The sequence below is a fragment of the Rhinoraja longicauda genome, chromosome 2 (assembly GCF_053455715.1).
Source record: "Rhinoraja longicauda isolate Sanriku21f chromosome 2, sRhiLon1.1, whole genome shotgun sequence".
Classification (NCBI taxonomy): domain Eukaryota; kingdom Metazoa; phylum Chordata; class Chondrichthyes; order Rajiformes; family Arhynchobatidae; genus Rhinoraja; species Rhinoraja longicauda.
Window position 1 is genome coordinate 38,633,874 of NC_135954.1, and position 283,441 is coordinate 38,917,314.

A 283,441-nucleotide genomic window follows, 5' to 3' on the forward strand; every position below is an offset into this window, starting at 1 on the left:
GCACTGTAAGGAGTTTGTACGTTCTCCCCGTGACCTGCGTGGGTTTTCTCCGAGATCTTCGGTTTCCTCCCACACTCCAAAGACGTACAGGTATGTAGGTTAATTGGCTGGGTAAATGTAAAAATTGTCCCTAGTGGGTGTAGGATAGTGTTAATGTACGGGGATCGCTGGGCGGCACGGACTTGGAGGGCCGAAAAGGCCTGTTTCCGGCTGTATATATATGATATGATATGATATGATATGATATGACCTTAGCAGAGTCTAAGATGGCTGCCAGAGGGATTTCAATTTCAATCCTGGCAGAGTTTGCTCTTCTTTTCGTGGTCTAGAGATGTGAAATGAATCCCAGCATACTCCAGCCAGTTATGGATACAGCATTTGCAAACATGATGTTAACAGTTGTCCTGTTGTCCATATACTGTTTACAGTGTAGCCACGATGGAAACAAGAGTTCAGTACCACCTCATGTGGCATGGTACCACACAGTGGCATGGTAGCACAACGGAAGAGTTGCTGCGTTACAGCGCCAGAGACCCGGGTTCGATCCTGACTAAGGGTGTTGTCTGTAGGTACTTTGTCCGTTATCCCCGTGACTTGCATGTGTTTTCTCCGGGATCTGGTTTCCTCCCACATTCCAAAGACAAACAGGTTTGTTGGTTAATTGGCTTCGGTAAAATAGTAAATTGTCCCTAGTGTGTGTAGGAGAGTGTTAGTGTATGGGGATCGCTGGTCGGCACGGACGCAGGCCTGTTTCCGTGCTGGATCTCTAAACTAAACTAAACTAAACTAAACATTACCACTTTATTCAAGCTTATTCTAAAACAGGTGATATGACTGCCCATAATGATTGTAGATCTAGCTAGGAAGAGGGATGCTACAAATCTATGGTCTCACTCTTTTCCATTTCAATTGTTGCATGGCAACAAAAGGAATAGGTTTACTGAACCACGTAGAAATGGAAACTAAAACAGCCAAATAAACCTTGTGGGAAAGAGTAGGGACTGAAGGAGATTTTTTTTCCCTGTCCTCTCAATTTAAATATACAAATTACCCACCATTACCCAAACTATTTTATTCAATGTCATGATTTTACTTGAAAGTTGTGACACAGGTAGTCAGGGTGATGAAGAAGGCACTTGGCACACTTGCCTTCATTGGTCAGGGTGTTGAATGCAGGACACCAGAAATTGAAGATGCTGATTTACAAAAAAGACACAATGTGCTACAGTAACTCAACGGGTCAGGTAGCATCTCTGGAAAATGTGGATAGGCGACATTTTGGGTCTATAGAAGAGTTCCGATCCAAAACGTCACCTATCGATGTCTTCCAGTGATGCTGCCTGGCCCACTAAGTTATTCCAGCACTTTGTGTTTATTGTTGAATACAGATGTTGATGGGTCATTTTACAAATGTGCAAGGTGCTGATAAGGTTATATTTGGAGTACTGTGTACTGTTCTGGTAACCTTGCTATTGGAAGGAAGAGATGGAAAAGGTGCAAAAGAAAAAGATTTATGTGAATGTTACCAAGACAGGAGGGCTTGAGTTATGAACAGAGGCTAGAGAAGCTAGGATTCTTTTCCATGGAACATGGGAGGCTGAGGGGTGACCTTATGAAAGTCTATAAAATTATGAGCGAAAGAGATTAGGTGAATGGCCACAGTCTTTTCACCTGAATAGGAGAGTATAAAACTAGAAGGCATAGGTTTAAGGTGAGAGGGGAAAGATTTAAGATGACGGACACCTTTTACACAAAGGGTACACATGCAAATACGGAATAAGCTACCTGAGGAAGTGGTAAGGGCAAGTACCATTACAACTTTAAAAAACACCTGGACAGGTGCATGGACAGGTGCATGGTGTGCAGGAATATGGGCCTGGTACTGGCAGGTGGGACCAGCTTGCTTAAGTAACTTGGACCACACGGATGAATTAGGCCATGGTGATTAGATCTATGGTTCTTTGGTTTTTGAACTTTTTTTACACAGCTCAAATTAATCTATTCATTTGGCGTGGAATTTTATTCAAAATTTGTTAAGTAACTATTTTTATCCCTTAGTTTCAACAATTTTTTTTACAACTGTAAGAAATTCTTATGATCTGCCCTATTGAGAATTAAAAAGTCACCCTAAAGATTGCTAACAAATTGTATTGAAATTACTTTTTTAACAAAATGGCAAAATAACCATGTTTAAATTAATAGTTTAATTATTGCTTTTTCCTAACACTGCTTTCTCTGGTTTTGTTAGCGAGTTGGCCTTGGGAATTTTTTTTTGATTCACGATTGTGGGAAAAAGAAAAAAAAATGTATATATCTGCTGTGCATCAAGATATTGGATTCTTTCTGCCTGTCGAGATAAATAAGGACCAGATGCAGAAACAAGAATTGATTCAGATTGTTTTGAGGAACGTAGGATAATTTGTGGCCTCTGGGCTGTTGGAAATTGAGACAGCTCCATTAAAAAACTCATTAGAAAGGACTCACCTACCCCTTCACAGCATTTGCTCAGAGTTTTTTGAAATGGGCAGGCCAAACAGCTTCCCGAAGCACACTCATGGATAATTTAGGCATTTTAGTTAGAAATATGCAATTTCAATAGGATCTGTTGTTCAGCTTGAGGTATCCAGAAATAGTCTTCAGTCTCCACAAAATTAAAGTGTGATTTCAGCACATAATTCCATCCTTCCTCAGCTGCCCAATGTTACTGAAGGAACTTCTTAAAGCCACATTGATAAAAATTACAGATGTAAATGACGATGAAAATCTTTCAAAATATATCCAGAAGGACATGCAAGTTTAACCCAGGGCTAAACCATTCAGTTTGAATGTTAGTTTTGACCATATTCACAACCCTGATATCCTCCTGGTCTCCAGTCTGATCTTCTATCCTCCTGGTCCCTTATTCTCTCCATTACAAAGATGTTTAAGGCTAGCTCCATGCGATTGCCTACCCCTTCTTTAAGTTAATCCACATTAATCCACGCCTTTTTTCACCTTTAGAAAGGTATTTTTTCACCTAAACAATAAACAGTTTCTAGCTGAATAGTTCTCCATAGCTTTCCACTCAGCCAAACTCTGCTGCTTACATCAATTACATCTGCACTGCTGACCCATGTTGACTTGCACTACCTGAACAATACAAATTTAAATTTCTATTTCTCTTGTTCGAATACCTTTTCTATCTTTCCCTCTGTGACCAAGGCTGGTCCAAAACTGCCTCAAAGTAAGCATGCAGGTACAGCAGACAGTGAAGAAAACTAATGGCATGTTGGCCTTCATAACGAAAGGATTTGAGTATAGGAGCAAAGAGGTCCTCTGCAGTTGTACAGGCCCCTGGTGAGACCACACCTGAAGTATTGTGTGCAGTTTTTGTCTCCTAATTTGAGGAAGGACATTCTTGCTAATGGGGGAGTGCAGTGTAGGTTCACGAGGTTAATTTCTGGGATGGCGGGATTGTCATATGATGAAAGAATGGAACGACTGAGCTTGTATTCACTGGAATTTAGAAGGATGAGAGGGGATCTTATAGAAACATATAAAATTATTAAGGAATTGGACACGCTAGATGCAGGAAACATGTTCCCGATGTTGCGGGAGTCCAGAACCAGGGGCCTCAGTTTAAGAATAAGGGGTAGGCCATTTAGAACTGAGATGAGGAAGAACTTTTTCACCCAGAGAGTTGTGAATTTGTGGAATTCTCTGCCTCAGAAAGCATGCCGATTCACTGGATGTATTCAAAAGAGTTAGATAGACCTCTTAGGGCTAGCAGAATCAAGGGATATGGGGAGAAGACAGGCACGGGGTACTGATTGTGGATGATCACCCATGATCACATTGAATGGCTCGAAGGGCCAAATGGCCTACTCCTGCACCTATTTTCTATATTTCTATGATTTCTATAACTCTAAATGCACCAAATTGGATAGCATCAAAAAATCATGTTGCATGATTAATCTGAGCCAGTGGTGAATACAGTATTCCTGCTCTTACTCTTTATCAATGCCCAGGCAGTACTAACTGCATTGTTAATTGCTTCTATAAGCTCCACTAAATCCATTGGTGGTATTGGCAATTTAATGGCAGTGTCCTCTTCTCGGCCAGCATCCCCAGCATTAAGGCTCTGATCACACTCAACTAACTCCAGCAGTGGGCCTACATTTTCTGTACACCTGACACCCAAAACAAGCCCTCTACTTATGCCAACTAACCTTCCAGTGGACAGAGAAACTGTTTTAAGGATGTTATTCAAGCCACATTGAAAGGATGTACTGTTCGCACCAATTGATGGGAATTCATCGTCCATCTGTTATACTGGGGAGGTCACTGACCAAGTATCTCTAATAGTAGCACATAGAGAGCAAGCACAAGAATCAGAAAGCGTGTACAACATTACATGTAATTTACCCACTCATCCCATTGAGTTCCACCTGTTCCAACAGCAGTTAAATATTTGAGCCTTGCATGGGACTCAGTAATTATCTCAGAGTGCACAGAACTGGATCAAATGCATCTTCTTAGGATTGAATCAAAATTACAGATTCCAATTCGCTGATCCCAGGAAGGGAGACAATGTTGTTTGCACGGTTGGCAGCAGATGCCAAAGCAGACATTCTATTCAGACAATAGACAATAGACAATAGACAATAGGTGCAGGAGTAGGCCATTCAGCCCTTCGAGCCAGCACTGCCATTCAATGCGATCATGGCTGATCACTCTCAATCAGTACCCCGTTCCTGCCTTCTCCCCATACCCCCTCACTCCGCTATCCTTAAGAGCTCTATCCAGCTCTCTCTTGAAAACATCCAACGAACTGGCCTCCACTGCCTTCTGAGGCAGAGAATTCCACACCTTCACCACTCTCTGACTGAAAAAGTTCTTCCTCATCTCCGTTCTAAATGACCTACCCCTTATTCTTAAACTGTGGCCCCTTGTTCTGGACTCCCCCAACATTGGGAACATGTTTCCTGCCTCTAATGTGTCCAATCCCCTAATTATCTTATATGTTTCAATAAGATCCCCCCTCATCCTTCTTAATTCCAGTGTATACAAGCCTAATTGCTCCAGCCTTTCAACATACGACAGTCCCGCCTTTCCGGGAATCAACCTAGTGAACCTACGCTGCACGCCCTCAATAGCAAGAGTTCTATCAGAGGTAGAAATTACCAGGTGGACAGGGGAATATTTTCAAAGTTGTGCTCATAGCTTCCTTGAAAAACACAACATTGCCACTGCCTTGGGACTTCCCGGGCATGTTCACTCAAAGTGGAGAAGGAGCGTTCCAGATGTATTGAGAACCATGAGTCCATGCATCTTCAGTACACAGTAGCCCAGTGTAATCGAGAGTAAGTGCACACTGCCCATTAGATACAGTCAGCATTACCTGTGGAAGAAATTGTGTTTCTCACATTGGCCTCGTCAATCACCGTGGAACCCACAAAACTGGAATGGAAGCAAATCACCCTTCATCCTACAGACTGCTTAGGAGGATATTGTTTAGTTTAATCAATTTTGGACACAATATTTCTCAGTCTACATGGTTAAAATTGATTAGTGTGTCTGAAAGCTCCAAGAAATTACATTAAAAAAGACTTACAGGCTAAACGTAAAGACAATATTCAGAGACTTTTTGTGTAGGAAAAAAAACTGCAGATGCCATTTTAAATCAAAGGTAGACACAATATGCTGGAGTAACTCAGCGGGTCAGGCAGCATCTCGGGAGAGAAGGATGCTGCCTGACCCACTGAGTTACTCCAGCATTTTGTGTCTACCTTCAGAGACTTTTTGTTCAACTATTATAAATCTACAAGATGTCGTTGCTTTTGCCCACTTATTGTTTAATAAATCTATTTGATAGTTTATAGAGTAGGACCTAAACTAGTGCAATGGTTATTCCACCAGCTTCCAAAGTAAGGAATCTTACACAAGTACACTTTCACACAAACACTTGAATCACCTTGGCATAGAAGGCGCCAGTTAATGGTGCTGGATAATGGAATTAATACGGATGAGTGCCCACTGGTTATTATGGAGATAGAGGGCCAAATGGCCGGTTTCTATGCTCTAAGACTCTATGACTCTATGAAAAGGATATAACAAAGAGCCAACAAACCTTTCTCATGATTTTCTTTTGATTAAAGTTGAACAAACCACAAAATGCCCAGATATTGAAGAAGAAGAAAAGCCAGCTTCCAGACAGTAAAACCCCTTGATAGTCATCTAAGATGCAAGAATATTTTTAGATTAAAATTTTAAAATTGGGGCATGGTTTCACTCTGATTGCTTTTTACGATGTGCTCTTCCACATATTTTGATGCACTTCTTCCAAGTGGAATGACTGGTGAATCTCAACCGGATGTCCTTGTAAAGAGTCTCATAATTCTTTAGTTACATTTGGAACTCTATAAATGTCAGTCCCAGAACAATAACAACAGTGAAATGGACGCATAATGTATCACGACATTTGGACTGATACGGAGTTTAATGCAGCTCAGAGGAAGTTTTTGCATTTTGGGAAGTCAAATCAAGGTAGTACCTTCACAATTAATGTAAGGGTTCTGGAGAGTGTTGTAGAGCAGAGGGATCACGGGGGTACATGTACATAGTTCCTTAAAAGTGGTGTCATAGGTAAATATAATGGTCAGGAAGGTTTTTGGTACATTGGCTTTTACAGTGCATTCAAAAAGTATTCAGACCCCTTCAGTTTTTCCACATTTTCAGCCTTATTTTAAAATGGATGAAAAAAAAAATGTTAATCATCAATCTACACACAATACCCCATGATAAAAAAATGAAAACGTGTTTAGAAATTTTTGCAAAGTAATTAAAAAGAAATAACTGAAATATCACATTTACATAGGTATTCAGACCCTTTACTCAGTACTTTGTTGAGGCACCTTTGGCAGCGATTACAGCCTCAAGTCTTCTTGGGTATGACGCTACAAGCTTGGCACACCTGTATTTGGGTAATTTCTCCCAATCTTCTCTGCAGATCCTCTCAAGCATTGTCAGGTTGGAAGGGGAGTGTCGATGCACAGCTATTTTCAGGTCCCTCCAAAGATGTTCGATCGGGTTCAAGTCCGGGCTCTGGCTGGGCCACTCAAGGACATTCACAGAGTTGTCACGAAGCCACTCCTGCGTTGTCTTGGCTGTGTGCTTAGGGTCATTGTCCTGTTGGAAGGTGAATCTCTGCCCCAGTCTGAGTTACAGAACGCTCTGGAGCAGGTTTTCATCAAGGATCTCTCTGTACTTTGCTCAGTTCATCTTTCCTTCGATCCTGACTAGTCTCCCAGTTCCTGCCGCTGAAAAACATCCCCACAGCATGATGCTGCCACCACCATGCTTCACTGTAGGTATAGTATTGGCCAGGTGATGAGCAGTGCCTGGTTTCCTCCAGACGTGACACTTGGCATTCAGGCCAAAGAGTTTAATCTTGGTTTCATCAGACCAGAGAATCTTGTTTCTCATGGTCTGAGAGTCCTTTAGGTGCCTTTTGGCAAACTCCAAGCGGGCTGTCATGTGCCTTTTACTGAGGAGTGGCTTCCATCTGGCCACTCTACCATAAAGGCCTGGTTGGTGGAGTGCTGCAGATATAGTTGTCCTACTGGAAGGTTCTTCCATCATCACAGAGGGACTCTCGAGCTCTGTCAGAGTGACCATCGGGTTCTTGGTCACCTCCCTGACCAAGGCCTTTCTCCCCCGATTGCTCAGTTTGGCCAGGCGGCCAGCTCTATGAAGAGTCCTGGTGGTTCTAATGTTCTTCCATTTAATAATGACGGAGGCCACTGTGCTCTTTGGGAGCCGCAATGCTGCAGAAATTGTTTTATACCCTTCCTCAGATCTGTGTCTCGACACAATCCTGTCTCAGAGGTCTACGGACAATTCCTTCATCTTCATGGCTTGGCTTTTGCTCTGACATGCACTGTCAACTGTGGGATCTTATATAGACAGGTGTGTGCCTTTCCAAATCATGTCCAATCCATTTAATTTACCACTGATAGATTCCATTCAAGTTGTAGAAACATCTCAAGGATAATCAATGGAAACAGGATGAACCTAAGTGCAAATTTGAGTGTCATAGCAAAGGGTCTGGATACTTATGTAAATGTGATATTTCAGTTATTTCTTTTTAATTACTTTGTGAAAATTTCTAAACACCTGTTTTCACTTCTTCATTCTGGGATATTGTGTGTAGATTGATGATTTTTAAAAAAAGAATTTAATCCATTTTAAAATAAGACTGTAGCGTAACAAAATGTGGAAAAAGTGAAGAGTTCTGAATACTTTCTGAATGCACTGTATCACTTAGAGTATTGAGTATAGAGGTTGGGACATTGTGTTGCAGTTATACAAGAGGTTGGTAAGGCTGCACTTGGAGTATTGTGTTCAGTGTTCGTCACCCTGCTATTGGAAGGATGTTATTAAGCTAGAAAGAGTGCAGAGAAGGTTTACGAGAAAGTGGCCAGGAAGTGAGTGTTGCTTTACAGGGAGGGAGAAGTTGAGTCAGCCAGGATTTTATTCCTTGGAGTGCAGGAAACCGAGGAACGATCTTATGGAGATGTATAAAATCATGAAGGGAATAAATAGGGTGAGCATTTTACCCTGGATTGGGGAATTTTTAAAAAGAGTGCATATTTTAAAATGAGAAGGCCAAGATTTAATACAAACCTGAAAGGCAACCTTTCCACTCAGGAGGTGGTGGGTATATAGAACTCACTGCCAGAGGAGGTCATTGTGGCAGATACTAGAATAGCATTTAAAAGACACTGGAAAAGTACACGTATAGGAAATGTTTAGAATGATATGGGCCATACGCAGGCAAATGGGTCCAGTTTAGATGGGGCATATTGTTCAGTGTGGATGAGTTTCCGATGGGCCTGTTTCCATGCCGCTTGACACTATGACAAGACGATGATAATGTATAGCTCCTCCATATACTAATGTGAACACCTTTCCCCAAGTTGAAACACATTTATATTCAGAACCTAGCAATGCATATGGAAATTTAAATTGAATAGGCAGAAAAGGATTGCATCACATATCTTGTCCATCATAACTAGGCACATTTTCTCTCTGCAATCTCTTAAATGAAGAGAATGGGCCAATAAGGGGAAAAATACATTGAATATTTCTTCCATGAATCCCTCAGTTAATCAAAATTATTTCAAGAGATTGCATGGATCAGGTGATTTTTACAGAGACACTTATCTATATAACGTAATTACTGCTCTAGTCGAAAACTGGTCCAGTTTGCCTTAAACTTTTAAGGAACCATTATCCACCGCATCAGTTGGCAATGTATTGGCAATGAGGCACGCAGCTCTTTGGAAAAGACAGAGCAGCCCAACATCCATTCTTTGTCCTCTTGCGTTGTTTAAACTCATCCTTTAAATTTTCATATTCTATATCAGAAAGCATACCATCAAACTCTCTAATTATTCAGATCATCTCTGTTGCTATAAATGGTCTAAATTAAATTAGAGCAAGACCCTTAAATCTAACAAATTAATAAAGGAACTCCAGCATTCCAGTGGCACTTCCCTATAACACTGACAAGAAAGGAGGAATAAGATTGGACAGAGTATTGCAGAAAATATCTGTGGTGATATGTACAGGTGTAAAATAGATCTATCACTACAACATGATTTTTTTAAATTGAGATACAGCTTTCCTGCAATGATTGTATTCTTCTGTGATCCATCCTCAATCCCCTACGTATTTTTTTCATGTGACTTTGCTCACCATGTCATTGTGAAATGAAACACCATAATTTGATGAAACACCACTATTTGACTAAATTGACTATTGACATAAGCCAACAGGAACATTGAAGAAAAAAATTGATAATGTAATTTTAAAAAGGTTTGAAAATGGTCCCAGAGATGATTGGGTTAATCAAGTCAATGTATATATTTAAGGTGGAGATTGTGTCAGGGGTGAAGAGGGTTATGAGGAGAAGGCAGGAGAATAGGGTTGAGAGGGAGAGATAGATCAACCATGGTGGAGTAGACTTGATGGGCCGAATGGCCTAATTCTGTTTTTACAACCTATGAACACGAACTTATGAAAATTGATGAGATCCCAGAAAGAGATAAGGTTGTAAGTATTATGCCATGTATCATCCATATAGTTATGCTGGAGATGTATAAAAAGTGTTTTCCTTTCCTTGGGATTTCCATTTCCATATCCTTTTTTTAAAGACCTGTTTGGACCAAACAAGGATTGTTAAGTGGTTATTTGAAAAGGGCAAATTGTTCTCAAACTCTTTTAGGAATTTAGGCAAAGGTTCACTTTTGTGGAAATAAGCTGATGGAAGTGCTGGTGAGACAACAAACATGTATGATTTCTTGGTCCACCCTCACATTCATATGAAGTGGCATATATGTTCATTTCCTTTTGTTAACAATTCAATAAAGTTCCACTCTGGCGAATTCAAGGATTTTCTCAGGACTTGGTTTAACGAGCACTGAGGTGCATTGAGTTTGGACCTAAAAAAAGGTAGTTGTCTTTTTCACCATTGAACTTTGTTTTATTTCCCGAGGGTTGTTTTATATTGGGCAACTATATTCCTTCTTTTCCATCATTACCATATTTTTTAATGAACAAACGTGTTCTCCAACATACATAAATCAAATAAAAATGAAAGACAGAGTTCTGGAAATGAAAATATTTTCTGATAAAGTGACATCCTATGATGATAACCTACACTGTGAATATTCTTTCATCAGCTCTGAAACATTAACTCTGCTTTCTTCTCTAAATATACTGCCTAACCTGTAGAGTATTTGCAGCATTTCTGTTTTTAGTTCATTTCCTGCATGGAAAGTATTTGGCTTTTGCTCCATGAATATATTTTGAACTAAAATCCACAAATAGGTAACATCTTATTGCTTAGGGCATTGTGCCACAATTGATTTCACCAGTGTGAAAGAAAGCGATAGCTCTCTGAGCTTCTTATAACCTGTGTGTCTTTTGCACTCACACATGATCACTATTGTGATGCACATTGTGAATAATAGACTTCAGTAAAATACTAAGGTATTTCAATTAAAGATCTGCTTCTCAAATGATTTATGTTATATTCCTTACTGTAATATTTCTCTTGTCAGGAAAACTAAAGTCACTTTGATTAGCCTTTACTTGATGATTACCATTTATCAAGCTGACTCTAGTAATCCATATTTCATCATGCTAAGGACTGGTAAACGTGGTCCACTTTCCTCTATCTTGCCCAGGTCATCAGAATTTTAAGCATGACTGCTAGTAATGAAGACCAGCTTGAAAATGGATACATTTAAGAAAAACATAAATGAGCACATAAAGGAAAAACATGGAAAAACAAATACACTAGTTTCTCACTCAGCAGTCAAACTGTGTCCCAGGGCAAAAATGGGTTAAGTGAATCAACTCTAAAAGTAGCCAGTGTGCCATTATAAATGGAGATGTATTACTGACAGCATTATTTTTCTGCCCATGACAATAAATAAAGGCTTCCATGAGGTTAAACATGGGGCATTAAAGTATTATTTATTCAACAGTGAATATACTGAGACTTCATACAGAATCTAATATAGTTGAGCTCATGAACACATCAGTGCAGCAATAGAAATAGGAAACGACGTTGAAGAGGTTGCAGATAGGACAGGTGCATGGGAATCTGGTTGTGGGGCACAAATATGATATTATCACAACTCTGCAGTTCCTCATTTGTTAGGCTGCTTCCATTACTCCATCACACAATCAGCAATACACATTACTGTTTAGGTATTAGCTAAATGATGCCATTGATGGTTCCTCAAATCACACAATGTTGCCACATGCCTTCTTGTATAACTACTGCCTTGCCCCAATTATGCAAATGCTGGTGAGTTCTGCCCAGAATGCTTTGTTATTAATGGGTTTCATGATGTTGCACAACTTACAGAATTCCATTATCCACTGCTTTCCTTAACCATCCATTGCTGTTTAAAGGTGCATCAGAGGTTGTGCACATTGAAACCAGACGAGAGGCAGCGTGTTTGTACATTTGGAGACTGCGGTGGCCAATGGAATTAGTCAAGTCGAATTTATTGTCATACTGTAGGCACAACTAGAGTGAGGTACAGAAAAAACGGAAAGAAATTGCTTGCAACAGCATTACATGCACATAGAAGAAATGTTACCTATTCCTTTTCTCCAAAGATGCTGCCTGATCCGCTGAGTTACTCCAGCTTTTTGTGTCTGTCTTCAGTTTAAACCAGCATCAGCAGTTCTTTCCTACACTGTTGGTGTTGGACTTCAGGTTTCTGTAACAAAGGTAGCAATGAGAAGAGGGCCTGATCTCCTTCTTAGGCAACGCTTTGATGGTGGGAAAGGCTATGCCTGTGATAGTCCAAGTTGAGCCCACCACTCTCAGCAGCCTCTTGCTTTCCTGTGCATTGGGACTGTTGCAACAGACACTGATGCGACCAGTCAGGATATTTTTACAAGATGGCATTGGAGAGAAGCAACATTTTTCAGGCAGCATACAGGTGAACAATTGTATATTTACATTTTAATCTTTTAAAAATGTAATCCGCATTATCAAACACCAACTGCTTTAAACTCAAGGTTACTTTCCTTGCAGCGATGCTTCACTGGGCGAATAATGAACTGAACTGCTGCTGGAAGCTGGCCATTGTTACCTGACCAATATTTATGGATTGCTGCTAGTTTAATGCATGCATGCATTCACACTTTTAGAGTTTTACACTTTTAGTTATACAATAAATGTGTTTTTTTATATTGCTTTAATTCACATTAATAAAATTGTTGGTCATATTTTGGTTTCTTTTTCAACAGCTCAGTGTGTGACATTACCTTGTAATTTAAGACAAATAGTTAAGTCCATTTTTTGGCAGTTCCCCTGAGTGTGGCATTCTACATTAATTCTGGTCTGGAGTATATCACCTTGTGACTGTGGCTAAAGAACATTTGGATAAGATTTGTGGATGAGCTAAAGACAAAATTGCTCATAAATCATTTGTAAATACAACAAAAATGTTACTCCATTCTATTTGGTTGAAAGATAATGACAAATGATGTTCTCATTGTCCAACCATCAAATTACGTACTGCATTCTCAATGACTAAGCACCAATAATGAAGTGTACCCTAATTGGCAAAAATGATCAAGCAGGCAGAACCAATTTGGCAAGCAATGTTATGGCAGTAAGTTATAACAATTTTACTTTTGCTTTTGTAATTTTAATATTTTTTCCCTAAGCCAAGAGTGTCATAATAAATTATACTCTGAGAGGGCAATGGGTTTCTTTGTGTCCGACAACAGGGACACTCCTCTACAGCATTGCAGTCAGAATTATTTTTGTTGAAGATGATCATGATTACGTAATCTCTGCGGTCCCCTGCCATTTCCTACTCTTCCCGGATATGGGAGAATAGGTGGTGAAGTTGTCACTGGAGTTCCCAAATGTCATGCTTTAGAACTGGAAGCAGGAATGCCATCTGCTCCAGAGGGCTTGCTGTTTATTAATCAGCATGTGGCCTGTTTGAATTATTGTTGGCAGGGATGGTGGTGAGGCTGAGCTGGTTGATTTGCTGGAGAATCGTGTGCAGGGTCATGGCTGAGAAGTTCTTCAAAATGTTGCTCCCACCTGGTGCTGACTGCATCTCTGCCCTCGATATGTTCATTCTCAGCTCTCAGTGGGGTGGTGGCTTGAATGTAGACGTTCTTGACCCTGCAAAAGAATTTACACATATTGTGGCTATCAGCAGTTGCTCGATCTCCTGTATATTTTCCACTCACCATCTGTGCCCTGGACCCAGGTTCAGCCCTCTGACCCAGGTTCAGCCCTCATAGTCAGGCCACCAATAAATTGTACTTCGCTATTTTTGTTTACTCAATATAACTCAGATAATGAAAAGGAGAATTTCTGATATAGATTTGCTGAGTTCTACATTAGTCAGAAAAAATATAATAGTATGGAAAATGAATGACAAAAGATAATTGATTAATAAACTACAATCTTCTTAATAACAAGAATTACCTCTTATCATTGTAGGATTGAGACACAAGAAATTGCAGATGCTGAAATCGTGAGCAAAAATCAAAGTGCTGGTGGAGTTGAGGGGATCAGGCAGCATCTGTGGAAGGAATGGACCGAGGGAATTTCAGGTCCTGTCCCTTCTGTTTTATATTCTTATAACAGTTCAACCTAGACCATGTAGGAGGAAAGATATTGTCAAGCTTGAAAGGGTTCAGAGAAGATTTACGAGGACATTGCCAGGACTAGAGAGTGTGAGCTATAGGGAGAGGTTGAGTAGGCTGGGTCTCTATTCCTTGGTGTGCAGGAGGATGAGGGGTGATCTTATAGAGGTGTACAAAATCATAAGAGGAATAGATCGGGTAGATGCACAGAGTCTCTTGCCCAGAGTAGGGGAATTGAGGACCAGAGGACATAGGTTCAAGGTGAAGGGGAAAATATTTAATAGGAATCCGAGAAGTAACTTTTTCACACAAAGGGTGGTGGGGTGTGGAACAAGCTGCCAGATGAGGTAGTTGAGGCTGGGCCTATCCCAACATTTAAGAAACAGTTAGACAGGTACGTGGATAGGACAGGTTTGGAGGGATAGGGACCAAGCGCAGGCAAGTGGGACATGTTGGCTGGTATGGGCAAGTTGAGCCGAAGGGCCTGTTTCCGCACTGTATCACTCTACGACTCCACGACCCTAGACTTCGTTTCTTTGCTTGGTTCAGTAGGTCAGCCGTATGGGATTATTATTACATGATGTACCTAGTTGAACGATGAGGTACATTTGGCTGAGTATGAATATGTCTGTAAGATGTGTTTGCTTGGTAGGCTTTGTCCTGAGCTCAACTCATCCTGAACTTGACTACTGGAGTGCTATCCTTGCCCATTATTTTATGCCTTTTTCTGAAGCTCCAGTTGATATATTTTTTTTAAACTGCTGCATATTTCCGGATCTGCACATGTTTTGATAAAAGGTTCATAAAACTGTTTTAGTAAAGCACCATTGATTTGAGGTGTCACCCCCTTCCACGGGTACTATTTGGCCCGCAGCGTATTTCCATCAATTTCTGCAGTTATTTCAGATTTCCGTTGTCCCAATATTTTTTTCTCCAGCACGAAATCCCAAGAGCCCGACATCTTTGCGTTCTTTGATCTTTCCTTTGTCAACGCATCAAATTCAGTCTTTGTCGCAATCTGCACGAATGCCCCTCCCCCTCGCTATCTCAGCAATGCCCACACCTCCTTTTTCCCCCCGGAGAAGTCCATTTATCCTACGTGCATCTCACCAACGTATCCCCATTGTTGCTGCAGAAACTTCAGTTTTTAACACCTTTAAAACCTTTAAAACTTTTTCTTTAAGACCTCCGACAAAATGAAAACGCTGGCCAGTGAGATTACTTTTGATTACTGTCGTTTAATTGCTACTATTTCTGTCCATTTATTTTCAATGGTTTATGCAAACAGCACTTTGGGACATTTTTAATTATTGATGTCGATTTACAATGAAAGTTGTTGCCCTGTTAACCTTCGGCTGACTGACCCAATACTGCTCCACGCTCTCCTCGAAATATAAGACTTTAATCACATGGTTCCACAATGTATCCTTGCGAACCGTGATACATATTCAACCTTCAAAACATCTGGTTCCTAATTAATCCTCTGACGAGCCAGCGAGTGTTAAAAAATGTGCATATCTTTCAACCTGGCTCCCTCCAGATCCACTATTTGGGTACTGGTGAGACCCGAAGACCAAGTTCCATCAGGCGTGTTCAGCAACTCTACCTTGACAAACGGGAAAGGCAGATCAATGCCCCGTGGTTCGACAGAGAGAGAAGGGATTCACAGATCGCGGCTCATCAATCACTCGCCCAACTTGCATAGTAGGGAGGACACCTAAGAGTGATAGGGAGGGTGGTAGGTAACAAGATGCGGAGAGACATTTTGTGCTTAAGTGTCATCGTTTTAGTACGGGACAGGGAACCATTCCAGTTTACGCCTGTGGCGTGACCCAAATCTCAACACAGCTAGAATCTCTCCTACCCGCGACATCCATCCTTACTCCTTTGTTTCGCTCATTTCAAATGAAATCGCTGAATGTGTGGAAAGTGTTTTCGTGCTCTTTACTACAGCAGACTGAACAGTTATTTCCCATTGATTACCCGACGGGGCGTGAACCAGAGCACGCTGAATATGTATGTCTATTTAAATTTGGAGAGCGGTCCCACATTCGGTTACTTCTGAACAGTTATTTCCCCGGAATAATAATCAGTCATTTTAAAATGCCTCGTTATTGTAAAAAAAAAAATCTCCTAAATACGTAATGCCACCTTGTAATATGTTGTTTTAAATTTCAATGAGTAGATTGGCAAGCACGTTATAGTGAAATTCTCAACCCAACCTGCCAGCTACATATTCTTCTATTTTCACCTTTTCCGTCACCGCCTCCCACCGCGGAGCTAACTGAACAGGAGAATTGTTATGTGTTTGAAAAGCAAATTTCTACCCCTTGATCCGCACGATAAATGCGTGTGTGCGTGTGTGTGTGTGTGCGAGAAAGGTTTGGTGATGGAAGGGTAAAATAAATGCGCACAGTGCATTGCAAGTCAAGTTTTTATCTGGGGGATTTTATATCAATATTTTGAAAAGCAAGCTGACTCCGTAATTCAATATATTGCTCAATACGCACAAAGTGATTTGCGTCTCAGTTACTAATTACTAATCGTGTTGTTTTCAGACCGGCGTCGGATTCGCTGAATCTAACCCCTAACTGAAATGTGATGATTTTATGGAGTTAAGAGTGGCTCCGTCTTCTCGCTGCTGTTTATCCGTATCCCCATCCATTGACATGGATTCCAGCAATACCTAGTTGCTAATCCGAAATAGAATACGGCCTTTCGGCACTTCGAGCAGATGTGGGCTTCCAGTGGAGAAACCCCACCAGTCTATCCCCTCTGCAACATTCTCTCATCTTGTCTTGTCCGAAGAAGGGTCTCGACCCGAAACGTCACCCATTCCTTCTCTCCAGAGATGCTGCCTGACCCGCTGAGTTACTCCAGCATCTTGTCATTATTCTACTCCAGTGGTAATTTACAGAAACCATTTACAGGAAACCAGGGCATCGGCTGCAGGGAGAATATATATATAAACTCTAGCAGCAGAGGTGAGGATTGAACCCCGGGATGCTGGTGCTGCTGTATCATCCGTGCAGAATTTAAATCCCAAAGCTGCCAAATGCGATTTGAACTTGTGTCCTCAGTCTCTGGGTTACAAGTCCGATAACTTCATCACTTGTGCCACCACCACCACCACGCATGCATCCATCTATTGTCCCGTTGTTCAGCTCTGAACACTTTGAACAATAATGTATCATTTACGAGAAGAAATGTAACAAATGGTGCCGATGTCAAATCTATGTCTGCCCCGGCCACACATGGAAGGAGGGTGGTTCGGAGTGATTCCTTGACACTGGGCTCTGAAGTTAAGGCGAGCAGATGGGGATGGGTTGCTTGGTGTTTCGGTGGCTGTCAGCATGTCCATTGGTGCGCCCTCCCCCCGGCGATCATGTGATCCTCCCCCCACCCCCCCCCCCCCCCCTTCAGCTCCGACGTCTCCTTTGTTGTTTCCGTGGCTCAGTCCCCCTGTAATCGCCCCGTGTGGCTGCGAGGTGGAGAAAGGCAACAGCGAGATACAACCGAGGAAGCAAGAGGCAGTGAGAGGGGACACTGATAAGGGGAGCGGGCAGAGAGAAAGAGAGAGGGGGAGAGAAAAGGAGGACTGAACCATTCATTAACATCGTCCACCTCAAACCAGGGAGAGGGGGCTGAGGAGCCGCTTGGACGAGTTCGGATCTGGAAGGAGCGCGCACAGAGAGAGAGAGAGGGAGAGGGAGAGGGTGAAGCGGCTGGGCTGGGCAAGGCAAGGCAGGGCAAGGCAGAGACGCTGCGAGCACGACCGCTCCTTCCCTTTGCCTGAGGATCCGCCTGCCCCCCGTCCCCCGACTACGACCACGACCACGACCACGACCACTCGGCTTGTCCGTCTTCAGCCAGCGGCTCCTCTCCTCTCCGCTCCGGCCATGGTGGTGTCAGAGTTGCTCGCCCCATCGCAGCAGCGCACGTTAGCCGGACCGTCGGCGTGCTGTTGCCTGTGGCTGTTCGCCGTGCTGGCTCTCGGCAACCTGCCGGTGGGGCTGCCCGCCAACCCGCTCTCCAGCGCCGAGTGTCACAGCGCCAGAGGCAGGGGAGCCAATTGCTCAGGTGGGTGAGACACACACACACACACACACACACACACACACACACACACACAAAAGAGTGGGGGCAACATTTTGCTTTCACTCCCGTCCGGCGTCTGAGAACAAAGACGGTGGGAATGAGTTAAATGACCAACGCGTGTGGAAGCTGGACTTGCCACTGCGACTGTTTTTCTTCTTGTTGTTGTTGTTGTGAAGGGGACAGTTAGTTTGTAGGTTCCTGGGGGGGGGGGGAAAGAGGTGACAGATCGAAGATAGCACGGGTGCTTTGATGTTGCCGACGTGCATTAATATGCCCTTTGAATGGATCTTGCAGAAGGGAGTAAGTAGCAGGTGCATTAACATCGCCTGGAGAATGCCACCCACCCCACCCCCATCATCCCCGACCGTCCCTCGGCCGGCGATGAAATTGAAAGATGGAGCATCCCCCGGGACTTCACGTGACATTCACTATTAAATATTTAACAAAAGGTTTCATTTATTTTTGTTCATAAAGAGCAAAAAAAAATAAGAGGCTGAACAAGAAATCCTGGGTTGGTCCCGCTTAGACACGGACATAACAGGCTTTTTGCGTGCACCTGATAGTGGAAATCGTGCATCGTGGTGAAATCATCAGTCATTGACTTTGTGCCATTTGAATTTTATAGATCAGTGATTGCACACAGTTATGGAAAGGGGCTTTCTGCTTTTCATTGTTCAATTTGAGCATCTTTTTTTTTTGTCTGTGGAGTGTGAACTAGTTTTGTGTCGGAGCATTATTGGTTAATTTAACATGACCCTTTAAATCCCCAGCCCACCACAACCCCGTTGATCTGTAGCGAACCAGCTTTACGACGAGAGGCACAATGCAACTGATAGCTAGATGGATTCGCATACAGTCCGTTTCAACTGTGTGCCGTTTAGAATCAATGAAATAGAAACGCAAAGATGAAATATTTGGTTGGAGCCTTGAATGATTTGAGTGTGTTTGAGAATTAACGTATGTTGCTCTTTCTGACGCTTTTGATATGCTTATTTAGAATAGTAAATATTCGCGAAGAAATGAGCCCTACTCTGCAAAATAGACTAAAGGGGAAATCCATAATGAATTGTGTACCATTTCGTGACAAAATTGGGACAAAATTGGTGTCTTAAAAAAATAAATAATATCCCATAGTAAAAGCAAACATCGAAAATATTGGTGTGAGTGAGTGAACAATGTTTTGAAATGTTTTGAAACCAAACTTTTATCTTATGATAATGTTGTTTTTTTTCCGAGGCACAATGATAGCTGAAAAACAAAAACAGACTAAAAATCGTTCAACTCTAGTTTACTGACTTTTCCCGAATCTTATTCCCAAGTCGGTTGCCGAGTCTTTGCTCCATCCTCAAACTATTTATATGTCCCATCATTGCCGCATGGTCATCTCAGTGGTCGCTTCACTCGAGGTATTTAACTTTGTCAAGTTTACCTCGTATATTCCAGGATACAAAGAGTCGCGCTACCCTGGAAAAGTAATAAATGAAACAGAATAGAGATATTTTGCTGTCAGTGCTTTAACAATTGTCCTCTGTTTTTCTTTGTTCTTTACGAATCCTTAATTGCAGACAATCCATAACTTTCTTCCTTCAGTCAATTTTTTTTCTTTCCAAAAAGTAACAATGGATCGGCAAATTGATCAGCAAATCAACCGTCAGTAAATTGATTAAGGTGTTATTGCAATTTATAGCAATTTCTCTGGGTGGATTTCATTACCAATGAGTATTTAGGGATACTATGTGTATCAGAATGATCCAGCATTGCATTAATTCTGCATGAATTTGATACATTCTCATAAAGAAACCCAGGTTATTACTATCATTGATTGACACAGTGAATCCAGGGAGCCCAGTTCTGAGCTCAGGGGAAATTAGCTGGAATGTTGTTCAGCAATAGGTTCTAGTTTCAATGAAGGAGAATAAGCCAGGAGGTTGGCAGTTCGGTCAGAATGAGTGAGGAGAGATTTGGTGAACAGTTATTATAACTGTGTTGGTGACACAAAGGCTGAGATGGGAAGACAAAGACTAGAGGCAGAGCCAAAAGATTGTCCACTCAGGAAACTGCATGATTTCCCACCATTTCCACCTTCTCAAGCTTTCTACGTCTTGGACATGCATTTTACCAAGTTAGCAAACAAACACTTGGTGGGAGCAAATTGAAAACCAAGTTCTTGAACATAATTTAAGGAAGGGATTAGTCCATTTGAATTCAGGAAAAGTAAAAAGACCATTTGTGTTAGAGTAACAAAGGGCAGTGGGTGTATGGAATGAGCTGCCAGAGGAGGTAACTGGGGCAGGTGCAATCGCAATGTTTAAGAATCATTTAGATAAGTACATGGATAGGATAGGTTTAGAGGGATATGGGCCAAATGCAAGCAGGTGTGACTAGTGCAGATGGCGCATGTTGGTCAGCGTGGGTGAGTTGGGCCAAAGGGCCTATTCCGCACTCTATGACTGTGAATCTGTGAATCTGTGAGTAACAAACAGAACTATAGCATGACTCTTATTCTTAATTTCAGATCTAACTTTCCAAAAATCACAGTGTTGATCTTTCTGCGCTGGCACCCCAGTATAAAATGTAATAAATTAATCTCTACATTGAGACTCTGGCTGCTCTGTCAGCTGGTGTAAACGATCCTACAGCAGGGTATTTTTCCCCATGGCCGCACCCAGTATTTATCCTTCATTCAGAAACAAACATAATCACAGTGTTTTGATGAGAGCTTGTGAACAAATTTGCTACTTTGTTTCCTATCCTCTGACAATCAAAGACACTGTACGGCTGCAAGTTTTTCTTTGCCTTGATTCTTCTATCTCTGTTTTAGTTGGTCTTGAATGACAGTTTCTCAGCTGCCTGGGGTAGATCTATTTGTACTGGAACAACATGCACCCAATACATTTTTGAGAAACTCATCTCCTCTCATTGGCATATCTTGAACAGCCATCAATTGGCCTGAACGAAACTGATGCAAACCATCCACAACAAGGAACAGATCTTGAAAGAAACAGTTAATGCTTTCGGTCTTTAACCTCCTGAGAACAAATGAAATGTCACCAGCTTGAAATTCCAGATCCGTTTTCTCTTTTTGTTGCTGTCTAACTTACTGAGCATCTTTAGATTCTGATTTTCATCATTTAAGTATTTTGCTTTTGTAGTTATCGTTCTTTTGGTATCATATTGAAAGAATAGACTACAATATTGCTTGCCCATTGTTCTCAAGGTAATAACTAACTTCATCAAATTTATAACTTATACAGTGCATTGCATTTCTACCAGTGTTAGCTATTCAACTAAATCAGTCTAATCCTATTTGCCTGTCATTTCTATATATGCTTTCATAAGGACTTATAGAAAAAAACATTCGATAGACTTCTGAAAGTCATGAGGAAACTAAGGCTTTGAAGAACCGGAAAAATAAGATATAGCTTTCAGATCTGAATTGCAAAATATTGCCTAGGTCCACTGGGAAAATTATGCACAAATTATTGATGTGAGATCCATGTAAAGTAGTCTTCAGACCAAAACCATTTCTTAAAATTAAAAAATCTGACTTGGAAAAAAAGTAGTTATATAATTTTTGCTCAAGATAGATTACCATCATATCAACAATAATTGTTATCTCCTTAAAGCAACTGTGCAGTGGTATTAAATTTGAACGATAAAAATAATGCTTTTATTTAGAACTATGCATGCATTATAGAATTATGTAGCATTTGTTTAGTGCAGATAAACAGCGTGGTGTCATAAAAGCCTTTGAAGGAAATGGATCTCAGTGGATAATTCTTCCCCAAAAAGAAAGTAAAAGGCAGAGGGAAAAGCAGAAGATGATTGGGAGAGACGACAAAAAAATAAGGGGCAAGATGTTGAAGAAAGGGGAGGGATGAAAAATAGAGAATTGATAATAAATAACGGGGACCTTTAAGAAGTGTTCGAACACTCTATTCCTTAAAATCGAAAGCAATATTAACCAAAATTTGTTTTATCGCACGACAACAATAATAAACTATCCAGTAATGCCGTAACATCCTAATCCTCCAATATATTAATTTAGATTTAGCCCCACCCCTGTCCACCTCTCAGGGTTATCAGATGTCCTGGTGTGGCCTTTACATGGCGCAGCATACCTAGCAACAACAGCTAGTTTACATAAGGTGCCTTTTACAAAACAAACCATCTTAAGGAACTCTCTAGGATCATTAGGAAAGAACATTTTACACTGAGCCATAGTAATGGTTCAAATTAAGCAGGGGGTAATGGTAGGAAATGGAAAAAGTAAACGATTTGGTTTTTGGGGCAGATAACCTGTGGTTGTAATTTGGGACTCAGACATAAGGGCATTCTCATTGCTAATGGAGACTGGCAACCAGAAGACTAAAATTGGACTGTGGATGCAATGTAATTGCAACCAATCTCTATGGGTACTTGGATCCTACTGGTCATCTGGGATCAGGATACAGAGCTGTGCTTTTTAGGCGAGACATGTTCTTGCATCTCAGCAACATGTCTCCTCCCACTTAATCAATTTTATTACAAATGTTCAATTTTTCACTCCCCTTATGGTAGTGTGAAAGGTGAAAAGACATAGTAATCCAAATCTTTGGCGCACTTTTACAAAACCAGATTGTTCATGTGGGGGGAAGAGCAAGCAAGGAAGGAGATTGTAGAGCATATGCCTACATTTAAAAAAATCCTTGCTGGCTATAGGAGATACTTCAAATGATTGGAAGATTGATGACATTGTTTAAAAAAGGGGGAAGGAATCAACTTGTAATTGCACCCCAGTTCGTTTAATTTAGTTAGAGGGAAAATTATTGGGGTGCATTCTCATGGATAGGAGAGTTCATTTAGAAATGCACATATTGATCAAGGGCAGTTGTTAAGGATTTGTTAGGGGAAGATTGAGGTTGATTATCATATTTTGAACAGGTAACAAGAAGAATTGATGAAGGTAGTTCACATGAATTTTGTAAAAGTTCCACATGTGGTTAAAAAACTAAAAGCCTGTGGGATCCAAAGGAGAGTGGCAAACTGGATCCAAAATTGTCCAAATGGTTGATGAATATTTCTGTGAATGGAAAGTGGTAACTAATTTGAATCTCATAAGCCTTAATATTCAGTCCATTGCTTTTTTAAATATATATAAATGATTTAGACCTGGATGTAGGATCATGATGGAGAATTTTGAAGATGATACAAACATTGACTTTCTATTTGACAATGAGAAGAAGAGATTTTGGCCATTTGGGTACAAATTTGGAAAATAGAAGTTCATTTAGAGAAATGTAAATTATTGCATTTCGGGAGGTGTTACAAGATGGGGAGATATGTATATTCTCCGGGAGACAATAGGTATCTGGAATGCACTATCCAAAGGTGTGATAATGACTGAGACTTGCATCACATTTTAAAAAGTGATTGGAGATATTTTGAAGATATGTGACTTGCAGGAATATGCACCCAGCACTGCATTATGGGATTAAGATAGAGAGCTCATTTATGACCAGCAAAAGCACATTTTCATAGATCAAAATTCCTTTTGATCTATGAAAATATACCTCAGTTTTAGTAAATGTTACAGCATGATTTTATAACTTAGTTGTTTAATGCAAAAAGCACATCACAGAAAATTCACTATTATTCACTATCTCCAATCACTTGGATGAAGGGATTAAAAGTACCATTAGCAAATTTGCCGATGATACAAAGCTAGGTGGCAGTGTGAACTGTGAGGAAGATGCTATGAGGTTGCAGGGTGACTTGGACAGGTTGTGTGAGTGGGCGGATGCATGGCAGATGCAGTTTAATGTTGATAAGTGTGAGGTTATCCACGTTGGTGGTAAGAATATGAAGGCAGATTATTATTTGAATGGTGTCAAGTTAGGAAAAAGGGACGTACAACGTGATCTGGGTGTCTTAGTGCATCAGTCACTGAAAGGAAGCATGCAGGTACAGCAGGCAGTGAAGAAAGCCAATTCATAACGAGAGGAGTTCATAATGAGAGGAGTTGAGTATAGGAGCAAAGAGGTCCTTCTGCAGTTGTACAGGGCCCTAGTGAGACCGCACCTGGAGTACTGTGTGCAGTTTTGGTCTCCAAATTTGAGGAAGGATATTCTTGCTATTGAGGGCGTGCAGCGTAGGTTTACTAGGTTAATTCCCGGAATGGCGGGACTATCATATGTTGAAAGACTCGAGCGACTAGGTTTGTATACACTGGAATTTAGAAGGCTGAGAGGGGATCTTATCGAAACATATAAGATTATTAAGGGGTTGGACATGTTAGAGGCAGGAAACATGTTCCCAATGTTGGGGGAGTCCAGAACCAGAGGCCACAGTTTAAGAATAAGGGGTAGGCCATTTAGAACATAGATGAGGAAAAACTTTTTTAGTCAGAGAGCTGTGAATCTGTGGAATTCTCTGCCTCAGAGGGCAGTGGAGGCCAATTCTCTGAATACATTCAAGAGAGAGCTAGATAGAGCTCTTAAGGATAGCAGAGTCAGGGGGTATGGGGAGAAGGCAGGAATGGGGTACTGATTGAGAATGATCAGCCATGATCACATTGAATGGCGGTGCTGGCTCGAAGGGCCGAATGGCCTACTCCTGCACCTATTGTCTATTGTCTATTATCATATTATGCACCCAAATTATACCGTAATAAAATCAATAATACAGGAAACATAATATTAATATAATAATTAAATTATTATTAATATAATAATTAAAACATCCATGCTGCATTAAGTCCTCAGCTCCAGAATTCTTCTTTTGGCTGACCATCACTTTGTTGTGTTAAACCTAGAGTTTCATCATGCAGAGAAAAGAAAATGATTTACAATTCGGCCTTCACCCAAATACAGGGAGTTATGGAGGGGAAAATGTTACCATAACCATCGTGATGGGTTTAAGTGGCTGAAGCAAGATGGTGCTCAAGCCAGAAACGGATCTGCAATCATTTATGATACTCGCTCCACTCTTTTAAACCTCTACTCCAACAGCAGCATTTCTTACTCTAACTATGCTGTAAACTATAGGCAGCTTGATTGTAATCATGTATAGTCATTCTGCTGACTGGATAGCACAAAACAAAAAAGCTTTTCACTGTACTTCGGTACATGTCACAACAAACAAAACTAAACTAAGGCTGTGTGTTTATATCTGGTTCATTTTGCCTTTCATTAACCTCAATTACAATTCTCTCCAGAAATACTTCAGTCATCAAACATTTGAGCTATAGGTTTACTTCCAGTTCTCGTTTCAGATAAAGAAAAGCTAACAGCATTCAACAATCAGGAGAAACAAATAGATGTGAAAACAGGAAATGCTGGAAACTCTCAGCAGATCAGGCAGCATTTATTGAATGTAAAACAGTTCACTTTTAGGGTATGAAATCATTCATCAGAACAGAAAGAAATAGAAATAGAGAAATGGAGAATAAAGTTTTTGAATAATGTAGGAAGTACCAGACAAGCAAAACAAAAGGTTGAATACCTTAAGAGAAAGAGAGAGTAGAAAGCGATCAGAGAAATTCCTAGAGGGGAGGGCAATTGATGGAAACCTTTTAAGAGGCAACAAGAAGACAATAGACAAGAATAATGTGAGAATTAAGCAATAGGAGAAAGTATGAGTCAAGGACAACCTAAAGGATAAGAAACAGTTCCAAATATTTGTGAGAGAGGATACCAAAAAAAAATTGAAGCAATGTCAACCATAGGAGAATGTAGGTAGAGGGAGATGCAGAAAGAGAAAATCACACCATGAAAAATAATCTCTTGTTCTAATTTTGATCCTGTTTAATACCTGGGACAGATTGCCTGGATTAGTGTCATGTACATTGTATTATTAGTAAACAGGGGGCACAGTTTGAAATTGCAAAGCCTGATGTTAGCATGTCTACAGCTATCTTAAATGAATTTCTTAAACCTTGTTATCACCACAGTGAATTGCAATAGTTTTGAACATCTGCTGTTTCATTGCTGGGCAATTTGTATTACTTTAGGGAATCAACATGGAAACAGGCCCTTCAGCCGACTGAGTCCACGCTGACCATTGATCACCCGTTTACACCAGCTCTATGTTATCCCACTTTCTCATCTACTCCTTCACCCTCGAGACAATTTACAGAGGTCAACTAACCAACACACGCACATGTCTGTGAGAGGAAATGGGAGCACCCAGAGGAAACCCACACAGTCACAGGGAGAAAATGCAAACTCCACACATACAGCACCCAGGGTTAGGATTGAACCCGGGTCTGTTGTGCTGTGAGGCAGCAGCTCTACAGCTATGTTTCTGTGCTGTCCCCGATAATTATCCACTTTCTACAACCTAATTTCCTATTTTGCATTATAGGTGTCAGAAATTGCATTGTATACATTTCTGTCGTTTCTATGGGCAATAGAATATACGAGATTGGAATTACTTTTGGAAATTGCGCCTCTGAGTTTCACAACAATTATCTAGGTTAGCTAGCTGATATAATACCCCTCCAGCAGGAAGCAAATATCCATCCCTATTTGCATCTGTTGGATGTTGTGGACAATATTGATGGGCTTTCACAACCCACAGCTGGCCAATCCAGTATCAGTGGCCCACAGCTGGCCAATTCAGTATCAATGGCCCAAAGCCGGCCAATCCCGTATCAATGGCCCCCAGCCGGCCAATCCCGTATCAATGGCCCCCAGCTGGCCAATCCAATATCAATGGCCCGCAGCTGGCCAATCCTGTATCAATGGCCCGCAGCTGGCCAATCCAGTATCAATGGCCCGCAGCTGAAAATCAAGTCTGTTTCTTCCCAGGGATGCAATTTATTTATGCCCTCCTTTGAGGTGCCCTAAACTCATACTGGTCCTGCAGTAAAACAAATAATACAATAGGATCCACGCTCATTATATGAAGGAACATCTGCTGCAAAGTAGGATAAATAAGGGTGGCACAGTGGCACAGCAGTAGAGCTGCTGCCTTACAGTGTCAGAGACCCAGGTTTGATCCTGACTATGGGGTCCTGCTGTCTGTACAGTTTGTGCATTCCCCAATTGACCTGCATGGGATTTCTCTGGGATATCCAGTTTCTAACCACACTCAAAAGACCTACAGGTTTGTAGGTTAATTGGCTTGGTATAATTGTAAATTGTCCCGTGTGTGTGTGGGATAGTGTTAATGTGTAGGGATCGCTGGTTGGTGTGGACTCGGTGGGCCGAATGGCCTGTTTCCGCACTGTATCTCTAAACTAAACTACCATTACCTAGCCACAGGAATCACTTTTTACTTACAAATCTTAAAAATATAATTTCCACATTTCATGATTTATTCAAACCTCTCGATGCACTTATAGGATCAATTACTTTGTGTAAACATTTTGTCAGTTTTTAGATTTCTTTGTGTCATATACAAGGTGAACATCGGGCAGTGTTTCATTCCATTAGCAGGAGGTCACCAGACCATGCTACACATTGAATGAAATTCATTAACCTCCCTTCTGTGACGCATCATTCACCTCTCATTTCAGTAGAGCACGTGTAACAAATGCATGCAAGATCAAACCCCATGTTGGTTAAAAGATTTTCATGCACAGCTCATTCACTTCAGTGTAATTTATTTTAGATAAATGCATTTGATCAAATATTCTTTCAAATACATCTTTTCAACCATAATATTTGTGTGTGATAGCTACTGACAGAAAGTAAATTATTCTGAATCTAATCCTCTTTATATCAATTTTCTAGTTACTGCTCTCCATTACATTGTTAGTTTTTTTGTTTGCTGAGGAACGTGCATAAAACTGGAAATTATGAAATTACTTTGAATAATGTTCTGCTTGATTTTCATTTACAGTTCTGAATACAAACATACAGGACTTATTGGATTCAAGTGAGAGTTAGAAATAGCTCTTAGGGCTAACGGAATCAAGGGATATGGGGAGAAAGCAGGAATGGGGTACTGATCTTGGATGATCAGCCACGATCATATTGAATAGTGGTGCTGGCTCTAAGGGCCAAATGGCCTACTCCTGCACCTATTTTCTATGTTTCTATGACTTGGAAAAAGTCCAGTGAGATTTATACTAGCCCTTTTTTGGATATAGTATCAAATTGAAATAGCTCTTTAGATTTTTTAAGTTGCCAAAACATTATTTTGGCAATAGGCAGCTAATGTCATGCTGTTTGAAGATTAACTGATCCTGGTAATCATTTCAGAGCAATGCATAATTCAATCTTGTTTCTAGATTTCTGTGCAACAAATATTTGATTGAAACCTAGTTTTGATGAACGAACGAGTTATAAAATTATGTTAACTGTACATCTGAGCAAGAGATTTATGTGCAAACCTCTGAAGTTCCCTGCCAAAGACAAAAAAATACAATTTCTGTATTATCTGCGTATGATGGAAAATGTGACAATCTTAAGAGACGGCATTTTGGAATTTTACTTTTATCCTTGATGGCAAATTCAAATGGAATATTTCCCATATAAATATAACACATTCATGAGCCAGTGTTATAAAACCAGTGGAAAGTTTAATGAAAAAATATCTTTGTTGTTGTCATAATGGTTACAGACTCCAGTAAATCTGCACAAAGTGTATTCAGTAAATGGAGATGAAACTTTCCAAGGATTATTCATTACTTTTTGCTTGTATATTATCATGGTGCAATGTAGAGATGCTAATAATTTCTGCATGTTTTTTTCTGGTTTGAATTAAAGATCATGTTAGATATTGTTTTCGTTGAAATTGCTGTCTTTGAAATGGAATATTTTGAAAATACCAGATTCAAGTTGTGCCCTAAATACATAGATCTTGTCCGTGGCAACATATACAGTATATATTTTGATGAATTGCATCTTTTCATGTACAGTTAGTGGAATATACATCAAATGTCAAAGCAGTGGTAACTAAAGTAAATAATCAAGCATATGTGGAAAGTTGCCTCAAAGCGAACAGCTAATACATAGTTATTACAACATCTGTGGTGCTGTAATGATGTTGAGGGATTTACTGGTGCTGCTGGAAGAACCTAATCCCCACTTATCTCCAATCATAAAATTGTGTTGTGAATGGCAAGTGGTTCTTTTTCATTTTCTCTAATGATGGAATAGAATGTTTTCGAAAAATGTTAGATCATATTAGTCAACTTTGAATTGTTCATATATAAATCTTGTTATTTGATATAATTATTGTCAGACTTTGTCTCCAGAACTGTTGCGCTACAATGCTGAGAACTATATTCTGCACTCTGAATAGAACACAAATCATATAATAGTACAGCACAAGAACAGGTCTTTTGGCACCTGATGTCTGTGCCGAACTTGATGCCATGACCCACTCTTATCTGCCTGTACACAATGTATCTATCTCCATTCCCTGAATGTCCACCTGCCTATTCTAAAGTCTTTTGAATGTCACTATCATATCTGCTTCGACCACCACCTCCGGAAGCATGTTCCAGACACATACCATCCTCCATGCAAAACAAAATTTACCCTCTCACCTTAAATCTATGCCCTCTAGTAAATGATTTTTCCATCTTGGGTAAAAGGTTCTGCTTTTCTATCTGAGGGGGGGACCTCATTGAAACATACAAAATAGTGAAAGGCTTGGGTGGAGTGGAGGTGGAGAGGATGTTTCCACTAGTTTGAGAGTCTAGGACTAGAGGTCATAGCCTCAGAATTAGAGGACGTTCTTTTAGGAAGGAGATGAGGAGACATTTCTTTAGTTAGAAGGTGGTGAATCTCGTGGAATTCTTTGCCACAGAAGGCTGTGGAGGCCTTCAGTGGATATTTTTAAGGCAGAGATAGATAGATTCTTGATTAGTACATGTGCCAGGGGTTATGGGGAGAAGGCACGAGACTGGGGTTAGGAGGGAGAGATAGATCAGCCATGATTGAATGGCGTAGACTTGATGGGCCAAATGGCCTAATTCTGGTCCCGATTATATATGATCTTATGATCTTATGAAAGAGGTGAGGAAAAGGGATGGGGTAAGAACTAGCAAGAGGAGAGTGGATGCAGATGAGGAAGGGTTGAATGGTTATGAGTCCTGCCTAGGAGAGAAGAGTGGTTATAGTAACCAAATTTGGAGCAGACAAAGAGATGCTAATGGTGGAATTTGATTTAAAAAAAAGGAAGGAGGAGGAATGATGAGTAGATGGGCACGACATGGTGCTGGGAGAGTGGTGGACGAAAAATGATGTTCCCAGAACAGGGAGGGATGGGTTATGAGCAAGTGGAGGAGGGGGAAGGAAATAGGTAATGGGGACAGAAGGACTGAGAAGAAAGATGTGCGTGTTGGGATCTGGGTAGCTAAGGGGGAGGGGGTGATTTTCAGCTTAAATTGGAGAATTCAATTTTCCTGACAATGGGTTGTAGGCCACCCAAGCAGAAAACGAGGTACTGTTCGTTCAGTTTGAATGTGACCTCACTCTGTCTTCATAAACTTTCAACGGGTTTCTGTTAATCCCTTCAGGGGATGCCATCATATGACCTTATGACCTTGAGCAAAACACTGGAGCTCTGGCGGAACTCAGTGCATCGGGCTGTCTGACCCGCTGAGTTCCTCCAGCACTTTGTGACTTGCATTTATTTTGTGTGCACAAAGATTTGTACATTTGCATGTTTTATTCTGGCTGTAACAAAATGTTGTTTGCTGTTCACCAGCTTTAATGGTCTGTATATTTTAATTCTCAAAATCTTTTTGCCGCTTTTAATTCCTAAACTTACACATAAAATGTGCTGCGATTTATTTTACTTGAATCCACAACAGATGATTTCTCACTTACCCATGCTGAAATCCATTTGTCATTAAATATAATATAATTTTTTTATGAGTGGCAGGTGGTGTGCTTTCTCAGCCACAATGAAATGTTACAAAGACATGAATCAGGAGTAGGTTTAAGCCACTCAAGTCTACTTCACCATTTAATTAGATCATGGCTCATCAGAAGATGTGCAGAAACTCCAGTGAAATAGCATAAGCAGTCTCTTGGCAAATGATGTGGGGATCCCCTGTAGACATTTGATGCCTTTGGTTTTATGGATAATTTTGTTCACTTTTGAAGCTGCTTACTCAGGCTTACTCCAAGGCTGTGACTCTTATTATTCTTTCAGGCATGAGATGAATTTAAAATTTTACAGGTATTTCATTTGATGACTGCAAATTTTAAGCATAGGATCTCTAATCTGCAACCTTTACTTGTCCTACTGTTGGTAACACTCATGTACCCCATCAACTCAGAGGTGTTCAGCAAGAATTTCTGGAAAAGTTCACCCAGATCAAGCAAACGTGAAAGCAAGATTATAAGATAGCGCCCAACCCAGGCAAATCTTTGTTTGCGAGCGCAGAAGTGGATCTGCAAACACGCAGTACAATCGCTCCATTCTTTTAAATCTCTACTTCAACAGTCATGTTATTCAAGAGTCAAGAGTCAAGAGTGTTTTATTGTCATATGTCCCAGATAAAACAATGAAATTCTTACTTGCAGCAGCACAACAGAATATTATTTATTCCTTTTATCATGTACCTGTACACTGTGGATGGCCCGATTGTAATCATGGCTTGTCTTTCCGCTGACTGGTTAGCACGCAACAAAAGCTTTTCATTGTACCTCAGTCCACGTGACAATAAACTAAGTTCAAAAGTCAAAACTCAAAGAAAGAGCAACTGGCCTATCTATTCTGTTGCATACAATCTTGCTGTCTAGTGGATCACAATGACTGCACTCCCCACCTACCTGGAGATATAGACAATAGACAATAGACAATAGGTGCAGGAGGAGGCCAGTCGGCCCTTTGAGCCAGCACCACCATTCAATGTGATCATGGCTGATCATTCTCAATCAGTACCCCGTTCCTGCCTTCTCCCCATACCCCCTGACTCCGCTATCCTTAAGAGCTCTATCTACTCTATATACTCTATCTACTCTATATACTCTTCTAGAAGTGGCATAAAAAACAATTAGTGGGAAAACGAAATCACCAACATACATTGCATATATTGGTAATTGGTTCAACAACTCCAATCTTCTCTGCAAAAAGGACTTTCAATCTTTTCTGCCTTATCCAGTTGAATTATTTTTTGTGGGCACGCATAATTTAATTCATTTATTAGTTAATGAGCCTCAATCAAGTCATTCTTAGACCATGCTTTTTTAAAGTAGACCCAGTGGTTTAGATCATTGAAACATCAAGGCTTTTGAAAAACTGATCTTTTAGTCCAGGAGTTCCCAAACTTTTTCATCCCATTTACCCCTTTGCAACTTTTCGAAAGTAAATTTACCCCCACCCTGTTTTGTTCAGTAATTTGAGTTTACACCTCTACCATAATAAAGCAACCGACAAAGGGGAAATTTTAAAATACTGTTTTTAACATTATTATTTTAAGTTCAAATAACAATAATAATAGCACATAACAATGTTATTTCACTTATTTATGAGCAACTAATGATGAACAGATACCGGTATACCAGAACCAAACACGGTCAGTCAAAATGTACAAATCCAGAATCAACAAATTTACCCCCTGGGTAGGCAAAATTTACCCTCTGGGATAAATTTGGGGTAAATTTACCCCAGGTTGGGAACCTTTGTTTTAGTCTTTCCATGCAGTGTTTCCAGGAACCCACTATCCCCACATCAAGAGAATTAGAACTGAATACAGTTTTCCAATTCCTGTTTAAAACAGAATAAGACAGTATGTTTTGTGTTGTGGTGACTGAGGAGAGGAATTGCAATATTTTTCAAAATCGCAGTGGTGTGTGACTTGGAGGGGGACCTTCAGGTTGTGTTTGGGAAGCTAATTGCGTGGATCTGAAACTAAAGCGGAGAATGCTGTAAATACTCAGCACATCAAACAGAAAAATAAAAGTAGTCTCTCCATGTCCTCCAGAGATGGTGCCTGACCTTGCAGAATTACTCCAGCATCTTGTGTCTTTTTTTGTGAAACAGTACCTGTGGTTCCTTGTGCCTACATTGAACTAAAAACAGAATAAATCTTTCAAATGCGTGAAATTTTATCAGAACTATTTCTACGATATATTCTGGTGTCGCCATGTGCCTGGGCCTTTTGCTTTCTTAGTGGTAGAGGTCCTGGGTTTGGAATGTGCTCTCAGTGTAGAGTAGACTATTTTATAGATCGGTTACACTAAGTCATGCTGCATTGGTGTTGGGGGAAATGGGATACCAATCAAAAGTGATTTTTCCTGGATGATATTGACCTTATTGAATTTTGCTGGAATTTTGCTGGAATTCTCCATATGGTGACTATTCCTTTACAATCCCTGAGGATGTAATTGAGGTCACAGGAGATCAGACACACTTTTGGTTAAAGTGTTTTTGTGTATAGTCTAGACATTGGGTACGTACGTGGTTGGAATTCAACAATGGTACTTCCATTTAGGTTTTGGTTTATTATTGACACGTGTACCTTGGGACAATGAAAAGCTTTGTTTTGCATGCTATCTATTCTTGTTGGATAGTACTATGGGTAAATACAATCAAGCCAAACTCAAGTACAATAAGTATAGTGAAGGGAAAGATACAGAGTGTAGAATACAGTTCTCAGCATGGTAGTGCAACAGTTCCTGAGACAAAGTCTAATGTCTGCAATGGGGTAAAGGAGAATCGGACTCCGCCCTAGCTGATGGAAGGAATGTTAAGAAGCTTGATAACAGAGGGGAAGTATCTTTTTCTGAGTCGGATGATGCGCACTTTCTAGCTGTATCTTCTGTATGCCAGGAGTGGGGTTAATGTGATTAGAATCTCTCTTGTTTGAGATGGTTTTGCCTGGGTACTTTTGTGACGTATTTCATTTTCTGAAGAGTTGATAATGGAAGTAAACATTGGGAGATCATCAGTGAACAACCACACTTCAGACATTGTGATGGAGAAAAGGTCACTGAAATAGCTGAAAGTGGTTGACCCTAAGACACAGTGCCGAAGAACTCCCACTCCATTGCTCGGGGGATGGGATGATTGACCTCCATAACCAACTGGAGGGGACAATAGTATGGACCAGAATTTCAACACCAAATAGTCGGAGACAGGGCAAGAGACGGCAAGTGGTCAGAGTCAGTGCCCTTTAAGGCAATGGAATATCAGTTTTCTTACAACATGCACTGCCAATGATTTGCAGTCTCCTCAAACGGCCTATTCCAGTTCCTATTTATTGCATCTTAGGCTTGCACAGTCCATATTGAAGGAGAGGTTAAACAGCTAGACTCTGATGCAGGAAAAAAATTACAAACTTTCTGAAAGCAATGTATTTTCCCGCAAGCAAGGAAGAGTGGGCAATTTTTCTATGCAAGATGACAATTATTTTTGTGTCCAGATCTTTCAACTCAAATAATTAAAATTTGACCTTGTTAAAATTGTTTCATGTCTCTTACATAAAGGTAATTCAGTATTCCAAATTCCATATTATTCACGTGATCTTTTCTGCCTCAACCCAGCTATTCACGATATCCACTGTAATACATTTTAAAGCATTGATTCCCCAAGGTTAGTAGCAAGATATGATTCTAGGATAGATCAAAATGACTTACTCCTAAAGGAGGACAATGGAAGGAATGCACCAAGAATTGAAGTGAGTGAAGTGATTAATGTGCAACCAACCGTCTTGGTTTTCCAGTGAAGAATTATATCAAAGATCATGTAGTCTGTGTAAAATCAATTATTTATGCTGAGTTAATACAATGCAAGACTTATGTGAATTTATGGTTTTCCATTTATGCCTTTTAAATAATTAAAGTTGCCTAGATGTAGTTGCAAGTTTATATACCATTGTTTATATTAGTTAAAAATTCCAATGACATAATCCGATTTTTATGACTAATTTTACCAAATCACCTTCCATCCATGGCATTAATAAAATAATCCACAATTGTGCATACTTTTCACCCTCCAGTCCTTTTAACGTTTCTTATTTCTTGAGTGAACATATCAGGTGAATTCATTCATAAAATAACCTTTACGTATTAACTGAGATGGTTGAAAAGAATTGTTGCCATTCACAAAGGGTGGTGTAATTGTAACTGTAATTGATTTTTTTAGCCAAGTATGAAAAAAAACAAGTATGTAAATCATACGAGGAATTTGATTTGCCATACAGTCATACCAAAAAAGCAACAAAACACGCAACCACCTAAAAAATTAACATAAACTTCCATCACAGCGGCTCCTCCACATTCCTCACGGTGATGGAAAGCAATAAAGTCTTATCTTCTTTCCTCCTTTTTCTCCCACGGTCGGGGGAGTCGAACCATCTGCAGTCGGGGCAATTGATGCTCCCGCAGCTGGCAATCGAAGCTCCCATGTCGGGGGGATGTGAAGCTCCTGTGATCGGGGCAGTCGAAGCTCCTGCGGCTTGGAGCTCCCGAAGCCGGTCTCTAACCAGGGATCGCGAGCTCCACGATGTTAAGTTCGCAAGCTCCCGCGGTTGGAGCTCCCGAAGTCGATCGCCAGCAAGGGGCCACGATGTTAGGCTGCAGTGCACACGGAGATACGATAAGGAAAAAGTTGCATCACCGTCGAGGAAAGAGATAAAAAAGGTTCCCCCACTCCTCCCTCCACCTGTCATATTATACAAAACTAAGGATACACTAAAACAACATTTAACTACAGACTAAAAAACAACAAGGAAAGAAAGGGACAAGACAGACTGTTGGCGAGGCAGCCATTGTATGGTGCCACCTGGTGGGTGTATGGAACGACCTGCCAGGGGATGTAGTTGAGGCAGGGAAAGTGTGCAGAAGAGTTTCAACAGGATGTTACCTCGGCTTGCACACTTGTTATCAGGAAAATATTATTATATTGTAGAGAATGTTGGTGTGTCTACACCTGGAGCAATAAGTACAGTTTTGGTTCCTTTATTTAAGAGAGGATGCACTATCATTCGAAGCAGTCCAGATGAGATTCACCAGATTAAGATTTCGACCAAGTTTGGATGAGAGGGTTGTCCTGTTATAAACAGCTAACAAATGACTCTTGGGTTCATAGGAATTTAAAAGAATGAGTAGTGATTTTATTGAAATGCTTAATACCCAAAGAGGTCTTGACAGGGTAGATGTTGAGATGTTTGTCTAGTGAGAGTGTCCCGAACTAGCAAACATAGTTACAAAATAAGGAAACTGAAGTGGATAGGAATTTCTTCTCGAGAACGTGGTGAAACTCCAGAATCAAGATGGAAGTGAAAGTAGAATATGAAGGTATTTAAAGTGAAAGTAGATATATTTTTTGAAAAATTGGGAGATTGTAGGCCATGTGGACTTGTCGCAGAAAACGAGATAAGGCCCGGTCAGTTTTGCCTAGTTCCTTAGGACTCGGATAGAGCATATACCAAAGATGACATTTCTGCGCATTTTATACAATGTAATAATATAAAGATAATTGAGGGCTAAGAAAGGTGTTGGTGTGGTAACTTGGGTATCATCCAGGTGTACGTAGACATTGACTGTATTTTCACAAGAATGTAAGAAATATGAGCAGGTATAGGATGTGGGGCACCTTGAGTCAGTACTTCTCTTTTATGCAGCGTTATTATGAATGGAATACTTTGCCTGAAAAGTTGATAATAGTGGAATAAATAGTAACTTGTATAATTTGATATGATATGCAAGGAGTGGCACTAATTCGATAGTCCTTTCAAAGAGTAAGCACAGGCTCACAGGCTTCCTTAGAATGTTTTTGCTGTTTAAATGTTGTTTAAGAGAACACCAGGTATATTCTCCTGTTGATTTTTGGAAATGTGTGAAGTTGACTTTCAGTTCCACTTGAGAGAGAAAAACATCAGTGGCCCAGAAAGTGACCTTCTTCTTCAGTGCAGCGGTAATGTGTCTGTCCAGATAATGCACTCAGGATTCTCAAGTGAAACATGTGATTTTTGAACAGAATGCTGAGAACTTTTACAGAATCATTGCTGTCGCTAATTGACTCGTTGACATTACCTTCACCCAAACAGTGCTAATTTGAGAAATCTTTTCCTTTATGTGAATAGTAAGATCTGGTGTGCAATGGCAAAACTAATAGTTCAAGCTGCACTTAAATCCTAGAAGAGAGAGCGCCAAAGGACTTTTAGTGGCACTTTTTAGGAGATATAACTCTTTCCACAAATTCCTGTGGCAGCTGTCTTTTGCCCTATTTAATAGCTGCCCTATTTGCCCTATTTAATCCATTCAGCCCGTTTGTCCCAAATCTTAATTATTTGCTTCAGAAACATAAATGTTTTATGTTCCCTTTGTTAATTTAAATCTGAACCCTTTGGTTATCAATTCCCCAGCCATTTTATAGATTTTTATTTATTTACATTAAACCAAGTTAATAAAGACTTTATAAATATTCACCTGGGCTTTTCTGCTCACAGGAAATAATAGTTAGCCTCTCTATGGAATTCATGTAACTATAATTCTTCATTCCTGGAATGAATTTAGTAAATCTATCATGTATTCTCTGCAAAACCTTCACATTCTTCCTGAAGCATGGTGTCCTGAACTGCTGGAATCATAGAACATTGTATATTGTATAACATAGAATATTGTACAGGGCATTCTGCCCACAATGTCTTCACCGAACACAATGCCAAACCAAACTAATCTCATCAGTCTGTACATGATCCATATCCCTCTGCACATCCATGTGCCCATCTAAAAGCCTCTTAAATGCCACTGTTGTATCTGCCTCCACCACCAGCCCTGGCAGCGAATTCCAGGCACCCACCACACTGTCGAAAAATAAATTGCCCTGCATATATCGAGACTTTGCCTCTTTCTCCTTAAAGCTATGCCTTCTAGCCTTTCACATTTCCACCCCGAAGAAAAGATTTTGACTGTCTTCCCTATCTTTGCCTCGAATTTATAAGTAGAGGCTGATGGATACAGAATCCGAGAAGTTATGCTACCAAAGCAGCATTTTTCTTACATTTAGCAAAACTTCTTGGCTATTGTAACCTTCTGCGTCTACTTACAGTATACCTCTGAACTTTTATCTGTGTTACTAATTGGCTTTGTTGACCTTTCCACTCCAAAAACCTGTACCTTTAGAAACATATAAACATAGAAAATAGGTGCAAGAGGAGGCCATTCGGCCCTTCAGGCCAGCACCGCCATTCATTGTGATCATGGCTGATCATCCACAATCAGTCACCTGTGCCCAACTTTTCCCCATATCCCTTGATGCCACTAGCCCCCAGAGCTCTATCTAACTCTCTCTTTAATTCATCCAGTGATTTGGCCTCCACTGCCCTTTGTGGCAGAGAATTCCACAAATTCAGTATACCTCTGAATTAGCTCAGGTCTCTTTTCTATAATAATTTTGCTATTTTTAATTTGCTATTGCTGCTCTTGTTTTTCCAGCATGTTTACTCTACACTTTTCTGTAATGACTTGTATCTGCTGTCCAATCTAGCGGCACATCAATGCCTTAGTGAAGTCTTATTACTATCCATCCCACTATTTGATCCAGTGGATATAAAAATTGTCCTTTGTCCCATTGCGCCCTCATACTTATATATGCTTTTGACAGATGGGTCTTAAAGAACTGATGCCCAAATTAAGCCTTCCAGTTGGAAGGCATGCTTGTTGTTTATTCTTCAAATTTTTATGATCTGTCTTCATGACCAGCAGTTAATGAGTCATAACCAAGTAACAAACCCTGTTATAATGACATATTCACTACGGTCTACAAAGAGCCGAGGTGGCATATCACGTTGATAATATTGGTTGTACATTGTGGCAATTAGATTTTCATTTTGCCATATTATCTGTCAGCAACTTAATGGACTTAATACAGATTTAGTTTTTTTAATTGTTTCATTGTTTTCAAGAGAGAGTTAGATTTTGCTCTTCGGGGCTAAAGGAATCAAGGGATATGGGGAAAAAGCAGGAAAGGGGTCCTGATTTTGGATGATCAGCCATGATCATATTGAATGGCGGTGCAGCCTCAAAATGCTGAATGGCCTACTCCTGCAACCATTTTTCTATGTTTCTATGTTTCTATTGTGTATTTCTAGGTAAACTTGTTTGAACCCACATGATGACAAGCAAAATTTCCCACTTTATCACAAAGCCTTGCAAGATTGAATAAAGGTGTAGTGTAGTTTTCAGTATATTAAGAATATTTTTAAGGCAATGTATTTCAGGTGATTCCATTTCAAATCACTAAGGTATATTTTTGTACTAAAACCTAGTGAAAATTGTTGGTGCTTTGCATTGTGCTTTACATTGTGCTATCTGAAATTTGCAAATTAAAAAAAGGATAATATTGGAAATATTAAGCAGGTCAGGTAGCCTCAGTAGGAAGATGTGGGCAAGTTGGGCCGAAGGACCTGTTTCCACACTGTATCACTCTAAGAGTCTATGACTCTATCTCAATATATGGCTGAAGTCTTGTGGAGAGCTCTTACCCATCTCCTTGAGTGCAAAAGCCAGCCAACTACATAAAACTGTTGGGAGGAGTAAATGTAAGCGCATGGTTGAATGGGAGGGCTTGTGAGAGGAAGTCAGTAATCTCAATCTAGTTTAGCGTGGCCGAAAAGAAAACTCCTGCTCCTGTTGCACAATTTTTGTTTTTAATACAAGAAACATTATCAGCAAAATACAAATTGTGAGATGAACTCAGACAACATCGGTGAGGGGATCTGGACAGAGGACATTCCCAGTCGGGACCTTTCTACAGTCTGATAGAGTAGAAGAGAGATAGCTGGTAGAAGGAGGTGTCAGAGGCTACGGGGAGAAGGCAGGAGAATGGGGTTAGAAGGGAGAGTTAGATCAGCCATGATTGTATGATCTTATGAAAGAGGTGTGGAAAAGGGGTGGGGTAAGAACTAACAAGGGAAGAGTGGATATGGATGAGGAGGGGTTGAATGGTTGATTAGTCCTATCTGGGAGAGAAGGATGGTGATAGTAACAAAATTTGGAGCAGCCAAAGGGGTGCTAATGGTGAAATTTGATCAAAAAGGAAGGGGGAGGAATGGTGGGTAGATGGGAGCTACATGGTGCTGGGAGAGTGGTGGAAGAAAAATGATGTTCCCAGAATAGGGAGAATGGGTGTTGAGCAAGTGGAGGAGTGGGAAGGAACTCAGTGATGGGACAGAAGGACTGAGAAGAAAGATGTGTGTGTTGGGAGCTGAGTAGATAAGAGGGAGGGGGCGATTTTCAGCTTAAATTGGAGAATTCAATTTTCATGACAATGGGTTGTAGGCCACCCAAGCAGAAAATGAGGTACTGTTCGTTCAGTTTGAATGTGACCTCACTCTGTCTTCACAAACGTTCAATGGGTTTCTGTTAATCCTTTCAAGGGATGCCAGTTGTATCTCTCAGTGGCTGAAGACACACAACTGCTGTGCATTGTGTGCACTTCAAAATTTGTGGCTGTTGCATAAGAATGCATAATGTTTTACCCAGATAATTCACATGGTGAAACTGCAGCCATAAACATTTACATATTGGTCTAGCCATGTACAGGTTGAAATCACATTTAATATTATAAATACTGTGTTGTGGAACGTTCAGTGCAGAGTACCATGATCAGTATAGTTTATTGTCACGTGTACCGAGGTACAGTGAAAAGTTTTTGTGTGTAAATCAGTCTGCGGAAAGACAACACACGATTGCAATCGAGCCATTCACAGTGTACAGATACATAATATGGGAATAACGTTTAGTGCAAGATAAAGCCAGTAAAGTCTGATCAAAGATAGTCCGAGGAGATAGTACACATTTTTAAATGCAGGAAGGAACTGTAGATGCAGGTTTACACCAAAGATAGACATGAAATGCTGTAGTAACGTAGCGGGACAGGCAACATCTCTGGAGAGAAGGAATGGGTGACGTTTCGGATCGAGACCCTTCGTCCTTTTTATGGAAGTTTTCAGTGTCATCGGAGCATTTCTTTGCATTGTTGTAAGTTGGAATAATTAGTTTGAAATAAATTATTATGAAGAGTTGCCCGATAAATGACTGATGTTGTTAGCAAAGGGTTTCCAATTTCTACTTGGCTTCCAGCATCAATTGCTTATCCTATGATGTAAATTGGCAAATTGCTCGGGCAAGTTATATCACAAATGTGTTTTATTTGGACATGTTTTGATTAGATTTTGATTAAAAACAAGAGAATCTTTAAAGCTTTATTACACTTAATTGATTTTATCTAACCTAGCTACACACAATGGAGCATTAAATTCAGTTCACTCTGGCTTCATATGTTGAAATTTGGAAGTAAAACAATGACTTGTCCATTTCTTGTCATGTCAAATCTCATTGTTTCAACTGCTTAACTTACCATTTCCAAGAATGTGTACTTGAGTGAAAACATACCTGGAAATTTGCTTCAAAATGAAAGATGGTCTTTTATCCAACTTGGTGAAGAAGCATTTAATATGTAAAATGATCTATGGTCTATGGTTCTATGATCCGCAAGAGTAATGTCACCGAGGAATAGCTGGTAAATTCTATAAATGAGGGTGAAAGGAATCAGAAAATATTGACCCAAACCATATGGAGTTTGTTGAGAGGGGGAATATTTTGAAAGGGTTTTACTTGAGGACAGTTTCAATTTAAGTCTGATGACAATTATTTTGGATTCATATCTGCATCAGTGCTTATTCATGAAAAATATAATCATTTTTGGATATAAAATAAGAAAATAAGACATAAATCAGTTTTTTGTTATGATCATGCCTTTTTGACATCTGATTGGTCAGGACTGAAACTAAAACTGTCCAAATCAGTGTTGTGATTGAGGAAATCTTTTAAAATGTTCCTTTCAGCGGGCATTGATGGCCTCTCCCTTCAGGTTTTCAGGTTTTCTGCTGGACCTCTTCCTTCATGTTTTGGGTGGGCTGTTTCTTTTGTCTTGAAGGATGTAGAAGGTTCCAATTAGGAACATCATACAGTTGCAGTTAATTAGCTCCCTGGTCATTTACATCAAGTCCTGGTTCGCCTTGGTAGCAAAATCAAGAGTCACTTTACAGGTGCAAATTATTGCAGACTTCTGGGCACCCCAAACACTGAACAGTTCACATGATATGGTTATGAAATGGAATCTGAGATAACTAAATGGAGACACAAGGAACTGTAGATGCTGGAGTCTTGAGCAAAACATAAAGTGCTCAAGATGCATGGAGGAAATGGAAAGGCGAAGTTTCGGGTTGGGACCCTTCTAGTCGGAACTGTACTAGGAAGAAGTCAGGAAAGACTAAATGGATCCTACTGAATGTTAGAACAAATAAATCCAAAGGAATCCAGCTTCATATTTCACTCCTCCTTTCTTTATCTGACACCCTTTTGTCTCCTTTTCACCTCAAGCCTTTATCACTACCTCCACTCATCTGCCAATCAGCCCTTCAGCCCACATATGTATCCACCTATTACTTGTCAGGTTTCCCCTTACCCCCGGCTCTCCTTTCCAGCTTTTTCAACCCTACTCCATCTATCTGAAGAAAGGTGCCAACCCAAAACATCAGTCCTTTTCCTCCACAGATGCTGTCTGACATGCATTTTTTTTGCTGAAGATTTGCACTTTCTTGTGTCTCCAAGGGACTTTTGTATTATTTTAGAGATATAATAGAGATGAACAAATCTGCTTGGCTTATTACAATATGAAATAATATAGGAGAATAATCTTTAAAATAAAGGAAATGGAATATAATTTCTTTAAAATACATTTGTATTTATTATTTGCTCATTTATAATACAATGTTGGAATTAGGAAAGATTATGTTTCCTAAAATAAAAATAATTAATTGTCAAAGGAAATTTTATTTGATGAAGCTAGATTATTGAACAAAAACAATGTTAATGCTGCCTCAGTCAGCACATCTAATGGCAACAGTTTTAATAATGCAAATACCTGAAGGATTTAAAAATAAATCACATAATGGAAATGCTATTTGGTCTGTGTTCAGGCCTGAAATGAGAATCATGTCTGGAGCATGCACAAATGGTGCTTGATGTTAGATTTATTTTTAATTTTAATTCTGAGATTAATAATTTTTAATGACCTTGGGTGTTAAAGGATGTGGGGACTTTCTAAGCACCTGCAGTTTAAGAAGTAAAGCCACAGCATTTTATTGAATGGGGGAACAGAGTTAAGTGATGCTTATTCTAATTGTTCAGTGCGAACACTTCTATTGTTCAGTGCGAACACTGCTATTTAAACTAGCATTGATTTGTCATATCACCGTTGTATGAGTTAATATTGGGCAAGATTTGCCCTGTTAAAATAATGTGTCATCCATGCATTCACTTCCTTTCGCAGATGAAGAGTTCTAATTTGTTCAACGTTTCTTCATGACTTAGTTCTCTCATGTTCATGGCTTTGTATTTATTTTGTTGATTGCTCCTCACATTCCTTTCATCATAAGGACTTCAACAATGCCATTTATGGAAAATGCATGCAATCTTTGTTTTTTACTACATGCAATATATTACACATTTCTGAACCCTTGACGCTTCCTTATCTTATTTAAATGCCTTTGAAAAATTCTCCCCACCTTACTCTAATGACTAGATTCCTGCGGAGCTCCTGCATTTAGGTTTCCCCAGAAAATGGAACAGACAATAGACAATAGACAATAGACAATAGGTGCAGGAGTAGGCCATTCAGCCCTTCGAGCCAGCACCGCCATTCAATGCGATCATGGCTGATCACTCTCAATCAGTACCCCGTTCCTGCCTTCTCCCCATACCCCCTCACTCCGCTATCCTTAAGAGCTCTATCCAGCTCTCTCTTGAAAGCATCCAACGAACTGGCCTCCACTGCCTTCTGAGGCAGAGAATTCCACACCTTCACCACTCTCTGACTGAAAAAGTTCTTCCTCATCTCCTTATTCTTAAACTGTGGCCCCTTGTTCTGGACTCCCCCAACATTGGGAACATGTTTCCTGCCTCTAATGTGTCCAATCCCCTCATTATCTTATATGTTTCAATAAGATCCCCCCTCATCCTTCTAAATTCCAGTGTATACAAGCCCAATCGCTCCAGCCTTTCAACATACGACAGTCCCGCCATTCCGGAAATTAACCTAGTGAACCTACGCTGCACGCCCTCCATAGCAAGAATATCCTTCCTCAAATTTGGAGACCAAAACTGCACACAGTACTCCAGGTGCGGTCTCACCAGGGCCCGGTATAACTGTAGAAGGACCTCTTTGCTCCTATACTCAACTCCTCTTGTTATGAAGGCCAACATTCCATTGGCTTTCTTCACTGCCTACTGTACCTGCATGCTTCCTTTCATTGACTGATGCACTAGGACACCCAGATCTCGTTGAACTCCCCCTCCTCCTAACTTGACACCATTCAGATAATAATCTGCCTTTCTATTCTTACTTCCAAAGTGAATAACCTCACACTTATCTACATTAAACTGCATCTGCCATGTATCCGCCCACTCACACAACCTGTCCAAGTCACCCTGCAGCCCTATTGCATCTTCCTCACAATTCACACCACCCCTAGCTTAGTATCATCTGCAAATTTGCTAATGGTACTTTTAATCCCTTCGTCTAAGTCATTAATGTATAACAGAACAGGGTAGAGATCAGTTGGAGGTTATTTGATTCTCATTTTCCAGTTTCCAAATGCAACTTTACATTGCATTGAGATGGCCCGAGAAACACTGATTTATTATAGCGTTCAGGTCCTTCCTTTGAACATTTAGTCACGTGTGCTATACCTGGTATATCATGGCATCCCTGTGTGGTACCTCAGCTGCACGGAGGCAGAAAGGAAAGCTCTTCAGCGGGTAGTCCATAGAGCTCAGAGGACCATCGGAAAACAGCTACCAGCCTTGGAGGGCATCTACAACACACAATGCCTCAGAAAAGCCACCAGCATCCACAAAGACTCTTCACACCCCTGCAACAGTTTGTTCGAACTCCTTCCATCGGGCAGACGATACAAGGCCTTCTACGCCCGCACCTCCAGACTCAGGAACAGCTTCATCCCCAGGGCCATAGCTGCTATGAACCGGTCCTGCTGAGCCGGATGGTCACAACGCATAATGATCCGGCACAGATCTACTTGCACTTTATTCTGTCTTAAAACTGTTACAATTTGTTTCGTTGGGTTGTTGTTGTTTAAATTAATACTGACTAGCTAATTAAATTATTGCATCGTATGGGAGGCGCATTCCCAATCTCGTTGTACCCCTGTACAATGACAATAAAGATATATTGTATTGTATTGTATTGTATGTATTAAAAAAACACGTATACTTGAGCTGTGCTTTGCTATGGCAGGCACCTATTCTGAGCCTTTTCCTTCCTTGCTCATCACCATGGGGGGAATGTGGCGAGAATTCCTGCCTTTGGTTTGTTCTCCCACAGCTCAGTATGGGAAGCTCCCTGCGAGGTCTGGGTCAGGGTGAGCGGTGTGGTTGCTCAGTGCTGATGTGCAGGGCTTAGGGCTACACCCCTGTTGGCACGGTAAGTATTGGCTGTCGTTGGAGACTGGCAGAACCTGCTCCAACTGTTAGTATAAGAAAATAACTGCAGATGTTGGTACAAATCGATTTATTCACAAAATGCTGGAGTAACTCAGCAGGTCAGGCAGCATCTCGGGAGAGAAGGAATGGGTGACGTTTCGGGCCGAGACCCTGCTCCAACTGTTGCTAGACAGCCTGGCTACTTTGCTACAGGGTCACGGAGATGCATGGCACTGAAGCAGGCTCTTGTACCCACAATGTCCATGCCGACTGATTTCTCCATCAGTACTAACCCAATTTGCTTTAATTAGGCCTGTATCTCTCTATGTTTTGCCTATTTAAATGTCTGTCTAAATGCCTCTTAAATATAGCAATTGCATCTGATTCCACCATCGTCTCAGGCAATACATTCCGGATATCAATTCTGTGTTAAAAAAAAACTCCCCTCAGACCCTCTTTATAAATCCTTTCTCTCATCCTGCTGAGTGAAACATTGCTGCACTCTCTCCAATGGAATCGCTTTCTTCCTACAGTGCGGCAACCAGAAATGAACACTACTCCAAGTGCAACCTAATCAGTGTTTTGTAAACTTGCAACATAATGTCTCAACTCATATATTTATGCTCCGCCCTATAACAGCAAGCATGCCTTTTGCCACCATCACCACCCTATCAACCTGTGTTATCACTTTCAGGGAACTGTGGACTTGGACCCCTAGGTCTCTCTGTTCATCAAAATTACTGACTGCCCACTCATTTAACTCCTTATGTCCTACCCGTATTTGACTTCCCAAAACACACCAGCGCTCACTTGTTGGGATTAAAAATGCATTTGCCAACAGCCCATACAACTTACAACCTGTAGCGACCATAGAGAGTGGTCCTAGGTGTCGAACCCTCAGATTGGCCAGCAAGGTCACGTGTGGGCGCGACCATAAGGATTGGTCCAGGGAGTGAGACCGCTGATTGGACAGCGTCGTCACGTGCGGTTTTGGCGCCCAAAAGAGTCAGTTGGAAGACTTCTTCGAAGTAAACAGTTAGTTTTAATGGTTGTCTGTAATCTCGTTAAGTAAACTTTGTGATCGAATATTGCTGTCGCAATAAACTTCTTCAACAAAGAACGAGCCTCCAGACTTGCCATAAACCGATCTATATCCTTCTATAGCCTTGGTCAATCTTCCTCGCTATTCACACGATTCTCAAGATCTCCTTTTGGATGTGAAGGAATTTATTGCCTGCCCCTATTTGGCTGTGCAACTCTCCTAAGCCAAAAGCAATTTCCATAGTAACAATCTAAATAGTAGTTACTGGTCATTGACTTTTTACTATGAAAGGCAAGAGTTTGCTTGAGATTCCCAGCACAGCAATGCCATCAGTAATAATATATAATGCGATCATACGTTTTTTTTTAACGCTGATTCCTTCAACATTGTAGTCCCTGGGAATGAATCCCAACCTCTTACCAAGACATCAATGTATTTAAGTCTGTGTGAAAAGAGCTCTTGCTGAAAATAAAGAATAAAGACAGTCTGGCACTATTTCTGTCGATGTTCATCAGATTGCCACCTGTTTCTGACGCAACCAGCCAAATGTGGGTGTTAAATATTAGTTGCTTGGAAGTTACTTGAAAGCCAACTTTGATGGTATTTGCATGCTCACTATTGAAGATGGTGTGTGATTGTTAATTTGTTGGCTAGGAGAACATTGAGCTGTGAACCATGATCGGATTCCAATAAGATATTCAAACACATTTAACATAAGTTGCCTTCCATCTGGTAAAACTTTGGACTCCATCAGTCACAGCCTGATTGAGACTCTGAATGACAGAACTACGCAAACTATCTACTCCCCTGAATGCATTTCTGCATAAATGTGACATGAATCTGCAAACACCAATTGAACACATCTTTGCACATTGTAATGTTCTTGTTTGCTGATCTGCATGTAACTCACTCCAAATGAAAGCTGCTGGAGGTGTGATTTAGGATTATCCTAAATATTTGGGATTGTCCAGGAATCTCCAAGATTCATGAATTAATTCATAGGACATGGTTACAAGCATTCCAATAAAAAGAGAACAGCATTCAATGGCGTAGTCAATGTTGTTTAATTGTCATATGTACCAACAATGGAACAATGAAATTCTTACTTTCAGTCGCATAACAGGCATGGAAACACAATATCCATAGATATAATATAATAAACAAAAAATCAATAAATTAATAATCTCAACTAGTGCAAAAAAGCCCCAAATTCCTAAAGCAACCAAAGACAGCCAACAGTCCATCATTTAATTAGTGTTATGTAATGATGAAGAGCCTGATGGCTGTTAGAGGCTATTCGTGAACTCAGACTCCTATACCTTTTCCCCAATGATAGCAATGAATTGAGAGCATTGCTAGGGTGGTGCTGGTCTTTGAATTTGCTGGCTGCCTTTTACGAGGCAGCGCCTTCAATAAATCCCTTTGATGGAGGGAAGGTCCCACCATCCCATGGACCCATATTGGGTTGGGCGGTATCCACCTCTTTTTCTAATCTCCGGGGCGTTCGCCTTGCAGTACCAGGCCATGATGCAACCATTCAATATGTTCTTGACCATACATCTGCAGAAGTTCAAGAGAGTATTTGTTCACATGTCAAACCTTCTCAATACAGTAAGGAATTAGAGGCATGGATGGGCTTTCTCTATGATTGCATCAATATGTTGGGCCCAGGATCGTCTGCAAGCTCTCGTAGTTTTATTCATCTGCGGGTAATAAAACAACCGTTCTGATAGCACAGGTTGCAAATTATTTATTTAGTGTGTTTTATGTACTAATGGCAATGCTAAAACAATGACTACAATGGTGCCAAGAAATTGAAGTTGTTGACTCTCTCCACCACCAACCCATTGATGAAGACAGGTTCGTAGATCCTTAATTTTCCCCTTCTAAAGTCAACAATCAACTCCTTGGTCTTACTGACATTATGATATGATATGATATGAATAAGTTTATTGGCCAAGTATGCATATACAAGGAATGTGCCTTGGTGCTCCGCTCACAAATGACAACACAAACATAGTTAGCAATGAAGAATAAAGCATAACCACATCAAAACAATAAGGATACAACATTACGGTCTAAACATGTGGGTGAAAGTAAACCAGAGCAAAAAAGAGACTACAGACTTTGGTTATTGAGTAGAACTATCACTCGTGGCTGCTTTGGCAGTCCGGAGTCGCCTTCCAGAGGGAAGTGCTTCGAAGAGTTTGTGGCCAGGGTGAGAGGGGTCAGAGATGATCTAGCCTGCTCATTTCCTGGCCCTTGCGGTGTAAAGTTCGTCAATGGGGGGAAGGTTGCAGCCAACAACCTTCTCAGCTGTGCGAACGATCCGTTGCAGCCTCTGGATGTCGTGCTTGGTGGCTGAGCCAAACCAGACCATGATGGAGAAGGTGAGGACAGACTCAATGATAGCAGTATAGAATTGGACCATCATTGCCTGTGGCAGATTGTGTTTCTTCAGTTGCCGCAGGAAGTACATCCTCTGTTGGGCCTTTTTGACTGTGGAGTCGATGGTGGCCCCCCATTTAAGGTCCCTGGAGATGATGGTTCCAAGGAACTTAAATGACTCCACAGATGTGACTATGGTTTTGTTGATGGTGAGTGGGGGGAGGGGAGGGGGATCTCTTCGAAAGTCAACAATTGATTCCGTTGTCTACGTAGACGAAAGTCTACGCTGAGAGCAATATTATTATTCTGGCACGATTTAATCAAACTAATGATCTCTCTCCTCTCTGACTTATCATTACCCATAATGCGTCCAACAACAGTGGTGTCATAGGCAAATTTAAAGATGGCATTAGTACTGTGTCTGTCTACACAGAGAGTGTAGCCAGGGTTGAGAGTGAATAGAGCAGGGGAGTGAGCACACAGCCCTGAGATTCTCCTGTGCTAATAATTATTAAGGATGAAGTTTGGTGGCTGATTCTTACTGATTGTGATCTGTTGAGGAGGATGTTGAGGATCCAGTTGCATAGGAATGATCAGAGACCCAATCCTTCTCTCCAGAGATGCTGCCTGTCCCGCTGAGTTACTCCAGAATTTTGTGTCTACCTTCCTTGAGTTTGACAACTAGTTCGGAGGAGATGATGGTGTGGAATGCCGCACTGTAGTCAATGAACACAGCCTCATGTGCATGCTCTTATTGTCCAGTGCAGAATTGAAAGCCAGTGAGTTTGTGACCCCCATAGATCTACAGTGCACAACACACTAACCTAACATGCAATGGAAAAAACTCTGTAGTCTGGGCTGAGGGATAATATATTAACCAACAAAGAACCAGAAAATTAGGTTTTCATTGTGGATCATAACACAAACAGAACAAACGGATCAATATGACATATTTAATCAACAATACAATAAACTATATCTCATACTTTCCTTCGCCATATCGTACATCAGTTTATACCAAATTTTTCTGCATCCTATAAATGAATTAAAACCCCTCTGCTACATTTATGGACTCATTCATTATACATAAAAATTTGCTTGTGAAATGCCAGACAGATGTATTGAAAAGTATGAACGCACTGGATTCCTTAGCACCATAGTATTTCCATTAGTGCATAATGGACACTAAATAAATAGTTTGCAACCTGTGCTTTCAGAGTTGCTGTTTTATTACCCACACATGAATAAAAATACGAGAACTTACATTTAACAGTTTAATAAAGTGCTGTCCAACCAACGAATTATGAATTTAAAATCAAGTACTGCGCAGAGATTGCATAATTGCTCTCCATTCTGGAGTTTGGAAGACTGAGAGGTGAATCTTATTAACTTGTGAAGGCATTGAAAGATTGGATTTAATTGTGTATAGAACATTACAGTATACAAAACAGGCATTGAGTGTCAGTATATTAAATGTTTAACTTACCTTTCCTAGCATGGAATGACTTCTTGGCTGTTTTTTATTTCTTTTAGGAGAGTATTGGCGGAATTTTGTATCCACACTCTCGTGGCCTGTCAGCATTGTGGAAGAACCCAATATTATGTTCTCCTGCATGTTTACCGTGTCAGTGCAAGAGATCCCTCTGTTGCATAAACCTAACCAAGTCATTTGTGCAACTGTCCAAATTCACCAATTAAACCAAAAGAGATTTCATCCTTTAACAAGAAATTCTTAAATAATTATATATTCTTTGTGTATTCCCTAATGAAAAGCTGAAAAAGTTCAGCAATTAGCAATCAAGATTGATAAAATCATGATGATTTTAATTTTGCACTGTAAGTTACCAGTGGCGCAGCGGTAAAGTTTCTGCGTTACAGCGCTTGTAGTGCCAGAGACCCTGGTTCGATCCCATACAGAGTTTGTATGTTCTTCCGATGACCTGCGTGGGTTTTCCTCGAGATCTTCGGTCTCCTCCCACACTCCAAAGACTTACAGTTTGTCAGTTAATTGGCTTGGTGAATGTAAAAATTGCCCCTAGTGTGTGTAGGATAGTGTTAATGTGCGGGGATCGCTGGTCAGCACGGATCCAGTGGGCCAAAAGGCCTGTTTCCATGCTGTATCTCTAAACTAAACTAATCTAAACTAAATCAGTTGGAAGAAGGGTCTCGACCCGAAACGTCACCCATTCCTTCTCTCCAGAGATGCTGACTGTCCCGCTGAGTTACTCCAACATTTGTGCCTACCTTGAACTGAACTAAAGTTCACAGTCAGTAGCTCTTGCAAGCTGTATCGTAAATGATACCAAGAATATCCAACTGAGGCACAAGAGACTGCAGATGCTGAAATCCTGAGAAAAAAAAAAATCTGTTGGAGGAACTCAGCTGGACAGGTAGCATCTGTGGTGGGAAATGGACAGATGACATCTAGGGTTAGAAGCCTCCTTCAAGACTTTTCCAAAACCATGGATTTTTTAAAATCCTTTGTTATTCTGTTTTGTTAATGCTGTTTCTTATAGAGGGAGAAAATACTGGGTTTAGTAGTTCAATTGCAATGTGCTCTTTATTTGTACCACATATATTTCTGGAGTGAAATGTGAACATTGATCAAATCTAGCCATCAGATGCACATCAGATAATGTCCTATCTCATCCCTACACTCATCCCTAGAATGCTTGGTTTAGAGAGATACCTACGTCAGACTCCTATTGAAGAAGGGTCTCGACCCAAAACGTCACCCATTCCTTCTGTCCAGAGATGCTGCCTGTTCCTCTGAGTTACTCCAGCATTTTGTGTCTGTCCTATTCATAGACTAAAGCTCTGCCCTTAATACCATTATACTATCCAAGCTTATCACCAAACTTGTGGGACTTGGTGTCAACACTCCTCTCTGCAACTGGATCCTCAACTTCCTGACCAACAGACCCCAGTCAGTGAGGATAGTTGGCAAATCATCCTCTATGATAATGCTCTGCAAGGATGTGTTCTCAGCCCCCATCTTTACTCCTTGTACAACCACGACTGCACAGCCAAGGACTAATGTAACTTTCAAATTCGCAGACGACACCACCATTGTGGGACGGATATCAAATAATGATAAGACAGAGTACAGGAAGGAGATTGAAAACCTCATGTCCTGGTGCAGAAACACTAACCTTTCTCTCATCAGTCTGAAGAATGGTCTCAACCCGAAACATCACCCATTCCTTCTCTCCAGAGATGCTGCCTGTTCTGCTGAGTTACTCCAGCATTTTGTGTCAATCTTTCTCCCAATGTCAGCAAGACAAAGGAGATAGTGATTGACTTCAAGAAGCGAAGCAATACACATACCCCAGTTTGTGTTGATGGTAGAGATGGTTGAAAACTTCAAATTCCCAGGAGTCAATATCACCAACAACTTCTCCTGGACCACCCATTTTGAAACAATGACCAAGAAAGCACACCAATGCCTCTACTTCCCTAGAAGGCTTAGGATGTTCGGCATGTCTCCTACAACTCTCACCAACCTCTACAGATGCACTGTGGAAAGCATTTTATCAGGATACATCACAGCTTGGTTTGGGAACAGCTCCATCCAAAACCGCAAGAAATTGCAGCGAATTGTGGATACAGCCCAGACCGTCACACAAACCAACCTCCCTTCTATTGACTCCATTTATACCTCATGCTGCCTTGGCAAGGCTAGCAGTATAATCAAAGATGAGTTGCACCCTGGCCAATCCCTCTTCTTCCCTCTCCCATCAGGCAAAAGATATATGTGTGAAAATGCACACCTCCAAATTCACGGACAGTTTCTTCTCATCTGTTATCAGGCAATTGAATCATCCTACCACAACCAGAGAGCAGTGCTGAACTACTATCTACTTCTTTGGTGAGCCTCGGACAATCCTTGATCGGACGTTGCTGGCTTTGCCTTGCACTAAACGTTATACTCTTATCATGTGGAATGTTGGCCTTTATAACGAGAGGATTTGAGTATATGAGTAAAGAGATCCTTCTGCAGTTGTATAGGGCCTGGTGAGAACACATCTGTAGTATTGTGTGCAGTTTTGGTCTCCTAATTTGAGGAAGGACGTTATTGCTATTGAAGCCGTGCGGGACTGTCGGGACTGTCATATGAGGAAAGATTGGAAAGACTGAGCTTGTATTCACTGGAGTTTAGAAGGATGAGAAGGGATCTTATAGAGACGTATAAAATTATGAAAGGACTGGACAAGCTAGATGCAGGAAAAATGTTCCGAGTGTTGGGGGAGTCCAGAACCAGGGGCCACAGTCTAAGAATAAAGGGGAGGCCATTTAAAACTGAGGTGAGAAAAAACTTTTTCACCCAGAGAGTTGTGAATTTGTAGAATTCTCTGCCACAGAAGGCAGTGGAGGCCAATTAATTGGATGAATTTAAAACAGAATTAGATAGAGCTCTAGGGGGTAGTGGAATCAAGGGATATGGGGAGAAGGCAGGCACGGGTTACTGATTGTGGATGATCAGCGATGATCACAATGAATGGCGGTGCTGGCTCGAAGGGCCAAATGGCCTCCTCCTGCTATTTTCTATGTGTTTCCATGTATCTATACACTGTTCATGGCTCTATTTTTAGCATTCCCAAGGAAAATCATTTGCCATGTCCTGGGAGCACATGTTGTTCAGCATTTCTGAGTATCTTGGTTTTACTGGCATTAATTTGGGCTGGGAATCAAAAGTAAAGTCTATGAACTTACCTTTTAGCCTTTGAGACCTTCAACCCATCCCTTGTTCCAACTTCTCCCCTCGACCAAGTTCCTGAACAACTCCTACCACCATTCTCACATTCGAAGGGCCGAATGGCCTACTCCTGCACCTATTGTCTATTGTCCTGATTACTCTGGGTCACATTATCCAGATTCAATAATAATGAAGGAATAATGACATTTGTGTACCCTGAGAGAACAATTGCTTAAAATGTTCTTCTGCATGGTAAAGCCATTTATTCAATCAACATGTCTGGCCTGCCACTGTATAACATAGAGTGGAGCTGGCTCACATAGTCCATCAGCATTGAGGTTGGCATTTAACGTGAAGGATGTGGTGCCAATCAAGTAGACCATTTCAACTTGAATGGTTCCAAGCTTCATTTATGTTGTTGAATTTATACTCATCATTACATGTGCAGAGCATTCCATCTTCTGACCTATGCCTTGATATTTAGTTACCAGGTTGTGAGGCAGCACAGAATATTCAGTCTATGATCTGCATAGGAAGGAACTGTAGATGCCGGTTTAAATCGGAGATAGACACAAAAAGCTGGAATAACTCAGCAGGTCAGACTGCATCTCAAGAGAAAAGGAATAGGTGACGTTTCGGTTCGAGACCCTAAAGACTGAGAGTCGGGAAAGTTTCCCTTTCCCCTGACTCTCAGTCTGAAGAAAGGTCTTGACCCGTTACATCATCTATTCCTTTTCTTCAGAGATGCTACCTGACTCGCTGAGTTACTCCAGCTTTTTGTGTCTATCTTCCGTCTATGATCTGCACTTGTAGCCAGCGTAATTCTTTTGTCTAGTTACATTTTTAATCAATAGAAACTCTCTGGACAATTCAAGAACCACAGTGTCATTGAATATCAATGGGAGCTGCTTGGAGTGTCTCTTGTTGGAAAAGGCCATTTTCTGTTATATTTATGATGTAAATACAGTTTGCCACATATCCATTCGAGCTTGAATATCGCTGTAAGGAAACACAAACTGTTTCATTATCTGAGGATAGACACAAAAAGCTGGAGTAACTCAGCGGGACAGGTAGCATCCCTGGAGAGAAGGAATGGGTGATGTTTCGGGTCGAGACCCTTCAGAAGGGTCCCAACCCGAAATGTCACCCATTCCTTCTCTCCAGAGAAGCTGCCTGTCCCGCTGAGTTACACCAGTTTGTTGTGTCTATCTTTGGTTTAAGCCAGCATCTGCATTTCCTTCCTACTCATGATCTGAAGAGTTGTGAATGGAACTGAACATGGCTAGCTTGTCAGTTTCTTCTGGCCAAGTGTCTGTAACATTGAGGAAATCCGTTGATAGGATTTGGAGGATACTTAAACAATACTGCAAGCAGAATTTGTGACTGTTCCAAAGTAACATGCACGCATCAATTAATTCAGCTAGGATGTTTCATTAATTCTGATAAAAATAATGACACTATGAATACCAAACAATCTGAAATGAAATAAAAGCCCCGCAGAGTAATTCAATCAGGTTCTAAAAGAGGAGAAACCATATTTTTGATATATCCCTTTGTAACATCTGGCTGACAATTAATTAATTAGAAAAGGAGCCTGCGGAGAATGTCCTAGACTGGCTAAAAAAGCTTTTCTTCTCAGGCTGACATGAATGGAATAGAACCTTCCCAGAAGAACAGAGGTAGAGGCAAAGAGCTTGCAGCAAACACCTGCTTTTACTGACGGCAGCAGATGAGTTTAGAGCCCATTAGTAGTATTGCAAAACAAGGAGAGCTATATCACATTTTACTGTACAGGCGGAATGAAGGCAACTGAATGTAATTGGGACTTACTGGGGCTAAAAATTAGAAATTGCTACTGAATTCTGAATAATGTTCTCTGAGAGCAGTGTAGAAAGCCAACAATCAAAAGTTAGGATGAAGATAGGAGAGGACGGAAGTGACTTGAGATTAAGGAATTTAGGGCCATGTCACTATAGGTTAGAATCTTGCAATGAAATAAATTGGAGATGTGTAAGAAAAGGACTCTCCCAATTCCTACTGAATAGCAAAGGAAAGAGGAACTTGTAAATTGCTGTCTTTCCTACACACACTGTCTTTTCATAATACTCCTTCACATCTGAAGCAGACAAGTCCCTCCTCTGCTGAGGTAACAGAGTTTATGAAACTAACTAGAACAATAATCTAGAAAGCTGAATTTATCAAATCTGTCACTGAATAGTTTGTTTTTGTGATACCTTATCTGTTATCTGAGAAAATGGGACTCAGCTACTTAATTTTTGATAGTTTCTTTTCCTTAAAGATGTAGTACATCTCTTCTAATGCAGGGGACATATTGGAAATTATTTACCACTGTTTGTTTTGTAAAAATATATATTTTTGTGCGCAACAATTGCCATTCATTTCAAGGTTTCGTGGGTTAAGTACTAGTGCAGAGAATTGATTTGAGCATTGGGAGGCTGACTGGCGTGCTGAAAAATAAAATTTGGATCCATACACTTCTTTTGACTCCTCGGTTCATCTTGAATGGAAACCATTGCTTATATCAAGTCACCTGTTTCTGGTAGTATGGTGGTTCTGATACTGCATTTGGAATTTGGAGTCCACATTAATGATCCAGCAACAAAAGCTTTCCACTGTACCTCGGTACACGTGACAATAAACTAAAGCAACGAACTAACTAACTAGAGATGAGTTCATATATCCACATAGCTGTTGGGGAATTTACCATTCTATATTGGATATCAATTTGTAACAGCATTAAGTTTTGATGACAGTAGCCATAAGATCGTAACTAGTGGGCTGTTGCAAGCAAAAACCATTGTGCCACACACATAAATATTCTTCAGAGAAGGCACTTTTGCAGTTTTATGTGGTCTGAAGAATGGATCTGAATTATTGCTCTTCAAGGAATTGGCATGGGCAGGATCTGATCTGAATGGCAACCTCCTGTGCTTGAACACGTTTACAACTCATTGGTGTATGTGTGACTCCAGAACACAACATAGCACTGTGGTTAACAGTAAGCAGTCTTCCAAGATGGGTTAGCTGGCTGCTCAGTTTAAGGACAGTTGACCACACGTAAAAACTTGTGAGTGATGTCTGTTGGATGAATTAAACATTAAGAGACCATAAAATCAAAGAACAGGCGATACCAGAAATCTGAAATAAAAACATAAAATTCAGGAAACAATCAGTAGAACAGGTATTGTCTGTGTAAAGGGAAGCAGAGTTAACAGTTCAGGTAAAGGATTGCTTTTGAGATGAAGGCTGAATTTTTAGTTCATTACTACCTTATCAAAAATAATTGTGCACTGTAATGCCTCTACGAGGTATATGCCACACTACCAATTATACGGCAGTCTTGGACAAGGTTCTCTATCCTTTCCCCCATTTTTCAACAGTATTCTGTAATATTGCTTTATCTGCCTCAGGTAGATATAAAGAAGTCCCTAGAAATACTTTAAAGGGAATAATAGGTGTAGTCCGACTGTCTGGATCAATAACAGCAAATTACATTACCCCAAATCACTGCAGATGCTGAGAACTTGAGCAAAAAACAAACTGCTGGAGGAATCAGTGGATCAGGCAACATCTGGAGACGTGGGGATGTTATCAAAAAGCAGAATAACAGTGGAAATAATAGTTGGGTACCGTGAGAGAGGGACTCTCTGAACTCCCATCAAAGACAGGAGGAGAAATTCATCATAGTCTGCATGCCTTAAAGAGAATTTGTGTGCAGTAGTGAAATAGAGACACGAGTATCAGATGTAGGGTCTTGACTCAAAATGTTGACCATACTTTGTGTCCACAAATATTGCTTCACCGCTGAGTTCCCCCCAATAGTTTGTTGTTTGCTCAAGATTGTTTAGATTTTTTGGACACAATCCCCATCCTCAATAATTGATATATTTGTACTTTGAAAATTATTGAGGAAGGAATAAATGCATCTTTTATCTTTCTAATTGTCTTTATATTGCATTTACATTACTGCAGTCTGACTCTGCATTGCCATTCTGGAAAATTTATGAAATTGATTCATTTCCCCCAATTATTTCCAGTCTTCACTAAGACAGAGATATTTTCCCACTCCAGAATACATTTAGTTCAGCATTGATGCCAGTATGCAAACAAAACACAGGCAATTGGAGTGAAGAATACAATTCATTCAAGGCTAATTGCTTCCATTTTTCTAACTGTCTCATCTAGGATTGTGCGTAAAGTGAGCTTTATAAATCGGGTCAACAATTTGCCTTTAGTCATAACATGTTGGCTTTGATTGACGCAGAACAAGCTTCTTCTGAAGTATGCTTCAACTCTGTCACTGACCTCAGTCCTCTAAGTGTATGAAATCTCATGTCAATAGGATCGGCTGTCACACATTTATTTGTCTGCAACCTTTAGGCATTTGCAGCACTAATGCTGTTCAAATCAGAAGCAGTGAAGAACTGCTCTGAAATGCAACAACGCGAGAACATACTGTAAGATTGGTACTTTAAGACAGAACATTTAGAACGGAGATGAGGAAGAACTTTTTCAGTCAGAGGGTGGTGAAGGTGTGGAATTCTCTGCCTCAGAAGGCAGTGGAGGCCAGTTCGTTGGATGCTTTCAAGAGAGAGCTGGATAGAGCTCTTAAGGATAGCGGAGTGAGGGGGTATGGGGAGAAGGCAGGAACGGGGTACTGATTGAGAATGATCAGCCATGATCGCATTGAATGGCGGTGCTGGCTCGAAGGGCTGAATGGCCTACTCCTGCACCTATTGTCTATTGTCTATTGTCTATAGAACAAATTGGTTTGCATTTTCCCAGAGAGTGAGAGAATGTGCAGAAATGTTGTTATAAACCAGTTAATATCACCACAATTCCTCTGGTCATAGTCGTAGTGTCTTACAACATGGAACCAGGTCCTTCGGCCCATGCCAGCCAACATGTCCCATCTACACCAGTCTCACCTGCCTGCATTTGGCCCATATCCCTCTAAATCTGTCCTATCCCTGTACCTGTCTAAATGATTCTTAAACAAATGTTTCTGGTAGTTAGCTTATTTCTGCAGAATCTCTTATTGTCTCTATCAACATAATTGTTATTCCGTTTTAATAATGCTTATGAATTAAACAAAAATGTAATAACTTACACTAAATTCTATAACAGATATTGAGCATAGAACATAGACCAGCACAAGATCAGAGCTTTCAGCCCAGAATGTCTGTGCTGAATATGATGCCAAGACCAACTGTTATCTGCCTGCACATAATCTATATCCCTTGATTCCTTGCACATCCACATGCTGTCAAAAAGTAGCATAAATGCCACTATTGTATCTACCTCAACCACCTCCCTGGCAGTGCGTTCCAGGCACTCACCACCTCTGTGTAAAAAAAAACTTGCCCCACACATCTCCTTTCAACTTTGCTCCTCTCACGTTAAAAGCTGTAGTATTTGATTTTTCCATCCTGGGAAAAAGATTCTAACTGTCTACCCTATCTATGCCGCTCATAATTCTATATACTTCTATCAAGTCTCCCCACAACCTCTGGCATTCCAGAGAAAACAACCCAAGTCTGTTCAACATCTCCCTGTAGCTAATATCCCCATATTCCAGGCAACATTCTGATGCATGAACTTCACTTGAACAATTTGATCTATTATTTGACACTTTCACACTCCATCTCCAGCTATCTTTGTCCTCTGAAAAGTCAATGGTTTGTCATGAGCATATGAAACAGTAACATTTCATTTTAAAAAACTGGTTCTGACCTCGTAGTATAGTAGTCAATGAAGATATGAGTAAGAAGGAACTGCAGATGCTGGTTTAAACCGAAGATAGACACAAAAAGCTGGAGTAACTCAGCGGGACAGGCAGCATCTCTGGAGCAAAGGAATGGGTGACGATTCGGGTCGAGACCCTTCTTCAGGCTGGTTAGGGATAAAGGAAACGAGAGATATAGACGGTGATGTGGAGATAAGGAACAGTGAATGAAAGATTTGCAAAAAAGTAACGATGATAAAGGAAAGGCCATTGTTAGCTGTTTGAAAGATCTGCTACTCATTGTCAGTTTAGTTAGATATTTCTCCCTATTTCAATAGAATTAAAGTTGAGCATAACCTGTAATTATTGATTCCTAAAAGAGAATTATTAAAGGAGAAATCAATCCTTTTGCAATGGCAGCAGTCTATTTCAAAGAAGTTGTGTGAAAATGATAATGAACCGTGATCATTTTTAGATTTTCACTTAATATTGATATTAGCAGCTGACTTGGGATTTTGTCCACACAATCTACATTTAGAGTTTTTAGCATTTAACTGGTCCATCTTGCCTTCTCTCCATACCCCCTGTTCCCTTTAGCCACAAGGGCCACATCTAACTCCCTCTTAAATATAGCCAATGAACTGGCCTCAACTATCTTCTGTGGCAGAGAATTCCACAGATTCACCACTCTGTGTGAAAAAAAACATTCTCATCTTGGTCCTAAAAGACTTCCCCCTTATCCTTAAACTGTGATCCCTTGTTCTGGACTTCCCCAACATCGGGAGCAATCTTCCTGCATCTAGCCTGTCCAACCCCTTAAGAATTTTGTAAGTTTCTATAAGATCCCCCCTCAATCTTCTAAATTCCAGCGAGTACAAGCCGAGTCTATCCAGCCTTTCTTCCTACCATCCCAGGAATCAATCTGGTGAACCTTCTCTGTATCCCTCTATGGCAAGAATGTCTTTCCTCAGATTAGGAGACCAAAACTGTACGCAATACTCCAGGTGTGGTCTCACCAATGCCCTTTGTGCTTTTGTTGTGCTTTTGATCATTCTTGAATTCGTATTTTGCAGATTTGCATAGCCACACCCAAAATATATTGTAAGTAGATTGCTATAGTTCCAGGATTACGTCATCATTCACTGCGAATTCTCCTCAAGGTATGTCTACTTTGAAGAAGTTCTCCTCCTCTTCGACGAGAGTTTAGCAGCATGCTCTCTCACTGCTCCCCCTCTGTGATTCCTCCTGCCCTCCGACTCTATGACCACGTTTTAACCCAGACTCGCTACCACAGCCACGTTTGTTTTCTCGGGACTTGTCTGCACCTCCATCTTTTACCTTGTGGATTCCAGCTCCGGTTCCAGACCTCCTAGTTCGGACCCAACCCGGACTATAGGTTGCGACACCTGTTTTCACTTCTTCATTCTGGGGTATTGTGTGTAGATTTATGATTTTAAAAAAATAATTTAATCAATTTTTAAATGAGGCTGTAACGTAATAAAATGTGGAAAACATGAAGAGGTCTGAATACTTTCTGAATGCACTGTAAATTTACTTGGACCATCTCTGACATCTCTCTACTGTTTCTGGATCTCGCCATCTCCATCACAGGAGACAGACTAGTGACCGATATCTACTAGTGACCGATATCTACTACAAACCTACTGACTCTCATAGCTATCTTGACTACACTTCTTCCCATCCTGTTTCTTGTAAAAACTATATCGCCTACCTCCAATTCCTCCATCTATGCCGCATCTGCGCCCAGGATGAGGTGTTCCCTACAAGGGCATCAGAGGTGTCCTCATTCTTTAAGAAATGGAGGTTCGCCTCTTCCATTATAGAAGAGGCTCTCACTATGGTATCCTCAATATCCCGCAGCTCCGTTCTTGCTCCCCCTCCACCTATTCGTGACAAGGACAGAGTCCCCCTTGTCCTCACCTTCCACCCCAGCAGCCGTCACATACAACATATTATCCTCCAACATTTCCGCCACCTCCAACGGGATCCCACCACTGGCCACATCTTCCCACTCCACCCCCTTTCTGCTTTCCGCAGAGACCGTTCCCTCTGAAACTCCCTGGTCCACTCGTCCCTTCCCACCCAAACCGCCCCCTCCCCGGGTACTTTCCCCTGCAACCGCAGGAGATGCAACACCTGTCCCTTTACCTCCCCCCTCGACTCCATCCAAGGACCCAAACAGTCTTTCCAGGTGAGGCAGAGGTTGCACCTCCTCCAACCTCATCTGCTATTCCAGATGTCAACTTGTCTACATCAGCGAGACCACGCGCAGGCTCGGCGATCGTTTCGCTGAACACCTTTGCTCAGTACGTCTTAACCAACCTAATTTCACGGTGGCTCAGCACTTCAACTCTCCCGCCCATTCCCAATCTGACCTTTCTGTCCTGGGCTTCCTCCATTGCCAGAGTGAGGCGCAGTGAAAATTGGAGGAACAGCACCTCATATTTAGCTTGGGTAGTTTATACCCCAGCGTTATCAACATTGACTTCTCTAACTTCAGATAGTCCCTGCTTTCCCTTTCTATTCTCTCCCCCTTCCCAGTTCTCCCACCAGTCTTCCTGTCTCCGACTACATCCTATCTTTGTACCGCCCCCTCCCCTGACATCAGTCTGAATGAAGAAGGGTCTCGACCCGAAACATCACCCATTCCTTCTCTCCAGAGATGTTGCCTGACCCGCTGAGTTACTCCAGCATTTTGTGTCTATCATCATTCTCTCTTATCATTTATATCAATTTCTCAACCAGCAGTAACACCTTCCATGTACAAAGAGGTTTTTTTTATGTGTAGAAAAGCATGCCAAACAAAAAATGTTGCTGAGCTCCATAAGACTTTATTAGGGTAGATGACCAAATGCTTGGGGAAAGGGGCAGGTTTTAATGTACGTCTTAAAGGAAGAAAGAGCTCAGGAGAAATTATTATTAGTTGAAAATATACTTGTGAATGGCAAAGCAATTAAGTTTGGAGATTATCAAGAGGTCCAACAGTAATGCTGAGATCTTGAAGTTTGAAGGATATGATAGACCTAGGAATGGGTAACACCATGATGTCTTGAAGATGATGATGATGTTAAAATTAGAGTATTGCTTTACAAGGGGGCAGTCTAGGTCAGCAAACACATTGATATTGTGAATAAGATGTTTAAGTAACAGTGTTTTAGATGACTTCAAAGCATGTGGAGACAAACCATGTGTTCATTGGATTTATTCACAAAGTGCTGGAGTAACTCAGCAGGTCGGGCTGCATCTCGGGAGAGAAGGAATGGGTGACGTTTCGGGTCGTGACCCTTCTTCATTATTAAATACCTTCGATTTGTACCAGCATCTGCAGTTATTTTCTTATACTATATGTTCTTTGGATTTGTCAGGTCTGGATACAATAAAGGTAAGAGATGAGAGATTTAGCTTCAGTTGAGCAGAGGTCATGATAGACTTGAACAACATTAAGGAAGTGGAATATGGAGATTTTGAGTTAGCATGGAGATATAGTCTGAAGCACAATTTTATGCCACCATGATTATGAACTGCGTTCCAACACTTATCTTCCATTTCTCGCTAAGTGGGACGATTTTTACCTATCAAGTTATAGCTAGAACATTTCTATCAATTTTTTTAATCTTGCACATGGATATCTCTGTTGCTCTCCTATCTAGGAACTCTTCCTTTGACTCACGTACACACTGCCTTAGTCCTATTATGTAAATAATAGAGTCAACTTCCACATATGCTGTAGCCCTGACAGACATTTGACCAATTCATCAGAATTGTCAGAGAGTCATGGATAATGTTGTTTTGGATGATTCACAATTTCTTATAGGTCATCTTTGGGAACATGAAAGCCTCATTGCCTCTGCTGGATACTCCATTCCCATTGCAGAAAATTCCATCCATAGCTCCTCTCCTCCTCTGCTCATGGGCTCCACATCTATTCAACCATCAGCTTTGATTTCCATTTCATGACATCTACACTGGAATGACTACCTGCTTCTGCCTCAAAAATGATATCTATCTCTACCTCAGTCCAAAGATAGACACAAAAATCTGGAGTAACTCAGCGGGACAGGCAGCATCTCTGGAGAGAAGGAATGGGTGACATTTCGGGTCGAGACTCTTCTTCAGACTGGTTAGGGATAAGGGAAATGAGAGATATAGACGGTGATGTGGAGAGATAAAGAAAAATGAATGGAAGATATGCAAAAAATTAACAATGATAAAGTCCATCTGCCACTGAAACTCTCACCTATGGCTTTGTCAGTTCCAGAGTCCATTGTTTATATGCACTCTATCTGTGCCGCACCTGTATTTTGTATTCCATTCTATTCCCATTTCATTCAGCTATCCTATCATTTATGATATCCTTCCTTTGTCCTGCCCCCCTGACATCAGTCTGAAGAAGGGTCTCGACCCGAAACGTCACCCATTCCTTCTCTCCTGAGATGCTGCCTGACCTGCTGAGTTACTCCAGCACTTTGTGAATAAAAACCTTCGATTTGTACCAGCATCTGCAGTTATCAACTTATACTATCATTTATGATGATTCCTAATAGATCATGCCTCTAAAATGATCCTTGTCTTCAGATTTTTTTAATAGTCTCATCTCCCTTTAACTCCATTTCTACCTCAATTTCCACACCTAGCCCCACAAACCTCTGCCTTTACCCCCTCAATCTTGTGTCACAAATGATTCTGTTTATTTGGCTCTGACCTAAGCTATTTAGGTCTGCTACTGCAACCCTCACCCCTGCACTGTTAGCAGCCATATCTTCACCACCTGAATCCTTTGCTCTCGAATATTTCCCCAAAAGTTCTGACCTTCAATATTTATAATCATCCCTCTTAAAGAAGAATGCTTTGAAGCTTTGGATCACCTTGATAAATATTTATTTATTTGGCTTAGGATCAAGCCTTTTGATTATATCTCACTTTGCTTGTGTGGTAATATTTCCAATGAAAGTGTAAAAATCTTATGTGTTTTCATGGATTTTTTTGCAATGAGATCCGGGTTCGATCCTGATCACGGGTGTTTGTACGGAGTTTGTACATTCTTCTCGTGACCTGCGTGGGTTTTCTCTGAGATGTCAGGTTTCCTCCCACACTCCAAAGACATGCAGGTTTGTAAGTTAATTGGCTTGGTATAATTGTAAATTGTACCTAGTCTGCATCGGATAGCGTTTGTGTGCGGGGATCGCTTGTCGCTGAAGGGCCTATTTCCGTGCAGTATCTCTAAAATTAAAACGAAACTAAATGTTTCATTTTGATGCCCTCCCATTCCAGATATTAACCAAGCTACACATATTCTGCAATTTGGAAATAATTAATATTTATATTTTGTTGTATCAGTGTCATTGCTTGGCCAACTTATATTCTTTTCAAACTTCCCAAAGACAATTCACTTGAGACTGTAAAATATTGTGCTAAAAAAATATTAATAGGAATGTCACTGAAGCACAAGATTCACATTTTTTTTTTATAGCAGGGAAAATAAGACTAAATGTAGCAGTAGATTATTGTACAAGTAGAGTCATGGAATCACACCGCACAGAAACAGGCCCTTAGACCCATCTTGTCTATGCCGCCCAAGATGGCTCTTCTAAGCTCATCCCATTTGCCTGCATTTGGCCCATGTCCCTCTAAAACTTTCCTATCCATAGAGAATTCATTGAAACTGTTCCATGTAATTTCAACGCTTGTAAGCAAAACTGATAGCTGTAGTAGGGAAAATTCACAATGAATACATTAGATTTAGATCTTATTTTTATGATTATTAACTTGGAATTACCCTTTAACATTAGTACCTCTCTGGCCTATTCTTATATTAGATTCAGTAATAAATATCTTTACACCATAAAACTTACATCCTAAAATTCTTAGGCAAAACGCAAAGTGCTGGAGGAACAAAGTGCTGAGGTCATGGGGAGGTCACGGGGAGGTCACGGGGAGGTCACGTTCTCCCCGTGACCTGCGTGGGTTTTCTCCGAGATCTTTGGTTTCCTCCCACACTCCAAAGACATACAGGTATGTAGGTTAATTGGCTGGGCAAGTGTAAAAATTGTCCCTAGTGGGTGTAGGATAGTGTTAGTGTGCGTGGATCGCTGGGCAGCGCGGACCCGGTGGGCCGAAGGGCCTGTTTCTGCGCTGTATCTCTAAAATCTAAAAAAATCTAAAAACTCAGTGAGTCAGGCAGCATCAATGAAGTGATTGGACAATGACATTTTGGATCAGGACCCTTCTTCAGAATCTATATACTAAAACTCTTGTTTGGTTTTTTGTTTGTTCCTGAACTACAGCCAAAACGGTACACGATAGCGCGACAATTGTAGGCCCACTTTACTCACCATCATCCTTTAGTGCTAATGGAAGAAGTATCATTGAAATCGTTGTTATATTTTTAAAGTTATGCACATATTAAAGTTTAAATCTATCTCCTAGGGAGGGAGGGAGAGGGGTGGAAGGAGGGGGGAGGGAGGGAGGATAAGGGGATTGAGGGGGATGGAGTGGGGGGAGGGGAAGGTGGGAGGGGAAGGGGGGGAGGGAGGGGGGAGGGGGAGGAGAGTGTGGAGTGGGGAGGGAGGGAGGGTGGGGAGGGGGGGAGGGGAGAGGGGAGGAGAAGGTGCTGCACCAATGCAGGAGAGATTTGGGGCCCAAATTTGGTCTAGTACTTTATATATTTGTCACTGAAGTGGTAAAACATGTTTCCAGTGCAATTATTGGAAACCCCAGGGCTGCTTACACTCTGCACCTGTAAATAATGGTTCTGGTCTGCTAAAGTTGTAGTATCAGGCAAAAGACTCATGTTTTACATGAGAATGGCACGTGTTTGTGTATCGACTAAAGGTATGAAGGTGGATTGATTGGTAAATGTTTATGGAAATCAGTCCCAATGCAAAAGATTCCAATGCGTAGAATCATGTGCACTATAAATTGCTTTGGAGAAAAACATAATTGTCCTAAAAATCTGTTGGTCCATGTCCTTCATGGAAAAGAATATGTAATCCTAATCCACTCTGATTGTGTGATTTAAAACTCAGTAACATCGTTTGGATGTGGAGGATGGAGAGTGGGTAAAAATGCCATGGCAGATGTGGGAAAAGGCAAAATCATCCACTGTGGTAGAAAAAAGAGACAGGGAAGAGTATTCTTAATGAGAGATCAGAAGGTGTTGGTGCTCAGAGGGACATGGGCACATTAACATATAATGTATCACAGAACACATCTGAAGAACAAGCCCTTTGGCCTCTGATGTCCTTGCTGGCCGCAGAACCAATTTAAGTGGCATATCTGTCTACACATGGTCAATATCTCTCCATTCCCTAGCTGTTCATGTGTCTGTCTAAATGTCTCAAAGAATGTTAGCATAGAACTAGGGCAAGGCTGACCTATATTGCAAAAATAATGTGAGCATAAGACAGGAGAACACTTTGCCAATTATATATGACCTGTGATGCCTGCTTTATTATATAATAAAACATATACTTGTAATAAGGCATGTAGCATAGATTCACCAGATTCATTCTTGGGATGGAGGGATTATTGGAAGAGGAGAGATTACGAGACTGGGCCTGCACTTCCCAGGGTTTCAAAGAAAGAGAATTGACCTTATTGAAAGAAAAAGTTTGGTTGAATTATTAAGGCAGATTAGAAGTTAATGTTTCAATGGGCAAGGTAACTAGAACCAATGGATAAGTTCTGAAAATAAGGGGTGGCCATTGAGGACGGAGGTGAGAAATTTCTTCACCAAGAGACTAGTGAATCTTTAGAATTCACCATCCAAGAGAACTGAAGAATTAGTTGCTGAGTATATTCAATGTGGAAATTGTAATCATACCAGCAGTTTTTTGAGGAATTTGATCAATAATTGGGGAAAGAACATTTCAAGGTCCCAACAACAAACAATATTACAATTGTTATAGAAAAATGCAGGAAAAATAATTAATAAAGCAACAAATCTCACACTCTTCTGCTTGTTGAGTCTTCACTGATATATAATACAATTTCTTTTATTGTCATTGTACAAGTACAACGAGATTGAGAATGTCACTTCCATATTGATGCTATCAAATATATAAATAAATCGCGGCGAAAATGAAAACAACAAAAGGGGGGGGGGGGGAAGAGAAAAAGGGGGAACAAGGTAAAGTGCAAAAAAAGATTCATGCAGGGGTCAGTTGTGCCAGATGACCCTGGGGGCAGAGACAGATCATGGCGGGCTCTCAGCAGGACCGATTAAGAGCAGCTATAGCCCCAGGGATAAAGCTGTTTCTTAGTCTGGAGGTGCGGGCGTAGAAGGCTTTGTAACGTTTGCCAGATGGAAGTAGTTCAAACAGACGGTGGCATGGGTGTGTGGAGCCTTTGTTGATGCTGGTGGCTTTCCTGAGGCAGCGTGCCTTGTAGATGTCCTCCAGGGCTGGCAGCTGTGTCCCAATGATCCTCTGCGTTCTGCATACGGCCCGCTGAAGAGCTCTCCTGTCCGCTGCCATGCAGCTGAGATACCACACATAGATGCCGTATGTCAATATGCTCTCTGTGGTGCAGCGGTAGAAGGTCATCAATAGCTGTTGTGGCAGATCAACCTTTTTTAGCGCTCTCAGGAAAATCGGCCGTTGCTGTGCGTTTTTGACCAGCGGTGTTATTGGACCATGTGAGGTCCTCTGAAATGTGTGTGCCTAGAAACCTGAAGCTGGACACTCTCACCACTTTGTCCCCTTTGATGAGGACTGGAGCGTATTCCGCATTCTGTCTCTTTCTAAAGATGATAATTAGCTCCTTGGTTTTTGATGTGTTTAGGGACAGGTTGTTCTCTGAGCACCAACTCGCCAGGTTCTGCACCTCCGCTCTATAGGCTGATTCATCGCCGTTGGAGATCAGCCCGATCACCGTTGTGTCATCCGCAAATTTGACGATGGTGTTGGTGGCGAATGCAGGAACACAGTCATGTGTGAAGAGGGAGTAGAGGATGGGGCTCAGTACACAACCCTGTGGTGTGCCGGTACTAAAGGTGGTGGTGGAGGACAGGTGGAGGCCCATTTTCACTGCCTGAGGGCGTTTCGTCAGGAAATTCAGGATCCAGTTGCATATAGGCGAGCTGAGGCCTAGCTGGTGGAGTTTGGAGGTGAGCTTGGTGGGGATGACTGTGTTGAAGGCAGAGCTATAGTCTATAAATAGCAACCTCATGTATGTGCCCTGTCTCTCCAGGTGAGTCAGGGCGGTATGAAGAGCCAGAGATGTGGCGTCCTCTGTGGATCTATTTGCTCTGTATGCGAACTGATGTGGGTCTAGTGATGCAGGGATGGTGGCTTTGATGTGGGAGGACCAACCTTTCAAAGCACTTCATAATTATCGGTGTGAGGGCAACCGGACGGTAGTCGTTCAGATTGCTGATGTTTCCTTTTTTGGGCACCGGCACTATGGTGGCTGATTTCAGGCACTTCGGGACCGTTGCCAGAGATAGAGACAGGTTGAAGATATTTGTGACTACCTCAGCAAGCTGGTCAGCACAGTCCTTAAGTACCAGTCCTGGGACTCCGTCCCATATGAGTGGCACCTGGAAGCAATAAATGCCACTGCCTTCGATCAATGGGGATTCCTGCTTGTGATGGCTGGTCTGGAGAACTCGAGGGTCCTGGCACCATTCTGGATCTAGGTCCAAGGAGAAGTCCAGTGACTTCACTCACAGCACAGTTCTTCAGACCAGCCAATATACTCAATAAACCCACACTACCTCCTTAATCTTAAAACAACAGTAAACTATTTTAAAACTAGGTATCCTCATAGTCATCGAGTCATAGAGTCATACAGCATGAACCAGGCCCTTCAGCCCAACTTGCCCAAGAGGCCCCATCTACACTAAAAATCCAACCCATCTACATTTCGTCAAAATGCGTCTAAACCTTTCCTATCCATGTGGAATTTTTTGAGGATGTAACAAGTAGAATGGGTAAGGGAGAGCCAGTGGATTTGGTGGATCTGGACTTTCAAAAAGCCTTTGACAAGGTCCCACAAAAGATATTATTGTGAAAAATTGGAGCACATGATTATTGGGGGTAGGGTATTGACATGGTTAGAGAACTGGTTGGCAGACAGGAATGAAAGAGTGGAATTTACGGGTCCTTATCAGAATGGCAGGCAGTGACTAGTGGGGTGCCGCAAAGCTCGGTGCTGGGATCCCAGTTATTTACAATATCTATTAACGATTTAGACGAGAGAATTAAATGTGACATCTCCAAGTTTGCGCATGACACAAAGCTGGGTGGCAGTGTGAGCTGCGATGAGGATGCTATGAGGCTGACGGGTGACTGGGATAGGTTGGGTGAGTGGGCAGATGTAAGGCAGATGCATGGCAGATGCAGTATAATGTGGATAAATGTGAGGTTATCCACTTTGGTGGCAAGAACAGGAAGGCAGACTATTATCTGAATGGTGTCAGATTAGGAAAAGGAGAGGTGCAACAAGACCTGGGCGTGCTTGTACATCAGTCACTGAAAGTAAGCATGCAGGTGCAGCAGGCAGTGAAGAAAGCTAATGGCATGTTGGCTTTCATTGCAAGAGGATTTGAGTTTAGGAGCAAGGAGGTCCTGCAATTGTATAGGACCCTGGTGAGACCACACCTGGAGTATTGTGTGGCATTTTGGTCTCTTAATTTGAGGAAGGACATTATTGCTATTGAGGGAGTGCAGCGTAAATTCATCAGGTTAATTCCCAGGATGCCGAGAAAAACATATGATGAAAGAATGGGTCGATTGGGCTTGTATTCACTGGAATTTAGAAGGATGAGAGCGGATCTTATAGAAACATATAAAATTATTAAGGAATTGGACAAGCTAGATGCAGAAAACATGTTCCCGATGTTGGGGGAATCCAGAACCAGGGATCACAGTTTAAGAATAAGGGGTAGGCCATTTAAGATTGAGATGAGGAAAAACCTCTTCACCCAGAGAGTTGTGAATCTGTGGAATTCTCTGCCACAGAAGGGATATGGGGAAAAAGCAAGAACGGGGTACTGATTTTAGATGATCAGCCATGATCATATTGATCATGGATTATTAATTATATCATGATTGTGCTAATCACGGATGTCTCTGGGAACAAATGTTCATCTTGTTTTACTATGATATATCCTGGAGGCCTCGTGATTTACTAGTTCTTCCAAATGAGCTCAATTATTTTCCAAAGCACCTAATTGTTTTTCTAAGTGAGACTCCTATGCTTAACAAAGGGACTGTCAACAGACAACTTCATTTCAACTGAAAAGCCTGTTTTAACCCATACATTACATTCCAACCCTTAGAGTTGTTGGTCTACAGTACTCATCTAACTACGTGTCACTGTCCTGGCAGCATAATGCAGATGATTCTGGCCTGGATAGAGTGAATACGGAGAGGATGTTTCTACTAGTGGGAGACCAGAGGGCATAGCCTCAGAATAAAAAAACCTACCTTTAGAAAGGATATTAGGAGGAATTTATTTAGCTAGAGGGTGGTGAATCTGTGGAATTCATTGCCACAATTGGCTGTGGAGGTCGTCTTTGGGTATTTTTTAAAGCCGAGATTAATATGATTGGGATTAGTAGGGGTGTTCTGGTTCTGGCTCTGGTTGATTACTGCGCAAACACCTCATAAGTGGTTATCTCGCACAGGTGTCGAAGGTTACAGGGAGAAGGCAGGAGAATGGGGTTGAGAGGGAGAGATAGATCAACCATGATCGAATGGCGGTGGCGACTTGATGGGCCGAATGGCCAAATTCTGCTCCTATGAGTTGTGAATTAAAAAATGTACCTAATCTAATCTACAAATCTTGTCAATAAAATAATATCCATAGTTTCTTAAGTTGCCATCTAAAAATGTAAAGAAAAATATGTTGTAATATAAGTGTAGTACAAAGAAATCAACAATAACATATGATATGATGCAAATCCATGGTGACCATCAATATTAATTTCCCAATTTCAGATTTGATGCCACCAACTTGGGCTTCCTCATTTTCTCTTTGTTTAACCTTTTTATGATCTGGTGGACAATTTGTTTGGATTCTTTGGATTCTTTGATGATTGTTTTCCAATAAGTAGATTAAGGTGAAATATCAGGATGGTTAGAGGGCACAAAATGGTGCGATCATTCTGTACACTTGCCAGAGCAGAACAGCCAGGAACATTGCCAATTATGACCATCTACCGTCTATGGTTTATATGTAAAACGAAATAATATCTGCTCTTATTTTCAGTGAAATATCTTATTCATGTCGAGTGTGCTTTCCTGAATCTAAACAACCGGTATTGACCGTCCATGTATTTAAAAGCTAAAATGAATTACCTTGCCCATCCACACAAATTTCAGCCATTGGGGAGGGTAGTGTACCCATATCTTCCCATCCATACACATTGTGGAAGACAGAGCAGGTGGAAATAGGCTCAATGGTGTTAGGGTTGGTCATCTTCTGTAACAGTGATCTGCCCAACAATTGTTTCAGATGTACAGTACATGAGCAAAACAGATATTCATCCTTGAAGATTATGAGTTTAGATTTAGAGATACAGCGCAAAAACAGGCCCTTCGGCCCATCGAGTCCGTGCTGCCCAGCGATCCCCGCACATTAACATTATCCTACACACACTAGGGACAATTTTTTTAAAACATTTACCCAGTCAATTAACCTACAAACCTGTACGTCTTTGGAGTGTGGGAGGAAACTGAAGATCTCGGAGAAAACCCACGCAGGTCACGGGGAGAACGTACAAACTCCGTACAGACGGCGCCCGTAGTCAGGATCGAACCTGAGTCTCCGGCGCTGCATTCGCTGTAAGGCAGCAACTCTACCGCTGCGCCACCGTGCCGCACGGTATGAGGAGCATGATCTATTGTTCGAAAGTGAGGGAAAGACCTCTCTGTTTAGCCTATTCTGCAGTACCTTGAATTCTCAAATGTCATGAGGTCTCTTGTCCATGCACACAGGGGCCGCTGTTCAATTTTAATGGTTTCCACAGTCATTGGTTGTATGAATAGATTCTTGGTGTTATTGTGTAGCGTCATTGATGTGTGCATCTACATGGTGCACAGCGACAGAGTAATGTTTCAGGAGGACGGTCAGCTGTGTAATTGCTCGTCCAAAAATCGCTAATTGCAGGAAAATCTCATTGCATAAACCATATTGTTGGCAGCGGTTATCCACAAGTTAAATTGTTTTTAAGCAGACAAAAGTGAAGTGCTTATTAAAGGGAATTCACTTTTCTTGATAATATGTATCATGTATTTTGAAAACCTCATTGCAAATACAGCCTGCCGAATTTATCTACCACATAACCATAGTTCTTCCTCAATCAATTGATATTAAGCTTTTATTAAACATCCACTACTACTTTTTATTAAAAAACAGCACCTGCAATGTCCATCCTTTTCCTCTTCCCGGGAAGACAAAAAGTTGATTCCTGCTCTCCGTAAAAGATGGAAAGATAGGATACAGAATTCCACCCACATGGAAATAAGAATACATTCTGAGAAATAGACAATAGACAATAGACAATAGGTGCAGGAGTAGGCCATTCAGCCCTTCGAGCCAGCACCGCCATTCAATGCGATCATGGCTGATCACTCTCAATCAGTACCCCGTTCCTGCCTTCTCCCCATACCCCCTCACTCCGCTATCCTTAAGAGCTCTATCCAGCTCTCTCTTGAAAGCATCCAATGAACTGGCCTCCACTGCCTTCTGAGGCAGAGAATTCCACACCTTCACCACTCTCTGACTGAAAAAGTTCTTCCTCATCTCCGTTCTAAATGGCCTACCCCTTATTCTTAAACTGTGGCCCCTTGTTCTGGACTCCCCCAACATTGGGAACATGTTTCCTGCCTCTAATGTGTCCAATCCCCTAATTATCTTATATGTTTCAATAAGATCCCCCCTCATCCTTCTAAATTCCAGTGTATACAAGCCTAATTGCTCCAGCCTTTCAACATACGACAGTCCCGCCATTCCGGGAATTAACCTAGTGAACCTACGCTGCACGCCCTCAATAGCAAGAATATCCTTCCTCAAATTTGGAGACCAAAACTGCACACAGTACTCCAGGTGCGGTCTCACCAGGGCCCGGTACAACTGTAGAAGGACCTCTTTGCTCCTATACTCAACTCCTCTTGTTATGAAGGCCAACATTCCATTGCAAATAAACAGACAAATGTGAAGCAAGATGCACAAATGACAGGAATATAAAAGGAACTCCATGTAAGAGAGCGCAGGGGGGAAAGGAACTGCTTACAAACACAGAAATCCAGGACTGATGAAAAACAAAATGGCAGGGCCATGCAGGGAGAACAAAAGGGGGAGACAAATAGATTGGAAGAAAAACAAAAAGGCATTGTGAGTTGGATCAAAATATATGATGCTGTAGTAATGCCACAATAAATAAATGAATATAGTCAGTTGAGGTGACAAAATAATGTTTGAGGAAGATAGTTAATTGATTGTCCAAAATAACTAAATGCAGTAAAAACATAATGCACTTTGTACAATCTATATCGTTGGCAGGAGTAATCCACGAGCATTATTGTTCTAAGCAGACAAAAGGGAGGTGTTGGTTGATGAAGTGTTTGTTATAAAGGGCAGAGGCCTCATGTAATAGGAATACCCTGCAGGTACAACCTCCAGAACCTGTTTTTCACACACCATAATGCCGGAGCTTCTGTGCTGCATTTACTCACCCAGATTAATAAACAAGCCTTCAATTTGATGACTGTTGTCAGTGAAACAAGAGTTGACAGCAGCCCAAACTTGTTTGGCTGTATCAAGGTATTTCAAATAACACATGGTATTGATCATAACTTGCTGATATTATTAAACCATAAGCCATTAATCATTGCAGTTGCTGTGAATATGATTTAAAATCTATGAAAATTCCATCTGGTGCTGCAAAACTGATGGAAAACCTTATTTACGTTTCTTTAGTCAGTGGTACTCACAGCTACTGCGCATTGGCCAGCAGACAATAAATAAGGTTATCAAAGATTACAACGGGATTTAGATCAGCTGGTAAAGGAAAGTAAATGGAAAGTAGATGGCAGATGGAATATAGCTCTGGCAAGTGTGAAGTGTTGCAATTAAACCAAGGCTAGATTTTTACAATAAACTAGACCAAGTGGACCCGTTGGGCCCATTCCTCGTAGAGGGGGGACAGGGAAGGTGCCACTCATCTCAGCCCCGTGGCACCAGCGCTGTAGCCAGAGCGAGCCGTGGACCCAAAGCCTCACCTGTATTGGTCTAGGACCCTCACCCCCTCCACTCAATTCCCCTTATCCCCCCTCCTCCCCCTCACTTACCCACTCCATCCCCCCTTCCCACCCCAATCCCCTCCCCCCACTCCCCCTCCCCACCCCCACTCCCCCCTCCCCCACTCCACCTCCCTCCCACTCCCCTTCCCTCCCCCACTCCCCCATCCCCCTCCCCTCTTTCCCCCACCCCCACTCCACCCCTCCACTCCCCTCCTCAACTCCCCCCACCCCCACTGCACCCCACCCCCCTTCCATCCCTCACCCGGGGATCAGTCAGACCCCGCACATCACCCTCCCCTGCAAGAGATTCATATATATTGAAAGATGTACAATATTACAATTAATATTTTTACATGATTATATTTTAAGTATATAATTGTTATATTATATTATTATTATTACCCTGTGTGTGTATGTGTGTGTATGTGTGTGTGTGTGTGTGTGTGTGTGTGTGTGTGTGTGTGTGTGTGTGTGTGTGTGCGCGGTGGGGTTGTAGTCCGGTGATTGTCCGGTGCGCTGGGGCGAGGGGGGGATCTGGGACCACACCTCCCAGCGGGCAGTGTGGTGGTGGGAGGCGGGCATAAGATGGCGGAACGGGAGGAGGAGGAGGAGAAGACGGAGAGCGGCCGCCACTTTTGTTGTACCAAAATAATCGCACACAGTACCAATCTCATCTACTGTATCCACTGTTCCAGGTGTGGGATTCTATATATCGGCGAGATCAAGTGCAGGCTCAGTGATCGTTTCGCTGAAACACCTCCGCTCAATCCGCCTAAACCTACATGACCACCCGGTTGCTAAACACTTTAACTCCCCCTCCCATTCCAACAATGACCTTTCTGTCCTGGCCTCCTCTGTTGCCAGAGTGAGGCCCAGTGCAAATTGGAGGAACAGCACCTCATATTTCGCTTGGACAGCTTACACCCCAGCGGTATGAATATTGACTTCTCTAACTTCCAGTAGCCCTTGCTTTCCCTCTCTCCATCCCTCCCCCATCCTAGTTATCTGACCAGTCTGACTGTCCCTGATAATATTTTATCTCTGTATGCTTTCTTGTTACCTTCTCCTAGCTAACAATGATCTAATCTACATTTTCCTTGACCACCATCCCCTTTGAGCTTTCGTTCTCACACCTTATCTCTGTATCTCCCCCTCCCCTGACTCTCAGTTAAGAAGAAGGGTCTTGACCCGAAACATCACCCATTCCTTCTCTCCAATGATGCTGAATTACTCCTGCATTTTGTGTCTAATATATTTTATTATTTTAGTATATACTAGACCAAGTGGACCCGTTGGGCCCAAACCCCTCCTGCATTGGTGCAGCACCCTCCCTTAACCCCCTCCCTGCTCCCCCCCACCCTTCCTTCTCCCCTCACCCCCTCCCTCTATCCCCCTATCCTGCCTTCTCCCTCCCTCACCCCCCCTTGCCTCCCTCCCTAGGAGATAGATTTAAACTTTAAAATGTGAATAACTTAAAAAATATAACACCGATTTCTATGAAACCTCTTCCATTAGCACCAAAGGGACAACGGTGAGTAAGGTGGGCCTAATATTGTTGCGCTATCATGTACCGTTTTGGCTGTAGTTCAGGAACAAACAAACAAACAAATGCGAGTTTTAGTATATAGATGTATAGTACACCTGTTTGGATAGCATGCAAAACAAAGCTTTTCACTGTACCTCGGCATATGTGATAACAATAACCTAAACCTATATGACCGCTTTATGTCAGAGGCATTCATTTGACATAATCTTGTTGGAGGTCCACTTTTTATAAAATGAAAATTTAATTGAGAATGCACGTCTGTGGATAAACGCGGAAATGGAAAAGTAAAGAAATGGCACACTATTAATAATGAGGAATAACAATAAGCCAAAATGTTTGCTTAACTGCTACAGTTTTATAGTTTTAAATTACATTGCTTGTTTACAATTCATTTTGCTTAATTTATATTGCTTATCCAGTGATTGATATGATCATTAGCGTATGCAAAGGTAAATTGTTCACAATGTGCCAGAATAGTTTTGATTCATGCCTAATAGGATGGCACATTAGAATTCAAAATTTTAAATATTTATTGAATAAATGCCCCACAATGGATATGAAAATAAATGAATCACACCAAAACGAGCTCTAATGAGCTCTTTCTGGTTCCTCTTCACTTGACAATAAACTTCACTAAAACTAAAAAATAAACTAATATCTTTTCAGCTTTGTTCCCATATCTGGCCTGATGAAATTGCTAAATGCCAAACCTTGGTAAGGGTCTCAGGGTATATCATGATATACCTGCTGCTCACCTGACCTGTCAAATTCATTGAAACTGACTGCTTGTAGAAAGGATTGACAAAAACGATTTGTAGAAAGGGGCAGCACAATGCACACCTGGTAGAGCTGCTGCCTCATGCTGCCAGGAACCCGGGTATGATCCTGACCTCAAGTGCTGTCTGTGTGGACTTTGCATGTTCTCCCAGTGACTGCATAGGTTTCTTCTGGGTGTTCCTATTTCCTCCCACAATCCCTTAGGCCCACCATGTTCACACTGACCAGCAATCACCCATTCACACGAATTCTATGTAATCCACATTCACATCCCTACACACCAGGGCAATTTACAGAGGGCAATCAACCTACAAACCTAGATGTGTAAATTGCCCTACTGTGTAAGAAATGGATACGAAAGTGGGATAAGATAGAACCAGTGTGAACACGTGATTAATGATCAGTGTGGACTTGGTGGTGTTTCCATGCTGTATCGCTATACGAAACCAAACTAAACTAAACGAACAATTTTGGAACCTTTATTAAAAATCAATCATGGATTTTATACAAGCAAAGATCCTCAAATGTAGGTGCAAACATTTCTTTATGTGCAGCTGGAAGGGGTGCTCTGCCAGGCTGCTATAAAATAAATGAATGCTGCAGCTATCTCCCATCCTGATCATCATGAAACCCACCCCCCAGGAGATGCAACTTGCTATTGGCAGCTGGGTTCTTGGCTAAAGTCTGGGAATTGCCTAGGGATACCTAGAGATTTGGTGTTAAGAATAGGAAGGCAGATTATTATCTGAATGGTGTCAAGTTAGGAAGGGGGGACGTACAATGAGATCTGGGTGTCCGAGTGCATCAGTCACTGAAAGGAAACATGCAGGTACAGCAGGCAGTGAAGAAAGCCAATGGAATGTTGGCCTTCATAACGAGGAGTTGAGCATAGGAGCAAAGAGGTCCTGTAGTTGTGCAGGGCCCTAGTGAGACCGCACCTGGAGTACTGGGTGCAGTTTTGGTCTCCAAATTTGAGGAAGGATATTCTTGCTATTGAGGGCGTGCAGTGTAGGTTTACTAGGTTAATTCCCGGAATGACGGGACTGTCATATGTTGAAAGACTGGAGCGACTAGGCTTGTATACACTGGAATTTAGAAGGATGAGAGGGGATCTTATCGAAACATATAAGATTATTAAGGGGTTGGACACGTTAGAGGCAGGAAACATGTTCCCAATGTTGGGGGAGTCCAGAACAAGGGGCCACAGTTTAAGAATAAGGGGTAGGCCATTTAGAACGGAGATGAGGAAAAACTTTTTCAGTCAGAGAGTTTTAAATCTGTGGAATTCTGTGCCTCAGAAGGCAGTGGAGGCCAGTTCTCTGAAAGCATTCAAGAGAGAGCTAGATAGAGCTCTTAAGGATAGCGGAGTCAGGGGGTATGGGGAGAAGGCAGGGGTGGGGTACTGATTGAGAATGATCAGCCATGATCACATTGAATGGTGGTGCTGGCTCGAAGGGCTGAATGGCCTACTCCTGCACCTATTGTCTATTGTCTATTGTCTATTGATTAGGCTGACTGATCACTGGTTGTTTGTCATTAAAATTTAAACTTCACAACGGTCTAGCAATCATATTGATTGACTAGCATTTTTCCAACAGCTGTCTGATTATGGAGCTTCATTGGAAAAAAATCAATTGTATAAGAGTTCATCCAAGAGATTAGTTATTGCTATTGTTAATAGCTTTCACTTCTACTAAATCAGCATTAACAACAAACATGTGTAAATGTGATCAGCTCCATTATGAAATGACTGAGGTATTTATTGATGTCGAAGCTACCAAAATACTATACCACAATGAGAACAGTAGACTAAATTGCTTGCTTCAGTTTGTTGCTTATTTCCACATCAACTCCATTTATGCTGCCTGTTTAATATAGAGAAACATCACAGGGCCATAGTGAAACAAAAAATTGATTTGGAGTCATACAAATGACAGAAGAGGAGACGATCTAAAACTTTCTCATCGGAGAAAGCTTCAGCAGCATCTCAAAGGAGCAGGGTAGGCAGGGAGGAGAGGGTGATAGAGGGAATTCCAAACTGAGATTTATTTGCAGCTGAAGACGTGTGCAAGTGGTGCAGCAATAAAAGAGAGTAAACCATAAATGGATGAGCATAGATGTATTTGAAGGTTAAAGGGTTGCAGGATATTAGAGAAAATGAAGGGATGTGATAACACCGGATTTGGAAACATTTAAAACTTGAGGCAATGCTGAACAGTGAGGCAGTCTTGGTTAGCAAGCACAGGTGACCAAAAAAAGTGGACAGAGGTTTTTTGGGAGAAGCATATGGGTAGTGGCATATGCCAATTTGACCCATATCACAAATGGGACTAGCTTAGATGGGTTGGCAGGTATATATCGGGCCGTAGGATCCGTCTCTGTGCTGTATGACTCTATGATATTATGAGATAAAGTTATTGTACAGAGGAATAGTTTTGAATGTACAGCCATTTCTCAACTTACAAAGGAGATCTGTTCCAGGAAAATCATTAATGACGTGACATTCAATAAACGGAAAAAACTGAACAAAATGGATTATAGGAATTTTGGTACAGTGTATTCCTATGCATGCAATTCACCGTGGCAAGAAATAGCTTTGTAATCAAAGCACACCACAAATCAAACAAACAGGTGATGCTGAAAATCTGATTAAAACTGAAAATATTGGGTATAATCAGTTTAGTCCAGTTTATTATTGTCAGGTGTACTGAGGTACAGTGAAAATGTTTTTTGTTGTGTGCTATCTAGTCAGTGAAAAGAGTATACATTAATTACAATCAAGCCATCCAAAGTGTGAGATACAGGATAAAGGGGATTTAGATTTTTAGATTTAGAGATACAGCGCGGAAACAGGCCCTTCGGCCCACCAAGTCCGCGCCGCCCAGCGATCCCCACACATTAACACTATCCTACACCCACGAGGGACAATTTTTATATTTACCCAGTCAATTAACCTACAAACCTGTACGTCTTTGGAGTGTGGGAGGAAACCGAAGATCTCGGAGAAAACCCACGCAGGTCACGGGGAGAACGTACAAACTCCGTACAGACGGCGCCCACAGTCAGGATCGAACCTGAGTATCCGGCGCTGCATTCGCTGTAAGGCAGCAACTGTACCGCTGCGCCACCGTGCCACACTAACGTATAGTGCAAGATAAAGGCCAATAAAGTGCAATTAAAAAGCCCAAGGGTCTTTAATGAGATAGATGTTAGGTCAGGATTGCTCTCTAGATGGTGATAGGATAGTTCAGTTGCCTGATAACAGCTGGGACGAAACTGTCCCTGAATCTGGATGTTTGCGTTTTCATAATATTGCACCTCTTGCTTGATGTGAGAGGGAGTGGGTGGGGTAAGACTTGTCCTTGATTATGCTGGTGGCCTTGCCGAGGTAGCATGAAGTGTAGATGGAGTCAATTGAAGGAAGATTGGTTTGCGTGATGGATTGGGTTCTGTCCACAATTCTCTGCAATTTCTTGCGGTCTTGGATGGAGCTGTTCCCAAACCATGCTGTGATGCATCCCGATAAAATACTTTCTCTGGCGCATCTATAGATGCTGTTGAATGTTGTTGGGGACATGCCAAACATGCCTAAGCCTTCTAAGGAAGTAAAGGTGTTGGTGTTCTTTCTTGGCCATTGCTTGTATGTGGCTGGTTCATGATAAATTGCCGCCAATATTATTCCTAAGAAGCTATCAACCATCACTACTTTGACACCATCAATGTATACCAGAGCGTGTGCCGCTTCACTTCCTGAAGTCGATAACAATCGCCTTTGTCATGGTGACATTGAGGAAGAGGTCTAACTTCAAATAGCCCTTGCTTTCCCTCTCTACCCCACCCCTTGCCCAGTTCTCCCACCAATCTTACTGTCTAAGAAGAAGTATAAGAAGTAAAGTAGATGAGCTTGAGGCAAAGTATAAGAAGTAAAGTAGATGAGCTTGAGGCTCAGTTAGAGATTGGTAGATATGACATTGTGGGGATTACAGAGACGTGGCTGCAGGAGGATCGGGCCTGGGAACTTAATATTCAGGGTTATACATCCTAGAGAAAGGACAGGCAGGTGGGCAGAGGAGGTGGGGTAGCTCGGTTGGTGAGGGACGAAATTCAGTCCCTTGCAAGGGGTGACATAGGGACTGACGTGGTAGAGTCATTGTGGATTGAGTTGAGGAATTGTAAAGGTAAGAAGACACTAATTGGAGTTATCTACAGACCCCCAAATAGTAGCCCGGATGTAGGGTGTAGGTTGCAGCAGGAGTTAAAGCTGGCATGTAACAAAGTTAATGCCACTGTGGTGATGGGGGATTTCAATATGCAGGTAGACTGGGAAAATCATGTTGGTTCTGGGCCCCAAGAAAGAGAGTTTGTAGAGTGCCTCCGAGATAGATTCTTAGAGCAGCTTGTGCTGGAGCCTACCGGAGAAAGGGCAATTCTGGATTTAGTGTTGTCCAATGAACCAGATTTGATAAGAGAACTCGAGGTAAAGGAACCGCTTGGAGGTAGTGATCATAATATGATTAGTTTTAATTTGCAGTTTGAGAGGGAGAAGGTTAAATCAGAAGTGTCAGTGTTGCAGTTGAACAAAAGGGACTATGAAGGCATGAGAGAGGAGCTGGCCAAGGTAGACTGGAAAGGGATCCTAGCAGGAATGGAGGTGGAACAGCAATGGCAGGAATTTCTGGGCATAATCCGGAAGATGCAGGACCATTTCATTCCAAAGCGGAAGAAAGATTCTAAGGGGAGTAAGAGGCAACCGTGGCTGACAAAGGAAATTAGGGATGGAATAAAACTAAAAGAAAAGATGTATAACACAGCAAAGAGTAGCAGGAAGCCAGAGGATTGGGAAACTTTCATAGGACAACAGAAGGTAATAAAACGGGCAATACGAGCTGAAAAGATGAGGTACAAAGCGAATCTGGCCAAGAATATAAAGGACAGTAAAAGCGTCTTTAGATATGTTAAGAGAAAAAGATTAGCAAAGACAAATGTGGGTCCCTTGAAGGCAGACACGGGTGAAATTATTGCAGGTAACAAGGAAATGGCAGAAGAGTTGAACAGGTACTTTGGATCTGTCTTCACTAAGGAAGACACAAACAATCTCCCAGATAGAGGACAGAGGATCTAGGGGGGTAGAGGAACTGAAAGAAATTTGCATTAGGCGAGAAATAGTATTGGGTAGTCTGATGGGACTGAAGGTTGATAAATCCCCAGGGCCTGATGGTCTGCATCCCAGGGTACTCAGGGAGGTGGCTCTAGAAATAGTGGACGCATTGATGATCATTTTCCAATGTTCAATAGATTCACGATCAGTTCCTATGGATTGGAGGATAGCTAATGTTATCCCACTTTTCAAGAAAGGAGCGAGAGAGAAAACAAGGAATTACAGACCAGTTAGCCTGGCATCGGTGGTGGGGAAGATGCTGGAGTCAATTATTAAAGAGGTAATAACGGTGCATTTGGATAGCAGTAAAAGGATAAGTCCAAGTCAGCATGGATTTATGAAAGGGAAATTATGCTTGACTAATCTTCTGGAATATTTTGAATGGATGAAGGGGAGCCAGTGGATGTAGTGTATCTAGACTTTCAGAAAGCCTTTAATAAGGTCCCACACGGGAGATTGGTGAGCACATGGTATTGGGGGTAGGGTGTTGACATGGATAAAGATTTGGTTGGCAGTCAGGAACCAAAGAGTAAACGGGTCCTTTGCAGAATGGCAGGCAGTGGTGAGTGGAGTTTCACAAAGCTCGATGTTGGGGCCGCAACTATTTACCATATATATTAATGATTTGGATGAAGGAATTAGAAGTAACACTAGCAAGTTTGCAGATGACACAAAGCTGGGTTGCAGTGTGAACTGCGAAGAGGATGTTAGGAGGTTGCAGGGTGACCTGGATAGGTTGAGTGAGTGGGAAGATGCATAGCAGATGCAGTATAATGTAGATAAATGTGAGATTATCCACTTTGGCAGCAAAAACAAGGAGGCAGATTATTATCTCAATGGTGTTAGGTTAGGTAAGAGGGAAGTGCAGCGAGACCTGGGTGTCCTTGTGCACCAGTCACTGAAAGTTGGCGTGCAGGTACAGCAGGCAGTGAAGAAAGCTAATGGCATGTTGGCCTTCATAACGATAGGATTTCAGTGCAGGAGTAAAGAGGTTCTGCTGTTGTATAAGGCCCTGGTAAGACCACATCTGGAGTATTGTGTACAGTTTTGGTCTAATTTGAGGAAGGACATCCTTGTAATTGAGGCAGTGCAGCGTAGGTTCACGAGATTGATCCCTGGGATGGCGGGACTGTCATATGAAGAAAGATTGAAAAGACTCGGCTTGGATTCACTGGAGTTTAGAAGGATGAGAGGGGATCTGATAGAAACATATAAAATTATAAAAGGACTGGACAAGCTAGATGCAGGAAAATGTTCCCAATGTTGGGCGTCCAAAACCAGGGGCCACAGTCTAAGAATAAATGGGAGGCCATTTAAAACTGAGGTGAGAAGGAACTTTTTCACCCAGAAAATTGTGAATTTGTGGAATTCTTTGCCACAGAGGGCAGTGGAGGCCAAATCACTAGATGGATTTAAGAGAGAGTTAGATAGAGCTCTGGGGGCTAGTGGAATCAAGGGATTTGGGGAGAATTTGGGCACAGGTTACTGATTGTGGATGATCAGCCATGATCACAATGAATGGCGGTGCTGGGTCGAAGGGCCGAATGGCCTCCTCCTGCACCTATTTTCTTTGTTTCTATGTTTCTATGTGTCTGACTATATCTTTGTCCCGCCCACTCCCCTGACATCAGTCTGAAGAAGGGTCTCGGACCAAAACGTCACCCATTCCTTCTCTCCAGAGATGTGGCACTGAGTTACTCCAGCATTTTGTGTCTACCTTTAAGGAAGAGATTGTTGTCTTGGCACAAGGTTATGAGGTTCTCAATCTCCTTCCTGCATTCTGTCTCTTCATTATAATAATAATAATAATAATAATACATTTATTTTATATAGCGCTTTTCAAGATACTCAAAGACGCTTTACAGAGCAAACAAGACATAAAAACAAACAAACAAAAGATTTGTCCTGACGGAGAAGCGGCGAACAAACAGCGCCGGCGTCCTCTCACGTCAGGGTCCGACAGTAAACAATAAAGAACACAAGACACACAATTGCAATTTAACATAAACAACCATCACAGTGATTGCTCCGGGCACACCCTCACTGTGATGGAAGGCAAAGTCTTATCTCCTCCTCATTCTTCTCCCGCGGTCAGGCAGTCAAACTGCTGCCTCAAGGCGATCGAGGCTCCCGACTTTTGAAGCCCCGGCTGGGTGATGGAAAGTCCCAGGCCGAGCCGAGCAGGCCGATGAAGGTCCTAAGCCCCCACCGGGCGATGGAAAGTGCCGCGGCCGAGCCACGCAGGCGGTGAAGGTCCTGCAAGCGGGTCGATCGAACCTCGCGATTCGGGGCGATCGAAGCTGCTACGGCTGGAGTTCCCAAAAGCCGGTCGCCAACCAGGGACCTGCGAGCTCCCGATGTTGCGGTCTGCAGGGCCCACGGCCGAAGCCTCCGAGATGGTAAGTCCAGGCCCTGCGACCGGAGTCTTCAAGGTCGATCCCAGCTGGAGGCCACCAACTCCACGATGTTAGGCCGTAGCGCGAACGGAGATACGACACGATAAAGGTCGCATCTCCGTTGAGGAGGAGATTAGAAAAAAAGGTTTCCCCCACCACCCCCCACATATACAGAGCTAAAAATAAATCAGAACATACATTTAGACGATAACAATAGACAAAGACAAAAAAGACAGAGAGACTGCCGGTGAGCCATGTTACATTCGTCCCACTATGGTGGTGTTGTCTGCAAAGATGAGTTGGATTGGTATTTGGCTGCACAGTCATGAGTGTATATTCAAAGTTTAGGAAAGATATGCAAAAAAGAAAGAGATGTTGTGTAGCATTGTTATAAATGACTAGACCAAGTGGACCCGTTGAGCTTGTAGAGGGGTGACAGGGAAGGGGAGAGGGTGCCACTCATCTCGACCCTGTGGCACCAGCGCTGCAGCCAGAGCGAGCCGTGGACCCAAAGCCTGACCTGTATTGGTCTAGCACCCTCACCCCCCCACTCAATCCCCCTTATCCCCCCCTCCTCCCACCCACTCATCCACTCTACCCCACCCCCACTTCCCCCACCCATTCTTTAAAATCTCTCTAATTTAAAAAATATAACACCAATTTGAATGACAGTTGTTTTAAACGGTCCCCAGAAAAATGCTGAGTAAGGTGGGCCTAAAATTATCACACTATCGTGTACCGTTTGGGCTATGTAGAGGGCATGGTACACACATAAACACAAACAAACCGAGAGTTTTAGTAATATACTAGACCAAGTGGACCCGTTGGGTCCAAACCTCTCCTGCATTGGTGCAGCATCCCCTCCTCCCCTTCACCCCTCCCCCTCATCCCTTCCCCCATCCCTTTCACCCCTTCCCCATCCCTCCCCCAACACCCTCCCCCCTCCCCCAACCTCCCCTCCCCATCCCCTTCACCCCTCCCTCCTCTCTACCTCCCCTCTCCCTACCTCCTCCCCTCCCCTCCACCCCACTCCTCCAGCTCCACCCCTGCCCTCTCGGCCCAACCATGGAGCCGTTGCCGGGCGGGGAGTGCCTTGGCTGTGTAGAGGGCATGGTACACATATAAACACAAACAAACCAAGAGTTTTAGTAGTATATAGATAGATAGATGGCACCAATTAAGTAGTTAGAAAGGAGCATGTCATAATATAGAATCAATTTGGGTGAAGATAAAAAACAGCAGGAGGCAGAAAGCATTGGGAGGGTTGTTTATGGGCCTTAGAATAGCTGGAGTGACGTGGGTCATGGCATGGTGAGGCCTTTACAGATGCTTATAAGAGGGAGGAAATTTAATCTGCATATAAATTGGCAAGTGAAATTAGTACTAACAATTTACATGAAGAATTCTTGCAATGTGTACAGGATGCATTTTTGGATCAGGAATTGGCCAGGAAACAGTCTGTATTAGATCCAGAGTTGTAAAGAGAAAGGATTAATTAATAATCTTCTTGGAAGTGGGACCAGAGGAAAATGTGACCATAATGTGAAAGAATTTTACATTAAGTTATTTTCAATCTAATAATAATAATAATAATCATTTATTTTATATAGCGCCTTATCAGGTGCTCAAAGCGTTTTACATAAACAATCAAACATAAAAACAAACAGACAAACTATCCTAACGGAGAAGCGGCGAATAAACAACGCCAGCATCCTCTCACGTCAGGGTCCGGCAGTAGACAACAAAAAGCACAGGACACACAGATACAATTTTTACACAATTTTTACACAAACAGCCATCACAGTGATTGCTCTAGGCACACCCTCACTGTGATGGAAGGCAAAGTCTTATCTCCTCCTCATTCTTCTCCCGTGGTGCCACGAGGTGATCGATGCTCCCAACTTTTTGAAGCCCCCACCGGGCGATGGAAAGTCCCAGGGCCGAGCCAAGCAGGCCGATGAAAGTCCTGAGCCCCCACCGGGCGATGGAAAGTGCTGCGGCCGAGCCGAGCAGGCCGATGAAAGTCCTGAGCCCCCACTGGGCGATGGAAAGTGCCGCGGCCAGGCCACGCAGGGTGATGAAGGGCCTGCGGGCGGGTCAATCATACCTCGCACTTCGGGGCGGTTGAAGCTGCTACGGCTGGAGCTCCCAAAAGCCGGTCGCCAGCCAGGGACCTGCGAGCTCCCGATGTTGCGGTCTGCAGGGCCCACGGCCGAAGCCTCCGAGATGGTAAGTCCAGGCCCTGCGACCGGAGTCTCAAGGTCGATCCCAGATGGAGGCCGCCGACTCCACGATGTTAGGCCGTAGCGCGAACGGAGATACGACACGGTAAAGGTCGCATCTCCGTTGAGGAGGAGATTTGAAAAAAAGGTTTCCCCCAACCCCCCCCACCACCCCCCCACATAAACAGAGTTAAAAATAAAACAAAACGTACATTAAACGATGACAGACAAAAAAACAAAAAAAAGACAGAGAGACTGCCGGTGAGCCGCAGCTGCAGAACTAGACATAGGAAACAGTGGTGCAGAGAATAGAGCTACGGCTGCACTTTACTAGTGACCTCGGCTCAATCATGGCCTCTGGTGCTGTCTGTGTGCATTTGCACATTCTCTCTGTGACAACATGAATTGCCTTTTGGTGTTCTGGGTTCCTACTGAGTGGTAGACTCAATGGGGGGTGGAGTTGGGGAGAATAAAATGGGTGAGGGTCAGATCACTGTAAAAATGGGTACGATGATCAGTACAGACTTTGTGGGCTAAAGGTCCTGTTTCCCTGCCACATCTCCCCATGACTTTGAATGAGGTTCAGATTGGTTGGGTAGATTGGGAAAGGACAGTGAATTGTATGGTGTTGGTTAGGCAATGGTTTGGCATTGCACAAGACCCACAAATAAAGTACACAAGAGTAAACTACCCAGAAACATGATAAAACACCTATAAGACTTTTCATTGGGATGTGAAAAGGAAAGAAAAAACTAGCAAGGGCCAAGGCACTCTCCTGCAAACAGAAACAGGAGAATTTATAATGGAGAATATGTCAATGGCAAAGGAATTCAACTATTTTCTTGGATCTATGTATCTATCTTCATGGAAAAGACAGAAAATCCTTCCCAGAAATACGGTAGAATTAAAGATTCAATTCAGATGAGGAAGTAAAAGGAATTATTTTTAGTAAGGAAATATACAAGACAGGTTAATAAGTTTGAGAACTGATCAGTCCCAAGGACTATATTGTCTACGAACCAATGTTTTGAAAAAAGTGACTGTAGTGATAATGGATGCACTGGTTATTATCTACCAAAATTCTATAGCTCAAGTAATGGATCCAGCAGTTTGAAGGGTAGCAAATGTGACCCCACTATTTAAGAAAGTGAGTAGAGAGAGAACCACGGACTTGTTAATCTGACATTGGTGAATGGGGAATTGCTGTGATATATAATTAAGAATGAAGTAGCAAATTATGATATGATTGAGTCAACATGGCTTTATGAAAAATGGAAATCATGTTTGACTAATCTATTGTACTTCATTGAGAATGTATCCACAGAGAGGTGACAGGGTGCCAGCGGGTGTTGTTTGAATTTTCAAAAGGCGTTTAATTAGGTCCTACACAGGAGATTAGGACAAGAAGATGAGTACAAGTTGGGAGTTAAATACCAGCATGGATTGAGAGTTAGTTAGCACGTAGAAAACAGAATAGGGATAAATGGGACCTTTCGTAGCTTGGCAAGCTGTGAATAGTAGAAGTGCCTCCGAAAGTGGTGCTTTGGCCCCAGCTAGTTACAGTCTAGAGCCACAATTTAGCTGAGTAGATCAAAGTCATATTTCCGAGTTGCTGATAATACAAAAGTGATAATGTGAGTAATGATGTGGATGCAAAAAGGCTTTAAGTGGATATAGACAAGCTGAATACAATGTGGAATGATGAGTATTTTGTAAATGGCAAGAGATTGGGGTCTGGCTGTGCTTGTATATGTGTCTATAAAGCTGACATGCAGGTTGAGCAGCCAGTTAGGGTGGCAAATGATATGATGGCTGTTACCAGATTAGCTGAGCAATCAAATGTACTTTTAACTGATACCTACTGTGATAATTGTAAACGATGTAATTTTATGTACGCACCAAATTATTTTCCTCTTCGTCTCTAACAAATTTCACTATAGTCAACAAAGGATAAAATAAGACACGAAAAGTTGGAATAACTTAGCGGGACAGGCAGCATCTCTGGAGAGAAGGAATGGGTAACGTTTCGGCTTGAGACCCTTCCTCAGAGAGTCTGAAGAAGGATCTCAACTTGAAACGTCACCCATTCCTTCTCTCCAGAGATGCTGCCTGTCCCGCTGAGTTACTCCAGCTTTTTGTGTCTATCTTCGGTTTAACCCAGCATCCACCGTTCCTTCTTACACAAAGGATAAAATAAGATCTATTCGTCATGTTTCAAATAGTAGTTTTGTGAAGTCGATAATTCATGTTCCTCCTTACTTTCTTGGTGAGGTTTTGTTACCAACCCAAGATTTCCTACTTTGTAAAGTTGTTGATATAGGACTTCATACTTATGCACTGGACTGCTTTATGAAATAGATGTAGCCAGCTCACTTGCAGCATAGTTCATATTCACTTCACCCTAAACGCCTTTCTAAACTATGTCCTGGTTTTTAGCTGATAAATTCTGTCAAAACAGCAGTGCATCAGATATCAATGTTTATAAATTACAGAAGGGTGGAACTTATCAAATCTCAATAGAGAAACAATAACCACATTCACGTCAAGTTGAAGGTATAATCAAGGACATGGGCCCCAGCTAAGCCTGTCAGCTGTTTTATTGGTTACGTGATCAGTCCTTGTTCCAAACATACACTGGCATCATCCACAACTCCTTCTCCATCAATTCCCAGCGCAATTAAGAAATTGGCTGCAAAAATTCATTGGCTGTGTTAGCATTGTGCCTTTCATTTGCATTAAGCTGTTTTAGCATTGTGGATGCCAATCTGAGATTTACCAGGATAGCTCCTACCCATGAGACCAACACTTATCTTCGTCCCTCCTTTAGAACTATTATCTGACCCTACGTTGATTTCTAGATCCATTCCTAGATGAGAGCCCATTGATAGACTTCCATGTGCTCAAGCTCAGGAGGTTATAATGAGATAGCTGAATTTCCAAACCTTAGTGAATCTCAGTAGCAGAAGATTCCGGCCCTATGGATACCTAAATGGCTTAATTATTTTCATTTTTGTGTAGCAGACAGAAGTTTCACTCCTTACAAGCAAATGAAGCAACTGCTAAAATAGCTTTTTCCAATGTAACCTGTTTCTTTGGAACTATTGGCAACTTCCTTCCATAAGTTACAATGGAATCTCTATCACAGCTGCCATTTATAGTTTTCTTGCATTTACTCTTTCGTGGTTAGACGTACTTGCCAGTTGCCAGTTCCACAAATTATTCATAAGATAATGAGCAGAATTAGACCATTCGGCCCAGCATCTACTCCACCATTCAATCATGGCTGATCTATGTCTCCCTCCTAACCCCATTCTCCTGCCTTCTCCCCATAACCTCTACACCCTTACTAATCGAGTTGACAAAATGCAAAGGCTTGTGGATTAAAATGACCCTGGAGAACTATGTACACATTACCACCTGACCTCAGGAGAGATAGATTGACCTTAGAAGATCTGCACTGAAGATTCATTGATTCCTCTTAGAGGGGAACTTGTCCAATAAGGAGAAACAGACTTGAAAAAGTTTCCTTAGAAGAATGAGAAGTAATGTCATTAAACTGTACTGGTCCATACCTTTACTGCCACCGTCTTTACGCAAATCTGAAAGCAGCTGCGGGATGTTCATACATGCATGTTGAACACATAAGTCAGGAAACTGCTGGCAGTGAATTCAACGCAGTTTTGCAGATGTGCTCCAGTGATGAACTCCACGTAGAATTCAAAGGGGGGGACAATATCCTAAATTAACCATCTGCAACTTATTTGCCGATTTGCAAGATGTTACATTGTTTGAGGAGCTTCAAGGAGTTTTCCTATCTAGATTTAAATAAGTAGCAACTCTAAGTGGTAATGTTTAGATAATTTAAACAGGCATTTCTATGGCTAATGAAGCTAGATGGACATTAAAGTCATTCGAATATTTTTTTTTAAATATGCCTTTAATGGTTTGTTAATTTAGATTTTCTATGTTTGAAAGTGTTTCAGGAGTTGACATTTTTAAATGCTTTTGTATATTGCTGAACATTTTTGAACGCCTGAGAAACATTTAGTGTTTAAAAGACTAAAATATGGTAAGGTTAAGCACTCTATTTGGTAGCTCCAGCTGCATTTTGGACTTTGACATAGCCCACTCATTTGTGGATGGAACCAGTACTAGCCTCCGTGCCTAATGCTGCGTTTACATCTACAGGAGAGAGTGATGCACAAGCTCCTGCTGTGGAAAACCACCTAAGATTTTGTATAAAGCTCATGTTGGGTAGTTGACTCTAAAGGTCACGGTGCACCAGCAGCAAGTACTGGCAACTCACACTGATCGCAAAAGCCAGCCCATTAAATTCTTAAGAGGTTTGAGAAATTAGATGTTGGAAAATTATTTTCCGTACTCGAGAGGTTAGACTTAACTCAAATCTCAACTCAAAATAAGACTCAGGGATTTCAGACTATGATGAGGGGAAATTTAATTGCTCAGTATCTCCGACATTCCATACTTCAAAGGTTGTAGGTGCTCAGTCATTGAGAATATTTAGGACAGAGCAGCACAGTGGTGCAGCTAGAAGTGCTGCTGCCTCACAACACCAGAGACCAGAGTTCAATCCTGACTTTGGGTGCTGTTTGTTTGGAGGTTGCACATTCTCCCAGTGGCCGTGTGGGTTTGCTTCGGGTGCTTTCTTTCCTCCCAATCCCAAAGACATGCAGATTGATATGTTAATTGGTCACTGTCAATTGCCCCTGGTGTTTAGTTGCCTGTTAAGATCTGGGCGAATTGATGAGAATGTGACAGGAATCAAAATGGGATTAATGTAGGATTAGTGTAAATGGATCGTTAATGATTGGCACAGACTCAGCAACGCAAGGGCCTTTTTTTCTGTGTAGTATGTCACTGACAGAGATTGATAGGCTTTTTAATACTAATGGAATCAAGAAATGATAATTTTGCAGAAAAGTAGATTAGAGGTGAAATATAAAACACGATTGCATTGATAACCGCAACAGGTTTTTTAATTGATCTCTAATCTGATCGAAAAGAACTAGCAGACAGTATGATGTGGCAAACAATTACAAGCAGCACAATGGCGCAGCGGTAGAGGTGCTCTCTGTACGGCATTTGTACGTTTTCCCCGTGAACTGCATGGGTTTTCTCTGAGATTTACTCCCGGTTTCCTCCCACACTCCAAAGACACACAGGTTTGTAGGTTAATTGGCTTGGTAATTGTAAAAATTGTCTCTAGTGTGTGTAGGATAGTGTTAATGTGTGGGGATCGCTGGTCGGCGCAGACCCATGGGCAGAAGGGCCTGTTTCCATGCTGTATCTCTAAACTAAACAACTTCAGTGCTATTGGGCTGATGGGTTGGTGGGAAGTAGCAATTTGTCTTTCCACTAATGAGCATTGTGGATGATTCCCTGCAGGGAAGTGCAAAGGTTGCTTGAAGTCACTGCTGTAATGATCTCTGTGGTGTACTGATCTTGGCTTATTATGGGCATTCAAGCATCCACACTTGAATGAGAACAATGAATGCTTTACCAATGCCTTTGGAACCATGCCCTCAACTATAGCCTTTTCAGGAATAAAATCAAGAAAAGTGACACATTTAATTTTGGAAGATAATGCTCATTTTACTTCTTTGGATACTTAGATTGTGATATATTTCTTACAGAGGCTGAAGTAAACCATCACCGGCCACAGGAAGTAAACACAAACAGGTCTATCGTATTGAGCTACCAAGTACCAGTCATTGCTGTTGCACATTTTTTGTCTCTTTGTCCTCATACTAATTCAAGGCATGAACCCATATTTTGCATAAAATTATTAATCTTTGCGGAAGAATATATATTTTTTGACTGTCAAATGATTCAATTCTTTGCACATTTCAAAGTGCAATTATGTGAAAACAAACTTGGCAGTGGTAGAGATGGCACAGCTGCTGCACTCTGATTAGAACCGAGCTCAAGGCATGCGTTTTCATCAATCAGGACTGACACATGAAAAAACCCTGTTATGTCAATAGCACCACCGAGTAAAGTATTCAGATTTATTTGCATGGATTGTATTTTATTTTGAAAGAACAAGCCCACAGTTTTGCACAAAGGTCGATAAACCCAATTTTGCGAATGCAATTTCCAGACGCTACCAGATGCAATTTCCACATAGTAGTAGCTTGAAAAATAAAAGATAAGTGGGAAAGGGGTCAAATAAGCCTTGCGATTCTCTGGCAGAGTGCACATTTTCATGCAGTAAATAGATGCTGAACTTCTGATTGTAGCATAAGAAGGCATTGACTTGATGGAGTGTGCAAATCACAACTGCAACTTCCATTTATGTATCGTATCTTTAACACAGCACAGTCATCCTAAAGTCCTTTCCAAAAGTATCATGAAGGAAAACCTTGGTCAAAGACGTAGGTTTAAAGAAAGGATGAGATAGAGGAGAGCAGTGTTTTGGGGTAGAAATACCCCTGCTCTGCATGTACTAATCTACAAACTATGCAATGCCTCAGTTTAAAAATTCAACATTCTTTGTTATGTATTTACTTGGACCCACTCCTCAATCATGCCACCTCCAAAAATACCTCAGCATTAGAATACACATATCTGCACTCTTCCAATTCTAGCCTTGTGAACTTTAGGGCTTTAAGAAATGTAGATTTCCAGTGATGGAATCATTAAATTCACATGGCTGAGGTTTTTATGGAGGTGGTACAATTGTGGAATGAATTCAAATAAAGATATATCAAATATGTTATGATTTTTTTAAATCAATGCATTGGATAGATTTTGGTGGTCAGTACAAGCAGAGTGAGTGAGACTTGGCACAAATTGGGACATGCAAGGATAGATTTGAGTGACTTAGTTTATGGGGACTTGATAAAGTTATTGTGCTAGGCTTACTTCTGAAAAGTCAGTGTGATTTTGGTGAACGGCGTGGAACAGTGGAGATGAATCTTTTCAGCACGCACGAGAACTTTAAGCGAACTGCCAAGAACACTTTGTCAATCTCACTAAAGCTTACAAAACTGTTGGCTGTATGGGGCCTTTGGAAGTTCATGGCAAAGTGCAGTTGCTCTGAAAAATTCATCAAAATTATCCGACAACTTTGTGATAGTATAATGTCCTGATTTATGGAAGATGAAGAATTTTCAGACCAATTCCCGGTCATCAGTAATGTAAAAACTATGTGCTTGATTCCATCCTGTTTAGTATCATGTTCTGCATTGCTGTCTGATGCCTACACTGATAAAGAACATGGAATCAACCTGGTCAAAACCTTATGGGACTTCCTCTTTACTGATGACTGCATCCAATTCAAGCTCAGCAGCAGGCATGCGGGAAAGCTTGGGCAAATTTGCCACTGTCTGTGGCAACTTTGGCCTCACAGATGGCAAAATCCAGCTCGGCATTTGTTTTACTGAGAATAAAAGTGAAATGAAAAGGAATCAATGCAAGGACCAACTGAAGGTGTATCATGCTGTTGGCATACCCACCTTATTCAATGCTTACGAGACATGAACAGTGCACAGCAAACATGCCAGGCAGCTTAAAGACTCCACATGACTTTTTTGAGCAGAATACTTCACATCAGGTAGCAAGACTAGGAATCACAGATCAGTTGGGCAGAACATGTCAGAAGAATGTCTGATGGCAGAATATCAAAGCAGCAGCTTTGTGGAGAACTGACTGAGGCAAACATGGTGGATAAAAAAACAGATTCAAAGACTCTCTTAGAACATCCTTGAAGATTTTCTACATTGACACGCACCGCTGAGAACAATGAACATTGTATCATCCTGTTTGGCGTACCCATATAAAAAGCGGTGCTCGGTCATATAAGGAAGCAAGAATAGAGGAAGAAAAGAGCAAAAGAGAATCTAGAAAATCAAGAACCACTGATGCTACATATCCTTGCATGTCTGTCACCAATGTGGCAGGAGCTTTCAAGCCCAGATCTAATCAGCCACCTCTGTACATATTGCAACAATAAACCGGGTGTCGTGACCTTACTTGACAAAAAGTAATGAACAACAACTACCAGGAAGGTATCACAAAATGCTGGAGTAACTCAGCAGGTCAGGCAGCATCTTGGAGAGAAGGAATGGGTGACGTTTCGGGTCAAGACCCTTCTTCAGACCGAGCCTTCAGACTGTGATACCTTCGATTTGTACCAGCATCTGCAGTTATTTTCCTAAACAACTACCAGGAAGTCTTGGTGTATGGAGGTTAAAGGGAAATTTTGATTTTATCTGTTGCATTCTTTATGCCCCTGATGGCTCAATCCTGATGTCGGGTGCTGTCTGTGTGGAGTTTTCCTCCGGTGCTCCAGTTTCCCAAAGATGTGCGGGTTTGTAGGTTAACCGGTCTCTGTGAATTGCCCCTAATGTGTTGGGAGTGGACGAGAAAGTCGGATAATGTAGAACTAACGTGACTGGATGATCGTGGTCGGCGTGGACTCGGAGGGTCAAAGGGCCTGTTTCCATTCTGCATTTCTAAAACTCTAAATACTATGTATACCTGAGGTATCAGTGGGAAAGTTTAAAGGAGATGTGTGAGACATGTTCATTATCCAGCGATAGTCTGAAGCACACTGCCGGGAGGCAGGTTGTGGGGGGTGGGTGCGAGGATTGGTGGAAGCAGACATGATTGAACATTTAACAGGCACTTTGACAGATGCATGAATAGGCAGGGAATAGAGGGAAACAGGTCATGTGCAGGCAGATGAGATTAGTTAGACTGGCATTGTGGTCTCTGCAACATAACTCAATTCCTCTGCATCAGCTGATGTGTTACTGAGAACCTCTTCCTTGTTGTTGTTACCTCTCAACTTGACTATTCCAAAACATTTATGGCTCCCTCCCTGCATTGTACTATTGATAACCTGAGGTCATGCAAAACTCTGTTTACCTCTTGCTTCCTGATCATGGATGTCTCTTGGTTAAGCTGCCATGCCCTGGAATTTCCCCTTTAAACCTCTTCCTCTCTCTTTCCTCCATTATGGTGCTCCCAACATCCTCTTAGTTTGACCAAAAATGAGATGTTTAATCTTTAGATAATTTTTGAGTGGATTGAGCTGATCATCGTCAAAGGTTATATGAATGAATGATGATCTCATAGAAAACTACAAGATTCTGAAGGAGATGACAAGGTGCATGCTGTTATGAATTGTCTTTTGGCTAGACTTATTAGACACTGTACTCACCGATCTAGCGTGGCCGACAGAGATCAAAAGAGCGCACCGCGGCAACAACAATGGGAGCACGGCTCTGAGAAAAAGTCGGAGAAAACATTGAGGAAAGCGGGGGGGGGGGGGAGATTGGGAATAGGCTGAGAGCCCAAGCCTTCCATCCACCTCTGCCCAGCATCCCTCTGGCGAACATCCAGACCCTGGAGAACAAGCTGGATGACCTCAGGGCGAGGATCGGATTCCAGCGGGACATAAAAGACTGCAACATCTTCTGTCTGACCGAGACATGGCTGACCCCGCTGGTGCCAGATCAGGTGATCTGCCCAACCGAGTCCTTCACTGTTTTCCGTGCGGACAGAACGGAAGAATCCGGGAAATCCAAGAGTGGTGGAGTTTGCTTCATGACCAACAATAACTGGTGCAACCCTAGGAATATTAAGACGCTTTCTCGTTCCTGCTCGCCGGACCTGGAGCATCTGACTATCTCATGCCGTCCATTTTACCTTCCCTGGGAGTTCAGCTCGGTGATCATCACAGCCGTCTATATTCCACCACATGCAGACAGCGACATGGCACTGTCGGCCCTACACGATGTGTTGTGTCGACACCAAAACAAGAACCCTGATGCGGCTGTGGTGGTGGCTGGAGATTTTAATCTCAAAAAGGTCATGCCCAACTTCTACCAACACATCACGTGTGTCACCAGAAGGGAAAGAACTTTGGACCACTGCTACACGCTGTTCAGGAAAGGCTATAAGGCCATTTCTCTCCCTCCTTTTGGAAAATCTGACCACGCTGCCATTTTCCTGCTGCCAGAGTATAAACAACGGATAGTATGGGAAACGGCAGTGACGAGGGACGTAAAGCGGTGGTCTGACCATTCGGAGGCCATGCTGCAAGATGCACTGAGCGAAGTCAACTGGAACATGTTCCAAGCAAGTTCCAGAGACGTCAGTGAGTTCGCGGAAGCGGTTACGGACTTCATTGCAACAATAGCCGATAACATCATCCCCACGGTAAGGGTCAGTATCTTTCCTAATCAAAAACCCTGGGCGGACAGGTCTATTCACGTTGCCTTGAATGCTCGCACCGCTGCTTACAACTCCGGCCTGGCATCCGGCAATATGGACAACTACAAGGTAGAGTCCTACCGACTGCGAAGGGTGGTGAAGGACGCAAAAAGGAGGTGCAGGGACAGGATAGAGTCACAGATGGAGCAGCAGGACACCAGAAGCCTTTGGCAGGGACTACGGACTATAACTAACTACCGGTGCAGCCACCCCTCAACCGGAAGTGCCGGCACCTCCCTAGCTGATGACTTGTACTCCTTCTACGCACGATTCGAGACGGGCAACATTACCCCTAGCTCGCCGTCTAAAAACAACACCGCCAGCGCGCTGGCTAGCGAGGCTGGAGGGGGATCCACCGCCGGGGATGTGCACACATTCTTGGTGTCCGAGCATGACGTGAGAAGGGCCCTGACGCGTGTGAACACGAGGAAAGCTGGAGGCCCAGATGGTATATCTGGGCGAGTACTAAAGTCTTGTGCTACTCAGCTTGTTCCAGTGTTCACCACAATATTCAACCTCTCCTTGGCCAAGTCCATGGTCGCTGCATGCTTCAAAAGATCCATCATCGGACCAGTGCCAAAGAATACCTCTCCAGCGTGTTTAAATGACTATCGACCGGTGGCCCTCACCTCGGTGGTCATGAAATGCTTCGAGAGGCTGATCAAGAAGCACATCTGCGCCCTCCTCCCTCGCAATATGGACCCACTACAGATGCGGTCTCCCAGGTTCTGCACACCGCTCTCTCTCATCTTGACAGCCAGAAGGGGGGCTATGTGAGGATGCTGTTCATTGATTTTAGTTCAGCTTTCAATACCATAGTCCCCAGCAGACTGGCTGAGAAGCTGCTGGAACTGGGGCTTAACACTCCCCTGTGTGCCTGGGTCCTGGACTTTCTCACCGCCAGGCCCCAAGTGGTCAAGATGGGGAGACATACATCTAACCCCCTCACCCTGAACATAGGATCCCCCCAGGGTTGCGTCCTTAGCCCCCTACTGTACTCCCTAACACACATGACTGTGGGGCCAGGTTCAGCTCCAACTCCATCATCAAGTTTGCTGATGACACTGTGGTGGTGGGCTAGATCTCCGATAACGATGAGAAGGCCTACCGGGAGGAGGTGGCTGATCTGGCACTCAGGTGTCAGGACAGCAGCCTCCTCTTGAATGTCACAAAAACTAAGGAGCTGATAGTGGACTTTAGAAGGGCTCAACATCCGAGGATGTACACGCCACTGGAGATAAATGGGATTACTGTGGGTAGGGTGAGCAGCTTTAAATACCTGGGAGTCCACATCACAGAGGATCTGACATGGACAACACACATTGCCGCACTGGTGAGTAAGGCAAGGCAGCGCCTTTACCACCTCAGACAGCTGAGGAAATTCAGAGTTTCTCTGAGGATCCTTCAGTGCTTCTACTCTGGGGCTGTAGAAAGCATCTTGTCCGGCAACATCTCAATATGGTTTGGGAACAGCTCTGCCCAGGACAGGAAGGCTCTGTGGAGAGTAGTGCGTTCGGCTGAATGCACTATGGGAACTACACTCGCCCCCCTGCAGGATCTATACATCAGGAGGTGCAGATCCAGATCCAGCAACATTATGGGGGACCCCCTACCACCCCAGCAACGGACTGTTCCAGCTGCTACGGTCAGGCAAACGTCTCCGCTGTCACGCTGTGAAAATAGAGAGGATGGGAAGGAGTTTCTTCCCACAGGCCTTCAGGACTGTTAACTCTTATATCACCAGGGACTAATTTACTGTATTCATTTATTTTTTGTGTTGTGTCTGTTTTTAATTTTTTTAAATTCTGTTTTGTAGTTTTAGCACAATCCGCAGGCATTGCCACTTTCATTTCACTGCACATCTTGTATGTGTATGTGACAAATAAAGTAGACTTGACTTGACTTGACTTGAGAATGCAATGTCCGGATAAAGGTTTCACCATTTAAGGCTGGAATGGGAAGATGATTGTGTTCTCAGATGATAATGAATCTTTGGATTCTCTATCCTCGAGGGATTTGAATCCTCACACTTATTTAAGGCGAGAATATTTAAGGCGAGAATTGATGGGTTTATGACAGAAGGGAACAAGGTATATATAGAGCAGTAAAGTGCATATGATCTCTCTGAATGATAAATCCATGAATGAGAAGCTATGTGGCCTACTTCTGCTCTCACTTGTCATGTTTTTATGATCAAACAAATCTCTGCAGAAATTCACTGCAGTTGGGCTGTACTGCTTCCTGCAGATTATTGCTGCTGATTAAACGTCATGGATAGGAAAATGGTCTCTTTGTTCAACTCCTCTTGGCAGAGTATCTGAAAGCAGTAATTATAAAATCTTGCCACTTTATCTAAAAGCATATGAACAATATCTGTCGCATAAAATTAGGATCATAGCTGACTGCTTAAAACATGTCATTTGCAACATATTATATTTGTTTGTAATATATATAATTTTTGACCACATTGCCTGATTAGGGTTTCTGCTGCCTTTAAAGCAGAGAGAGCATAACTCGGTTTTCAATGTTTGTGTTTTTATGAGAAAGCAGGATGAATATACTTAACTCAGATGAACTTGGATCTCCAATGTATTTATGCCTAACTTGCCGTACACATTTAGAGAAATTGTGTGGAGAAGGCACTTTCTAAAACAAAGCATGACTATTTTTCCTTTATAATCAAACAATGGTGCTGCTAGTTCTAGCTATTCACAACTGCAACATTTACATAGAAATGTCATAATCAGGAGGACAGCAATAATGTATTTCCAGCCTGATTATTTTTTAAAACCCTTTCAAAATTGCATTTACGTATTTTGTATTCATTACATTTTCACAGCAATGGAACATTAATTTTAAGATGTAGCTGTTAGTGTTGCTGAAAATATCTGTAAATGCTCAGCATAGGGTCTTTACAGGAACAATTTCCATCATTGAAACAATTGCTGCTTCGTTGTGTTTAATTTATTCACATCTATCCAAACACTCTTGGTTTCCTTTTCTTCTACTTGATGATTCCTTGATGTCGCTGTGATGCAACAATTCACATTGACACACCTAGAATGTGACTTGAATTAAACTGAGTTAAAAGACCTTCTCAGCTCACTGTGAACAATAATAATAAAAGAACAAGGAGCTAACAATATGATTCCTGACAGTGATGTGGAATAGGAAAATGGAAAGTTTGTTCCAATATACGGCTTTGATCTATTGAAAGATTCTACAGAGGCCTCAGTTCATGGCATGGGAACTATTGCACCGTATGGTATGATGTTAATCCAAATGAGTCAGTTTGTATCCCAGTTTAGATCCCTAACTGTGTGGAGAAAGTAGTCCCACGCACAATGGTCAGGATATGGCAGAAGTAGATTACCCCAGTGATCCAGAGCTTGAGAAATAAGAATTATCAAAGGTGTCTACTTTTAATACATATCCAGCAGATTTAATTAAAGTAGTAGACTCAGCTGTGATCCTACTCATGGCAAATGACCTGCGGTAGAGTGTCTAGACTTGCATATTAAGAGCACCAACAAAATGAATTGTTGAGTTGCTCCGGGTATGGATATGAAGGACTGGATTGAGCAGACAGATTGCTTATCAAAACTTTGGATACAACAGTTTATCATCTCAGGAGCCAGGGGATTTTACATTAATTTATATTACTATTCCAGTCAAAGTCTTATCTAAGCCATAATCTTCATCAATACAATCTTCCCTTAATGGGGACAACATTTGTAAAACTAGTCATTTATGATATTCTGTGGATACATAGATGCCTATAATTAAAATGTAGTGAACTGATTTTTGCATATCTTGTTGCTACTGGAGTACCCCATTTACCAACAATATAATTCACTACTTATGGATTTCTAGTAATTCATTTTTAAATTGTCTGCAAGTTATACTGGATGGAAAAATAGGTTTTATCTTCAAATATAATGGATTTATATTTGGTGGAAACTTCTAAAGGAAGTTTTTTTTTCAAAATCTAAAAATCAATTGGCAGAATGTTTTAATTTTCCAGCTTTGTTGTATTAGGCAGTGAGCTGTTAATTTTTACCATGAATGCAGAATTGCTTTTGTTTTCACCATTATAAGAGTGTCCATGGATCAAGTGCAGTTTACAGTTCACGGTGGATTGCCGAAATTACGCAGGGGAAAAAGCTACGGAGGTTTCAGTTAATGCTGAACCAGAGTTGGGAAGGAAGAAGAAATTCTACACATAACTAACCTGGAAAGCAGATACTGGAAAGTAATCTCACCCATTACAATTGGCTGATTCAATTATGCTATATTTTGGAGAATCAGCCAGTGGTTGATAATGGCATATTTAATGGCATGGCATATTTAAAAAGATGATTTAAATTCATGCAGGTAAAGAATTTCACTCTTCCCAATACCACAATTACCAATACTCTTGCTTTCTACATTGTTGTCTCTCCCCAAGGAGAAATGGACTGCCTTTGGGCTTTGGACACTTTTCTTGACACTAATGAAACTAATGCAGGGTCTTTCACTGATGCAGCAGATTGGTGGATAGTCAGACGTTTATGCAGGGCTTCCTTTTGTTCTCATTGCAAGGACGTGAATAACATCATAATCATAATCATACTTTTTTAGCCAGATATGTTTTCAACATACGAGGAATTTGATTTGCCATACAGTCATACCAATAAAAAGCAACAAGACACACAAAATACATTTTAACATAAACATCCACCACAGTGACTTCTCCACATTCCTCACTGCGATGGAAGGCGAAAAAAAAGTTAAATCTGCTTCCCTTCTTTGTTCTCCCACGGTCAGGGGCCTCGAGCCTTCTGTTGGCGGGACGATCTTGGCTCCCATAGCTGGCGGTCGGGCCCTCCGCATTGGGATGATCAAGCTCCCGCATCGGGGGGATCTCAGCTCCCCTGCCCCGGGCGATTGGACCCTGGGTCGGGGCTGGTCGAACCTTCTGCGACTTTGGAGCTTCCTGACATCAGTCTCTACCTGTGATTGCGAGCTCCTTGATGTTGAAATCCGCATGCCGCAGTTGGAGCATCGATCCCAGGCAAGGGATCGCAGGCTCCAATGGTAAGTCCACGGCCCCGCGGTGGGGCTCAAAGTCAGTCTTGAGCAAGGCCGCCAGCTCCATGATGTTAGGCCGCAGAGCGACCGGAGATACAATCCAGAAAACAATTGCATCTCCAGCAAGATAAGAGATTGAGAAAAAGTTTCCCCCGACCCCCTCCCCCACCCCCCACATAAAACAAACCAGAGAACATTAACACAAACATTTAAAACACACTAAAAATAACAAAAAAGACGAAAAGATAGACAGACAGTTGGCGAGGCTGCCATCGCTGACGGCGCCACCCGGTGGAAATGGGCTGCTCAAGTTGACCAAGTGTAGTTAAAACCTCAATGCTGGTGTTGTTGACTTGGGTGACTGATGTCGATCTGCTTATCCTTCCAGAGAATTGTGAAGCTGTTTGCAGACTGCGTCTGTGGTGCCTGCTGCAAGGCGTTCAGGTGTCAGAAGCATAAAGCACAGCATGGTTCATGTGTAGAGAAGAACATGGATCATTGCTGGTTGATATATCAAGTATTTTTATGCCAGATCTCAGACCATGATCCTAATAGACCCTTTTCCTCATTTGACTAAAGCACGCGTGAATTTCAATATGAGCATCTGTCTTTGCTGAGATGTGCTCCTGTGATATGGAAAGTGGTCTGCGTTTTCCCTGATCTCCCAGTGAAGATTTACTGTCAAAGGGCAGTGTTGTGAAGCAGGGACTGGGTTGGTCGAAGACCTTTGCCTTGTGAATATTGAATATAAATCCTATCCTCCCATATACTTCAGTAAATGAATCAGTGATGTTGTGGAATTTGCCCAGCAAGTGTGCAGAAACACAACTACTTGCTGCAGCTTGATTATTGAGATTTGGATCATCTTGGTTCTGAATATGGATCTCATTATCCATTAGCATATCATTAGCAAATTTGCAGATGATACTAAGCTGGTGGGTAGTGTGAATTGTGAGGAAGATGCAATAAGGCTGCAGGGTGACTTGGACAGGTTGTGTGAATGGGTGGATACATGGCAGATGCAGTTTAATGTAGATAAGTGTGAGGTTATTCACTTTGGAAGTAAGAATAGAAAGGCAGATTATTATCTGAATGGTGTCAAGTTAGGAAGAGGGGATGTTTAACGAGATCTGGGTGTCCTAGTGCATCAGTCACTGAAAGGAAGCATGCAGGTACAGCAGGCAGTGAAGAAAGCCAATGGAATGTTGGCCTTCATAACGAGAGGAGTTGAGTATAGGAGCAAAGAGGTCCTTCTACAGTTGTACCGGGCCCTGGTGAGACCGCACCTGGAGTACTGTGTGCAGTTTTGGTCTCCAAATTTGAGGAAGGATATTCTTGCTATTGAGGGCGTGCAGCGTAATTTCACTAGGTTAATTCCCGGAATGGCGGGACTGTCGTATGTTGAAAGGCTGGAGCAATTAGGCTTGTACACACTGGAATTTAGAAGGATGAGGGGGGATCTTATTGAAACATATAAGATAATTAGGGGATTGGACACATTAGAGGCAGGAAACATGTTCCCAATGTTGGGGGAGTCCAGAACAAGGGGCCACAGTTTAAGAATAAGGGGTAGGCCATTTAGAACGGAGATGAGGAAGAACCTTTTCAGTCAGAGAGTGGTGAAGGTGTGGAATTCTCTGCCTCAGAAGGCAGTGGAGGCCAGTTCGTTGGATGCTTTCAAGAGAGAGCTGGATAGAGCTCTTAAGGATAGCGGAGTGAGGGGATATGGGGAGAAGGCAGGAACGGGGTACTGATTGAGAGTGATCAGCCATGATCGCATTGAATGGCGGTGCTGGCTCGAAGGGCTGAATGGCCTACTCCTGCACCTATTGTCTATTGTCTAAAGAAGCACTGCTTCAAGTAGGCAGCTGAAATCACCAAAGACCCACATGACCCTGGCCATGCTCACATTTCACTGCTACCACTGCGATTCGATCATGACTGATCTATTTTCCATCTCAACCCATTCTCCTACCTTCTCCCCATAACCTTTGATGCCCTTCCTCATCAAGAACCTATTAATCTCCTCTTACAAAAATATCCAGTGCCTTGGCATCCGCAGCCGTCTGTGGCAATGAATTCCACAGCTTCACCATCATCGAAAGAAATTCCTCCATCTTTATTCTAAAAGCACCTCCTTTACTGGTTAAAGACTCTCTCTTTACTGGAAACTTCCTTTCCATTTTATCTAGGTCATTCAGTACCCGTTACGTTTTAAGCATGAGGATGAAGCAGGTACAGGAACGTGAGAACCATTCCCTCCAGGTTTAGGACCAGGTGTTTCCCATCTTGCTGGGGATTTCGGGACCAGGATCACAGTCTAAGGATTCTTCCCATCAACCATCAGACTCTAGCACCACATTGCACAACCCTAATCACAGCCCTACCTCAACAACAATAAGGTTGCACAAAGTACTTCAGCTTGCACTATTATAGTATAAGAAAATAACTGCAGATGCTGGTACAAATCGATTTATTCACAAAATGCTGGAGTAACTCAGCAGGTCAGGCAGCATCTCGGGAGAGAAGGAATGGGTGATGTTTCGGGTCGAGACCCTTCTTCAGACTCTTTTTCAGAGAAGTGGCAGATGGTCTGTTGGAGACGGTAGTCCGGGTTGGGTCCAAATTAGGAGGTCTGGAAACGGAGCTGGAAACCACGAGGCAGAAGATGGAGGCGCAGGCAAGTCCCAAGGAAGCAGAGTTGGCTGTGGTAGCGAGTCTGGGTCAAGATGTGGTCGTAGAGTAGGAGGGCAGGAGAAATCACAGAGGGGGAGCAGCGAGAGAGCATGTTGCTAAACTCTCGTCGAAGAGAGGAGGAAAACTTCTTCAAAGTGGACATACCTCGAAGAGAAATCGCAGTGGAGCAACGTAGTATAAGAAAATAACTGCAGATGCTGGTACAAATCGATCTATTCACAAAATGCTGGAGTAACTCAGCAGGTCAGGCAGCATCTCGGGAGAGAAGGAATGGGTGACGTTATGGGTCGAGACCCTTCTTCAGACTTCTGCACTATTATAGTCTGGTTATCTATTAAAACTGATAATTTATTGTGTTTTTGCTTATTTTATATTTATTTGTTCCGTTGTTGCATTAATGTGCTTGGAAAAAGGTACCTCAAGTAAGAATTTCATTGCTCTGTTCCTGGTGCATATGACCAAAAACACAATCTTGTCTCTTGGCTGAAAATCAAAGTGCTGGAGGAACTCAAGGGATCAGGTAGCATTTGTGGAGGGAATGGTGGATGACATTTCAGGTCAGGACCTAAAATGGTATCTGTTCATTTCCTCCACAGATGCTGCCCGACCTGCAGAGATTCCCCAGCACTTAGTTTTTTGCTTAAGTTTCCAGCATCCGTAGTTCCCTGTCTCTTTGAGTCTTGTTTCTTGGTCACTGCAGGTTGAACAATTTCCCATTAAGTCTAAGAGTTAGCTCCGCTCCCCTGGGATGATTGAAAATTGAAAAATGATTGAAAATGGCAAGGTCATTGTGACAACCTTGTTTGATACCAATTTTTACGACATAATAATTTAAACCCAAATAGAATTGATACTTTGAGTAGTCCAAATAGAAGTAAAACAAAAGCTTCAGAATTTGATTGTTCGTAGCCAGAAACAGAAAATGCTAGACTTACAGATCAGATGAAAAAGGACAATTATACTATTAAAGAATTCAATGTGAAATATTAATGGCGTCTTTTTTCATACCCTGATTCGCCCACAATATGGCTCCAGTAGTTTTAGTTTTATCTGGATTTAATATTTTACTTCAAACTTTCAAGATAACATCCAGGATCTTTAACTAAACACACAAAAGCTGTGATATATCATAATATCTAAAGTATCGTTTTGAAATAGTACGGCTCTTGTTAAAGTCTCAGTGCATAGCTCTTGTTGAAGTCACAACTTATTATAACAAAACGTAGCTGTCTTTTATGTAATCAAGTACTTAATTTATGAAAATGAGTGAATTTCAGCCTGAATTATGCATTTTTTCTGCCATGCATTGAGATTTAATTCTTTTTTCTTCCAGAATTGAATGAACGAGAAAATGATTTAAAATTGTGTGATGAAACTACGTGTAGATATGGTGGCATCTGTAAGGAAGTCAGTGGTGACATGAGGTGCTCGTGCCAGTTCCATGTAAGTGTATCCCTGTTTCAACTTATAAAGGAGTTTTATCAATGTGGATGAAATTAACAAAGAAAAATTCAAATAATGGAAATATGAAATAAAAACAGAAAGTGTCGGAAGCAAGTTAGACAGCATCTATAGAAAGGAAAACACAGGTAACATTTCATTGAGTGTTTCTAGCATTTTCTGTTTACATTTCATCAATGCGGCATTGTTATGGGGATTATTTATCAAACAATCAACATAACTAATACAGCTTATCTGGTTATTAGAGTGATAGAGTCATACAGTACGGATACAAGCCCTTTGGCCCAACTTGTCCATGACCACCAAGTTACCCCATCTAGTCCCATTTGCCTGTTTGGCACATATCCCTCTGAACCTTTCTTGTCCATGTACATGTCCAATTGACTTTTAAATGGTGTTGGTGTACCTGCCTCAACTACTCTGGCAGCTTGTTCCACCCAACCCTCCCAACCCACCCAACCCTCTGTGTGAAAAGGTTGCCTTCCCAGGTTCTTTCCACCGGGTGGCGCCACCAGCACTGGCTGCCTCACCAACAGTCTGTCTGTCCTTTCCACTGTTTTTGTTATTTTATATATGTATTAAAAGTTTGTTTTAGTGTTTCTTGGTTTGTTTTAAGTGGCGGGTGGTGGGGGGGGGGGGGGGGGGAATTGGGGGAAACTTTTTTTCAATCTCTTACCTCAACGGAGATGCGATTTTTCTCCGTATCGTATCTCCGTCCCTTCTACGGCCTAACATCGAGGAGTTGGCGGCCTTTCCTGGAGACCGGCCTGGCGCTTCGTGCCGCGAGCACGGCGCGGACTTTAACATTGGAGCTTGTGATCCTTTGCCGAGGATCGACTGTGGAAAGTTCCAACTGTGGGGCCTGTGGACTTTAACATCGAGAAGCCCGCAGTCTCAGGTAAGAAGAGGCCGACTCGGGTGTTCCATGGTGTGGAGAGTGTTTCAACCATCCCGATGCGGGGAGTTTCGACCATCCCGACGTGAGAGGCCTCGGACAGTCGACAGCGGCGACTGCAGAAGGTTCAACAGCCCCAACCAAGGGTGAACAACGAGGAAGATGATTGAACTTTATTGCCTTCCATCACAGTGAGGAATGTGGAATCCGCTGTGGTGAATGTTTATGTTAAATTTTATTTTATGTGGCTGTGTGTCCAGTTGGTTTTTACTTAGTGTGGCTGTATGGTAACTCAAATTTCACTGTACCTTAATTGGTACATGTGACAATAAATTGATCTTGAAATCTAGAAATCTTGAAATCTTCTTATCCTTCCATTCTCAGCTTAAACCCATGCATTCTGGTTTGCCCACCAGTTCTTGATTTCCCCACCCAGGGAAAAATACTTTGGCTGAAGAGATTTATGAGGACATTGTCAAGGCTGGAGCATTTTGGCATTGAGAAATTGAATTGAATTTAAAAATTCAGCATGAAAACAAGCCCTTCAGCCCATCGAGTTCACACTGACAATCGATCAGTTCCCCCTCTTCACACACGAATGTGTTCCTGCATTCGACACCAACACCATTGTCAAGTTTGCAGACGACACAACGGTGATCGGGCTGATCACCAACGGTGATGAAACACACTACAGAGCGGAGGTTCTCAGATAACAACTGGTGCTCAGATAACAACCTGTCCCTAAACACCTCTAAGACAAAGGAGCTGATCATCAACTTCAGAAAGTCACATAATGGGGAATACACTCCGATCTTTATCAACGGGGACAGTGTGGAGAGAGTGTCCAGCTTCAGGTTTCTGGGCACACATATTTCGGAGGACCTCACATGGTGCACTAACGCCGCTGCGCTGGTCAAGAAGGCACAGCAACGATTGTTCTTCCTGAGAACACTGAAAAAGACTGGTCTGCCCCAACAGCTGCTGACGACCTTCTACCGCTGCACCACAGAGAGCATCCTAACGTATGGCATCTCTGTGAGGTATCTCAGATGCACGGAGGCGGCGAGGAGAGCTCTTCAGCGGGTAGTCTACAGAGCTCAGAAGATTATTGGGACACAGCTACCAGCCTTGGAGGGCATCTACAATACACGATGCCTCAGGAAAGCCACCAGCATTCATAAAGACTCCTCACACTCCTGCAATAGTCTGTTCGAACTTCTACCATCCGGCAGACGTTACAAGGCCTTCTACGCCTGCACCTCCAGACTTAGGAACAGCTTCATCCCCAGAGCTATAGCTGCTCTGAACCCGGCCCCCCATGAATTATCTCCTTTGGATGGTCACGTCGCACATCGACCCGGCACAGACCTATTTGCACCTTATACTGTTTTAACTGTTTCTAATTTTGTATCTCTGGGTTGTCTAATTTTCTGTTGATTAGCTAATTAATTTATTGCATCGAATGGAAGTCGCATTCCCAATCTCGTTGTACCCCTGTACAATGACAATAAAGATATATTGTATTGTATTGTATTGTATTGTATCACTCATTTACACTAGTTCTATGTTATCCTACCTTCTCATAAAACCCTACTTGGGACAATTTACAGAGGCCAATCAACCCATAAATCTGCATGTCTGTGGAATGTGGAAGGAAACAAGAGCTCCTGGAGGAAAAGCACATGATCACAGAGTGAACAGCAAACTCCGCATAGACCGCACCTGACAATGCTAGGATTGCAGGCTGGTCTCTGGTGTTGTAAGACAGCAATTCTACTTGCTGTGCTAGACCCAGGTTCAAATCTGACTAGATAAGATGTGTTTTTTCTTTAGAACAATGGAAACTCAGAGAAAATGTAATTGAAATGTGTACGATTATCAGGGTCTCGGAGAGAGTAAGTAGGATGGGCCTTAATAGAGGGTTCAAAATACAGAGAGCATAGATCAGAATGGAATATCTGTAGACCAAAAGTTCATGTGATAGGAGCAGAATTAGGCCACTTGGCCTATCAAGTCTACTCCGCCATTTAATCATCGCTGATCTATCTTCCCCTCCTAACCCCATTCTCCTGCCTTCTGTGGCAAAGAATTCCACAGATTCTCCACACTCTGGCTAAAGAAATTCCTCCTTACCTTCTTCTTAAAGGAACATCCCTTGATTCTGAAGCTACGACCTCTGGCCCTAGACTCTCACACTAGAGGAAACATCCTCTCCACATCCATTCTATCCAAGCCTTTCACTATTCGGTAAGTTTCAATGAGATCTCCCCTCATCCTTCTTAACTCCAGTGAGTAGAGGCCCAGTGCCATCAAACGCTAATCATATGTTAACTGACTCATTCCTAGGATCATTGTCGTGAACCTCCTCTCAACCTTCTCCAGTGCCAGCTCATCCTTCCTCAGATATGGGACCCAAAATTGCTCACAGTGTGGAAGAGGGCCACAAATGGTTCTGATTCCATGTAAGAGTAATCCAGTTTGTCCCACACTCTCACTTTCTCCGTGCAGCCATGTGAATGCTTTCCTTTCAGCTAAAAATCCATCTTACTTCTGAATGCTACAATTAAATCTTCCTCCACTGCTACCCTTGGCCATGCATTCCACATCCCAACCATTCATTGTGTTAAGAAACATGCCTATTCTCAAAAGAACTGTAATCATTTTTCTATGTGACCAAGTTATTTACCCCCTAAAAGAAACATAATGTGCTGGAGTAGGTTAGGCAGCTACTCTGGAGATCATGGATAGGTGACGCTTCAGATCGTGACCTTCTTCAGACCTTACTTTGAGAAAGTTCTCCTCCAAAATCTAGTTCTGGTTCTAGTTCTAGTTCTATCATTTTATTTCGTACATGTTAAAAGACATCAATTAAAAAACAAAATAAACAAAAAAACAGAAGAAATACAAAAAATTTCATCCATTACTTAGCGTCTTTACATGTGCGAAAAGGAGTAGGAAGAAGTGTGAACTTATTTAATCCTACCCCCATTCCCTAATCAATATTTATCAAGTATTATCTATAATAACTAATACCTAAAATACATATATAACTACATATATACTCACTCACCCCTACAATCATATGAATATACCTATTTACACAATAATGTCTATATTAACTACATCAGTCTAAAGAAGGGTCTCGACCCGAAACGTCACCCATTCCTTCTCTCCCGAGATGCTGCCTGATCTGCTGAGTTACTCCAGCATTTTGTGAATAAATCGATTTGTACCAGCATCTGCAGTTATTTTCTTTAACTACATCTGATATATATACATACATTAGGCCAATCATATATATACATATACCCGACCATTTACATACAAAATATAAATACAAATTTCGACAAGCCTTCGACAAGGTCCCACATAGGAGATTAGTGGGCAAAATTAGGGCACATGGTATTGGGGGTAGGGTACTGACATGGATAGAAAATTGGTTGACAGACAGAAAGCAAAGAGTGGGGATAAATGGGTCCCTTTCGGAATGGCAGGCAGTGACCAGTGGGGTACCGCAAGGTTTGGTGCTGGGACCCCAGCAATTTACGATATACATTAATGACTTAGACGAAGGGATTAAAAGTACCATTAGCAAATTTGCAGATGATACTAAGTTGGGGGGTAGTGTGAATTGTGAGGAAGATGCAATAAGGCTGCAGGGTGACTTGGACAGGTTGTGTGAGTGGGCGGATACATGGCAGATGCAGTTTAATGTAGATAAGTGTGAGGTTATTCACTTTGGAAGTAAGAATAGAAAGGCAGATTATTATCTGAATGGTGTCAAGTTAGGAGGAGGGGGAGTTCAACGAGATCTGGGTGTCCTAGTGCATCAGTCAATGAAAGGAAGCATGCAGGTACAGCAGGCAGTGAAGAAAGCCAATGGAATGTTGGCCTTCGTAACAAGAGGAGTTGAGTATAGGAGCAAAGAGGTCCTGCTACAGTTGTACCGGGCCCTGGTGAGACCGCACCTGGAGTACTGTGTGCAGTTTTGGTCTCCAAATTTGAGGAAGGATATTCTTGCTATGGAGGGCGTGCAGCGTAGGTTCACTAGGTTAATTCCCGGAATGGCGGGACTGTCGTATGTTGAAAGGCTGGAGCGATTGGGCTTGTATACACTGGAATTTAGAAGGATGAGGGGGGATCTTATTGAAACATATAAGATAATTAAGGGATTGGACACATTAGAGGCAGATAACATGTTCCCAATGTTGGGGGAGTCCAGAACAAGGGGCCACAGTTTAAGAATAAGGGGTAGGCCATTTAGAACGGAGATGAGGAAGAACTTTTTCAGTCAGAGGGTGGTGAAGGTGTGGAATTCTCTGCCTCAGAAGGCAGTGGAGGCCAGTTCGTTGGATGCTTTCAAGAGAGAGCTGGATAGAGCTCTTAAGGATAGCGGAGTGAGGGGGTATGGGGAGAAGGCAGGAACGGGGTACTGATTGAGAGTGATCAGCCATGATCGCATTGAATGGTGGTGCTGGCTCGAAGGGCTGAATGGCCTACTCCTGCACCTATTGTCTATTGTCTATTGTCTAAATATAGTCACCCACCCGTATAATAAGTCAGATATTAATACAAAAATACATACACCCTTATATGTTCATATAGATATACTTATAATATAACTTCATATAAATCTCCTCCAGGTATGCCTACTTTGAAGAAGTTCCCCCTTTGTATCCCCATTTTTTTAACCCCTCCATCAATGGGAACAGTTTCTCTCTGATTACCTGGTTAAAAGTTTTACAATTTGAAGCACCTTTATTGGAACTTCTAAATTCATCTGTTCCAAGGAGGAAGTAAATAGCAGGACAGACAAAGGAGTGTCAGTGGATGTTGTTTACCTAAAGCCGCAGGTGAGGCTGCAAAAGAAGATGGTATCAACGGGCAGATACTATCATGGATAGCAGGTTGGCTGGATGGCAGAATGCAGAGTGGCAATAAAGGGGGCTTTTTCTGGTTGGTTGCCAGTGACTAGTAGAGCTCCACAGGGGTCGGTACAGGGGCTACTACTCTTCACGGGATTTGGACGAGGGGATTGAAGGCTTTGTTGCCAAGTTTGCAGATGATACAAAGTTAGGTAGAGGGGCAGGTAGTGTAGAGTAAGCATGGACTCTGCAGAAGGATTTGGACAGGTTGGCAGAGTGGGCGGAGAAGCGGCAGATGGAATACAGCTTAGCAAAGTGTGGAGTCATGCATTTTGGTGGTAGGAATAAAGGCGAACACTATTTTCTAAATGGGGAGAGAATTCAGAACTTGGAGGTACAAAGAGACCTGGGAGTGCAGGATTACCAAAAAGTTAATTTGCAAGTCGAATCGGTAGTAAGAAAGTCAAACACAATGCTAGCATTTATTTCGAGAGGACTAGAATACAAACACAGGGATGTAATGCTGAGGCTTTATAAGGCACTGGTAAGGCCAGATTTGGAGTATTGTGAGCACATTTGGGCCCCATATCTCAGGAAAGATGTGCTCCCGCTGGAGAGGGTCCAGAGGAAGCTTACGAGAATGATCCCAGGAATGAGTGGGTTAACATATGATGAGCGTTTGAAGGCACTGGGTCTCTACTCGCTGGAGTTTAGAAGGATGAGGGGGGAACCTCATTAAAACTTACCGAATTGTGAAAGGCCTTGATAGAGTGGATGTGGAGAGGATGTTTCCACTAGTGGGAGAGTCTAGGACCACAGGTCATAACCTCAGAGTAATAGGACATTCCTTTAGGAAGGAGATGAGGAGGATGATGAATCTGTGAAATTCATTGCCACAGAAAGCTGTGGAGGCCAAGTCAATGGATATTTTTTAAGGCATAGATAGATAGATTTGTGATTAGTAAAGGTGTCGGGGGTTATGGGAGAAAGCAGGGGAATGGGGTTAAGAGGGGATGATGGATCAGCCATGATTGAATGGAGTAGACTTGATGGGCCAAATGGCCTAAATCTGCTATCACAGGAACTTATGAAGTTATGAAGGAGATCAACCCTACAATCTATCCACATAATAAAATGTCCTCATTCCTGCGATCATTAACAAAAATCTCTCCTGCAACTTCTGCAAAGGCATTTGTAGGAGCCATTTTGCGTTTATTAGTTATTTTTGCATATTATTATTATTACCTTGTATCCTGCTGTAGTTTGGACACTATAGAGTTAATGCGATGCTTACGTATGGGCTGGGCGGAGCTAGAGTTATGGGCAGTTTGGTACGTGTGTGTGAGCCGAGAAGGTGCTGACAGAGGTTCAGCCAAAGGCTCCGCCAAATGATTCATTAGCCAAGATGTAATCGGTTGTAGATCTTATTGACAAGAAGATTAATACAGATTTCTGCCAAGTTATATCTGACAGTTTGTATCGATCGCATAGACTGTGGTAAGATATGGAATTTTACCTAGCAAATCAATAACCAGTCGATGACAAGAGATATGCCAATATGTTTATTGCGACTTCAAATAAAGATGACTAACTATATCAAACGTCGAGAAGACCTTTTTTATTGATTAGCTCAAGTCATTTAAGCTTATCGTTTCACCCGATCTATGCAAGTGGCAGCTTGGGAGCTAATTGATAGATGAGAAGCTGGCCGCTGCACCATTCCATACTTTCTAAACTGAGGCACCAACAATGGAAACAGTGTTCCAATTATGGTCAAAAGAATGTTTTATAAAGCGCAATACCATTCCATTTCGTATTGTATCCCTTCATTTATAAAGCCCAGGACACCATTAGTTCATTCTCTACTTGCACTTCCACTTTCAACAAATTATGCAGACATATCCCTGTTATGCAGACATATCCCTGTTATGCAGACATATCCCTGTTATGCAGACATATCCCTGTTTTAGCACTACTTCCTGCTCCCATTATTAACACAGGAATGTATCAATTTATATCTCTCAACATTACATTTCATCTGCCACCTCAGTCTATATGTCCTTGACGTCTATATAAATAAATACATCGGCCCTGCTTAATGCCATTATGCACTCCCCCCTAGCCAGAAGCAGACCTTTCTTACTACTTATTCTCTCTTTATTATCTAACAATTTTCTCTCCATGTTGCTAGAGTCAGGGGCAGAACTGGCAATATTCACAATTTTAACCCTGTAATCTTCAATCTTCAATAGATTCTTCCTTTATATTTTATTTGCCTTTGCCAGGGGATTAAAGACTTAAAGAGGAGTTGGAAAGCAGATGACAAAATCAATTTTCAGCCACAGGTAGAAAAGGTAACAAGAAAGGATAGGGCTTGACAACATTTGTTCAGCGCATTGAGTATAAAAGTCAGGAAGTCATGTTGCAGCTGAATAAAAATTTGCTCAGGCCACATTTGGAGTATCGCACGCAGTTCTGGTTGCCACATCGCAGAAAGGATATGGAAGCTTTGGAGAGGGTGCAGAAGAGGTTCACCAGGATGTATTGGAGAGTGTTAGCTGTAAGGAGAGGTTGGATAAACTTGGATCGATTTTTCTGAAGCATCAAAGACCAAGGGGAAACCTGTTAGAAGTAGACAAGCTTATAAGAAGCAGACAGATTTAATATGTATGTGTCTTTTTCCAAGGGTGGAAATATCAAACGCTAAAGGACATAGATTTATGGTGAGAAGGGGAAAGTTTAAAAGAGGAGTATGAGGTAAATATTTTACACAGAGAGTGGTAGGTGTCTGGAATTCACAGCCAGGGGATGTGAGATAAGCAGGTATGGTAGCAACATCTAAGAGGCAGTTAGACAAGCTCACGGATAGGCAGGGAACAAAAAACAGCATAGTCAGTGCAGACATAACGGCTTTATAAATTAAAGAGTACAGCACGAACAAGGTTTGATGACTTTGATTAAACATTGTTTTGCCACAACTGGAATACTGTGTCCAGTTCTATGTTCAGCCAGAGGGTGGTAGGGGAGAGGAATTCAGTGTTACATTCTTTTTTCTATTGAATAAAAATGGGAACATGATTCACAACTACCTTTGTTTTAATATTTTATGAGATTGATCAATTACTTTTTAAACATACAAATGAAATTAAATAGGTTTCTCTCCACAAATGCTGCCTGACTTACTGAGTATTTCCAGCATTTTCTGTTAATGTTTCAGATTTCCAATATCTACTATATTTTGTTTTGGTGAAAAGCAGATCCATTACTTTTTCCTGTGTCGAACCCCCACTGTCCACTGCAGAAATGCATCTGAACTCTCATTGACATCTTCATTTTACTGGTCTAGCACATCAAAGGTTCAGCAGAGTGGAAGATTGAATCTAAATGTGTTCACTGTCTGACACCATAATACTCTAACTCAATAACCCGCATCTTTTGTAATTAGGTAATATTTTAAGAAGAAAACATAGACTTCCTTAAACACTGCAGCTGATGTTTTAGAAAAAAGAATTGTAGCTATGCACTAGGTTTGCGTTGTATGTACAATTTGTTTTGCACATGTTTTTTTGAGTTGTGCCTGTGATGCTGCTACGGGCAAACATTTTTTTGCACCTGTTTCTCTCTATACTTGTGCCAGTGACAATAAACTCAACTTGACTTGAGTGATACATCCCAAGAGTCATGATTACATCTGCCTCACAGATACAATACAGCTGCATCAATGATTTCTTTTATATTTCTGTTTGGGCTCTGGGTGTCTCCAGTACGGTTACTTACAAATTGTTGCGCCATATTTACTGCTGATCTTATTTGCTCTTGAAGTGGTGGTGAAATGCCTTCTTTAACTGCTCCAGTCTTTGTGAAGTCACTCTTACAATGCCTCCACAATGCCTTCTTCAGTCCTAACCATATGTCCATGTTCTCCAGATGTGCTGCCTGACCCGCTGAATTACAACAGTACATTGTGTCTTTTTTTTGGTAAACAACAAATGCAATTCCTTGTTTCTGCCTTTATTTCATTGTGCTAAAAAATGTGGACACATGTGGAAGTCTTCAGGTAAGACTGAAGCATCAGTGCAAACATGCATATCCCTTCTTCAACGCCTTGTCTACCTGTGTTGCTATATTCAGGGAATTATGTATTTGTACCCTTAGGTCTCGATGTTCTAGAACATTCCCCTGGACCTGCCATTCACTGTGTGTGTCCTGCCCTGGTTTAAATTCTCAATATGCATTGTTTCACTTTTACCTGAGTTAAATTCCATCCACCATTCCTTTGCCCACTTTCCCAGTGGATCTAGATCCCAATGTGACTTTAGGCAACCTTCGTCACTGTTCCTCACATCACCAATTTTGGTGTAATTTGCAAACTTACTGATCATTCCACCTACAGTCTTATCAAAATTGTTAATATATCTAACAAACAACAGCAAACCCATCACCAATCCATGTGGCAGACTAATCTGAAAAACAGCCCTACACTACCTACCTCTGACTCCTACCAAATGAATTTTGAATCTAATTGGCTAGAACACCATGGATCCCAAGTGATCTAACATTGCAGACCAGCTTACCAATAGATAAAGTTGACAACATCTAACTCTCTGCCCATCCCTCTTCAAAAAGCTCAATCAGGGTTCTTACATCATGCTGGCTATCACTAATCAGTCCTTGCATTTCTAGAAAGAAGGGACTCGACCCAAAATGTCAGCCATTCCTTCTCCCCAGAGATGCTGCCTGACCCGCTGAGTTACTCCAGCTTTTTGTGTCTTCTAATTCTAAATGCAGATAGACCCTGTCTCTCAGAATCCCCTCCGTTAACCTTCCTACAACCGGCTCACCAACTAGTCCCCTGCTTGTCCTTACAGTCTTTCTTAAATAAAGGCACTACATCAGCCGCCCTTCAGTCTTCCAGTACCTCTACCAATGCTAGGAGGTGAATCAGTTGCCACAGGATACCCATCTGACAATCTCTTGAAGTCATATAACATATAACATATAACAACTACAGCATGGAAACAGGCCTGTCCGGCCCTACCAGTCCACGCCGACCATTCTCCCTGACCTAGTCTCATCTACCTGCACTCAGACCATAACCCTCTAATCCCCTCTTATCCATATACCTATCCAATTTACTCTTAAATAATAAAATCGAGCCTGCCTCCACCACTTCCACCGGAAGCCCATTCCATACAGCCACCACCCTCTGAGTAAAGAAGTTCCCCCTCATGTTACCCCTAAACCTTTGTCCCTCAATTCTGAAGCTATGTCCCCTTGTTGGAATCTTCCCCACTCTCAAAGGGAAAAGCCTACCCACGTCAACTCTGTCCGTCCCTCTCAAAATTTTAAAAACCTCTATCACAGCATTTGTGTTCAGTTTAGTTTCTGATCAGTGGTGACTCCCTAGTTGATGGCAGTGGCAGACTCTGCGATGGTCAGATTTATTGAAAGTCCAGAGCAGATGGTTAGATTTTCTCCAGTCGGAGCTGGACATTATAGAGTGACGGTGACTTGCCACTTGTTGCGGCATATTGTCTAGATCTTGCTGCATGCTAATTAGCCGAGAAGCCATTATCATACTGCTCTTGTCCATTATCAGAGCCAAAGTTTGAAGACTTTCAAGAAAGGTGAAATTCTTGAAAATCATTACAATTTGGCTCAGAAATGTATGCAACGCAATATAACTTGAAATGGAAGAAGAATTTTCCACCAAAGGCGTCCTCTATCTCCAAAATGGTTTTCCATGGAGATTAATATTAGAAGTCACACCAGGAAAACTTGACGGTGATATTAGATTGCTGACTATATCATTCATTCTGTAAAGGCAATGTTATACACATTAATACTCTTCCATTATTTTACCATTCTCCACTTAATTGTGCCAATTAAGAAAGTGCTAATGGTTTCTGATGTTAATTGATACTCACTTACAGTGCATTCTCCGATGGCACCCAGAATTGCTCATCTAACCCTTATTATTTGGGTAGTTCATTATCCGTGGGAATTTGCGTTTTTTTCCCCCCAAGTGCAGGTGTGAGATAATAAAAAGCGTCCGAGATCTGTTACATTGGGTCTTTGCCTTCCACTCTTCTACAATGCTCCAGGATTTGGTGGCAATGAAGCAATTTGTATGAAGGGGACTTTGCCTGCAGTCGATGTGAAGGCAATGCTCCATTACAATCAGTTGAGAGCAGTGCCCTAAACACGGCCTCAGTTTTCCTCTGGATGCAATTATTGAGTTCCTCAGTACCTGGGAATATGATCAGCTCAAGAAATCAGAACAAAGGCCTTCCTGGAGATCCCAACAGACTGACGGATTTCTGAGCTCCTGAAAGCAGGCCAAATATTGAATAGGCACATTTACAATTTAATTTTAAAATATTCCCTACAGTGTACCTCAAGGCCCTGATGTCAGGCACTGGGAGAGAGAAGCCACAGACTTTAGAGACTTCGCTTCATTCCCATTTACTTCTCATTATTCAGGCACGTCAAACTAACCACAGTCTCTCCGTCAAGGAGGCTTAGAGGGTGAAATTATTTGATCTAGTTAAAGGAGAAATAGAAAAAAAGCATTAGTATGGAAAAGATAACAGCAGGCATGCTTAAAATATGAAAATGATTGCACTTCCAAATCACTTTAGAAAATCAAATGATTCTTCCTCCTAGTACATTCACCTGGGAATTTCATGTGATTGTTTTTCTTAGTCTTAGCCACATTATACAGAATCAGCCCAGACCATCAGGCATCAGTCACACTAATCCTATACCAACCCCATTTTATTTTCCCCACATTTCCATCAATTCCCCACAGATTCTACCACTAACCCGCACACTACGATCAATTTACAGTGGTGCAATAATCTATTAATTTGCACATCTTTGACATGTGGGAGGAAAGCGGACCAAACAGAAGAAGCCCTTGTGATCAGGATTAAACCTAAGTCTTTGGAGCTGCAAGACAGTATATCTACTAGCAGCACCACCCTACAATCAGATCCCTGCAGTCACCCTCTCAAAAATCTGTGAAAGATTGGTGGAAATTCCAAAGGATAGGTTTGGATCAAGTTCATTCAAGTTCTTCGTCGTGATGTACACAATGTTCATGAACCTTATAGCAGAATCTAACATAAGGGGACCGCTGTGCGATTATTTTAATCATGGAAAGCAAATTAGCAATGCTATCCTATGCCTCATGTTTTCCAAACTCTACCAAATGTCCAGGTGCAATGACAATAGACAATAGACAATAGACAATAGGTGCAGGAGTAGGCCATTCAGCCCTTCGAGCCAGCACCGCCATTCAATGCGATCATGGCTGATCACTCTCAATCAGTACCCCGTTCCTGCCTTCTCCCCATACCCCCTCACTCCGCTATCCTTAAGAGCTCTATCCAGCTCTCTCTTGAAAGCATCCAACGAACTGGCCTCCACTGCCTTCTGAGGCAGAGAATTCCACACCTTCACCACTCTCTGACTGAAAAAGTTCTTCCTCATCTCCGTTCTAAATGGCCTACCCCTTATTCTTAAACTGTGGCCCCTTGTTCTGGACTCCCCCAACATTGGGAACATGTTTCCTGCCTCTAATGTGTCCAATCCCCTAATTATCTTATATGTTTCAATAAGATCCCCCCTCATCCTTCTAAATTCCAGTGTATACAAGCCTAATTGCTCCAGCCTTTCAAAATACGACAGTCCCGCCATTCCGGGAATTAACCTAGTGAACCTACGCTGTACGCTTCATTATGCACTCATAACTACAGCTGTTGCTTTATCACATAGAACATAGAACACTGAACATAGAACACTGAACATAGAAAAGGACAGCATAGGGCAATGGCCTTCAGCTCACAATGCCTGTACCAAAATTGATGCTAAGTTGAATGACTCTCCTCTGCCTAAATGTGATCCGTAGCTCTTCATTCCCTGCATACCCATGTTGGCTATCTGAAAGCCTCTTAAACACCCCAATTGTAGCTGCTTCTACCACTGCCCCTGGCAGCATATTCCAGGTGGCCACCGTGCTCTGTGTTTGAAAAAATACATATCTCATTTAAGCTTTTATCCCCAGACCTTAAAGCTTTGTCTTCTAATTTTTTACATTTCCACTTTGGGAAAAAAGCTTCTGCCTGCCTACTCGATCTTGCCTCTCATAGTTTTATATGCTTCTGTCAGGTCTCCTTTCAACCACCAATCCTCCAAAAAACAATCCAAGTTTGTCCAACCATGAACCTTAACAGTATGGCGAGTGGCCAATCCGAGGGTTCGACGACCTGGACCATTCTCTATGGTCGCTACAACAGCATTGATATGCAGAGGGATCTTGGGGTCCAAGTTCACAGCTCCCTGAAAGTGGCCACACAAGTAGATAAGAGTGGTAAAGAACACATTGGTATGCATGCTTTCAAAGGTCGGGGCATTAAGAATATGAGTCAGGAAGATGTGATGCAGCTTTTTAGGACTTTGGATAGGCCGCAATTGGAGTATTGTGTGTATTTCTGGTCGCCCCATGACAGGAAGGATTGAAGGCTTTGGAAAGGGTGCAGAGGAGGTTTACTAGCGATACCTGGATTAGGGTTGTTAGCTACAGGGAGAGGTTAGACAAGGATTGTTTTCTCTGGAACAAAGGAGGTTGCGGGGAGACCTGATTGAAGCATAAGGTCAAAAGGTCATAAGGAATAGTAGTAGAATTAGGCCATTCAGCCCATTAAGTCTACTTTGCCATTCAATCATGGCTGATCTATCTCTCCCTCCTAATCCCATTCTCCTGCCTCTGACACCTGTACTAATCAAGAATCTATCTATCTCTGCCCTAAAAATATCTACTGAACATGTATATGAAACAGAGCGTATATAAAATTATGAGAGGCATAGATAGGGTAGACAATAAGAACCTTTTTCCTCAGATGGAAAAATCAAATACTAGTGGGCATAGCTTTAAGGTGAGGAGGGCAAAGTTTAAAGGAGATTTGCAGAGTAAGTTTTTACACCAAGGGTGGTGCGTGCCTAGAATATGCTGCCGGCTGTGGTAGTTGAGGCAGCTACGATAGTGACATTTAAGCAATTTTTGGATAGACATATGGATATGCGGGGAATGGAGGGATCTGGATTATGTGTAGGTAGATAGGAGATGGTCTTGGCATCAAGTTCAGCACAGACATTGTTAGAGAAGGGCCTGTTATCGTGTTGTACTATTCTGTGTTCTACATTCACTCTTCATAGCTAATACCCTCTTATCCAGGCAGCATTCTGGTCTCTTCTGCACCCTTTCCAAAGCCTCCACATCCTTCCCGTAATGGGCAACCAGAACTGCACAAAATACTTCAATTCCTAGCTAAAGTTTTATAAAACTGCTTCATGACTTCCTGGCTCTTATACTCAATGCCAATGAAGGCAAGCATATCATATGTCTTCTTTACTTCTCCATCTACTTGTGTTGCCACGTTTAGGGAGCAATTAACTTCAACCCCAAGATACAGTCAATGCTGTAAGGGTGTTGTCATAACAAATCATAAGTATGGTTTTGGAACTTATCCGAACCAAAATATTTATTAATTTCAAGGAAATTTTGAGGACATGTGTTTTGAGGGAATAGAATTATTGATTCCTTCTATCTTCAGCCTATATATTTAAGTGGTTGAAGCTGGCAACTTCCACTACCAATGAGAAGAGTTGATTTATTTGTAATATGCAATAAACCTGACACCTACGTTAAAATCATAGCAGTCATAAAAGAGCACTGTCCTATGTGTAGTATGGACATTTTTCTGGGTTCAGTTTTTCAGACTACTGCTCAGAATGAGCCATCACTCCCTTTATGATTTTTGTGTGCCTTGACCTGTCAAATATCTTTGGTTTTAAATTTCTTTGACCACTTGTTCACACTACTTCAATGTTATCCTAATTTTGCATCCATTCCCTACACACTTGGGTCAATTTGCATAGGCTAATTAACTTAAAAACCCGCAGGGTTCCCAATCTTTTCAGGCGTGCGAGGAAACTGGAGCACCTAGAGGAAACTCATGCGGTCACAGAGAGAACGTGCAAACTCCACAGAAGCAGCACCCGAGGTCAGGATCGAACCCTGGTCTCTGGCTCTCTGAGGCAGCAGCTCATCTGCTGTGCCACTGCGCTGCCTGCTGTTGTTGATAGTATTCTCAGAGATCCAACTGAAAATTCTTGTCACTGTATGGTTATGTAAAAGGTATATTTCCTCAAGTGTATAATAAATACTTTGCCAGATTCTAGTAATAAGAGTTAGACCAGTTTATTAAATAGTGTATGGTACATGAACATCACCACGTCGCAATGTAGATTTACAGTGATTAGAGTCACAACTATCCTTGAATTAGTAGAAAATACCAAACAGTTGTACTAAACTAAAATATTTGTTAATGTTATTGGGGATAGTTTCATTCTTGGCAGACCTTGAAATCTCTGTTTTTTCATGGCTTGAGATAGGCTGAGGAACACCTTTCAAAAAGACATGCCAAGTCCCACTTCCATTTACTCTTCACTATACCCGAGAAATAACAAGCATGGCAAAGTGTCAATTCAATCTTAAAACCTCTTATTTTGCTTTGCTTGTCCTAATTGTGTTTTGTAGAAATCTGGCTATTTTCTTTAAAGTGCATGCCTTTAAACCTTATATGCCTGACAAGAGAATAAAGGAGACTAAAACCCAGTTAATATTTAATTTCTCAGGCTGATTTGTTGAACTTAACTTCCAGCCTGCAGTTACAAAATGTGATGTGTGGCCCAGTGGTGCTCGACACATTATAATTAATTTTTGTCACAGAGGACTCAGTGTTCTAACTGTGGAATTAATTGCGTAGCACCACTGAGGTGTAGATTAATAAATCCCGTGCCAGGAACAGATCTCCGATTAGAAATTCTACATATATTTAGCTATTTAAAGCCGAGAGAAAAGACCATAATGAGTCAAATTGTATTCTAGTTTTTTTTTACATAGGTGCATTTACAAACAAGAAAGTACCATAAAATATTCACAAGATGCTGTGATTAGATCACAGTTGAATCATCGTGTACAGTTCTTAGGACACTGCTTTGATAAGAATATAAGAGCCATTGAAAAACTTCAGTGAATGTCAACTGAAGTTATACGTGGAATAGGAAATTTTAGTTAGGAAAGAAATGCAAGAAAAATAGATTATTTTTCAATTGTCGGAGAGATTAAGAGAAGATCTGATGAGGGGTTTTCAAAATTATGAAAGATTTCAAGAGGTTAGTTGAGTTGTTTACCATAATCTGCCACTGAGGCAGAGACTTGCATTTAAAAAGCATTTGAATAAATATTTGAACAGGAGATGATGGCAGGAGACTGCACTTAAGCAAAACATTTAAATTCCGTTGTAGGCTCTGCAGGTGATTTTGCTTCTCTGCGATGTTGTCATTTGTATGGGATCAAAGTGCCAAAGTCAAAAATAACCCTGCAAAATCACAAAATCAAGTAAAATTAAATATTCCCCTTTTCAGAATGTTGTCTATTTCTTAGGGCCCTGCTGAGCCTGAGGAACATCGGATCGTATGGAAGAATATTTAATGGTCGGCACGGACATGGTGGGCTGAAGGACTTGTTACTGCGCTGTGACTCTATGGTTCTATGACTATGATTCCTCTACAGATGAACACCCCTATATTTACAAACGTCACAATTCCTCATCACAGATGACTAGTTTTTCTTGTTCCTTTTGGAGCTTAAGGATATCATACTTTGATTTTTTTTACCTTGGTTCAAATGGCCTGGGGGGATCTCAGGTAGAGATAAGATAATAGCTTCAGATAAGGTCCATGGCTAATTTGTAGGTGGACAAAGATTCCATTCATCATTTGTCCTCCTGTATTGTGACCCGACAGAATTCTAAGACTAATAATTCTGTCTAGATTCTCAGAAAATATTCCCTATATATCGATTATCAACAATCTACAGTCAAATTGTAAGAGAAAAAAACTTGCACTTACATTGTACCTTTAATAATTTCAGGTTAATCCAATAAATCTCGCAGTCAATAAAATACCATTGACTGTACATATTTTGTGATTATGGAACTGCTTTGGCCTGCCATCAATGAAATTAACCAAAGTTCATAGAGTTATAGTCATACGGCATGGAAACAAGCCCTTCGGCCAACTTGCCCATGCCGACCAACATGCCCAAAGAACGCTTGTCCCACCTGCCTGCTTTTGGCCCATACCCCTCTATACTTACCCTATCTAAGTACCTGTCTAAATGTTTCTTAATCGTTGCGATAATACCTACCTTAACTACCTGCTCCGGCAGCTTGTTCCATACCCCCACCACCGTTTGTGTAAAAAAGTTAACCCTCAGGTTCCCATTAAATCTTTAAACCTTTCCCCCCTCAGCTTAACCGATTGGTTCTCGATTCCCCTACTCTGGGCAAAAACCTCTTGACCACCCTATCCACCTGTGATGCAACTTTTCCTGCTCATGTTAGACTTCCCTAAATGCAACACCTCACATTTCTCTGTATTAAATTCCATCAACCATTCCTCAGCCCACCTGGCCAATTGATCAAGATCGTGTTGTAATCTTTGACAACCATCTTCATTATCTGTAATACTACCTACTTTAGTGTCATCTGCCTTAATCTAAAACCTGCCTTTCCTGCCCTCTAATTCACACTCAAATCACTTTCACCCATCACCGATTTGTTCATTGACTTCCACTGGACCCTGACTCATCAACACTTTGACTTTAAAATGCTTGTCTTCAGTTCTCTTAAGTTTAGTTACGTTAGATTTGAGATACAGCGTGGAAACAGGCCCTTCAGCCCACTGAGTCCCCACCGACCAGCGATCCCCGCACACTAACACTATCCTACGCACACTAGGGATAATTTTACATTTTTACAAAGACAAATAACCTAGAAACCTGTACGTCTTTGGAGTGTGGGAAGAATGTGAAGATCTTGGAGAAAACCCAGGTGGGACACGGGGAGAACGCACACACTCTGTGCAGACAGTACCCCTTAATCGGGATTGAACCCAGGTCTCTGGAGCTGTAAGCGCTGTAAGGCAGCAACTACCGCTGCGCAACTGTGCCACCCCAAATTCTCTTCATCTCTTATTTTATGTAATATCTTCCAACCCCACACACTTGCAAGATATCTAAACTTCCATTCACTGGATGTTTTCAAGAGAGAGTTAGATTTAGCTCTTAGGCTAAAGGAATCAAGGGATACGAGGAACGGGGTACTAATTTTGGATGATCAGCCATGATCGTATTGAATGGCGGTGCTGGTTCAATGGGCCGAAGGGCCTACTCTTGCACTTATTCTCTATGTTTTTATGTTTCTGATCTTCTGAGCACATCCAATTTCAGTCACTATACTATTAGTATGCTTGCCTCTTGCTGCCATGGCACTACACTTTGGATTTCTTCCCCAAACCTTTCCACCTCTTTACCTATCCACGTTAAGAGATGCTGCCTGACCTATTGAGTTACTCCAGCATTTTGTGTCCTTCTTTGGTAAATCAGTATCTGCAGTTCCGTGTTATTTACTTCTTTACTTGTTCCTTTATGCACACTTTATAACCTGTTTAATTAGCTCAAGCACTCTGTTGAAAAGGAAGTCATAAGGTCATAAGGAATAGGAGTAGAATTAGGCCATTCGGCCCATCAAGTCTACTCCACCATTCAATCATGGCTGATCTATCTCTCCCTCCAAACCCCATTCTCCTGCCTTCTCCCCATAACCTCTGACCCCATAACCTCTGACATCGAGAATCTATCTATCTCTGCCTTTAAAATATCCACTGACTTTCTCCCGATCTCCTTCCTATAAGAACGTCCTTTAACTTCTAAAAAATGGAAATGATACACATGAGGAAAAGCCTTATTTTAGTAAAGCTTATTGAAGAATAAATCTTGATCGAGACACTAGACAAACTCCTCATCACTTTGGAAGTAATAATTGCATCCAGAGAATATAAGGGCTTGATTTAATATCATTTTCAAATGACTGCATCTTTGACAACTCAGGACTGTCTTAGTATTGCATTGAGGTGTCAGCCTGTGTAACGTACTCTGGTTCTGTAATGGAGCTGGAACTAACTACCACTAAAGTGAAAGTAATATTACTGAACTGGGAGAAAGTAAAGAGAAAATATTACTTCTGCCATCAGGAAGAATGATTGCAGACAACACAATAATAGTGGCAGTAACTGATTGTCAATTACTTCCTTGAGCTCCTAAGATTTTTGACTTATTGATACAGCTCGATCTATCCATCTGCCCTACAATAGTTTATGACTGAACAGTAAATCATCAACATAAGTCATTGCTAATAATCTCGGTGCTTATATACAGAATGAGATGAATCAAGTTGCTTTAATTTGGTGCCATTTTATGTGTATTTGTATACAGAATGCATTTAACTGCAAACATATTGGTTGAGTTGCGTTTATTGTCATATTCACAAATGCATTGAGGTACAGGTACAATGCAAATCTTGCAGCACATCACAGGCACATGGGCTCAAACAAGACACAAAAATGTAAATTATGCATAAATTATTTGTAATAGTGCAAGACAGTAAATGAAAATTGTGAGTGAAATGATATGCTTAAATATTTGCACAATGTGCATGTTTTATTATTCCTTTATTAATCTGATTGCTTCCAGTATGTTTCTATATGCTTTACAGAGGTATACCAGAGCTCTGCAAATCCCTTCTCAGAGACATTCACATCAGAAAATAATAAATGTGTGGTTTTTTTCTCCTGGTATTTGTGTTATGGGCAAAATTCTAAAAATGGTAACTTGTTTATACTAACCAAATGTACAAATAAACAGCAGTCATGCACATTTTCTAAAATGTTAATTACAAAATTGGGTGCTGACAAGTTGTGATAAAAATCATTAACATTTTCCCATTTTGAAACAATAACATGCTTAAGGACACAAACTGCTGGAGTAATTCAGGAGGTCAGGCAGCATCTCTGGAGAACAGATGATGTTTTGGGTCAAGACTCTTCTTCTGATTGATTGGATTGAGTGTGATTCAGTCATTTTTAGAATTTGTCAAGGTACTTATCCATTGAGGTTTAATTTTCCATAATGGCATTAAGTTATAAATTGTTGCTGAAATGCTTGTGCATTGTATTCCAGTAATGTGCTGTTTTTCTCAAAAAAATTGTAATCAAGCCAAATAAGTGGGAAAATTATGCTTCAGAAAATTAAGTGGAAAACTAATTAAATAGGTAGCAAACTGGAGAGGCATAAAAATATTGGAACAGCATTTGATAAGGTTCCTCATGGTAGTCTGGCCCAGACAATAGGCCACTTGAGATCGATGGCGTGTTGGTAAATTGGCTTAGTCATAGAAAACAGAGGGTTGTGGTTGAGGGCTGTTTCTCTGGCTGGAATGTTCTGCAGGGATCATTGTTCAGATATCTGTTGTTTTATTTTATATATATATATATATATGTGTGTGAGTGTGTGTGTGCATGTGTGTGTGTGGGTGTGTGTGTGTGTGTGTGTGTGTGTGTATATATATATATATTTATATCACAAAATGCTGGAGTAACTCAGCAGGTCAGGCAGCATTTCAGGAGAGAAGGAATGGGTGACGTTTCGGGTCGAGACCCTTCTTCAGACTGATGACTACTAGTTATATATATATAGAGAGAGCGAGAGAGAGAGAGAGAATATATAATTGATGTTTACTAATCATATACACAAAAGTAACTATCGTCCACTGTATCTACTATGAAAGTAAATAGAATGAGGAATTCAACTGCCATTTGGATGAAAGTATAGATGGCCCGATTAGTGGGGTTGCAGATAACATGAATATATGTGTAGTTGTGGATAATGAGAAACATTATCAAAGTCTACAAGAGGGTGTCATCAGCTGGAAATTTGGACAGAGAAAAGGGAGACGGTGTTTAATTGTGACAAATGCGAGGTTATTGTTGTTTTGGGAGGCCAAATACAAATGGGAACTAAATAGTGCATGGCATGAGCATTGAAGTACTGCATTGAAATCTGTTTTTGATTCATCTTATTGTTATCACTATTGCGTTGTGTCCAACCTTGAATCTTGAGAGAAGGAACATATCATGGTTTATATAACATAAATAAACTTTGTATTTTTCAGTGCCATAAACATTACATCCCTGTTTGTGCATCTAATGGAGACACCTACCAGAACGAATGTTTCATGAGGCTAGCTGCATGCAAGTACCAAAAAGAGATTACAGCAGTCACAGACAGTGCTTGTTACACAGGTGAGTATTATGCATTGACAAATTAAACTTATCAGCAAAAATTTATGTTACTAACTACTGTGATTATTGTGATTCAATAATATGAACATTCCCTCTTGAATTGAAAGTATCTACCTCCAGATTCAGAGACAGTTTCTTCCCAGCTGTTATCAGGCAACTGAATCATCCTACCACAACTAGAGAGCAATTCTGAACTACTGTCTACCTCATTGGTGACCCTCTGACTATCTTTGATCGGACTTTACTGGCTTGACCTTGCACTAAACGTAATTCCCTTATCATGTATTGTTTAAGAAACAGTTAGACAGGTACATGGATAGAACAGGTTTGGAGGGATATGGACCAAGCGCAGGCAGGTGGGACTAGTGTAACTGGGTCATGTTGGCTGGTGTGGGAAAGTTGGGCTGAAGGGCCTGTTTGCACACTGTATCACTCTATGATTCTATGACTATATGACTATATATGCACCTCAAAGATATAATCTTGCATTGGTTGCACTGTCCATTGGGAGCATGTGAAATGTTCCACACAAATGTAACTTGTTTTTTCAATGCAACTTCAGGGCATTCATCATTTAAAATCACATGGTGATTAGTTGCTGTTGGGAAGTTGGGAAGTTACCTTTGGCGTAGTGGTGGCATTTCTCACCTCTGAAGCATAAGTCATGACTTCATGCCTTATACAGACATTTAAATGCATAATTACTTTTAAACTGACAAAAGTATTTGTTAAAGACCGTGCGTGGCGGGAGTATCCCAAGGAGCTGTGCAGGCCCGATCCACCCGCCGAACAACCACGCCGCCGACGACCAGAACGACAATTGAAGACCAGCCCCTGTAGGCCTGACTCGCCCCACAGACCTCCCAGGGGTCGGTGGTGAAGCTGGGCGGCGAGGCCTGTCTGGGCCAAAGGAGCCTCAGCGGTGGCGGCAATGGGAGCCTCGGCAGTGGCAGCAGGTGCCTTGTGTGTGTGCAAGAGACTCGGCGGCGGTAGCGGGTGCCTCAGCAGTAGCGGGAACTTCGGTGACAGTGGGGCCTTGGCAGCAACGGGAGCCTTGGTTGTGATGGGGCCTCGCGGTCGATGAGCGTGAGGGGGGAGGGGAAGGTGATGGGGACCCGGCATGGGGGGACCACCATGAAGACCAATGGAGGACCCGGCGTGGTGGGACCGCTATGAGGGATGGTGGGAGAACAAAGGGGGATCCGGTGTGGGGGAGGGTGGGGGGGGGGGGCATTCTAGTTTAGAATCCACTGCCCAGGGGATAAGTCTGTGTTTGTTTGTTTGTTCATTTATTCCAGTGAAGGAGCTGTGCACACAGCAGCCAGCCAACAGTCGCTTAACTTTTTCTTTTTGTTTTCACTTTTAATTTAAAGTTTTTGTGTACCTTGTGGGTTGTCACTGTCAGCAGACCAATTTCTCTCCGGGGATGAATAAAGTTTTATTGTATCGTATCGTACAAGTTTTTATGTCATTGAATAACCCATTTCGCTTCTACCTCTGCCTTCTCACTTTGAAGAGAAAAACCTCAGAGAAATCTTTGAGGAGCATGCAAGTTGTCACAATCTCTTTGCTGACATTTATATTGCACCCAATATAGTTTGAAGAAAGTTAATCATTCAGCTCTGTGGTATATAGATTTGTCAATGGTACAAAATGGATGATGAAAAATTGACAACCAATTCTGTAGACTGTCCTCTAGTCTTTCCCTTGAAGTTTGCAGATTGAAAATAGCTAATTTTATGTTGCCACGCAAGGTAAAGGAATATGGACCACCCAAAATGCACACGTGAGAGGTTCATGTGTACTTCCAACCTCCTCTATTGCATTCGGTACTTCCGATGTAGTCTCCTTTACTTCGGCAAGACCTAGTGTAAACTAGGCACCGTTTGACCAAACACGTGTTTGATGATCACTATCTTTGATGAGACTTTACTGGACTTCATCCTGCACTAAATGCTATTCAAGTTATTCCTTTTATCATGCATCTGTACACCTAGATGGTTCGATTGTAATTATGTGTTTTTCCACTAACTGGTTCGCACATAACAAAAGCATTTCACTGCATCTCAGTACACGTGACAATAGACTAAACTCAAACTCAAACTCAAACTCTGTCCACCAGGCCTGCTGGAGCTCCCAATTGCTAACCATTTTATCGCCTCTTCCCATTCCCATACCAATATTTCTGTCTTTGGCCTCCTTGTTGCCACTCGCATACTGGAAGAACTGCATCTCATATTCTGCTTGGATAGCTTCCAACCCAATAGTATAAATATTGGATTCTCCAATTTCAAGTAATACCCCCCTATCTCCCAGTCTTTTCACTTACCCCCCCCCCCCCCCCCCATCACTCCAGTGTGCACCATCTCTCAACAACCCAATCACTCTGCTCCTTTCCCCCCAGCACGCTCCTCTACCATCCTCTAATCCTTTTATATCCTCTCTTGGTCTCTCTGTCTCCTTCTGCACATATCTCTCCCTCCACCTTTACATTTCACTCTTCATCTTTCCTTATCTGACAGCTTCTCCTTTGTCTCGTTTGTCAGGATCAGACCCAGAGCTTGTGAAAGGTACAAAAGGCCAGTTAAAGGATTGGCTCCTGATTGTGAGCCATTTTATAGTGAAGCTGCATTTGTGACATGGTTGTTAACTGAAGAACTTGATTAATGACAGACATAATAAACACTAAATAATGGTAAATGGCTATCTTCTGCATACAAACATTGCAATATTACTAAATTTGCCACTTATGAATATATATATATTTAGTTCATTTGTCATTCCACTCCTTACAGATCATGCAACGAATGGGACGAAACAGAGTGCCTCCGGTGGCCATAGTGCAATACAAATGCAAAACATATAGACAGGGGATGACTGTGCAGTACAATATGATACAGTACAATACAATTAGACAGTGCAATACAATACAATACATAAAGACAGGGGATTAAAGCATGTAAACGACAAAAGGTAAAGCATTTAACCTAGAGTTTAAAGCATGTAAACGGTGAATTTAAAACCATCAATGAGAGCAGGTAAATTATTAATTGCACATTAAATGGGATTATAAAGTGCAGAGTGCTAGGTGAGGTGCTAACCCCCCCCCCCCCCCACCCCCCCCCCCCCCCCCTCCGAGTCAGGTGGGGCAGTCCAGTAGGCGAACAGCCTGAGGAAAAAGCTGTTCCTGAACCTGGTGGTTCTGCAGCTAATGCTCCTCAGGCAGCGGGTCAAATCCACCTTGGAAGGAGTGAGAGGAGTCCCTCATGATGCTGCAGACTTTACTTTTGCACCTTCCTCTGTAAATATGATTGTGCTTTTCCATAAACACCAACATGCATAGAGTAATTTGAAATAGGTAATGCTGACTGTGTCAGTGTATGGCAGATTGGGACATAGCTGGATTGTGGTGGATACATTACTATTGATTTTGATAAGTTACTAATTGTGTCAAAAAAGCTGGACCAAAGTTAAAGAATGTATGTTAACTAATGAGAGAGTGTTGCTGGAAGATTTCAAACATGGCTGAAGGCATCAGTTCAGAGGGCAGACAATGGTGTCCAAGGGCAGTACAATGAATTCCATCAGACAACCAGATATGCCACTGTGCAGGTGTACTTAAGATGTGGTTCAGATCCTAAATAGATCTAAAGCTCTTCTTTAGTTAGCAAAAGTTAGCATCAGTTAGTATTTCTAGAATGAATGAGAGGTGCAGCTCTGATCACAGAAATGGACAGAAACAAGGGTCTGAGCAGCAGAAAGGCACTTAGTTTGCAGATATATCTGAAGAGATAGGAGAAGGAGAGGGAAGAGAGGGGATGGAGGTGAATGATCCAATTATTTACGTTTCTGAGGATTCATTCATAGCTACACCTAGTACTACAATTAGTAACTATCACTGGAATGCTACGATAATGCATTAAGTGTCTTGTCCCAATTCCCACCCTGGTGCTCTAATATAATCCCACTGTCAGAACGTAGTCCAACAACCAACCAATCCGCCTTCCATTAGTACTTGTGAGAATGATCTGGGCAAGTGCATCTCATTCACAGCGCAGTTCTACAGTTTAATTGTTATTTCTTCTGATGGAATTCCATTATAGAAAGAGGCATAGACTTATTGGGTTCTATAGGGTCCCTCTATGCCAAATTTCCCCACATTGCCGTTTTTGATGAGAAAATACAGAGGGTAATACAATAGATGTGTTGATGTGGATTTTCAAAGGGTGTTTAATAATGCTCCATACCAAAAGCTGGTAGGCAAATTTGAAATTAATAGTAGCATGCATAAGAAAGGTAGGAAGCAGAGAGGAGTGGTAAATAGTTGTGTTTTACACTGGAAGCTGGTAGACAGGTATGTTCCACAAGGATCTATACTTGGACCAGATCTTTCTTTAATATGCATTAATGATCTATTCTAGACATAGGAATTCAGGGTCAAATTTAGGCATATCCTGATGGCAAAGTTTGGAAGTGAGGAGTATAGGGATATACAGCAAGAAAACCTAGATAGGCTGCTGAATGGACAATCATTTGCAGATAAAACATTTTACAGAGAAGTGGGAAGTGATTTAAAAAAAGGATAGACTACAGAGGTGAAAAGGTGCAGGTCTAAAGGGTATGCAGGAAACTGCTGTGCATGTGTATGAATCTTTGAAAGTGGAAAGGCGAATTGAGAGTGATTGATAAGACATACAAATCCTAAAAGTCATAAATAGACAATAGACAATAAGTGCAGGAGTAGGCCATTTCGGTCCTTCGAGCCAGCACTGCCATTCACTGTGATCATGGCTGATCATCCACACTCAGTACCCCGTTCCTGCCTTCTCCCCGTATCCCTTGACTCCGCCATCTTTAAGAGCTCTATCTAGCTCTCTCTTGAAAGCTTCCAGAGAATTGGCCTCCACTGCCTTCTGAGGCAGAGAATTCTGCAGATTCACAACTCTCTGGGTGGAAAATGTTTTTCCTCATCTCCGTTCTAAAATAGAAGCACCGAATACAAAAGCCGATAAGTTACATTGAATAGGGGACTGCACTGGTTGGCGACAATTGGAGTTATGTATTTAAATCTGGTCAACCCAGCTCTAGGATGGTGTTGTGAAGATCTTGGAGATGCTGCAAAAAGGATTTACTGGAATAATGCCAGGAACGGGGAATTTCCTTTGTAAGGTTTAGATTGAGTAAATGGATGAAAGGAGTTCCCATTAGCAGATGTTCAAAAATTAAGGAAGGCAGATTTTAAATGTTGAATCAAAGATAAAAGGGACATTGGAAAGAAAAAAAAAAAAACTGAGAATAGTTATGATCTGGAACTCAAAGCCTGTGAGAGGGATGGAAATAAATTAATCGAAGTTTTCAAAAGGGAGAATCTATTTCAAGATTGTGGAGAAAGAGCAGGAAAGGAACTGATGGAATTCTATTGCTAGAAGCCTCACAGTTCTGATGACCCATAATATTTCTGTGATTCGGGGGATCGCTGCTGGGCCCATTGTTGTTTGTGGTTTATATCAATGATTTTGATGAGACTGTACAAGACATGATGAATAGGTTTGCAGTCGATATTGAAGTAGGTGGTTTTGTCGGTAGTAAAGATGATTATCAAAAATTACAGCATGGATCTTCATCAGCTGGGCAAGTGGACTGAGGAATGGTTAATGGAGTATAATGCAGATTAAGCGTGGCATTTTGGAAAGTCAAGCCAGGGCAGGACTTTCACAGTGAATGGCAGTGCCCTGGGGAGAGTTGTAGAGCAGAGGGATCTAGGAGTACAGGTACGCAGTTCCCTAAAAGTGGTACCACAGGTAGATAGGGCAGTCGAGAATTATTTTGGTAGATCAGTCAGTGTATTGAGTATGGAAGTTGGGATGTTATGTTACAGATGTACAAGATGCTGGTAAGGTCGTATTTGGAGTACTGCGTTCAATTTTGGTCACTCCACTATAGCAAGGGTGTTGTGAAGCTGGCAACAGTTCAGAAAAGATTTACGAGAATATTACCAGGACTTGTGGGGGTAATGCACAGTTTTTTACCCAGAGTAGGGAAATCATGAACCACAGGACACAGCTTTAAGGTGAGATGGGAAAGATTTGAAAGGAACCTGAATGGCAACTTTTTCATGGTGGGTAATGGAACGAGCTGCCAGAGGAGGTAGTTGAGGCAGGTAATATACAACATTTAAAAGACATTTAACAGGTACATGGATAGGAAAGGTTTAGAGGGATATGGATCAAATGTGAGCAGATGGGACCAGCATAGATGGGGCATCTTGGTCGGCATGGGAGAGTTGGGCCGAACGGCCTGTTTCGTGCTACATAACTATGACGCTATTCAACCCTTTGCAGTTTTCCCCATTATCCCAATCATCTCGTGTTTTCCTATTCCACTTAGCAACTGAAAAGACAAATTATCATTTCGCAATCGAGAGTGGCCATCAGGGAAAAGAAATGCAGAACAATAAGTAACATGTACTTAAACTGAACAATGGACATTTAATAACCTAATGTTTTCTCAGTCATTCAGAAGCATACGCTCGAAAATATTTACTTTTTGCTATCCTACTGCTGAAACATGAGCAGTGTTCATGGGAGGTCACTTATATTGCTGCTCTTACTGCTGAGATGCCCTTTGCCAATGACCTCTGTGGTTGTTGAACCCCAATTCTCATTATGTGCCAGCTGTATTTCACTCATACCACTATACTGAAGAGCAGATGGTGCTAATCAGTTGAAGGCCAAGGCCAACGTGTCTACCATTCATTTAAAGCAGCAGAGGGAGCTTCCTGATTCTGCAAAGCTCAGAGGCTGCATGCAGCCCTTTGATTGCTGCAAATGATGTTTCATGGAATTGGCTCTGTCCGCAGATAAATGCCACTTGTAATGTTATCTCATTTCAGATTGGCCTGCATTCCTCTAGAATGTTTGCAATTATGAACAGTGCAGGCTATTTGAGGAAGGATATTCTTGCTATTGAGGGCGTGCAGCGCAGGTTTACTAGGTTAATTCCCGGAATGGCGGGACTGTCATATGTTGAAAGACTGGAGCGACTAGGTTTGTATACACTGGAATTTAGAAGGATGAGAGGGGATCTTATTGAAACGTATAAGTCATGAGGGGCGTGGCTGTGTTCTGCAGCTGCGGCTCACCGGCAGTCTCCCTGTCTTTTTTTTGTTTTTTGTCTATTGTCATCGTTTAATGTACGTTTTGTTCTATTTTTAACTCTGTGTATGTGGGGGGGTGGTGGGGGGGTTGGGGGAAACCTTTTTTCTAATCTCTTCCTCAACGGAGATGCGACCTTTACCGTGTCGTATCTCCGTTCGCACTACGGCCTAACATCGTGGAGTCGGCGGCCTCCAGCTGGGATCGACCTTGAAGACTCCGGTCGCAGGGCCTGGACTTACCATCTCGGAGGCTTTGGCCGTGGGCCCTGCAGACCGCAACATCGGGAGCTCGCAGGTCCCTGGCTGGCGACCGGCTTTTGGGAGCTCCAGCCGTAGCAGCTTCGACTGCCCCGAAGCGAGAGGTACGATCGACCCGCTCGCAGGCCCCTCATCGCCCTGCGTGGCCCGGCCGCAGCACTTTCCATCGCCCGGTGGGGGCTCAGGACTTTCATCGGCCTGCTCGGCTCGGCCCTGGGACTTTCCATCGCCCGGTGGGGGCTTCAAAAAGTTGGGAGCCTCGATCACCTCGTGGCACCACGGGAGAAGAATGAGGAAGAGATAAGACTTTTCTTTGCCTTCCATCACAGTGAGGGTATGCCTAGAGCAATCACTGTGATGGCTGTTTGTGTAAAAATTGTATCTGTGTGTCCTGTGCTTTTTGTTGTCTACTGCCGGACCCTGACGTGAGAGGACGCTGGCGTTGTTTATTCGCCGCTTTTCCGTTAGGATAGTTTGTCTGTTTGTTTTTATGTTGATTGTTTTTGTAAAGCGCTTTGAGCACCTGATAAGGCGCTATATAAAATAAATGCTTATTATTATATTATTATTATAAGATTATTAAGGGGTTGGACACGTTAGAGGCAGGAAACATGTTCCCAATGTTGGGGGAGTCCAGAACCAGAGGCCACAGTTTAAGAATAAGGGGTAGGCCATTTAGAACAGAGATGAGGAAAAACTTTTTTAGTCAGAGAGTTGTGAATCTGTGGAATTCTCTGCCTCAGAGGGCAGTGGAGGCCAATTCTCTGAATACATTCAAGAGAGAGCTAGATAGAGCTCTTAAGGATAGCGGAGTCAGGGGGTATGGGGAGAAAGCGGGAACGGGGTACTGATTGAGAATGATCAGCCATGATCACATTGAATGGCGGTGCTGGCTCGAAGGGCCGAATGGCCTACTCCTGCACCTATTGTCTATTGTCCATTGTCTATTGCAGATTTGCAGATACCCTTCAGTAATTATCGTGTTCATTAATGGTGTCCTGACAAAGCATCTAGATCTAGCGTAAAAAATTTGGAGAAAGTTGTGCACTTGGATGCAGTCGGTTTATTAATCTCTCTGTGCCAAGTTACTGTGAACTGCAAGGTACAAGGTGAAAACATAACAATCAACCTCGCTGGACTCATTGAAGTTCAACTGTTTGAGCAAGTGTGGGGTACACTTGAATCCTGGGATGTTGCATCACCTCCTTTGGAAGTTCATTATTTGGGAAGTCCATTGACCACTGCAGTAAATTTAAAAATATGCAACCTATTATAGTGAAGACATTAGTATTTCATTGTGTTGAACTGAAGACAATATGATTGGATGATGTCTGAAAGGTAGTTTGCAGATTTTTTGTTTTGAAACCAGGTAATTAAGAAGTCCTACGTCAGTGTTAACGATACCTTAAGCCTATTGGAATTCAACAATGTCCAAAGGCGTACAGGTTTGAAGGTTAATTGGCTTGGGTTTGTATCCTTGGTATAAGTGTAATTTGTCCCTAATGTGTGTTGGCTTATGTTAATTTGCCAGGATTCCTAATCGGTATGGACTCGGTGGGCCGGTGCCTGTTTCCACGCTGTATCTCCAAACTAAACTAAACGGTTTTTCCTCTGTACACTTTAACTGTAAAATGTGTGCCTACTCTGATTCTCTGCAAATACGTATGCAGGGGAAACAATAAGTGCAAGAATGATGCATATAGGCATTTGGTGAGGGGTCCTATAAATTATGGTATTCTTATAGCACAGAGAGAAACCATTCAGTTAATTGCATCTGTACCAGCACATGACAAACAATCCAAACAAACCTATTTCTCTTCTCTTTCACTATAGTCGTGCACATTATTTCCTCTCATGTCTCTAATTTTATCTTGAAATTTGCGTTTGATTCTGTTATCACCAGTAAGTTCCTGTAATAACCTCTTTGTTTGGGAGGTTTTTATTCCTCGCCTTCCCCTTATATCTTTCTCCAAAATGTTAAATCTGTGCCCTGGAGTTAAGTGAAATTGAGTTAAGGGTTCTAGTTGAAGACCCTTTGACAGAACTGGGAAAAAGGGAAAATAAGTTAGTTTTAAGCTGCAGAGAGGGTACATTGAGGGATGAATGGGAGTGAGGGAATAGATCTGATTGGGTGAGGCTCGAGTTTCTGTGGGAACATGCATGGTAAGTGGTTAGTAGGTTAATGAGGGAATTTTGAGAGAGAGAACAGAACAAAGAAATATAAAAGCAATGAAGTAAAGGCAATTAGGGAAAGGAAACAAAGCTGCAAAAAGTGGAGCAGTGGGAATTACCTGGCATGTCAGGCCCTGGCAGAAGAGAGAAAAAACAGAGCCAGTATTATGGATGACTGACCTTGAGGAGAACCGTTTAATTCTGATACAAACAGAGAAATCGAGTTACATGAAGATGTTGACTTCGACCCAGTTCTAAAGAAACATTTCTCTTTTCATGGACACTGCCTGACTTCTTAATGTTTCAGCATTTTCTCTTTTGCGTGTTATTGCTGGGGCCTTTGTTCTTGGCGTTTTGTTAATCATGCCAAGGACTGTGAGTAATATTAATCATAAAGCTTGATGATGATTATTAGCTTTTACTAGAATCCTCTCGCTACCTCAATAAAATGATGACGGTAGCAGTTTTACTGCAGCTTCTAGCGTTTGAATCAGAGCTCTGTGACTGTGCCAGGAAATGGAAGTTGCAGGTCAGTTCCACAGCAGATCATAAAGATGGGATAGAATTCTACTAGCCTACTAGTTTTCCCTCCCGATAGCAGGGTAGCACAGTGGCGCAGTGGTAGAGTTGCTGCCTTACAGTGCCAGAGAGCTGGGTACAATCCTGACTACGGGTGCTGTCTGTACGGAGTTTGTACATTCTCCCTGTGACTGCATAGGTTTTCTCTGAGTGCTCCAGTCTCCTCCCACACTCCAAAGACATATAGGTTTGTGGGTTAATTGGCTTCAGTAAAATTGTAAATTGTCCCTAGTGTAATGTAGAATAGTGTCTGTGTACAGGGTGATTGCAGGTCGGCGTGGACTTGGAGGGCCGAAGGGCTTGTTTCCGTGCTGTATCCCTAAAGCCTAAAGAACTCCGCTTGCACAGCAAAGATTTCAACAGTACTCCATACACCAGGTGACTCAAGCACGTTTTCAGTAGTGGGACCTGATGCATTGATTGATTGAATTGATTAAAAGATACAGCATGTATGCAGGCCCTTCAGCCCATCGGGTCCATGCTGACCATCAATCACTCTTTCGCAGTAGTTCAATGTTTTGCATCCACTGCCTACAAACTAGGGGCGATTTACAGTGGCCAATTGATCTATAAACCCACACACCATTGAAATGTGGGAGGAAACCAGAGCTTCCGGAGGAAACGCACATAGTCACAGGGAGAACGTGCAAACCCCACACAGGCAGCACGGGAAGTCAGAATCAAACCTGGTTCTCTGGCGCTCTGAGGCAGCAGCTGTACCAGCTTTGCCACTGTGCTGCCCTAACTCTGATTCCCTTTCCACTACTGTTGCCTGACCTGTTGAATGTTTCCAGAATTTTCTGTTTTATCCCTTTTTCATTTGATTGCTGCTATTTAGCTTTGTTCAAACTATCTTTATTAGAAGCAGCTGTGTAGGTAAGAAATCAATGATGACAGGTATAAAAAATGCATTATGACTCCAGTGCATAAAATATCATTGGTTCAGAGACAAGAACAATGAATAATGTTATAGTAGTTAGCTGTTTGTAAAGCACAATGTCACTAAATCTTAGTGCTACAGGCCAGAATTAAATAACTAAAGGACTGTGAAACATCTGATACATGTACTTTTAGTAGTGAGTTGAAATTTTGCAATATATATGCTTCTGCTGGCAATTCACCAAGTTTTCTGAAATAAATTTGTTCAGTTTTGCCTCACATTTCTTGCAGTGCCTTTGGTTAAGAAATCAAGAAGCGACAATATAAAATCAATAATTCCAGGAACCCATAGTTAGGAGAAGCTTAAGAGATTTCCATTTTTGTTTTAACTATCTAATGTGTAAAAAGGTTGGTGGTCTGATCATCCCATGGCCTTCTCACCAGATGAAGATAGTCCAAAGAACAGGGCCCAAAATGGGGTCAATGTGGTAATATAATGCGTTTTTAACTTTCACCCCTCTGCTGATGTGAAAGGCTTATATCTTCAGTGCCCTGAATTCCTCTCACCCTACTTTTAGTATCAGGTAACATCTCTTCCTCCCCACCCTTCCCCCAAAAACTCATTCCCTGCAACTTACCTGAATGACAGGAATAATTGAGCTACTGTCTGACATTCTTCTCCTGCCCACTGAACAGCTGCTGTTCCCTTCTATTGACCAAGGCATGCAACTGAGAGCTGAGAATTATTTATGCTTCTTTATTCTGGTTAGGAAGCATGGCTTTCACCTTGCCAGTCACCCTCCAAATGCTGTCCTATGTTATAAGTCGTAACGTTATACAAAAACGTCTTTACTTGTATATTTGCAGCTGTTGCTGTTTCAATTGCAGGAAATATATCATTTGCTGTGATGTGTTTAAGGTCTACACTGAATAATTTATTGCATATGAAGAAATTAACTCATACCCTGCAACTTGGTACAACATAATATAGGAATGGAAATCTGTAGGGCAACGCTCAAAGTGTTGCAATAGGACATTGTGTGTATGGATTATTACAATAAGCAGAATGTATCTCAATCTGTAGATTAAAGGATTTTCAATCTTGTCATTTTTGACATGATCAGAACCTTTTGGTTATATTACAGGTTGTCAAACATCTATTCCCAATGCATAATTTTACCTAAAGTTGCTTTGGTGTAACAATATAATAATCCTGTTTTAATTGCAGTGAGTTAGGATTTACTCACAGGGGGCATATAATGCTGCGATAATCCATATATTGTGTTGTAAGTAGCTCTGTGAAAAAAACAGCTTGCCCCAAAGACCATCATCATTCAAATTATTATTTTCTGTTTATTTTTCAGAAAATGGCTCTGGTTCTGGAGAAGGAGGTACGTTTTCATAATTTACCAAGATATACTTCAAACATCTTTTGTAATAGCTAATGCAATTACATTGCCATTGCACTGTAAAGGAACAATTTGATAGATTAGTAATTTATTGGGATCATTGCCAAGAGGTCTTGCTGAATGCAGGGAAATGGTTTGAAAAATATTTCTGTGGACATTGAGAGTTGACAATGTTTATTGGTTTAAGGGGAAGGAACACATTTCCATCATAGTGGGCTGGGGCAAGGTGCCTCCGTGTGATGGTGGTGAGGGGGTTAGGGAAGGAGGTTCTGGGAAGACTCTAAAATATTTTATGAGGAGGGCACAGTTTATTTCCAAAATACACACGAGTTCAATATGATTGATCCAAACATTTAATAAAGTAATGCTCTGTTAAAATTTAATCTCTTAAAATTTGATCTTGGAACTAAAAGATTATATCACAAAAGGTTAACCATTCAACCTGTTAAGTCTATTTTGATTCAGCACAAGGTTAGTCCAGTCCCACTCCTCACTCTCTACACAGAATTATAAAAAATCATAAATTCATAAGTCATAGGAGCAGAATTAGGCCATTCAACTCATCGAGTCTACTCTGCCATTCAATCATGGCAGATCTATCTTTCCATCTCAACCCCATTCTCCTGTCTTCCCCCCATGACTTGACAACTTTGCTAATCAAGAACCTGTCAATCTCCACTTTAAAAATACCCAAATGACTTGGCCTCTTGTGGCAATGAATCCCACAGATTCACCACCATCTAACTAAAGAAATTCCTCCTCATCTCCTTTCTAAAGATACATCCTTTTATTCTGAGGCTGTGCCCTCCAGTCCTAGACCCTTCCTCTAGTGGAAACAATGGTTTCATTTCAGCCACAGATCTTGATCCTTTTTGATTGTTACCCGTTAATCTATCTCCACTACTATTCCAGGCAGTGCATTATCGATCCTAGCCACTTGATACTTGAAAAAGCTTACTGCATGTCATTTTTAGTTATTTTACAATTGCCTTTATTCTTTGTCCTCTTGTACACAGTGTAGACCCCTCATAATTTTTAACACTTTAACACAGTCTCCACTGCCTCATAGAATGAAGAGGAAAGTGAATTAGACTTTATTGCCTTCCATCACAGTGAGGAATGTGGGGAATCCGCTGTGGTGGATGTTTCTGTTAACTTTAATGTAGTTGTGTGTCTTGTTGCTTTTTTTTAGTATGACTGTATGGTAAATCGAATTTCACTGTACCTTACTTGGTACACGTGACAATAAATACCTTTGAACCTTTGAGAACAACTCGTATTCTTTGGTTGATATTCATAATTGATGTCTCTCATCCTTGGAATCATTTTGTTTTGTGGAAATGTGCCACTTCATGGATGCACAGTGGTGCAGCTGGTAGAGCTTCTGCTTCACACCCACAGAGATCCGGGTTCAATCCTGACCTCAGTATAGTCTTTATGGTATTTGCATGTTCTCCCTGTGACTGCGTGGGTTCCCAACAGGTGCTCCAGTTTCCTCCCGCTTCCCAAACACGTGCGGGTTTGTAGGTTATTTGGCCTCTATAAATTGCCCTTAGTGTGTAGGGAGTGGATGGGAAAGTGAGATAACATAGAAATAGAGTGAATGGGGTGATTGATGGTAGATGTGGACTTGATGGTCCGAAGGACCTGTTTCCATGCTACATCTCCAAACTAAACTAAACTAAATCTCGTTTTAATTGTCTCCAAAGTCTTCACATCTTTCTAGTTTGTGGTTCCCAGAACTGGACAATACATTCCATTTATGGCAACACTAATGCATCATATTTAGTATGACTCACTTGCTCTTCAACATTATGCCTCTATTTATAATGCACAGGATACTGTATGCTTTTATTGATGCTTTCTCAATTTAACCCTGCCACTTCCAACTATTTATTCTTCTAACTAAAATGTAATGCTGTGCATTTTTAAGTTACATTTCATTTGCCATGTGTCCACCCATTCCATCACTTATCTACACAGTCCATTATTACCCTCCTCACAGGGCACTTAAGTTTATACATTTTATTGTCATCTACAGATTTGGAAATTATGCCCTTTTCACTAAATCCATATCATAAATCTACATTAAACAAAACGGTGGTCCCAGTACCAACCACTGCGGAATTTCAGTTTATGAGGATGTTGCTAGGACATAGAAACATAAAAACATAGAAAATAGGTGCAGGAGGAGGCCATTCGGCCCTTTGAGCCAGCGCCATTCATTGTGATCATGGCTGGGATCATCCACAATTAGTAACCTGTGACTGCCTTAGACAATAGACAATAGACAATAGGTGCAGGAGTAGGCCATTCAGCCCTTTGAGCCAGCACCGCCATTCAATGCGATCATGGCTGATCACTCTCAATCACTACCCCGTTCCTGCCTTCTCCCCATACCCCCTCACTCCGCTATCCTTAAGAGCTCTATCCAGCTCTCTCTTGAAAGCATCCAACGAACTGGCCTCCACTGCTTTCTGAGGCAGAGAATTCCACACCTTCACCACTCTCTGACTGAAAAAGTTCTTCCTCATCTCCGTTCTAAATGGCCTACCCCTTATTCTTAAACTGTGGCCCCTTGTTCTGGACTCCCCCAACATTGGGAACATGTTTCCTGCCTCTAATGTGTCCAATCCCCTAATTATCTTATATGTTTCAATAAGATCCCCCCTCATCCTTCTAAATTCCAGTGTATACAAGCCTAATTGCTCCAGCCTTTCAACATACGACAGTCCTGCCATTCCGGGAATCAACCTAGTGAACCTAGGCTGCACGCCCTCAATAGCAAGAATATCCTTCCTCAAATTTGGAGACCAAAACTGCACACAGTACTCCAGGTGCGGTCTCACCAGGGCCCGGTACAACTGTAGAAGGACCTCTTTGCTCCTATACTCAACTCCTCTTGTTACGAAGGCCAACATTCCATTGGCTTTCTTCACTGCCTGCTGTACCTGCATGCTTCCTTTCAGTGACTGATGCACTAGGACACCCAGATCTCGTTGAACATCCCCTCTTCCTAACTTGACACCATTCAGATCATAATCTGCCTTTCTATTCTTACTTCCAAAGTGAATAACCTCACACTTATCTTCATTAAACTGCATCTGCCATGTATCCGCCCACTCACACAACCTGTCCAAGTCACCCTGCAGCCTTATTGCATCTTCCTCACAATTCACACTACCCCCCAGCTTAGTATCATCTGCAAATTTGCTAATGGTACTTTTAATCCCTTCATCTAAGTCATTAATGTATATCGTAAATAGCTGGGGTCCCAGCACCGAACCTTGCGGTACCCCACTGGTCACTGCCTGCCATTCCGAAAGGGACCCATTTATCCCCACTCTTTGCTTTCTGTCTGTCAACCAATTTTCTATCCATGTCAGTACCCTACCCCCAATACCATGTGCTCTAATTTTGCCCACTAATCTCCTATGTGGGACCTTGTCGAAGGCTTTCTGAAAGTCGATGTACACCACATCCACTGACTCTCCCCTGTCAATTTTCCTAGTTACATCCTCAAAAAATTCCAGTAGATTTGTCAAGCATGATTTCCCCTTCGTAAATCCATGCTGACTCGGAATGATCCTGTTGCTGCTATCCAAATGCTCAGCAATTTCGTCTTTTATAATTGACTCCAGCATCTTCCCCACCACTGATGTCAGACTAACTGGTCTATAATTACCCGTTTTCTCTCTCCCTCCTTTCTTAAAAAGTGGGATAACATTTGCTATCCTCCAATCCACAGGAACTGATCCTGAATCTATAGAACATTGAAAAATGATCTCCAATACTTCCACTATTTCTAGAGCCACCTCCTTAAGTACCCTGGTATGCAGACCATCAGGCCCTGGGGATTTATCAGCCTTCAGTCCCATCAGTCTACCCAAAACCATTTCCTGCCTAATGTGGATTTCCTTCAGTTCCTCCATCACCCTAGGTTCTCCGGCCCCTAGAACATTTGGGAGATTGTGTGTATCCTCCTCAGTAAACACAGATCCAAAGTAACGGTTTAACTCGTCTGCCATTTCTTTGTTCCCCATAATAAATTCCCCTGCTTCTGTCTTCAAGGGACCCACATTTGCCTTGACTATTTTTTTCCTCTTCACGTACCTAAAAAAACGTTTGCTGTCCTCCTTTATATTATTGGCTAGTTTACCCTTGTACCTCATCTTTTCTCCCCGTATTGCCTTTATAGTTAACTTTTTTTGCTCTTTAAAAGAGTCCCAATCCTCTGTCTTCCCACTCTTCTTTGCTATGTTATACTTCCTCTCCTTAATTTTTATGCTGTCCTTGACTTCCCTCGTCAGCCACAGGTGTCTCTTACTCCCCTTAGAGTCTTTCCGCCTCTTTGGGATAAATTGATCCTGCAACCTCTGCATTATTCCCAGGAATACCTGCCATTGCTGTTCTACCGTCTTCCCTGCTAGGGCCTCCTTCCAGTCAATTTTGGCCAGCTCCTGCCTCATGCCTCTGTAATCCCCTTTGCTATACTGTAATACCGACACTTCCGATTTTCCCTTCTGCCTTTCCATTTGCAGAGTAAAACTTATCATGTTGTGATCACTGCCTCCTAATGGCTCTTTTACCTCTAGTCCCCTTGTCAGATCAGGATCATTACACAACACTAAATCTAGAATTGCCTTCTCCCTGGTAGGCTCCAGTACAAGCTGTTCTAAGAATCCATCTCGAAGGCACTCTACAAACTCTCTTTCCTGGGGTCCATTTCCAACCTGATTTTCCCAGTCTACCTGCATGTTGAAATCTCCCATAACCACCGTAGCATTACATTTGTGACACGCCAATTTTATCTTCTGATTCAACTTGCACCCTATGTCGAGGTTACTGTTTGGGGGCCTATAGATAACTCCCATTAGGGTCTTTTTACCCTTACAATTTCTCATTTCTATCCATACTGATTCAACATCTCCTGATTCTATGTCACCCCTTGCAAGGGAATGAATATCATTCCTTACCAGCAGAGCAACCCCACCCCCTCTGCCCACCTGTCTGTCTTTTCTATACGTTGTGTACCCCTGAATATTCAGTTCCCAGCCCTGGTCCTCTTGTAGCCATGTCTCAGTGATCCCTACAACATCATACTTGCCCATGACTAACTGAGCCTCAAGCTCATCCACTTTATTTTTTATACTATGCGCATTTAAGTACAACACTTTAACTTCTGTATTTACCTCCCCTCTCACATCGGTCACAAATGGCCCTGCCCTTAATCTCTTTTCCCCTCTAGAACTTCTGTTCCCATTCTTCCGAGAGTCTTCTGCAATATCTCCTGTATTCCCTTTAACCTCATCTTCATATTCCCAATTTGTTAACCCCTCCCCCCCACTACTTAGTTTAAAGCCACAGGTGTCGCACTAGCAAACCTGCCTGCCAGAATGTTTGTCCCCCTGCTGTTAAGATGTAACCCGTCCCTTTTGTACAAGTCACCCCAAGCCCAGAAGAGATCCCAGTGGTCCAGAAATCTAAATCCCTGCTCTCTGCACCAGCCCCTCAGCCATAAATTCATACCCTCTATCTCTCTGTTCCTGGCCTCACCAGCACGAGGTACCGGTAGCAGTCCAGAGATAACCACTTTCGACGTCCTACTTCTCAGTCTTTTTCCTAACTCTCTAAACTCCCGCTGTAGCACCTCCTTCCTCTTCCGCCCGACGTCATTCGTGCCCACGTACACAACGACTTCAGGTTGATCGCCTTCCCTCACTAGGATTTTCTGAAGCCGGTCCGTGATGTGCTGAACCCTGGCACCAGGGAGGCAACAGACCATCCTCAAGTCCCTCCTGCTGCCACAGAATCTTCTGTCCGTCCCTCGGACGATGGAGTCACCCACCACTACGGCTCTTCCTGAATTCGGTCTCCCCTGTCGAGTATCCTTGCCAACAGGTCCGCCACTCGGACTGGAAACGTCTTCTGCCCCGACAGTTCCCAAGAGGGTATACCTATTTGCAATAGGCACAGCCACTGGGGTCTCCTGTAGTCCACGTCCACTCCCCCCTGAAACAGTCTCCCACCTTCGCTCGACCTGGACCCTTGGCGTGACAGCCTCACAATAGGTCCTGTCGAGGAAACTCTCGCATTCCCGGATGGCCCTGAGGTCATCCAACTGCCTCTCCAACTCCACCACACGTCCATTCAGGAGCTGCACCTGGACACAGTTCTTGCAGGTGTAGCTCCCAGAAGCTCCAGCGACGTCCCTATCTTCCCACATCCTGCAGGAAACACACTGCACCAACTTTTCCGCCATTACTTTGTGTCTATAAACAGTTCAGGCTTAAAACAATTGTAACCTCCTCACCTCAGCCTCCTCGCCGAAGACTCGCACTTTTCTCACAGGGCACTTTTCTCACTGGGCACTTTTCTCACTGGGCACTTTTCTCACTGGGCACTTTTCTCACTGGGCACTTTTCTCACTGGGCACTTTTCTCACTGGGCACTTTTCTCACTGGGCACTTTTCTCACTGGGCACTTTTCTCACTGGGCACTTTTCTCACTGGGCACTTTTCTCACTGGGCACTTTTCTCACTGGGCACTTTTCTCACTGGGCACTTTTCTCACTGGGCACTTTTCTCACTGGGCACTTTTCTCACTGGGCACTTTTCTCACTGGGCACTTTTCTCACTGGGCACTTTTCTCACTGGGCACTTTTCTCACTGGGCACTTTTCTCACTGGGCACTTTTCTCACTGGGCACTTTTCTCACTGGGCACTTTTCTCACTGGGCACTTTTCTCACTGGGCACTTTTCTCACTGGGCACTTTTCTCACTGGGCACTTTTCTCACTGGGCACTTTTCTCACTGGGCACTTTTCTCACTGGGCACTTTTCTCACTGGGCACTTTTCTCACTGGGCACTTTTCTCACTGGGCACTTTTCTCACTGGGCACTTTTCTCACTGGGCACTTTTCTCACTGGGCACTTTTCTCACTGGGCACTTTTCTCACTGGGCACTTTTCTCACTGGGCACTTTTCTCACTGGGCACTTTTCTCACTGGGCACTTTTCTCACTGGGCTGCACCCGGACAGGGCTGCACCCTTTTGCAAGTCTTGCTTATATCACCAATTTAAATTGCCTGATTGTCCAATTTACCAGACTTCTCACTTAAATGATCAACCAATCCACGTATTCTCTTCTGACTGACTTATTGCAATGTAATTCCCACTCACTTACAGCCAATGGTGGTCCTCTCTCCAACTTCCCTTCTCCCCATATCCCTTGATTCCGCTAGCCCCAAGAGCTTTATCTATACCTCTTTTAAATTCATCCAGTGAATTGGCCTCCACTGCCTTCTGCGGCAGAGAATTCCACAAATTCACAACTCTCCAGGTGAAAAAGTATTTTCTCATCTCAGTTTTAAAAGGCTTCCCTTTTATTCTTAGACTGTGGCCCCTGAGGGCCTGGGCTATAGAGAGAAGTCGAGAACTAGGACTTTATTCTTTGGAGTGCAGGAGGATGAGGGGTGATCTTACAGAGGTGTGTAAGAGCATGAGACAGGGTAAATCCACAGAGTATTTTACCCACAGTAGGGGGATAAAGAAACGGAGGACATAGGTTTAAAGTGAGGGGGGAAGGATTTAATAGAGACCCAAGGGGCAACATTTTTACACAAAGGGTGGCAGCTATATTGTAATAGCTGCCAGCAGACGTAGTTGAGGCAGGAACTATATCAACATTTAAAAATCATTTGGACATGTACATAGATAGGAATGTTTTAGAGGTATATGGGCCAAGTGCGGGCAAGTGGGACTAGTGTATATCAGGCACCTTGGTCGATGTGGCCCATCTGGGCTGAAGCACTTGTTTCCATGCTGTATGACTCCATGACTATGACTCTATGCTTATGACTCTATGACTATGACTCTATGACTATGACTCTATGACTATGACTCTATGACTCTATGACTATGACTCTATACTATGACTCTATGATATTCCTGCAGTCCAAAAACAAATAGTGCAATCCTGCTTTCTGGCTTTGTTATGAAAGTCAAATTCCTGTCCATGTTCATTAGATCCCTTTAATTCTTTGGACTTCAATCATGATGTCATGCCGATTAGAAAATCACTCTAGGGCATGGTATTGCATTGGTGATGTTCCTGGACTAGCAGCTGGAGCTTTGGCCCAATGTTCGACAAATGTGATTTCAAATCCCATTGTGATAACCTTTAATTTAATTTGAGTAATTAAAGAAAAAGACTTCTCAAAATCAAAAAACGTTTTCATAGTAACTATGAAATATTTGTACTTTTTGTACAGTGTGTCAAGTGGATTACAGTGTTTAGTTTAATTTTAGTTTAGAGATACAGCGCGGAAACAGGCCCTTTAGGCCCACCGGGTCCGCGCCGACCAGCGAACCCCGCTCATTAACACTATCCAATTCCCGCTAGGTACATTTTTACATTTACCAAGCCAATTAACCTACACACCTGTACGTCTTTTGGAGTGTCGGAGGAAACCGAAGATCTCGGAAAAAACCCACGTAGGTCACGGGGAGAACGTACAAACTCCGTACAAACAGCACCCGTAGTCAGGATCGAACCCGGGTCTCCTTATTCGCTGTAAGGCAGCAACTCTACCGCTGCGCCACCGTGCCACACGTGTTCTTAGGGAAGGAAATTTCCCATCCTCTCCTGGACCTTCTACAGCAGTACCTCGGAACTGAGGAAGACTTGCTTCCACTGTGGGGGTTTCATGGGCTCTGGTAACTGCGAAAACTTCCAAAGAAGGGAAAGGCGGTTCCTGAAGGGACAGGATGGGTGGGTAGTCTGTGAGGCGATGTGTTCCCTCCAGTTCATATATAGGATTTATAGAACCTAAAATTATACAACCTGAGATATTTTGGTTGATACTTAAATTTCTCCTCGGTTCAGGACAATTGGCATGCAGCAAGATCCATATTCTATAGATGAAAATAATTTTCAGATAGTTCTCAAATGTCAAATCCATACACACTACATCAAATGCATTTCCCTCATCGACCTTCTCTCCTATCTCATTAAAAAAATATTGAACATGATTGATTACCTTTATCAAATATATGTTCCTGTTCTCTTATCAAACCACACTAGTCCGAGTCAATGCTAATATTATTGGTTAACCTTTCTAAGGCATCCACACTACTTAGGTTAAATTGACTGCATTATTTCTGGATTTATCCTTGCATCTTATTTTGAACAAAAGGGAAATAGATGCAATTAATTCCAATCCACAAAAAAGCTGCTGTTTGGAATATTATGGGCAATACATTTTCCACCCTTCATTCCTTCAGTAAGTTCTTGACTAGGTGATTTATCCAGTGTAGGTACAGCCAGCCTTTCTAGTATATCCTCTCTCTTAATTTTTAGCCTATCACTATCTAAGCTATGTTTTTTTTAATGCCACTCCACCAGCAACTTCTTCCTTGGTAAAAACAAAACAAACATATTTATTTGTCAAGAATCAAGAATGTTCAACTGTCATATGTGTTGGCAACAGAACAATGAAATTTTTACTTGCTGCAGCTTTACAGGCCCAGTAATGCATTAACACACAAATCAATCAGTTATACATTAAATTAATAACCAGAAATACCAGATATTTAGACCATAATAGTGCAAAAACTGAAGTATGTAGTGCAAACAAAACACAGTCCACAGTAGATAATAGTTACTGAGGGAGGTTTGTGATTGGTACAGTGCTGAAGAGCCTAATGTTTTTTTGGGAAACAGCTGTTCTTGAACCTGGAGATCACGGTTCTCAGGTTCCTGTACCTTCTTCCCAATAGTAGTAGTGAGATGAAAGCATTGCCAACGTGATGTTTTTCTTTGATGATACTAGCTGCCACTTTGAGGCAGCACCTCCTGTAAATCCCTTTGATGGTAGGGAGGTCAGTACCCGTGATGGACTGGGCAGTGTCCACCACTTTCTACAGCCACCTTTGTTCCTGAGCGTTTGAGTTACTGAACTAGCTGGGTACTATATCAATACTTAAAAGACATTTGGACAAGTACATGGATAGGCAAGGTTTAGAGCAATATGGGCCAAACATGGGAAGGTGAGACAAGTGTAGATGGGGCATGTTGATCAGTGTGGGCAAGTTGGACCGAAGGGCCTGTTTCCACGCCATATGACTCTCCTCTCCCTCTAATCTTCAGGGACTCAGATTTCAATACCCCTACCTTCCTCTAGTTTTTGCATTTATGTTTATTCATTGCAAACCTATATTATTTTCATTTTCATCTACACATATAAAACCATATGCATTCTTGCTCTAGAAAATCCTCTGTTTGATCTTGAAATTTTAATCATTCTAAAAGACCACATAAGGTTAAATATGTAAGGAGTGCTGAGAACAGAATTTGATGGCTCAGATCATTACAGAATTGTTGAAAGGCATATCTCTGCCAATCTTCTAATTGATGTAAACGTCTTAAAGTATTTAGTAGTTTGGGTAAAATGGCATTGCCCCTCTGCACTGTTTTCAGGTGTAATTTTACAGGATGCTGCAACTCACATTTTGCAACCTTAATACTTGTTTAATGCACTTAGCTGGCTTGAATACCACTACCTCGTGGATCCCACTGTCAATCAAACTCTACATACAACTTTAATTAACCTGCACTTTTACTTTTATTGGTGGAAATTGTTCATAAAAGAGAGTATTTGTTAGGCTTTCCTCCAGTACATTGTTCAAGCACCCCATAATTCGAAGCAGTGGACAGGAAATCTGTTGACAGGCCTCTTCGCTGCCAATACATTTGAAATCAACCTGTGTATTTTTTACTTCTTCTCGTTATGTTTTAAGGTTTTGATTTGTGTCCTCCTGATAACAGAAACTAGATTGGAATGTGTAGCACGGATCTGCAAAAGTTGGTTTAAACTGAAGATAGACACAAAAAGCTGGAGTAACTCAACAGGACAGGTAGCATCCCTGGAGAGAAGGAATGGGTGAAGTTTCGGGTCGAGACTGAAGAAGGGTCTTGACCCGAAACGTCACCCATTCCTTCTCTCCTGAGATGCTGCCTGTCCCGCTGAGTTACTCCAGCTTTTTGTGTCTAACTAGATTGGAATTATGTCCACAAAAATATATTCAGATATATAAACCATAAATATGCATCGGAATAATCCCTAAGAATGAACAACATATTGTCATGAAGGTTGCTCAGAATGCAATAGCTTGATATAACATTGCAAATGACTGCAATTTTCAGTCATTTTAATTTAATATTAAAAATTGGCATTCATTAAAATCCTATGGAATGTTTTTCCTATGGAATGATCTGTTAACTCCATCTACATTATCATACCATCATTTGAGCAGAAAAAATGTTAATCCTTTAAGCATTAACACCTCCACTAAAATAATAGATGGTTTTCAGATGAATGCTTCAATCCTTCATAAATATATAACCCAAGGAAAATGTTCAGGTCTTTATAGAAAATTTATAAATTGTAGCTAATATTACAGAGCAACCCAATTACATTTCTGATGTTATTCCTTTGTCATTTTGAGGGATTCATAGGAGGTAACTTCTTTAATGATGATGAACCTGAAAGCATTCCAGCTGATTTCAGTAAAAGGGAACTCAGAGGAATGAATGAGTGAATGAATGAATGAATGAATGAATGAATAAGTTTATTGGCCATATGTGCATATACAAGGAATGTGCCTTGGTGCTCCGCTCATAAATGACAACACAAACATACAGTTAACAATTAAGAATAAAGCATAAACACATCAAAACAATAAGGATACAACATTATGGTCTAAACATGTGGGTGAAACTAAACCAGAGCAAAAAATAAACTACAGACTTTGGTTATTGAGTAGAACTATCTCTCGTGGAAAAAAAAGCTATTTTTATGTCTGGCTGTGGCTGCTTTGACAGTCCGGAGTCGCCTTCCAGAGGGATGCGCTTCAAAGAGTTTATGGCCAGGGTGAGAGGGGTCAGAGATGATCTTGCCCACTCGCTTCCTGGCCCTTGCAATGTACAGTTCGTCAATGTTGCAGCCAACAACCTTCTCAGCTGTGCGAACGATCCGTTGCAGCCTCCAGATGTCGTGCTTGGTGGCTGAGCCAAACCAGACCATGATGGAGAAGGTGAAGATGGACTCAATGATAGTAGTATAGAATTGGACTATCATTGCCTGTGGCAGATTGTGTTTCCTCAGTTGCCGCAGGAAGTACATCATTTGTTGGGCCTTTTTAACTGTGGAGTCGATGGTGGCCCCCCATTTAAGGACCCTGGAGATTATGGTTCCAAGGAACTTAAATGACTCCACAGATGTGACTATGGTGTTGTTGATGGTGAGTGGGGGGAGGGGAGGGGGAGCTCTTTGAAAGTCTACAATTAGTTCCACTGTCGTAAGAGCATTGAGCTCCAAGTTATTGCGATGGCACCAGGATGCCAGCTGAATCACTTCCCGTCTGTAGGCAGATTCCTCCCCATCCTGGATCAGTCCAATCAGGGTTGTGTCATCCACAAACTTGAGGAGCTTGACAGAGGAGTCTGTGGAGGTGCAGTCGTTGGTGCAGAGAGAGTAAAGGAGAGGGGAGAGTACGCAGCTTTGCGGTGCTCCTATGCTGAGGGTCTGCAGGTCTGAGATGTGCTTTCCCAGCCTCATATACTGCTTCCTGTCCGTCAGGAAGTTGATGATCCACTGACAGAGGGGTTCAGGCACAGTCAACTGGGGGAGTTACTTTTTTAAAAAGTTACTTGCGACTTGTAACAATGAGAAGTTACTTGTTTTTTTCCTGACTGAAACTGCATTCATTTTCTTCTACTTCTGGATTTTCAAATATTTTGAAGTGCAAACCAACTTGATGTGGAAATTTTAGAATCAGTTTCTTGAAAGAATATAACAGTTGTACAGCAAATCAGATAAATAAAATAGGCACATAATCCATCAGTAAATTCCATGATCTCCTTTTCATGTTGGCCTTGATGCTCAGGTTCATATTCAGGGCTATCTTCCACTGTTCAGCAGACATCGTCTTCAGTTGATTTTTACCTCTTAATTTTTACCTCTTAAAGCCAATGTTCTGCAGGGTAGTTCTTTCCTTTTTGATCTAATTGTTTCTTGTTGATCAAAATTTTGGAACTACGGTCTACTGTAGAGTATGGAGCAAGCTGCCAGAGGAGGTAGTTGAGGCAAGGACTATCCCAACATTTAAGAAACACTTAGACAGGTTCATGGATAGGACAGGTTTGGAGGTATGAACCAAACACAGGCAGATGGGACGAGTGTAGCTGGGACATGTTGGCCGGTGTGGGCAAGTTGGGCCGAAGAGCCAGTTTACACACTGTGACTCTATGACTCACAGAGTGACTCAGTTTACACACTGTGACTCTATGAGACAGTTATCCACCTCTTTGCAGTGTGTGGATTTGCAAAGAGGGTCTGGAGTAGGATGCAAGAATGCATGTCACGGTTCACCCAGAACAAATTCCTTACAGATGACTCTCTGACTTTCGGACTGTTCCCATTTGGAGACGGACATTAACTGCTGCTGGAAGTTCATCAACAGTGAAAGACACTCTTTGGTCTGTCCAAAACTTGCTGGTTTCCCAGCACAGCGAGATGTCTATTTGGGAACATTGCCAATTGGTCCATTCTAGACTGCAGGAGCACGGATTGTGAAACACAATGAAGCCTAAGAAGGCTCCATGTGGGGGAGGACACAGTCTAGGGTCCTTCCGTTTCTAGACATTCAGGGGCAGAGTCCAGTGGGGACATTCATCAAACAAGGGACGAGATATCGTGCCAGGGGGTCACAAGAGCGGCAAGGGTATTTTGTTTAAAGATAGTTGCGAACACTACTGAATATGACACTATTGAATGTATAAACACTGAGAATGTATGAACAGTTTTTCTACAGTTATCTGTATTGTATATATTTTCTAATCCAAATAAAGTTCATTTTTGAAATTTAAAAAATGCAACCAGAGGAATCCAGTAGGAGTCTCACAAATCTATCTATTATTTCCGAAAGGACCCATTTACTGACTCAACCATTCTATGGTAACGCGATTACAGGTGATCATCATGCTATTCCTTAAATTTAAAATTCAACCCTAATTGAAGGGCAGCACGGTGGCGCAGCGGTAGAGTAAATGCCTTACAGCGCCAGAGACCCGGGTTTGATCCTGACTATGGGTGCTCTCTGTACGAAGTTCACACGTTCCCCCGTGGCTTTTCTCCAGGTGCTCCGGTTTCCTCCCACACTCCAAAGACGTACAGCTTTATAGGCTAATTGGCTTGGTAAAAATTGTAAATTGTCCCTGGTGTATAGGATAGTGTTATTGTGCGGGGATCGCTGGGCGGTGCAGACTCGGTGGGCCGAACGGCCTGTTGTACTATTTCTTTTTAAGAGTGTGATTTTGTGATATTCCTTTTTTAATTAAGAATTATTTAGATTTGGACCAAGGCTCTGTATCTCCAGAAAATCAAAATTATAAACTACAACAGCTGCTGCTAAAAGGGATTGATTTTTTTAATATGTTTATTACATTGTGTGGTTTAACTTAATGGGTGTTAGCTTTGGAACAACACAAACATGACATATTTAATTTGCAGTTAGGTGTAAGAAGAAGCATTAAATTAAATTCCGTGTCAATGTGATTGCAATTATAAACAACATTGTAATCTTAAAATAAATGCAAATTGTAATATGTTCTGCAGAGAAACAGCAATAACATTGCCTGTGTTTGGTCTACTCTCTTGTGACCAAACCCTGACTGGTTCAGATAATCCTAATTATGTGTTTCATTCAATCATTGGTGTTAGTGACCAACATTGAATAATGTTGCTGCAGTGCAGATGGAAAGGTTAAACCAATTATGATAAAAATAAGTATTTCTCTATCTCAAAACCACAGAACACCACTCTGCACTTGTTAAGGTGGTCTGGTGTCATAGCCTAGAGATTCTAACATGTAGGGTGACGATTTTGTGAGCTACATAATTGGATTTTATCAAGTGTGGATAGAACACCGCCAGCGATTTGTTGTAGGACTTCCGGACATCTGAAACATATACACACATCTGAAGAAATGTCGGACCTGAAACGTCACCTATCCACGTTCTCCAGAGATGCTGCCTGACCTCCTGAGTTACTCCAGCACTTTGTGGCCTTTTGCACGCAAGAAACATTCATAAACATCAAACAGCAAGAAAGGCATGCTTTGTGGTTTATGAAAGACCCAGCTCCGTTGCATAGAGGTAATTTTAATTGGAAGGTTGAAGGCAGTTGGTTAAAGATAGCATGACATTTCTAGTGAGTTTATGGGATTCATAACCCTCTAGGTAGGTTCTTTAGGTTGTTTTCTAGGTGTTTACTGCCAGTGTTATCTTTCCTCCTTCAAATTATCCTCTCTCTATCCATCCTCGATCATCTATTGAGGGCTGTTGAGGGCGTGCAGCGTAGGTTTACTAGGTTAATTCCCGGAATGGCGGGACTGTCGTATGTTGAAAGATTGGATCGACTAGGCTTGTATACACTGGAATTTAGAAGGATGAGAGGAGATCTTATCGAAATGTATAAGATTATTAAGGGGTTGGACATGTTAGAGGCAGGAAACATGTTCCCAATGTTGGGGGACTCCAGAACAAGGGGCCACATTTTAAAAATAAGGGGTAGGCCATTTAGAACGGAGATGAGGAAAAACTTTTTCAGTCAGAGAGTTGTAAATCTGTGGAATTCTCTGCCTCAGAAGGCAGTGGAGGCCAATTCTCTGAAAGCATTCAAGAGAGAGCTAGATAGAGCTCTTAAGGATAGCAGAGTCAGGGGGTATGGGGGGAAGGCAGGAACGGGGTACTGATTGAGAATGATCAGCCATGATCACATTGAATGGCGGTGCTGGCTCGAAGGGCCGAATGGCCTCTTCCTGCACCTATTGTCTATTGTCTATTGTCTATCTTTACCCTGTCTCCCAACGTCCACATCTATATACTTGTTCCTATATAGACATAAAAAGCTGGAGAGACTCAGCAGGACAGGCAGCATCTCTGGAGAGAAGGAATGGGTTCTGTTTCGGGTCGAGACCCTTCTGAAGATGCTACCTGTCCCACTGAGTTACTCCAGCATTTTGTGTCTATCTTCAGTTTAAACCAGCGCCTGCAGTTCCTTCCTACACAACTTATTTCTCTTGCCAGCTTGAGGCCAATAATGTGCATACATACAAACGAAGCTGGACATGTAAGTAGCAGAGGAAAGGACTTTTTTTGCAAGGTCTGTTCCATTACACAGTTGACTTACTTGTTTCCACCACAGACACTCTTCAATGCACCTTATGAGCATCATACATTTTCCATTGCCGTGTATTCCACGAGTGTACTGCACGAGATTTTTTCCACGAGTGGTAGTTCTACTCAGTAACCAAAGTCTGTAGTTTCTTTTTTGCTCTGGTTTATTTTCACCCACATGTTTAGACCGTAATGTTGTATCCTTATTGTTTTGATGTGTTTATGCTTTATTCTTAATTGTTAACTGTATGTTTGTGTTGTCATTTGTGAGCGGAGCACCGAGGCACATTCTTATATATATGCACGTACCTGGCCAAAAACGTATTCATTCATTCATTCATTCATTGCTCAAAAGTGAAAACTCAGAGGGCATTGTTGTTGACAGTCTAGTACAGCCAAATGTGTTGCAGGGCTTTGTGCCTTCCTTTTTAAGAAGGCTTTTAAGATTTTGGGGATCCTAAATTAGATGTCAAAGATGGTTGAACTTGATTGCAGATTTCCTACTTAAGGAATTCTATTGCATTTCGCCACTGTTGGGGAAGGGAGCTAATCGATATACTAAAACTCTCGTTTGTTTGTTTGTTTGTTCCTGAACTACAGCCAAAACGGTACACGATAGCGTGACAATTTTAGGCCCACCTTACTCACTGTCATCCCCTTGGTGTTAATAGAAGAAGTTTCATTGAAATCGGTGTTATATTTTTTATTCACATTTTAAAGTTTAAGTCTATCCCCTAGGGAGGGAGGGGGAGGGAGGGAGGGGGGGGATCAGGGGCATTGAGGGGGATGGAGTGGGGGGAGGGGAAGGGAAGGGGGAGCAGGAGGGGAGAGGGAGGGAGGGAGGGAGAGGGGAAGGAGGGAGGAGGGAGAGGGGGATGGGTAGGGAGTGGAGGGGGGAGGGGAGGGGGAAGGGGAGGGGGGAAGGGGAGGGGAAGGGGGAGGGGAGCAGAGAGGAGTGGGGGAGGAGATGGTGCTGCACCAATGCAGGAGTGGTCCACTTAGTCTAGTCAGTTTTAAAAGGCACAAACTGAAATCCTGTGATCTTTGAGGGTTTGCCGTGATGCTGCGATGGTGATTAACTTAATTTCAATATCATTTCAGACATTAGCCCGTGTTCCAGTAAATCCGCAAAGCTTATTGCTTTTCAGTTCAATCCTTTTTTAACTGAAGGATGAACTTCAGGATGAAATTCAGGTTATTCTTCAGATTATAAGAGCATCCTCAGAACAAGGCACCACTGGCACAAATTGGTAGTAATTAGTCAATAATCATCGTACAGCATCCCACCTACACGTTGCAGTGAAGCTTTATTGCATTCTTTAATGTTTAATGGAAAATTATTTTGGCAGCATTCCCAAAACAGAGGTTTTAAAACTGACAGAATTTCTCATTATTGTTCTTCAGACTGGCTGAAGAAGTGTCTCGACCCGAAATGTTACCCATTCCTTCTCTCCTGAGATGCTGCCTGACCCACTGAGTTACTCCACTTTTTGTGATACCTACTGTTGGAACATAAGTTGACTCCCTAGCATTATTTTTATTTGCTGATCCTTTCTTTGGGTGTAAAACAAAGGTCATCCGAAGACATGAGCTTTTGATCCAGTTTTGGAAAGAAAATAAAGAGTACTGATAACATCATCAGCTGCGTAAAGGATAACAGGAAACAATGGTCTGACTCAATTGTATTTTGCCTCAGTCAGTTATGCACTGAATGCTGTGGCCTGTGGTTCAGATGATCCTGTTACTTGCAACAGCTCACTGCAACTACTCAAGGCACCAGCGAGCACATTTCTTAAATGCAATCTGAGGTGGGTTCCCAAAATGGTGCACTGGTTCATGAAAAATTGCATACGTGGCATCCAGATGTGGATTCACACAGAGAGTGGTGAGTCTGTGGAATTCTCTGCCACAGAAGGTAGTTGAGGCCAGTTCATTGGCTATATTTAAGAGGGAGTTAGATGTGGCCCTTGTGGCTAAAGGGATCAGGGGGTATGGAGAGAAGGCAGGTACAGGTTACTGAGCTGGATGATCAGCCATGATCATATTGAATGGCGGTGCAGGCTCGAAGGGCCGAATGGCCTCCTCCCGCACCTATTTTCTATGTTTCTATGTTTCTATGAACGCCACTCTGTATCCCAGGGCTGCTATGTGTGCTGGTGTATCAGAAGTGGAATGGAAATAGAACACTTCATGCAACATTGGGGCAGCACGCTGGTGCAGCGATGGAGTTGCTGTCTTTAAGCGCCAGAGACACAGGTTTGATCCTGACTATGGTTGCTGTCTGTACGGAGTTTGTACGTTCTCCCCGTGACCTGTGTGGGCTTTCTCTGGGATCTCCGGTGTACTGTACAGGTTTGTCGGCTAATTGGCTTAGTATAATTGTAAATTGTCCCCAGTGTGTGTAGGATAGTGTAAGAGTGCGAGGATTGTTGGTCGGCACGGACTCGGCGGGCCGAAGTCCCTGTTTCCATGCTGGGTCTCTAAACTAAACTAAAACTGTATTGGTTTGTTATTGTTGTGCACCAACGAACAGTGAAAACTTTTGTTTGAAAATCTACTGCAACATCCGATAGATTCTAGTTTTCCATGTACATTGAATTATACAGTGCACAGAAGTGTTGCTATTCAATCCAGTTTCTAGATATTTGTGTTTTAAAAACAATTGAAAATCTTACTCTGCTTGTAGAAAACTGAGAATAGAATGAAGATTAATTAGGTGCTTCAGGAGCTAAATAGAGATTAAAATGTGAGTCACTATCAATTGAAAATGTATGAAAAACACATTGATTAAACAACCTTATCTAATTACTTTAACATTAAATCAATAAGTTATCTAATTTGATACTATTCATCAGACCAAATAAATGTGAACTGCCGTTTAAACTAGCATCTTTAAATTCTCCATTTCACTTATTCAAGGCTAGACGTGCTTATGCCTGATAAATTTCTTAGAAATCTGCAGCAAAAATAAGTGTGTTTTGCATGGGTATAGTTATTTTTAACTAAAATTTATGTGAACCCAGTGGGCCCTGAAAACATTTCTTACAGCTCATCAGATATGAACTGAACAGTCAGGCCTGTCACCAGTATTTCATAGCAAGAGGCAACATTTTGGCAAACTGATCTACATGGCTGCTGTTCTTTCTATTAAATAATACTTACGAGTTTTGTTGCTGATGCAAACAATTGCAGTCACCGGATTCTGCAGGCAGAAATTCTAAAGAGAACTGGAAATGTCAGCTAGAGCGTATAGTAATTGAAATTACTTACAATAGGCATAGAACTGTACAGCACAAAAATGGGACTTTGACCTAGCCCTAATCCCATTTGTTTGCATTAGGTCTCTATTACTCTATTCTTTTTCTATCTATCCAAAAGTTTTTAAACGTTGTAATTGTATCTACCTGTTTGGTCTCCTCTGACAGCTCATTCAATATGACCATCAGCCTCTGTGTGAAAAACCTGTTCCTCAGATCTCTGAATAGTTAAGATTTGACTGTGTGAGTAGAGGGGGGAGAAGAGGAGTAGTTAACAATTGAATGGACAAGAAAAAAAATGCTTACATTACAGGAAGGGATCAGAGCAGTCATGAATTTAAAGAGGAAAGGGAATAGAATTGACTAATCCTGGAATTTTTTGAGGATGCATCTAGGAAAATGGACAAGGGGGAGCCAGTGTTTGTAGTGTACCTGGACTTTCAGAAAGCCTTCGATAAGGTCCCACATAGGAGACTAGTGGGCAAAATTAGAGCACATGGTATTGGAGGTAGGGTACTGACATGGATAGAAAATTGGTTGGCAGACAGGAAACAAAGAGAAGGGATAAATGGGTCCCTTTCAGAATGGCAGGTAGTGACTATTGGGGTACCGCAAGGCTCAGTGCTGGGACCGCAGCTATTTACAATATACATTAATGACTTTGATGAAGGAATTAAAAGTAAATAGCAAATTTGCAGATGACACAAAGCTGGGTGGCAGTGTGAAGTGTGAGGAGGATGCTATGAGGATGCAGGGTGACTTGGAGAGGTTGTGTGAGTGGGCAGATGTATAGCAGATTCAGTTTAATGTGGATAAATATGAGGTTATCCAGTTTGGTGGTAAGAACAGGAGGGCAGATTATTATCTGAATGGTGTCAAGTTAGGAAAAGGGGAAGTACAATGAGATCTGGGTGTCCTAGTTCATCAGTCACTGAAAGTAACCATGCAGGTACAGCAGGCAGTGAAGAAAGCTAATGGAATGTTGGCCTTCATAACAAGAGTTGAGTAGAGGAATAAAGAGGTCCTTCTGCAGTTGTACAGGGCCCTAGTGAGACTGCACCTGGAGTATTGTGTGCAGTTTTGGTCTCCAAATTTGAGGAAGGACAATCTTACTATTGAGGGAGTGCAGCGTAGGTTCATGAGGTTAATTCCTGGAATGGCGGGACTGTCGTATATTGAAAGACTAGAACAACTGGGCTTGTATACTCTGGAATTTAGAAGGATAAGAGGGGATCTTATTGAAACATATAAGATTATTAAGGGGTTGGACACGCTAGAGGCAGGAAACATGTTCCCGATGTTGGGGGTGTCCCGAACCAGGGGCCACAGTTTAAGAATAAGAGGTAGGCCATTTAGAACAGAGATGAGGAAAAACTTTTTCACTCAGAGAGTTGTGAAGCTGTAGAACTCACAGGCTCAGAAGGCAGTGGAGGCCAATTCCCTGGATGCTTTCAAGAGAAAGTTAGATAGAGCTCTTAATGATAGCGGAGTCAAGGGATATGGGGAGAAGGCAGGAACGGGGTACTGATTGTGGATGATCAACCATGATCATGGTGTGTGGTGGTGCTGGCTCGAAGAGCCGAATGGCTTACCCCTGCACTTATTGTCTATTGTTTATGGCAGCTTAGAATAGAGTTTCATACTGGCAATAGAAGGATCGTACCAACATTGATTGAAGTAACGTGAGGAGGGTTAATGCCAAACTGAACTGGGGAGGTGGATTTAGTGTTCTGGCATGAATGGAGGACGTGCAGTATGATATTTGCTATTGGAGAGAGCGGTGTAAGAATATCAACAGCACTGGAGCAACTCTCTCAACTTACAGCATACATTGTGAAGTGAGCTGAAATGTCAAACCTAAATCAGAATCTGGTCTCTTACCTTATCTGACCTTACTGGGGATTGTGCCCTGGAAATCCACCTCTGATACTCTGCTTGCTGTACAGGATCCATGTATCCTGGTGGAGGTCCAGGGTGGGATTGAATGCTGGGGATTGGGTGGTGAATGTACTGAATCCCAAGGGAAATGTGACATTAGAAGTAGGCCAATTAAACCAATTCCAGGTTAATTCATGCTCTGTCTTTCATCTCAGCAGCATGATTGATCTCCTCTGGGAATGAGTAAGCACATTTTACCCAATTTCCTGAAAATTCTGTTATACTTCCACCAGAGTTGGAGTACATAAAATAGCTCTAGATTAAGCAGTGCAACCTAGATGCTACTTTTAAAGTCACTGTGGGGAAAGTAATGGCCTGACTAATCTGCTGAAAATGTAAGTATGTTTTGTTTCTTTGTAAGATGAAAAATGTGTCAACTAATAGAGTACTGCAGTTGACAAACACTGAAAATTAAGCAGAATGTATAAATGAACTTCCAATTTTTATCTCCAATATGTGTCCATTATCAGTTTTTCTTTCCTTCAGTACTGAAAGAATGCTAAATATTCCTCAGATCTAATTGATTTACAGATGATGGAAACTTTGTGGTTCTTGAGTCCCAAGAAGGTATTCTTCCCTCAGAACAACATGGAACTGTACAGAATAGCTGCAGACCCTTTAGCCCACAATATCTGTGCTTAACAAAATACCAAATCAAATTAATTTCCACTGCCTCCATATGATCTATATCTCTCAATTCTCTATCTCAAAAAGGCTCTAAAATGCCACTATCATACCTGCTTCCACTGCTCTGGGAAGTGTGTACCAGGCACCCATCAATCTCTGTGTAAAAAAAATTGCTCTCTTTAAACTTTCCCCCTCTGACCTCAAAGTTATTCCATTCAGTTATTTTGCATTTCCAACCTGGAAAAAAATTCTGATTGTCTTTCCTCCCCTAATTTTATAAACTTGTATAAGTCTCCCCTCATTCTCCAAAATTCCAGAAAAAATAATCAAAATTTGTCCAACTTTACCCACTAAATCTGCCAGCACCATTCTGCATTCTCTCAGAGTCTCCACATCCATTGTGTAATGGGTTTCCAAAAGTACACTCAATACTCTCAATGTAGCCTAAACAAAGTTTTATAAAGCTCCAACATGACTTCCAGATTCTTAAACTCAATGCCCCATCTGATGAAGGCAAGTATACTATACACCTTCTTTATCAGTCTTTCTACTTGTGTTTCACATTCAGGAAGTTATGGACTTGGACCCCAAGATCCCTCTCTACGTCAGTGTTGTTAAGGGCCTTGCAATTAACCATATGCTTTCCCCTTGTATTTGAGCTTCCAAAGGCAGCACCTCACACTTGCTTGAATTAAGTTCCACCTATCTTATCTCTGCCCATATCTGTAACCAATCTATATGCTACTGTATCTTTTGACAGACTTTGACAGATTTAGAGGGTATGGACCATGTGGGGGCAAATGGGATCAATTTAGATTGGCAGTGTAGGAAAATCACTGCAGATGCTGGTACAAATCGAAGGTATCACAAAATGCTGGAGTAACTCAGTAGGTCAGGCAGCATCTCCGGAGAGAAAGAATGGGATTGGCATCTTGGTCTGAAGAAGGGTCTCGACCCGAAACGTTACCTATTCCTTCTCTCCAGAGATGCTGCCTGTCCCGCTGAGTTACTCCAGCATTTTGTGTCTACCTTCGATTGAAACCAGCAGCTGCAGTTCTTTCTTACACTCCTAGGCACCTTGGTTAGTATGGACAGATTGGGCTGATAGGCCTGTTTCCGTGCTTGTGACTCAATGACTTTAAGTAGTGAAATGCGATTAAAGGGAATGCTTTGAGAGGTTACAAAGACGTAATGGCCTGAAAGGTCTCTTTCTCTGTCCTAAGAGAATACATGACAGCTCTCTGCAGAGCAGCCTCATCAATCCAAGTTCCTTGCTCCATCCCTATGGTGATGCAAGTATATTTTCTAGTCTGTCCCATCCAAGTGTCTCTCCTATTCACTTGAATTGTTTGTAGTTGGGGGAATTGAAACATTTCTCCTTCAGATGGAATAGCTAGTTAACCTGGTTATATAGATATAGTGTTAATATAATATTCCTTCCTTAATAGCATTCAGCCCAGCATCTCAGGAGAGAAGGAATGGGTGACGTTTTGGATCGAGACCCTTCGTCAGACTGATGTCAGGGGAGGGGTGGGACAAAGATAGGATGTGGTGGGAGACAGGAAGACAGTGGGAGAACTAGGAAGGGGGAGGGGAAAGGGAGGGACAGAGGAACTATCTGAAGTTAGAGAAATCAATGTTCATACTGCTGGGGTGTAAGCTGCCCAAGTGAAATATGAGATGCTGTTCCTCCAATTTGCAGTGGGTCTCACTATGACAATGGAGAAAGGTCCATGACAGAAAGGTCAGACTGGGAGTGGGATGGGGAGTTAAGTGCTGAGCCACCGGGAGATCAGGTTGGTTAAGGCCGACTGAACGAAGGTGTTCAGCGAAACAATCACCGAGCCTGTGTTTGGTCTCGCCGATGTAGAGAAGTTGACATCTGGAACAGCGGATACAATAGATGAGTTTGGAAGGAGGTGCAGGTGAACCTCTGCCTCACCTGGAAAGACTGTTTGGGTCCTTGCATGGAGTCGTGTTTAGGGTCCCAACACAGTGCATTTATACATCAGCAATATGAATGCCTATTCTCATCCATACATTCCTAGTTTTTTTTGTAGCGAGACTTTTCTGAGTAGAAACAAGGTTGTTCTCTATGAGAAAAGTCATAGCATGCTTGTTAGTTCATGCTGCATTTTTGTCCATCACTAATTGCCTTTGAAGGAGGTGCTGCCTTCTTGAATCACTGCAGTAGTTTCAGTTCAACTACAGCAGAAAATAAAGTTCTGGAGGAACACAATGGATCAGACTGAAGATAGGTCTCAATATGAAACATTGTCTGTCCATTTCCCTCTACAGATGCTGGCTGATACACTGTGTCTTTGTTCTTCACACAAGATTCCAGCATCTGCAGTCTCTTGTGCCTCCAGTTGAAATTATTTTGTCTTGAAGTTCTTGATAATTGTTGGCACTGTAATTATCCTGCCAAATGAAGAGCATATGATCATACACCTGACTTGTGCCTTGCTGGTGGTGGAAAGGGCTTGGGGTATTGGGATATGAGTAATTTTCCACAGGATACCCAGCCTCTGACCTTCTCTTCTTGCCACGGTGTTTATATGGTCAGTGGAGAACCCCAAGATAGTGATGGCAGAGGACTCAACAAAGGTAATGCTTTTCAAATTCAAAGAGAGGGGAATAGAATCTCTCTTGCTGGAGATGGTCTTTGCCTGACTCCTTATGGTGCAAATGAAACGTGCTACTTATCAATCGCTGTTTGAATTGTGTTGAGATTTTGGTGCATGGACTGCTCATTTGTGGTGGAGTTACAAATGGACATTTTGCAATCATCAGTGCACAGCCCATGTCTATCCTCATGATGGAAGGAAGGTAATTGTTGAAGCAGCTGAAGATGTTTGGGCCGAGGGTTCTGCCCCTGCGGTATTGTTTCAGGCCTGGGATGAATCTGTCCATCACAACCAACTTCCTCTATGCAAGGTCTGACTTCAGGTGTTTTTCGGTTGATGCTAGTTGACTTCATGCCACGCTTGATGAAGTGCTGCCTTGATCTCAAGGCAACCAATCTCACCTCACCTCTAGAATTCAGGTCTCAGCTTCATATTTGGACCAAGGATGCAAAGTGGTCCAAAGCTGAGTGATCTTGGTGAAACTGAAACTGAGCATTGTTGAGTAGGTTATCGATGAGTTAGTGGCAATGAATGGCACTGCCAATGACAACTTCCATCAATGTTTTGATGATTGGAACTAGGTATGTGGATAGAGTCATAGACTCATAGAGTTATACAGCGTGGAAATAGGCCTTTTGGCCCAACACACCCGCCAACATGTTCCAGCTACACCAGTCCCACCTGCCTGCGTTTGGTCCATATCCCTCCAAACCTGTCCTCTCCGTGTACCTGTCTAACTGTTTCTTAAACTTTGGGATAGTCCCAGCCTCAACTACCTCCTTTGGCTGCTCGTTCCATACACCCACCACCATTTGTGTAAAAAAGTGACCCCTCAGATTCCTATTCATTCTTTCCCATTCACCTCAAACCTATGTCCTCTGGATAGAGATATTGTCAAGGACAATAATTTTATTTAACTACCAATTCTGGCGGTAATATTTTCGTCAACCTTATTTTTATAAAGTCTTACAAAGCATCTTAAGAATTGCTTTTTAACATTCTGAATGTCTTGTGACTGCTGTATTTCTTGTAACAAGTAAATTTGTCAAACATAGGTTTTCCTTTTCAGTATAATTACACGGTATCTCTCCTTATGTACTCCATTTTCTGCTTGGTAAATAGTGATTTCCGTACATAGTATTAACTTTTTGTTCGGCTTACGTTAGGCTGATTGGTCCAAAGATATGTAGTTTATCCCTTCAGGAACATTTGAATTTGTAGAACTGTCACTGAAAATATTATTTCAAAGCATCTCACTGACATAGAGTTCAAATGCAGTATATAAAGTTCACTACCTATATCCCTCACATGATTTTCTTGCTAAAGGTCAATCCGACTCCACAAAATTACCTCCCTGGGGAGTCCAAACACACACTGCTCATCATTTTGAATTGTAACTCCATGCAATCATTAAAAAAATAATGACAATGAATCAGCTGCTTACTGTGCAGTTCATATGTACAGTGCCCTGCATAATGTTTGGGACAAAGACCCATCATATATTTATTTGCCTCTGTACTGCACAATTTGAGATTTCTAATAGAAAAAAAATCACATGTGGTTAAAGTACACATTGTCAGATTTTAATAAAGGCCATTTTTATACATTTTGCTTTCATCATGTAGAAATTACAGCAGATTCACCCCCATTTCAGGGCACCATAATGTTTGGGATACAGCAATGTCATGTAAATGAAAGTAGTCATGTTTAGTATTTTGTTGCATATCCTTTGCATGCAATGACTGCTTGAAGTCTGCGATTCATGGACATCACCAGTTGCTGGGTGTCTTCTCTGGTGATGCTCTGCCAGGCCTGTATTGCAGTCATCTTCAGCTTATGCTTGTTTTGGGGGCTAGTCCCCTTCAGTTTTCTCTTCCGCATACAAAAAGCATGCTCAATTGGGTTCAGATCGGGTGATTGACTTGGCCACTCAAGAATTGACCATTTTTTAGTCTTGAAAAACTCCTTTGTTGCTTTAGCAGTATGTTTGGGATCATTGTCTTCCTGCAGAATGAACTGCCGGCCAATGTGTTTTGAGGCATTTGTTTGAACTTGAGCAGGTAGGATGTGTCTATACACTTCAGAATTCATTATGCTACTACCATCAGCAGTTGTATCGTCAATGAAGATAAGTGAGCCAGTACCTTCAGCAGCCATACATGCCCAGGCCATAACACCCCCACCACCGTGTTTCACAGATGAAGTGGTATGCTGTGGATCTTGGGCAGTTCCTTCATACTTTGCTCTTGCCATCACTCTGATATAGGTTAATTTTCATCTCATCTGTCCACAAGACCTTTTTCCAGAATTGTGGTTGCTCTTTTAAGAACTTCTTGGCAAACTGTAACCTGGCCATTCTATTTTTATGGTTTGTATCTTGCAGTGTAGCCTCTGTATTTCTGTTCATGAAGTCTTCTGCAGACAGTGGTCATTGACAAATCCACACCTGACTCCCGAAGACTGTTTCTGATCTGCCGGACAGGTGTTTGGGGATTTTTCTTTATTGTGGAGAGAATTCTTCTGTCATCAGCTGTGGCGGTCTTTGTTGGCCTGCCAGTCCCTTTGCGATTAGTAAGCTCAGCAGTGCTCTCTTCTTTATGATGTTCCAAACAGGTGATTTTGGTAAGCCTAAGGTTTGGCTGATGTCTCTAACAGTTTTATTCTTGTTTCTCAGTCTCATAATGGCTTCTTTGACTTTCATTGGCACAACTTTGATCTTCATGTTGATAAACAGCAATACAAGTTTCCAAAGGTGATGGAAAGACTGGAGGAAAGACTAGGTGCTGAGAGCTCTCTTATACCTACATTAAGGAGGCAATGAAACACACCTGAGCAATGACAAACACCTGTGAAGCCATGTGTCCCAAACATTATGGTGCCCTAAAATGGGGGGACTATGTACAAAACACTGCTGTAATTTCTACATGTTGAAACTAAAATGTATTAAAATGGCCTTTATTAAAATCTGACAATGTGCACTTTAACCACATGTGATTTTTCCTATTACAAATCTCCAATTGTGGAATACAGAGGCTAATAAATAAATGATGGGTCTTTGTCCCAAACATTATGGAGGGCACTGTATTTTTATTCTGTTTCACTATCACTAATTTTACACAACTGCACAGTGAAGATCTTAATTATGGACAATTTGCCACTTAGCGTCCTTCTTCTGAACTGAGTGATATGAGGGATCTACACAACAAGAATTAAAGGAATAAGGGCAAGAATGCAAACATAAGACAGAAATTAATTTAGTGGGGTATCATTGCTGATTAATAATATCAATTTTGAACATTTAGAGAAGTTACTTTCTGTCCTAGTGCTTTCAAACATTTTCAAGTGACTTAAATATTGTACAACACTAGGAAAGCAAGACTTTTAGACATAGAAACATAGAAACATAGAAAATAGGTGCAGGAGTAGGCCATTCGGCCCTTCGAGCCTGCACCGCCATTCAATATGATCATGGCTGATCATTCAGCTCAGTAGCCTGTACCTGCCTTCTCTCCATACCCCCTGATCCCTTTAGCAAAAAGGGCCACATCTAACTCCCTCTTAAATATAGCCAATGAACTGGCCTCAACTACCTTCTGTGGCAGAGAATTCCACAGACTCACCACTCTCTGTGTGAAGAAATGTTTTCTCATCTCGGTCCTAAAAGACTTCCCCCTTATCCTTAAGCTGTGACCCCTGGTTCTGGACTCCCCCAACATCGGGAACAATCTTCCCGCATCTAGCCTCTCCAACCCCTTAAGAATTTTATATGTTTCTATAAGATCCCCCCTCAGTCTTCTAAATTCCAGCGAGTACAAGCCCAGTCTATCCAGTCTTTCCTCATATGTAAGTCCCGCCATCCCAGGGATCAATCTGGTGAACCTTCTCTGTACTCCCTCTAAGGCAAGAACGTCTTTCCTCAGGTTAGGAGACCAAAACTGCACACAATATTGGTATTGCTTCATATATTCTGAGCTTCGCGCTGGTTTTTAGTTCTCTAACTCTGGGATACAGTACTGACCTTCACACTTCAGTTTTAAACAGATTGTAATTATAATAATTTATTACTGAGGTTTTATTATATAGGGAGTCATATTTTATCACGGTTTATCCTCTTGTGCTTTACCAATTACATTTCATTTTAATTGCATTTAATTGCATCAGTTTAACAGCTCTTTTGCTTGCTCATATCATCAGCCAGTTAATAACATGTCACCATCTGGAATCTGATTAAACATATGCATATATGATTTGTGTCGTACAGCATATTTATGTTGAATTTGGTATGCAACGCCTGCTGTGTCATCAATCACCACAATAGGCCATATCTTATCACACCACTGTCTTGGATCATTGACGATCTTATGCTCTCAGTGACACTGTATAATTACCCTCAGTCAGAGTATCTGCAGCTGATTGCCGATTTGTACAAAGTTAGGAGCAGATCTTTGACGATACATATGTTTAGTATCAGTTATCTATGGTACCTGTCTCTCAACCCTATTCCTAGCCCCAGGATTTAATTACTCAATGCCAGAATCTGTTCCACATTAAGTTCATCCCTTTCCCTGGAGACCAGCTACCTTTTCTGGTCTTCAATTTACTTTCTCAGCTTTTGCATTGCTAAAAAATGATTTATTTATTTTTTTAATTTTATTAATTTTATTCTGATGTGCCTAAGGACAGGTTTATTTGACAGATTTTTTACCTACATTTTCTTTTTTAGCTGGCCTCCACCCCCACAACACACTAACAAGCTCACTGACACATGCAGATGAAGACATGCAAGTGCTGTTGCAGGTTGTTACAGTGGTGTGGAACTTGTGCATTACATCGGTGGTAAATCTTATTGAAACATATAAGATAATTAGGGGATTGGACACATTAGAGGCAGGAAACATGTTCCCAATGTTGGGGGAGTCCAGAACAAGGGGCCACAGTTTAAGAATAAGGGGTAGGCCATTTGGAACAGAGATGAGGAAGAACTTTTTCAGTCAGAGAGTGGTGAAGGTGTGGAATTCTCTGCCTCAGAAGGCAGTGGAGGCCAGTTCGTTGGATGCTTTCAAGAAAGAGCTGGATAGAGCTCTTAAGGATAGCGGAGTGAGGGGGTATGGGGAGAAGGCAGGAACGGGGTACTGATTGAGAGTGATCAGCCATGATCGCATTGAATGGCGGTGCTGGCTCAAAGGGCTGAATGGCCTACTCCTGCACCTATTGTCTATTGTCTATTGTCTATAAATAGCTTTCCTATGTGGAGAGATTGTCATGTACTTCCAGATGGGTAAAACTTGTAAAACCACACATGCTGGAAACGCTCAGCAGATCATGCAACATTTATTCAAATTGAAGATTCTTTGTACGAACTTGCAGTGTAGTTGCTCTGGTCATTATTAAAATTTAGCAAGTGTTTACATCAATTTTTGCTCAAGGACTTCTGGTAAATTGCTTCTAGATTCTTTCTAAATTCCTTCCAATGATTGCAGATGTCTAGCATGCTGGCCACTATACCAGCCATTTCACTATGCGACCTTCATGTGTATTTTGCTCTATTGATGACCTCTGGAACAGAACTTGTGTGCATTCTTACTCTCCAATCAGCTCCTCTGTTCTTCCTCCCTCCTTTGGCTGTTGGCCTCTGATAGCCATGCATAATGAAACACAATTTAACACTAGGACTTGTGGAGAGATATTAGCAAAAAACAAATTCTTGGTGGGACTTCGTGTGTGAGACAACATCTCTGAAGTGAATGGACAGATGTTGTTTCAGGTCGGGACCCTTCTGCAGTTCTTAAATGCCATCTGCCCATTCCCTCCACAGATGCTGCCTGACCCGCAGTTCCTGCAGTGCTTCGTTATTTGCTCAAGATTCCAGCAATGGAGAGATATTGCTTTGGTTCACTAAAATTGGGTTAAAATGTTAGGATTTGAGGATATTCTTCTTGAGGAAAGAAGAGCGGACAAATGTTGGGTAGATACAGGAGGGAATGCCAGAATTTGGGACCGATGTAGTTAAAGGCAGAGACAAGGTAGTGGAAACATTAAATGATTAGTGGCTGATCTGGGGCTAAGGAATGACTAATATCACAAACAATAGATAGCACCTAAATAATGAAGAGGAATCATGTTGACAAGTGTAGATAATGGACCGTGCATCCCTTTCAGAATGTGAATACAAAACAGACATTTCCCTTAATTTTGCAGCAATTTATACAAAGTAATTGTATCATTTGCTTCTATGTTGCCTATTCGTGTAATCTAAAAAAAAATCAAATGTAATCAAAATTGTAAATGTAATTATTTCTGTACAGAATACGAAGGTTCGGGAACAGAAAGACGCCAAAAACACGTGAAATGTGGAAAATGCAAGTATGGTGCAGAATGTGATGAAGATGCAGAGGATGTCTGGTAATATATCGTTCAAAAGCTACAACAGAAGCAACATAACATATACATTGAAATAAAGACACACTTTCATTTTGCTCAAAGCAGATGTGGTACATCTACAACAAAACAGTGAATTATCTTGTATTGACTGAAAAACCCCATGTAAACGTCAGTTCTAGGTGGATAATTGGCATTATTTCAGATAATGGTTTCACATTGTATTGATTAAAAATAGGAAAACAAACATCAATCACTTATGCTAAATGCCAATGAAAATATTGGCTGCCAGTTGTACTCAATGTCCTTGGTGTCAGTAGAACCAAGTATGGGGAGTTGTGTACAACTGACAGCCATTATGCCTATTGTAAGATTAACCAGCATCTGAAATAATGCCAATTATCCACCTAGAACTCTCCTTTACAAGGATTTCTTTAGACAAATTCCTATCCCAAAAAGTTAAATTAATGCAGACGAAGAATAAAAGAAAAGAAAAATAACGTGATGGATACATAGATGGAATATGAAAACAAATGCAAGGAAGAATCATGGGAAAAAGAAAACCAAAGAAAAATATGTTGCATTTGAATTAATCAAAATACTCAGCTCTTATTAGACCTGTTTATTAATATTTCACCTCATGCACATCAGGCATACGATTTTCCTGTATTTTCTTTTACTCATTGTTCTGCTAAGTTTTTGGATTGAAAACAATCTTTTAAATGCTGTACAGAGTATTAGGAATTTGGATATGGAGAACTTAATCTTTCTGAATCTATTCCACAGTAGTGGAGTTCAAACTATGTTGGATAATTAAGAGTCATATCCCACCAAAACCAGGAGTCGCATATTTTGGCACAGTAATTACATTGAAGCAAGGTCTGATGATAGAGGACAAAGATACCCTCTGGGAGAATATCTTCTCATAGATATAATATTTGTTAATGTAGGTTGACTTTCTTTAACAACTTCTGAAGTAAGCACACAGGGAACAACAACATGAATATCAATTTGACTTTGTGAAACTATAAATTGCTCCACTTTCTCTGAAGATGTTATCTTTTCACATTCATGAACAGTATCTTTTTGAGCAGCTTTTTACATAGGAAAACTGTAATCCTAATGAATGAATGAATGAATGAATGAATGAATGAATAAGTTTATTGGCCAAGTGTAGAGAAAGTTTATTTCAGCAGTACATCATTTGTATTATAATAGAATATAATACAGTTCATTATTAGAACATAAAACAGTAGACCACAGGAACAGGCTCTTGTCTGTGCAAAAAAAATTCTTAAGATAAACTAATTTCATCTGCCTACACATGATCCATATCTATGTGCCTATCCAAAAGCCTCTTAAATGTCACTATTTTATCTGCACCTGCCACCCACTGCAAAAAACACTGGCCCCTAAAATCTATATATTACTAAAACTCTCTTCGTGTGGGCATTTGGATATATTTGTAAATTTGTTCTGGAAATACAGCCCTAACAGTACACGATAGCACAACAATTTTAGGCCCATCTTACTCACCATTGTCCTGGGATTCAAATGTTTGTCATATTTTAAAAGTTTTGCACTTTTTTAACTTTAAAAATCACTTCTTAAAGTTAAAAAAATCACTTTTCCGTTCCCCCTGGCCGTCACCCGCGTTCCACGTTACAATGGGAACCCAATGGGTCTGCGTGTTCAACGTCACAATGGGAACCAAACACGTCCGCGTCTGCGCAGTTGGGGCCCGTTGATCTAATACTTAAATAAGATGGCCGCTGGATCCGCGCTTGCGGATAACCCAACGGGTCCTCACCTGCGCAGTTGGGGCCCGTTGATGTTGAGGAGGGATGGAGTGGGTGAGTGGGGGGGAGGGGGGGGAGTGGGGGAGGGGAGGGTGCTAGACCAATGCAGGAGAGGTTTGGGGGTTTTAAGGGGGGTTGATGGGGATGGAGTGTGTGAGTGGGTGAGGAGGGGAGGGGAGGAGGGGGGGATAAGGGTGATTGAGGGGGGATAGAGTGGGTGAGTGGGGGAGGGAGGAGAATGGGGGAATGGGGGAGGGGAGGGGCTAGACCAATGCAGGAGTGGTTTGGGCCCAACGGGTCCACCCTGTTCCTTTAAACTTTGCCCCTCCAGTCTTTGGTATTTACTCCCTGGAAAAAATATCTCACTGTATACCCTATCTATACCTCAAATCGTTTTATATGCTTCTATCATGTAAAGATGAGAAAGACCAAAGCCATCACCTTCAGCTTCTCCTCCTTTCTATGAGTCGAAAACTAGAGGGCTAAGATATAAGATTAGAGAGGAAAGATTTAAAAGGGATCTGAGGGTAAATGGAACAAGCTACCAGAGGAAATGATAGAGGAGGGTACAATTATGGCGAGTCGTAGGCGAAGTACGTTGAGGTAGACGTTTATTGTAACATTAACAACCGTGACAATCAACGCACCAAACGACAGACAACCATAAATCTTACTGTCTCTTCCGGAGTTCTAAACCAGACTGCCCAGTTCCTTTACCTGCGCACCACCTCACCTCTTCTACCAATCAGAGGGTTCGATGGTCTGGACCAATCCCTGTGTCCCTACATGACCCCCCCCCCAGAACCCTCGGTGCGGTACCGGGCAGGTGCCCGGACCACCCGACCGGAGCGGGTGCGGAGAGGAGAGGGGGGCCCTGCCGGGGGTGGGGACGGGGAAGCCGGCACCGCGGGAGGAGGGGAAACTGCCGGAGCCGGAGGCGGCAGTGGCAAGGAGACCGGGGGAAGCGGGGTCCTGAACGGGGGCAGCGAGGGGGAAAACTGCTGTACGGGAGCCGCGGCCGGAGGTCGGCCTCGGCGAGGAGGTTGAGCCGCTGTGACGGGCTGGTCTGGGTCCAAATAGGCAGGCTTGAGGCGGGACACCGAGACGACCTCTTGTCGTGTGCCCACTTCTAACGTGAAGGTGACTGTGCCTCTCTTCACTGCCCTGAACGGACCCTGGTAAACCGGCCGGAACGGGGGACGGTGGGCATCGATGCGTCGGAACGCAAACTCACAGTCGCCCAAGGCCACCGGGACATGTGAAGGGGGATCCCCGTGACGAGAAGCAGGGACCGGGGCCAGGGACCCCACCCGCGCTCGGAGTGAAGCTAAGAGTGCTGGCATGGAGGGAGGGGGGTTGGAACATTGGGGGAGAACGTCGCCTGGTACTCGCAGGGGCGAGCCATAGACCAGGTCTGCCGAGGAAGCTCCGAGATCGTGCTTTGGAGCCGTGCGGATACCCAGGAGAACCATTGGGAGCTGGTCGGCCCAGTCGAGGCCGGACAGGCGGGCAGTGAGTGAGGCTTTAAGCTGCCTGGGGAACCGTTCCACAATCCCGTTGGCCTGGGGGTGATAGGCGGTGGTTTGTTGTAATCGGGACCCGCACAGCTGAGTCAGAGCCACCCACAGGGACAAGGTGAATTGGGCGCCCCGGTCGGTAGTGATGACGTCCGGGACGCCGAAACGGGCAATCCAATTTAGCGCCAGAGCCCGCGCGCAGGAGGCTGCTGAGATGTCGGACAACGGGAGCGCCTCTGGCCACCGGGTGAACCGCTCGACTACCGTGAGGAGGTGTGTGTAGCCCCTGGAGTGGGGTAACGGGCCGACGAGATCCACATGGATGTGGAGGAATCGGACTGCGGGGACCGTGAACTGCTGGACGGGGGGCCGAGTGTGCCGATGGACCTTGGAGGTTTGGCACGGAATGCAGGAGCGGGCCCAGGCGGCCACCTGCCTCCGCAGCCCGTGCCAGACAAATCGAGCTGCAATCAGAGCCGAAGTGGCCCGTATGGACGGATGTGCCAGGCCGTGAATAGTGTCAAAAACCTGGCGCCGCATGGAAGTGGGCACTACCGGGCGGGTGCGCGACAGAGAAACGTCGCACCAGAGTTTAGTACGCGTGGGACCACAGGCTACCTGTGCCAACCGCAACCCCGAGGTGGTGTGGGGGTACAGGGAGGGGGTGTCTTCCAGGCGCTGAGCCTCCGCGAGCTCCTGGAAATCCACCCCGGAACTTACCTCGGCAACCGGGGAAACCGCCGGCCTGGACAGGGCATCCGCCACGGCGTTTAGTTTTCCCGCAATGTGCCGAACGTCGGTGGTAAATTCGGAAATGAAAGTGAGGTGTCTCTGCTGGCGGGCCGACCACGGATCGGAAACCTTCGAAAAAGCAAACGTCAGTGGCTTGTGGTCAGTGAAAGCCACGAAAAAGCGACCCTCTAAAAAATAGCGAAAATGACGGATCGCCAGGTAGAGGGCCAGGAGTTCCCGATCAAAGGCACTGTAAGCTATTTCTGGGCGAGTGAGCTGGCGGCTGAAAAACGCCAAAGGGTGTCAGAGGCCGTTAACCTGCTGTTCTAAGACGCCCTCCACCGCCACGCCGGAGGCATCGACGCTGAGGGCAGTGGGGGCAGAGGAGCGCGGGTGGACAAGCATGGTGGCGTTCACGAGGGCCAGCTTCGCTGCCACGAAAGCCGCGTCGGCAGCAGGGGACCACACGAGCTCGGTGGGGTTGCCCGCGAGGCATTGGAAAAGGGGGCGCATGATCCGGGCTGCCGCCGGGACGAAGCGGTGGTAAAAATTCACCATGCCTACAAACTCTTGTAAGCCTTTGATAGTGTCGGGCCGGGGGAAGGAGCGGATAGCAGCCACCTTCTCGGGCAAGGGAACGGCACCTGCCTGTGTGATCCGATGGCCCAGGAAATCTACTGAGGATAGTCCGAATTGGCATTTGGACGGGTGTAGGATCAGACCGTGGTCCTGCAACCTTTGGAATATGGAGCGCAGGTGGGACCGGTGTTCGTGAGCCGATCGACTTGCCACGAGGATATCGTCCAGATAGATGAACACAAAAGACATACCCCGACCCACATGATCCATGAGGCGTTGAAACGCTTGGGCGGCGTTTTTGAGGCCGAAAGGCATCCGCAGCCACTCAAAAAGCCCGAACGGGGTGATCGTGGCGGTCTTAGGGATGTCTGCAGGGCGAACCGGGATCTGGTGATACTCTCGGACTAAGTCCAGTTTTGAGAATATCATGGCACCCTCCAGGCTGGCGGAAAAATCTTGAATATGCGGGATCGGGTATCGGTCAGCCGTGGTGATGGCGTTCAGACGTCGGTAATCGCCACATGGTCTCCACCCCCCAGATGCTTTTGGGACCATGTGTAACGGTGAGGCCCACGGGCTGTCTGACGGGTGTATGATCCCCAGCCGTTCCAAAGTGAGGAACTCTTCGCGAGCGACTGCCAGCTTATCAGGGGGTAGGCGTCGGGCTCGGGCGAAAACAGGCGGTCCCTCCGTAGGGATGAAGTGCACGACTCCGTGCTTGGCGGCAGGTGTGTCGAATCGCTGGACTAGGAGCTCCGGGAAATCAGCGAGTATCGCAGCAAACGGGTCGGAGGTCGTAGTGACGGCCTGGACGGTCGGGCTGGATGACACGGAAACCGAAGGAGCGGGGGGGTCAACGCTACTGGACGACGGCTGCAGGCTCTTCCCGCGGACGTCAGGGATTAACGAAAAAGCCCAAAGGAAATCCGCGCCCAGGTTTGCCTGGCCTACGTCTGCGATGATGAAAGTCCAGTTGTAGGTCCTGGAACCAAAGGACAGGGACATGTCCCGTGTTCCGTAGGTACGGACAGGGCTGCCGTTGACCGCAATGAGTGGGGGGCCGGTCTTACCTGATCGCGCTTCTTGGCAGGATGGAGGCACAATGCTGACGATCGCCCCGGTGTCCACGAGGAAAACGGTACCTGTATGTTGCTCCGCAAGGTAGAGGCGATGGTTCTGGCCGATCGAGATTGCCTCTACATTTGATCGGCCGAGGCATTTCCCGAGAATGTGCAGGGGCTTCTACAGTTGCGTGCCGCTGCTCCCCACCATCTATGAAAGAAACACCAGCCTCGCTGGTGTGTATCTGTGTCGCGGGCCTGTTTCAAAATGGCCGCCGTCGACGTAACAGCTTGGCGGGTTTTTTGAAAAGTGGCGGGCGGATGGGCGCCATCTTGGCCGCGCGGTCGGTCGCTCACCTGTGTTGAAACCCGATTTACTGACCCGGGGCGCCTCGCCTTTGCCGCGACCAGTGCGTCCGCCTTTTCTGCGAAATCCATTCGGTCCCCTAAAGTAACGTCTGCTAGGACTACGCGGACGTCCTCTGGCATCTTTTCGCGGAATGCCTCCTCGAACATGAGGCATTTGGTGTGCTCTCCCGCTGGAGTCATCATCTCCGTCATGAGGACCGACGGCGGTCGGTCCCCGAGCTCAGGTAAGTGCAGGAGTGTGCTGGCCCGCTGTTGTTGGCTGCGCCCGAAGGTTTTCAGCAGCAGCGACTTGAGGCCCGCATACTTGCCGGTTTCTGGCGGGTCGGTGACGTACTGTGCGACCCGTGCGGACATTTCCGACGGCAGGACGCTCAGTAGATGGTAGAACCTGGTCGCGTCCTCCTGTATTCCCCGGAGGTGGAACTGTGCCTCCGCTTGGGCGAACCACAGGCGTGGTTGGTGGGCCCAGAACGGGGGCAGATGAACGCCGACTGCATTTGGCATCGATGCCTCCCGATGGGACATCTTGGTGATCTGTGATCACGTCGGGGTCACCACTATGGCGAGTCGTAGGCGAAGTGCGTTGAGGTAGACGTTTATTGTAACATTAACAACCGTGACAATTAATGCACCAAACGACAGACAACCATAAATCTTACTGTCTCTTCCGGAGGACTAAACCAGACTGTCCAGTCCCTTTACCTGCGCACCACCTCACCTTTTCTACCAATCAGAGGGTTCGATGGTCTGGACCAATCCCTGTGTCCCTACACAATCATGATATTTAAAAGACATTTGGTCAGGTACATGGATAGGACATTTTTCAACCACCAGCCACAGGCAAGTGGAGTAACCTGGTTAGGGAACTTGGTTGGCGTGGATGTCTTGAGCTGAAGGGTTGTTTCTGTACTAAATAGTTCTATGACTCTTGACACTGTGGGAAGGGAAATAAATCATTACAGTAAGTAATGATTTATAGGTCTTCTTATAGACCTAAGAAGACTTCTCGACAATAAGTCTCGAAGTCCCATGTTTTCACAGATATCATTACCTTTCTCTTCAATATCTTCTGTGTCAAAGAAAACAACCCCAGGCCAACCAGTTGTTTCTCATAACAGTAATCCTCCAGCTGGATATTTTTAAATCTCCTCTGCACCATTTCTCAAACTGTTATATTGTTCCTCCAGTGGTGACCAGAACTGCACATAGCAGTTTTGCTGAGGTCAACTTTATGTTTTATATGGTGCTAACATTACCTTCCTGCTCTTGTATTTCATACTGCGGCCAACAAAGGCAAGTATGCAATCTGCTTTCTTAATCACTTTATTTGCCTGGCCTGCTGCCTTCAGATCTATTGCCCAGCACTCCATTTGTTCCCCTACACTTCCTATATCTTGCCATTTCTTTTATATTCCATTGTCTTGTGCAATCTCTCCAAAGACATTTGCCCGCATTCCTCTCGGTTGAATTCCATTTTCCACATTTTGTGTCCAACATCTCCACCGATAGCTTCCTGTTGCCTAGACCTCTCTTTCGATTATCTATATTGTCCATTTTGAAATCATCACCAAAACTCCTAATGGAGGATCCTATGTTTAAATCCAAATTGTTTATATCTTATGAAAAGCAGGAGCCCTGCAGAACCATAATGCATACCGAATGTACTTTAGCCCGACAGTCACTAAAATACACAATGAGCCCTATTCTTTGCTTTCTGCTGTGGAAAAAAAATTCATCCAACTTGCCATTTTTCTTGCTTTTACTTTCCTGGTCAATTTGCCGTGTGAAACTGTGAGTTCTTGCTAAATTCCCTAGGTATGAAATTAGAGAATTCAATGCTCATGCAATTAGGTTGTAGATTACCCAGGTGAAATATGAGGTGCTGTTCCTCCAGTTTGTGTTTGACCTCACCCTGGCAGGGTGGAGGCCCCTGTTAGACACGTTAGGGTGGGAAAGGGAAATGGAATTAAAGTGGCTGTCAACCCTTTTCCGAGTACCTGTGCTCTATCCACTGTGGCCTTTGGGATCTCCTGGTTGCCAGACATTTTAATTCCCCTTCCCACTCCTGGCTTCTATTTCACATGTACTTATATTAGGACATTACTCTTTAAAGTAACCATATTTACAAAATTGTTCAAAGTGTACCATCTGTTGCCACATTGATTCCAAAGGTTGGCATGCACATTGTTTAATGGTGACCATAGCTTCTGCCTGTTGCCTGGTAAATGGCATTGCTGTCATTTTGGATAGATGCTTGGAATTCCAGGCAATTTACTCCTGCAGCAGGCTTACCTTTCTAGCTATCAAAGACTTAAATGTGAATCTTCCCATAATTCTGTCCTGTGCCATATACATTTCTCAACGGTTATAAAGTACTCTGCTAACTTTCGTACATTTATATCAACTGCTGACTTTCCACCAGTGGCAAGCCTAGTACAGGCAGTGGACACTATACTTGGAAAAAACAGGTATGCCCACAATATGAACTCAAACATGAATCATAGGATTTTCTGCCCAATTGGAAATTTATGTAAGACAAACCTGCCCAAAAACCCCAAAACTCTAACATTAGATTGATCAAGATGGCATTCAACAGTTGCATAAGACTCTCACTCCGATGTAAAAAAAATCCTCGAAATATAGGCTAGAATGTTTTAATCGTAAAGAAGGGATTTTCCAGATTTATAGTGGTATTGAAATCCCTGACACAATTCAGATGGTTAAGAAGAAATATAGTAAAAGTTAAATAAAGGTATTGTTGTGTCACCAAGGAGAGACGAGACTGGCAGCTCAACATTCCAGAGAATAGGAATTTCTGGCATGATTGGAAAGGAGAGGGGCCTCCATATCTTTGATCAAGTAGGTCATCATTGCAGTAACAAGGGAAGATGTTTTGGTCATCATTGCGGTAACAAGGGAAGATGTTTTACAAGTCTCTTTAAATGAGGCCATTGAGAATGAACTTTGGTGTTGTTGACAGTAAAGAGGGTAGTCTTGCGTTACAGGTTAAAAGAAAGGTTTGAGAGGGCTTGACAATGGTCAATAATTCTGTACTCAACTCCCAACTCAGTTCAATCTTCCACAAAATTGTAAGATTTCAAGCCCCTCAAAAATTGAATATGGCCTCCAATAAATATAAATAAATGGATCGAACAAGTTATGAGGGTTTATAAATGTTCACGCTGAGCTGTTTAGATTTTTAGTAAATATTTTTATTTCAGTTTGCTACCCATGCTCACACACTTTGTTGAGTATATTGAACATTGTGAAGAATTTGATTGGCATTTACAAATGGAAATTGGACATGTCAGTTAGCTGTAATGGTAATGGTGTTGTCTTCCACACCACCCCCCCAAAAAAATCACAATTTAATGTTTCATAAGACGGAAATTTATTCTGGATGTTGCGATGAATAAAGGACATATTAAACCCTGAGAGAATTCGGTTTCATCATTCATGTGATTCTGATGCTGATATTTGCCAGAGTGATCTCAAATAGCACAACATTCAATGAAAGCAAACTGTAGACACTTGTGCATTATGCAAATGACTTCAGTGCAGCTGGATCAGTTATGTTAAATTGAATCATTAGTGTCTAATATGCATTGGTGAAGAAGCCAGTAAAATCGGCAAACCAGTGTTTATGTAGTGCAACTGGGGCGTGAAATATTTTGAGGAGAGTCTATAAAATAGTTCCCGCCAAGTCATATAAACCTGTCCTCAGAACCACTTTGATAGGGGCAAACTAGTAAGGAAAAATCTGTCACTTGGGCAATACACGTTGTCTCTGTTGAGGTTATGCTGCTTATGGAAGAATCTCTAACTATGATTTTAAATAAGTCAATGAAGACTGTGATATTTCTCTAAACTTAATCCTTCACACATTAAACATTTAGTCTATCGGCAATGAAGTGATCAATTATGCTTAGAATAATTACCTTTGCAGTATGTGTATTTAATTTAGCTGTCTGTGTTATGTTTTGCTTTCAGTGGGTTACAGTAGTGGCAGATGTGGCAATATTATGTTTATAGGTTTCATAATTATGTAATTTGCATATGTGATTTCTTCAGCTGACAATTTGGTACAATGTGGATATTTTGATTTTATCAGGTGTGTGTGTAATAAAGACTGCAGCAGATTCAACTACAATCCAGTGTGTGCATCTAATGGAAAGTCATACGATAGTCCTTGCCTTGTCAAAGAAGCATCCTGCCAGAGACAGGAGTGGATTGAAGTAAAACGTCTTGGTAAATGCCAAGGTAAATAACATCTTTTCCGAAATTATGCATTAATTCCAAATTCTAAGTCTAAGGCATCGACATCTGTTTTGGGTGTCGAAATTCTGCAAAACTCATCAACTTATGTGCAGAGTTTTGGAAATAATAAAATAAAAGCCACAGTTGATGCATCATGTACCTCATCCATAATGTAATTATTGGCTTTTCACCCAGTCTGAAAGATAGCAGAGTCAAGGGATATGGGGAGAAGGCAGGAACGGGGATGATCAGCCATGATCACTGTGAATGGTGGTGCTGGCGCGAAGGGTAGAATGGCCTACTCCTGCACCCATTGTCTATTGTCTATTGTCTTTTTCATTTCCATTCACCTCATGTAGCTTCCCATTGAGTGTTTAGCTCCATATGATTTTACATTTCTCTCTTTTCAAAGCTAGAGTACACTTACAAATGCTGGTGTTTTCCATTGATAATTATGCATTTCTAAATGAAAATATGCCTCCCCTTTAATGGCACTTGTCAGCTTGTTTCATCACAGCAAATATTGACGGAATCATCTATTAATGTGTTGCACTTAATTCCAAACAATACAACATTGAAGTGAAGGAAAAGAGAAGGTGAATAATGGAATGCTGAGTGATAGGATTATGGCAATAGGATCAGTTTAGGGATAAGGCCATATTTGTCAATGGCTCAATTATTATGTATAAGTCTATTATAGCATTCTCAAAAAATTGAAAGCTATTTTGAGATTGTCAATAGTCAAGATGAAGAAAATCATTCAAAAGATATACAATTTAGCTGACACTTTGGTCATGTTAATAATAGAGCAATAACAAGTTATTATTTTATTATGAATGACTGATACTCCTGAAGCAAACCTTATCACAAAGAAGGACTTTTGCTTTACATTCAAATCAGAATTACAAAACTGTCACATTGTGGAAACACCTAATATTCCAAGTGTTAGGCAAGAATCATTAGAAACATAGAAACATAGAAAATAGGTGCAGGAGTAGGCCATTCGGCCCTTCGAGCCCTCACCGCCATTCAATATGATCATGGCTGATCATCCAACTCAGTATCCCGTACCTGCCTTCTCTCCATACCCACTGATCCCTTTAGCCACAAGGGCCAAATCTAACTCCCTCTTAAATATAGCCAATGAACTGGCCTCAACTACCTTCTGTGGCAGAGAATTCCACAGATTCACCACTCTCTGTGTGAAAAAAAACGTTCTCATCTCGGTCCTAAAAGACTTCCCCCTTATCCTTAAACTGTGACCCCCTTGTTCTGGACTTCCCCAACATCGGGAACAATCTTCCTGCATCTAGCCTGTCCAACCCCTTAAGAATTTTGTAAGTTTCTATAAGATCCCCCCTCAATCTTCTAAATTCCAGCGAGTACAAACCGAGTCTATCCAGTCTTTCTTCATATGAAAGTCCTGCCATCCCAGGGATCAATAATAACCCACAGGCCAGAAGTGACAACACAGCATATTGGGCAAAGAGAAACATGAATGTTTTATTTGTGAAGCTAACATTTTGGCCCTAAATGTCTGCAGATAAACTGGTCACATCCTCTTCATGATTATTTTTTCCGCAGAAAGCTAGAGGCATGGGATATTAGGTACGGTGTTTGCATCCATCCCGCTTCCTCTCCTAATTTCCTCCAGTCTCCAACATGGCCATTGCAGCCCCACTTACATCTCTTTGAAAACCCGCACACCCTCATGAACCCAACCCCTTCTCGCAAAACCTGATCAATCAAAACTTTTATTCCCATGTGCTCTCTAGAATTGAGCAATTTTAGGCACACATACACACACAAATGCAGATGCACACTCGCACGCACACAAACTAAATGCCCCCACTCCTGGAGACAATCTAATTTAAATCTCACTGTACACTTCTCAAAACCTACTAATCTGAGACCAGCTGTGCTTCTACCAGCGACCTCATTTGTGCCATATAGCCTCTATTGCAAACTTGACTGAGGTCCTAGACCTTACTGTACGGGCAGAATATTACTATTCAACACAGATACACTGAGATGCCTAGGCATTTTTGATATCAAAATCAAGAATTCAATAGCACTGGGTACTTCAGTACAGCCCCAGGTATCTAAGCTCAAGAAATCCATGACTAAACTTTTGCCTCTTTACATTATTCCTTCTTTATGACACTCTAAAATATCTAGTGGATATTTACAGTTTGAATCTCCTTGTATATCAAATACTGAAAGCAAGTGTTCAGCTGCACCAAACAGCGAGAAACGCAAATTATGTTTTCATTTTCATAGAGTCATAGTCATAGAGTAATACAGTGTGCAAACAGGCCCTTCGACCCAACTCGCTTACAACATCGTCCCAGCTACACTCGTCCCACTTGCATGCGCTTGGTCCATATCCCTCCAAACCTGTCTTATCCATGTACCTCTCTAACTGTTTCTTAAACGATGGGATAGTCCCAGCCTCAACTACCTTCTCTGGCAGCTTGTTCCATACCCCCACCACCCTTTGTGTGAAAAAGTTACCCCTCGGATTCCTATTAAACCTTTTCCCCTTCACCTTGAACCTATGTCCTCTGGTCCTCGATTCCCCTATTCTAGGTAAAAGACTATGCATCTACCCGATCTATTCCTCTCATGATTTTATACACCTCTATAAGATCACCCCTTATCCTCCTGCACTCCATGGAATAGAGACCCAGCCTACTCAACCTCTCCCTATAGCTCACACCCTCTAGTTCTGGCAACATCCTCGTAAATCTTTTCTGAACCTTTTCAAGCTTGACAATATCTTTGCCCGGAACTGAACACAATATTCTAAATGCGGTCTCACCAACATCTTATACAACTGCAATATGACCTCCCAACTTCTATACTCAATACTCTGACTGATGAAGGCCAAAATGCCAAAAGCCTTTTTGACCTACTGCGACTCGACCTTCAAGGAACCATGCACCTGGACTCCGAGATCCCTCTGCTCTACAACACTACCCAGAAGCCTACCATTTAATGTGTAGGTCCTGCCCTTGTTCGACATCCCAAAATGCAACACCTCATTTTGAGGTATTAAATTCCATCAACCATTCCTCTGCCCACCTGGCCAATCGATCCAGATCCTGCTGCAATCATTCACAACCATCTTCACTATCTGCAAAACCACAAACTTTTATATCTTCGCCAAACTTGCTAATCTTGCCCTGTATGTTCTCATCTAAATCATTGATGTAGATGACAAACAGTAACGAGCCCATCACTGAACCCTGAGGCACACCACTAGTCACAGGCATCCAGTCTGAGAAGCAACGTTCCACCATTACCCTCTGCTTCCTTCCATGGAGCCAATTTGTTATCCATTCAGCTATCTCTCATTGGATCCCATGTGATCTAACCTTCCAGGGCAGCCCACCATGCGGAACCTTGTCGAACGCCTTACTGAAGTCCATGTACACAACATCTACAGCTCTGCCTTCATCAACCATTTTGGCCACATCTTCAAAAAAATCAATCAGATGTGTGAGACACGACCTCCCATGTACAAAACCATGCTGACTATCCCTAATCACCCCTTGCCCATTCAAATGCCTGTATATCCTATCCCTCAGAATACTCTCCAGTAACTTACCAACTATAGATGTTGAGCTCACCAGCCTATGGTTCCCACCATTTTCCCTGCAGCTCTTCATTGCAAGAGAATTTGAGTATAGGAACATGAATATCTTCTTGCACCGTGTGAGACTCCATCTAGATTTGAGTGTGTAGTTTTGGTCTAATTATTTAGCTCCAGACAGACTGGATACAGAGAGGATGTTCTGGGGAGCCCAGATCCAGGGGCCGCAGCCTCATGATGTGGTCACGTGTACTGAGGGACAGTGAATAGCTTTTTCACTTCCATAACCTTTCCCCTTCACCTAGCTGAAATCATTTTCTCGTTGAATCATTTATTTGCTCATCTCCTCAAAGTAAGTGGTCTTGTCATGGAGACAAGTTCAGCTTGTCATTTTGGGGGATATGTGTAACATTCTTTGTTTCAGTCCTCATCAGATCCTCTCCCTCATCTCTTTCTGAAGACTATAATCACAGCTACATCTTGCTCCTGCCCTGAACTGGAAAATGTCATCCATATTATTACAAATTTCACCTTCCTGTACCTTCCTTCACTTGGCGCAGATCTGACTCTTTCCTTGCATAGCATCTGCTTCAGTATTTCTGGGGCTACGCCAGCAGCAGCCATTCACTTAAAAGCCACTGACTACACAACATTATGCTAACTACACTGCCTTCCATACAATTTCCAATAAGGAGTCCATTGAATTCTCCAATAAAGAGCTTTGGGACATTTTTGCTATTTTAACGGCACTATAAAAAATGCAATTACTTGTGCACTAGTTAATTTTTTTTAGACAGGAGCTTAATCTCCAACTGACTCACTTTGGGACATGTTGTGAATTTTGATAATGCCAGGCTTAAACTCTTCCATTGGATGAATTAATTTAAACATTAATCTCAATTGTAGGATATCATTGAAAGCAGTAATTGTAAAGGTGACCCTTTATCAAATGGTGCCCAAACATTGATTGCAAATAGACACTATTGGCATGTAGATTCTACTAAATCTGATTACCAATCCAACTAGAGAAACCTTGACAGTTCAATAAGACATCAGTAAGAAGATAAATAATTGGATCAATGTAGCATGCAAAAGACGTTTCATGCATAAATGATTTTGGTGCGAATGAATGATTACTGCGAAGCAAGATGGTCAGAAGCATCCATAGGGGTTGTGTCTCAATACCAAGATTAAGTGGGAGTGAGTGTGTGAGTTTGAATATAACATTGTCATAGACTTGGAAACAAATCAATCTACCTGAACAAGTAAGACGCAATTAGACTTATGTTAGTTTTTTTTGTAATTTTAAATAAAACGATGATTATTTGTGTTTTCTCTTTTCTGATTTTCTCAGTCCTCACCCTAGATATCAATCTGAGCTCCAGCCTCTTTTAAATCTGCAGTTGAACTAAAATACATTTAGTTGAATACCATGGTGGGATAAATTGAACATGGTTTATTGCAGAAGCTGACATAGAATCATAGAGTGATACTGCACGGAAACAGTCCTTTCCCCCAGGGTCCCAACCAGGAACGTCGCCTATCCATTTTCTCCAGAGATGCAGCCTGACCCGCTGAGTTACTCCAGCACGTTGTGTCTTTTATGTAAACCAGCATCTGTAGTTCCTTGTTTCACCAGTAGATGACAGGTGGGCTGAAGATGGATGAAGGGCGATGGTCAGACGGAGGCAGGTGGGGGAAAAGAGGGAGTGGAAGATGGAACCGTACAATGAAGAAAAGTCAGATGGCACTTTGAGCTGATGGGAGTGAGGGCAAGGGAGGGGGAAGGTTGAAACAGTTACTGAAGGGTGATATGCAGGACGAAAAGGTTAGCAATGTTGGAATCCAATGAATAAGGAAGGTATAAATGGGAACCAATAAGGGAGAGATGAAAGCAGATGGAATCAGATAGGGGTGGGGATCCGGTGGGTAATCTGTGTGGGAACTACGTAAATGGAATTTGGAGAAAAAGGAGGAGGGGGACGAAAATTGGAGATGGGGTCTGGAAGGGGGTCAACAGTCATTTTTACACCTCTTCCCTCCTTCTCTCGAGCGACCTAAACAATCTTTTCAGCGAGGTAAAAATTCATGTGCACCTTTGTCCAACTTTATTCACTGCATTTGGTGCTCCTGACGTGGTCTACATCAGTTAGACCAGGTGACCATTTTACAGCATATATGCTCCATCTGCAATGATCATCTATAGCGCCTGGTTGCAACTGTTTCAACATCCCTTTTCATTCCCTCATTGGCCTGTCCACCTTTGGCCTTCTCCATTGCCAGGGTGAAGCCCAATACACACTATGTTTATTCAATGTTGCTTTTTCTTCTAGAACAGAGCTTCCATTTTGTTCTTTCCACTCCTACCCAGTTGCTTTACATTTTAACACCTTTTTGTCTCTAACTTTCTACTCACTTCCTATTCCCACACTGACTAGTCTTTGTCCTCCACTGCCCGGGTGAGGCATTCCTACCCACATGCTCCATTTTTGGTCCTCTCCACATCATGGTGCCTCTGCCTACTCATTAGTCCATCCACTCTTCATCTCTCCCTTAATAGTTCTTATTTTCACCTTCCTTACTTAGCAGATTCTAGCACTGGTAACCTTTGTGTCCCCATTCATCACCCTCCATCCCCTGTCTCCATATTCGCCCAACCCCCTTTTTTATGTCCACTTTCACCTATCAGCCACCTGCCTCTATCTCCCAACTCTTCTCCTTCCTTCTCCTTCCTTCCTTCCCCCCCCCCCCCCCCCAACTCCCCGGTCAATTTATCACCTCTGGGTCAGTCCTCCCTCTATTCCCTATTCATATGAGCACCCAATGCCCGAAACATTGACCATTCCTTCTCCTCCACAGGTTCGGTCAACTCACTAGGTTTCTCCAGTAGTTTGTTTTTTATCATCTGCAGTCTCCTGTGTCTCCTCAAGATAGATTGTCAACCTGAAGCATTAATTCTGTTTTTCTTTTTCCCCTTCCATGGATGTTGCCTGACCAGCATCTTCTGTTGCAGCCGGCCACAGATCTTTCTGCTAATGTATCATTGCTTCTTCCTAGATGACACTGGTTCTTTGGGAAAGGACAATGGATTTCAGATGGGAACAGAAATTAAAGGCAAGTATCAGAAACCCTCTCTGTGAAGGAAAACCTTCTCAACATTCTGGTGATTTTTCTAGTTGCCTTAAAAGGGGCGCGATGAATTGAGTATTATGTCATGAAATAAATATTCAATAATTCTATGACATTCAAATATGCCAGTTTTGGGAAAGTCTGGCTCTTTCAAATACTGCAGATTTGTCTCATTTTAAACCAGGCTAAAGTGATCAAACAGGATTGATTATAGTATAGCTAAGTTAGGCTCAGTAAAACTTTGTTTGGATATTACTTTAGATTTTAGAGATACAGCATAGAAACAGGCCATTGTCCCACTGTCCATGCCGACCAGCGATCCCCGTACACAATTTCTATCCTACACACTAGGGACAATTTTACAGAAGTCAATTAACCTACAAATCTGTACGTCTTTGGGATATGGGAGGAAACGGGAGCACCCAGATAAAACCCACACAAAAGTCAAAACTCCATAGAAACAGCACCCATTGTCAGGATCGAACCGGGTCTCTGGCGCTGCAAGGCAGCAACTTTACCGCTGCACCAGTTAGAATAAGATTGCTTAAAATAGGGTTGTGTCAGGTGAACCTAAGCACCATGCCCCAGAAATTACTTAGTGCAGCATTGTTCATTTTGGTGATGCACAATTTAAAATGAAGTTTGGACAGAATGAATATATTTAGTTAACAGACTTTACACATCACATTATACATCACATTGAAATTCAACCTGGTCCTTATTGGGTCATGCTTGAGCAGTTGACACAATTGTTGCATTAGACTTGCAACATTAAACATCATTCCCATTCAAGTCCATGTGGAATGGTGCTGGGGAAGTGAGTCCATGTTCTAGGGTGTCTTTTGGTCACTCAGGAGAAAGAACAAGGAGCAGGCTGTTTTGATCTGGTATTATAGAATGAGCAGGATTATATAGTAAAGGATTAGACAGAAAAAAAGTGATGAGAACAAGGCAGAATTTCAAGCTCGGTTTGAGCATGAGAAATTTGGGATTAAAATTAATTACCCATACTTAAATCAAGGCAATTACTGTGGTGTGAGCACAGTGATGCTAAAGCGGAGTAGACGTAGTATGGAAACAGTCCCTTTGGCCCAACTTGTCCATAACGACCAAGATGCTCCATCCAAGCTAGTACTATTTGCCCATGCCTGGCCCATATCCCTCCAAATTATCTGACTGTTTCACCACTGAGGTCTTCTTCTTGGGCTGCTTTTTGTCAGGAACCTCCCCCTACACATGCCTTGACTTGGGTGACCCTACCAGGAGCACAACTCCAGGTGGTTTAGCTCTCAGGGTCATATGCAAGCTTCTCCACCAAGACAAAGTGGCAGCCCTCGAAGAAGTTATTTGATACGCCATCAAAGGTGAAGTATCTTGTTCTTTTAAGCTGTTGTAACAATCATTTGGGCTGTTAAATGCCTCGGGGAACTTCGGTAATGCTCAAACACTAAAGCTTAGTAAAGAGCCTTGGTCACAAGGCAAAGCCTGAGAAACAGATGCCTTTCTAACAGCTGAGCACAGTTGCACAGTATTGATGAGGAATTGACGTATTCCCAACCAGAATATACTGTGCATTGCACATTCAAACTGAAGAGAAGGCAATGCTTTTAACATTGGCAGGATTCTAGCCACATGTGGAATAAAAAAGCCAGGTAAATTGTGAGTGAGAGAGGTGCAAAACTGCTCATCTTTATATATTATATATTTACAATACTTGAAACAATTAAAATATTGAAAAGTTGAAAGCATACAGCAGTTTTTTGAAAATGTACCAAAGCAAGTTGCTGACAATGTTTGGAGAGGCTCTTCTGAAACTCATTGTTTTCACTGGTTGGAGACTGAAACTGCATGAGACCACTAGTTTTTCTGCAAAACCTTACTGTAGTAATTCAAAAGAAGTGTGATTAAAGATTGCAACAATGCAAATCACAGTTTGTTGATGGCTAACGTATGCCCAATGAAGACGTTCCTTTTTCGGTATCTCCTAGATACTATAACCAGAGCAGTTCCTGGGTACATGTGCTTTCACAGATGACGGAAGATATTCCTTCTTGAGATCCAACAAGATGGTTATAATTGCTGATGGCTATCAAAATTTACTGCAGCCAGAAGGCCTTGAAACCAATAGTTACTAAAACCACTTAATAGAATCAGAGATTCAGCAAGAAAATAGTTAGCTTAGCAAGAAGAGCTGATTTTGTATATACATCTAGAAGCTGTAGGATTGAAGCATGTTAAAACGTTTTCTACTGCACGGAGGTCAGATGGCAAAGCTGAGGAACAGTTCCCTTTCTCACAGATGAGCACAGGTTCATCATCAACTGGCAGGAAGCATTTTCACGTTGCGTCCCATTTCAGAGCAAAAATGTTACTGTAATGCATGTTTGGCACACATGCAGGGAAAAACTTCTACTTTGTTGAATGAAATACTAGGAGTTACGAAACCGCAATTGAGGAAATAAGGTATTTATTTAAATTACTCCAGATGCCTTTTGAAAGTACTTTCTGCTGTGAACAGCAGAATGATAACTACAGCAGGAAACCTGTGGCAGAAGAAATAAGTGCAGATCATACTGACAGTTGTTAATTTATTTTAAGATGCCAATGATCAAAGAGAAGATATTTACACTGGAAATTACCAGCCATGTTCAGAACATGTTTGCATGCATGGAAAATGTGAATACATTTACGCTCGCCGAGAGACATCCTGTCTGTAAGTGTCTGTTTTTTTCTTCTCCTTCTGTCAAAATAATAGGTTGATGAGCATGCTTTTCAAGTTCAGATTACTCGTATTGCTCGTATTCCAAAAAGTACCAACAAATAATTAGAAATACATAGTTTGCTCTCAGATATTGGGAAAGCATGCTTTAATTGTAATTAATAAGTACCGATTCACTTGTTTGGCACTATGTGCATGACCTGATTAGATTAATGTGTGAAACAGTAATTTCCTCACTGGAGAATGATTAGCTGTACTGTTAGATAACTGTAGGTTGTTGCCATAACAGAATACTCAAGTGCTACCTTTTACATATTATCCAATAAATTGGATAATCTGAACATTTTGAATGATAAACAGTTGCTTTGTTCAAATTTGTGAAGTTTTGTTCGAATAAATACACAATTCATAAACTCAGATTTTAAAGTATTTTCATAATTAAAGTGTGATCTATTTATTCATACAAAATTCAATTTCTCCAAAGGTTTTACTGTTTGTCACAACAAATCTTATAATTTCAAAACATTTTCTTTGCAATTCCCATGTATATAAAGTTACTTCCAAGATGGTAGACACACTAATTAGCAAGGGGTGAAAGCAGCGCTATGCAGTAATGCAGATGCACAACTGACCTGTATGTGCATTCTGTGAGGTAGATGTAGAGTGGCAGACTCAATCCCAAACGTCAGTACTAAGAGCTCCTTAGCTCAGCTCTAAGGAAAGCTTTTCAAGTCATGCAATGAAAAAAGTTCCAAAAAGGATTCCAATAGCTGTAAAGGTGAGATATTACTGCCACGCATTATTCACTTCATTTGTGATCTTACCATCACAAACTGTCTGATGTGCAAAGGCAGTCAAGGAGTTGCTGGCGGCTTCATTGAAGATGACATTTCAATAATGTAGATGTTGCTCTTGTTAAAGCTTTCATCCTTTTGGGTCAAGTGGTTACATTCTTTCCACATATCTAATTTCCTGTTGTGCTCCTGGTGGACCGTCGGCTTGACCTCACCGAGCAGACATGTGTGCGAACATGACTGACCAACAACTGTTAAGCTCCTCGGGATGTGAAGGAATCATCATCATATTTCACAAAATAATTATGATTAAAAATAATCTGTTGTGTGCAAAAGCCCAGATTCACTTGATAGTGGAAGTTTGAACATGTTCATCACCCTACATTAAATCGTGAAAATGGCAAATAAATCAGCAAATTGCACCCTATAAGAAATAATGAAAATGCCTTCAAATAGGTTTTCATGTAAAAGATGAGGAAGCATAAAATTAACATAAAAAGTAATGGAACATATTTTAGGTATGAACTGCAATTTACATTGTGAGAGGAGTAAATATTCTTAATAGAAACAGGTAAAGCTAGAAATTGATTATGTTTTAGCTGCTGTGAATACAAAGAGATGGCATGTAAAAGGGCATAGGGACTGAGAATGGCTGACTGACACAAAAGATCAAGGTGCTAGTTGGGAAAGATTGATGGCAGTTGTTAAATACAACTGAGGGGAGTGAATAAAGGCAGAGGTAAAGAGAAAAAACTTTTTCTCTTGCAGGTGTTAGATCTCTGAAATAAAAGAGAAAAGGCAGGAAATGCACAGCAAGTCAGCATTTCCTCCTGTTCCCAATATTGAGTTTAATCTCAGATTTCCAGTGATTGCAGTGGCCTGAATCTCACAGTTCCAGCTTGTGTTTTCTGTCCTCGTTCTTTTCTATGCTGATCAGCTGTGATAACAACCCCACTTTACATTCTCACAACCTTTTGTTTAGCTTAGACACGACATGAAATCATATCCTTCGGCCCACCGGGTCCATGCCAACCATCGATCACCCATGCACATCAGTTCGATGTTATTCAACTTTCGCATCCACTCCCTACACACTCGGGATAAATTTTTTTCAAAGGCCAATAAACCTTCAAACCCACTTGTCTTTGGGATGTGGGAGAAAACCATGCGGTCATAGGGAGAACGTGCAAACTCCACGGAGACTGAACGCGAGGTCAGGATCAAACCCAAGTGGTTGGCACCGTGAGAAAGCAGCTCCACATGCTGCACCACTTTGCTGCCCAATGTCAATCAATCTCTCTTAGTCTTCACCCAACACAGGTATCACTCACACCCTCACACAGGTTCCCTCTGCTCTCACACAGTCAGGATGCTTGCCTTTCACTTTATGACACGTGCTTTTACGGCACCTTATCACTAGTTGAAATGAATTATTTACCTGATATTGGAAAAAATGAATGGAACCGTGTAATTTGCATAACATTATTTTGTTAGAAGGAACCAGTAAGTACAGTCAGATTCAGAACCTTGAAGCAAAATCAATGAAATGGGAGCACTCCATTAAATTCCACATTAATCACAGAGCTCTCATCTTGTGAAGTGTTATTTTACTCAGATCCATAATTTTCAATCGTTAAATAAATAGCAGATTGGTATTAACCAAACCTTTATACATGTTTCCATGGCTAATATTTATTTTACACAAGTAAATGGTTCTCAAAATTTTGTTTTTACAAATGTATATTTTTTTAGGTCCCCAGCAAAAAATCAGTTATGAGGACATTAACAATTTATGGAACAGAGTTAAATGGGATTGAGTGGTGGAAACTGGGAAAGGGAAATATAATTAGAACCTAACATTCAGAAAGAGGACAGCCAAGATTGGGTCAGATTAGTGTTTTACCTATACTTTCTGTTGCGGTTAATTGACAGTAAAGTCAGATGGACCATAAAACAGGTGGCCAAACAGATTGGAAACCACATTACAGGTGTATTAAAATTACTCCATGTGTGAATCCACATCTGACTTATTTCTTAAATAATATAGATCAAAGAAGTGGAGAGTTGTGTCTATAAGTACTAAACAAGGTTTTCATTTGCACTAAGTAAGAACACATGATTCTTTAAAAAAAATCCCGTTCTGTGTGCTGATGTTTTAATGCATGTCTTTTTCTTATGATATCTTCTAAATGGCCTGCTGATTTATTTTATAGTACATGTAAGTTTTGTTCCATACTACAGGAAATATGTGATTATGCTAGAATGGGGGGAGACAACATTCACAAAGATGTTACCTAAATTGGATGGCTTGATTTATAAAGAGAGATTGTGTAGCTGTGTTTGCTTTCTTTGGAGCAAAGGAGGCTGAGAGGTAACATGATAGAGATCTATAAAATTAGGAGAGGCGTAGGTAAGGTAGGTATCTAGAGACTGTTTCCAGTGGTAGAGGTATATAGGACTAGAGGATGTAGATTTATGAGAGGGAGAAGGTTTGAAATGCATTTGAGGGATAGATCTTTCACACAAAGAGTAGTTGATATCTGGAATGAACTGGCAGAGGAGATGGTGGAGGCGGAAAAATATCCCAGAGGGATATGGAATTAATGCAGGTATGTAGGATTACTAAAGATAGGCACAATGGTTGGCAGAGATGTGGTGGGCCGAAAGGCCTGTTTTTATGGTGTACTATGACTACGAGTTCTGAGGCCCCCATTGATGCTTGTTTTCTTGTAAACTTTACCAAATATAGCTTTAAGCATTAATTATTCAGATAAAATTTCACATTCTGAACACCCTCGTACAGAGGTTGTGGAATATTATTGGTAATATTCCAATAATTTGATGTGATATCAGAGGTAAATTATCAGATCAAATTGTTGGACCATCGGCAATAATATTCCACATCTTCTGAAAGACTGGGAGACCAGAATTAAATTATTTTACTTTGATATGTCTTGCATTTTCGTAATGGTGGTACAATATTCTAATTTTAATATTGCCAGCTTTAGCTTTTTTAATAATGGCCTTTTCAGCTGGTGCTATCTCAACTCACAAAATATTTTGTTTTTTGCTTTCAAAACTGAATAGGATCTTGAATCTCCTGCCAACAGGGGATTTTTCTGATAAGAATTATTATTCAGTATTTACTTTCCTAACCAATTCATATTGTTCACATGTTTAACAACAGGGTTTTCAAATTTCCCACAGCCAGAAATGTGTCAACTGAGAGCATAGAAAGCTGCCATGTCAGGAAAAGATACTGCATGCCCCTCCAAGAGCACTTTCAATGTAAAAAAAAAGCTTTTGAGAAGGAATAACCTCTTCATATTAACACCTAAATTTTGTTATTTGCTGCCAATGTTACTTAAATGAAGCCAAAAGCCAACTTGATGCATTTCTGTGGCTGTTTACCATAGTAAGAATTCACTGTTCACTGTTCTTTTCAGCTAGTTATTCAGCCCACTTCATTCCCATTTTAAATATCTCCTTTGCATCAAAGTGCATCATTGCTGCCATGTTATCTGTTTCTAGAATTCAAAGAATGAGAGGTTCCGCATGGTGGGCTGCTCTGGAAGGTTAGATTGCATGGGATCCAAGGAGAGATAGCTGAATGGATAGATAATTGGCTCCATGGAAGGAAGCAGAGGATGATGGTGGAAGGTTGCTTCGTGGACTGGAGGCCTGTGACTAGTGGTGTGCCTCAGGGTTCAGTGCTGGGCCCGTTACTATTTGTCGTCTATATCAATTATTTGGATGAGAACATACACAGCAAGATTAGCAAATTTGCAGCTGATACAAAAGTGGGTGGTTTTGCAGATAGTGAAGATGGTTGTGTAAAAGTGCTGCAGGATCTTGATCGATTGGCCAGATGGGCTGAGGAATGATTGATGGAATTTAATACAAAGAAATGTGAGGAGTTGCATTTTGGGAAGTCCAACAAACGCAGGACCTACTCAGTGAATGGTAGGTCTGGGGAATGTTGCAGAGCAGAGAGCTCTAGGAGTGCAGGTGCATGGTCCCTTGAAGGTGGAGCCAGAGGTAGATAGGGTGGTCAAAAAGGAGTTCGACACATTGGCCTTCATCAGTCAGAGTATTGAGTATAGAAGGTCATGTTGCAGTTGTATAAGACGTTGGTGAGACCGCATTAAAGTATTGTGTCAGTTCTTGGCACCATGTTATAGGAAAGATGTTGTCAAGCTGGAAAGGGTACAGAGAAGATTTACAAGGATGTTGCCACAGCTGGAGGGTATGAGCTATAGGGAGAGGTTGTGTAGGCTGGGACTCTATTCCTTGGAGCCCAGGATGATGAGTGGTGATCTTATTGAGGTGTCAAAATCATGAGAGGAACAGATCGGGTAGATGCACAGTCTCTTGCCCAGAGTAGGTGAATTGAGGAGCAGAGGACATAGGTTTAAGGTGAAGAAGTAAAGATCTAGAAAATTGGTTCACAGACAGAAAGCAAAGAGTGGGGATAAATGGGTCCCTTTCAGAATGGCAGGCAGTGACTAGTGGGGTACCGCAAGGCACGGTGCTGGGACCACAGCTATTTACATTATACATTAATGACTTGGATGAAGGGATTAAAAGTACCATTAGCAAATTTGCAGATGATACAAAGCTGGGTGGTAGTGTGAACTGTGAGGAAGATGCTATGAGGTTGCAGGGTGACTTTGACAGGTTGTGTGAGTAGGCAGATGCATGGCAGATGCAGTTTAATGTGGATAAGTGTGAGGTTATCCACTTTGGTGGTAAGAATAGGAAGGCAGAGTATTATCTGAATGGTGTCGTTAGGAAAAGGGAACGTACAACGAGATCTGGGTGTCCTAGTGCATCAGTCACTGAAAGGACGCATGAAGGTACAGCAGGCAGTGAAGAAAGCCAATGGAATGTTGGCCTTCATAACAAGAGGAGTTGAGTATAGGAGCAAAGAGGTGCTTCTGCAGTTGTACAGGGCCCTAGTGAGACCGCACCTGGAGTACTGTGTGCAGTTTTGGTCTCCAAATTTGAGGAAGGATATTCTTGCTATTGAGTGCGTGCAGCGTAGGTTTACTAGGTTAATTCCCGGAATGGCGGGACTGTCATATGTTGAAAGACTGGAGCCTGTATACACTGGAATTTAGAAGGATGAGAGGGGATCTTATTGAAACGTAAAAGATTATTAAGGGGTTGGACACGTTAGAGACAGGAAAAATGTTCCCAATGTTGGGGGAGTCCAGAACAAGGGCCACAGTTTAAGAATAAGAGGTAGGCCATTTAGAACAGAGATGAGGAAAAACTTTTGCAGTCAGAGAGTTGTGAATCTGTGGAATTCTCTGCCTCAGAAGGCAGTGGAGGCCAATTCTCTGAATGCATTCAATGCATTCAAGAGAGAGCTAGATAGAGCTCTTAAGGATAGCAGAGTCATGGGGTATGGGGAGAAGGCAGGAATGGGGTACTGATTGAGAATGATCAGCCATGATCACATTGAATGGCAGTGCTGGCTCGAAGGGCCGAATGGCTTACTCCTGCACCTATTGTCTATTGTCTATTGTCTATTCTAGGCCATTCTAGACTAGGTATTGAGTAATGAGGAAGGGTTAGTTAGCAGTCTTGTTGTGCGATGCCCCTTGGGCAAGAGTGATCATAATATGGTAGAGTTCTTCATTAGGATGGAGAGTGACAAAGTCGATACAGAAACAAGTGTTCTGAACTTAAAGAAAGGTAACTTTGAGGGTATGAGGCGTGAATTGTCCAAGATAGACTGGCGATTGATGCTGAAAGGGTTGTCGGTGGACATGCAATGGAAGGCATTTAAAGGTCGCATGGATGAACTACAACAAGTGTTCATCCCAGTTTGGCAAAAGAACAAACCAGGAAAGGTAGTGCATCCATGGCTAACAAGGGAAATCAAGGATAGTATTAAAACAAAAGATGAAGCATACAGATTAGCCAGAAAAAGTAGCATACCAGAGGACTGGGAGAAATTCAGAGTCCAGCAGAGGAGTACAAAGGGCTTAATTAGGAAAGGGAAAATAGATTATGAGGGAAAACTGGCAAGGAACATAAAAACAGACTGCAAAAGCTTTTATAGATATGTCAAGAGAAAAAGATTAGTTAAGGCAAATGTAGGTCCCTTGCAGTCGGAAACAGGTAAATTGATCATAGGGAACAAGGAGATGGCAGACCAATTGAACAAATACTTTGGTTCTGTCTTCACTAAGGAAGACATAAACCGTCTGCCGGAAATAGCGGGGGACCGGTGGTCTAATGAGATGGAGGAACTGAGGGAAATCCAGGTTAGTCGGGAAGTGGTGTTAGGTGAATTAAATGGATTAAAGGCAGATAAATCCCCAGGGCCAGATAGGCTGCATCCCAGAGTGCTTAAGGAAGTAGCCTCAGAAATAGTGGATGCATTAGTGATAATTTTTCAAAACTCTTTAGATTCTGGAGTAGTTCCTGAGGACTGGAGGGTAGCTAATGTAACCCCACTTTTTAAAAAGGGAGGGAGAGAGAAAACGGGGAATTATAGACCAGTTAGCCTAACATCGGTAGTGGGGAAAATGCTAGAGTCAGTTATTAAAGATGTGATAGCATCACATTTGGAAAGTGGTGAAATCATCGGACAAAGTCAGCATGGATTTACCAAAGGCAAATCATGTCTGACGAATCTTATAGAATTTTTTGAGGATGTAACTAGTAGAGTGGATAAGGGAGAACCAGTCGATGTGTTATATCTGGACTTTTAGAAGGCCTTCGACAAGGTCCCACATAGGAGATTGGTGTACAAACTTAAAGCACACGGTATTGAGGGTTCAGTTTTGAGGTGGATAGAAAATTGGTTGGCGGACAGGAAGCAAAGAGTAGGAATAAACGGGTCCTTTTCGGAATGGCAGGCAGTGACTAGTGGGGTACCGCAAGGCTCAGTGCTGGGACCCCAGTTATTTACAGTGTATATTAATGATTTGGACGAGGGAATTGAATGCAACATCTCTAAGTTTGCGGATGACACGAAGCTGGGTGGCAGTGTTAGCTGTGAGGAGGATGCTAGGAGGCTGCAGAGTGACTTGGATAGATTAGGCGAGTGGGCAAATGCATGGCAGATGCAATATAATGTGGATAAATGTGAGGTTATCCACTTTGGCGGCAAGAAGGGGAGATGCAACGTGACCTGGGTGTCATGGTGCACCAGTCATTGAAAGCAAGCATGCAGGTGCAGCAGGCAGTGAAGAAAGCGAATGGTATGTTGGCATTCATAGCAAGAGGATTTGAGTTTAGGAGCAGGGAGGTTCTGCTGCAGTTGAACAGGGCCTTGGTGAGACCGCACCTGGAGCATTGTGTGCAGTTTTGGTCTCCTAACCTGAGGAAAGACGTTCTTGCCTTAGAGGGAGTACAGAGAAGGTTCACCAGATTGATCCCTGGGATGGCGGGACTTTCATATGAGGAAAGACTGGATAGACTGGGCTTGTACTCGCTGGAATTTAGAAGACTGAGGGGGGATCTTATAGAAACATATAAAATTCTTAAGGGGCTGGAGAGGCTAGATGCGGGAAGATTGTTCCCGATGTTGGGGGAGTCCAGAACCAGGGGTCACAGCTTAAGGATAAGGGGGAAGTCTTTTAGGACCGAGATGAGAAAACATTTCTTCACACAGAGAGTGGTGAGTCTGTGGAATTCTCTGCCACAGAGGTAGTTGAGGCCAGTTCATTGGCTATATTTAAGAGGGAGTTAGATGTGGCCCTTTTTGCTAAAAGGATCAGGGGGTATGGAGAGAAGGCAGGTACAGGCTACTGAGCTGGATGATCAGCCATGATCATATTGAATGGCGGTGCAGACTCGAAGGGCCGAATGGCCTACTCCTGCACCTATTTTCTATGTTTCTATGTTTCTATCTAATAGACTTTTTCACACAAACGATAGTGGGTGTACGGAACAAGCTGCCAGAGGAGGTAGTTGAGGCTGGGACTAACCAATTTTTAAGAAGCAGTTAGACAGGTACACGGATAGGACAGGTTTGTAGGGATATGGACCAAACGCGGGCAGGTAGGACTAGTGTAGCTGGGACATATTGGCCGATTTGGGCATGTTGGGCCAAAGGGCCTGTTTCCACACTGTATCACTCCATGACTCTATGACTCTATGAGATCTCATTGAAACATATACAATTCTTGAGGGAGCTGGCACGATAGAACTGAAGTTGACATTTCCCCTAGCAGGAATGTATAGAACCAGGAGTCACAGTCTCAAAGTAATGGGTCAGCTATTCAGTACAGAGATGAAAAAATATGTCTTTCTCTGGAGAATTATGAAGCATTGGTAACCTGTGCACAAGAGGCTTTAGAGTATATTTGTGGCAGAAATTGATAGATTTTTTTGATGTCCTGAGAATGATGGGATATAGGATTAATATAAGAAAGTGGCATTGAGGTGAAAATCAAACATGATATTATTGAATGATAGCGCAGGCTTGAAGGGCCGAATGACCTATTTCTACATCGACCTCTTATGCTTATTGTTAGTGACAAGTACTATAATGAAGATAAGGACCCCCAAATTATACAGCTATATTGTTCATTCTCCCACTTGCAATTGCAGAGATCCCAAGAATTAGCAATGGTCATTTGTCTTGCTCCTGGTCATCTTTTTGAATTACAGTGGGATAATGTAGAATTTCAGGACCACATCCTCAGATTATACAAGTCTGTTTATGAAACAATGCTTATCAAAATGTAGTTATCCCAGTGCAGGCAATTGCTGAACTTAATTTTCACATAAGGTGTCACAAGCAGTAAATGAATGGCATGATAATTTGCTTTTGTAATCGTGTTGGTAAAGAAAGAAATGCCCTTCAGGATTTCAGAAGGAATCTCTGAACAATGCGTTAATAACACATTTACAAAGGATGTGATTGCACTGGAGAGAGTGTAAAGTAGATTCAGCAGGAGATTGCATTGGATGGATTAGTTCAGATATGTGCAGAGACTGGAAAGGCTGAGTTTACAGAACCTGTTTTATATGAAATGAGGAGGGGCTTAATTAGGGTAGATAATGAGAAACAGCTCCCCCTTGCCGAAGTGTCTGTAACCAAACATTTACGGTAAAGGGTGGTATATCTTGAGGGTATTTGATGAAGGTTTTCTTCACCCAGAGAATGACTGAAATTTTGAATGTGTTGCGTAAAGGGGTGATAGAGCCAGGTACCATCATAACATTTGAGAACTATTGAGATTGAGATATCCTGGCATAGAGGACAAGAGATTGAATGCAGGAAAATGGGAACAATTAAGATTTTAGTTTTAAGAATTGTCCCAATCCAAAGCACCATCTGCCCATTTCCCTCCACGGATACCGTCTGGGCTGCTGAGTTCAGTTTAGGTTAGTTTAGTTTAGCTTAGAGATACAGCATGGAAACAGGCCTTCAGCCCACTGAGTCTGTGCCGACCAGCGATCCACGCACACTAACACTATTCTACACACACTCGGGATAATTTACAATTTTACCAAGCCAATTAACTTACAAACCTGTATGTCTTTGGAGTGCAGGAGAAAACCGGAGAAACCCCACGTAGGTCACGGGGAGAATGGACAAACTCCGTCTTGACAGCACCCGTAGTCAGGATTGATCCTGGGTCTCTGGTGCTGCAAGGCAGCAACTCTACCACTGCACATCAGTGCCGCCATGGGTCTTCCAGCAGTTTGTTTTATGCTCAATATTCCAGCATCTACAGTTAGCATAACATGCATCCATCCCACTGTTAGACATTCAATGCCTCAGTGCAACAATATTTCATCAGAAACCATGCTAATCCATTATCAGAATCCTTAATTCATCACACGTTTCTGCTTAAACTTTTACCTGTGTCTTTCAAGTTCCTCTTAAAATGTAAATATGAGAAGAAATTTGCAGGAGCAATTTTTTTAAACTATCTTCAGTGAAATATTTTTGCAATGATCTTCACTGAATCTGAAATTCACAGAATGTAATCAATTAACCATATAATGATAAAGTGATAACGTAAATTAGACGATTTAAGGTGAGATGGAGAAGGTTTAGAGGGAATCTGAGGGGAACATTTTTCACACAAAAAGTAGTTGATATCTAGAATGAGCTGCCAGAGGAGGTGATGGAAGCAGGAATTGTAATGATGCTTGAGAAGCATCTGGACAGATACTTGAGTGAACAAGCACGGAAGCATTATGGAATTAATGCAGACAAGCAATGTACCCGGGTTACAAATGATCAACTTATGGCCACCTCCTGCATATGAAAAAACTACCATAATATTATTAAATGCTGGAGAATATGGATTTTTTTTAGAAACAAAGAATTGAAGATGCTGGTTTACAGAAAATGACACAAAGTGCTGGAGTAACTCATTTTTTAGAAACAAGCTACTGCTTATCCAAATGCACAAATTTCAATGTTCTCCAGAGATCCTGCCTGACTTACTGAGTTATTCCAGTACTTTGTGTCCTTTTCTGTAAACCAGCATCTGCAGTTCTTTGTTTCTACATTCTTCTATTCTTAAATACGATTTGCCTTCCAGATTTTCTGCTGCACTTGCATATTGGTTTTCAGTGACTTCTGCACAAGGACTGTTGAGTTCCTTTGAATGTCAATATTTTCCACACATCTTTAAAATACGCACAGCTGGGATAACTGCCTGGCTTCGTGTGGGGAGTGGGACTCTGTTCACCAGCCACCAAGGCATCCAGGGACAAAGCAGAAAGTAGGAAGCCCTCTGATCAAGCAAAATGGCAGCAAGTTGCTAAAAGGAAGTATTAAAGGATGGCACAATTCAGCATTAAGCGAACAGCAGATTAAATGAGAAATGTTCATTGGGTTTTTTTAAGATAAGGCTCTGTATGACAATCTTAATTTAATTTTTGAGCAAATAACAGGTTTATAAGAAACAACTCACATCATGTCGAAACAAGACACTGCTCGGTCCGCCTTAAGATTATAAGATCATGTGATAGGAGTAGAATTAGGCCATTCAGCCCATCATGTCTACTCCACCATTCAATCATGGCTGATCTATCTCTACCTTCAAACCCCATTCTCCTGCCTTCTGCCCATAATCTCTGACACCCATACTAATCCGTACCTTGGTCTATGCAATCTCCCGGTTGCCAAACATTTCAACTCCTCTTTCCATTCCCATACACCTTGTATCCCTGTCGTTAGCTCAACATCCGAGCCAACAATCAGCCATTAAGGACTCCACCTTTCTTGAAGTAATTTGTTCTGGCCTTTACTCACCTCCAGTTTCCCCTCCCACCACGTCTATCTTTCAGTCTGATGAAGGGATTCCATCCTGAAACATCACCTATTCCTTTTCTCCAGAGATGCCGCCTGACCCGCTGAGTTACTCCAGCATTTTATGTCCATCTTCGGTATGAACCAGCATCTGCAGTTCTACACTGCTAGTATGATGTGTTATGCTTAGAATTTAGCAGGGTGTTTAACAAAATCCTACATGGTCGATAGATTGATAATGTTAAAGCCCATGACAAAAACTGGGTAAGTGGGAATAATCCGTTTTGGGTCATTATGGAATCAAGTAGCATGCTTCTGTCTCATACATTTCTATAATTTTATGACTTCCAGCAAATTCAAACTGTGTCACCTGTTATAGGGTCAAAGTATTTTTTCCATTAGGCTCTATTTGCTAGACCAACACCAGTGATATAAGCACCAGCTGGTTATTGAGATTATGTGACCTTATTAGTGAACCCATTGCAGTTTATGTGCATCTTGCTCTGAGTTAGCCATATGTTAGCAATGCATTGTAATCTCAACTGCAGATTTTCATCACTTTTCCTTTCAGCCCCTTTCTATTTATCTGTTGACATGAAAATTTAGCAGCATTACCCCTCAAAATTCAGAGGCTGGAAAAAACATTGAAAAGAAAATTAAAAATCAATGTGAGGTTTGAACAAAGAAAGAACCTGCATAAATTAAAAAGATACATGTTCTGCAGTGTTTAGTTTAATTTAGAGATATGGCAAGGAAACAGGCCCTTCAGCCCAGTGAGTCCATGTTGACCATCAATCACGGAACACACTATCACTTGTACACACTAGGGGCACGAGGGCAATTTACAGAGTCCAATTAACCTACAAACCCACACATCTTTGAGATGTGGGAGGAAACTGGAGCACCCAAGCAGGTGTGATGCATTGCAGTTTGGGAGGTTGAATGGTAGGAGAGAGAATACAGTTAATGGCAAAACCATTAACAGCATAAAGGTGCAGAGGGATCTTGGAGTCCGTTCCTAGCTCACTAAAGGTGGCAACACAAGTAGATAGGGAGGTAAATAAAGCTTAAGCTATGCTGCCTTCATTGCTAAGGACATTGAGTATAAGAGTCAGGAAGACATGATGCAGCTCTAGAGGACACACTTGGAATATTGCATGCAGTTCTGGTCACCCCATTGCAGGAAAGATGTGGAAGCTTTGGAGAAGGTGCAGATGAGATTTACCAGAATGCCATCTAAATTAGAGGGTCTCAACTACAAGGAGAGGTTGGATGGATTGGTTTCTCTGGAATATTGGAGATTGAGGGCAGACTTGGTAAAGTATATTAAATTCTGAGAGGCATAGATTGGGTAGAGGGTCGGAACCTCTTTCCTAGAGTGGAACTGTCCAACACTAGAGGGCATAGCAATATGGTAAGAGGGGAAACGTTTAATGGAGATGTGTGGGGCTGGTTTTTTACGCAGAGGATGGTGGGGGCCTGGAACGCCTTGCCAGGGGTGGTGGTGGAGGCAGATATGATACTGTCATTATCATTATACTACTGCTATACATGTACTGTATCTGAGATGCTTATCTAATATGTATCTAATTGTTTATGTATGATGATACTTGTACTGAACTGCATACAAAAGTGAATTTCACTGTACCTTGGTACATATGGCAAAAATGAATAAAATATAGTAACATTGTGGCATGTGTGAATGACAAGTGAGATAGGATTGTGCACCTTTGTGCCTTTCTGTGGTCACAAAGCCTCCCCTTGCTGGTTTACACATGGATAATGATTTTAATTACATAATGGAAGGCCGGAGGTGCCTATAGAACTATAGCCCTGCCAACTAAAGGCAGGAAAACCAGAAATGGAGAGAAAATAGCCGAAATACGAAAGACGTTTGTACACTTTAGTTGTACATTACCTGCTTGTTTTGCTTTTACAGCTGTGACTCTGGATATGTTGGACAGCACTGTGAAAACAGAGACTTCAGTATTCTATATGTGGTTCCAAGTGGGCAAAAACTTCACTATGTCTTAATTGCAGCAATAATCGGAGCTGTGCAAATTGCTATAATAGTCGCTGTGGTGATGTGCATAACAAGGTAAGTGGTTTACATTCATCGAAATGTACAGGAATTATTGAAGATATTTGTTGTATTCCTCATCATTGCTGCAACTCCTTTGTCTGTGCTGCATAGTGAGAAAGTTGGTGGTGAGGTTCGAGTCTTTCGCCCCTTCTGTTCAAAATGCCCATTGTATCAGAGACATGAAATCAGCCATGGGAGAAATTGCGCATGTACTGCAGCTTTGTCAGTGCAAAAATGAGTGCAAAAATGAGAGCATTGAGTGCAAAAATGCTCTCAATATCAATCAATGGTGATGCACCTAACTGGCTTTCTATCTCAAAACAGTGCACAGGGTTTTTACCTAGATACAGACCAATGTGTAAAATTACATCTAGATATCTGGGATACAACCAAGCTGCTCCATTCGTACTTCTTGATTTTTTTACTGCCATACATCCATTTTCTGGTGACGTTATGATGGGGTAATTGAAAAAATCGCCAGCAATATTTTTTTCGCGGCGTCTATTCTACTACCTTTTTCCTCTACAATATCCTATTTCCTTTATCCTTTACATTATTGCCGACTGCGATCACTTTCTGTTTCCATCTTATTACAATCATCACACATTTCACTGTAAATGCAATTCATTGGCTGTGAATCATACGTGTGTAATCTACAGCAGACCATTCATCAAGATATGCATGGAAACAGCGCATTACATTTACTTGTATTTTGATTTCCCTTGCAATTGAGAAGCATCAAGCCCTTGTATACTTATAGCGACACAAAGAACTGCAGATGCTGGAAACTTGATCAAACACAAAGCTCTTTGAGATTTTGCCCTGTAAATTTTTACTGGATTATAGTTAATTTATGCATGGAGATTTGCATTTAGTATAATATGTCCTTTGCAAAGTATAGTGCCAATATAGCTGCTTGTTGTGCTAGTTTGCCGACGCAATGCTAATTCAGAACTCCAAGTATTGGAAAGAATTTTAGGTAATTATTTTTTGTACTTCACACCATAATTAATTGGAGCAGATAACAGAGCTGATAGGATACTACATTTTCATGCAAAAGTTTCCGATCGTAACCAAGCTAGCTCTGTGTTTTTCAGAGCTCCATTTTCTGGCTGTACATGCATAATGTAACAGATGAGAAAACATTTCTTCACACAGAGAGTGGTGAGTCTGTGGAATTCTCTGCCACAGAAGGTAGTTGAGGCCAGTTCATTGGCTATATTTAAGAGGGAGTTAGATGTGGCCCTTGTGGCTAAAGGGATCAGGGGGTATGGAGAGAAGGCAGGTACAGGTTACTGAGCTGGATGATCAGCCATGATCATACTGAATGGCGGTGCAGGCTCGAAGGGCCGAATGGCCTACTCCTGCACCTATTTTCTATGTTTCTATCAGAATGAATAATCAATCCAGTGAATATGAGCATTAAGATAGGCATAATTTGTCCTTAAACCGATATTTTTAGAGGGGTTACCAGTGTGAATGCCAACAATGGCAGGTAGACAGGGTGGTGAAGAAGACTTTTGGCATGCTGGTCTTCATCAGTCAGGAAATTAAGTAGAAGTTGGGCTTATAGTTGTATAAGACATTGGCGAGGCTGCACTTGGAGTATTGTGTTCAGTTTTGGTCATCCAGCAACAGGAACCGTGCCATTATGCTAGAAATGGGGCAGGAAAGATTTACAAATATGTTACCAGGATTCTAGGGCCTGAGTTATCATGAGGGATTGGGAAAGCTAGGACTTTATTCCTTGGAGCACAGGAGGTTGAGGGGTGATCCTGTTGAGGCATCTAAAATCATGAGGGGAATAGATTGTATGAATGGGTCGGAAAATGAAGAACAACAGGGCATACGTTTAAAGTTAGAGGGGAAACATTTAATAGGAACCTAAGGGGCAACATTTTCGCATAGACTGTGGTATGCACATGGGATGAGCTGTCAGAGGAACTAGTTACGCTGGTACTAAATAACATTTAAAATATATTTGGAAAAATACATGGATAAAAAGAATTAGAAGGATGTACACAAAACAGGGACAGATGGGACTACCCTAGATGGGGCATGTTAGTCAGCATGCACGAGTTGGACCAATGGAGTCGTTTCTGTGCTGAATGATTCTATAGGTTGGCACAGAGAGATAGCACATCCTTGGCACTGAGATTCTGTTACCAGCGGTGCTGCACCTGGATCTGTAATGTTTGATGTTCATATGACCAAAGTACAAAAATCTCTCAGAAGATAATAACATTAATGGAATTCTGATTATTTCCATTGTTTGTATTGCAGGAAATGTCCAAAAAATAACCGAGGACGCCGACAGAAACAGAACCTAGGACATTTTAATGCAGACTGCACCACTTCATCAAGGATGGTCTAGTTTAACTCATTTTATACATTTATCATGTCTCTCCGGTTGATGAATTACAAATGATTTTTCTTTGCTGAGAGAAGAGATTTTTGTTTCAGAGGCCTTGGTTTTCTGGACCTTTGCCAGCATATGGATTACTGTGTCTGGTATCACGACCAGGATGCTGCGATTTGTGGTAAACAAGTTAAACAGTCTAATTGTAACTAATAATTGGGCTGTCCCATCAGTAGGAAGGGTTTTTGATTTCTAGAAAAATTACAAACAGAAAAAAAACAAGTGAAAATGATGGAATCAAAATAATATACTAATGAAAGGGACATTTTTGTACTCTCTGAGCAGAATTTGCTCATTATGCCAGTAACATATGTTTGTGTAATAACTTGCCATTATGTTCACGATAAAATTACAAATGATACTCAGAAGGCAGAAGAATGCCGGAGCGGGTTTAAAAAGAGAATCGACTGAACAAGCTACAGAAAAGACTATAAAAGAAAAGGGAAACTGACTTTCCTTACAAGAAATGAAGGTTTTTATTTGAAATTATTAAGAAATGTTGCCTTTTCAAACACTATTTGCATGATTTGTGGAACTGTGTACTGTGATTAGATTAAAATTCGAAGCTGTTTGGATTGAGTATATGGTGGAGATTTGTGCACCACCATTCTAATAACTTTGACACTGCAGCTATCTTTGACTCCCCTTGGTGTAAATTTAGTGTCACATAAATGTAACTGGTGGTGCCATGTGGTCTGTGCCACACAAAACATTGATTTCTCTTTGTAGAAAAATACTTTAGGTTGATCATTTGGTGTATTCACTGAGATTCAAATTGTTTTAAAAGTTAAATACATTGTTATTTGTCACTATCTCACTGTGATAAAATACACTGTAATTATTAAAATGTGCTGTATTTAAAATGACTTTGAAAATGGTACTAAAATCACAACAGTGTCACCTACTGGGTCTGTATAAAAGGGATTGTGGCTTGACAAAGTTTCATGGTACATCAACTCCACTGAATGAGTGTAGGATGTCTTGAAAACAGCTAACACTATATTCCAGAACTCAATATAACTTGGACCTCTGCATAATTCAGTTCTCAGCTAATCTGACAAATCTCTCTACAAGGATTATTTTACACAATCGTTCCTCTTTCAACTTCTCACCAGATAATCAGTTTTCAAATTTAATGCTGAAATTTAACGGTAAAATTGTTCTAGTTTATTTTCAAATCCATGGTAATGCAGTGATGATCTTCCCTGTCTTTTAAACAGTAACTCATGGAGAGATAATAAGTATCTCATTCTAAAATCTCTCTTCAAATCGTGCTTGGTAGTTTTTTTTTAATATGTATCAATGAAATATAAAGCTGAGGGACCAGAATTTGTGATAGTCCAACAAAATATAGCAATTAAATATGATCAAATATTTTTTAACATGCCAACATTAAGCCATGCCGCACACTTTTCTTGCTGTGTAGCATCGTAACTGACAAGTATTTTAAAAGCACTGTAATTTATTATCAGCTGTGGTTCAAAGATAGCACTCACTTCCAAGGCAGAAGGTTGAGGGATCAAGTATCACTCCAGAGACCTGAATGTACAATTTAGACCAATAATTTGATGTAGTTATCAAGGAGTGCAGCACTGTTAGAGTAGCTAACAGCATCTTTCGGATAATTTGTTAAATTGGCAGTTTGGTCTGCCCTCTCAGGTACATACATAATGTACCATTACACTACTTGATGTAGCAGAGTTCTCTGCAATGATCTGGGCAGTGTTTATCCCAAAGCCAACTTCATTAAAATAGATTAGCTTGATATGTTTAGTTGTTTGTGAGATTTTGTTGTGCACAATGTGGGTGCTCGACTTCTTTTATCACAAGAATGCAATTCAAATGAATGTCAATGGGTAGAATGTGCTTTAAACCATTCTGAGGTTGTGAGAGATACAATGTGAAAGCAAGCATTATTTCCTCTTGGTTTATTTTCACTGCGTAAAATGTGAATTTACAGCTAGACTTGGCAATGGATTTTTGGTATGAAGTCCATGAGGGCCATTATTTTACCCTTGTAGATAGTTTATGAGTTTGTGATTTTCTTAACTTTTTTATACTTCGCTTGCATTTTGAATCATAAAAGACAATACCAAGACAAAGGTGTCATGGAATCATGTATATTATTAAGATGCATGTTGTACCCTACAACTACAGGTTTCCTTGCTTGAATTATATTTCTACAGGTCAAGTCAAAAATAGCACTGCCTAGAATTTACAATGTGCCCTTTCTCATGCAATGGAAAGACATTGATGTGGTGGCACAACTGTTTCGATGGCTGTGCCGCTGCATCATTGTACAGTTGTGCCAAAGGTGGTGGTCACTTGTCCTCCTCTCGAGATTGGGTTCAGATCGTCAAGACATCCTTGCAGCAGCATTGCAGGCACATAGCCATAGAAAGCACCTCCCAAATTTGCAATCTCTACCACCAGAAAGAACAAAGGATTAAGTTATGTGAATTATACATAAATTATCCAAGTCACCAAAAAGTAAAAGATTGCACAAAAAATAACAAGACAGCAGTGAAAAGGCACGATTAGAAAACAAGTCCATGATAGTGTGGTCCATAGTGTTCTATTGCAGAGATAGGCTTAGGATTGTGCAGGCTGGTTTTAAGAACCTGACGGTTGTAGGAAGCAGCTGTTCCTGAACCTGTTGGTCCTGTACTTCCTGCCCGGTAGTAGCCATGAGAAGAGGGCATGGCCCTGACGGTGATAGTTCAATTCAATGATTCAATGATTTAATGATACTTCATTGTCACATGTAACCTGGAGCAGTGAAATGCTTTGTTTTGCACACAACTTGATGAAATACAGCAGACCTCACAGAGGCAGTACATAGGTTTTGCGACGTGTGTGGCGCCAACAAAGTTGCAAAGGTTAACTGATCATTTCTATCTTGATGACAGATACCATCTTGAAGTATCACCTCAAGTAGATGATTTTGATGGGGGGGGGGAGACCAAGGCCGTGATAGACCAAGCTGACTTCACCACTCTTGTGCTCTTGTACATTGGAATTGTTGTACCAGCCCTGGATGCAACCAGTCCGGGTACTTTCTGCAGTTCATCTGTAGAGGTTTGTTAGCGATGTTTGTGATTTGGTGACATGTCAGATCATCCCAAGTGAGACACTTCTTGAGTCTGAAAAAGGGTCCCGACACGAAGTGTCACCGATCCATGTTCTCCACTGAGTTACTCTAGCACTTTGTGTTCTTTTGTGTAAACCAACGTCTGCAGTTCCTTGTTTCTACATCCTATGTGAGAGGTTGTTGTTGCGGCACCATTCAACCAGGTGTTCCATCTCCTGTACGCTGACTCATCACCACCCATGATTCAGCCAACAACAATGGTGTCCTCTTTGTAGTATTTACTAAATCTACACCTCACTGCACTTGTGAACATGAACATGAATTTGAACTTGAATATGGTATTGGAGAGTTGTTTACCCTCATAGTCATGGTGTAAAAAGAATAGAGCGGGCAGCTCAGCATGCAGCCTTGAGGTGCTCCTGTGTTGATGGCTTATGAGGAGGAGATGTTATTACTAATCCATACAGATTGAGGTCTGACAATGAGTAGTCAAGGATCCAGCTGCAAAGGTAAGTATAGAGGCTCAGTTCTCATAAGTTTATGTTCATAAGTGATAGGAGCAGAATTAGGCCATTTGGCCCACCAAGTCTACTCCGCCATTCGTTCATGGTTAATCGAAAAATTCCCTCTTAACCCCATTCTCCTGCCTTCTCCCAAAAACCCCTGACACCCATACTAATCAAGAATCTATCTATCTCTGCCTTAAAAATATCCACTGACTTGGCCTTCACAGCCTTCTGTGGCAATTAATACCACAGATTCACCACCCTCTGACTAAAGAAATTCCTCCTCATCTCCTTCCTAAAGGAACGTCCTTTAATTCTGAGGCTTTAATCCTGGACTCTCCCACTAGTGGAAACATCCTCTCCACGTCCACTCTATCCAGGTCACAGATCTTCATGATAATTTCGGAGGAGATGATTATGTTGAGTGCAGAGGTGTAGTCAGTGAGCAGCAGCCTGATGAATGAGTTTCCTTTTGAAAAAAAGACACTTAGTTGCTGGAGTAACTCAGTTGGTCAGGCAGTGTCCCCGGAGGATATGTCCGGGTTGGGGAAGGACCCTCCCACATATGTGCTGAGGTAGAGATCCACATTGGCATGTGGTAGTCAGTGGGGGATAAAACAGGAATGTGCAATGGGGAAAGGCGATTGAAATTAGAATGGCGGTGGAGAAGGGAGATAGAAAACGGAACATGCATTCGGGAAGAGGCATAAATCCATACTGTGTGGTAGGGTGGGGGAATTAAAACAGGAAGGTTTGGCTGGGAGGAGGAGATTAATACCGGAATGTATGGTGAGAAGGGAATTAAATTAATGTCAGAATGTGACATGGGGAAGAGGAATTAAGGTCAGAATGTGCATTGGGAGGGGAATTTGGTCCAAATATGCAGTGAGGAGGGGGTGTAGATTAAGATTGGAATGTATGGTGGGAAGAGGGGGTTAAAACCCAAATGCATGGTAGGAAGGGAATGTAAACTTGAAATAAGCAGAGGGTAAAGGGGGTTACCACCAGAAAGTGCAGGGAGAGAACCTTGAATGTGCACTATAAAGGGATTCAGCAGCACTTATCGAGTAAGAAAGTACAAACTTGTATAACAAACAGCATCACAAAGAAAGAGCCCTAAGGCCTCATATAGAGTAGGAAAGGAAATAATTTGGAATTACTGGGTACACTGTATCACTTTATACTGCCTGGTAAAGCGCTGATTCATAATGGTGTCCTTGATGCTCCAGTGCGAACTTTCACAATTATGTGGTCCGTGTTATTTAAAAAATGACCCCATATGAATCCCTGCTCTCCACTGGAGCTCCATGGCATTGAGTAGCCATATTGCTCATTGTGGCTCAGTTGCTTTTCAGTGTGACTGTTGATATCAGGTTCAGGGCCTCACCCTGGCTGGAACAATGAATGCTTGAGCCATAGAGTGATACAGTGTGGAAACAGGCCCTTTGGCCCAAATTGCCCACAGGGGCCAACATATCCCAGCTACACTAGTCCCACCTGCCTGCGTTTGGTCTATATCCTTCTTCAGACTGATGTCAGGGGGGCGGGACAAAGGAAGGATATAGGTGGAGACAGGAAGATAGAGGGATATCTGGGAAGGGGGATTATCAGGTGTGATGTCAGTGCCACCGGCCTGTAGCTGTTGAGTTCCTTCGGGTGTGGCGTCTTTGGTACCGGTACCACGCAGGATGTTTTCCACAGCTGTGGAACTCTCCCCAGTTTCAGGCTCAGATTGAAGACATGCTCCACTATTCAGCACAGCTGGTCTGCACAGGGCTTGAGGAACCTCGAGCTGATGCCTTCCGGACCAGCCGCCTTCCACGCATTGATCTTCCTGAGCTCATTTCTCACCTGGTCTGTGGAGAAAGACAGATTGGAGCACAGGGGCTGAGTACTCAAGGGTGTGAGAGGAGGAGGGGGGTGTGGGGGGGGGGGGGGAGGGGGTGGTGTGGGGGTGGTGTGGGGGGAGGAGGTGGGGGGAGGAGGTGGGGGTAGTGGGGTTGGGGCAGGAGAAGCAGAAGCAGTGGGTGGTGACTGTGACCCAAGTGCTGTGGGAGGGGAGGTGGGGCAGTGTACTGGATGTGCAGACAAGGGGGGTTGCAGCAGGGGTGACTGGACCGGGGAGGGGTAGGTGACTGATCAAACCTGTTGAAGAAAAGGTTCAGATCGTTCACCCACTTCTGGTCCCCCACGGCCCGGGAGTCCGGTTCCTTGTACCCAGAGATGGTTTAGAGGCCTCTCCAGACTCCACTGATGTTGTTCCTCTGGGGCTGGTCCTCCATCTTCTTCCTGTAGCTGTTCTTCCCCTCTCTGATCTTCCTCCTCAGCTCCTTTTGCACAGCCTTCAGCTCCTCCTTATTTCTGGTACAGTCCTGGTGGGTACAGTGTTCTCCACACAGAGGTTAATATAGTCCGTGATGCACTGGGTTAGACCGTCAATGTCCTCCCCATGGGGATCACAGAGTTCCCTCCCAAACAGTTGTTTCGAAACAGTCTCTCAGAGTCTCCTCCATCTCCTCGGACCATCCTCTAACTGTGCGGGCCACCGCTGGTTGCCTGTGCACGAGAGGTTTGTACACAGGCTGGAGATGGATCATGTTGTGGTCAGATCTCCCCGGGGGGGAGAGGTGCTGAGTTATGTGCCTCCTTGATGTTGGCATAAAATAAGTCCAGTATTTTGTAGTCTCTGGTGCGACAGGTGATGTACTGGGTGAACGTGGGCAGTGTGGATGATGGGGGTGTGTGGTTGAAGTCCCCGGAGATTAGAAAGAGGGCATGTGGGTGCTGTGTTTGCAACCTGCTCACAGCTGAGTGCAGTACATCACAGGCCGTGTCGCCATTAGCAGAGGGGGGAATATATGTTGCTATCACAACAACATGTGAGAATTCCTTTGGTAGATAGTAAGGCCTCGTGCTAACAGCCAACAGCTCGATGTCTCTGCAGCAGAGCTGCTCTTTAACAGTGATGTGCCCAGGGTTACACCATCTATCATTTACAAACACAGCCAGCCCTCCTCCTTTTCTCTTACCACTCTCCACTGTTCTGTCCGCCCGCCTCAGGTGAAAACCGTCCAGTGAGGCGTTGGTGTCCGGAGTTAACGTGTTCAGCCAGGTCACTGTAAGCAGCATGATGCTGCACTCCCGATATTCCCTCTGGTGTCGAGTCAACGCCGCCAACTCGTCCATCTTGTTGGGGAGAGATCTTACATTTCCCATAACAATGGATGGGAGCACTGGTCTGTAGCGTCTCCTCCCAACTCGACGCTTCCCAGTTTAAAACTCAATTCTACTCTCCCCTCAGCAGTTCATAGCAGCTGATCGTCAGACAATATATCACTTCAGGACACATGAAAGAGAAACAGGAGTTACCCATTTATCACCTTGCACCTGCTCAGCACTTCAATAAGATCATGATTAATCTTTTACCCCAGCGTTACTTTCCCTATATCCTTTGACTTCCTAAGCATCCAAAAATATATCAATCTCTGTTTCATAGTCAGTAACTAAGCCCCTGCAGGCAGATAAAGCAATGATTTCTAATTTAAGCACTGAATGACCAACCCTTTATTGTGATGTTTGCGACCTATGGTTCTGGACACGCCATTTGGGAGAAGCATCACCCACTCTGGACTCTTTGCTTATGCCCTTTGCACAGACTCCAGAGGTGAATCAGGGTGAGCGGTACAACTTTGGTGGTTACTCCACCTAATGCTAGCTTTATAGACATCAGAGATTTAATGGCACTTCTTTATCAATTTCTTTTTGCTCCAATTCTAAAAAGTCATGGCAAAATTACTGTCCTGGTTGCAAGACCAATCTTGTAGTGGTTTTTTACGTTGATTGTAAAATAAATCTGGGCAAAAGTGCCTTGGAATGACACACTCAAATATACTGTGCACTGGAAATTACTTGAATGTGTCTTGTCGCATGGCCAAATAACCTGCCTGATGTGATACTTAATCCCTTGTGTGAGCAATTGAATGGTTGGCAGTGCTATGGAAATACATCAAGACATCAGACACTGACTCCGGAGGTTTTGGGGAGTTGGAAATAATTGAATCTCTATAAATTTACAGAGCATTTCAACGGCACATCCATTTATTAAATTTCAGTTGATTGTGTGCAAAAAATGGATGAGAAGTAGCTTTCTTCTCCCAATCTAAGCAGAAAACACTGTTTAGAAGGCTTCCCCTCCCCACCACTCTAACAATTCTTTGCTTCTGGAGTACAGACAACTTGCTACACAGAATGACATATTTTTCAGGATTAACTTTAAATTCAATTAAACCTTATGATTGTTTCCCAATCTGTAATTCATATTGTTTCCAAATACAGTGTTGTACCAAAACTGGTACCTTCTGAACATGTATAAATTGTGTATTTATTGTCAGTAAATCTGAATCACAGCCTAGTGAACCATTTGAAGAGGACACAATGGCTCTTAGGGATAACACATATGCTGGGGATGCTCGGTATCTAATTATTGGTTTATATATACCATCAGTAGAAGTGACACAGTAATGCAGTTGGTAGAGCTGTTGGCTCACGGAGCTAGAGACCTGGGTTTAATTCTGACCTCGGGTGCTGTCTGTGTGGAGTTTGCACGTTCTCCACGGGTTTCTTCAGGATGGCCCAGTTTCCTTCCACATCCCAAAGACTTGCAGATTAATTGGCCTCTGTAAATTGCCCCTGATGTGTAGGGAGTGCATTCAAAAGTGGGATAACATAGAACTGGTGTGAACAGGTCAGTGTGGACTCAGTGGGCTGCAGGGCCTGCTTCCATGCTGTAACCAATCAATCAATCAATCAGTCTTTTGTGTTGTCAATCCATAAGGTGTTTCTGGAAAAGGTGAATCAGAAAAAAATCAGCATCCGTGGGTTGGGAGTTGCTTTAAGATTATTTTCTTAAATAGTTGTCAACCCATCTTCTCTATGTCACAAAACACATGTGAGGTTATTTACAGCTAATTTGCAAATCAATTAAAAAATCACCTTTAAAATCCATGAAAATTGGTACGCATGATGTTCGTGCATTATTAAAATAAGTATTTTGATTTTTGATGTGTGCTTATCCGTGTTTGTTAAAATTCTGCCTTACACACCTTGTTCTATATAGTATAGACCAAAATAAAGAGGCCGTTAAAGGCTCTGGAAGATAAGATTTCAGATTTTACAGCTGTTCGATCAGTGAAAGGTATTTTCCACACTCAGGATTAGAATATGCACACCCAGGTATGCAAATAATTCGAGACGGATGCATGACAGCCGTTATACATGAGTGGTTTCAAAGGTAGGTGGAGTCAATCATTGCCCTTTTAGTCTCGGGTCATCCATGGGAATGACTGGTTGATGTCTCACTGCCAGCACAGCTTGGAACAGAGCACTGGTTGGAGATCAGCGAGCTCGCACTTACACATAACGTTCATGTTTTAAGTTAGACCTTGGAGGAGAGCTCTCTGAACCAACACAAGCATGGCTGAGGAACGAGTGTATTCAGATTCTGGCAACCTTGCTTATGACCTATCCACCGCTGCTGCAGGTGAAGACGATGCCGCTCCGCTTGATCCATTAACCCTTTTCAATCTCTTAGAGAAAGTGGCCGGGATTGTCAACAGTGTGAATGAAACTCAACAGAAAATGGAGCTACAGCAACTGGAAATAGAAAACACCGTTAAAGAGATACAAATCGATGTTGCAAAACTTAATAAGGCTCATTTAGCTACAGATCACACAGTCACAAAGTTGCTAGAGAAAACCCAAAAGATCAACGCCAATGTTAAAGATGTGAGACAGCGACTGGATAAAACCAATGCTCAGGTCAAAAAAGTTGAAGGAAATCACCGTGAGCTGCTCAAAAGGAATAAATTTCGGGTGGTCATATTCCAGGTAAGTTCCATTTGAAGTGGTCGCTTTAAGCCTAACTAGTTTGAAGAATTTGAGATTCTATACTTAGTGTTGAAAGCATGGCATGCTGAACAAGTCACAGCTGCTACCAAGCTAATATTCTGTGTTGAACTTTATTCTGCAGGGTATTGCTAAAGTATTCAGCAGAATCTTTAAGTCAGGGCATCTGTTTGATGTTTTATAATCTCTACAATCCCCAAGAAATTGTTTCCCCTTTTGTATATTAATGCCCTTTAAATAAAATTACTGAAACAATAAATCAAGGGAGTTGAGTAACAGATAGAAAATGTATTTGGACGTGTGGGTTATATTAATACTTCAGTCGGCCTTGTGCCATCTGTATTGAAGGTTAATGGCTGTGAAACAGTGACTATTTGCTGTCCACATGAAAAACAATACGCGGAGACCAATGCTCCATATTTGGCCTTCCTTCCGACTCACATCACAGAGTTATTTTTGAAAAGACAGTCAGTAAAGTTAATACATAGGTGAAGACCTGGAAACGTGCAAATGCTTCATAACGTTGAATGCCATTGTAAGTTAATTAGGGACAATAGAATGTTGCTTTTTTTAAATATATAGATCCACTGATGAGATCATTATTCTGAACCGTGGCATACTGGACCTTTCAAATGGATGCCAGAGTTTTACAATAATGGAAGACACGAGAATTCACTTAATATTAATATCAATGACCTCCTGTCTATTGTAACAGCTGCCAATTAATGACCCGTATTACACGCATAAAACAGGAATAGAGAATGATGAATTGTCATGCATCAATTCCACTTGCGTAACAATTTTTCAAAATTTGTTAATGTTCATATTCAATTTATCCCTCCTCAGAAAAAGGCTTTTTGTTAAATATCATCTGTTGTTCCAGTTTACTTAGCATTATATCATTGTCATAAGGCTATTCCAATGCAAAGATAGAGAGAACAAGAATGAGCAATAACGAGAACTTGACATAAGAATTTCCTTGGAGCACAGAAGGATGAGGTGTGATCTTATAGAGGTGTATAAGATCATGGGGGCAATAGATAGGGTAGTTGCACAGAGTCTTTTACCCAGAGTAGAGGAATCAAGAACCAGAGAACATAGGTTTAAGGTGAGAGGAGAAATATTTAATAGGAACCTGAGAGGCAACTATTTCCTCAAAGAAGATGGCGAGAATATGGAATGAGCTGGCAGAGGAGGTAGCTGAGGCAGGTACCAAAAATAACATTTGAAAGTCATTTGGATAAGATACATGGATAGGAAACATTTAGAGGGATATGGGCCAAACGCACATAGATGGGAGTAATGTAGTTGGGGCATCTTGGTCGCCATGTAGATGGGGCATCTTGGTGGGCAAGTAGGGCCAAAGTGCCTGTTTCCATGCTGTATGACTCTATGACTGTGAGTCAAATCCTGGCCTCATCTAATGGCTATGCATGATTGGCTCCTTCAGGGGCACTCTGTGGAAAAGCATTTGACATTGCTGATTTTTCCGTTCCATTACTTCTGAGCACAGACCAAATATAATGAATCCACCACAGCTCAACCAATTCATTGCAATAAAGTAATTAAACGAATTGGGATATTATAATCAGTTCATCTTACTGGGATGAGGGCTTGTGGAGAATCATTTGAATAAATAAACAAAATCTTATCTGTGGGAATAAAATTAAACTTAGTGTCCAATTTATTTTTAAATCCCAAAAATTCAAATGCTGGAAATCTAAAACAAAACTAGAAAATGCTGGAAACAGTCAGCAGGTCAGGCCACATCTGTAGGAAGAGAAAAAGAGTCAAGGATTCTGGTCCAAGACCCTTCAATTCTGAAGTAGGATCTGCCAATTTACTTGCAATAAAGGATATTGTACAATATCCTTCGATCTGTTTTTATATGGCACTCAAGAATGCTAAACTAACTAAAGCAATGCTGTATCTGCTCTATAATGCTGGGGTATGGAAGGTTTAATATACCTTCACATTTCAATGACAAATGCTTTAAAGAAATTATTTCCCTACTGTACACTAACACATCTGAGAAAGTGAAAGGCTTTCAGCGGTGGCCTGCTGGAATCCTGCAACGTGATGTTAGGACCTTTGAGGATTATTCTAGCATTCAAATCAAAATGTTGATCATGTATTAGCTTTTATGAAGCAAGTGAGTTGTTGGACAGCTAGCAGCTTAAAAGGAGACTGACGGGCGTCCATGGTGTCACACAAGGGATATATTGTTTCCACTAGAAGGTGGTACAAAACTCATTTGTGTGGATGTGTCAGACTTCAGTTGTGTGGATGAATACAATTGGAAAGAAATATTGGCTGTCTGAGCAAGAAATGTTTTGCAGAAATCAAAATGAAACTCCAATATGTTGTGAAGTGGAAATCCAGAATAAAAACTCAACTTTGTACTTTCACAGGAAGAAAATGAAATGCTTTCTTCCGTAACGTATAAAAAACTTCCAAACGAGGGGAATGCAGCAGCATCTGAAGAACACACTTCAAAAACAGCCACACCACCGCCAGACCTCTCGTCTGATGAAGAGTTTGTTTACGAAGATGGAACTGCAACTGCACGCCTCAAGAAATCGGGAATGAAGGGAGTTGATAATATCAAGAAAGCTTTCTCAAGAGAAAATATGCAAAAAACTAAGCAAAACTTAGGGAAGCAGATGCATCGGCTGAGCACAACTATAGTCCCCCCAGACCAGAGAGAGAAGATAAGGATTTCTGGAGAGAGGATCAAAAAGTCCATTGTCGATTCAAAACCCTTTCATATGAAGAAGAAAAATGAAAGAAGTGGGGCCGAAGGGCAAGAGGTTGCCATCAAAAATGTGGGAGAAAGTTCCAAAGGCGAGGGCACTGGTACAGAAGCGGCAACTGATGTTAACGCTGCAGCAGCTGCTGAGGTTAGTGAAGGCAGCCTCCCAAACATGGGTCCACATGTCGCCAATACAGAGATGGTCGTTGTATCAATGGAAGCAAAGGGTGACGAAGCGGTGCCTGCAGTGGCAGAGGGGAAGCGGAGTCCTGAGTTTAGTTAAGCACAGACTTAAAGCTGCGCTACTTAATAGTGGTAGAGACTGCCACGCCTGTGATGGCAATACATCCCTAAAATGAGCTGTGCTTCCATTTAAATGTTACTGGTTTAATTACTTAGATTCCTTATTTAATTTGGCCATTTCTTTTTTATGAAGCATCAGTGTCATGTACGAAGTGTCAGTCCTCCCATGTGCATCCTGCTAGCAGGTTGACTGGACCTCAGATGACCGTGGATCAGTCTTCTGCATTTTTCTCTGATAGTTGTAGAAGTGGGTCTAGTGGAATTACAAAGGATTGACAGGAAGTTTACAACCTAAAATAAATTAGTAAAATTTGGAATTTTTATTTTTATTTTCAAGAGTGGTCCTTGAAGAAGGACAGCATCAATTAATCTTGTATTTTTATCTTAAATTTATTTTTGAATAAGACTATTAAGCAATGCAGCTTTAATTCTTGTAGTCTCTCAGCTTCTGATACATTGTGTTATATGGATCATTTTGTCATCACATGCCATGCCATTGCAAGAAGAGATTTAGAAAGTTATGCTTGCCTCTTATTTATGGTAATCAAAACACTAAGTAATCAAGGCTCAGGACTGAAAACGAGAAGCAAAATGATCAGGTGTTGAATATTAGGAAAATTATAGCATATAAATGTAGAATTCATCTATAAAATTTGTCAGCATTCATCATATTCCATCCCACAGGAAATGTCATCAAATTGCTGCATGGCTTAGAGATATATTACTACAATATAAATGTATTTCAAAAGCCAAAGTTACATAAATAGAATCAAAGCAATTCAAGTACGTTTTTTATTAGGGGTACTTTACAAGTATTCATTATTTAAATGCAAGTATTTAGCTGAAATGAGCATGTTTTTGAAGTGAGTATCCTGCATAATCACCATGGTAACAATAGTTAGTTTTAAAATTGAATTAGAAGTGTCGCAGTACATGTAGAATGGTGTGATTTAGTATAATATCCTTTGTGTACTTTTCATGTTGTCTTTCATGTGCATGTGCAAATGGTGTCAGAGTTATGTGTTTAGGTTTTCGGAGGGTGGGATGGAGTGTAGAAGGAGTGGGAATTTCAATGTTGTTTGTAGAAAGTGTAAGTCATCGAGTTGGACATTCAAGTGAACAACCTATTTTTAGTTTGAGTCGATTCATTCACTATTCCCCCTCCAATTAAAGGTTGATCTATAATTTTGAGTGTTACCTTAATGTATGCATTTGTTGAAACCTAGGGACAGCTGACGTGTGCATGTAATCACTTTACAAGTTTCCCCCTTCTCTCCTCCTGGAGATGGTGACTCATGCTGAGCCATTGTTCCAAGGGCGCTGGAAGCCCTCTGATATTGCAGCCAAGTGTGTAAGCTTGGGCTTTGAATGTTGGCAGGCTATTTACCCATTGAGAGGGATGTTACAATGAGGCCAACTCTGACCACACCCATTGACCAGATGCAGATTTTCCAGGAGGAGTCACTGGATAGTAACCAGGAGCAGGAATCCTGGCCAATTGCCCCTATCCAACAACAATGCTCAAATTCATATGTTCTTCTAATTTTGGGTTTATGAATGACCAGAAAGATTAATCATATTAGATTGGACTCCTCATTCTGCCTTCCTTTTAAGTACCACCACTCCGTTTTTGAACCTTACTTATTATTTTATTCTCTAACTAGTCCATACCATTCAAAACTCCCCATATAAACAAAGAACCAGTCCTGTTCAAACCAAGTTTTCTCTGCAGTTATATGTGCATTTTAATTGTTTCTCGCCTTGTGAGGATTGCCTTCCAAGGTGTGTCTAAGAGAAATCATTCACTACAAATGGTATGAACTTTTATTTTCCTATTCCATAATCAATAACCATGGTTCGGTTGTGTATTATACCCGAATCCTGGTCAAGTTACCACAAATTCCATGCAATATTGATGTGATATTGAAGCAACTAAATTTTGTAATTGAAATAACTATTTGATTTCAAATCAGTCTGAAGAAGGGTCCCAATCCAAAACGGCATCTATCCATGTTCTCCAGGGAAGTTTTGATCTGCTGAGTTACTCCAGCATTTTGAGTCTTTCCTTGGTATACCAGCATCTGCAGCTCCTTGTTTCTAAATGTTGATATTATTAAGCAATGGTAACATATTATCCATAGTTCTCCTCATGATGTGATGAACAATGGACAGGCTCGAAAGGTTTAGATTATAAAAATCTAGTGTATTTTGTTTTCGGTTGTCTGGTCTGTCTGAATCTCATTGTGCTTGTAATTACCAATTAAGAACAAACTTGCCTTAGTGTAAGTTGTACAAATCGTAATTGAATGTATGCTTATCTGGCCCAAGATTATTTCCAGCAATTCACGTAGAAACAATATTTGCAAATTAGGTGAACTGTAGCTACAATTGTCGCAATATTGGTTATAAACTGCATGTTGAACATTTGGGATTCGATTTGAAGCCTTGGGAATGAAGGGCTAGAGATAGAATATTGTTGTGAAGGTAAAAGAAAAGGAAAATTATTAAAAACTATAAACATGCTAGGGGAGAAATAGCAAAGTGAATGGTGTATGTGAAAGAAAAGTGATGAAAAAAAGTGAGACAACTTCACTGAAAAACATCAGATGTGAAGACAATGTTCCAGGTAAAGGGTGAAATTTAAATCATGTAGCTATTAATGGCAAAAGGGAAGGAAGGAATAAATGACTTTTTGAGGTATAATAATAGATTTTCAGTTAGGAGGGATAATAAATGACCAGAGACCTTATTGCAATTAGTTCAGTTTTTGTTTCTCCATGTACATCCGTTATTTTTTTAAACCAATTTCCAGAACTGAAAGGAAAAGTGTACAGATCAGGATTGATTGCTCATACATTCTCTTGTGCAATGTTCCAATCTAGATATAATTGATTTTCCACTGAATAAATATTGGATGACTCCTGCACATACCAGTTAATGCATCGTTACATTCATTAACACTGAGATCCCAAAACCCAGGAAATCAAAGAGGAAGTATCTTCCAAAGTTCTGCAATCAACCTTATTGTGGACTGGTTAATATATATGCATTAGCATTGGCTTCAAAAGCTAAGTATAGTACAGGAAGAACAATTCCAATGTTGAATATGAATCAAACCCTTACAATGGACTGTTATGATAACACGATTTTGTATGTTGTCATGTAGATGGGTGAATAATATCCAAACACTTAAAAAATCTGATGTAAACTAGAAATGACTAGTACTTAACAAATGCAAATTTCTGGTGTTAACAGTGTTTAATAAACTTTATCCATTTTTACTTGTTTATCTGTCAATGTAATGTGCAAATAATGTTGCCTTTGTAAAATATTTTATAGGTTTTAGTTATTATTATTACTATTGATGTGATTGGAAGTTGAAAATTAATTGATTATTTGGAACAATAAACCTGATCCCCTTATCTCCTTCGCTATTGGTACTTGATGGTTAAACTAATTATTTTGCCATTGATTGTAATTTGTGTACATTAATTCAATAAAGAAAATAAGACTTGAAATGTGTTGGCCTTGATTGCATTTGAGATTTTTACGTACATTCAAAGTTGTTTTATTTATTGCATTAAAATAAAAAATAATCTGCTCTTTGTCATGTTGTTCAGTTCCATTCACTGCTCCTCAGATAGTGAAGCAATCCATGCCCCCAACGTGTGACACCTGGTCCATATTTGAATATGACTTGATACGTGGTAATAGACAATAGACAATAGACAATAGGTAGAGGAGTAGGCCATTCGGCCCTTCGCGCCAGCACCGCCATTCACTGTGATCATGGGTGATCATCCACAATCAGTACCCCGTTCCCGCCTTCTCCCCATATCCCTTGGCTCCGCTATCTTTAAGGTAAATGACAAAGTGATGCCCATCTCCAACAAAAGTGAATTTAACCACCATTCTTTGACATTAAATATCATTACCATTGATAAAGGACAGGGCATCATCCTTTGGGATCATCATTGCCTTGCAATATGATAAAATGTGCCCGCAAATCCAAGTCAGATTATAGGTTTTCTGTGGTGAGTAATTCTCAATACTTTACCACCATATACAAAGTACAAATGAAGTATGTGAGGGAAAATGTTCCTCTTGCTTGGAATGTGTGCAGTCTCAAAAATAAATTTAAAAATTGGCTGATATATGCATTATCTGCCCTAACCATTTACTACACCATCAGCAAACCATGGCTGTAACAGGTACCATCTTCCTAACTTTCCAAGGTTTCTCTAAAAGCATCACCCAAATTCAAGTCTGAAGAAGGGTCTCGACCCAAGACGTCACCCATTCCTTCTCTCCAGAGGTGCTGCCTGTCCCGCTGAATTACTCCAGCATTTTGTGTCTACCCAAATTCATCATCTCCAGCACCAAAAAGGACATGGTGACAGGTGTATAGAAGCATCATCTGAGGCTGCACCTCAGGGCACACATCATTTGATTTACAAATAGTTTGCCATTTCTTTGTCATCACTAGATAAAGACTCTGGAGCTTTCTCCCTTATTCTGAAAACACCTTTATCACAAAGACTACATTGGTTCGTGAAGGTGGCTCATTGTCACCTTCTCAAGGGCAGTTAGGGACACATAAGATATCATGACACGACAAATGCTGTACATATTAGAGCAAGAAACAGAACAAAGTTGACTAGTATGAATCCTGAAACCTAATACATTATATGTATTACACAAATGAGCACAGTCAAGAGGTAGCTGCAAGCTGAATGGAGGAGTTTACTCAAGGGATTAACGTCGAGTGCTGGGCAAGGGATAGGGAAATGTTGCAATCACGTCCTCCTGGATGGTTGTTCTAATTTATGCGGAACATCATCATCCTCCACCTCTGGTGCCTCGATCATAAAGTAAGTAGCAACATTTTGAAATTAGATCATGAGAACAATATCTCACTATTTAGTGCTCCATTCAAATGTGTGGAACCATGTAAAACCACTGTATATGCAAGGTAGATGCATACAAGCTCACTACAGTAAAGTCTCTTCAAGTTTTAAGCTAATTTGTTCAATGTGAATTAGTTCTTAAAAAAACCTCTCTGGCATAAAAACAACTCACTGTAAAGAATCTCACCATCTAGTCTTTTTTCCTTTTATGCTCTACCAATGTTCCTTTCACTCTTTCCTTTTGTTGCTATATATGGTTTGACATTGACTTCATCTTCACTATAATAACTTCTTCATCATTATGTTATTAGTTCATTACCAACAGTCTTCTTTAAAATTTTACCACAAAACCCACTAAAAATGTAGTGCTACAGAATCACCAATTACTAAAATTGAAAGGGCAAGAAATAAATAACAGGGATGAAAAGGAAAGACTGCCTCATGCCATTTAGAGCACTCAAATGACCGTAATGTAATCCCGCGTGACATACCAGCACATATAAATTTAGTCCATCCTGTATTTAGAGCCTTACAAGTGAAACATGTCGTCACTGGAAGAACATTCATTCTGACAACCACGACTTTCCCCCAAATGGACATTTAGATTTTAAGGACCTCTCTTGCAGCTATGTACATTTTATGTGTAATTCATTCACTTTAAATCTTATAGTTTGTAATTTAATGTTACAATTAACATCAAATGGTTTATTATGTTTTAAATAATTATTTTTACAATTGCAGCAAATTTCAGTGAAGTGTTTAAACAAGTTTAATCCATAAATTAAATGCAAATAATGTGAATAAATACAATTGGAATATCAAAAGTGCTTGTTATTTGAGACAAGCATTTAATTCCATAGTTCTATTTATAGGTACATACTTTTACACAGGCCCATCATATCTTGCCCAATGTGAGAGACATATATGGACAGTCATATTAATAGAATGCTTCAGGTTTAGTGGATGTGTTTCTTTTGTTTCTTTTTAAAAAGCTTGCATCACGTAACTAATTAAAACTTGAATGAAGGCATAATTCATTGCTACACTCCTCACAATAACATGTCACATTGCCTATGGTAGCACAGAGTTTTGGACCTGGATCTGGGAATTCTTGCCTCTAAGGTAGGTACAGAGTTGTCTGGGTTGATTAAGAGGGACAACAAAATGCTGGAGTAACTCAGCGGGTCAGGCAGCATCTCAGGAGAGAAGGAATGGGTGACGTTTCGGGTCGAGACCCTTCTTCAGACTGATGTCAGGGGAGGGGGCGGGACAAAGATAGGATGTAGACAGAGACAGGAAGGCTAGTAGGATAACGGGGGGGGGGGGAGGGAATAGAGAGGGGAAGTGGGAGAAGTCAATGTTCAAACCGCTGGGGTGTAAACTGCCCAAGTGAAATATGAGGTGCTGTTCCTCCAATTTTCACTGTGCCTCACTCTGACAATGGAGGAGGCCCAGGAAAGAAAGGTCAGATTGGGAATGGGAGGGCGAGTTGAAGTGCTGAGCCACCGGGAGATCAGGTTGGTTGAGATGGACTGGCGGAGGTGTTCAGCGAAATGATCGACGAGCCTGCGCTTGGTCTCGCCGATGTAGAGAAGTTGACATCAGGAGTAGCGGATACAATAGATGAGGTTGGAGGAGATGCTAGTGAACCTAGAAAGACTGTTTGGGTCCTTGGATGGAGTTGAGGGGGGAGGTAAAGGGACAGGTGTTGCATCTCCTGCGGTTGCAGGGGAAAGTACCTGGGGAGGGGGCGGTTTGGGTGGGAAGGGACGAGTGGACCAGGAAGTTTCGGAGGGAACGGTCTCTGCGGAAAACAGAAAGTGGTGGAGATGGGAAGATGTGGCCAGTGGTGGGATCCCATTGGAGGTGATGGAAATGTTGGAGGATAATTTGTTGTATGCAACGGCTGATGGGGTGGAAGGTGAGGACAAGGGGGGCTCTTATCCTTGTTACGAGTAGGGGGAGGGGGAGCAAGAGCGAGGCTGCGGGATATTGAGGAGACCCTAGTGATAGCCTCATCTATAATGGAAGAGGGGAACCCCCGTTTTATTAAGAGGGAATTGGATGGGCACAAGATGTAATTGTGAAAAGAGTGGGGACTTAGGAATGATTGGGAAGGCTACTCCAGAAGTTCTATACTTAAGGACTCTTATGGAATTGTGATATGGTTTTTATTATCTGAATGATGATTTCTCATGAATACGTTGAAAATACTCAGCACATCAGACATTAGTTATCTTTTGATCTTTCTGCATTTCATCTCACTTAGAGCTACACAGTATGAAAATAGGTCCTTTGGCCCACCTTCTCTGTGCCAATCAAGTTGGGCTATCCCATTTGCCGGTATTTGGCCTACACCATCTAAACCCTTCCTATCCATAGAAAATAGGTGCAGGAGGAGGCCATTTGGCCCTTCGAGCCAGCACCGCTGGCTTGAACCCATATATCTGTCCAAATTTTAAAAGTCGTAATTGTATCCGCTTCAAGAGTTTCCTCAGGCTGCTCATTCCAGATACGGACTATCCTCTGAGTGCCAAAGTTGTCCTGAGGTCCCTCTTAAATCTCTCCCCTCCCCCCCGAAGCCTGTGTCATCTAATTTAAAAAATTTCAATGAAGATGTTCCATTACTGAAATTTGCCACATCACTTCCAACTGATCAATGTTAACACAAATTTTGATAAGAATTGCTCAATCATAGATCAATATTGAAAAATGCTCTGAAATAAAAAAAACAACATTAATTGGTTGAGCAGCTAAAATTGTTGTGAGTGATTTTAGTGATTTTCTTAATTTATCAGTGTATCTTATAATTCTAAATACCCATATCAGTCCTGCGCCTTATTGCTTCATTAGTCAAGCATAGAACCAATCACTCATGCATTAATCATAAGATGTCAAATCAATAAGAAAGCACATGTTACATGTCTCCCTTATGAGGATGGATCTTATGACAATAGACAATAGACAATAGACAATAGGTGCAGGAGTAGGCCATTCAGCCCTTCGAGCCAGCACCGCCATTCAATGCGATCATGGCTGATCACTCTCAATCAGTACCCCGTTCCTGCCTTCTCCCCATACCCCCTCACTCCGCTATCCTTAAGAGCTCTATCCAGCTCTCTCTTGAAAGCATCCAACGAACTGGCCTCCACTGCCTTCTGAGGCAGAGAATTCCACACCTTCACCACCCTCTGACTGAAAAAGTTCTTCCTCATCTCCGTTCTAAATGGCCTACCCCTTATTCTTAAACTGTGGCCCCTTGTTCTGGACTCCCCCAACATTGGGAACATGTTATCTGCCTCTAATGTGTCCAATCCCCTAATTATCTTATATGTTTCAATAAGATCCCCCCTCATCCTTCTAAATTCCAGTGTATACAAGCCCAATCGCTCCAGCCTTTCAACATACGACAGTCCCGCCATTCCGGGAATTAACCTAGTGAACCTACGCTGCACGCCCTCCATAGCAAGAAACATCTAAGAAATGTAGTAGCAGATGGAAGTTTGAAGAGTAAACAAGGCAGTTATTGAGTTGCAATGCAATGATCAGAAATGGCAGATGCACTAATAAATAAGTCCTTTATTTTTCAGATCTAGTCACATTGATTTGGCAGCCTGAAACTAATGCAGAGGCCAAAGTGGGAAGCAATGCTCCTGAGAAAGAAGTGATTATGTTGGCACCTGCTAAATTAAGCAGCAAGGCTGTGAACTGATGCGAATGCATGGCTTTGCATATTCCGTGCTGAGAGGCAACTGCAGACTTATTATGAAAAATCAGCAACATTACTGTCAGGACAAAGCTACTGGTTGGTCAAATGGTGATAATTCATGACACAAGAGTTGGGAGATGCTGGAGTTTGGAACAAAAAGCAGAACTTAATGGGGCAAGCAGCATCCGCAGAGGCAAAAGGTGTATTTTGACAGTTCACATTAGAAAAGTGATAAGGGACTCTTTAGTCAAGGAGCACAGAAGGATGCTTCTACGGCATCAAGCGAGACTTCAGGCTGGTGTGTTCCCTCCCTGGTGTCAGGGTCAAGGATTTACCTGAGCAAGTACAGGACACTCTTAACAGGGAGGTAAGTAGTCAGAGGTCATGGTTTGTATTGGTGCTAAGGACAGAAGCATGAAGAGAGGTGAGGTCTTGCAAAAGGAATTTAGGGAGTTAGGTAGAACGTTTTAAAAAAACAAAACTTCCAGAGTTGTAATCTCAGGATTGCTTCTCGTGTCATTATGTTTAGGTTTATTATTGTCACGCATATGGAGTTACAGCGAAAAGCTTGCATTTGCATGTTATCCAATCAGATCAGATAGTGTGATCCATAAATACAATCATGTCAAACTCAAGTAAGATCGGTAGAGCAAAGGGGAATATACAGGGTGCAGAATATAGTTAGCGCATTGTATCACAAAAGTTCCATAGATTAATTCCAATGGGTAGAGGTGAATCGGACAATACCCCAGTTTATGGAAGCTCCATTCAGATGCCTGATAACAGAATGGAAGAAAATGTTCCTGACACTGGTGGGGCACTCTTTCAAGCTTCTGTACCTTTTATCTGACGGGAACAGGGAGAAGAAGGAATAGCTGGGGTACATCAAGTCTTTGATTACTTCTCCAAGGCAACATGACATGTAAATGGAGTCAGTGACGGGGAATCTGGTCTGTGCGATGGACTGGGCTACCTCTACTATATGTGCTAATAAGTCAAGAAGTAGAAAGATATAGTTGAACGCATGTCTAAGGAGCTGGTGCAGAAGAGAGGGTTTCAGCTATGTGGATCTGTAGGCTCTCTTTCTTGGCAGGTAACATAAGAAACAATTGGACTGGTGCATGGATAAGAATGGTTTGGAGAGACGTGGGTCAGGCAGGTTGGGACTAGTGTAGATTGGGCATGTTGGTCAGTGTGAGCATGTTGGGTCAAATGGCCTGTTTCTATGCTGTATGACTCTATGACATAGAATCTTAGGAATCTTTGCAAAAAGGACAGTTGTACGCAAACAGGTGGGAACAAGAGCAGTCAGTTATCAAGTGGAATAATTGAGAGGAATCGAGGTTAGGTCAAGTAAGTCTGAAAGAAATAAAGAGCAGACAAGGCCAGGTTAATGAACACAGAAGGGTTAATGAACACAGAATGGCTGGTTTGCATTTATTTCAATACTAGGTGTATTATGGGTGAGGGAGATGAACTTCGAGCCTGGTTTAGTGCTTGGAACTACAATAATTACATAAATTTGATTGAGAGAAGGGCAGGACTGGTAGCTCAACATTCCAGGGTTTTGATGTCTTAAGATGTGATGCAGAGGGTTGTTAAAGTGGTGGAAGAGTTGCATTACTGATGAGGGAGAAAGTCACAGCAACTTAGAGAGGACATCATAGAATGCTCATCCAGTGAGGTCATAGGTAGCTCCTAGGAATAAGTACAATCATTGTGATGGAGTTATACAATAACCTCCCCAATATATTAGTCCTCGAGAGAAAGTGCTAACTTGGGAAAGGCTAAATTACAACATTATTAGGTAGGAACTAGGGAGAGTATTTTGGGATTCATTGTTGTGGTTAAATCCACATTGATATTGGGATAATCCAGAAATTGTAGGCCAGTGTGCCTCACATCAGTGGCAAGGAACCTATTGGAGAGGATTCTTAGAGACAGGATTTACTTGCATTTAGAAGAGAATGGGTGAATTAAAACCAGTCAGCCTGGCTTTGTCCAAGGCAGGCCATGTCTTACAAATTTGATTGAGTGTGAGGAGGTACACAGTTGATTGATCAGGGTAGTGGAGATCGAGAAACTGAGAGTAGGGGATGACATCTTTGCAAGCGTCAGGGTGAAAGAAGTATAGTCCAGAAAACAGGGGGGGGTCAGTAGGCTTAGTCAATAGTCTGTCCCCTGTGATGAAGACACAGAGATCGAGAAAAGTAGGAGAGGTGTCAGAGATAGTTCAAGTGAAATTGAGGGTAGAGTGAAAGTTAGTGTTAAAGTGGATGAAATCAATGAGCTGCATGGGTGCAGAAGGTAGCCCCTTTGCAGTTGTCGATGTAGCAGGTAAAAAGTTGGAGGATAGTTTAGTTTATTGTCACGTGTACTGAGGTACAGTGAAAAGCTTTTGGTGCGTGCTAACCAGTCAGCGGAAAACCCATACATGATTACAATCGAGCCATCCACTGTGTACAGATCCATGATAATGTTTAGTGCAAGGTAAAGTCCGATTAAAGATAGTCTGAGAGCTTCCCATAAGGTAGATAGTAGCTCAGGACCACTCTTTAGTTGTTGATAGGATGGTGCAGTTGCCTGATAACAGCTGGGAAGAAACAGTCCCTGGATCTGGAGATGTGCATTTTCACACTTCTGTACTCTTGCCTGATTGGAGAGGGAAAAGAGGGAGGGACAGGTGAACATTTGGAACAAGGACTGTTCAAAGTAGCTACACCTTTAACTTGAAGAAAGTGAGAGGAGTTGAAATACCGCTCACCTGTATCTGCCTGTCACTTGCCAGGCTTTGCCCCACCCCACCTCACCTCTTTTCAAGCTTTCTCCCCCTTCATCCCCTCCCCCACCCCCCACACTACAATCAGGTTGAAAAAGGGTCACAAAATATCATCTATCCATGACCCCAGAGATGACCTCAGTTCCTCCAGCAATTTGTGTTTTTTTGGGGAAAAGCAGCTTTTGTGGTTCCATGTGTCTACATTATTATTTGTCGATACTTCCTGGTGCTGCCTTGTGAAGGTTTTTCAATTCTGACTAGACCAAGTGGACCCGTTGGACCCAAACCACTCCTGCATTGGTGCAGCACCCTCTACTCCCCCACTACCCTCTTTCCCCACTCCCCCATCCCCCTCTCCTCCCCTCCCTCCCCGCTCCCCCTCCTCCACCCCCCCCTCCCTATACACCCCCCTAACCTACCTTCTCCCTCCCTCCCTTCCTACCCCCTTCCCTCCCCTCCTCCCCCTTCCCTACCTCCCCTCCTCCACCCCCTTCCTCCCCCACCCCCCTCACCCCCTCCCTCTCCTCCCTTCCCCCTCCCTCCCCCCACACTTCCCCTCCTCCCCCCCCCCTCCCTCCCCTCCTTCACCCTCCTCTGTGTGACAGCACCCATGTGACTGACTGACTGACCAGTTGACAGGAGCCCTGACACGGAGTGACAACCTGGTGGCATCCCACACTCTGCGCACACAGCCTCCTGGCTCACCCATGCTCTTAAGTCATATCGCACCAACACAGCACTCCACAACACTCCCCTCCTCCCTCCCCCACCCATTCCACTTCTGGCCAGCACGCGTTAACCGATACAACCAGCAGTTTACTCACAACGGTGCTTTCCAGATTTCCTTTAAACTTTTACATGATTGACAACCAAAGCTCCAAATAACAAACCCATCCACCCACAATCTCTGTGCGTGAGACTCTTGTGTCCCGCCCATCTCACGTATCAGATCGCCGGGCCCCAATTGCACATGCGCCGTTTTAAAAAAAACTTTAAAATGTGAATAACTTTAAAAATATAACACCGATTTCAAAGAAACCTGTTCCATTAGCACCAAAGGGACGACGGTGAGTAAGGTGGGCCTAAAATGTTCATGCTATCGTGTACCGTTTTGGCTGTAGTTCAGGACCATCATAGTTATAGTATATAGATTGTTTAATGAAAATCTCCATCAATAGTATATTTCTATTAATTAGTTTCTGAGGTTTATTTATGATTAGATCTACCTCTTGAATGGCTTCTACCCAATGTCATTGTTTTTTAAAATTTAGTACATGTATTTAGTTTGGTTTTAATCACTTCTATAAACTTATTATTTGTCTCAGCAAATGACTGGATTGTCAGTAGTTTTCCAGGTCACTTGGTGACTGCTGCCGACTGGTGAGTTTGATGCAGGAACGAGGAGATTTCTCGCAGTGGTCACTGTTCCACTGGTGTCGATTGGTCGCTGCAGCTGTTGTGTGCTTTCACCGTGACTAATCCTAAAATGTGCGCGTCAGCAACAAGCTGTAATAACTAATTAGAAAAAAACTGGAGCAATGCTTTATGATTATAGGATATACATTTTGCAAAGCAATGTGCCACTTAGCTGTAAAATCCACATTTATCAATGCACTTTTAACTTACATTTTAATATCAGAAATTAGCATTGATTGGTTAATTACTTTACAATCCCTTTGTATGACTTTAGAAATTCCAATAGCAGTATTATCAAAGAGATACAGGACAGTAAATCTACTGGGGAAGCGATGGTTTGCAGGTAAATTGACAGATTGCTTGATTATCATATCATCATATCATATATATACAGCGCGGAAACAGGCCTTTTCGGCCCACCAAGTCCGCGCCGCCCAGCGATCCCCACACACTAACACTATTAACACTATCCTACACACTAGGGACAATTTTTAAAAAACATTTACCCAGCCAATTTACCTACATTAGTACGGGTGTCAGACATCATGGGGAGAAGGCAGGTGAATGGCATTAGGAGGGAGAGATAGATCAGCCATGATTGAATGGCGGAGTAGACTTGATAGGCCGAATGGCCTAATTCTACTCCTGTCACATGATCTTATGATCTTATGATGATTGCTCTCCTAATCTACAAAATGGGAAAGCCTGAAAGGAAATTGATTATTAATTGAGTGCAACATCAAAAAGAACTATCAAGGATTCTGTTCAGCACTGAATCAGGACTCTTCCTTCTCATCTACTGCTCCTCATGTTCATGATATGGCTGATGGCAAATGCTGTGTCATTCTGCAGGCGAGGCTGACACCGTCAAATAGCAGAGTCATCAGCAAGTACAGCAATTCCTCCAGTGCAGATGGTGCAATGAAAGCCTTGTTCGAGCATGCCAATCACATGTTTATTTCAGTTCATGTGGCACGTGGTCACCATGTCAGGATGGGTTGTGTATGAATCACCTGGTCAGAGATAGCCCTTGTCAACCAATGTGGCTGAGAAAGAGCTGCCGGACATAAACAGGGCATTGCGGCATTCACCGGGATACAGGGCCGTGACATGCATGGCTTTCTGCTAACCGTTGCACACTAACTGAATGTTGAACCAGTCAATCGCTCCAGTCATGATATATGTAGTGATACCTGCCATGTGAATTGTCTGCAGTGGTTTTCTGTACTCTGCAGGTAGTTAAGGAGGCCAATTTCACTCTATATCTGGGGTCTGAACAAGGCTCCAGAGCCAAAACGTCGACTATCCATTGCCTCTGCAAATGCTGCCTGACCCGCTGAGTTACCCCAGCACTTTGTGTTTTGCTCAAGATTCCAGTATCTGCAGTTAGAATCATAGAGTGATACCGTGTGGAAACTGGCCCTTCGGCTACCAGTCCCAGCTACACTTGTCCCACCTGCCTGCTTTTGGTCCATATCCCTCCAAACTTGTCTTGTCCATGTACCTGTCTAACTGTTTCTTAAACATTGGGGTAGTCCCAGCCTCTGGGAGCTTGTTTCATACACCCACCACCCATTGTGTGAAAAAGTTTCCCCTCAGATTCCTATTAAATCTTTCCCATTCACCTTTAACCTATGTCCTGTGGCCCTAATTCTTCTATTCTAGGCAAGAGATTCTGTGCATCTACCGATTCCTCTCATGGTCTTATACACCTCTATAGGATCACCCCTCATCCCCCTGTCCTCCAAGGAACAGAGACCCAGCCTATCCACCTCTTGCTATAGCTCCGACCCTCTGGTCCTGGCAACATCCTCGTAAATCTTCTCTGAACCCTTTCAAGCTTGACAATGTCTATCCTATAACATCGTGCCCAGAACTGACACAATATTCTAAATGTGGTCTCACCCATGTCTTATGCAACTGCAATTGGGCCCTGGTGTGACCACATCTGGAGTTTTGTGTGCAGTTTTGGTCTCCTCATTTAAGGAAGCACATCCTTGCTATTTAGGAAGTGCAGCGTAGGTTCACGAGATTAATCCCCGGAGGCCATTTAAAACTGAGATGAGAAAAAAAAAATTCATCCAGAGAGTTGTGAATTTGTGGAATTCTGTGCCACAGAAGGCAGTGGAGGCCAATTCACTGGATGAATTTAAAAGGGAGTCGGATAGAGCTCTTGGGGCTAGCAGAATCAAGAGGTATGGGGAGAAGGCAGGCACGAGTTACTGATTGTGGATGATCAGCCATGATCGCAAGGGCCGAATGGCCTCCCCCTGCACCTATTTTCTATTTTCTATCTATAACATTACCTCTCAACTTCTAGAAATAAACTGACTGATAAAGGCCAATGTGCCAAAAGCCTTTTTGACCACCTTATCTACCTGCGACTTGACCTTCAAGGAACCATGTTCCTGCACTCCTAGATCCCTCTGCTCTACAACACTCCCCAGAGGCCTAACATTCACTGAGTAGGTCCTGCCCTTGTTAGACATCCCAAAATGCAATACCTCGCATTTCTCTGTATTAAATTCCATCAACCATTCCTCAGCCCACCTAACCAATCGACCAAGATCCTGCTGCAATCGTTCGCAACCATCCTCACTATCTGATGTTCTATGTATCTCCATCTTCCCTCTCCGCCTGCTGGCCCCTGGCAAAAGGAATGAAATGCAGTTGAGCAGACACCATTGGTGACGTTCCTCATGCAGGTGTTACTAATATATCCAGTTCCAGCCCAGAAAAAACTTTAATGGCAATGTTGCCTTTAAAGCATGGGCAATGCATTCCTAAGCCTGCTCCAACACTGCTATTGTGATTACGATGGTGGCAGATATGAATGAAGACTTGCTTACTGCTGCACACTCATGGTTCCTTTCTTAGTTTCAGGTGGGAAAATGTTTCCTGATCTTGTTGGGTAGATATGGCTTCCTGCTGAGAGGTCTCTCTCTTGTGCCACTGCCCTCCCCTCCCCACCACCCCACAACTTCGATGAGTTTATGTTTCTCTGCTTTTCCTCTGTAAATTCTCCCAGTTGTCCCATTCGCCAAGGTAATGCCTGGTTTCTTATTTATTCCTGATGAGCTGTCTTGTTGCTACTGATTTATACAAAATCCTTGAGCTCCAGACAATGCCTTCATCATGATTTCCTGCAGACAATAACAATTTTATGGCCACTTGTTTTCACATAATAAAAGCCAGTAGAAAATAGTCTTCAAGTGGGGCGGCACAGTGGCACAGTGGTAGAGTTGCTGCCTCACAGCGCCAGTCACCCAGGTTTGATCCTGACTACGGGTGCTATCTGTACGGAGTTTGTACGTTCCCCCCGTGACCTGCGTGGGTTTTCTCCGGGAGCTCCGGTTTCCTTCCACAGTCCAAAGACGCACAGGTTTGTAGGTTAATTGGCTTTGGTAAAAATTGTAAATTGTCCCTAGTGTGTGTAGGATAGTGTTAGTATGCAGAGATCGCTGTTCGGTGTGGACTCGGTGGGCCAAAGGGCCTGTTTCCACGCTGTATCTCTAAACTAAACTAAATGAACAGTGCATTTAACTAGTGCTGGTGTAACAGTCTGTCCTGCTACTGTGCACCTGTTCAACTATGCAAGCCTAGTGCAGGGTGTTAGCCGAAGCTTGAGCTGCAGTGTTGCAGTGCTGACACTAAATCAACTTTGCAGGTTAACATCTCATGGAGGAAAATCTGATGTCATAAGCTGTCCCATCTGCATACATTTGGGGTGTGTTAACTGCATCTCTTAACACACATCCTCCACCTCTCCAAATAGCATAACACTTGATCTGCCCACAAGTGTGACCATATGCAATAAAAGTCACTGTGTAGACAACTCTGCAACCAGAGTGTCGAGATATCTGATCATCTGGGATTGGATTTTCTATGCTATAATAATAATAATAATAATAATAATAATAATATTCATTTATTGTCATTGCAACGAGTACAACGAAATTAAAAAACAGCCAATCCTGACGGTGCGTACAAACATATATGCAATAAATGCAAAAACAAATAAATACATAAATACAATTAAATTAAGTACAAGATTTTTTAACGGTGTTGCCTAGTGCACAGGTAGTGTTCAGTTCTCGTATGGCCCTGGGGTAAAAACTGTTCTTAAGTCTGTTTGTTCGGGATTTGATTGACCTGAAACGTCGACCAGAGGGCAGATGAACAAACAGACGGTGGCCGGGGTGGGATGGATCTTTTATTATTTTGCCTGCTCTACTGAGGCAGCGCAGGCTGAACAGGTGCTCCAGGGAGGGCAGTGAGCAGCCGATGATTTTCTGGGCCGTCGTGATGACCCTCTGAAGGGCCTTCCTGTCCTTTTCTGAGCAGCTGGCATACCATGTGGTTATACAGTATGCCAGCACACTCTCGATGGAGCAGCGATAGAAGGACAACATGAGCTTCTCCTGCAGGTTGGTTTTCCTGAGGATCCTCAGGAAGTGGAGTCTCTGCTGTGCCTTCTTTACTGTGGTGATGGTGTTGGTAGACCAGGTGAGATCCTCTGCGATGTGCGTACCCAGGAACCTGAAAGCTGGTACCCTTTCCACGCAGACCCCATTGATGTAGAGTGGGTCGTAATCTCCACTGGTTTTTCTAAAGTCAATTATAAGTTCCTTTGTTTTGGAGGAGTTCAGGACCAGATTGTTCACTGAACACCATGCTGCCAGCCTTTGGATTTCCGGAAGTCCGGATAGTGTAATAAATAAGCCACAGTTAACGCTGAGGCAATTCTGACAAAGGGTCTGTGACCTGAAACGTTAACTCCGTTTCACCTTTCACAGACGCTGACTTGACTTTGTGAGTGTTTTCAGCACTTTATGTTTCTGCTTCAAATTTTCAACATTAGCAGTTAAAAAATATTTTTCACTAAGGTGCCTTTTTGATAAGCCTTGCATTGCATGTTCCCACCCAGCCTGCCTGCAGTTCAATACTTCCTTAATAAACTGCTCATTACTGACTTTCCTTTAGCTGGTTTCTTATTTATTTCTAAATCAATGTTTTGTTTGCCTTTATGGATGGAGCTGAAATGAAATCCTTTAATATATGAGCCCACTGAATTAGTTTTATGTCAATGGTGCATTCTATTCCTTTTCTTTGTAAAATAGTGGCTGCTCTTTGCCCTGATACAGATGCAGTAGAACTATGTAACTATTACTCAATAGAAGCACATGAGATTATGAGATGAATCGATCGGGTAGACAGTCCAAACTCTTTATCCAGGGTAGAAATATCAAAGAAGAGAAAGCAGACCTTTTGGTTAGCAGGACAAAGTTTGAAAGAAATGTGCTGGGCAAGTCTTTGATCCCAAGGGCGGTGGGTGCCTGGAATGTGTTACCAGGGGTGGTGGTCGAGGCAGATATGATTATTACTTAAGAGGCTTTTACCATTATTTAAGAGGCTTCTAGACAGCCAAATAATCAGGCAGGGAATAGAAGGGTAGGGATCACACGCAGAAAGAAAAGATTCGTTTAACTTGGCATCATATTCAGCACGGACATTGTGGGCCGAAGGATCTATTCCTGTGCTGTACTGTTCTATGTTTGATGTTCTCTCTAGCATCTCCTGTTTACCTGGTGTAGCACATCCCATACGACAGTCATTGAAATGACTGCTTTGGTTTTCCTTCCCCTTCCTAGTTTCTGTGCGTGTTTTAATACCTTGCAGCTTCCTGCAGTGTGTGAGTGGCTGAATGTGTCCCTTATCTTAAAATTATTTGGTAGTGTTTGCTGCTTATTCTGTTAAAGCTTCCTGGTTTTGGAGCATGTTATGGCTTCAGTGGGGTAAAAGTTGAACAGTTCCATTCATTTCAAGGCTTAAGGTTATTCTGTGAAATTCCACTTGAGACCCACTCGGAAATCCAGGGAAGAAAAGTAATCAGAATAGGGGCAGCAAGAGGATCTCAGTGCTAGACCACAGTTGCTCTGTAGAGCTAATTCCTTGAAATTCCACCATTAGGAAATTTCCACCATCAGGATATTCTTGCACTTGTAGGAGCATTTATTTTTTTCTCTGTCTATGGTGCAGTCCGTCAATGTGTAGTGACCTTTCAATTAAATACTGAAAATTTAGTATATTGTATATTTTTCAATTTCCCTCCTGGGATAAATAAAGTTCCATTGTATCGTATTGTATCGTATTTACAATATACTGTATTGTATATTTACCACTGTATATTTAATCCAATTTTTTTTTCAATAGAAGTAAAAACTAAAAGACTCTTATATAAAAGCAGTTAAAATAAATTAAGAAACACAAAGTGTTGGAGTAACTCAATGGGTCAGGCAGCATCTGTGAAATGAATGGACAGATGACATTTTGGATCGGGGCTCTTCTTCAGCCTGAAGAAGAAACGTCACCTGTTCTTTCCCTCTGTAGATGCTGCCTGCCCTAGTGAATTCCTCTTGCACTTTGTGGCTTGTTCAATATTCCAGCATCTGTAGTTCCCTGTGTCTCCAAAACCAATGTCCATTTTTATTTGGATACCACAAACCGACTGATTGCAATAATGTTGAATCTTAAATGTTATAGCTAAGGGTTTCAACACTATCAATGGTAGTCAGGCAGCAGTGTTGAGGGAACAGGCTTTGGTCGCATATTGAGTGTGTGGCTCTACCTTCTAAACTGATTCATCAAAATCTGGTATATTGGTTGCATTTCTGTTTGCCCAATCACAGGTAGGATGTGGAGGCTCTTGCAAGGGTGCAAAGGAGGTTTACCAGGTTGATGCCTGGATTAGAGGGTATTAGCTACAGGTTTGACAGACCTGGATTGGTTTCTCTGGAATGCCAAAGGTTGTGGGGAGACCTGACAGAAGACCTGATATGTGGCACGGTAGCGGTGTGTTAGAGTTGCTGCCTTGCAGCGCTCTCAGCGTCAGAGACCCGGGTTCGATCTCAACTATGGGTCCTATCTTTTCGGAGTTTGAACGTTCTCCCCATGACGGCGTGGGTTTTCTCCAAGATTTTTGGTTTCCTCCCACATTCCAAAGACGTACATATTTGTAGGTTAATTGGCTTGGTATAAGTGTAAATTGTCCCTAGTGTGTGTAGGATAGTTTTAATATGCTGGGATCACTGGTTGGCGCAGACTTGGCGTGTCAAAGGGCCTGTTGCCACGCTGTATCTCTAAACTAAAAACTAAACTAAACTAAAAATATTATGAGAGGCACAGATAGGATAGAAAGCTAGAACATTTTTCACAGGATGGAAAAAAAATCAAATACCAGAGGGCATGGCTTTAAGGTGAGAGGGGTGAAGTTTAAAGGAGAAGTGCGGGGCAAGTTTTGTTTTACATAGACAGTGATGAGTGTCCGGAGCACGCTGCCGGAGGTAACGGTTGAGGCAGGTACGAGAGTGGCATTTATAGATGTTTGAATAAAAATATGGATATGCAAGGAATGGAGGAATATGGATTATGTGCAGGCAGACGAAATATGGTCTTGGCTTCATGTTCGGCACAAACATTGCGGGCCGAAGGGCCTGTTCTTGTGCCATATTGTTCTATGTTCTAAAAGGCAGCCTACAAAATTTTCAGTAAGTCTTCGGTAACGTTAAAATGCTCAGTAATGCGTTATATAAATAAAACAAACAAATAATTTATTAGTGGGGCACTATTCCGTGATATTGTTACCTTGTTATATAGTATGTAGAAAGGAAAGATGTATTTTGTATAGTTTATTTAAGCAGTGCAGGTGCAAGCATTAAAATGTTGGATCTCCTGCCATTGCACTACACAATACTGGTGTAACTAATGAAGGACTTTTTGAGGGCGTGCAGCGTAGGTTTACTAGGTTAATTCCCGGAATGGCGGGACTGTCATAAGTTGAAAGACTGGAGCGACTAGGTTTGTATACACTGGAATTTAGAAGGATGAGAGGGGATCTTATCGAAACGTATAAGATTATTAAGGGGTTGGACATGTTAGAGGCAGGAAACATGTTCCCAATGTTGGGGGAGTCCAGAACCAGGGGCCACAGTTTAAGGTCACTTCCAGAAGAACTGTCCAATTCTTCAGTAATACTGTATCAACTTATGTTTTCCACACCTTCACCACCCTCTGACTGAAAAAGTTCTTCCTCATCTCCGTTCTAAATGGCCTACCCCTTATTCTCAAACTGTGGCCCCTTGTTCTGGACTCCCCCAACATTGGGAACATGTTATCTGCCTCTAATGTGTCCAATCCCCTAATTATCTTATATGTTTCAATAAGATCCCCCCTCATCCTTCTAAATTCCAGTGTATACAAGCCCAATCGCTCCAGCCTTTCAACATACGACAGTCCCGCCATTCCGGGAATTAATCTAGTGAACCTACGCTGCACGCCCTCCATAGCAAGAATATCCTTCCTCAAATTTGGAGACCAAAACTGCACACAGTACTCCAGGTGCGGTCTCACCAGGGCCCGGTACAACTGTAGAAGGACCTCTTTGCTCCTATACTCAACTCCTCTTGTTACGAAGGCCAACATTCCATTGGCTTTCTTCACTGCCTGCTGAACCTGCATGCTTCCTTTCATTGACTGATGCACTAGGACACCCAGATCTCGTTGAACTCCCCCTCCTCCTAACTTGACACCATTCAGATAATAATCTGCCTTTCTATTCTTACTTCCAAAGTGAATAACCTCACACTTATCTACATTAAACTGCATCTGCCATGTATCCGCCCACTCACACAACCTGTCCAGGTCACCCTGCAGCCTTATTGCATCTTCCTCACAATTCACACTACCCCCCAACTTAGTATCATCTGCAAATTTGCTAATGGTACTTTTAATCCCTCCGTCTAAGTCATTAATGTATATCGTAAATAGCTGGGGTCCCAGCACCGAACCTTGTGGTACCCCACTGGTCACTGCCTGCCATTCCGAAAGGGACCCATTTATCCCCATTCCGAAAGGGACCCATTTATCTTTGCTTTCTGTCTGTTAACCAATTTTCTATCCATGTCAGTACCCTACCCCCAATACCATGTGCCCTAATTTTGCCCACTAATCTCCTATGTGGGACCTTGTCGAAGGCTTTCTGAAAGTCGAGGTACACCACATCCACTGACTCTCCCTTGTCAATTTTCCTAGTTACATCCTCAAAAAATTCCAGTAGATTTGTCAAGCATGATTTCCCCTTCGTAAATCCATGCTGACTCGGAACGATCCCGTTACTGCTATCCAAATGCTCAGCAATTTCGTCTTTTATAATTGACTCCAGCATTTTCCCCACCACTGATGTCAGACTAACTGGTCTATAATTACCCGTTTTCTCTCTCCCTCCTTTCTTAAAAAGTGGGATAACATTTGCTATCCTCCAATCCACAGGAACTGATCCTGAATCTATAGAACATTGAAAAATGATCTCCAATGCTTCCACTATTTCTAGAGCCACCTCCTTAAGTACTCTGGGATGCAGACCATCAGGCCCTGGGGATTTATCAGCCTTCAGTCCCATCAGTCTACCCAAAACCATTTCCTGCCTAATGTGGATTTCCTTCAGTTCCTCCATCACCCTAGGTTCTCCAGCCCCTAGAACATTTGGGAGATTGTGTGTATCTTCCTCAGTGAAGACAGATCCAAAGTAACGGTTTAACTCGTCTGCCATTTCTTTGTTCCCCATAATAAATTCCCCTGCTTCTGTCTTCAAGGGACCCACATTTGCCTTGACTATTTTTTTCCTCTTCACGTACCTAAAAAAACTTTTGCTATCCTCCTTTATATTTCTAGTCAGTATTTATCTCCCAATGCACCACTCAGACAATTTGTATATTATTCCAAGGCCATCAACTGAAGCTTGCTGTACACAAATTGTCTCCCATGTGTACCATATTTCAATAATTGCAGCATTTTAAAACACTTCAAAACACTGATAACCCTCAGATATCATTCTTCTGAACAGAATTCCTCCCATAAACTAGAATAATGCTCTATTCATCTCTACCCCATTCAGGACATTGGAATTTGTCTATGGAATTATTGTGCTACAGTGCTGAGAATTATATTCTACACTTCGTATCTTCTCCTTTTGTCTACCTATTGTACTTGAGTCTGAACTGATTGTATCTTTGTAGGGTATATATGATCTGTTTGGATAGCATGCAAAACAAAGCTACTCACCATGCCTCGGTATGCATGACAATAATAGACCTAAACCGATTTAGTTGTAAAATAGTTTGAAACATCCTGTGATCACGAAAAATGTTATGTCTTTTTCTCTTTCAGGTCTACAAAACTTAAACAGCCTAGACAGAAAAAGTGAGATATATGAATGCCTCATGCTGCGATCAGAATAGGAATAGTCACACATCCAACGTCAGGAATAAACACAAGCAGCTATTCCATGCAGAGGGTGAAGGGGAGCAGCCAACCATTAAGTTCTCACCCCATTTGTAATGTGGGAAATGAAGTTTTTAATTATACAAAATTATTTTTTAATTTAGGCCTGTAATTTAGCTGGGGGGAGTGTTTTTTATGTAAATTTAATTACACAGATTAATTTTTTAATTTAGCAGCGGTGGTCTATGGATTAGTGTTTTGGCTGGTAATTGTTTATTCATGGCCCCTGGGGGTTTACAGCACAATAGAAGTGGACCATTTCGAGTAAACACTAAACTCTAGTTATCTTCACTAATCTTCCTTCCAGCCAAAGTATAGAACAGATGTGTTAAAAATGAAATCATCTTAGAAGTCATCTGGCATGTTTACTTATTTTATACAAATCGCACAATTCTATTTGTTTAATCCTTTCATTTGTCGCACAATTCACGGTGGGATTTGCATAGTTACATGATAACAATGAAATTTGGGTGACAAAACAAGAAAGGACACATTTAGACTTTAATTGATCGGCACGGTAGCGCAGCGGTAGAGTTGCTGCTTTACAGCAAATGCAGCGCCGGAGACTCAAGTTCGATCCTGACTACGGGTGCTGCACTGTAAGGAGTTTGTACGTTCTCCCCGTGACCTGCGTGGGTTTTCTCCGAGATCTTCGGTTTCCTCCCACACTCCAAAGACGTACAGGTATGTAGGTTAATTGGCTGGGTAAATGTAAAAATTGTCCCTAGTGGGTGTAGGATAGTGTTAATGTTACGGGGATCGCTGGGCGGCACGGACTTGGAGGGCCGAAAAGGCCTGTTTCCGGCTGTATATATATGATATGATATGATATGATAAATTGAAATTTTAATATCTTGGGCACAAGATCATGGCCAAAGGCTTCTGCTGTTTAGATGTCACAGGTACACTTGAAATGAAAACAGTCCATTGTGCACAAAACTTCTGCTGGGAACAATGCTGGATACCACATTGGTTCATGTTGGGGTTTGCTTGGGATTTCTTATTATCAATGCAAAAATCTCTCAGTAATTTCCACAGTTATTTCAAGATGAAATATTTTGAGACTTCAGGGTGGTTTGGCATGTGAAGGATTTTTTTGCAAGCTACAAAGACCCTGGATATGGCTACAGTATAGGAAACCCTCTGGAGTGCATCATGACTGTGTAAAAGTGCTCAGCACATACAGGGCGGTTTAAGTAGATATATGAGGCAGATTTATGGAAGAAAGGCTCTCAGGAAGAGGCTTTCCTATCAATGAATCTCAATGACCATGAACTATTAGACAGCTAGATGCTTCTGGAATGCAACTAGAGATACTTGCAGCATTTCGCAGTTTGCCATCTCCTCCTCACGAGGGATGTCACTGATTCATCGCATTTTAAGAGAGATAACTACATTTAATTATTTTCAATACCTGAACCAACATGGTATCCAGCATTATGCATGGCAGAACTACTGTGCACAATGGGCCAGGGGGCTGTAGGTAAAGAGTGCACAAAGCTTTATGAGAACTGTAGGTATTTCCATTGCGAAGGGTACAGTCCAACGATTCAGCAAGGAAAGGGATTTCATCTCTCATTATCCAATTGCTATGTGACAGAAGGCAATAAAGCAATGCCCAGTATCCAGGTACCCAATGTAATGTTTATATTCTGTGGTCCTCCATTGTGACAAATTGGTTTTGACCAACAATGGGAAAGCAGAAGGCGTCTACAGTGTGGCACAGGCTATTCACTGACATGACTTGTGACTCGGGGGCACAAGACATGCACCAACAATGAATGAGTCTTGAATGTGCTAACGGTGGATGGTAGAATTGAATTTGAAAAAGCTTCAATGCGAAAAGATACACTTTTATGTAGCATTATTAGATTTCCACACCTAAGACCATCTCTCATTGTGAACTCGCCAAGGGAATTTGACAATTTAGACCAAATTTCTGTCAAATTCTGAACAATACTGTCTTGTGAGAAATCTCTAAACAGGAGCGGTGGACACTTTTTGATACATTGGATCTGGAAAATCAAAATTTGAAATGGAAAATCCATAAAATTTCAATCTTTTTTACTTTACAATTCAGCTGCTTGGTGAGAAATGGGAAAACATTGGAACTATTGTCTCATCATTTTCACACGGGTTAAGTCAATTATGTTCAGATGCTTATAAAACTGACCCAGCGGAATATCAATTTCAGGTGACCTTATCAACATTTTCTTTGTGTAAAAAACATGTAATGACGGGTTAAGTCAATTATGTTCAGATGCTTATATTTCTTGTTGAATTTTATTTGGCAAATAGACCAAGTGACTTATTCGGGTGCAGTAGACTTGGGGGCTTAAGACAAATGAAGCAAACATAATTAGCACATTGGATATTTGCCTGATAGGGAAAAAATTGGAGATCATTTGAAAAAGTGGAGCTAAGTTAGTTTAAATGGATCACTCATCCAACGAGCTGGAACAGACACAAATGAGTTTTCAAACATTCCTGCTGTAACGTGATTTTTTTCGGATATGGAGATGTAATTTAGTTACTATTTTAAAGTGAAAAATACACCTTATGAGGTTATACCTTTGAGGACACAAAGTGCTGGAATAACTCAGCGGACCAGGCAGCATCTCTGAAGAACATGGATAACTGACGTTTTGGGTCAGGACACTTCTTCAGAGGTGATACTGTTGCAAGGGTACTCCTGCCCATCTACTGCAAATTTGACCGGTAAGAAACCACTGAAATATGAGTAGAGAAGTGAGGGGAGAATTAACATGGAAATTCACCCCATTAATCAGTAAATTATAAAAATTCTGGTCCAAATTTGCACAAGGAACATCATATAACAAAGAATGACATCATATATCTGAAGAAGGGTCTCAACCCGAAATGTTACCTACTCCTTTTCTCTGGCGATGCTGCCTGACCCTCTGAATTACTCCAGCATTTTTGTCTAACTTTGGTGTAAACCAGCATCTCTAGTTCCTTCCTACACATCATATATCATTCAACAGATTCAGTGTCAGATGCCTGTGCTTAAAATGTAAAAATAAGAAAGCATCAACCAAGTTTATTCACCAAATATATGAATCATAGAAGCTTATCACACATCACGCCAGTGAAAACAAAAACAATTTAGGCTAATTCTACGTCCTACATGTCAATCAGCAGCCTTGTAAGTTATGACCCTGCCAATACATGTCACAAATTCATGTTATAAGTTCCAGGAGCAGAACTAGGCCATTTGGCCCATCAAGACTACTCCGCCATTCAATCATGGCTGATCTATCTTTCCCTCTTAACTCCATTACCCTGCCTTCTCCCCATATCCCCTGACACCTGTACTAACAAATTACTGGCCAGATACATCATTAGAGATTATGCTATCAGGATACATCTACAGTCTACTTCCCAGCTGTGCTACGTCCATCCATCTCCTTGATGTTTAGCTGCTGAGTTCTGCAGCTCGGCAAATGGAGATGTTTAGTTGCCATTCCATGCCACGCACCATTACAACTTATTTCCTCCTTCTTCCCCTGTTACTTGTCACTTCACCTCCAGCCAGTTCTGCATCTGACAATACAAACAAGGTGGGAGAATCAGCAGCTGGGAGCAGCCCGAGTGTGACTGTCAACTAAAGTCTCACGGCGCCGTCTATTGCTCGAAAACCTCCGGAATCTTTATCGAGTAATGTTGTTGCTAACATAATTACTTGCGACAGCTTCCAGCAAAAAAAATACTACTTCAGGGACAGATCGAAAAATACATTGTTTTATGCTAAATGTTCTTCCCGAGCGTGATGTGTTTCAATGTCACCAAGTGCACCTTTAGGGGAAATTGCAAGGATGATACACACTATAATGAACTATAAAAGGTAATAAGAGAAATGAATTCAGAGCAGACATTCCATGAAAAGAACGCATTGAGATAGAATCTGCAGAATGTTGGTAAGAGCATAATCTGCCTATTGAAAAATACCCAGCACCCCTCAGCATTCAAGACTCTTTGCTATTTGCATCCATAGCAGCAGAAGCTCCAATGGTTATGTCTGCCATCTGTGATATTAACATACAATCGGTTCCATTTCTTCCTGCAATGGTTAAAATATAAAATCACTGACAACAATGCATGCAGACTGCTATTGAGAAAAATAGTGGTATTTTAATATTAAAGTTGCAATGAAAAGTCATATATGTATGAGTCTGTATGACTCTGTAAGTCCACCGTGCAAATCCCCTTCTCACCTTGTATCTATAAAATCCTCCCTAAAAGTCAGTGCTCATGCTCCCAATCATGAGAGGGTGAAGCCAACAGAGCAAAAATGATGAAGAAACCAGGAACTGCAGCTGCTGGTTTACAAATAAAAAGAGAGGCAAAGTGCTGCAGTAAGCGTGTCAGGTAGCATCCCTGGAGAACATGGATAGGTGACATTTTGGGTCGGGACCCTTCTTCAGACTGATGACATGAAATGTTCTCCATGGATGCTGCCTGACCCGCTGAGTTACTCCAGCACATTCTCTCTCTTATAGCAAAAATGATTTCTGTTTAATTGGTTAAATCATGAAAAATAGAATCATAGAGTGATGAGAGCATGGTAACAGGACCTTCGCCCCAACTCGTCAAAGATGCCCCATCTAAGCTAGTCCCATTTGCCTGTGTTTGGCCCATATCCCTCTAAACCTTTCCCATCTATGTACCTGTCCAAGTGTTTTTTAAATGCTATTATAGTACATGCCACTGTAAGATTTGAGAAGTTTTCCCTCATTCTGAAAGCAACACCAAACCAAAGAGCTGCAGTTTGGACATTTTAAACGAGAGACTGGGGCTGATAGCGGAGAAAGGCTGCGGTCAGTTTACCAAGGGATGTCACAATCTGTGGGTCCTAAAATGGCCGCAGGACCTCGTGACCAGCCACAAGAGCAAAAACCTTACAGCCCAGTCTCTAGATTTCTGCAAAGCCACGGCCAGAACAATGGATGGGTATTGGCCATGCAGAAACCTGCGAAACCAGGTCGAAGTCCAGACACTGGGGCGCTGACATCAGCAATAGACAATAGACAATAGACAATAGACAATAGGTGCAGGAGTAGGCCATTCAGCCCTTCGAGCCAGCACCGCCATTCAATGCGATCATGGCTGATCACTCTCAATCAGTACCCCGTTCCTGCCTTCTCCCCATATCCCCTCACTCCGCTATCCTTAAGAGCTCTATCCAGCTCTCTCTTGAAAGCATCCAACGAACTGGCCTCCACTGCCTTCTGAGGCAGAGAATTCCACAACTTCACCACCCTCTGGCTGACAATGCCCCAAGCCGACCTACACAGTTAATCTCGTTAAGGGGGCACAATAGCCCATAGAAAACTACCTGGTAGGTGATGGGAAACCAGTTAAACCCATCACCTCGCAACGAAATACCAATTAACACCATCTGGCCATCCCCGGTACCCCCGGACATAAGCGCAGATCAGAGAGAAAACTCAATACATATCTTTTAAACAAAGAGATCCCGAGATCTGGCAGGAGATAGGACGGGTCAGAATAGTATAACTGGCCACGACTTTTGGGTTTTAAACTCATGCAAGAAACAAGTCAAACGGATGCAGGAGGAAGAAAAGACATGCAAGAAGAAGCGAAGTGCAAGAGAGAGGAACCGGCACGCAACTCGAGAAGAAATACTGCAAGAAAACCTGCAAGGAACGCAAGAAACGGAAGGAAGAAACTCAGGGGACAAGCACGACCCTCACGGAAAGCAGCGGAGAAGCAGCACGAACAGCCAGTAACCCCAGTAATAGCCCCATGGTGAGCATGTACCCCAATCCTGCATATCCTGGACATAGTTTAGTGTAGAGGGGAGGGTGGTTTGAATAAACGTGGGTGTGTAAAGGAATACGTGTTGGTCAATTTTGCGATGTGTTGTACGTTCCCCATCTTACAGTCGTGTATATGTCTTGTAGAACTGTGCGTTTTAGAATTCAGAGTAAAAGGTATTCATGTATATGTCTTGTAGAACTGTGCGTTTTATGATTCATAGTAAAAGGTATTCATGTATATGTCTTGTAGAACTGTGCGTTTTATGATTCATAGTCAAAAGTATTCATGTAATTCGGTATGTGTCTTATAGATATGTCTTATAGAACTGTATAAGTATTCATGGACAATAGTCCCAAGCGCTCAATAAAAGCCTTTTCCATTTAAACCCTGGTCTTCAAATCTGGTCTGGTTGAATTTTTCTGCACTATAAACGCTCCTGCATCTAAGTCCAATGTCTAGAACCATAGGGGGTGAGTGGGTCGAACCACTCACGGGGAACCAGTGTGCGCGGCCTGGTCAAGGGATCAGAGCAAGGCACGGGGACCTTAGGTCGGGCGAAAGCTCGGCGCAGAAACCCCTTACACCTCAACTATATTCTCTGGCCGCTCATTCCACATTGCCACTGCCCTCTGAGTGAAAAGGTTCCCCCTCGGGTTATATTAAATCTTACCTTAAACATGCATCCCCTGGTTTATGATTCCCCTAACCTGGGTAAAAGATGTGCTGAATATTTCCACCCCTGTTAATAAGCATCCCCTGACCTAATAGAGTCATAGATTGATATAGTGTCAATTTGATATAGAGTCATAGATATAGAGTCATAGATTGATTGGCCCTTCGGCCCAACTTGCCCACACCGGCCAACATGTTCCAGCTGCACTTGTCCCACTTGCCTGCGTTTGGTCCATATCCCTCTAAACTTGTCCTATCCATGCACCTATCTAACTGTTTCTTAAACGTTGGGATAGACCCAGCCTTGACTACCTCCTCTGGCAGCTTGTTCCATACACCATGCTTTGTGCAAAAAAGTTACCCCTCAAATTCCTATTAAATCTTTTCCCCTTCACCTTGAACCTACCTCCGAATCCTCCTGTGCTCCAAGGAATAGAGACCCAGCCTACTCAAGCTCTCCCTATAGCTCGTACCTTCTAGTCCTGGCAACATCCTCGTAAATCTTTTCTGAACCCTTTCAAGCTTGACAATATCTTTCCTATAACATGGAACACAATATTCTAAATGCAGTCTCACCAACATCTTATACAACTGCAACATGACCCCCCAATGTCTATACCCTAACTTCCAATGAAAAAAAATGGATTATTGAAAAATTTGAAAATATGCTCAAATCTGAAACAAAAACAGAAACTGCTGGAAGGATTCAGTCAGTCAAAAGCAGCAAATGTGGAAACGTTGTTTAGCTGTTTAGAAAGAGAAACTAGAAAATGTGGGCCTGGAACCCTTCCTCAGAAGTGGAAGAAGAGTGTAGCTGTTACAGTTTTCTCAAAGAGGAAAGGAACAGTAAAGGGTCAGATAAAACACTATATGAAGACTGGTTCAGACAGATCAGGTGATTGTGAGGATGAGTATTAAGGGAGGATTTTATAGTAACGAGGTGAGAGGGGGGCATGGTATGATAGACTCAGAGTCATGTGGCATGGAAACAGGGCCTTCAGGCCTACTTGTCCATGCTGACCAAGATACCCCACCTAAGCTTGTCTCATTTGCCTGTGGTTGGCCCATATCTCTCAAAATCTTTCCTATCCATATCATGATCAATTGTCTTTTAAATGCTGTTATTGAACCTTCCTCAACTATTTCCTCTGGGTGCCCGTTCCATTTACTCACAAGTATCTTGTGTGGAAAAGGTGCCCCCTCAGGTTTAATAGTCCATTGGCATTTTTTCTGCCAGATGGATTGGTTTAAATTAATCATAATATTAAGTATAGAAGGCTACAAAATCAAATATTTTGTTTACATATTAGAAAGAAGTACAAGAGCCCACTTTGATTGCATCATTGTTATCATCTCCAAAATCAGATTATCTTTTGATACCTTTGACACATATTGAATAAATCATCCCTGAAGTTTGTTTCCTATTTAATTTACAGCTCTGATTGCCAGCAAGCTGTCTCCAGTGCAGCTTATATTAACTCCTTTTGTAACGACTGCACCAATGTTAAAGTTTATTTTTGTCAAATGGTTGAGGTACGTCCTTTGAGATTGGGGAATAAAATGTCAGTCACATGCTCAAATAATAAAATTAAATGGCAAGCTCTCGGATCTATGCTTGCGCAGTGATTTTGTGCACACTTCGTGATGAGAGTGGTTTGGATGCGCAGCTTGCATGTCACTGAAGTGAATGGCAGTCTCCTTTGACTCTTTCACCTGTAACATCACTTGATGTTTTACAGTGGCAGCAAAATTATGACTAACAATGCAAAATTAAATCTGGAAATAGCACTTTTGAGCTGCTGATAATTGTAGTAGATGGCTCGAGCGTAACATCCTGGTGGCGAGGAAAAGTGCTCCCATTATTATTTCTCCCAGCATCTGCGCATACAGCCATCTCTATTGAGTGGTTTTACATGAATGTTTTGCAGGCAAGTGCTTTTATTAAATTATGGCACCATTGCAGGAATCAGAGCCTCATTCCTTAACCTAGGGTCCACTACTTATTCAAAGACCACCACTTTTCCAATCCCCCCCCCCCCCCATCCTTGATAACGATGGGCTAGCGAGGAAATGTTGTCTTGAATCCAAAGGGATGGTGTTTAGGGAGACATCTCAAGTTCCTGGAAAAAATATCACTAATGGGTGGCACGGTGGCATAGCGGTAAAGTTGCTGCCTTACAGCGCCAGAGACCCGGGTTCGATTCTGACTACGGGTGCTGTCCGTATGGAGATTGTATGTTCTTCCCGTGACCGCGTGGGTTTTCTCTGGGTACTTCAGTTTCCTTCCACATTCCAAAGGCATACAGGATTGTGGGTTAATTGGCTTTGGAAAAAATTGTAAAATTGTGAGTAGGATAGTGTTAGTGTACGAGGATCACTGGTGGGCGCGGACTTGGTTGGCTGAAGGGGCTGTGAGTAGGATAGTGTTAGTGTACGAGGATCACTGGTGGGCGCGGACTTGGTTGGCTGAAGGGGCTGTGAGTAGGATAGTGTTAGTGTACGAGGATCACTGGTGGGCGCGGACTTGGTTGGCTGAAGGGGCTGTGAGTAGGATAGTGTTAGTGTACGAGGATCACTGGTGGGCGCGGACTTGGTTGGCCGAAGGGGCTGTTTCCGTGCCCTATCTCAAATCAGTTCAGTTCATTTCAGTTTAGTTTATCTCTAATCTCTAATCTCTAAACTATGGCGAGTCTGGAGGCTTGTACTTTGTTAAAGAAGTTTATTGCGGCAGCAATATTCAATTACAAAGGATAACAAACGAGATTACAGACAACCATTAACTCAAACTGTTCACATCGAAGTTCTCTTCTCACTGCCTGGTTTTTGGGCCCAAAACCACCACCTGACCTTGCTGGCCAATCAGTGGGTTCGACTCTCAGGACCAATCCCTATGGTCGCACCACCATGTGACCTTGCTGGCCAATCCGAGGGTTCGACTCTCAGGACCAATCCCTATGGTCGCTACATGACCCCCCCCCCAGAACCCAAGGTACGGAACCTAGCAGGGAGCCGGATTTCGCGACCAGAACGAGTAAGGAGAGGGGCTGCAGGAACCACAGGAGCAGGGGGTCCCGGATCGGGTGGAACAGCAGGAGGACGGCCCTGCCGAGGCGGTTGGCCGACCAGGACAGGGCGGTCCTGATCTAAGTGTGCAGGTTTGAGCCTGGACACAGAGACGAACTCATTCCTGCCCCCAACATCCAAGGTGATGGTGACCATCCCTTTACGCAACACGCGGAACGGTCCTTCATAGACCCTCTGCAACGGGGAACGATGGGCATCTCTACGCAGAAACACAAATTCACAGTCCTTCAAGGCAGGCGGTTCGTGCACCATGGAACACCCGTGACGTGAAGTAGGAACAGGAGCCAGGGAACCCACTCGCGCCCGGAGGGATGCTAAAACCGACGGAACCGAGGGCTGCTGACCAGAGGACTCCGGAAGGAAATCCCCGGGCACTCTGAGTGGCGAGCCATATACCAGTTCCGCGGACGAAGTTCCGAGATCCTGCTTAGGAGCAGTACGGATGCCCAAAAGGACCCAGGGGAGCTGGTCTACCCAGTCAGGGCCGTCCAGCCGCACACTGAGGGCCGCCTTAAGTTGCCTGTGAAACCTCTCCACGAGCCCATTAGCCTGTGGGTGGTACGCCGTGGGCTGCTGCAACCGGGAACCGTACAGCTCCGCAAGCGTAGCCCAAAGGGCAGAGGTGAACTGGGACCCCCGGTCGGTGGTAATGACGGATGGAACACCGAACCGGGCCACCCAATGGAGGGCCAGGGCCTGGGCACAAGATGCGGCGGAGGTGTCGGACAACGGGAAGGCCTCCAGCCAACGGGTAAATCGGTCAACCACCGTGAGTAGGTGAGTGTAGCCCCTGGAGGAAGGTAAAGGCCCAACTAAATCAACGTGAATATGAAAAAAATGGACCGCAGGAACCGCAAACTCCTGCACCGGAGGTTGGACATGCCGGTGAACTTTAGCGGTCTGGCAGGGAACACAGGAACGGGCCCAAGCGGCTACTTGTTTCCGCAGGCCATGCCACACAAACCTAGCGGCCACTAAGGCAGAGGTGGAGCGGATGGACGGGTGCGCCAGCCCATTAATGGCATCAAACACCCAGCGCTGAAGGGCGGCCGGCACCACCGGCCTAGGGCGGGGAAGGGAAACATCACACCAGACCTTTGTACCCGCAGGCCCGCAAGCCACTTGGGCCAACTTCAACCCCGAAGTGGCGGACTGGTATGCTGAGGCAGTGTCTGCCAGGCGCTGTGCCTCCGCAAGCTCCTGGAAATCCACCTCGCATTCCACCGCTGAAATTGGGGAAATGGCTGGCCGGGACAGGGCGTCAGCAACGGCATTAAGCCTACCTGCGATGTGTCGGACATCGGTAGTAAACTCTGAGATGGCTGTCAGGTGCCGCTGCTGGCGGGCCGACCATGGGTCGGACACTTTCGAAAAAGCAAAAGTCAATGGTTTGTGGTCCGTAAAGGCCACAAATGGGCGGATTTCTAGAAAATACCTAAAGTGGCGGACAGCTAAATAGAGAACCAGAAGCTCTCGGTCAAAGGCGCTATACTTCAGCTCAGCCGTGTTAAGCTGTCGGCTGAAAAACGCCAAGGGCTGCCAACTGCCACCCACCTGCTGTTCCAAAACCCCTCCCACTGCCACGTCCGACGCATCGACCGTGGCCGTGGGGGCGGAGGCGCTTGCGTGGACGAGCATGGTGGCGTCTGCCAGAGCCACTTTAGCTGCCTCAAAGGCCGTCTCAGCGGCCGCGGACCACTCCAACTCGACAGGTTTGCCTGCGAGACACTGGAAGAGTGGACGCATGACCCGTGCCGCTGCCTGTACGAACCTATGGTAGAAATTCACCATGCCCACGAACTCCTGCAACCCCTTTACTGTGGTGGGTCGCGGGAAGGCACGGATAGCCGCCACTTTTTCGGGCAAAGGAGTGGCGCCGGCCGAGGTGATGCGGTGTCCTAAGAAATCAAGAGAGTGGAGGCCAAATTGACACGGAGGGGTGGATGATGAGCCTGTGGTCTTGAAGCCACCGGAACACGGTCCGCAAATGGACCAGGTGTTCCTGCTCCGAGCGTCTGGCGACCAGGATATCATCCAAATAAATGAAAACAAAAGACAAATCCCGACCAACATGGTCCATAAGCCGCTGGAAAGCCTGTGCCGCGTTCTTCAAACCAAAAGGCATACGCAACCATTCGAACAACCCGAACGGAGTGATCGTGGCAGTCTTTGGAATGTCTTCCGGACGCACAGGAATCTGGTGGTAGCCCCGCACCAAATCAATTTTGGAGAATACCATGGCACCTTCCAGCCCAGACGAGAAGTCCTGGATGTGCGGTATGGGGTAGCGGTCTGCCGTGGTGACGGCGTTAAGGCGTCGGTAATCTCCACATGGTCTCCACCCCCCAGATGCTTTGGAGACCATATAGAACGGAGAGGCCCACGGGCTGTCGGACCGACGGACAATGCCCATTCGTTCCATCTTCTGGAATTCTGCACGCGCCACCACCAGTTTGTCCGGCGGCAACCTCCGGGCCCGAGCGAAAACGAGGGGCCCCTCGGTGGGAATGTGATGGACAACGCCATGCAGAAGGGGCGTCAAAACGCTGAACGAGCAGCTCCGGAAACTCAGCCAGGACCGCAGCATACGGGTCGGAGGCCGCGACAACGGCCTGGACAGTCGGGCTGGGCGGGGGAGCAGCGGGCTCATCGCTGCTAGCGGAGGGTCGAAGGCCTTTACCTCGGACATCGGGAACTAGTGAAAAGGCCCAGAGGAAATCTGTGCCCAGGATCGCCTGACCGACTTCCGCAACGATAAACGGCCATTCGTACGTGCGGGTGCCGAAAGCCAGAGACATTGCCCGCGTACCATACGTGTGGATGGGGCTACCGTTAACCGCGATGAGGGTAGGCCCTCTCTTACCCGATCGGGCTTCGAGGTCGGTCGGCGGTACAATGCTGACTATAGCTCCCGTGTCGACCAAGAATTCTGTGTCGATCTTGGACGTAGAGGCGTCGGTTCTGGCCAATCGCAACCGTCTCTATGTACGATCGGCCGAGGCATTTCCCGAGAAGGTGCAAAGCGAGCGGCAGTTGCGGGCTTCTCCACCCCATCTCAGATGATAATAACACCAGCCACGCTTGTGCGGATCTTTTTGGCGGAGTTTTGAAGAAATGGCGGGGGTCGCGGCGCCATCTTGGTGCCGCTGCGGGCTGCCCGCTGATGCCGAGACCCTGTTGATCGAACTGTGTTTTTTCAATTTGGACGCCATGAGCGCATCGGCTTTCTCCGCATATGCCACGGGGTCCTTAAAAGAACAATCCGTGAGCATAAGCCTAACATCTTCTGGAAGTTGCTCTCGGAATGCCTGATCGAACATGAGGCAATCCTTGTGCTCACCTGCCAGCGCCAACATTTCGGTCATGAGGGCGGACGGCAGCCGATCTCCGAGATCCGGCAGGTGCATAAGCCTCTCAGCTCGATCGTGCCTACTGAATCCGAAGGTTCGAAGCATGAGTACCTTCAGCGCCTCGTACTTGCCGTCTGCAGGAGGGGAGGTGACGAACTGCATCACCCGCGCGGACGTCTTGGGCGGTAGAGCGCTGACCAGGTAATAATACTTTGTCTCGTTCACCGAGATGTTTCTCAGGTGGAACTGAGCTTCAGCATGGGCAAACCAAAGTTGTGGTTGATGCGCCCAAAACGGAGGAAGATGAACGCTGACCGCGTTTAGCTGCGGTACGCCGGGCGTTAGAACCAAAGAAGGGGCGTCTTGTCCCTCCATGGTAGATGATCGGCTAGATCACGTCGGGGTCACCAATATGGCGAGTCTGGAGGCTTGTACTTTGTTAAAGAAGTTTATTGCGGCAGCAATATTCAATTACAAAGGATAACAAACGAGATTACAGACAACCATTAACTCAAACTGTTCACATCGAAGTTCTCTTCCCACTGCCTGGTTTTTGGGCCCAAAACCACCACCTGACCTTGCTGGCCAATCAGCGGGTTCGACTCTCAGGACCAATCCCTATGGTCGCACCACCATGTGACCTTGCTGGCCAATCCGAGGGATCGACTCTCAGGACCAATCCCTATGGTCGCTACAAAACTCTAAATTCGAAACCCTAAACTAAACTGATGCTGTTTCTACAAAATCTTTCAAATTCACTGAAAGGATAGGTGAACCACATTAGTGTCTTCCCACAGGCAAAACTGGGATTGCTGGCCTGGGAGACAATGCTGATGTGGTACTAATATCCAGTGATGCTTTTTTTGCATGGACCACATCATTCGCTTGCAACGCATTAGACTCTTGAAACGGACAATCTATTCCCAACTCAGTAGTGAGAAGTTCACAGTGAAAAATATTCAAGGATGTGCTCAAAGTTTACTTGAAGAAATGCAACATCTCCTCTGACTGCTGAGAATTTCAGCCAATGACTGTGCAAGGTGGAGAAGGAGCATTTGAGATGGTATTGCAAACCTTGAGGTCAAGCGCTGTGAATGCACAGAGGTTCTATTTAAGAAGGAGAGCACTACCACATAAATTAACCACCCATTTAGAGAGGGCTTTATACAAAAACAGGGATGTATGCTGAAGCTCTACAAGGCGCTGGTCAGGCCGCATTTGGAATACTGTGAGCAATTTTGGGCACCATATCTCAGAATATGCTGGCTCTGGATTATCCCAGAAATGAGTAGGTTAACATATGATGAGCATTTGGTGGCACTAGGCCTGTACTCGCTGGAGTTTAGAAGAATGAAGGGGGACCTCATTGAAATATACAGAATAGTGAAAGGCGTGGATTGAATGGATGTGGAGAGGATGCTTCCAATAATGGAAGAGTCTGGGACTAGAGGTCAGCCTCAGAATTAAAGGACGTTCTATTAGGAAGATAAGGAGGAATTTGTTTAATCAGAGGGTGGTGAACCTGTGAAATTCTTTGCCACGGAAGGCTGTGGAGGCCAAGTCAGTGGATATATTTAAGGCAGAGATAAATAGATAAATTCCTGATTAGTATGGGAGTCAGAGGTTATGGGGAGAAAGTAGGAGAATGGGGTTCAGAGGGAGAGATAGATTAGCCATGATTCAATGGGCCGAATGGCCTAATTCTGCTCCTATCACTTATGATCTTATGATTTTATGATTCACCCTGTCTGTCACCTCCCACCCCAGCTGTGAAAGTGTCTACGGTTTCCACATAGACCACGTCAGTTATCTCGGAATGCAGGCAGTGAAGAAAGCTAATCGCATGTTGGCCTTCATAACGAGAGGATTTGAGTATAGGAGTAAAGAGGTCCTTCTGCAGTTGTGTAGGGCCCTGGTGAGACCACATCTAGAGTATTGTGTGCAGTTTTGGTCTCCTAATTTGAGGAAGGATATCCTTGTAATTGAGGCAGTGCAGTGTAGGTTCACGAGATTGATCCCTGGGATGGCGGGATTGTCATATGAGGAAAGATTGGAAAGACTGGGCTTGTATTCACTGGGGTTTTGAAGGATGAGAGGGGATCTTATAGAGACGTATAAAATTATAAAAGGACTGGACAAACTAGACGCAGGAAAAATGTTCCCAATGTTGGGGGAGTCCAGAACCAGGGGCCACAGTCTAAGAATAAAGGGGAGGCCATTTAAAACTGAGGTGAGAAAATACCTTTTCAACCCGAGATTGTGAAATTGTGGAATTCTCTGCCACAGAAAGCCCTGGAGGCCAATTAACTGGATGAATTTAAAAGAGAGTTAGATAGAGCTCTAGGGGCTATTGGAATCAAAGGATACGGGGAGAAGGCAGGCACAGGTTACTGATTGTGGATGATCAGCCATGATCACAATGAATGGCAGTGCTGGCTCAAAGGGCCAAATGGCCTCCCCCTGCACCTATTTTCTATGTTTCTAATGCAAAAAAAATACAGTATTATCAAGTCCACCACAATCCTGAAAGACTGTTTAAGAAGGAGAGGAAAAATTCTAAGAGCTGAAAGTAGACCACCAAACTCAATAGTAAAATGTGTGCAAAAAGCAACACTATCAATTCATGAAAAAGTCCCATGTTCCTTAAAACACGATGGAAGTTTATTTTATGAAAGAGTACAGAAATGCAGAATCATGACGTTTCAAAGAATAATAGGATCAAGTCCTAACATGGCAAGATCCTGATTCTAGAATCTTAGCAAAGGAATAAAAACAGAAAGTTTTATTACTGGAAATACACAACAAATCATGCAGTATTGGTTAAAGAGTTTACACTTCAAATCAATGATCTTTCATTTGAAGTATAAATGTCCCATTTATTCACACAAACTGGGATGGACAGCCAGAGCTGACTCTTGGTATTTTCTGTTTGTTCAGTCTTAAAATGATAATGACCAAGACGTGGATGTGACTGTGTGCCTGTCCACTAATAGCAGAATATCATGTAATCTGGGAAAGTGCAGGAGAAGAGGAAAACATATTTATGAAGGTGGCCAACCTGGATTTGAAAATCACTTGCATGACGGTTAAAGTATTACTTTAGTTTGAATGCATATTTGACTGAATTATGTTGACTCCAGCCCAACTCCCAGGTCCTTCTGAACACAAACAACTTTCACACTCTTACTTTTTCAGAAATATTCAGTGTTGTTATTTACTTACCAAAGTGGATAATGTTACAATATGTTCATTCTGCATATCCTTGTCTATTTATTTAACCTGACCACCACTTCCCTTATCCCCTGCTTATCACTTCACCTGGGAAGAATGCAGAGGGTCATTTGAGTTGACCTGCACGGGTGGTATATTTGAGCCATTGCAAAGACTCGTGCAATTTGTCCTCAGGAATTCTGCCAAAGTCTCAAGGGACTTACTTATTGCAATTAAATATTTCTGATTTTCTGATATTTTGCAAATTATTAAACATAAAACTATTTTTAAATGTTAAGAATAAACAGCACTTGAATGTGGAACAGTTGAGCACATGAACTGTGTCAAATTAAACTAATCCCTTCTGCCTACATGTGCTCTCCATTCTCTGCATTTTCATTGGCCTGTCTAAAAGCCCCTTGTCATATCTGCTTCCATCATTGCTCCTGGCAGCATCCATCACTCTCTGAGTGAAAGACTGGTCGTGGACACCTCCTTTACGCTTTCCCTCTAATGTTAAAGCTGTGCCCTCTAGTCTTTGACATTGCCACAAAGGGAAAAAGATTCTGACTGTCTCCCCTAATAATGCCTCCTATAATTTTTTTAAAAACCTTCTATCGGGCCCCCAGTGCTTCAGAGAAAACATTTCAAATTTGTCCAATCTCTCATTATTGCAAAGACACTCTAATCCAGGCAGCATCATGGCAAACCTCATCTGCACCTTCTCCAAAGCCGGTCAGTAAAACACACTTCCACCAATACCTTCTACGGTTAAACCAGTTCTTAATCCAATCTACCAAGTCATTGACCCTTATTAAAATATATAAAAGCGCTAATGAAAAAATTTAAATATTGAATTAAATTGAGAAAAATCTCAGTAATTTTGGTTACCTCCTATCCATACTCCATTTTTGGGGATCCCTATTCAAGTGAGTGGGATCTATATATACCATCTCACACCACCAGACTGGACTCATGTAAAGAAATAGGGTTAACATTCCATGTCAAAGCTTCTATTCATGAGCACCCTCTCTATCCTTCTGCATTAGTCAAATTTACATTGTGGTTGTTTTTAACATTAAAACTTGTGCTATTAATATTACAGTGCACAGATTTCAGATTATTCTAGGGTTCTCGAAAGAGGTTATCTTGCTATTCATGTCTGTAATATTTAACTTGCTCAACCCTCCTTGGTACACTGAGAAACACATATTCTGTTACAGAAGGTCACCAAAGCCACAAACCTCACACTATATGTGAGGTTGCTCCATTCCTTTGCTAGCTGGAATTTTCTTTCATTCTTTAAAAAAAATGTATTGTTGACCCTTCCATATCATTTTCACGAGCTCTTTTCTAAAATGATTGCTTCAAGGTTAAATTCCTTTCAGTATTTTAACAGAACTGTCAACATTACAAAATGTATGGGATGTGATTTGTAGTCAGCAAAGGTTACATGCACTGAAATCCATTTAAGTACTCAGGGGGAAGCAGAGGCTATTTTTAATAGATTATTTTTTTAACTTAAAGAATATGCCCACCACTCCTTCTGAATTGCAGTGGGTCTGAACTTAAAGAGAAAGACATGCTTACCACTTTCAATTGTCTTACTATTACTGGTTGATACTAAATTCCAGAAAAGCACTGAAACATAATGTAAACGGCACTGCCTGTAGATGCAGTGCATCACAAGCAAATTATTGTTATCCTGGATCTCTTGATGGGTTGGCTTACTGAGGCCAATATGTTTATAGTTAATCTATTATGATGCCAGTATCAGCAACAATAAATTATTATGTGGTACCATTAATATAAGTAAACAGGAGAACAACATATACTGATTAAACCCACAAAGAGGATATTCCGGTGGGTGTTCAAAGTGAAGGGATGTAAGTTGTCTCTTAAAGATGGAGAGATAGAGAGCTCTCGGTGGGGAGGCACAGCGACACAGCGGTAAAGTTGCTGCATTATAGCGCCAGAGACCTGAGTTCAATCCTGACTACGGTGCGGTCTGTACGGAGTTTGTACGTTCTCCCCGTGACAGGTGTGGGTTTTCTCTGGGATCTCCGGTTTCCTCCCACACTCCAAAGACGTACAGGTCTGTAGGCTAATTGGCTTGGCAAAATTGGAAATTGTCCCTAGCGTGTATGTGATAGTGGTCGTGGATGGGGATCGCTGGTCGCCGCAGACTTGGTGGGCCTGAGGGCCCGTTTCCGCGCTGTATCTTTGAACTGAACTAAGCTCTTGATAGGAAATCCCCCATTATAAGACCATGAAACATGGGTGGCAAATGGAAGACTGAGAGGGATGGCGGACGAGTCGGACCACAGATTTAAAGAAATACTGAATCCTCGGCAATAAGTTAAGAAAACATTTGAGTGCACAGTTGAAAACGTTTTAGAGTGTTGGTGAACTGAGAATCATTCTGGGCCAGTACAGGGATGATTTGCTGCAGGATTTGGACCAGTTAACACAATGGCAGTCATGGTTCACAAAGAAATCAATGTCAGGAGCCCGACCAAAGGACCATTGGAGCAATGGAACAACAAAATCACTTAGACCATTCAGCAGCAGTAAGGAGCAGAGACTGGCAATATAACAGAGTGGTTGTGGACAGTCATGTTGGTGGATGTGATATATAGTCCAAGGCTCAACCCAAAGTTGAATAGGACAAGGAGGTTGTGGATAATTAATGGTTTGTTCATAATACCTGCAAAATAGATATTTAACTCTTCTGTTATTTCTATGTTCCCCATAACTGTTTCTTCAGTCATGCATTCAACTGGTCTGTTCTCCTGTTCCTATACTTAGCTAGCACATGGCACTGGGAGTAATCCTGAGATTACTATCTTTGATGTCCTGCTTTTTAATTTATCTAGCTCTTCTGATTAATTTTGCAAGTCCTTGTATCTTTGCTCTTCCCTTTCTGGGTTACTTGCAGTTGTTCCATGACATCTTTGGCTTTAACACCAGCGAGGCAACAAACCAAATGTGTATGAAGGAACTGCAGATGCTGGTTTACACAAAAGATAGACACTAAATGTTGGAGTAACTCAGCGAGACAGGCAGCATCTCTGGAGAGAAGGGTGACGTTTTGGGTCGAGACGCTTCCTCACGTTTTGGGTTAAGACTCTTCTTCATGTTTCAGGTCAGGACCTGACCCGAAACGTCACCCATTCCTTCTCTCCAGAGATGTTGCCTGTCCCGCTGAGTTACTGCAGCATTTTGTGTCCATCTGATGCAACGTACTATCCTGGAGTCACATCTGCAGCCACTGAAATGCTTATCCATGCCTCCTACCATGGAATCTCCTGTTGCCCTAGTGCTCCCACTCTTGCTCCTCCCCACCCCTGTAGCATAATTTCCGATGGCACCACAAACCTGGCTCATGCTCATCCTACAGTATCCAAAATGTCCAACAGTATCTGCTGGAGAGAGGGTCGGCCACAGGGGTTTCCTCTATTACCTGCCTTCCTCTACTCTGACTGATGGTCACCCATTTCCATCCTGCCTGTGCTTTCTTTACCAGTGTGGTTTGTAGATCCTGCAGCTAGAGCACAAGTTTGTGAAGTGGTTCCAAAGATAATGCTTCAAGTTCTATAATGTTTATTTAGAGGAAATTACAATTTGTCCACCACTGAATTTCAGACATGCATTTTGCGTCTATTCCTATTATGTTTAATGATCCACTATTTATGGGCATGCTATCAACTTTTGGAAAACAGACAGGAAGAAATCAGGAAATCAGGCTGAATTGATTCTTCACCTCTGAAATGGAAACACTAAAGTATCAGTGCAAATGACATGACATTTAATGCCCCATTGCAAGACTCTCTAGATAGTCTAATTAAAACTTGATTTAATGGCTACATAAGAGATCAGCATCGAAATGCCATAATTTAATCCTTCTTGTCTTTTTATCATTCCGGTGAATCAGAACTGTATCTGTTCAGATCCTAACATTTGCTCTAAGATACGGTGCAATTGAAGTATCAGTTCTTCATGTTGAAGCCCACTGGAGTTTAGAAGGATGAGAGGGGATCTTATAGAGACATGTAAAATTATAAAAGGGCTGGACAAGCTAGATGCAGGAAAAATGTTCTCAATTTTGGGGGAGTCCAGAACCAGGGGTCACAGTCTTAGAATAAAGGGGAGGCCATTTAAAACTGAGGTGAGAAGGAACTTTTTCACCCAGAGAGTTGTGAATTTGTGGAAATCTCTGCCACAGAGGGCAGTGGAGGCCAAATCACTGGATGGATTTAAGAGAGAGTTAGATAGAGCTCTAGGGACTAGTGAAATCAAGAGATATGGGGAAAAGGCAGGCACGGGTTAATGATTGTGGATGATCAGCCATGACCACAATGAATGGTGGTGCTGGCTCAAAGGGCTGAATGGCCTCCTCCTGCACTTACTTTCTATGTTTCTAAATCCAAACTTCACTTCTCAACCCCTCCTTTGATGTTGAGGCCAACATTTAGTGAGCCTTCTTTATTACTTTTTCTTTCCCTAACAATGGGAATCATGCATGTTCATGCTCTCCTGTATTCTCTTGCATTCTGCAGGGCCTTTTTGAGGGAAGGCATCATTCTTGTGTCCAAGATTGGTGAAAAAGTAGGAATTTTAAGAAAGTAAAGAACAAACAAATATGCATTTATATAATGTCTTTTCATGGAACATAGCTATGGTCATTCTATAATTTAATAAACCCAAGACAAATGACAATCTCCAATGATATAGATGTGCAAATAATTTGTGCGTTGTGGATAAATATTAGCTGGAATGCTAGTGAGAAGATTTCAGTTTTGTTTGAATCAACAGAGAATACAGCTATGGGCTTAGCCTTGCCATCTCTTCTGATGGATAACACCTCCCTGCACCTTATAAGCATTTTCAAGTTCACTCTATGCACCCCACTCTTCATCCACTTCAAGCCATAGTCATAGGGCTAAACAGCAAGGAAACTTGCCCTTTGGCCCACTTTATCCATGCTGATCAAGTACGCCATCTGATCTGGTCCCAGTTGCTTGCATTTGGCCCATAGCTTTCTAAACCCTTCCTATCCATATATCTGTCTACGTATCTTTTGAAAGCTGTAATTGTATCCGGTTTTACAGATTCCTCTGGCAGCTGGTTCCAGATATGGACTACCCTCTGAGTGTAAAAGTTATCACTGAGGACTCTTAAATCACTCCCCTCTCATCTTAAGTCTAGATTTAGAATTGTCCATGTTGGGAAAGAGACAGTGAACATTCGCTTTATCCATTCCCCTCGTGATTTTATATATTTCACTAAGGTTACTCCTTGCACTGAAGTAAAAGTCCCAACCTAGAACTCATGACCAAGGTAAATGCTGGTAAATCTTTTCAGCACCCTTTCCCACTTAATGACATCCTTCCTATACCTGGTGACCAGAAATGCACCCAGTACTCCATGTGGTCTCACTAATGACCTGTACATCTGCATCATGATGTTCTAACGTTTGTACTCAATCTAGTCATCCATTATTAGTTTCTTTTATAATTATCACGTGCAGAACATAGTGAAAAGCTTTTTGTTGCATGCTATCAAGTCAAAGACTATACCATCAAGCATCCACAGTTTACAGATAAAGGATAAAGGGTACAACATTTAGTGCAAAAAGTCCGAAAAAGTCCGATTTAAGGTAGTTCAAGGTCTCCCATGAGGTAGATGGGTGGCGAGAGGATGGTTCAGTTGCATGATAACAAACTGGGAAGACACTGTCCCTGAGTCTGGAAGTATACGTTTTCATGTGCCTCTTGCCTGATGTGAGAGGGGAAAAGAGGGACTGCCATTGTGCTGAGGGCCTTGCTGCAGCAGTGTGATGTGTAGATGAAGTCAATGGAAGGGAGGTTGGTTTGCATGATGATGGTAAGATCATAAGGTCATAATGAATAGTACAATTAGGCCATTCAGCCCATCAAGTTTACTCTGCCATTCAATCATGGCGGATCTATCTCTCCTTCCTAACCCTATTCTCCTGACATCTCCCCATAACCTCTGACACCTGTACTAATCAAGGACCTATCTATCTCTGCCTTAAAAATATCCACTGACTTGGCCTCAACAGCCTTCTGTGGCAAAGAATTCCACAGATTTACCACCCTCTGACTAAAGACTAAAGAAATGGTCTGGGCTACGTCTGGGCACAATTCTCTGCAATTTTATTGTGGTTTTGGATGGAGCTGTTCCCAAACCATGCTGTAATGCATCCCGATAAAATGCTTCCTACAGTGCATCTGTAGACGTTGATGAGCGTTGTTGGGGACATGCCAAACTTCCTAAGACCTAATGTTAATACATGTTAATGCATGTGACAAACAACGTTGGATCCAGCACCTACCCCTATGACACCCAACGGCACTCACAGGTCTCCAATCAGAAGACTAACCCTCTACAACTACCCTTTCATTCCTTTCACTGAGCCAATTTTGAATCCAATTGGTTAGCTCACCTTGGTTTCCATGTAATCTAACGTTCCAGACTAGACTACCATGGGGACCTTGTCAAAAGTCTTGCTAAAGTCCATTTAGACAACATCCACTGCCCTGTCCTCGGTGACGTCGTCAAAATCTCTATCAGATTCGTGAGACAGGATTTCCCATGTACAAAGCCATGCTGTCTATTTTTAATCTGTCCCTGCCTATCCAATGCTGATAGATCGTGTCATTAAGATCTCCTCCAACAACTTTCCCACCATTGACCCAGGCTCACTGGCCTCTAGTTTCCTAGCTTGTCCTTGCTGCCCTTTGTAAACAACAATAGTACAATATTAGTCACCTTCAGTCTTCAGAACTTCACCTGTGGCTAAAGATGATGCAAACATCTCAGCAAGGGCCTCTGCAACTTCTTCCTATAAGATCCAATGTTGCACCTGATCAGACTCTGGGGATTTATCCATCTTAATGCACTTTAAAACCGCAAATATCTCTTCCTTGATCATTCATAGTGTATATCTACACTTCTTTGTTGATAGACTGTACTAACAATCAATGTATTACACTGGGCCACAGATATCCTTTCTGTTGACTTTAGTTTAGAGATACAGTGCGGAAACTTCGGCCCACCGAGTCCGCGCACACTAACACTATCCTAAACACACACGGGGGACAATCTACAATTTTACCAAGCCAATTAGCCTCCAAACCTGTACATCTTTGGAGTGTGCGAGGAAAACCAGAGCACCCGGAAAAAACCCACGCAGGTCACTCCATAAAGACAGTACCCATAGTCAGGATCAAACCCAGGTCTCTGGCGCTGTAAGGGCAGCAACTCTACCGCTGCACCACTGTGCTGCCCCCATTAAACGGAATTAATTTTAGAGGCACTGAACAACATACTGAAGTCACGACATATCCCAACAGTGCCACGGACAAGGGATGAATTTGTAGGCTCTTTGTGGACAATGCAATAATAAGAGATCCTAATTCATTCATGATGACCAAACATTCCCATTCCTTCCGACTATATGCTTGCTGCCTGTGATATTTCTGTTCCCGTGACCAAGAAACGACAGCTGGTCTAGAATGCTGCAAACAGATTCTGCCAATAATAAACCGAGGTCATACAACCAAAAATAGACTCCCTAGCTTTGAATAAGGCATTTATTTCATACCTATGTCATTATTCGTCTGATTTGACGTTCTTGTTCAGAGATAATAGAATCATGCTGTCATTTGAGACGGAGGCTCGTTCGGTTAAAGGGGGACAAGGTGATTATCCTTGCCAACCATGCAGCTGAGAATTGGGCGTCTGTTGTATTCATATCATGGTACATAGGAGGAGGAATGTAAGAGCATATGGAATAAAAGTAGCTGAAAGCCACACTGCTCTTCCTTCCTTTGGTATGTGCGTTTCATAGGATCGTGGCTGGTCTCTTACCTAACGCCACTTTCCTGCTAACTCCATTGGTTTTGGTTTATCGTCCAATATAAACCAATACCAATAATCCTATATCTCTTGATTTTCTTATTATCTAAAAACCCATCAATCTCTGTTATGAATATATGAATATCCAGTGACTGGCCCACCACAATCCTGGTGTATTCCAAAGATTGGTGAATTCCAAAGATTCCATGGTGAATTCCAAAGATTCACCACCCCCTTGGTGAAGATATTACTTCTTAACTCTGTCCTGAAGGACAGTCTCTTTATTTTGGGGCTATGATTCTCGGTTCATGACTTTGCAGTTAGCAGAAGCATCAGCCCCATTCCTATCTAGTCAACCCCTAATCAAATGGCCAATATTGTAACAGCTGATGAGGACAAAGCTGAATTCTACACTCATACCAAAGGCAACCTAAGAGAACACCATGGCCAGGAAGTTTATTGGGTCTGCAAATCCAGAATTGACTGATCTAGTCATATTAGTCAAAAGACAGATTTCAAAAATAAGAACCTTATTTAAACCAATTGTTTCCTTGATGTGGTTAAAGCTTCAGAAACATTTCTGTTCATATTTTTTACGACATATCATGCTTATTATTTAGTGCCACATTAGGGAAACTTCATTGCTGAAAAATTACATCCGCTTTATCTCATGGAAGAATTATGTCATGGCTTTTTGCATTAGCTTGCAAAGAGGTCTTGGTATCATTCTGACAATAGTGGCAATAAAAGATGCACTCCCCTACTCCAGTGTACAGACCTTCAGTGAACAAAATACAAGCCAGGACAGCCTGTCAGCCTCAGAAGGCAGTGGAGGCCAATTCTCTGAATGCATTCAAGAGAGAGCTTGAGAGAGCTCTTAAGGATAGCGGAGTCAGGGGGTATGGGGAGAAGGCAGGAACGGGTTACTGATTGAGAATGATCAGCCATGATCACATTGAATGGTGGTGCTGGCTCGAAGGGCCGAATGGCCTACTCCAGCACCTATTGTCTATTGTTTAATTATAATGCATGGTTTATAACTGTTCCTGCAATTATCCCTTAATCGCAAAGTGCACAGCCAGGCAAGTGCAGATGCTCAGCATGTTTGTACGATTTTTTTGATTTTTAATTCACCACTTGTGTTAAAATGGTTTAATGTCTTTGTTAAGAAACTGGTCAAAAGAATGTTAAAGCTTGCAATGATCATTCACCCTTTATTATCGGCAAAATGTAATTTAAAGATTGAGAGTGATTCAAATTATATTCATCAAAACCCAGGGTCAGATTTTTCACTCAACAGCAGCAGTGAGGAAATTACAATGGAGGAATTTAATTGGCTTGGTGTGCTCAACAGTGCCAATTAGGCAGAGTTATTAAATTGCCCAAAATTAACTGCGATGAACAGTAATTGTGTAGCAACAGGACGTAGGGGGAGGAGACAAAATGCAGAGATTGGTCTTCTGGAGGGTTTTGAAGTAGGAGTAAAAGAGAGAGAGAGGATGGCAGCAACCCAACCCCACAAAGCCTGCATCAAGCTTCAGTATGTCCTGTACTCCTACAACCTGGAACGTACTCATTAGCACCATCCACAGAGGTGCAGCGGTAGAGTTGCTGCCTTACAATGCAAGGGACCCGGGTTCAATCCCGACTACAGGTGCTGACTGTACGGAGTTTGTTACGTTCTCCCTGTGATCGCATGTGTTCTCTCCATGTGTTCCGGTTTCGTACTCGCATTCCAAAGACGTACAATTGGGTTCTGTAAAATTACCCCGAATGTGGAGGATGCAAAACTGGGAGACCAGAATTAGTGCGAACAGGCGATCGTTGGTCAGTGCAGACTTGGTGGGCTGAAGGGCCTGTATCTCTAAGCTAAACCAAAATTAAACTTATGGCAATCTCTTTCTATTGGTCAAAGTACATATTTCACTGAGTTGATAATCTTCCCACAGCACCTAATGTTTGTTTTGGTGTGCATGCCTCGGACAGCTTACAGAGCATTGTAGCGCAACAGTTCCAAGGACAAAGTCCAATGCCCACAATGGGGTAGAGGTGAATTGGAGAGTCTCTTAGCTTATGGGTGGACTGTTCAGAAACCTGATAACAGAGGGGAAGAAGCTGTTCCTGAGCCTGGTGGTGCACACTTTCAAGCTACTGTATTTTCTGCGCAACAGAAGTAAGGAGAAGAAGGAATGACAGGGTGGGACCTTTGATTATGTTGGCTGCCTTTCCGAGGCAGCATGAAGTGTGGGTGGATTTGATTGTGGGGAGTCTGGTCTGTGTGATGGACTGAGTTACATCCACAGTTCTCATCTATTTCGTCTGTTAAATTGCTGGATGTGCAAGATTTAAAAAAACTTAATGTTTGCATCTATTTGATGCTGTATATGCTAGCGGCATTGAGTTTAAAGCAATCCACTTGTTGGCATGTTAGACCGAATCAGCAGGGCCTGAAAGATTATGTTACTGGTTGAGTGACTGATACTGATACTTCAGATCAAAGATCACATTTAAAACATACAGAGCAGTGCATATGACCGCAATTGATTACAGCTCATTTTCAATACCATGGTTGGAAAACTCAGCAGCAAATACCAAAGACCTACACCCAAGTGTCACTGGATCTTAGCTAGAAATAATTATGCCTTCCTTAGCAGAATTTGCTGTGAATAATATGGTTGCTTCTCAGAAGGAAGTAAGGGGGCAGTCGAATGAACGACACATTTGTCCCAAAATAGCACATTGCTGGTTTCCAACTCCACTTCCCACCCGTGGAAATGTATCATCTATGGAATGAGGGGAATAAAGGAAACAAATGGGATAAAAACAAATGGAAAAACAATCAGCAATCCATTTTTAGTCAATGCATAAATAAATCCTAAAGCAAGTCATATACTTTGGGTGGTATATTGGTTGCTCTCTGTCAGGTTGCTCATGGTTGAGTCAGAAGAAGGAGGAAAGTACATAGAGCATGATCATTTAAGGAATCACAAAAAGAGCATAGCGTGAATGTAATCAAAATTGACACATTAAGAAACTTCCAAGGATAGTTTAGAAACATGGTAAATAGGGGCGTGAGTAGGCCATTCAGCCCGTCATTCCTGCTCTGTCATTCAATATGACCCTGGCTGATCATCCACTTCGGTACCTTGTTCCTGCCTTTTCCCATATCCATTAGTCGTTTCAACATTGAGGCTTGGATAACAAACACGATGGAATTTGAATTAATAAATCAAGTTTATTTAGCTTGAAAATGTTGACGTCTCACCTCCTGCTGCTTTTTTTAAACATAATATTCAAGAACGAGAGCAAGTAATGGTCAGGTGCAAGCACAGCCACTGGCTTGACACAGTTTCCATTTTGGATCAGGACCCAGGGTAAATTAAACATCAGACGTAAACTAATATTTTCCCTCTAAAAATAAAAATGGGTGGAACCATTACAGCCTTACAGATCAGACAAAAGACTTAAATGGCATTTAAGCTTTTAAATTCCAGCTTATAAACTATCCTAACATGAAAACATCTCAAATAATATTAAAGTAAAGTTTCTTCCAACATTTTCATTGTGAGATTTTAATGGGGCTTAATAAAGATGAGGCCCCTATCTCTTCCCCATGCAGTGGACATGGCAGCTTCTGACCAGGGAAGCATTGCCAAGAGCTCAGCTTGCACTGAACAAGGAATCCCCCAAAGATTGGGCCCGACACGCTTATCCGCAAGGTGACTACTTGCTGCTGTGTGACAACCAGACACTGCTCCAGATGCATCAGGCACGGTGAAAATTAATAATGAGCAATATCAAGCTCACATTTCATTTGACTATTTGAAGAGCAAATCCTTTAATACGACTTCCATTTCTTCAACTAGTTGATCAATTACATTAAATAGTTCTTGTTTGAGACTAAATGTTCATTTTTACAATAAAGGTCAAATTGGTAGTGTTGTAAAATTGATTAAGACACGTTTAAAATATTTGGCCATTAAATGTCAGGCGGCATATTCAAATGATTTTGTTTGCACATTGACTGCTCTGATATGTCACCACAGATCTATAAATATTCTCTCTTATGGCAGGATATTTTAAAACATACTGGTCTTTATTTTAGCTTGTATCGTAATCTTTATAATTAGCTGGTTTATAGAAGATGAATTGAATTACTAGGCAGGCAATATAACCATCTGAAGATAACCATGTTTTCACAAGGACTAAATTAAGCAACCATTCTTCACCGATGTTTCATTGGGAAACTTCAAGCACTGACCTGATAAACCTCACACAAAGTAGCATGCGTGCCTAAGTGCTTTCGTTTGGAAACGTCTTTCACAAATACATACTCACAAGCACTGACAATGAAATGTTAATGAGAAGTGCTAAATCCACAAGAAATGCAAGTTCATTAAAGAGTGTGAAATATTTAAGTGTTAAGCTAGGATATGGCTTCACATCACCAAGAAATCATATCACTATGAAATGCAAATAGGAGGCTTTTACAAATTCTATTGTTAATGTGCTGTAAGTGACACTGAAGCCTATTTGCAAGGATGAAATAAACCGGTAAATTATTTTACCTCGCATGTTTTGCACTTACATCATTAAAAATTATTGGGATTTGGTCAGACTGATTGTAGTTGGGGGGGAGGGAGGAAAGGGGAAAGAAAGTTGTAAGAAAAGTAGGGGTGCGACAAAGTCTGGCAAATGATTGGGTGACTACTGATCAGAGGGGATTTGAATGCCAGATGTGCCAGAGATAGTATCACGACGTTTAAGAAACATTTAGACAGGTATATGCAGAGGGTAGGTTTAGAGGGATATGGACCAAAAGTAGGCAAGTGGGTCTAGTTTTGAAGGGGCATGTTGGTCGGCGTGGCCAAGTTGAACCAAAGGGCCTGCTTCCACGTTCTTTGACCCTAAGACTCTATCAAAAGACAACAAAGTGTGAGATAAGGAGATAAGGATAGAAGATGCACAAAATGTGAAGCCAGAAGCCAGGGATCGAACTGTGTAAATTAATGCCCTCTCTAAACCAAAAAAAACACGAAGGAATTCAGCAGGCCAGGAAGTGTCTGTGGAGGAAAAAGTTGACGATCTGGGTTAAAATTAAGGATCTCAACCCAAAAAGTCATTTGTCCATTTCCTTCCACAAGTGCTCTTTGACCTACTGAGTTCCTCCAGCTGCTCTCCGAGTTGCTACACATCCCAGCATCTGCAGTCTCTTGTCTTTACTCTTTAAACCAATATTAAACAATAATATACACCAACGGTTAGTGTTTGGAACAAGAGCCAGAATATAAACCTTTGAAAATGCATAACAAAATTTAATGATACAAAAGACTGATCTGTAAAAATGTGTTTTGGTGGAAGTGAAATATGAGATTACAACTAAAATACAATCTCAGATGAAAATGAAAATGTTGGAATCTGTAAGTGGATCCGTTCACATCTGAGAAAAGAATCAGGTTAATGTTTCTAAAGGAACCTATTCATCAAAATGTATTCACCAGAACATGAATCTGTCTTCCTACTTTCACCAGTTGCAGATTGATTTCTCATTGCATCCTCTGTCTTGCTACAGATTTCCAGCATTTATGGCCGTCCGTTCCCGACGTGAGTTCAATGCATGTTCGGTGGGTTAATAAGAGGCAACCTTGCTTCACGAGTATTGAGAGGACTCAACAGGCCGATAGTCGGATATATAATTTATTATCTCGTTCAATATTACAAATGCCTATTTGGAGCAGTGGCATTTCCTGGAAAGGATGATATCATTAACATGCTACACTCAACAGATTCCAATTGCAGAAAATGGAATCATCCGAAGTATCACACAGAGAATGAGTTTACCATTTAAAGCATATTAAGTTGCAAGTTTCTTTCCCCTGACATCTAAGTTTGCACAGCCTGCATGGCAGACATACAAGCTCGGAAGAAGCAGAATAAACCACCCTTTTCTATGGTGCTCTGTAACACACACAGTCCATGAAGTAATGAAATCCCAACTTCATGAACTCACTGCAAGGAAAATCAATGATTGCAGAATTCAGCAACATCACAGCCCTTTCACATTTCGGTGCCAGATTGGTTTAAATACGGTGAATGATGCACGTGCTTGCAGTCTTGTAACACAAGTTGTGCCAATGACTGAATTGGGATGGAAGCAAGCTTCACTGACACCTGCTGGGTGAACATAGAATAAGCAGATCATGTTGAGCAGAGCCAGTGGTGCTAAATAGATTCAAGTGTCAAGGGTCAAGAGTCAAGAGTGTTTCATTGTCATAAAAATCATCAGTAAACTTCAATACATTCAAAACTCCGCTGCCCGTCTACTCACCCACTCCCCGATCCGTGACCATATCACCCCCGTCCTTTACAAACTCCACTGGCTCCCCATCCCCCAGAGAATCCAGTACAAAATCCTCCTCATGACCTACAAAGCCCTCCATAACCTGGCCCCATCTTACCTGACTGACCTCCTCCACAGGCACACTCCCACCTGCACCCTCCGCTCTGCTGCTGCCAATCTCCTGTCCCCCCCCCATCCGGACCAAACTCAGATCCTGGGGGGACAGGGCTTTCTCCATCGCTGCTCCCACCCTATGGAACTCACTACCCCAAACCGTCAGAGACTCCTCCACACTCACCACATTCAAAACATAACTGAAGTCTCACCTCTTCAGCACTGCCTTCAACCACTGAAGGTCACCTCACCTTCTGTCTCCTTTCTCTGTTTGTTTACTTATTTATCTATTTATTCACTTCTCTATGTTCTAGAAATCCCTGTAAAGCGTCTTTGAGTGTTTGAAAAGCGCTATATAAATGTAATGCATTATTATTATTATTATTATGTGAACCTAAACAGAAAAATTAAATTCTTACTTGATGCCATTCTCTGGTGACATTTGCCAGCAGTACAACAGCAATAAAATCAAATGTAACAGTTCTGAAGTTATTTGGAGATTTAAGTTAAGGTTTATTATTGTCACGTGTACCAAGGTACGGTGGCATGTTTTGTTTGGCATACTATCGAGATATCGGATAATACTATACATAACTACAATCAAACCAAACTCAAGTGCAAGAGGTAGATCTTTTTAGATTTAGTTTTAGAGATACAGCGCGGAAACAGGCCCTTCGGCCCACCGGGTCCGTGCCGCCCAGCGATCCCCGCACATTAACACTATCCTACACCCACTAGGGACAATTTTTTTAAATTTTTTTTTACATTTGTCCAGCCAATTAACCTACATACCTGTACGTCTTTGGAGTGTGGGAGGAAACCGAAGATCTCGGAGAAAACCCACGCAGGTCACGGGGAGAACGTACAAACTCCATACAGACGGCGCCCGTAGTCAGGATCGAACCTGAGTCTCCGGCGCTGCATTCGCTGTAAGGCAGCAACTCTACCACTGCGCCACTGTGCAAAGGGAAAGATGCAGAGCACAGAATATGGTTCTCAGCATTGTAGCACAACTGTCCCAGACACAATGTCTGCAATGAGGTAAAGGCGATTTGGTCAGGAACACAACCTGTCCTCACCAGTGGAGCTGCTATAGAGTTTGTCGACAGCATCACGTTTCAAGCACCATATCACCAGCAATCTAACCTGGTCCTTCCACAATGATGCAGTGATCAAGAAAGCATGTCAGCATCTTAACTTGATGCCAAAAGCACTGAGTCCCGCTACCCTTCACCTGCCACTGTCCACACCACTCCCTCCCCTCATGCTCCTATGACACCACCCAGCACTCCCCTCTCTCCTCTGTGCCTCCTCCTCCCACCTCAGTACGAACCCAAGCCTCCTCCCTGTCCTCCTCGGATCCCCGTCTGACTCCAGCTCTGACACCTGATGTGTCTTCACCATCCTTCTTTACCATCCCCTCTTGGATGGTGAGCACTCTGACTTCAGCAGAGGCCTCATCTTTCCTTAGGCGGCATGGTAGCGCAGCGGTAGAGTTGCTGCTTTACAGCGAATGCAGCGCCGGAGACTCAGGTTCGATCCTGACTACGGGTGCTGCACTGTAAGGAGTTTGTACGTTCTCCCCGTGACCTGCGTGGGTTTTCTCCGAGATCTTTGGTTTCCTCCCACACTCCAAAGACGTACAGGTATGTAGGTTAATTGGCTGGGTAAATGTAAAAATTGTCCCTAGTGGGTGTAGGATAGTGTTAATGTGCGGGGATCGCTGGGCGGCACGGACTTGGAGGGCCGAAAAGGCCTGTTTCCGGCTGTATATATATGATATATGATAATCAGCACCTCAAAAGAGAGAGAAGCTCTTCTTTCGTCACCTCTGTGCCTATTTCTTTGGCAAGGAGTCATTGCCCTCCGCTGATAACCCTTTTCCCCATCGCAACAGTCCTCTTTCTCATGGACACCCCTTCAGCCTTCTACCCTCTCCCAACCATTTCATCTTCAACTGCAGCGTCGTCATTGACCATCTCGACCTCTCCTCTCACCCCACCCCAATCCAACTCACACAGAACAAGCAGCCCTCCACTCACTCCACATCAATCCCATCCTCATCATCAAGCCTGCTGACGAGGGCAATGCTGTTGTAGCTTGGCGGGCTGACCTCTACCACATTGAGGACAGGAGTTGGCCCTAAACCTTCCAATCCTTTATCATTTAAAAAATAATTTTATTTGTTTCTCCAATCAAAGTGGATAACTTCACATTTTTCCACCTTATACTTTTATCAGCTAGTATTCTCGTCCATTCAGTTTGGTTGTGTATTTATCCTTTACGGCTCCCTTCTTCCTCTTCACAACTCACTCTCCCTCCCTGCAGTCTGTATCATCAGGAAGCATGGATATATTACACATCGTCTCTTCATCTAAATCAATGATATATTGTGGACAGCCGGACCTCAATCAACGTCCATCAACTCCCCGGTGTTACAACCTCCCAACCTCAAAATGCATCGTTCATTCCTAATCTCTGTTTTTTCACTTTATTAACTGACACACAATGTGCTAAACACATTTTATTTTTGCTCAACACAGGAAGAGATGGTTAACGTGGTAAAATTAAATGAAACAAATAAGCACCTGAGACGAAATCACTCTGTAGACATGGTGCTCACTGCACACCATGCACAAGCATAGTCAAGTCTATTTGTCACTTACACATACAAGATGTGCAGTGAAATGAAAGGTCACCCACAGTCCAGCAATAGAGCAATAAAAATAAACAATTTCACACACAATCACAAACCAACACAAAACAAAAAAAAGAAACATCCATCACAGTGAGTCTCCTCCAGTCCCCTCCTCACTGTGATGGAAGGCCAGAATGTCTTTTCTCTTCCCCTGGCGTCTTCTCCCGCGGTCAGGCTGTTGAAGTTGAAAGGTCCGCAGCGGGCCTTTCACAAAACATAATACAATTGCAAGAAACTGCATATGCTGATTTATATCAAACAAAGACACAAAATGCTGGAGTAACTCAGCGGGTCAAGCAGCATCTTTGGAAAACAGGGATAGGTGACATTTCGAGCCAGGACCCTTCTTGCAGGAAGAGCATGAAACAATGCTGGAAAAGACGAGCGGCAGGACAGAGCATGGGCAGTAATAGATCAACACGGATGAGGGGTTATTTTTTGGCAGGTAGATTGTTGGACCAAGGCCAGAGGTGAAAAGACAGGCGTGAGCCTGAAAGGTTAAAGTGTTACAAATTGTGAACCGCGGGGGTAGAAAATTTGCAAATTGTGTAGCCAGTGGATGGAATGCAGGCGGAGGTGGAGGGGAGAACCTGGTGCATGGTCAGCCAAGATTTGGGGGGGGGGGGATCTTGGGGGAGAAATGAGTGGGGGGGGGAGGGGATTGTTTGTGGATTAAATGACCTAAAATTGGAGAATTCAATGTTCATACCATTGGGTCGTAAGCTACAAAATGCCTGGGCAACAGATTGAGTTTGGGGAGTGGAAGGAGATGCTCAATTAGTTAAATGAGATGAGGTTGGTGGTGATGATCGGGGTGTAGATTGGGCAGCTGGACAGATACGGTAATATGATGATGAGAATGGTAAGTATATATCTGTTGGATTGGGGAGATGGAAGGGAAGAGAAAATGGTCAATCGGGGCAGGGTAAATGATTGGAGAGGGAGCCATGGAGAAATTCAAGGGACCTTAAGGATATTGTCCAAGAGATTTGAGATAGGGATCATCATTAAGTTTGACAAGTGTAAAAAGAAGATAGACACAAAAGGCTGGAGTAACTCAGCGGGTCAGGCAGCATCTCTGGAGAGAAGGAATGGGTGACGTTTCAGGTCGAAGTCTGAAGAAGGGTCTCGACCTGGAACGTCACCTATTCCTTCTCTCCGGAGATGCTGCCTGTCCCGCTGAGTTACTCCAGCCTTTTGTGTCTGTCTTCGGTTTAAACCAGCATCTGCAGTTCCTTCTTACACAAGTGTAAATAGAAGTTTTCTTAAAAAGAATCTCACTTCAGTTTCCCCGTCTTGTTCTCACCAAAGGCCCAATTATGGCTGGATCCTTTACATGAACTGGGGTGTGTCTCAAGTCTCTGTTTGAGACATGCCTCAGTGTTCAAAGCCCATGGCATCTAGTACTGTTTGCACAGATTAATTTTGTCTCTGGATTCATTTGTGGGTTGTATACCAACTGATAACACTGTGCAAAGACAGCAACATTTGTGCAAAGGATTTGCACTGAACATCCCATGTAAGTTTCTAGGGAACCTGATCGAATTCAATGTTCTGGTTTTAAATAAAATGTACTCATGTAGTGCATAAAACATTGTCCTGCATGACAAAACCACGAGGTCAAAGTTCATTCACCCCTTGTTTTGATTTGTTCCAAATTATTGCTACTATTCTTTAATCTCGTGGGGCTAATTTAGTAAATGAAGTATAATGTTTAAATAGTACATTTCATGAGAAAGAATACAGAAGCAAAATATTCCTGGGAAATTATATTGGATAGAGAAATACAAATCATTAAAAGCATTGATGCAACTTGATAAGGTAACTTAAACAAAATCCATGTATTCATTTTTTTTCAGGGATGAAATGAAAATAAATAAATTACGTTAAACCAACCCTTGGTATGGACTGTAAAGAAAGTGGTGCATGTAATTCTGGTTTTCATAAGTGCAGAAAGAGTTGCTAAAATGATACTGAAAGGATTGAACAGATTGGGGCTTTCTCCAAGAAAAGTGAGGCTCAAAGGGGCAGTCACGGTGGCGCAGCGGTAGAGTTGCTGCCTTACAGCGAATGCGGCACCGGAGACCCGGGTTCGATCCTGACTACGGGTGCTGTCTGTACGGAGTTTGTACGTTCTCCCCGTGACCTGCGTGGGTTTTCTCCGAGATCTTCGGTTTCCTCCCACACTCCAAAGACGTACAGGTATGTAGGTTAATTGGCTGGGTAAATGTAAAAATTGTCCCTAGTGGGTGTAGGTTAGTGTTAGTGTGCGGGGATCACTGGGCGGCACGGACGCAGTGGGCAGAAAGGGCCTGTTTCCGCCCTGTATCTCTAAACTATGTCTCTAAACTAAAGGATGATAGGATGACATCTTTAAATTGCAAGATTGCTTCATATAGTATGCACAAAGAAGTTGCATTAATTCACAAATAGGATCAAAAGTAGGGACCACTGACATGCAATAGCTACTCAGAAACCTAATAAGAAAATCATGATAAAACATTATCCAGGGAGACATTAATTAGTATGGGGAATGTGTGGAATCCTAAAGGGCCTGTCCCACTTAGGCAATTCTTTTGGCAACTGCCAGCGACTGTCAAAGTCGTCGCAGATCAGCAAATTTTTCTTTTATCCGACGACAATGACCACGACAATGCCGAGTCAGGTCGAGACTTACAGCGTCTTCGGAAACATCGCGAAATTCCCACGCTGTCAATGCTTCTCTGGCGTCCTAATTTTCGCTGAAATCACTGACAAGTCGGTAAGTACTTGAGAGTTTTGAACTGTAATATCTTGTATGGGTTACTTAAGAACCAAGCTTCACTGTAACAAGGCATAAACTGGATTTATTTCCAGTTTACTAATAGCAGTATTAAAAAATTATTTTTTTTAAGTGGTTAAGTGGATTTTTGTGAAAAATGTGTGGGGATTCTTTGAAAATGTACGGGAGATGCATATCTGGTTACTGGGTTGCATATCTGGGTTGGGAGCCCACTTTAAATGTAATGGCTGATGGCCATAAACATCGCAAAAATTCCCACGCTTACCTGACAGTCAAACTGTCGCCTCCAATCTACCTGTCAAATGTCCTGACGGTAAATAAATTGGTTAAACACAAGCATTTTATGGTATTTTGAAATGACTTTACTTATTTTAATATTATGTGCTTCTAAATGCATCTAAGAGAAGCTATCAAATCTGGGGACTGCATGCGACAGCGCCCGCAATAAGCAACAATACCTGCCGACAAGCCAGCTGTTGCCGAGAAATTTCAAACCGGGTGATTTCTCAGCGATGCGCTGAGATCCACTGCGATTTTTGGAAGACTCCTCACGATCATGCCCACGACATCCCGGCGAACTGTCGGCGACAGACTAGTCACCGGCAGTCGCCTTAAAATCGCCTAAGTGGGACAGGTCCTTGAGTTGACCAGCATTTATATGCTCCAAGGGAAACATATGAATGAGTAAAGAATAGATGGGAGTTAAGAAAAACAAACCTGAAAGCTTTGTGCCTTAATGCAAGAAGTATTCATAATAAGGTGGATGAATTGAATGTGCAGTTAGTAGTTAAGGAATATGATATAGTTGGAATTACGGAGATATGGCTCCAGGGTGACCAAGACTGGGAGCGAAACATGCAGGGGTATTCGATATTCAGGAAGGATACACAGAAAGGAAGAGGAGGTGGGGAGGCATTGCTGGTTAAAGAGGAGATTAATGCAATAGCCAGGAAAGACATTAGCTTGGATGCTGTAGAATTGGTATGGGTAGAACTGCGAAATAGCCAAGGGCAGAAAACTGTTGGAGACCACCAAACAGCAATAGCGAAGTTGGGGATAGCATCAAGCATGAAATTAGAGATGTGTGTAGCAAAGGCACAGCAGTCATCATTGTACATATAGATTGGGCCTACCAAATTGGTAGCAGCGCTGAGGAGGAGGATTTCCTGGAATGTATACGGGATGGTTTTTTAAACCAATATGTAGAAGAACCGACTAGAGGGCAGGCCATCCTAGACTGGGTATTGTGTAATGAGGGATTAGTTAGCAATCTTGTTGTGCAGAGCCCCTTGGGCAACAGTGACCATAATATGGTGAAATTCTACATTAGGATGGAGAGTGACACGGTTAATTCAGAGACTAATGTCCTGAAAAAGAAAGGAGACTTTGAAGGTATGAGATGGGAATTGGCAAGGATAAACTGGCAAATTATGTTTAAAGGGTTGACGGTGCAGATGCAATGGCAAAGATTTAAAGACCGCATGGATGAACTCCAAAAATTGTTCATCCCTGTCTGGTGAAAAAATAAAACTGCATCCCAGAGTACTCTAGAAATTGTGGATGCATTGGTGATCATTTTCCAATGTTCTCTCGACTCTGGATCAGTTCCTGTGGACTGGAGGATAGCCAATGTAACTCCACTTTTTTAAGAAAGGAGGGAGGGAGAAAACGGGGAATTATAGACCAGTTGATTGTTAAAGACGTTATAGCAGCGCATTTGGAAAGCAGTGACAGGATTGGTCAAAGTCAGCATGGATTTATGAATGGGAAATCATGCTTGACTAATCTTCTGGAATTTTTTGAGGATGTAATAATATAGAATGGATAAGGGAGAGCCAGTGGATGTGGTGTATCCGGACTTTCAAAAAGCCCTTGACAAAGTCCCACACAAGGGATTAGTGTGCAAAATTAGAGCACATGGTATTGGAGGGGTAGGGTATTGACATGGATGGAGAACCGGTTGGCAGACAGGAAGCAAAGAGTAGGAATTAATGGGTCTTTTTCAGAATGGCAGGCAATAACTAGTGGGGTACCGCAAGGCTCGGTGCTGGGACCCCAGTTATTTACAATATATATTAATGATTTAGACGAGGGAATTAAATGTGACATCTCCAAGTTTGCGGATGACACAAAGCTAGGTGGCACTGTGAGCTGCGAGGAGGATGCTATGAGGCTGCAGGGTGACTTGGATAGGTTGGGTGAGTGGGCAGATGCATGGCAGATGCAGTAGAATGTGGATAAATGTGAGGTTATCCACTTTGGTGGCAAGAACAAGAAGGCAGATTATTATCTGAATGGTGTAAGAAGGAACTGCAGATGTTAGTTTAAACTGAAGATAGACACATAAAGCTGGAGTAACACAATGGGACAGGCAGCATCTCTGGAGAGAAGGAATGGGTGATGTTTCGGGTCAAGACCCTTCAGCATTTTGTGACTATTATCTGAATGGTGTCAGATTAGGAAAAGGGGTGGTGCAACGAGACCTGGGTGTCACTGAAAGTAAGCATGCAGGTACAGCAGGCAGTGAAGAAAGCTAATGGCATGTTGGCCTTCATTGTGAGAGGATTTGAGTTAAGGAGCAAGGTGGTCCTACTGCAGTTGTATAGAAACATAGAAAATAGGTGCAGGAGGAGGCCATTCGGCCCTTCGAGCCAGCACCGCCATTCATTGTGATCACGGCTGATTGTCTCCAATCAATAACCCGTGCCCGCCTTCTCCCCATATCCCTTGATTCCACTAGCCCCTAGAGCTTTATCCAACTCTCTCTTAAATCCATCCAGTGATTTGGCTTCCACTGCCCTCTGTGGCAGAGAATTCCACAAATTCACAACTCTCTGGGTGAAAAAGATTTCTTCTCACCTCAGTTTTAAATGGCCTCCCCTTTATTCTAAGACTGTGGCCCCTGGTTCTGGAGTCGCCCAACATTGGGAACATTTTTCCTGCATCTAGCTTGTCCAGTCCTTTTATAATTTTATATGTTTCTATAAGATTCCCTCTCATCCTTCTAAACTCCAATGAATACAAGCCTAGTCTTTTCAATCTTTCCTCATATGTCAGTCCTGCCATCCCAGGGATCAATCTCGTGAAACTATGCTGCACTGCCTCAATTACAAGGATGTCCTTCCTCAAATTAGGAAACCAAAACTGTACACAATACTCCCGATGTGGACTTACAACTGCAGAAGAACCTCTTTACTCCTATACTGAAATCCTCTTGTTATGAAGGCCAACATTCCATTAGCTTTCTTCACTGCCTGCTGTACCTGCACGCCAACTATCAGTGACTGGTGTACAAGGACACCCAGATCTCGCTGCACCTCCCCCTTACCTAACCTAACACCATTGAGATAATAATCCGCCTCCTTGTTTTTGCCGCCAAAGTGGATAACCTCACATTTATCTATATTATACTGCATCAGCCATGCATCTGCCCATTCACTCAACCTGTCCAGGTCACCCTGCAACCTCCTAACATCCTCTTCACAGTTTACACTGCCACCCAGCTTTGCGTCATCCGCAAACTTGCTAGTGTTGCTTCTAATTCCCACTTCCAAATCATTAATATATATGCTAA

The 283,441-nt window shown here is 42.4% G+C and overlaps 2 protein-coding genes across 3 annotated transcripts; both read left to right on the forward strand.

The window, feature by feature from the left end:
• The first annotated feature begins 17,602 nt into the window (after positions 1-17,602).
• LOC144603917 (tomoregulin-1-like) lies at positions 17,603-211,699 on the forward strand. Its single transcript, XM_078417739.1, has 10 exons — positions 17,603-18,261; positions 106,263-106,372; positions 128,290-128,419; positions 140,828-140,854; positions 171,865-171,961; positions 182,106-182,254; positions 188,904-188,960; positions 191,574-191,688; positions 205,664-205,822; positions 208,091-211,699. The coding sequence occupies exons 1-10, from the start codon at positions 18,081-18,083 to the stop codon at positions 208,179-208,181; spliced, it is 1,116 nt and encodes a 371-aa protein (XP_078273865.1). The 5' UTR covers positions 17,603-18,080; the 3' UTR covers positions 208,182-211,699.
• A 5,193-nt stretch (positions 211,700-216,892) lies between these two features.
• LOC144603923 (caveolae-associated protein 4-like) lies at positions 216,893-224,260 on the forward strand. Of its 2 annotated transcripts, XM_078417760.1 has the most exons (3): positions 216,893-217,709; positions 220,139-220,627; positions 223,665-224,260. In XM_078417760.1, exons 1-3 carry the CDS (start codon positions 217,296-217,298, stop codon positions 223,668-223,670), a joined length of 909 nt encoding a protein of 302 aa, XP_078273886.1. In that variant the 5' UTR covers positions 216,893-217,295; the 3' UTR covers positions 223,671-224,260. The 2 variants fall into 2 exon arrangements, with proteins under 2 accessions (XP_078273886.1, XP_078273878.1); XM_078417752.1 differs by lacking the exon at positions 223,665-224,260 and having other exon boundaries at positions 220,139-221,066.
• The last annotated feature ends 59,181 nt before the right edge of the window (positions 224,261-283,441 follow it).

Bases quoted from the DNA above. Each gene is read 5' to 3' on its own strand.
- LOC144603917 (XM_078417739.1), top strand. From the start codon at position 18,081: ATGGTGGTGTCAGAGTTGCTCGCCCCATCGCAGCAGCGCACGTTAGCC. The intron at 128,420-140,827 runs GTGAGTATTATG...TTTATTTTTCAG, and splicing joins AGACAGTGCTTGTTACACAG to AAAATGGCTCTGGTTCTGGA. The intron at 182,255-188,903 runs GTAAATAACATC...GCTTCTTCCTAG, and splicing joins ACGTCTTGGTAAATGCCAAG to ATGACACTGGTTCTTTGGGA.
- LOC144603923 (XM_078417752.1), top strand. From the start codon at position 217,296: ATGGCTGAGGAACGAGTGTATTCAGATTCTGGCAACCTTGCTTATGAC. The intron at 217,710-220,138 runs GTAAGTTCCATT...GTACTTTCACAG, and splicing joins TTCGGGTGGTCATATTCCAG to GAAGAAAATGAAATGCTTTC.